Source organism: Melanostigma gelatinosum (genome assembly GCF_949748355.1).
Source record: "Melanostigma gelatinosum genome assembly, chromosome: 6".
Classification (NCBI taxonomy): Eukaryota; Metazoa; Chordata; class Actinopteri; order Perciformes; family Zoarcidae; genus Melanostigma; species Melanostigma gelatinosum.
Genome location: NC_136639.1, coordinates 11,714,029 through 11,954,727, shown reverse-complemented (window position 1 = coordinate 11,954,727; position 240,699 = coordinate 11,714,029). Strand labels below are relative to the sequence as shown.

The 240,699-nt window shown below is 44.5% G+C and overlaps 3 protein-coding genes across 3 annotated transcripts; all 3 read right to left on the bottom strand.

The window, feature by feature from the left end:
• Positions 1-38,553: 38,553 nt before the first annotated feature.
• mn1b (meningioma 1b) lies at positions 38,554-60,268 on the bottom strand. The gene is made up of 2 exons (XM_079270061.1): positions 55,730-60,268; positions 38,554-39,927 (listed from the first exon to the last, which is right to left on the bottom strand). The coding sequence occupies exons 1-2, from the start codon at positions 59,292-59,294 to the stop codon at positions 39,698-39,700; spliced, it is 3,795 nt and encodes a 1,264-aa protein (XP_079126187.1). The 5' UTR covers positions 59,295-60,268; the 3' UTR covers positions 38,554-39,697.
• Positions 60,269-69,546: 9,278 nt separating this feature from the next.
• On the bottom strand, positions 69,547-84,373 carry LOC306778105 (phosphatidylinositol transfer protein beta isoform-like). The gene is made up of 11 exons (XM_079269489.1): positions 84,316-84,373; positions 81,157-81,187; positions 79,798-79,943; positions 79,496-79,587; positions 79,337-79,344; positions 79,173-79,247; positions 78,989-79,072; positions 76,617-76,694; positions 74,154-74,264; positions 73,836-73,958; positions 69,547-72,065 (listed from the first exon to the last, which is right to left on the bottom strand). The coding sequence occupies exons 1-11, from the start codon at positions 84,333-84,335 to the stop codon at positions 72,018-72,020; spliced, it is 816 nt and encodes a 271-aa protein (XP_079125615.1). The 5' UTR covers positions 84,336-84,373; the 3' UTR covers positions 69,547-72,017.
• Positions 84,374-84,731: 358 nt separating this feature from the next.
• Positions 84,732-191,692, bottom strand: LOC306778060 (tetratricopeptide repeat protein 28-like). Its single transcript, XM_079269418.1, has 23 exons — positions 191,430-191,692; positions 145,871-146,018; positions 141,129-141,401; positions 140,091-140,221; positions 118,121-118,628; positions 109,361-110,157; positions 108,676-109,220; positions 106,892-107,415; positions 102,403-102,512; positions 99,407-99,536; positions 99,083-99,301; positions 96,476-96,635; positions 94,962-95,102; positions 91,534-91,678; positions 91,252-91,431; positions 90,520-91,064; positions 89,960-90,207; positions 89,730-89,854; positions 89,406-89,637; positions 89,116-89,192; positions 87,498-87,627; positions 87,269-87,376; positions 84,732-87,069 (listed from the first exon to the last, which is right to left on the bottom strand). Exons 1-23 carry the CDS (start codon positions 191,454-191,456, stop codon positions 85,460-85,462), a joined length of 7,113 nt encoding a protein of 2,370 aa, XP_079125544.1. The 5' UTR covers positions 191,457-191,692; the 3' UTR covers positions 84,732-85,459.
• Positions 191,693-240,699: the final 49,007 nt, after the last annotated feature.

The window sequence follows — 240,699 nt, the reverse complement described above, 5'->3', positions numbered from 1 at the left end:
GGTTTGTTGTCCTGATGAAGCTATCTGTTAACATCTTAATTGCCGCCAGGTCTGCTGTTAAACACAGCCTCCCTGACATGCAGTACTGGAGGCTGACTGGAGGTTGGTTCATTTACACAAACAACAAAATACCGAGCACGCCAGCACGGTGCAATAGCAATTGCAATGAGACTTATATTCGAGAGAGAGAAAAATAAATAGTATCTACGAGGGCGCATTGCTAAAATACCTCTCGCCTCTTTTATCCCTCCGCTCATGTGTTTGTCATTGTCATGGGTGTGAAATTGGTCAGTCAGATGCTGATGATGAAGAGGGTGAAATGTAATGAATTCTATCTCGCCCATAAGTGGTTGACCTAGGGTTGATCAGAGGTTAACACCACTTCACCCTGAAGACAGGTCCCATTAGCAATTATATTGTGTATTAAAAAATCACAATGTGTGGGTTAATGTTAAGAGTTTGTGCACTGTCTTACACGTGTGTGTTGGTGTGTCCTTGTGTGCCATTTAGTGGGTACCACTGCACAACTATTCCACAAGTGGAGAGCTGGCTCTATGATTGAGCCTAAGCATGAAGAATGGCTTGTGTGTCATTGACACCCACAGACAGGCCACAGCCGGGGACTGTCAGTCAAACCCTATCTGTCTATCAGCATCTGCTTACCAGCCTGCAGTCGGATGTGCTGTGCTAAATGGCATTTTTACACATTAATGCATTTGATTACACTGATGGAGGATGGAGGGCTGTGGCAGCTACACAAGACCCCCCCCCCCCCCCCCACCAACACCATGAACACCCCTGAACACACACGTGCTAATAACCCTGCCGTTGACATTTGAAGTAACGTTATTATAGGGCTCATTTGGAGCACAGAAGCCCCAGGCAGGAGGTTCTCTTCATCAGATAGGCCAGGGCTGCTTGAGACTGGAGGGTCAGGTAGGGTAGGGGGGCGTAAAGAGGGCGGGTTGGAAGGGCAGTGGGTGTCAGAGCCTCTGGGTTTGACATTCACAGCACAACAGACAGCAGAGATGGATGCTGGGTAGCATTCCATCTCTGCACGCATGGCAGAGCCCCTCCCTGCACACAGCCGCATTCAATCCCACATACGACCTTTCAAGAAAACTGGAGTGAACTTCACTTTTGTTAGTTTTTTTCTCTTGCAGCGGTACGGACTCCAAAGGTGAGACAACAGTATCAAAACACATTGTTGATTCATGTAGTCCGTCCTCCTTTCAATGGGTCTTTTCTCCTTTGGCTGCGTCCTTGACACATGTTGAGAGAAGTTAGCAGCAGGCGTGCTGTCTGGATTAGTGCCAAGCTGCACACTATAATTCACAAATCTAAAATCTGGCAACAGGCTGGATTGTGCGGATCGGGATAATCTTCTCGCTGTGGCTCCTTGTCTTTTCCCAATCTCTAGCCTTTGGCCAGGGGTTAGGGTACCTTTGTGTATGAGAGTGTCCGTGTGCACATATGATACCTGTGTGCTTTTGTGTGGCTTCATATGCTGTGCATGTGTTCTCCGTGTCATGTTTTATACAAATGTGTGTCTGCGCGTGTGTGTTCTAGTGCAGGTGCATGAAGAGTATGTGTGTGTGTGTGTGTGTGCAGGTTAGATGGGGCTCGCAGGGTCAGGAGATGCTGCAGGGCTCTGCTGACGGCTGCAGGAAACCAATCAACCTTGTCTGTGTATTCCCCGACCTGTCGTTTTCTTAATGACCTGCCCTGACAGGCCTGCTGCAGCCACGGCCAAACCTCCCTGCACCGCTCAATGGATGACCGGCCCCCATCAGCAACATGCTAATGACCCAAAGAGAGGGAGAGGAAGGGAGAGGGGAAGGGGCTGGGTGTGGAAGAGATATGGGTGGAGGCATGTAGAAAACAGATAGGGTAGGGGGACAGAATAGACTAGTTCCCATTTTACAAACAATTGAGGCTATCAAGGCACAGCTAGAGGCCTCTGCATGTCCTGTATGATGTCCACAATATCTGCAGCATTTAGAGTAATTGCAACGTATTAAACTAATAATACAAAACTTTAGGTTCAAGCAATATTATGTTGTATACTATGTGTGTGGGTGTGTGTGTGTGTGTGTGTGTGTGTATACTGTGTGTGTGTGTGTGTGTGTGTGTGTGAGTGAATGGGTGAAATTGGATGGATCACCGAAGGCAGCAATGATCCATGGGTATTTCCCTGCAGTAACAATTTCCTTTTTTGCTGGATGTTCATTAGGTCCCAGGACACCGGGCTCCATGTCAGCGACGGATGGTTTTATTTTCCTCTGTAAATGTTGTAATTCAACAACACTACCGCTATGCGTCGCTGCTTTCAATTCACGGCACTACGGTGCACACCTATAAAGAACTACAACAGCCATAATTCATGTAGGCTACAGGCATAACAGTGCCAGTCTGTGGGCCACACCGAGATAGTGTTCCGATCAGTATTTCATGATTTATTAGGCTATGCCTATAACTAATCAAAACTCTCGTTTAGTCGAATATTTGGATAAATAGGACAGGATTCTGGATTCTGGAAAAAAAAGCTCGTAATTGGGACTGTCACAAATTTTTTGGGACGTCTGGTCACCATAATGGTGACAGTTTGCAGGCATTCTAGTTCAATTGTCAACTTGAGTGATGAAATGCTGAACTATAAATGTAAAATTTGAATCTGGGTTTAGTTCACTACATGTTTTCCACATGCTTCCTTCCTTTCCTCCTATCCTTTTAGTCTTCATCTTTTTATGATCTTCCTCTCGGTCTGTGCTGATAGAAATCTGTCATCTCCATCATTCAAACCAGGTGTGTGTTCATCAGTGTCTGGTCAGCCATTGTAGTGTAGAATGCATTCAAGGGATCATCAAGCATAACAAGCCGATGTTTCAGCAGGAACTTGGCCTGTTTTTTTTTTTTGGTTTGTTCAGAGCTTCACTCTGAGCCAAGCCTCACATCTGTACAATGCATAAGATGGCAAACTGGAAGACATGCTTCAAACGCTTTTTCCATCCAGGTTTTGGAATAGCATACAGCAGAAAAATGATACATGTATTTAAGTGATCCACTTTTTGCTCCCCGTGAAATTTCAGTGAAGTCAGAACACTTCTATCAGTCGTGAAGAAAACACTAAAGCAGGTGCAGCCATCATAACCTCTCACTGTTAAGGAACCAACGGTCTTTGTCATCCTGTCCGGTCATCAACTCCATAATTACCACAAATTTGCCTTGCATAAATTTAGTCATACTCACTACCATAATATGTTGTTTTCGTTCAGCTCACTGTTGCCGGGAAGGCAGCATCGTACACTAGCATCAACATGCAGAGCAATTTTAGAAAAACATCTTCCCAACGTTCTCGTTTAATCATTCCGATCAGCACATCCACATGTAGCACAAAGTAGGTTAACCTGGTCACACTCCTATTGTAGATGTAATTACAGCGGCGACCAGAGTACTTACTGTGACATTCTACGTTGGCATCAGTATAAAGTATAATGGTACCACAGCACATGCTTTTTGAACATTTTTACATTTTACCTTGCGGCGCACAATTATATGCTTTCAAAAAGTCAATGTGTGCAATAATCTAAATGTCAGGATGTGTCCAAAAGTGTTTCCACAAGTTCAGGGTTTCCATCAGGGTTTTCACCAATGACAATGCCTGGCATTTTAAGCATGTGGGGGTTTGAAGCAATTAGGTCTGTATAAATGTATTTACAGTCTACAATACAAGTGCAATACAGAAATAAAATGGTCACTAAAATGATTTGCATGTCTTCGTGGTATGGTCAGTAAGTGGGCGTTTAGGCCGAAAACACACAAGGGATTGTGTTGGTGTGGGCAAGTATCTGTCCATGAAGTCCAGTTAGATTAACACAATAAATAGAGCATTCACATTACAAAGTAAGCTACCTTGTATGCATTTCATAGGTCAGCATCTTGCCAGATGGCCTCGCCGTATTGATCCTGCGTTGTTTTGCCATCGTCCTCTGCATGGCCACCGGTGCAGCATCGATGGAGTGGCACCATTCAAATAAATTAGGGCGGTTTTTTTAAAGCAGGGCTGTTTATTTTAACATCCTAACGATGCTGAGGAATGCGCAATATTCTATGTACTTTACACGTTATTTACAACTACTGCATCTGTTATTGTCTGTAGAAATTTGAATGACATTGTTACAATTTCAGTGTCTTATGAATCATTCCATTGGTCATTAGGTATTTGATGGCCATATTTTCCAACAAATGCCTTTGCAATTAACATCGTGTAATACATATCAAATTATTGTCATATTGCTCTCACTGTAAGCCGTCTCTTAAAAGGAACATTTGCAGATCTCTACCTAGCCAACTTAGGCATAAAGTGTTAACATTGCCTGGAGTTGTTACTGATGTTCTCTGCATCTCTGGGGCAAAGCTGCAACATTTGTTGTTTGTCCGTATCTCAGCGACGCACTTAGTATACGGAGGAACTACAGAGTGCTACTCTCAGTAGCTGTGGGGCACAATGACACTCAAAAACTTCCCTGTTCTCGTTCCTTGTGTTACATTTCCAACAGCGGGGAACCACAGAGAGATACAGCGCGGAGGAAACCATGTGTAGAGACATCGTGTTTTCACGCCTTACTCTGTGAATTAAGGGGTATTTCAATCAAACCGGAGTTGCCGATTGTTGGAACAGTGGACGGACTAACCGAGACGTGTTTGGTGTGTTTAGTTTTGAGTTAACAAGGCAATTAAGCCTTTCTTAGTTGGGTGGCAAAGAGAAACTAGAATTCATAGATTTAGTTGTAAGAATATTTCCTTCATTAGCGTTTTGTAAGTTTATCTTGATTATTTAGCAGACGTAGGGAAATCACCACTCACACGCAATGTATCCTGGTACATGTAGGCACAGCATGGCTCCTCAGCAGGAGAGATCAGCGTTCTTGTTCAATACAGCACCCACTGGGGAATTTATTTTGTCAGTGGACTACAATGCCCGTCAACCCCGATTGCACATCCACATAAAAGATAGCAAATTTTCACTTTAATGCTGTTTTTTTTACAACAGTGCCCCATAATTGCCCAACTTTAAGTAGTGTTGCAGTGAAAACTGCCCATATAGCAGATAGATACCCCTTCATCTGTCCATTCAAGCATCCATCCAGCCAACCAACAAGCCAACCATGCTGTCGTTCATTTCTCCACTCTCCATCCCTGCTCTGAGCTATTGTCTGGCCATTTAGGTCATCGACCTGTAATCTGATAGCAGTCAATAAGTTAACCAAATGAGCTACCTAATATCTGAATCCGGCTGCAAGCACAAGCACTTTCAATAATGCTGTATACATTAACCGCATTCACACAGGAAGGAGGAGAAGGGGTGGTGGGAGGGAGTGAGGTGGGGGGGGGGGCCGGAAACACTGAGGATGAAAGAAAATAAGAAAACCTGATCTATCATTGAACACTGAGATTTTTTTTTCCTGTTGTACGAGACACGGCTGCGTGTGCAATCCATCATCTTTTATTGAGAAGATGTACGGAGACCCATAAAGCCGAGTAAGATGAAATATGTCTTTTGAATAAATTGTGAAAATTCTGTGTTTTCTTTCTGTGATGGAACAGTATTTCAATCCCTGTCATTATGATGCTGCCAGAATCCCCTGGCAGGCACAAGGAGGTTTGGGACTTTTAAGCCGTTTGTTTCATCTCAGGTATTAACCCCAATTTTATACCTACGCAGTGAGATAATCATGGTTTCAAGCTGTTAGTATTTTCTTCACTTACCAAATCTGCAGACTTTTAATCCCTGGAAACTAATTAAGATTTATATAATTGTCATTTTTGCCAGTTTAGTTCAGTCAGTTTGTGTGCGCCTGAATTGTGTGTGTGTGTGAGTGTGTGTGTGTGTGTGTGTGTGTGCGTGTGTGTGTGTGCGTGTGTGTGTGTGTGTGTCTGTGTGTGTGTGTGTGTGTGTGTGTGTGTGTGCGCGAAGATTGAAGGAGTGGGAAAAAGAGACCAACCACAGAAGAAGAAATTGGTGAAAAGCATGTGGAAACCCGACGTCTCTGAGAGGAAAGTGAATGACGGTTGAGTGTTAGACAAGGCTTCCTTTATGTGTGTTAGGAGGCATCATGCTGCGGCAGTGCTTTGGGTGGGCACTGACTGACCACCCTTCGGAACCCCCTCACACCACACACACACACACACACAGCCTTGTCAGACTCTGAAAATACCTCACATTCCTTCCACTTCACTAACTGCTTTACAGCCAAGGAGAGATAACAAAGGAATGAACAGGCATTGAATACCCACCTGCACTGTGGACTCAGACAGCGTTTTCCCCCCTTGCTTATTAAAACCACTGGACACCACACCTTATCTCGCCCATCCCATACAGAGATGTCACAGGCTGTTTGCTAATGAGATAGAGTGTACTGTACAGCTAAGTGGGCCACCAGCCTGGCTCACCTGTTAATCCCATTGAAGTGAAACCTCATCCTACTGTGTGAGCAGCGTGTTGGCTCGACCTCGTACCTGGGCCCCGACTCATACCCCGGCCGACTCCGGCTCCATCACTCTCCCCTGGGATGAGGTTTTCTCTTTCTCCTGGGCTCAAGTTGCCAGCTCAGGTGTCCTGGATTCCCTGGGTCTCTCTCCTCCCGTTTCACCTCCTGTAACATGCCTCCTTTGCTTCTTGCCGTGCTCAGGTCATCTATACTAGTCACCCACGAGTCTTCATCAGGATGACAAAAGAGGGACGGCTAACAGATGCAGTGCTACTCATTCACTTGTATGTTTTTGGTCCACTGATGCACAATCAAGATCAAATAGATGATATTGCTTGAACGGGAGACAGCAGATTGATTTCCAGGGGCCAGTTCATTATAGTGTAAGGGGAGAGCTTCACAGTCAGGTGATGTTCCGGCTGGAGTCTCTCAAAAACCTCTGCTGTATGTTGGCCAAAAAACAGGACTGACAGAGGAAGAGCGCTTCCCAAAGAGACTGGCAGGTGGAAATATACCGTGATTCAACCATCACTACCCAGCTCAAACTGTCTCTCATTCACACTTCACGCTCTTACCTCTCCGAGACGTGTGCAGCCTCCCCGGTCACCAATGAAAGGGAATTACAGAGCGTGGCGTTCGTCAGAGATTATATAGGTATAACTTTTCTGGTATTTCCATGGATTGAACATTGATTAACAAATCACGAATATACCAATTTTGAGTGCATACTGTAAACTCCTGCATGATCAGCTGCCCTATCAAGTCTCAAGGTGATCCTTTGTTGAGTATTTCATATCAATATGTGGTGTTCTCGGAAATATCTTAAGACTCAAGATGTTACAGTTCCATTTGGTAACACGTTGACGTGGTTCTCTGGCCTCCACTCCACTCAAAAAACACAACCACTGACTTAGGAACAGTAGTACTATATACATATATATAAACGGTTCTGTAACACAGTAACAAAAAGTGACAACAGCAAGTGAACATGGGGGGGGGGGGGGCTTCCTTGGCTCCATGTTGCCACGGATTTGTAAAGCAGCCGTCACCACTACAATCAACAGAAACCTTCTGATGGCCCAGAGGTAAGAGAAACCCTGTCAGTGACGATACATGACAATTGTCCCTTCAAACTACTGCAATAGAAGATGAGCACAGCCTTGCTTCTGGCACAGAGGAATTAAAACGCACCCGTAAAGAGTCAAACTATGCAAAGAAGCAAAGAAGAGTGCTAACATGGTTGAACACTACGTCAACAGTTGCACAATTAATGGAAATATCCAGACAAGCATTCAGGCAGCATGCTCTCCACTGCGTCTGTTCTGTTAAATGTCGCCAAAGAACTATACTGCTTGGCGGAAGAAGGTATATTTGTTGTGGTTGCTGTGTATTTATTTTATGAAACATTGCCAACATATGTAGTAGGCTAACCCGTTTTAAAGAACTATACGCCACTTGAGGCCAAGATTTACACTAATTTTACAACAGCCAAGGGGCGTTATTAGGCACGACATGGAGCGTGGCTTATTGCTGAATTTTACACTCAAAGTTTTCGTATTCTTTAGAAAACCAGAATTAGTTCCACTTGCACAAATCAACCAATTCGATTTACCAAGATTGCAGTCCTACCGCCCCCTCCTTCAGTGGCCCCCTCCATGTTGCACTTATATTAGCTTCTATGCCTCAATTAAACTGACGGAGGTGGATGGATAAATAGCTCATTACAAAGAACCATGTTTACTTCACATCACACAAAAAACATCATCACCTGGCTGGATTAGCGACACGATATTGTTGTCGTAAAATAACGCACAATTAACTATTTTTGGAGTGAAATGTCAATGCTAACCAGCTAACTTTGGGGAGTTAACTCACAGGGAAATCCACTGAATCGGAAGGAAACGCCAGACGGAGTTTCTGCAGTTCATCAGTTTTCTCTCTCTGGTTAATCTGACAGCCACACTCAGTTTCAAATCCTGGAAATCTTATAACTTCCTTCTTTCACTCGTTTCGAGTAAAGTAACAGAAGTTTTGTCACACACCTGTCTAGGTTGCGTGCTTTGCGTGTTCTCTTGCATCGTATGATGCATTCCTCAATGTAGGCAGAATGGGAATAACAGGAAAAACACCCCTTATTCCGACTTGTATTCCGAGCGTTCACACATTTTTTCAAGGTAATTCACCGGAGTGCTAACCTTGCAGTCACAACTTAAATGAGTTACTTTTATTGTGTTTTATATTTGAAGCAGTTCTTTACTTAGTAAGGCAGATACAAAATGTGTAGCTTATAATGTTAGATATTTTAAAATCAGCTGCATCGAATGTGTTGAACTGGTCCAATTCGACTGTGATTGTGTATAAAACGATATGACCTGACGCGTCATGAGCTTCGCGTAGCAGGAGGAGTTGCTTGTGAGGCGTTTAGGGAACATCTGTAAATTGACTGACAGAAAATAACACCAGCATTTCGATTTTCTTTTATTTTTGGGGGGTAAAATGAAGAAATATGTCGATTTGTTTTTAAAGTTTAAAGGTTTAAGAAATATACTTTTTTGCTTTCCGGGTTAAGAATTGAGTATGAGATTAATACTACTCTCATGCATCGACAGTAAATGTGAAGTTAAACGGAAATGTGAAAAACAATAATTTGCATGTGCCATAAAATGTGCATTTTTTGGCACATGAGCCACCATGAACAGCAAATTGTCAATTTTGAACACCTTTTTTAAAAACATGTTACTTGATGATTTTTAGTCAGTTGAGAGAGTCACATCATGTTGTTGCTATTGTAATACAACAGCAACAACAATGGTATCTGATCTATAAAGTGCCAATGAAATATGAACACATGACAGACTGTACAGTAACAACAATAGTTTCTAACCAAGGCAATAAATACCACAAACGATGTCTTTGTGTGCATGAAAAAGTCAATTATTAGCATTATTCATGACCTAAGAAGATTTGAGGAGACAGACAGAAAGGAGTCACTTAGATTTGGGTGAATTTTGGAAGCGTATGAAGAAATTGGGGGAGGGGGGTTGGCGCATTGGGGCTGAGCTGTGAGCACAGCAGGAGGCCATGTCCCCCCCAGGGAGGGGTGTCCAAGCATGCCCCCCCCCCCCCCCCCCCCCCAAGGGGCAAAACAGACAGACAGAGCCACATAGGGTTAACATGATGGTAACAGCGGTGGGCATCAGCCTCGCCTCCCCTCATTGCCATGTCCTTGTAGAAATGCCAGGCCCTTGGGTGTGGTGGGAGTGTTTTTTTGGAAGACAGTGGGCGGGTAGTGCGGTGCTAATGTGGTCCAGTGGTAATCCCACATGGCACAGGCAAAGCCCCAGGTAGTGTTTTCGGAGAACAGTGGCAGCTTTGTGTCATAGCTAGCCAGGGCTAATGTGTCAGCTGGGTGTTTCCCCAAATCAGCCTCGTCCTACACCAGGACAGCCCTCAACCACAATGGGCTGCTGAAGATGACATATGCTGAAGGCAGAGACTGACTCTGTGTGTGTGTAATGTGTAATTTGTGTCACGTCACACAAACACACACACGCACGCCTGTATGACTTTTTTTCTCATAAACATACGCATGTGTTCATGGAGGTGTGTGTCTGTGTTTAAACGTCTGCCTGTCAGTACATGTTTAAAGTGTATACAGTGCACGTGTATGACTGAGTGTGTGGACTCAGACCGATAGTGGTGGGGGTCGTATTGATGTTGATGCAGTCCAGACATCTTTATTTAAAGCTGATGTGGTTAAAGTAGCCTCTTAAGCCGCCCTCTCCACGCCTCTGCGGTCTAAGCCAGTGTGAAGAGGTGTGCTAATCGCTCTGCCATGTCCGCGTGCAAGACGAGCGGGAAAGTTCCCCGTAGCCCGACAATTTGATCACAGCTGATTAGAGACGCACCCATTGGGCACAAGGCGAACCGGTATGGGGGCAGATTAGTGCTGAAAAGCATATGAGAATAGAGCGTCACTTGTTAGCTCAAAGGCGACAAACTATCTCAAAAGATAGCACGGTGTGAAGTGGCAATCTGAGCAACCGTAGAGCTGCAGTTTGGATCCACGCGTACAGCGTAAAGACATCCAATGGGGCATCTGAGGAATAGCAGCAGCGGCAGCAGCAGAACCTTCCCCTGCTCTTCTCCTGACAGAGCTGCTGCTGATCTCGCCGCCTCAGGCCTGTTGTGACTGGATGCTGCCGTCCAAGCCTACATGTCAGTGTGAGACAGGCTCTCCCTGACCTCTCTAGCGCTAGGGGCCTCCCAGCCCCAAGGAGGGGCCCCCCGCTCCATCACATCCCTTCCAATTACTGACATCCTGCCGCCTTTGAACACACAGGAATCACAGTGAAGAATAGCAGAGGTCAGACTGCAGATGGAGAGGGGTGGAAACGGCAGAGTCTAAGTAAGAGGGAAAGAAAGAGAAAAGGGGGAAGAAGAGTGAAAATCTATTTGTGTCATTGATGCCTCTGTAGCCCCTCCACTAACCCTCCATCCTTTTCAAGGCTTCTGACTGAACCCTAATCAGGAGCAACTGTTTCAACAACATAGACTGAGGGGCAGTCAGAGTTAAAAAATTGCCTTCCAATTGGTTTAAACAGAGAGAAAAAGCACAAACATTCCATTTGCCTCCTGAAAAAGACTAGTTTGGGTGAGTTTAAATGTGTAAAACATCTGCCATGTTGGAAAAGAAAAGAAAGGGGAATATGTAGAGCTCTGTTTTTTTCTCTTGATTACAATCCAAAACAACATTCTCTAATTCAATCACTAGGCCTCCTAGGAGAACATTTCCTCTTACTTTTAAGACTTGATTAATATGAAATGACGTTTTTTCCAGAGTAATTGTGGATCGTAGAGTTTTTGAGTAGGAGACGTGTACAGTGAATGAGCAGTTTCGTTATGGGAATGAGACACACAAGCTGGGTTTCAACGTACAGTGTATTTCTGAGCTGAAGTCATTGATGAATGAATGACTGGGCTCAGGGAAAGGAATTAGGGGTGGGGGGGCATGTTTCCGCATGTGTGCATGCAGGCTGTGGCTATATAACAAATGGCATATGAAATTGGTTGGTGCGCCTGGCAAGGGCCCTGTGCCCTTAAACCCAAATTAGCCTTTCCAAACCCATATCCCCCTGGCACAATGAAATACCCCACACGTGCGTATAAGTCCACATATTCACAAATACAAACACACACACACACACATAGACACTCGCAAAAAAACACTAATGACCTCACTCTCCCAAACTGTGGTGAACTGCCAGGCCACAAATCCCTCTAAGGCCTCCCTTTCAGACTGTAAGCACTGCACTGCTGAGTAGCCATATCGTGGGTCATTATAGGGTCAGAATGGGCTGATATTAGACTCAAGCAATCCCTGTGGTTCAAGCATATAAAATGTGCATCGCATTGGTGGTAATAGCATTACATCAAACTAGTTTTGACGCGTTCACTGTAGTGTGGAAAGCATAAAAATAGCTTCCCCTAAACTTTACCATTCATGCTTTTTTGTATTTTTGCCAAACCAAAAGACTTTTTGTGCTGTGTCCATTTCACCAAAATACACGGTGTGTGTGCGTGCGTGTGCGTGCGCGTGCGAGTGTGTGTGCGTGTGTGTGTGAAAGTAGAGTTTAAAGGGTGTTGAAAACTATTAGCCTGCTGCGGAGAGGCGCTGTGCAGAGAATGAGTGATGAATTATTGAAGTGGCTCTTTGGTGTGAATGAAGTGTTGAAAATGTCTATAGTCACGGAGCCCTCTGACGTTCCTGCACAAGGCTTTCAGTAGCATGTGTTAAAATGCATGTGTTGGTTCAGACAACTACCGTTGCACGCCTATTTTTTTCCGAACCATTAACAAAATGCAGAAAATTGGGTGCAGACAGTTCCCCTCTTTTATTAACCTGCACTTCCCTCTCCTCCTGTCAAAACATTTCACTTCCTTCTTTTACAGTTTCTTCTTATTTTTTCCTTTTCTTGCTGTGTCTTTTCTACCTTTTCTCTCTCTTCCCCTGTTCTCGTCCAACAGGGGCCTCAGAATTTCCTCTTGTTACAGCACATCCAGTGATCAGTCACTGTGATTCCAGTCTTTCAAGTCTTCCCTGTTTCAAAGAGCCATTGCCATTGGGGGGAGAGTGAAAAAGGAATCTGAACCAATGCTTTTCGACAGCAGCGCGTTACACCCCAACAGCACCGGCGGAGAGGGGCGGGAGGGTGAGCGAAAGAGAAAGAGATAGAGATAGAGGAGGAGGAGGGCTCTCAAATACACATCACACATGAAAATCCCCTCACTCCAACTGGGAGAAATCACGGGCCCTGACGGAAAGGTAACAGCCGGCCGCAGGCACCAGGCGAGTTGCTAGGAGACAGGGAAGCGCTGTATGGTCGACGGGATGAGCGGATGGCTGGTTGTATTCGCTCAAACGGAGCTCACTGACACGTGCCGACACACTGACAACATACAGCTAAACCTAAACACACTAAGACATGAAGGGAAGAGGCATATAACAGAAATAAATAATATGACATGACGGCATGGAATACAAAATGGTAAAAAGGGTCAGAGTTGACCAATGACTGATGTTCCTGAATTTACACAACATACTTTCTCTGCATGAATACCAACCAACTTAGCCTGCTAACAGGCATAGGAAATAATCACAGATATATTAACGGTGGACACAAAGTGTCTGTCCCCAGAGCTGCAGGGATGCACAGTCAGTCCTCTTTAAGGTGCTTTATGGTCGTGGGTAATAAGATGGCTGCTTGCCTCTCTCCTCGACCCGCTGCTGAACCTGCCATAGTTGATGCGACTACACAAGAGGGATGGGAGATGGCACGAGCCAAGCAACTATACCTGACTGTGTTCAGTCAACAAGAGAGCAACAGCTCCTGACTCATTCAACCTCTTAATTTCAATCTCTCCTCCTGACCCAGAATTCCTTCCCCTCAATCTGACACGTTAGTTCCTGTGAGGGGAGCATCCTGGGGATTAGGCATGACGTGATGTGTTTCCAATGATTTCGCTCCCTCACTATGTGGTGAGAGGTGCTCTGTGGAATGAGCCAGCCTGCCCACAGATAGGGGTTTGGGATGAGAGCAGGGGGAGGCTAACTCGCCTTATCTTAAGTATTTGGAGGGGAGGACATGGACGCCTTCTCTTCCATTATATCATTATGTAAACACAGAGCTGTGCCACAGGTTGACAGGCTGTATTTCATAAATCGGTATAGAACAAGCCTGTCTTGATTAAAGGAGTGCTTACATCATAGTGAGAAATCAATCTGTTTAATTGGTCTGCTTTTGTCAAATACATTATCGTAATACCTGTACGAGACCATTATATTGAGGAGTGTAAATGAATATGCTTTCAGCAGTTAAGATTCTTTGAGTTGTTGTGATTTATTGTGCTTACTAAACATGTTTAGTGACTTGACCATGCTGAAGCTAACGAAGGGAGAAAATATGACCAAAGAAAAAGATGTGAGGACCAGCACAACTCATTCTTCAAAGTGGTCAATTTCATGATCGCAGTCATAATGATGCAAGATCGACTGAGCGTGGCAACATTGGATGAACTGCATATAAAGGCAAGTTCAATGAGTCTATTGTTTAATGCTGCAAGAGACCATCACCTATGTTTGCAGCATATATCTACTTGACCTGTTTTGCATATAATGTTTTTTTTCTCCAACAAAGCAGGCTGAGTTTATCTTCCCTTACACAGTTTTTAAGTCACGTCAACCCTTTTAGCATTCATGGCGAGCCACAGCAAGGCACAATAACAAGTGTTCTTTTCAAATTAAATCAGTAATGGCATTGTCCATATTTCAGGCAGGTCATGCGTTTTTATTTATTCAAAGAATGAAGACAGGTCGGTTCCTCTCACAATTATCTCTTTTCATTTAAAGAATGAATGTGCATGTCAGGGCTTCTTTTACTCTCTTTCTTTCTATTCTAAGTTCCCCCCATCCTCGCTGCCCCCGCCATCACTGGGCGACAGTAGAGGTCGTTAGTGGAAGAGGGATGATGCCAAACTTGACTGGAGTCGAGCCTTATCTCTATTCTTTACACTCTCGCTTTTGTTTCAAGGGCTTTGTTTACACACGCCCCATTAATCACCTTCTGCCTTCCCACAATCCCACAGCATTTAAAGAGGGTGCTCGTCCGGGGGACACTGTGCAGCACAGGTGCCAGTGTAAATCTCTCTTTCTTCTCCTCTTCAGAAGGGAATGAAGCTTCTCAGACCTCTGGTCACCTTCTCCTCTCAGGTTCCCCTATTATCTCTTCTTTACTCTGCCCTTGGCCTTGATCACTATCTCGACTATCACTCCGACTCGGGCCCCACAGCGGTATGATTACCAAACATTCACACGCCGCCTCACCTGAGCGCGGCTCTGCCTGGCCCACCAACACCACCCTACGCCGTTTAATCCAGACAGCGGACTGACACTGCTCTCATGTCTTGACAGCAGAGTGTGAGGGTATGCAGACAGGATGTTGTTGAGCAAACATTCATCACACCACAGGAACCCACAAGCAGAGAGGAAGATGGAGGACAAATGAGAAACAGCCCGCCAATGGCTCCAAGGACTACAGGGTCACCTCTAGCAGGACACGTCCTCCGTAAAGTGCTGTATACCCCAAATGGTATGCAGAAAGTCCTCCATCTGCCAAGGACGGAGGATGGAAGTCACAACATTGTCATCCATGTTCGAAAGTGTCCACATTTTTCCCCTTGTTCTTTCAGGTATGGGAATAAGACATACTCACCCCCCTGCATTCATTCCTGCAATTACTTTGACACTTAGAATATCAATTAATGTGTGAAAACAGGTGAAAGCAAGAGGCTAAATTATGCCAAGAGGACAGAACATGTGAAAATGTGTGAATGAATCTGTGCTTCTCTGCAGATACACAGCTGTTTCCTAATATCGGTCGAAGAGAGAATATGTGCAGTCCATGTATGGGAGCTCACTGGGAGCGCTTTAATGCATAGCCCTGTTTAATTGCATAGTCAATGCATTCATCATTCAGAATGCAGAGCCTGGCTAAAATGAATTGAATTATCTGGCGGGGAGAACAAAGAGATGTACATTGAGTTTGTGCGTAATTTATTGTTGCAGAGTGAAGCGAGCGGGGAGCAGGAGAGGCTGGGAGAATAAGAAGCAGAGAGGGAAGATAGAGAGACCTGGAGGAGGACAGGAGAGGGGGAAAGGAGAGAGGGGGGGAGTGGGGGAGGCAGACACAAAAAGATGAGGGAGGAGAGGGAAGATAGAGAGGTCTGGGGGAGGAGAGAAGAGAGGCAGGGAATGAGAGAGAGTGAGAGAAATGAGTAGGATAGAGGAGATAGGGAGGCCAACAGAAGTGGAGGGGGAGAGAGAGAGGAAGACAGGGCGGATGAGCAAGGAGAGATATAATAGTGAAGCCTGGAGGAGGAAGAAGAGGAGAGATGGAGGGAAAGCGAGAGACAGAGAGGGAGGAGAGGGCAGCTTGTGCGCAGAGCCAGAGATAGACCAGAGACAGACCTGACACCTTCCTCCAGATTCCTAAGGGGATAAAACACAACCCGAGTGTGTGTGTGTGTGTGTGTGTGTGTGTGTGTGTGTGTGTGTGTGTGTGTGTGTGTGTGTGTGTGTGTGTGCGTGTGTGTGTGTGTGTGTCCACATGCCTGCACAAGTATGGAATTTGACAAGAGGGGTTTCTGGGAGATTTCTTGCATTGTTATACATGTAAATGTTGAATGAGCAGTCCATACCGTTTGCCAGGTTGAACACCTGGATGCATACACCTTCACAACCTCCTACATTAAATCACCCCTCGTCAACAATTCGTCTTACTCACAGACACACACACACACACACACACACACACAGACATAGACACACATTTACTCTGCCAAGTCTCCATCTCTCTCCGTTGACTGGGAAGTAATTGCAGTGAGTATTGAAGAGAAAGCTTGTGGAGCCCGTGGTGGTGGAGAAAGGGGGGAGGGAGCGGACTGAGGAAAATCTATTTCCCAATACTATCTAACTGCAGCTTTCCTCCAATGGACTTGCATTCCTGGTACTGGCTGTGTCCCATTGATTCCTTCCCAACATCATCTGAAAATCTATGAGCATAAAGGGCAGCTCTGCGAAGTACAAAGCACATAAGTGCACATCATGTTCTATACGGTCACTGTAGGAGGAAACTCTCGATCTCACCTTCTCTCATTCTCTTGCTCTGTGTTCTTCCTGCTACTTCTTCCCATTATTCTCACCCCAATCCTCAAACAGCGGGGTGTGGGAAGGACAGATCCAGACAGACGAGGGGAAGAGAGGTGGAGGTGAATAAAGAGGGAGAGGAGCAGAGGAGAGGCATCGGGGAAAGGCCGTATGGATTATTCTCAGCAGGTTGTGACATCTCCTGACAGTGCATTATACAGAAGGGCGCTAAGCAATGCTTGTCCACATGCTATTTCTGTGGAATAACTCAAACTTGGACACCTAGCGCGGGCTTTAAATCAGATTCGTGGCTTCAAGACTTGCTGATTATTTTCTATTTGACTGAAATAATTCTCTTGTATTTCATTGTCATCTTTTCTGTCGACACACTTGCTATCGAATGACACCAAACACAACTGGTGTCTCAAAGCAGATATATGTGTGCTTCTTTTCTGTTAAGATACAATGTCTAGACCTAAGCCTTTCGAATATAATCATGGCATCGGTACAACATTCCTTGGACAGATCTATACTGTCCTACACACATTCAAGCAGATGGAGTCTGTGCCAAACAGCTCAGTGCTAAGACTGGGAGTAGGCTCCCCAGTTCCTCCTACTCCAAGCGCTTGCCAAGGATTTAAAATTAGACTGTGAAGAGATACACATTGTACTGTATGGTTTAGAGCTACGGCTGAGCATAACACCACCTTTCGATAAAACGGTCTTGAGGCAAATATTCAATATGACGATAGGGAGAGAGGGGGCGAGAATGAGGAGGTGCATTTCAAATTTCTTGAAAATTGTCAAAGCTTAAAAAGTGTTTCAAGGGACTTTAAAAACACATGTCTCAATAAGAGGCACAGTTATTGATTATACCATGTGCCACCTAATGATGATTATTTACTGACTGTGGGCTCCCTCTAAGGCGTTATACGAAAAATATAAGAGAAACTACACATGTATGAATTAACCTGGAAGAGATGGAATACCTCGGCTATGTTCAGCTGGTCAGCACGCTGTGTACACCAGGGCTCACCAACCTTTGTGAGACTGACAGCCACCTGAACGGTAACAAGTAACATGGAGGCCTGTTTTTCTTTTTAATATAAACATTAACAAAAAGTACATTTACTCGGTTTCCCTATTAATATGATGCTTTTAATAGGCTACATATATTTGGAGACTGTCTGTCTTTACTGATTACTGTTAACGATTCCAAACAATCATTGTTAATGATTAAAACTGATCAAAGGAAACCAGAGAAATTATCCAATCAATAACTTCTAAATATTAAAACATGCTAGTTTCATGATTTCTCTGTTAATCTCAAAGATGAATCTGTTTAACATTTGAAAGTCCGTATCCTGTTTCTCACATTTTTGCACAAAGCTGTGTGTCCACCAAAGCATTTTTTTTTTTTCCCAGCTGAAAACGACAGGCGCTCTTCTGAAAATGCCCAGCTTGGAGTGCTTGAGATGTGCTGAAAGAGTCGCTATCATACGGAATATCAACGGATGTAAAAAAATGTCAAGAGTACTTGCTCATGACGTGAAGGGGGAAACACATATGGGAGAGAGGACGGGCCTGTGTGTTCGTGACATTTCGAGGGTGAGGAAATATCTCAGCGAGTACCATCGTTTGCTTCAAGAGCTGAAGTTGGAGGGAGCCTGGTTCAAAGAGTGGAATACTTTTGTGGAATCTGTCCAGCCCCTCCTTCACTGTGACTGGATGGCTGTGTCAAAAGTGGCAGTGACAAGCACAGCTTTTTACTGAATCTTGAACATTTTTTCAGTTCTCAGCAGCACAGAAGATAAAAAACATGCTCAGCACGTCAGCACATGTTTCGAACGTGCCTGCGGGCGACTCGTTAAGCTCCCTGCAGGTGACCAGGTGCTGATGGGCACCGTGTTGGCAACCCCTGGTGTACACCATGCATTTTATTTCTACAGGAAATGTCATCTACACATGCTCATTGTGTATTAAAAGGTCATGGTATTCCTTGTGGAACCCACTTCTGGTAAATTCACCTATTCTCTCGGTTCATGAAGAGCTAAGGGACAAAGACTATAATAAACATAAATGAAACACGGACAACAAGGTTAGTTCCAAAATGCAACATTTAGTGACTTACATTTTGCAGGAAATAACTCACAAACATTGGAATACATGATGAATGAAAAAAAGCCCTTTTGCATGAGTCTTGTTTTGTCAATAGTCTGTAAAGTCTGTGTTTTTTGTGATTACTTTCAATATCTGTTTTGTCAATCCGCTGTCTGTCGTTCTTCAATGTCTTTGACTGTTCCTGTGACAGTATCTTGTGATAACGTGCGCTCTTTGAGTGGATGTGTGTAGCAGTCCTGGTGATTGGCAGCACCGCACCATCAGCTGGAATATTCAACGAGTTACTCCTCCGTTCCAGGTAGAATCACGCTGGGAGGCTCGCCACCAATAGGAATGGATTGACAAAGACCTGACCAGGTTTTTTTTCCAAACAGGACCATTAAGATTTTAGTTTGTCTATTTGTTGCACAACAATTATTCTAAAGCATAACAACAATGTAACACAAAGAATAACACACATTTAATTCAACGATATCATATTCAGGCCTTGAGTTTCACTCTAGTTCATTCAATTAAAGTCTCAGTGTCAATATTTGAATAATTATCAACATACCAAGAACCATATGACAATAGCATTAAGTTTTACCTCAATCTAACAATAGGAGGGATTGTAGGCAGTATGCATGAACATATGGCCCTGCTGATATTTGCTATTCCTGCTCTTTAATTAGCATACAAACATTACATTAACATTATATCACGTTGTCTGTAATTAACAACTATGGCGCTATGCAACAGCATTTCCACAAAACTCAATAACTATGCAGACAAGGTAACTGCGCTGACACTACTAGCAACATTAGCATCACACTGATGGCTTATTGATAGATGTAAGAGGAAAACTGAACGTTCCATGGTTCCTGGTTGCTTCTTCCTTGATTTCCTTCAGTGTTGATTACCGTAGTTAGCTTGCGCTTGTGCGTTTTGATCTGTCAATCAAGATCAGCTACAGGCGGGACTTAACTACCTTTTCTGAAGGGCTGATATCATTAGTTTTTTTAACGTGTCGGGATAGCGTGTCAAAAGGAATTTGTTGCATGCATAGTATCCTTTAAAAAAAAACTTTCGGGCATGACAGGAAGTTAGGCAACAAAACCATTTGGTTAGGTTTAGGAAAAGAGCGTGGCTGACGCTAACTTGCCTTACTAACGACTCACATATACACATGACCAGTGATTTACGTGACTCGAATGACTGAGGACACTAACATGACTAAACTCAGGTGACAAAATGTCAAAGTTTACTTTAGGGTTCTATTGGGACACCAACGCCGCTCTTTTGGACAAAATCCTGTGTTTGTCCCATTGCCTATGTGTTCCTCATATGAATGCAGAATCTGTTTATAGAGATGAGTTCAAAAGTAACATCTTCTACTAGCACCTCTGCACCGGGCCCCTGAAACAGTCCCGGACATAACCCCCTGTAAAACAGCTCGTGAATGTTTCACTCTTCAAATTTTGAGTGGATTAAAAGATCCTTTTTTTTTTGTGGATTGTTTTGTAATTTGGGTCAAATGAGACTTTAAGATCCCTTCGGTTCAAGTTTGATCCAAATCATCTTTTTTATATCATCTCTATACCTCCATTTTTGTAACACTGCTGATAAACCCATGGGGATATCACAGATGCAAACAAAGGAGTGAATTGTAAATATCACTAACTACTTAACACGTACCAGCAGAATACAGGGAAACAGCATATTGTATACACACCAACCCAAAAGAACAATTCTGCTCACCGCAGAAGGGAAGGTAATGACGTCAAAATACCTGCAGAGGCCTGAGGCTATTTGATGAAGAGCGTGAGACTAAGATGCATTAGTGGTGGAAGCCACAGAGTTTGTCTGCAACGCAGGTGTCCATGAGTCAACGGAGTTAGGATCAGCAGTACAGGCGAGGTCACATTTCCTTCCAACACATGGGTAAATTATTGAGTTATAGATTATAAAAACTGTCTTTATACCATGTAGTATTTATGTCCTGCGTGTTTAAACATCAGGGCATGAAATACTGAATGTTACCACCTCAAAAGTGAGAGAGTGATCCGTTTTTATAACCCTCCACTCAAAAATGTGTGACTTAATGAGTTTTGACACAACCAACATGCCTACAAAATAACTATCATGCCCGATAGAATCGCTACGTTGTGCTTAGCCTCACAGATAGGCACAAGTAAACAACGTGTGACACGACCAAACTGCCCTGTGGTGAACAAGCACGCACAGAGACGCAGCTGTGTGCCTCACAACCATGTTGACTAGAGGCCTCAAAGACAACATGTCTATGTCAAAAAAATGACAAAGCAGTGTCATATATGGCTACAAGCTGGAGTGAGGAGATAGGAGAATCATGAGCGATGTATAAAGTGACTTAAAGCTGGAAGGACGAGAGAGGAAAAGAGAGATCAAAATGGAGGCAAGAGGTCAGCGGAAGACATAATGATCACTGGCCCTGTCAGAGTTTAGTCAGGCGACGGAAATCACAGCACGTTCAGGTAAGCGCTCTGCTTGTGTCACTTACAGATACTTTTCTGCAGGTTTTGCGCATGGAAAGGCGAGGCTTGAGAAGAGGAATGGAGAGCCAAAGGGCCCAGAGAAGGAATGCAGAGAAAGGATGAGTCCTTTCTAAGAAGATGGGGGACAGCCAGAGCCGGGCGCAAAAGAAGATCCTGTTTGCTGTCCCTTGATACAGTATACACACTAAATAGTCTTTGCAGCAGATTTCAGAGACAGACCCTTGCCTTTGTTCAGCTAATAGGCAGACCACTCTAAATGGGCTGTTTTTCAACCCTCTGACACAAAGACACTTTTTCATGACTCCTCAGTGCCATCGTTTTCCTGCTCCTCTTCTTCAGATATCTGGAACAGAGCGCTCTCTGTGTCTTGATGTGTCGCTCCCACAGCACAGGAGCTCTGAGCAAACTCTCTCACACTGCTCCCGATGGCCAGGCTCAAAAACCGAGTAAAACTACACTGCGCAGCAGACAAAAGCCAGGAGTGAGTAACTACAGGGTCCCATCGAGTAAATGTGAGCCATTAAATGACCAAAATGGTCAGTCATAATACCCAATGGCCTAAATCAACATTTTACTGCAGCCCATTAAGTTTTTGCTCATAAAGACAGAATCAACAGTAGAAGATGATATCCCTATGACAGCTTTATACAGATGTGTACTACAGTTGCATGACTAACTCAGTACATGATATGTTAATGAGGTATGTTGCCCGTTTCTAAGATGGTCTGTACTTGTTGTCGGCTGCACTGTATACCCAGCAGTTGTTGTTACGTGACTGCTCTGAACCCTCAGGCTGTTTGGCACCTACTTGAGGTGAACAGAGTTCATTATCTCACAGCAATTTCCACTGGTGGTTCTCAGCCTGCACTCCTACATGCAAACAGTTAGCAGACAAGCTCCCAACAAATACAGGCCCAGAAAAAAACACAAATTACCTACATCTGTATTTTTTTTTATCTCCACTCAGACTAGAGATATATCACTGCTGTCAGGTATAAGAATTGCCAATCCATGTGTTTTTTTGTTTTTTTTCAATTCCAACTTTGGATTTGAGTGGATTTCATGTTCCCCAGAGTCATGAAACATGTTGCATGTATAATGAACCGTGCACGGGTAAAATCCATAAAACTCACCCAAAGCCAAGTTAAGGGACTTCCCTGACGGCAGCTTCTTCCTCAAAACTTTCAATTAAGTTGTCTAAAATTGCTTAATTAACAAATCGTTTCATCCATAATTAAGTCTTAATCTCTTTGCCCTTAAAAGATGCGTATTTGTGATATTTTCAAAACGGGTTATTCAGTTTATTTGAAATTAATTAAAATTAGTTTGTAAAGTAAAGTTTGTATCTCTCACTATGGCAAAAGAAAAACCAGAAATAAATGAATAATTGCTGTCTAAATGTCTGCAACGATTTATTTTCAGTGCTGCTTTTAACACTTAGCTGTATACATTCTTTAACCATCAATGTGCTGTTTTCATGAGAGTGGCATCAAATGTCACAACAGCTGTCTGTAGACTTTGATGGATCAATCTCTCTCCCTCCAGCCATCCCCAGGGCTTTCATCTGCTTATCTCTGACCACTGTCTGTCGGACTGACCGCCTCGCTGCTCATTCACACTCTGAGGCTTCCACACCGTCCCGCAGCTCTCAAGAAAAACCCTTCACACATACCATACGCAATGCCCACAACCATTAGTTAAGGCGGGTTTGCATGTGAAGAATGTCCCTCATTTTCACACTCTTTTTGCACGCAACCTACGTAAGCATTCCCTGCTATCTGACAACTCACTGGCTCCCTCAAGCCCATTCATGTTATGAACAAGAGTCATACATGTATAAGCAATTTGTCATCCTCTTGCGGAAATTGGGCAGATTCCATGCTCCCGGAGGCCTCAGGGCACATGGGCACACATCCATTATTCGTGGCATCTTTATGACTTTAATCGGTACTTATAAGTTGTAAGCATGTTTGTTTTATCTCTAATTTGTTTCTCAGAGTTTGTTCATGACTTCATCTTGTTCCTGCTCCTTCCATGATCCACTTACAGACAACACTCTGTCTCTCTCACACACACACTCATACTTGCACTCAATCTTCCCCGTTTTTATTAGAAGTATACAGACATATTTACATATTCTACGGAAGCATATTCTCAATGTGACTGCTGCTGGAGGCTTTCCCGCCCTCTCCAGAGGGTCTTTTCAGCCCCGGGGCTGCTGTAGTGATGGGATTAGGGGAGGCCTGGAGCGTGTCCAAGTCTGGAGCCGAGCAGGACCGTGCTCCGACGACCCACCAACCTCAATGCTATTGTCCTGCTTCCCAGCGACCCACTCCAGGTGCCAGGCAATAGAGAAGATGCTCCAAACTTTCCCAGGAATGAGGCGGACCGACTAAAATAGTTCATTTGGCGGCAGAACCTTTGCTGCTCCCCCACCTCCTTCGCTGCTACCACCAACTCACAGAGAACCTGAAAAGGAGACTATCATCAAAATAAAGGCAGAGGGGATGTCTTTTTTATCTCTTTCTCTCTCTACTCTTGCTCTCTCACTCACTCTTTTAAACCTAAATCCCCCCTTTTTTGGTAGGGTGTTGAGGCCAGTGGGAGGACAGTTGTTTTGTCTCCCTCCATTGGCTGATTTACATCTCCACAGCTTCTCTATCAAAGTGCCCATTGTCAGTTCTGACCTATGAAAATTACAGAGGACACTAGGGGCCTTTCTCCTTTGACAGGTTTGCTAGCACACATACAAGCACACACACACACACACACCTATACACACACGTAAATACGTATTTCACATTTAAAAAACACAAACACAGACCCACAAGATACACCCTATGCTATTTTATTCATTACAATTTTACACAGATGCTCATAGTTTAGCCGTCTCTGCCACTGTGCCCCTCTTTCTAAACATCCAAAGAAGAGAGAAAGGATGGATGGAAGGAAGGGATGGAGGGAAAGGACGGAGGGAGGGAGGGAGGGGCGGGTCATTTAGGAATAAGGGAGAGGCATCCATTTGCACACCAATTGTTTTTCCTTCTCTCTGAGCCAGGAGAAGAGAAAGACCACCTCTCTCCCTCTGAGACCACCGTCCCTCCTTCTCCTCCTCCCTTTCCTCCCCCTCCACCCTCCTTCCCTCCCTCCTCTGTGAAAACAGCGTGAATGGAGAGTCACATTCAGTGGGGATGAATGGGATGGGGTGGAAATGGGTAGGGGGTCATTCTGACCACCACAGCCCTCCAATGCCAGAGCCACATGTGCAGCATATTAACATATGAAGCCTTGTCACTGCTGTGTCCACCCTCCCAACTGACCTCATTCATATTCAATCTCACACACACAAACACAGACACACACACACACACACACACACACACATACAAACACACACAAACACAAGGAGCCTTTGGGTCAGGTGTGATGCCGTTTTATCACAAGGAATCTCTGAGCGGATTATAGGGATTGTGCAACAGGGTGAATTTATGGGCAACAAGGACACAAGAGCAGAGGGTGCGTGCGGGGCCAGTAGCAGGCAAGTGGGACTGATGCCAAAAATGCAGATTTAAAAAAAAGAAGAAGAGAAAAACAGAATGAGGCCCACAATAGCAATAAAAGGCAAAGCTCCCACCACCGGAATTAAAAGAGGAACTGTGCCGCAATCTGCAAATCCGAAAACCATTGAACTGTAGTTAAGCAAATTGGAAAAACAAGTGCAAAAAATGTGAGGAGAGGGCCAAAGAAAACGTACCTTGGGCCCTCGCTGCACAGGGACCTTTTTTAGACGGCCTTTCCTGTTAGACTTTCCGTCATCGAGACAGTGCGTCACACGCAGGGAGTCTGCAAGCCCAACAGATGTTAACCCTTTGCAAGCTAAACAGCAGCTTTCCTGAGGAGTGCTCCACAGGGCCTGTTCGCACACTGTCTGCTGGGTCTGGTATGTTTGGACTGAGCCTCTTACTACTCCACCATACTGCACTCCGGCTCTAATCTGTTTTACAGCACAGAGGATTAATGATCATGTTACAGCTTCTACCTCTCTGGAGTGCTTGTCTACTATTTAAAAAAAAAGGTTTGGTTTTTGGCCAACTGGCACATGTTAAGTTGTCGCAGCCTTCAACAATTGCATGGTAATATCATAATGTGAACAAAGCAGCACCTCTCACCTCTGTGCTTTCTGCCTGCATGTTGTGTACGTGAGCGTGCCTAAGTCTGTGTGTGTGTTCTGGTAAGGGGCTAGTTATTAATCACTGCCTGAGAGCTGACATCAGGCAGCCAGTAAACGTTAATTAGGACCACCCAATGGCCAGGCCAGTGTCATTAGCTAATTGAGTTTGTTTATGTGTTTGTGTTTGTGGGGACCGAATGAATAAGAAAAAAAGAAGAGAGAGTGTGTGGAGAGAGGAAGTTGGGAGGCAGGGGGGAGGGGGGGGGGAGAGGTGTGGGCTTGTCTTATCCAGTGCCCTGTTGTGGTGACATGTCCTTCAGCTCAATCCATAGGGAGAAAGACAGAGGGAGAGAGGGATGGAGCAATGGAGAAAGAGCGAGGATAGAAATACAGCCCCCCACCACCACCACTGTGTCTCAGGAACCTGAGGCCTCAGCCACGGCCGGAAACTTTCTCCACAGGCAAGCCATGGAAAGAAAGACAAGCTTTCCCCCTACGTTTCCAAAAAAAAAGAATTCCAGATACACCATGTTCTATCCCTCCACAAGCGTGCATCTTTTTGGAAATACATTCACACACGCACACATGCATACAGTTAAAGCACAGAAGCATACACACATTAACACGCACATATGTGCGCTCATGCTCCCTCCAGTCTCTCACTGGTGTGTGTTTCACACGCCACCTCTGCTGCCTCCCTGGGGTGTTTCGAGTGATGCTGTGTGTAGAGAGCAACCATGCCTCAGCGCTGCATGGTCTCAGATGGCCTGGTGTGGCTGGCTGTGGTTGTGCCTGTTGAGTCCGCCTGACCACCACATGATGAATCACAGCCCTGCTACGTCCAAAATAACAAACACACACACACACACACACACACAGGCAAAGGCTAACCCACCAGTGCACAGCTAAGAGCGGTCCAGGCAAGAGAAACAACTGTCCTCTTCCCTCGTCGTGCATGGAGATTAATTTTAACAAGCCAACAGAGCTCTGAACAGCAGTACAGAGAGCAGGAAAAGCAGAAAATCCACCAAGGAGCAAAGGGGAGGAGGGAGTAAGCTGAGTCGCAGCCCTCTGCTGTCAGGGTCTCTCTTCTTCTCTCGCTGTGATTTGTGCCCTCGGCCAGGTCCGATTCATGTCCCACAGATAGCTCAGCTCATGCCCCAGTAGGCTTGTTAGAGCAGTTGAATGAACGCCTACATGTAAGGATTTCTCCCAAAAGCTAGGACAAAAACAACAACAAGAAAGCAAATCCAGGCGGACAGACGACAAAGTGAGACATTGCCCAGTTTGTTTTGTAACTTTCTGCTGCTGCTTTTTATAGGCAGCACAGCGGTCATTGAGATCATTGCTGTCTGCTGGTGAAACACTTCCAATTTCAATTACAGTGTGTGATACAAAAGAGGAAGAAACTCAATTTGAGTAAAGCGTCATATGTACTCGTCCCATTTTTCCTCTCTGCTTTGAGGTGCATAGCCTTTTTGTGTTACATCAAACGACAAACTCAAGATGAAAGTGCAAAAATGCCTTTGTTATCACCCGTTTGTACTAGAAATACATTGGCCTATGTCCATGTGTTTTACAAATATGTTTTACTTTTATTAAGAAAAAGTAATTCATACCTCTGTAATGTGACTCCTTAAGCACAAGCTGCTTTTGTAAATCAATATCACCCAATGCAGCAATTAGGTGCATTGACTCGTCTCTTCAGTCTAAATTTTAGAGATTTTGTTTGGCAAAGTCTATTGATTGACAACTGATGGTTCACAATCACGCGAGAAACTGTAATTTCAAGGAAACCACAGAGCCCAGATTATTCATTCTCCAGAAATAGTGGGTGAAATAAATTACAGCTCAGTAAAACTATCCCAGTCAGGACAAGTTTAATGCTGACACCAACACATGTGTGTAAATTGTGTTCTGAGTGTGTGCTTGTGCAGCTGTGTGTATCCCATTTCAGTTGACATAAAGCTGCCTCTAACTGTGTTCACCACACTATTTGGTGTACTCTCTAACTGCTAATAGACCACCAGGGACTCTGCTTAGCCAATCACCTGCAAGCTTACACTCCTGAGTGGAGAACAATTCAATTCAATTCAATTCAATTCAATTTATTTTTGTATGGCCCAAAATCACAAATTACAAATTTGCCTCAGAGGGCTTTACAATATGTACACGTTTGACATCCTCTTGTCCCGGAACCCTCACATCAGAACAGGAAAAACTCCCCAAAAAAACCCTTTAATGGGGAGGAAACCTGTGGGAGAGCAATAGAGGAGGGATCCCGCTCCCAGGATGGACAGAAGTGCAATGATGTCATGTGTAGAACAGGATAGTGAATTACAGCACATTCAATGTAATTACAGCACATTCAATGTATGACACAACCACGACAGGAGGCAACACCTGGTCCAGGTAAACCCGGATACACAGGAACCTGTGAGGCGAGAAAGCACAGAGACTCTGGTGAAGAAGCAGGTCAATAATGTGCATTAATGGTATCGGTAGTATGAAATAGTAATGTGAGTAATAATAAAAGTGATATTAGCAGTTGGAGTCAGCAGGGCCATGGTAGGAGGAAGGACCAGGGTCCAGATGAAACCATGCTCCATGGAAACCTGTGAGGAGAGGAAGCACAAAGACTCCGGGGAAGAGACAAAATCAGTACTGTGCATTAATGGTATCGGTAATAGGATTAATAATGAATATCGTAGTAGGTGTCAGCAGGGCCATGGCTGGTTGAAGAACCAGTGTCCAGATAAAACTGCGGTCATCCTGTGAGGCGAGAAAGCACAAATACTCCGGGGAAGAAGTAACGTTAGTAATGAGCATTAATGGGACATCAATGCATACAGACGGAGGTGAAGAAGAGGAGGAGAGAGGTGCTCAGTGTAGGAAGTCCCCCTGTAGTTTTTGCCTATACCAGTTTGTCCATGGGCCGGTCCAAGGCAAGCCAGAGCCAGCCCTAACTATAAGCACTATCAAAGAGGAAAGTCTTAAGCCTACTCTTAAATGTGGTGAGTGTGTCTGCCCCCCGGACTGAAACGGGAAGCTGGTTCCACAGAAGAGGAGCTTGATAACTGAAGGCTCTGGCTCCCGTCCTACTTTTTAAGACTCTAGGAACCACAAGTAACCCTGAATCACTGGATGGCAGCTCTCTAGTAGGGCAGTATGGTACTATAAGCTCTTTAAGATATGATGGAGCCTGACCAATTCGGGCTTTGTAGGTAAGTAAAAGGATTTTAAATTCTATTCTAGATTTTACAGGGAGCCAGTGCAGAGAAGCTAATACAGGAGTAATATGATCTCTCCTCTTAGTTATTGTTAGTACACGAGCTGCAGCATTCTGGATCAGCTGGAGAGATTTAAGAGACTTATTAGAGCAGCCTGAAAATAAGGAATTGCAGTAATCTAGTCTAGAGGTAACAAATGCATGAACTAATTTCTCTGCATCGCTTTGAGATAGGATGTGCCTGATTTTTGAAATATTACGTAGGTGAAAAAAGGCAGTCCTAGAAATAATCACTCTTCCAGTGAATAGGGTGAATCTTGGTGGGGGGGAAACGAAAAACAATCGAAAAAGAATGAGAAAATCACCCATCAGAGACGTAGATTCCTGTTACCATGGCACCTTGGTATGGTTAAAGAGCATAGAGCACTAAGCTAACCTACCTCCACCCCCACCGCCCCCAATGCTCCACCTTCCCTCTCCTCCGGCACACCTTTTACATGCCCTGGAGGAGCATTGGAGCGCTTGGTGGAGCACATCCATGAGAGATGCTCCTCGGCTAAGCAGGGGTGGAGAGACACTTCCAGCTGGATGCTGGGATCCAGGGAAGAAGCTCTAAAATTAGCCCCAGCATGGGGCGCAGAAACAGGGGAGCGGGGGTGGGGTTGAGGGAGGGAGGGTGGCAGACAAGTAAAGAGAATGAGGGTGAGAGACTTGTGGGGGAGATGGAATGCAGGGAGGCAGAGGGGGGCGGAGAGGGTGGTGACAGCACACATCTACTGAGACGCCTCTCTGCACATTCACTAGGCTGTGGCAAATTAAACATCTGAACTAGCACTTCATAAATATACAGGCATACACACACCTCTCCACGCACAATTATACACGTTCATAACACCGGCTCTTGCACATCCGCACATTCACTCCAACTCACAAAATGCAAAACGCATACAGTACGCACACACATACGAGCAAAGCACACAAATACCATATCATTAAATGATTTGCTCATCGTGAGATCACTGGGTGGCTATGCTGGGGCTTAAACTCCATGAATGGTGCAGTGTCAATGGGCATCTGTGTCCCCGTGTCCCACTTAGTCCCCTGCCGAGGAGCCCAACCTGCTGCTCAGTGTGGGAGAGCAGAGGGCAGATGGGTAGAGTCCGATTATAGAGTTGTCTGACCTCTCTCACAGGCACACACTGTGCTCTATGCCCAGGGCCAGCACAGAAAGAGTGTTTGTTGTTGGTATTAGGAGCTAAACGGCTTACCGGTTAGCAGACGTGCTCCTAGAGGGTCGAGCACATAGTTTTGACTTGCTGCCAGGCTCTGAGAACCAAGGCCATTCAGGGGCACTTCACCGGGCTAAAATGGGAAAAGGAAAAAGAGAGTTGGGTGGAAGAAGGACTCAACTATAATTAAGGGTCACAGGTTTGCATTAATTGGATGTTGTACTTCAACAAGGGAGGAGATGTACTTTTACAATTATAATCATTCCACTTACTTCCCTAAACACGACAGTATCTTGCTTCCAATTTTGTTATGCCCAAGTGCCCGGCAACACAACATTTTGTCACTTGTGTGTCACTCCAGTAACAAGTACCAAGTTTCATAAACATGGAGGTGAAATTGAACTCTCAGTGAAAACTTTTTTGCTGGGCCGAGGCACATATCTCGTCCTGCGTCACTCAATTGACTGACTTCCTGTTGGGGCTCTACACTTCCTGTCTGGGTTTGATGTCTCCACAGAGACAGCACACTGCACATCAGAGACAGCCTCTGGAGTTGACAGAAGGTAGCAAATACATTTCAACATGTCCGTCAGCTAAACTATTCAATCACACGTGCTGCATGTGGCTGTGCATGTTTATTAATATAAGTGGTGTATGTAGTACATGCCCAAAGAACACAAAACTGACAGCTTATACTGACAGTTATTTCTGTGGATTTTTTGCTACAATTAAGTCTATGTACAAACCATGGCTAACATAAGTGCACAAACTAAAAAGCAAACTGCACTCAGATTAAGTTGAAGTACTTCTAACAGACTGTGTCAACTGTGAGCGCAGGCCGAGATGAAAAGGGCTACAGTAATCCCCTCTAGCCTGTCGATTTCCCTAATCTCCTCCTTTTGTTGTTGCTGGAGCCCAGAGGAGGGTGTGACAGGGTCAGGGGTGAACGCTAAGAGCCTAGATGGATGGATGGAGGAGGAGGAGACAGATGAGGTTTCATGCCCTGAGAAGACTCCGTGCCTTTGGCTGAAACCACCACTTCCCCTGCAGCCCTCCTTCCCCCCCACCATGCAAGAGATAAGAGCAAAAGGGGAGGGACCTTTTGGAAACACAAACAGGTTTCTGACTCACAGGGGTCAAGGGTCAATTGGAGAACCTCCAGCGGTGAACAACTTTCCCTATTGTACCGTACTTCTCATCACACATTATCTCATAAACATACACGTACTCTGACTAAAGCGGGCTTTTGTCATTTCTTGCCTCTTCTCAAAGTGTTGGTCTGCAGAAAATCGATGAATTCCTTCACAGAGGGATTCCTTGTACGAGATGTTTTGCGCTTCTATTATTTTGTCAAACTAGTTTGAACTTGTTTTAACAACTGCACAGACGGCATAGTCCCAAGGCAAAGTCCTATGACTGAGACTGTTCGAAATGACTGATAGAAAATATCCCCTGAATGCAGACTGACAAGGTGAAACACAGAGAGTGTGACATCTTGGCTTATGAATGCCCACGCTCTTTTTGCCCTCCTCCATTTTTGAAGTGTGAAGGTCCCTCCCTCCAGCCAAATACCTTTGGGATTATTACTGCGCAGTCTGAAACACGCCTGGCCAAAGGACCTACCCACAAACTGGGTAAAAACAACATCCGAGCCGGGGCGCTGGAGAAATCCCCAGCCTTTATGTGAGAGGTGACTGGAGGAGATGAGGTTGCACGAGCATGTCTTCTCCTCTGTGACCCTGGGGGTTGATGGGTTGAGAACAGTGGCTTGCATTGTTTGCCTGTAATACCCCCCCCCCCCACACACACACACACACACACACCCATACTCCTCCACCCTGCCTTCTCTTCACTCTGTACCCCACCCAGCTGAAGATCGAGTTAACTCTTGCCTGCGGTCACTCCACCTCGCAGGAACTCTATCCTGCACCGCTCTGGATTTCTCTCCTGGGCTGGCCGGCAAGAGGTTAAAACTTCAGCCCCTTTTCTCATATGATTCATTACCACTAGCGCCTGGCTGAGGATGAATAAAGGCCGTAAGACAGAGCTGCTGCACCACTGCAGGCAGATTTCAATCAGCCAGTGTGCTGATATTGTGCGCTTTGAGCGTTCGTACTCCTTCGAGAATTAATGTGCAAATGTATTCCTTTGGCCTTTTATAATTATCAGTTTGTGTGTCAATGCTTCAGAGTTTGGGATAATGTCCACGTAATTGTACGTGTGTAATGCACAAGCGTGTGTTACAGTAGACGTGTACAGAGGGAAGAGGTTCCTTTGTCTTCTTCCCAATGCTAAGGGGCAGAGCAGGGGAGCAGGGCTGGGCCAGCAACCCATAAATCACAGGAGAGGATGGAGAGTAACAGCTCAAATTAAGACAAAACCCCCTTAATTATCAGCTAAACAGCCTGGTGTCCCCTCTCTCCCTGGGCTATCTGTCACCCAGCAAGCAGGCCCATTCACCAGGGGACAGGCTTTACTGCTCCTCACACACAGAGTGGAGCTGCTGACACACACACACAACACACACATACACACACACTATCTATCTCCCTCTCTTTCAATTCCATCCACTCTTTCTCTATTTCATAAAAAAAGCAAAACTTTACTGGTGCATCTTGGTTCACACACACCACCATCCGACATGTGGCTGTCAATCAAATAAACTTGTGACGTATCACTTCTTTGCATCTGTTAACCACCCTTCACACACACACACACATGCACATTTACTCCTCCCTCTTTTCTCTCTTGCTTATTCACTGTGCCAATTATCATTACCCTAATGACTTATCAATGGCCCTCAATCCTCTCCCTCTTCAAAGGCTATCTCTACCACGTCCTCCTCCTCTCTCTCACTTTGCAGTCCAATGAGATGTCTTGAAATTCTTCTGTGCCAGCAGTGACACACACACACACGCACACACAAGCAGCTCCTCTTGCCTTCCCTGGAGGTGCATTTTGAGGCAGTAAGTGGGGAAGTTTGGAGGTCTGGGTCTACTCAAAGCTGGAGAGCGTGGTTGAAGCACACTGACACAATGTGTGTGTGTGTGTGTGTGTGTGTGTGCGTGTGCGTGCGTGCGTGTGCATGTGCGTGTGCGTGTGTGCGTGTGCGTGTGTGCTTGTGCGTGTGTGCGTGTGCGTGTGTGGGGTGAACATATTTGTGTCAGAGGAAAAGAGTGAGAAGGAAAGAGGAATGTAGACAGAAAGAGAGAGTGAGTGGAGAGAAATGGAGAGACCAAAGAACTCTATTTTGGCATTCATGGTGTTTAAGTGTCTTTTTTTATTTTTTTTTACCAACTCTTCTTCCTTTTTCCCCTCTTCCGTTCTCTTGGAGGCAGTGTATTGATTTTATATTAGGCCTGAGCTACCATCTGGCTGCTTTTCATTCCTCTGTTTTCATAAAGCATGGGGAGCAGAGAGAGAGAGATCGAAAGAGACCAGACTCAGAATTCATTATGCCTTAAATAAAGACAGTGAGAGAAAGGGGAGCATACAGAGTAGTGTGTGTATATGTGTGTGATACAGAGATAATGTGTGTGTGCATGTGAGAGAGAGTGTGTGTGTGTGAGTGTGTGTATGTGTGTGTGTGCTCCAGCACATGTTTATGTTTTATGAGCATTATCTGTGTGTGTTTATAAGTTGTATTAATGTATGTGGAGAAGGAATGGTGGACAAACAGACTGCCGAGCTACGAAGTACAAAGAGTTAAATTTGACAGCAGTTCCCTGCATTTTCAGAGAGATCTCTTCATGAACACTCACACACGCCCACCCCCAAGTCCCCTCATCCTTTCCTTCATGGTTGTCCCCCATCTACAAATAAGCGGAAAAAAACAGATAGTCCCCAAGAGAAAAATGTCTGCCCCTGAGAGCCACAAATCTCCATCTCCCTCCATCTTTCCTTCCCTTTTTTTTTAAGCAAGCACACCGCCCTATGCCATTCAATCCTATCATCCATGGTTTTGTTTCATCAATGTGTGATTGTCTGATGACAAATATTTAACATCCTGCCACAGTATTGATCTGAATAGGGAATTGAGGATGTTTTTCTCAGGTCAAGCTCGTATTTACTGTCTGTCTGGTGTAGAGTCTGCTAAATGCATGCACTGTTTCCATGTCTTCACTGTAAATGATTGTCTAGATGAGATGCATCTGAAGCTGTTGAAGTGCTACATTGATTTATATATATTTAAAGTGTCAAGAAAATAGCTTTTGAGGTGCAGAGTTTGATCAGTTTTTGGAAGAATTAAGAAAGAAGTCGGCATAGGAAACCTCCTAAAGGATTACAGTAAGGTAATGATTTGAGTTTGAAATGTATTAATGGGTCGTCAAATTGTTAAACAATCCAAATTACAACAATATAGATGTAAGCATTAATAGTTGACTGGCTCATCTGCTGTCCCGTCTGGGTAAAATAATGTATGAATCATCTGTATGGAAACTCAAAAAACAATCTGAGTGTTATATCGCTGCGTTGGCCGCCAACATGCGGATACTGAGCAAATTGTCAGTGAGCGCGACTGTTGGGTACCCACAGCCTGCACTGAGATCCAGGACTGTTCTGTGATTAATGGTAGGGGACGCGCCCCACTAATTGTGGTTCCTGACACAGGCACACGTCCAGACAAAGCAGGACAGGGCTGGAGCAGGGTGCCATGCTCAATCACCTTTCAGCGGAAAGCCTGAGTGCTGCTCTGGGGGTTTCGGAGGAAAGCGAGGTCACAGGATGTCTGGTGATGACAGTAGAGGAGAGCTCAGACGAGACACTAGTATCTAACCAACAGTGGGAAGTATAATGTTTGAGGTTTGGGCATACGGCTGTGATGGGGATTTACCAGAGACAAACAGAGAAGACAGAGTAACAGAAAGTAGAGAGGTAGACTCTCCTCACATGGAAGAGAGAGATTTACTAGGTCTTACTTTGTCCTCACTGGATTATCCTCATTGGATTTGAATTTAAGTCTGCTTCTGGTCTGTGTGACTACATGCACCTGTTGCAGCAATCTTGAATCATTACAAAGGCATTATTCAATTGCATGCTTATGTGTTTTGGAATTATTCAAAACATATATTTAAGGATTTTATCACAACACAAATGAAAAGTATTTAATTCGACTCCCAGATCCAATAAACTCGTTAATAAAGTCATTATAATATACTTAAACTACAATTGTACAACATGTGGAAACATTTTACTCATTTTACTCATTTTACTGAACCACGGACTCTGTAAACGCAGAATAATTGGACCCATGATGCAAATGCTTTGTGCCTCTCTTCCACCTGCCGGCATTTTTTGAGAGGACAGATGGAAGTCATGAATTGGCTGCAGCGAGGGACCCCAGACACTCAGCTCTATCAAGAAGTCCCTTCATAGGGGGGAGGGAGGCAGACTGTTTTCATAGTGTGTCTATCAGCAAAGAGGGTACAATGGGATAGTCCTCAGAAAGACAAGTCCACTGCTCTGTTATGGTCTGTCAACATTTATTTCAATAACTTTAGATTGGTGATTGGAGTCCAATACTTCTGAACACTTTCACATTTGTGCAGTCAATGTCTATACTTTAAATTTATATTCATGTTTGTGTTTGTGTGTAATTCAGTGTTTGCAAGCATTTGTGTAGATGCATGTATGAACATTTCTTAATTGTACCTTCACAGCCCTATCGTCCTGGGTCCAAGTCATTCAGGCAGAGCCCCCTTTGGCCTCCTAGGCCCCCCAGGCCCCTGTGAGCTTCCCACAAAAAGTCCACAATGCTATTCAAACAATAGGCCAAGGGACAAAGAGCACATTTACACAAGTGGAGCCCTCTTTGAAAGCAAAAAGGCACTGTTTGGAAGATTTCCAAACCTTTCTGCCCCCCAAAAACCAGAATCCCTGTTGCCCCTCCACACCCCACCTCTCAATTCTCTGGCTTAAAAAAAAGTTCACCATTCCAATGATGGAGACGTGGGAGCCAAATATACTACACCAAGCCCAATCCCACCCGCCAATCCACAAGCACCCCCAATTTAGCCAAACCCCCTCTTTACAGGACAAAAGCCCTTTAGAGGCCGAGTGTATGTGAGGCCTCTGGTGGATACCATAGTGGCTTAAAGACCGTGGAGGCCTTTAAGAGACACTTCTTTTACTCCCAGTCTCCCTTCATTTCTCTCTCTCTCTCTCTCTCTCTCTCTCTCTCTCTCTCTCTCTCTCTCTCTCTCTCTCTCTCTCTCTCTCTCTCTCTCTCAGGCAGTGAAAGGTTCAGCAAGGGGTAGAAAGAGTTTTGAGAGGGGAGGGGGCAGTAAAAGAGGAGTAGGGGGTGTAGAGGGTGCTCTTATGTCAACATTGTGGTATTTTCCCAAAGATGCATATCGCCTCTATACAAATATGAGATGTATTTATAGGAGTACATAGAAAGTGCATGAGAGGAGAGCGTTTGGCTGAGCTTTCTGGCCAAGGCCCCCATGGCTCCATGGATGGTCTTCATGGCTAGTGAAATTGTTATTCTTTAGATGCGCGTTGGCTGGGAAACACACAAGTTCTCAGGCGACCACACAGTACTCTCCCTCCCAATATGGCTGCCGCGCAGAGGAGCCCATTGAAGGAAAAGGTCCGGCACCATACATCTTGACCGCAGCCAATATCGCACAGCCTCTTTGTCGCTGTGCCATGGCCACACGGCCGTGGCTACGCAGCCGGCATGTTTGGGAAAGCAGAGTACCTCTTCCCCTTCTAGCTCCATGTGACACACACCAGACAAGTAATCTGCTGGTTTGTACCTGAAAATATGGTTGCATTTAGATCTATTACAGAAACTAATTCTTACTGAGGTAGATAATGGGACAACATGACTGAAATTCATTCTGGCGTTTCGTCTTCGAGTTGGCAAAACGAGTCAACAGAGCTTTGGGAACACAACAATAACCTGGTGTTTAACAGCTGTCATACAGCATGAGTGCTCATCACAAACATGTCAGCACAAGCCCTTATCCTGCCATAAAAGAGGTCAGCCAAACAAGACAGGCAGGTAGTATCACACCACAGGAGTCTCCTGGCATATACAGACTGTGGTGTCTCTTAGAGGAAATTTAAAACCCTGGCATGCACACAAATACACAAAGTACAAAGCTTTTTGACCTTTTTGATCCGTAAGCAGCCCCTGAAAAAGACATACTTTTTGATCTATTACACGTATGCTAGTCTGTCGTGCAGGCACTATTGCCACACACCAGTCAAACCTGCGTCATTATTGCGTGTGCACAGGTTGTCCCAATTTGTACAACGTGTACTCTGTGAACAATAGAAAGGTGACTAAATGATTGGCACTAAATGCTTTACATGTGTGCTGGTATGAAGTGCTTGGAAGTATCTAATTGAGATATTGACGTGCAGACAATTGTGTAAACAAAAGAATAAAATGCCTCGAGTATTCAGTGAATAAACCAAACAGAGAATCTCCAGCTTCAATTTCACAGTGAGCAGTGTAATCAGCGTTTATTCCCCAGCCATTTCTCACTTTCTCCCCCCTTCTCCCTCCCTAAACAGGCCCTCCCAGGTGACATGACAGTCTCTAACAAAACCAGTCTCTGCTGTTTGCTAACGCTGCAGCTCTCTGAGCATCGCATTCTCAACAGGCTCTGCAATACCTCACAGCAGGCCGCGGGTACAGCAGCGAGCACAAACACACCTGAATAACACAGACAGGGTCCTGCAGGGAGCTGCAGTTTGAGTGTGTGCATGCGTGTGTGTGTGTGTATGCTAGACAGCAGTGATACAGGTTGATCACTAGCCCTGTTAGGTAGCATTGACGTCTCCACCTCAGAGCTGGCACACAGGGGAGTTATTGATTAGCATTAAGCATCCATGCAGATGGCCAATAAAGAGCAGGTGAGCCAAAGAGGGCCTGGGGAGTGGGTAGAGGGGAGGTGTGTGTGTGTGTGTGTGTGTGTGTGTGTTGTGTGTGTGTGTGTGTGTGTGTGTGTGTGTGTGTGTGTGTGTGTGTGTAGCTGCAGGGGGAGGAGCGGTTAGTAGGATGGTGTACGGTCGCCAAAACAACACAGATGATGAGGAAAACAGGCAAATCAGAGCAGTCTTAGTATCGGAGAAAACAAAATCTTGCGAAATGGTTGCAATTTTACATTTTCTTTTGGTTACATGCGTTGTATTTGGAGTACAATTCGAATGACTATTCTGAAGGTGTATGTATCACAGCTGTCAAGAAAGAAAATAAAATGTGACACAGGTTGTGAGTGGGTGTATATGGCATTAATCGTATTGGCTTCCAAATCCAGGAGGAAGCCACATTTTCTAATGATCCTTATGTTTCTGCTTCTGGCTTCAATATGGCACAGCTTCCTGCAGGCTTTCAGGGTATTGTGCATCAGTCCAAAACTTTCCTGTCACATGCATCTCTTGGGGATATACTGCAGGCACCTCTGTAATTCACTGTTGACCCTCAAGGTACACACACACAATATTCGACAGTTTGAATATTCCTTCAACTGAATACTTGCAATGAATACCAAACTATTTCAGGTTTGTTGCCGTGACTGATATTTATTTGGAGACCTCTGAAGAACAAAATGAATTGCCAAAAGAAAAATCCACCTTTAACGTCATATTTATTGTTATTTAGTTACTCAATAAAACATATACAGATATATACAATATGCAGGGAAACAGACGACTGCACTTTACATATTATTAAAAAAAGAAAACCAAAAACAAATATCAGTTCGTAAATTGCCGTCACAGTCCTCCGTCTATTGTTTCAGAAATTCAAATTCAACAGAAGCTTTATTTAAAGATTACAAGATTGCCTAACACACAGCAAATTTTCTCTTATTATACATGTGCAATACCAATAGTATTTTTTTCATTTCCCTTATTAAACAATCCCTTGACCTCCATTTTCAGTTCTCATTGGCTAAATTGTATGCAAGCTGAGCTTATAAGGTTGAAGGAGAGGTGAGTAGAAGAGGAGAACAGAATGAAGGAAAGTTATTCTTGGCTATAAAAAGAATAGAGAACGACAATAAATCATAAATGATTAAGAGCAGCAAATGATAAAAGTTAACATTTTCTTTGACAAAGGGGGAAAATTGTGTTCACAAAAAAATTAGTTGAGTTACAGTCATGCAAAATCACCCCTCTTTCGATCTTCCTCTAGTTTAGCTTCTAGTGTTCAGGCCACTTCTAATCAAACAGTAGGCCTCATTTGAGTATGTGTGTGTGTGTGTGTGTGTGTCTGTGTGTGTGTTGGAGACTCGCATCACAAGACTCACCTGTTATACAATCAAAGCCAATGACAACTGAATATCTCCTATTCTGCTTCTTCTGGTTTTGTAGTCTCCTCCTTTTGACATTTCTTTATTTTTCTTCAACAAAGAACAAAAACAAATATTGATTTGAGGTTTTCCAGATGTGGGCATTGTTGAGTAGGGGAGCCCGCGCTGTATTGTCCAGCAGTATGTGAAAGAGTGTCCTAAAAGGTGACTGCGTATCAGAAAACAATAAGGTAGGTGTGTGTGTGTGTGTGTGTGTGTGTAAGAGAGAGCGCACGATTAGAGAGAGAGTGAGTGTCTCTGGTGTTGTTTTCATTTGTGAGTGAAAATGTCTTTCTGTCCTGTCAGGCTGTTCGCAGTTGCCTCATCAACACTTTATCATCATCATTATCATCGTCATCAACAATAATTGTCTTTGAAGCTTTTCTTCATCTTAATGTTCTTTCCTTCTTCCCGCTGGGTCTGCTTTTTGTTCAAGTCAGTGCCGCCACAAATGTCCCAAATCGGTTGGAGATATCAGAGTGGAGAGAGCGCCAGGACGAGACAGGCCCCCCTCGGCCCTTACTGTCCCCCAGCTCGTCTGTGCAGTGGACGGACAGGCACTGCAGGTGGTTACCTCCACTGCTCCCTCCTCCTCCTCCTCCACCTCCTCCTCCGGCTCCTGGGGCCCCGGCTCCAGCCTTACTCTGGGACAGCTCTGATTCTGCAGACAAGCACAGAGAGGAAAATTATAATTAAGACTGTACAAAAATGAAAAACAACTTCAAGCAAGTTGTCATTTACTGATACAGATGAACCATTTGATAGACACACTTCTAATTAAACCAGTGTCATTTTCACTTCCCACTCTAAATCTGCACTGTGAAATTAATTCAACACTATTCCACCACCCTGTCAATACAAACCCAGAAGGAGGCTGTAAGCAAAGCTTCCTCTGCTCACACTCCACCTCCTCATGCCTGATATATACACACACAGGTGAAAAAACACGTACACAAACATACGCGCATTCATTTGCTCCCAGTCAGGCGTGCAAATGTGCAGCCCTCCTGCATGACCGCCGGCCAGAGGGTCAAAGGGCACTGAGAATACTGGCCTTTAACCCTGCTTGACCCAATTTAGTGGTATAATGACCATGCCACGGTATCGACCCTGTGTCACCGAGGTATGGAGCCTCATATTAAATGGTTTCACCAAGCTTCCAGGAAAATCCATACACGGGTTGATTAAGTCATATATATATATATATATATATATATATATATATATATATATATATATATATATATATATATATATATATATATATATATATATATATATATATATATATATATATATTGTGACAGCCCCCGGGGTGGCAAGGGGGTTTCACGACAACACGGACCAATAAACACAACCAGTCGGTAGATAAATGGTGCAAGTGAGGTTTTTACTGAAGATAGAGAGTGGATAGAGGTAGGATAGACACTCAACAATACACTGTCCGCTTTCCAGAGGGATGGTCGGGGTTCACTTCCACGGTTCGGTGCACAACGGGTATTCCTCATACGGTCCAGGGCGCGGGCAGGAGCAGGGTAGTCGTACAGGCAGGGGTCGGGAGCCGGGCGGGTAGTCAGACGTTCCAGGGTGATCAAGGGGTAAGCCAGTTGTCTCCAATGCGTTTGCTGTGTCTCCGTCTCTTTCCACTCCTACTCTCTCCTAGTTTCCTGTGTCCGGGGCCCTTTTATAGTCCCCTCCTCCTCCTCCGATAGGGTGTGGTCGCTCCCTCGGCTCTCCTCCTCAGGTGTTGCTTGTTTGGGCTGATGGTGGTTTGGCGCTCTTTTCCACTCCCTGACATGGGGCTCCGCCTCCATGTCCGGCAATATCGTCCCTCTACCACTTCTCCTCTGAGGTTGCCCCTCCGGCTGCCACATACCCCCCCCCTTAAATCCGACCTGGGGGGAGGACTGCTCCAGGAACCTAGGGCGTCCCGTCTAGACAGGGCGTCCGCGTTTCCATGAGCGGCCCCGGATCTGTGGACAACAGAGAAAGCATATGGTTGAAGGGATAAAAACCAGCGTGTGACCCGGGCGTTATTGTCTTTTGAACGGGACATCCATACCAGGGGGGCGTGGTCCGTGACCAGGGTAAAGTGTCGTCCCAGCAGATAATATTTCAACTCCCCCAGAGCCCATTTGATGGCCAAACACTCCTTCTCGACCGTGGCGTATCTCGTTTCTCTCGGTAATAATTTTCTGCTTACGTATGTGATCGGGTGCTCCTCTCCATCCCTCAGCTGGGACAGGACGGCACCCACCCCGGTCTCGGAGGCATCTGTCTGTACCACCAATGGTTGCGTAAAGTCCGGGGTCACCAGCACTGGTTCAGAACAGAGTACTTCCTTCAGCTTCTCGAAGGCGTCCTCGGTCTCTGCCGTCCATACGATCCGATCTGGCAGCCGGTTTTTTGTTAGGTCCGTCAGGGGTGCTGCAAGAGCAGAGAACTGGGGAACAAACCGTCGATAGTAGCTAGCTAGCCCAATGAATGCTCGTACCTGTTTCTTTGTGCGGGGGCGGGGCCATTCCCGGATCGCCTCGACTTTCCCTACCTGGGGCTTGACGCAGCCGCGGCCGATGGTGTACCCCAGGTAGTCAGCTTCCCGGAGGCCGAGGCGACATTTCTTGGGGTTGGCTGTCAGCCCCGCCCCTCGCAGAGCTTTCAGGACGGCTTCCAGTCTTTGGAGGTGAGCCCCCCATTCCTCCCCGTGCACGACGATGTCGTCCAGATAGGCTGCCGCGTATTCTCGATGGGGACGTAGTACCTGGTCCATCAGTCTCTGGTACGTGGGGGGGCCTCCGTGGAGACCGAACGGCAGCCTCTTATAGTGGTACAGTCCCATGGGCGTAGTGAAGGCCGTTTTTTCCCTGTCTTCGGGGGCTACTGCCACTTGCCAGTAGCCTTTAGTCAAGTCGAGGGTGGTGATGTATCTGGCCCTCCCGATGCGCTCTATCATCTCGTCCACCCGGGGCATCGGGTAGGCATCGAATTTGGAGATGGCGTTGAGCTGCCTAAAGTCATTGCAGAACCTGACCGAGCCATCGGGTTTCGGAACCAACACTATAGGGCTGCACCACTCGCTCGTCGAGGGTTCGATGATGTCGGCCTCCAGCATACTCTGTACCTCCCTCTCTATCGCCCCCCGGCGGGCTTCGGGGATGCGGTACGGCCTTAGCTTCACCTTCTTCCCGGGCTCGGTGATTATCCGGTGTTGCACCAGTGTGGTGTATCCGGGGTCCGGGGAGAACACGTCCCGGAACCGATCCACCATTTCCCGGACGTCCTGCTTCTGCCGGGGGGTCAACTCTTCTCCCACGGGTACCTCGACTGGCTCCGTTTTTCCTGGGAGGGTAGAGAGAGAGAAACAGAGCATGGCATCCCTACGCACCCATTTCTTGAGCAGGTTCACATGATAAACCTTCGTCGGGTGCCTCCGACCTGGTTGCCGGACTCGGTAGTTTACCGGCCCCACTTTCTCCATTACTTCATACGGCCCCCTCCATCGGGCTAGAAACTTACATTCCGCCGTGGGTACCAGGACCAACACCCGATCCCCTGGGTTAAACACTCGGGGTTGGGTTCCCCGGTTGTACACGCGGGCTTGGGCCGCCTGTGCCTCGGCCATGTGTTCTCGGACGATGGGCCAGAGGGATGCCATCCTCACCCTCATCTCCTCGACGTGGTCCACCATGGTGCGGTAGGGGGAGGGTTGGTGTTCCCAGGCTTCTTTGGCCAGGTCGAGTAGCCCCCGGGGTCGTCGACCGTACAGGAGCTCGAAGGGCGAGAATCCGGTAGATGCCTGGGGCACCTCTCTGATGGAGAACATCAGGAAGGGTAGCAGTTGGTCCCAATTCTTCCCGTCCTGGTCCATGGTTTTTTTCAACATTTTCTTCAGTGTCTGGTTGAATCGTTCTACTAGTCCGTCCGTTTGGGGGTGATACACCGACGTCCTCAGTTGGGTCACCTTCAGCATGCCACACAGATCCTTCATGATCCTAGACATGAACGGGGTTCCTTGGTCGGTGAGAATCTCCTCCGGTATTCCGACCCTGGAAAACAACATCACCAGCTCCCTTGCAATGCCCTTGGTGGCCATAGAGCGTAGGGGAATGGCTTCGGGATACCGGGTGGCGTAATCCACTATCACCAGGATGTACCTGTGTCCCCGGTTGGTCTTGGGTAGGGGCCCCACTAGGTCCATCCCGATCCTGCTGAAGGGGACGGTGATGATCGGCAGGGGCACCAGCGGGTTTCTGTGATGGGGTTGTGGGGCCACTTGTTGACATTCGGGGCAGCTCCGGCAGTAATCCTCCACGGCTTTTTTTATTCCGGGCCAGTGGAACCTGGCCCTCACCCTTTCCAGGGTTTTCTCCACTCCTAGATGGGCACCTAAGATATGGGAGTGGGCTAACTGGAGGACAGAGGGTATGAAAGGACGTGGTACCAGTAACAACCTGAGGGGGGCCCCGTCCTTTATTACTACCTGGTAGAGGAGCCCGTTATAAATGGAGAAATGTGTGGGAGGGAGGTCTCTTACCCCGTCCAGTGGTCGTCCGTCTACGGCGGCCACCTGCCGAAGGGCGTGGGCTAGGTTGGGGTCCTCCAACTGGGCCGTCCCAAACCTCCCTGTGAGGGGCCCGGGTAAGATGGGCTCCTCCGGGTCCTGGGGGAACAGCCCGGCCAGCTCCTCTTCTTCGAGGGAGGGGGTATCTGCCTCCTCGGGGATGGGTGGCGCCTCTCCTTCGGGCTCACTGGGGCTGGAGGGTCCGTCGTTCTCGACGGCTGTGGCATATACGTCCTCGGGGTTGGGTTGGGTGGCCTCCACCAACGCCCGGGCCACGGCACTGGCGACTCCTTCCGATAGGGGATCGGTGGAGATCTCCTCCCCCAGCCCACAGATGGCTTTCTTCTTGGACTTTCGGTGAGGGGTCGTACCTGGTTTCACCACCAGGCTGCGCCACAGCTCCTGGAACACGGGCAGGTCTCGGCCGACCAGCACCTCTACGGGGAGTCCTTCCACTACTCCTGCAGTGCCGACGTATCTACCCCTCGTCGTGTATATTTCGAGGGCGGTGGTGGGGTATTCGCGGGTCTCCCCATGGATGCACGTGACCGCTCGGGTGCCGGTTAGGAGCGGGTACTGAGCAAACGTAGGTCTCACCAAGGTAATCGCGCTCCCGGAATCCACCATCGCGGAGGCGTCGCGGCCGTTTACTTTGACCGGGGTGAGGGGCATGAGGTCCTCGTGAGTGGCCCAGCATCCGGTAATCAGTCCGCATGGGCGACTCCCCTCACTGGCCGTGGTCATGGGTGCGTCCTGGCGGTGAGGACATTCCCATGCGATGTGCCCGATCTCGCCGCAGTGGTAGCACCTCCTCTCTTCCGGTCCACCCGCCGGCCGACGTCGGGGAAAGCCTGGGGGAAAGGAGGGAGACACATAGGTAGTTTCCTCCGTTCTCATCTTTTCTTTGCGGGTGGACCCCTCCACTTTCGGGTTTCTTCCCCCACGCACTAACGCTTGTGCTGCGTGGTAACCCTCCATGATCTCTACCAGTTCCTCGAGGTTGCGGGGGTTTCTCTGGCCGGCCAATTTTTTTGCCTCATACGGGAGGGATCTGAGGAATTTGTCCATGACGACACGATCGGTGGGCGACACCTCGGTGGGCTCTGCGTGCAGCCAGGCCGTCGTAATCCTCTTGATCTCATGCATCTGGGCTCGCGGAGAAAGGGAGGTGTCATATGTCCATTCATGAAATCGTTGTGCCTTTAGTACCAGCGTGACCCCGCATCGCTGTAACGCTTCCGCTTTCAACACCCGGAAGTCAACTTTTCCAGCGCGCTCTAAGTCCTGATACGTTACTTGCGTTTCGTTGATCAAAAAGGGGGCTATCAACTCAGCCCAGTGCTCTTCTGGCCATTTTTCCCGGAGTGCCGTTGTCTGGAATATCTGAAAAAATATTTCCACATCGTCAGCTGCCGTCTGCTTGAGAAGGAAGCGCGCTGGGTTGGCTTTCTCCACGGTACGTTGCTCCTGTTGTGTCTGTAACATGCCCTTGATGTCGCTTTGCATCGCCTCCGCGCGTTCGGTTTGTACCGCCATATACTGCTCCATGTGTACTTGCTGTTGGTATTGTTGTTGCTGCTGTGCTTGGAGGATTTGCATTTGTACTTGCATGGCTTGTTCGTGGCGTTTTTGGGTTTCCTGGTTGCTAGCGATTAGCCCCGCTAGCAGCTCTTGAAATGGCACCGGGGTGGCCATGCTTACTGGGTTGGTCGGTCTATCGGTCAGTGTTGCCAGAACCGGACTGTGCCCACATTCTCCACCAAATTGTGACAGCCCCCGGGGTGGCAAGGGGGTTTCACGACAACACGGACCAATAAACACAACCAGTCGGTAGATAAATGGTGCAAGTGAGGTTTTTACTGAAGATAGAGAGTGGATAGAGGTAGGATAGACACTCAACAATACACTGTCCGCTTTCCAGAGGGATGGTCGGGGTTCACTTCCACGGTTCGGTGCACAACGGGTATTCCTCATACGGTCCAGGGCGCGGGCAGGAGCAGGGTAGTCGTACAGGCAGGGGTCGGGAGCCGGGCGGGTAGTCAGACGTTCCAGGGTGATCAAGGGGTAAGCCAGTTGTCTCCAATGCGTTTGCTGTGTCTCCGTCTCTTTCCACTCCTACTCTCTCCTAGTTTCCTGTGTCCGGGGCCCTTTTATAGTCCCCTCCTCCTCCTCCGATAGGGTGTGGTCGCTCCCTCGGCTCTCCTCCTCAGGTGTTGCTTGTTTGGGCTGATGGTGGTTTGGCGCTCTTTTCCACTCCCTGACATGGGGCTCCGCCTCCATGTCCGGCAATATCGTCCCTCTACCACTTCTCCTCTGAGGTTGCCCCTCCGGCTGCCACAATATATATATATATATATATATATATATATATAAAAAAGAAATGCCGTCGTCTGAGATGCATGCTTCATAAATGGAGAAAAATCACTTTGTGCCGTGTAACGAAGGAATTAGTCATGGGGAAGATTGATGAGGACAGGAAGTGCTTGGCTAAACTATACATAAAAGCGCAGCGTCATTTCATCTGCTGAGAGACAGGCTGCAGCGTACTGAGGGAGAAAAGGGCAGAAATGAATAACAGTTTGGGGGAAAGAGAAACACGGTATCTAGGAAAGAGGTAATAAGGGGGCTATGCGTTATGACACTAGTGTTGCATCGTGTGCTTTGGGTTTTGCCTCCAAGGAAGCCCAAAGCACAGAACAAGTGTGTGTGAAGATGTTAGGGATCCTTCACTGAAATCCGTCCGCTTCTTCACCCATCTTCTCACCACACAAAATATACAACTGCCTTACTCCATGTGGATGGTGAGCCGATCAGTGTGCTGCACAAAGACACTTGAGCTTTAAGGTACAGGGTGTCTGAATGTAGCGACAGGCAGAAAACAGCTCTGACAAGCTGAGTTACATGAGTCAGAGAAGGGAGAGGCTGTGATAGACGAAACAGTCTGGGCACAGAGGCTGCCGATCACAACACTCCAGTCAGTCTGCTGCTCACCTGAGAGACAACAGAAGTGCCGCACAGACCTCCATATCATCCACAGCCCCGTCTCCCCCCTTTTTTTAGCTCATCGTTTCTCTGCTACTTAAACTATTTTTATTTTGTTTCGCTTACTGTTTTCATCTCCCTCCCTCTCTGCTTTCACAAACCCAGAGGCAGCAGTGACACAGTGTTAACACAACACAGCCAGGATAGAGAAGGCCAACGCAGGCCAGGCAGCTAGGACAACCAAGAGAAGAAGGCAGGCAGACATGCAGGCAGTGAGGCAGGCTTGCCCCCCAGCCTGTCTGGGCTACGACCACTGGAATGGAAAAGTGGGGGGATTTGGTAAAAGGTCAGGCAGCCAAGTCTCCCGTTGTTCCCAGTTTCGTTTTCTCTCTCTGACTGCCGGTCTCTGTGAATTTCTCTCTATCTCCATCTCCCTCCCAAGGACTAGAAACATGGTTTAAGGGTGGGGTGGGGTGGGGTGGGGGGGGCTGAGGGTAAGGGGGGTAAGGGAGAAATGAGGATTTACAGCAGCGTTGGTGGTGGCAGTGACAAGACCTAACATTTGCCAGAGGGTCCAGTCATATACCTCAGCATGGCGGATCCCCCCCCCCCTCACCCCTCCACCCTCCACCCACTCACACTCCCTCTTCCCAGCGCTATGCCCTCAAGCACCCGCCAGCAGCTCATGCTAGCTGGGCACAGCAGGGTCCGTACCGGCCTGAATAGGCAGCCAAGCGTTCCCCTGGCTCACTACTGACACACAGCAAACTGACAACACGCACAGCCAAAAACACACAACACGCCAACCGCTGCCACATCAGCCCTCAGCTGCTGCTCCACATGCACACACACACACACCCACATGAACAGAAACACACGTACAATCCCAGCTACACGTCACTCAGCTTCAATGCAAGGACGTATAGATCAAATTACAAACATGATAACTCTCTTTTCTTGCACACACACACACACACACACTGACAAATGTATTGCTTGTATAATCCCAGGATTCATGTTTAGGTGAAATCAGGATTTTTAAATAAATCTATAAACACAATTTAAGAAATGATGTTAAAAGAAGAAAATGTAATAGATGTTTCAGTTTATTTTTCTATCATCTCTTCACGTTGAAGTCCTGCTGAATGGGCTGATTGCTATTTGTTACAATACACTTTTCATTCAACAGCATATGCAAAATACACCAGTAAAATAAGCCAAACACTTGACCACCACCGGATTAAAATACCACCCAGTGTTAAAGGATAGCCAAAGGGGATTCAAGGGATGTGATTTTTACGGAAAAAATCAAGACACTACCCTTAAATTGTAAGCATTATCCATGGCGGCGCATTACTTCACAAGTGGAAAAGGCGGTGTGAAATTCTACATCACACAAGTCTAAATCCCAAATCACCATGACATTTTACAAGCAGGGGAAATCTGTTAGGATATATAATAAGATCTTTCTTGTTATGGCTGTTCATAGACTAACGTAGAATTCATATCCACGGTAATATCTCAATGATAGCCGATTCATCTGAAGGGAACAAGTGCTTAGCATCAGCAAGCGAGGGGGAAAATACCTAATAAAAAGGAACAGTAACAGCGCAAGCAGCTGCGCTGAGCAACAAATACACCTAAATATCCTTAAGCACATTACAGCCAGAAAAGATTACCACTGTGATGTGTTAAATAAATACTGAAGTTAATGTGATGCACTTATATCCCTATATCTCTCGCCCCAAGTGCAGTACTTTGTTATTTAGTGCCTGGTGATGATGCTCTCTCACACAAATACGCACACAAACATGCACACGTACACGAATGCTCACACACGCACACACACACATATACACACATATACACACAGCAGTGGGGTTTTGGCGCAGTCTCACAGACACAGCTAGAGACGATTTACAGAGATGAGTAGAGCTCCGAGTGTCATGGAGGCTGGGAGCACAGCGCACAGCTCTGCTTGTCTGGATGACACCAATGTGTCTGGGAGCTGACGGCCTGACACGGGTTTACATGTCATATCACACACACTCAACACACTCGAAGCAGCACAGGGAGGAAAACAATGGCTGCTTGAAGACGGTGTTTTATAGCAATAAGTGTTAGTGTGCAATTTCTTTTCTCCAATTAATCCTAAAAACATCAGCACAATTACAACAAAGACAGATTGAGCTGGCACAGATATTGTGACTATTTGTAAAAAAAATAAGGAGGGCAGAAAAGAATCTGAATGAAATGCATTTATTTAAGAAAAGCTTCTCTTCGGTGCAAGATCCTCAGAACTGTCAAAATTGATTTCCCAGGCCCCAGAATCCCATGCGGCAGGCCTCTGCCCTTTCTCTCCCAAGCTCTACTTCCATGACGACACTTCACCTTTAACCTTGTGCTCCAGAGGGCGCGACCCAATCCTCTGTGAACACAAACCAGCCCAATCAGAATGCTCCGCTCGCTGACAAAAACACCCAAAGGCCTCTGCTCCTATGACAGTGTGTGACATTGTCAGATGCCTTTAGCATAACAACTACCACTATGGTCTTGTGAGAGGATTCTGTCTTTGTCAGCACAAAACACCCATCACAATCCACAGAGGAAAAGTCAGATTTCAAAAAAAGGGGAAGAGAAAAGGTCTGATGTTAACCAAGAGGGCCATAGAAGCAGAGATAAAGCCTTCTTCTCTTCTGGAAATACAACAACTTCAGGTTCTCCCGATAGCATCTCATCACTGTCTCAGAAGTGACAGGACATGTAGGTCGTTGCCGAATAATTAAGCCACCGAGGAAAATTGAAAAATATCCCCCAAGTACAGTTGGGTTTAGGAAAGTCTTAATGATGTACATCATATGGGGGCTAAAAGAGGTATTATCCCAGGTATCCCCTGCCCCAGGGCAGGTAGGGGGCACGTCAGGCTCCCTGCAACCCCAACCCAACTGCCGACGTGTGACCGTTGCCTCAGAGAAGGGAGGATTTCTCACACAAGGGTTAAAATGGTTTGAATCTCCTCTCTGTTCTCTGGCCTGCAACATAAAGGGGAAAAAACTTGCCCAGGCAGGCATCGCCCATAGAATTTCCTACCTTCTCGCCAGCAACATTCCCATCCCCTCAAACTCATACCCCCCCATCCGCCCCCCTCCCCTCTGACCACAAGAAGTGCTTCTGAAACCAGACACAAATCAGAACATGGGAAGTGATTTAGTGGCTCCTTCATAACTCACAACCATGTCCAGGACCTGTCCAGCGTGTCGTCCAAGTCGGTGACATATTGATCTACTTCGCTGTCTCTATTTTGTTTCAACACGGTGCTGCAACACCGGGTCGGTAGAATATTTTACCACAGATCACGAAAAACAAAAGTTGATCGAGGTGGGTTTGCTTTATCCGAATGATAAAGCTGCATCCAGAGAGAATATTTACCACATGCTGAGACAAGTTTTATTTTATTCTAACACCCTTCCCCGGGGAAAACAAAACACCGGATGAGCTGCTATTTTGAAGAGTTGAAAATCCAGCAAGGCCTGACACCTTTGTTCATCTTTTTCTCTCTTCATCAGTCACAAACACGCTTCTTTACTGTAATAGGCTTCCTTTGACTGTCACTAGTGCTCAATGTCTTGCAAAAAGCCCGAGAACATCGAGCACACACGCATGCACGCACACACACACGCAGCATATAGACAAACACGAATACACACACACTCACAAATGCTGGCCTAAATTCCAGACGCTTTAAATGCACGATAGGTGCTTTTCAGTCCTGCACTATTTACAAGTCAAGTAAATACTCTTAAATATTTCCAACACATTAGTATTAAGTGAGCGTGTTCCACCGAGCGAGACACCTGAGATCGGGGGCTGAAGCCGTGAGTCTGACACGGAGTCGAAACAAATCAAACTTTATGTCTACACCTGACAAATCCACGCGATCAAGTTGCAGTGTCTACAAACCTGCCGTTCGTCACACACTCTCGTGCATACCAGCACACACACACGCACAAAATCACAAACATACAGCGAGAACAGAAATGTAACACAACAGGTAAATTATTTCTGTGTCCACACCAGGGATGGTTTTGTTCAAGAGGACGGTAGTTTCTAAAAAACATTTTAATCATGTATTTATGTATGTATGCACTTAAATACATACAACTAGCTGTTCCTTTTAGCCCCGATCAACCCGTCAATAACCAAGTCAACTTAAAGGAGTTGCCTGAGGATGAATTATGACTTTTGGAAACAATATCACCAGGGCTAATCGCTATGATAATCATAATGATTATCATCACTGCGGTACAGGAGTGGGCGAGGGGCTTAGTGGATGTGTGTTGTTGTAAAAAAAGTCAATATGAAACACCTTGTAATGACAGGTAAAGAACATAGACTGCCCAAAGCTGTTTTCCACATTCAAGCATGTGCCAATCACTATACGTTTTGTCAGAAAAAGGAAATAGAAATTACTGCTGTGATTTGTGGGGTTGTTGTCGTACTGAAATGTCAAAGAAAGGTGGTCTCACAGGATGGTTCTCATGGTGGAATATCAATACGGCTCTTTCAGTGGATTTAAGTGCTTTCTAGTAGGTGTGATAAGATGCAAGTTCCCTCTTTTCAAACCTGTCAAAGTCAGAGCGAAAGAGATTTGATCATGATTAGAGCTTTTTATGGGCTGATGATTGAGAGTGAAGAGTGAAACTATTCCACAGGGTCAACTCTGAAATGTTTTAACTGCGCTGATTAAAAACAAAAAAAAAAGTAAGTGTGTGTGGCAAAAAGTAAAAATAACTGAATCACTTCCTGCGCCTGCTGGTTGCCTGTTATCAAGGCTGTACATGAGTTTCCAAATAAACGGTCGGCTTCTGGCTAAGATATACTGAAGCGAAGGGAAGAGGAAGAGCGCAAAGGACATTTAAAAAAAAGAGGAAATGCTTTTAACTGACACCGTACAAGGAAAAGTTGCTCGTATCCGCCTCGACTCTTTGCCTCCGTGGGAGCACAAGAAGCGGGCTTGCACATGCAGGCCATGTGCTTAGAGCGGCAGGTATGACTGTGCCTTGGTGAAAAACTTGAGCTACATGTTGTCACAAAGAGAGGAGGCCAAATATGGGGTTTAAAGGGGGTCCTTACTGCGGCACGCATCACTTTGAACAAGCATACAGCGAGCACAGAGAAGGGGAGCTGGGATCCACTGGGTGAACATACATCAGCTCTGAGAGTAAAGTTCCTCTACAAACAAGCACAGTTTCACCGATACTGGCAAGATGTGTGCACATTCAAACATTCAGAGGAAGGCTAAATATCAAATTTCTTACTCGAATCATGGCAAGATGTGTGGCTCTTGTCTCTTGCTTATAGCGATAACACAAACGCATGGACACAAAACGATCTGGGGTCCCTCTGAAGTTCCACACGTCACCTCGAGCACTTATAGTGAAGAAGGCACAGAGCGATGGCAACATCAACCTAATAACTGACCCTTGACCTCCCAGCTTTTTTTACTTCAACTGCAATCAACTCATCTGAAGCAAACTCCTCGGCATCGCCAAAGTCCACACAACACCGTAACTCACGTCTTTAAATTCTCAAGCAGTAAAACAAACAAACAATGAAACACAACAAATACGCATCATGACCCTTTAGTGACATTCTGGGTAGAGTTGAATAAGAAAGCACTCAAAAGTTCTGCTTATAATTACAATTCATTTCATTGAAATGCATTTTCAATAACATTTTCTTTTTTAATCGGGTATTCAAAATGTTTTTTGTGTGAATAAATAACCTGATGTCATGCTAATTGTTTAATAATTAAAATAATTTATGCATAGTTCAACAACACTCTTGAAAGGACAAAATAATGCTGATGGAAAAGGGAGTTGGACATGTTTAAATCAACTTTAGAAAACTATATATTTCATATCTCACATATAACCGTTAAGAATAGTTCCACCGCAAAAAAAATATTCATATTGTGCTGATGATAATAAAAGGTTTTTTCAAGTTATTATAAGTAGGAAACAAATATTTGTCACTGGAATTACATCAATTCATTTTCTCCGAATAAAAATTATAATATTTTAAGAATGTTCTTGTCCAAGTTACATTTGGTCAATGCTAATGGTCTTATGAATTGGCCTGATTCATTTCAAATTAGTATCAGTTACATTATCTCCTAAAGTGTTGCATTTTGTTCACAACACTGAGGGCTAGGCTGACTGGTAGACGTGGACATTTTTTTGCAGAGTGAAAAGCCTGTGGGATGCTGGCTCTGATGGAACTACTCTGTGGGCTATGACTTATCTTAAATTATTATGTTATTTTGCTCCCTCCTGTGTAGCCTAAGCATCAAATTCAATCTTGAAACCCCCCGTCCCCTCCCAAATACACCTCCACCCTTTTTTTCATCTTTGCTGTCTGAAGCACTCAAATGAGAAACTGTCAGGAGCCGTGATTTGTGCTAACTAGCTATCGATCGCTCCAGAGCTGCATGCCTCGTGTCCATGCAGGGAGGGCTGAGAGAGGAGAGAAGAGTGGCGAGAAGGAGACGGGAGATAGGAAGAGAGAGGAGGGGAGAGGAAATGAGAGCAGAAATTAGACTATTCGGCCTTTAAATACCGACCGATTTTTTATGAAGTTATATTAATAAATGTGCAATCAGCCCAAGAGAAATTAAAACAGTCAGAGCAACAGGGTGACTGTGGCTGACTGCTTATCAGTGCTGGGTTTCCGACTCAAAATAATACTCATTAATCAATGTCCAAAGTGATTATATTAGGCTACTTATCTCCTGGCATCAGTGGGCTTCTTTCACTTTTGACACCCTATATGCTCCATTTTATTCTGTTTGTGTGTCGTGATATATATATATATATATATATATATATATAGTAATAATGGATAGAAATAATAAAGCCACATTGTTCAATAGTCTTGTCATTTGTCTTCTAATTTAGCTGAGGACTGTGAGCACCATTTATGAGGAAAACATATGAAAACAGCCTGAAGTGCAATGTGCTAGTTTTGATCATTCTGGCTCTAATTAAAATATAGCCTTCACTACATGTTATTTTTCTGTTGATGTATAATTGGGGTGACCGGTGATGTTAGTCACAAATGGTCATTTACAGTGGTCCTCCGAAGTAATGCCATTGGTGTTAGTACCGACACCCTGCGCTCAGTCTCGTATAAACAATGCGCCTGGACTCGACACTCCGCGCGCTGCGCGCCCCCGCCCCTCTCTGCACCCGCAATGATCAGAACAAAGAGGCGCTCGAGACGCGCAAGGCGCTATCAACATTTTTATCCATCCACATTATTATATATCCATAAATCCACAACCCTTTCGGTAGGTTAGCCCTGACAATAGCCAGTTCTTCCAGATTGTCTTATGGAGAAACATCAACCATTTATGTCTGCTGCTTTGGTTTGGAATTATTTGTAAATAACCAACGTAAACAACAAAAAACAAGGAAGAAAAATATAAATAAAATACAATAGAAATAAATGAATAGATAAAACCAACACATTTTAATAAATACAACTTGCCTAATTCTGCAATCACAATGCACAGTAATGCTTACAAAGTGTTTTCTATTACGATTAAATCCTACAAAATAATATTAATAAAACTAAAATATCATGATAAAGTAGTGTTCATATTAACTAACAATAACAACATTAATTATAGCCATTATTATTATTATTATTATTATTATTATTATTATGGGAAGAAGAGTTAGAAAACGAAATTAATCCGCAGCAACCTAACAGTAAAGTTATATATCTGCATTTTGATTTATGAGCCAAAATGAAAACAATAAAATAAAACATGTATGAACCTACATCTGCGGAATGTAATATCTCCGTCTTGTTAAAAAAAACTGCCTCTGTTTACTTCAGGCCAGAACATTTTACATTTTCTTTGAGAAACTTTGTATTGAAGACTCTTAAACTGCTGCCTAAATATTTGTATACTACATATATAACGATGATAAATCAGTTGCCAATGACAAAAGAGACAGTGATGAATAATAAACTGCTGAACAACAATCAAACTACAATTTCAAACTAGACACTAAAAAGTATTAAAGGTCTCTAAATTAAATATTTCCAACGGAAACTTTAACTGGAATTGAATGGCTGTATTCATTTCTCCATGATATCTAATCCTTGAAACCCTGTGCTGCCAATCTAAAATCAATCCACTTTCACCAGTTCTGTATTATCCCATGGTAATAACAAAAACAAACACGTAACAAGGCGAGGGGAACCCCGCTGCGCAAACGCATATCCTCAAAAAGCTATTAATCTTCTCAATGTAGTTGTTCACCCTGAAAACCGAGATAAAGAACCTCAGGAAATGTTTACTTTACTTGAGCTGCTCTTTTGAAGTGCCTATACAATAAAGAAACGTATACAAATACATTGTCGTTCATTTACTTTGTTCAGTCAGATGACATTTAAAATTGCTCCACGCTGAAAATATATATATTTTTACATTCTTCAAAACGGACCCAATTTAACAAGAGAAATACCACATTTTTATTTTCTTTGTAAAGACTTGAATGGCGCTAAATGTATTCCTTCTGTAGTCTGAACCTCTAAAATTCAAAGAACCAGTTAAACAGAGACGGCTGCTTTCTGCCGTCACAATATGGACAAAAGATCCTCTATTATCAGCGTTACCAGAGCATTTGACCTATTATGTATGTGATGTTACACTGCATTTCAGATCAAATAAGTATAGCATTTTAAAGGAAGAAAATGTCAAATGTAAACTAATTTATTGAGCATAATTCATCAGTTAGTGAAGTCTGTTTTGCATGTGTGAGAGTGAGTGTGAGACACCGAGGGTGAGAGAAAGAATGAAGGAAAAGTGGGTAAAATATAGCAAAAGAAAGAAAACTGTTTCATTTACCTTCTTTGCTGATGTTTTGGCCCTTATTCTTTTCCCATGGTCCCATGGCCTTGTCATCCTCTGACCCGTCCATCATGGCCTTGTCACTGGGCACGTACCAGGTGGCGTGCTGCTCTGCCATGAGGGTGTCAAGGTCAATAGTGCCCATTGAGCCCTTCCCAGCATCAGGACTGCAGCTTGCCAGCTCATTGTCTCCGTTCTGTGAGGGACAGTCACCACTCTTTTTGCCATTTTTTATGGCCAGGGGCTGGTCCTCAGAGATACTGAATTGCTGCCGCTGTAGCTGGATCTGGGCCTGCAGAATCTCCAGAGGATGGATTTCTTCCTGGCCAGAGGTGCTGGATGGGGTGCGTACCTGCTCCACCCCAGGAGTGCCTGGGTGGCTCACCCCACTGGCCCCTGTGCCCCCACCAGCATTCAGTCCATAGCTCTCTGGGGTCGAGGTAGTATGATTGTTAATGCCCATGACTAGGGGCTTCTGTCCATTGATCAACCCGTGGTCACTCCTCTGCATTTTGGGGGAGCCGGTGATCATAGGGCTGCGATTAGGCTTGGTGGCAGAGGCGCCTCCTGCATCTGAGCTGGACGACACCTCATCCTCGTTGCCGTAGTGGGTGCTGACATCGTCAGGAAAGTCCACTCGTGGTGAGCTACTGTCAGACTTGGCGACACTTTGAATGCCACTGTCCAAGGAAGACATCAAATCGGCCTGATCCCCCAACATTAGGTCGCCTCCTTTACCCCAAGAGGGTGATTGGAGGTGTTTCTCGTGGGGCGTACCCCCACCCCTCTCCCCAACACCAGCAGAGGGGGTCTGCTGGCCTGGACTTACAACAGGGTTACCATTGTCAGGGGAAAAAAAAATTCCAGGGCTCACATGTCCACTGTCTCTTTTTCTCCTGCCTCTCCCTCTCCCACTCCCTGTTGTTGCCTTCCCCTCACTGCATGGGGTAGCGTCCATGTTGTAATTTGGGGAGAGGGCACTGGCTTCCCCCTGCACCGTCTGGCTTTGACTTGCAGGCTTAGAGTTGCTATTCCCAGTGCCAGGCATCTGGCTGTTCTGGGAAGTGCTGCTCTGAAAATATTCAGGTCCAGCACTGCCAGTCCCATTAGATGTGTTGCTATTAATGTCCTGCTCTGTCTGACTCAGTTTTCGCTTGCCCTCATTTTGGTTCTTCTTGTTGAATGTTACGTTAAGATTGGGGGCCCCAAGGCTAGCGATCATGTTCTGGCAGGCCGTGGAAAGAGCCGCCAGGCAGCTCTGGCCAAAAACACTGTCTTTAGCGCTGGTTTTGCTGAAGTTCCCAAGGGACAGAGCTCCAAGCTTACTAACAGACGGCCGCTGGCCTGGGGGGAACTCAGACTGAGGAGGGTAGCTCCCTGGTGAGGTGTTCACCCCCTGGGGAGCACTGTGGGCAGGCCCCTGACGGTTAGCCCCCCCATAGGGAAATGTTGGCTGTGCTCCCATTGGAGGTGCAGGGAAGTCAGCTGGCCGCCTCTCCGCTGGGGCATTGGGATGCCCTGTCCCTGCTCCTGGAGACTGCATTTGTGAGAGGTTGCCCATGTTGCCGCTGAATTGTGAGTGCATGCCCGGGGAATGGAGAGCCTGAACATGCCCATCTCCTGGTATTCTCATGGGCTCCTGCATGCCCATGCCTGGCCTAAAAATCATTCCAGCTCCGTTTTGCTGTAGCCCTATGTCATGGGGCCCCGATTCGTTACCCGCTCCACCCATACGCCGTGACATCATCTCCCCTGGTGGGTGGGACCCTTGGAACCAGGAGTTCTCCTGAGTTACATGAGGATTTTGTCCATCAATGTTGGGCATCCTGCCAGCATTCTCCCTGTCAAAGTTGGGCTGGGGCATGTTTCCGACTGGGCCTCCGTGAGTCATTGGGCCGGGAGGTACATCTCCGTGGTGACCCAGCTGCTGCAGACTGGGCTGCCTCATCCTCTGCTGCTGGTTGCGCGAGGCCATTTGTTTTATCATCATGGCTGCATTCTGCCGCTGCTGTAGAGACTGTTGCTCAGGCCCTGGATGCTGCAGGGGACCTGGTGGGAAACCTTCACTCACAGGTGGGGTGAACTCCCCAGGCAGGCCGGGGTAGGCAGAGGGAGAGAGGTGGTTATCCATTCCACCACACCAGCCTTCACCGCCATGTGCATTAGGAAAGTCAAATCTAGGCCTTTTCGCCATGTTCATATAAGGAGAGTCAAAGTGTTGCAGCCTCTGATTTGGCGGTTGTTGGGAGGGAGGAGGAGCTGGCTGTTGCATATTAAACATGGGGTCCCCATAGGGGTTCAGACCCCTATTTTCCAGTCTGTGAATGGGATATTCAAACTGGTTGTGTTGGCCAGGCATCATGACCCCGCCGTCCAGAATGTTAGGGTTATTAGAGCCGGGCTCAGCCTGAGGGGGTCTGGGGAGGCCAGGGGGGCATGGATTCTGTCTGGCTATCAAGCCAGCCTGTTGTTGTTGTTGCTGCTGCTGCTGCTGCTGCTGCATGAGAGGATGTCTTGCATTGACCCCCGGCTCCATTCTCACGGGCACCTTCCGGCCATTTCCAAAACGCTCAAAAAACACTCCATGCTGAGGCTGCTGGGGCTGGGGTGGCGGCTGGTGTCCCTTAGAGATGCCCGGCATGCCTGATGTCCGTGGCATGCCAGGGTTCACTGGGAAATTACCACTGGGAACTGGCCTTCCTGGCGCAAAATGGGGTAACTGAGATTCTGATTCTGATGGGGAAAATACATGTACATCAAAATGTCCCGATGGAGGCTCACTTGGGAAGTTATACTCTAATCCCTCTACAGCTCCCTGGTTGGGCATCCGCCGAGACTCTAGGCCATGAGACTCAGAGGAGGAGGATGAGGAGGATGGGAGACCATGGAAGGATGCTGCTCTGTTAGGCGACTGGTCCAGGGGTAGACAGGGAGCAGGGACAGCATGGCTGCCACTGGGAGGACCGTGATGTTGAAAGTCAGGCATGTTACCAGGCCGCTGCTGCTGCTGCTGCTGCTGCTGCTGCTGCTGCTGCAGGGGAAAGCCATCCCCCGCCTGTCCCTCAGCGAGCGGATCAAATCCTTCTCCAAAGCCCTGCTGTGGTCCCATGCCATTGTTGTTGTAGCCCATTAGCCTGCCACCATGCAGGCATGATGACCCTGGCTCTGGGCCTCCGAAATTTCCACTGAAATGAGGGTGAGGTTGGTGGGGGTGAGGTTGGTGGCCGTGAGGATGTCCTTGATGAGGTTGCTGGTTGTTAAAAAATCCATGCATGGGTCCTTGCTGCTGCTGCTGAAGTCCGCCGCCTGCATGCATGTCCGAGTGGCCCCGCGGGTGAAAGCCCCCGTACTGCTCTCCGTTCATGTTCATATTGAGCCCGAGCATTTGCGGCTCGCTCAGAGGGCCCATGCCGGGTTCCACGGCTCCCGGCGGGCCTCCAGCGTGAAAACCTGGGCTTTTATAATGTGAGCCCATGTTCAGTCTCGGTTGGTTTATGTTTCTCTCTGACTGGCCAGAGGTTCTGCTATTAATCTGAGAAGTAAACTGCTCCAGCCCAAACATACTACTCTGCAATCAATCCCACATGACGGCAAGTTTGCCAGACATCAGCACACTGTTTTTTTGACCGTCTGTCCCCAAAAAGTAAAAAAAAAAAAAAGATATACAACAAATTGTTCAAATGATTCTATTATTCAAACGGCTTTATATTCTGTAAATGTTAAAATTCACCAAATAAGTTATCATTGTGGTGAATCAATTGCTTTTGTTTTTCAACTTCTCCAAAGACGCGGACGGGAGAGGAAGACTGTGTCCAAATACGCACGTAAACTGTGTCCCTGCTCGCGTATGTATGCGTGCACTTGACTGCTCTTCCTTTCGTCTTTGATTAAGCAAACTCATATAAAACACTGTTATTTAACTTGCTGCATGAGTGACCAACCATATTCCAAAGTTTTTCTATGCGCATTTCTTCAGTGCGAACATGACACAAAAATATCTCCTTTGACAAACAAAAAGAACTGGAGCGAGCGGACAGGTAATAACACGATTTCTGTCAGCTACTTCTATATTCCAGTCCGATGTCAAAAGTCCCAGAGCGACTTTTTTGTATAAGGTCCCATTCAGGAAACAATGAAAAAGTCCAATTGGAGCCGTATAGATAAAACTACCCCTGTAGCTTAGAGGAAAAAAAAGATGTCTTTGAATAACTACTGCCCCACTGATGTCTTTTAAAATCACGCTAACTGCCGAGCAGGCACGGCGTCAAAAGTCCAGTGAGATTGAAAGTCCACAAACGGGGATCCTCCGACCCAGGCACCGGAGAAACGGAGCGTCCGTGAACCGGAGGGTCCGTAAACGCGACCTGGACCCGGAGTAGCGCGGCATGCACTACCCGCACTCCACAACTACGGAGCGGCTGGACAGCATCCTTCACGCGCTGCCGGTCATGCGCCTTGCAGAGAAGCGCCTTTGCCTTAAGTCCTTTCAATGCGTTTCGCTCCTAATGTGCGCGTCCGTTCGTTTACCGAGTCTTGTCTGGTGTGGTCTGAGTGCACTTTGGAGCGATTCACAGATACACTCTCACTCCGCTCTGCCGCTTGGCGCTGTGTGAGCCAGCAACAAGTTTTGCATTTCTGCAGCCGCTTCCATCAATGAGCCTTCAGCCAATCAGAACGACTAAAGAAAGCATCCAGGGCGGGACAAAGGCTTTTAAGGTGGTCCATGAGATTGCGTGAAAATCAGATCTTAGAAATGGCTTTCTCTTGAAATGTAATGTTTTCATATGTTGTCACATTAAAACCTACCATCACATTTGAACTGGTCCTGAAGATAATTAGATTTTCTCCAAACGGATCTTCTTTGTTCCACAGAATTGTAGTCTACAACAAATGAGGTGAGGAACCACTGCTGCAACTCTCATATCCTCCACACGAGGATGAAGTGAAATTCAGCACACTGCTGTTAAAGTAGTATGTTGCTCTAGCCCTCCTCACCTTTGAACAAACTTTTTTTTAGCCCCTGCACCCGCTCATCCATGCAGTGACCAGCACTGTAACATTACCATTGCAACGACATACCGCTTAATTAATGCAATAACTTACACCAGTAACAACAAGCTGTTGTTGAAGGAACAGACGTGCACAGCTGTTTACAGGATGCATAGATTAAAGACAATCTCACATCAAGCTGTGTCAATCACCAATGCTGAGGATGTTAAATATGTTCTCATGTGTAAAATGATGAAATAGTCAACATTGTCTTCAGTAGATTGACTGGAAGCACGTGCTGACTGAGATATGACGACTTATCAGAAATGTAGCCTAAATATCTAAGCTAATATTGATGCTGGGATAAAGGTATAAAAAGACTAATATTGTATCATGTGTGTGTGTGTGTGTCGCTCACACCCCGGTGTCCAATCAAACTCGCCCCCGTCCCGTGTGTGAATATGTGGGGGGGGGGGGGGGGGGGGGATCCTCCTTAAAAGACCATCTGAACTAAATCATGTGGACGATATTGGGCTTCGGTTCCGATAATCAATAGCATTCTCTTAGTATTATAGTCTGTAAAATAGAACAATTTTCAAAGGTCAAATTCGGATAAATTACTTGACAGAGGTCAATTAGCGGTAGGCCGACAAAGGCCGAAGTTATCTGTGCAAGGTTAACTGGTGCAATAACCTGAGATAAGACTTTCAAATATTGCAAATACAAATCTTCATGTAAATTTGGGGCAAAAATCTCAGTAGAAGGAAGTCGGCCATAATAGTTAAAATGATTTTAATTGTATACCATAGCTTTGAGTTTTACAGAGGCAAGTTTCGGATGTTGTATTTATTGTTATGTAATTGAGAATGTGTGTTCATGTTGTTCGTAGCTCACACGTCTCTCTCTCTCTCTCTCTCTCTCTCTCTTTGTCTTTTGGTGTCTTCATCTAGTCGGTGGGAATTTTGGAGATTCCGTGGATCTTGTTCCTCTCGTGAATTTTGACATGACCGAGTTCACATTTATTTTCCCGTGTCACATTGAAACTGCCTCGTAAAAATGTTAGTGGTGAAATGTAAAAAATATTTCAGATGTATCTTCCAATTAATTGGATTGTGTGTATTTTGGGGTGTCTTATACACTCTGTATTGAAATAAAGGGAACATGTGGGAATACTGAACACAATGTACTTCCATTCACCACCATGCATATTTTCTTTGGTAAAATGAGAACACCATATTATCATTTTTACAACATTATGGACAGTGGGCATTTAGAGGATTTGGTGTCAGACATCTCTGTACCTTTGGGGGGGAAATCAAGAGGACTTTTACCAAACGGACACAGTGCCACCTAGCGGCTGCCAACGTCCATGCTGAAGCATTCAGATACAACTTTTAGATATGAGGCATAGGTCTACACTGGAACATGCTGTAAATACAATTTTTGAATTGAAATATGAATCTGTAGCAGACAAATACTGCTATTTGGTTCATAAATCATACAAAACACTTGCGAGTAAAAGTGTAAAGTGGGAAATAATTTCCCACTTCTCTGTTATCACTTTGTCAAATCTGTTCTATTTATATACTCCATTCAACATATTTCCTTTTCTTCTGGAACAACTGCAGCCGAGGTAAATAGAAAGAAATAGAATGTACGTGTATGATATTTCACAATACATGTATTGTTTTCAAATACAATAAATTGTTTTGTACAACACTGCTAATTTTGCTTTTTAGTGTTGTGGATGTTTCAGGTAATTTTAGCAATAATTAGTGCAAAGAAATAGCCAACTCCAAATGGCTGAAAACTGGCTCACAGAAGCAGGCTATGTGCTCAGCCGTGCACCGAGAGGAGAAGGCTGTTTGTCAGGACAAAGCGTTGTAAGGTGCTGGGAAGAGGTTTGTGTGTATATTTAGAATTGTTTTGGGGGGGGGGGGTGGATGTGCACTCCTTGCAGCTGAGAGGACAGCAGCTCAGAGTGAGGAGGTAGGGGGAGACGGTGGTTGTGTTGTGAAGGAGACATGGTGTAAAGTACCCGTCTTCTCCAGAAGGAAGGAGCAGCATGTTGAGCTGTTGAGATGTTCTGAAGGCTGCTGTGCTTGTGTGGTGTGCTGCTAGGAGAGAAACTCCGCATCACCTTGCTAGAAGATCACTTTCATATCAGAGAGCCAGCTGGATGCAGCATCATTAGAGTTTTACCCAGACAAGCACATGCATGTATCAAACTGTTTTAGCTGAGGCAACCATCACTGCCATGTGAAGCCCCTTAGGAATACCAGGACTTATGTTCATTTCTCAACCGATAAAGGCTCGACGTGTCACAAAACCCAATTAACACAAGAATAAAAAAACAATATATAAAGATTTTGTTTCATCCGACTGTGATACAGTTCCTGCTAGCTCGGACTACACTCTTGTCAGATGGAGACAGACAAGTTAAGTATGACAAACCGATGGCACGTTCTCTTTCACCCTCCGTCCCCAGTGATGACAAATGCAGCTCAGAGCTGCTGCAGAGGGGACTTCATGACAATGGACAGTCTACAGGCTTTCAAGCACTGTCACAATACCACTCTTCTCTGTCGTGATTTAGCACTCAATTTGTCTCAATATTTCAGTCAATGGGACAAGATAGCAGGAGTGGGTGCTCTCCTCTACCCTTAGTTCATGGGGTTCCTCAGATGAACATTTATTACCATGGGGGTTGCCCAAAGAGACAGTTCCTTCTTCCCTTGTTGGGGGGCGGGGGCGGCAGATAGCGTCCTGTGCAGTTTGGCCAATATGAAGCACAGCCTAGGGTGTCCTGTATGGGCCCCGTCACTCAGCTGAGCCATCACAACTCCCTGGGTCAGGGGGGGTTAAGCAGCATCTGTCATCTAGAAAAGAACCATTGTATTAAGTGGAGGGATGCGACAGAGACTACCCCCCCCCTCCCCTAACCCTCCTCGTCGGTTGGCTCCACACCTTTTCCACCTCTCCCAGAACAACAGGAAAACTCCGGAGAATCTCTGGAGCTAAACATGACCCAAGCCCAGAGGATGAGGAAACACTCCTGACATCACTGCCAACACGCCAGAAATAACTTTCCTCTCCAAGAAAACCTGCAGACCCAGATCAAATCTGGCCTCAGGGGAAGGTCACATACACAAACACAGAAGGGGCGGACCTGACTTGGAGCTAAATCTTCACTCTCTCACCCCAGTGTGTCATCTTGTAGCAGATGCAGATCCATGTGGTGCAACAAACAGTGGTACAGCTTTAATGTCTCGGTATTGGACACATTTACTTCTGCCTGTGCGTTGAAAGCAACACGCTGGTCGTTCTGGCCATCACAAAGTGTTTTTAGCACTGAACATCTAGATGTCCTGCTGTGTCAAGTCTTGAGCCTGCCTTTGAGATCCAGTTCTTCCCTTCATCTGTTTCCTCGTCTATTTAAACGACAGGGGCTCACTCATGACATGTCCCTTCATCTTCTCTGTGAGGGAGACACATGGCTGGATGGATACATGCCTACTGTAGACTACTGTGAGCTGCCACTTAACAGGAGGTGCGTGGGCGAGCCTGCCCATCTCCCCTTTTAGAAACAGCATCATTTGCTTGTTCTGGGGGCAGATACGACTGGTTTCCTTGCAGCAGGCACATGTGACCGTTCCTCCACAAACAATAAAAAGGCGGATATCTCAGGCAGCAGACTGGCAGCTCTTCCTGCTCTTGAGCACGGATTCCGCTGTTATTGTGCGACTCTCGTGACCTGCAGGTCACTGAAAGTCTAGTCCATGCTGGAGTCACCAGGAACCATTGAGGGGATTTTCATACTGTGATGTGCATTTTTACAGTGGAGAACTAATGCTTCTAGTCAAGCCTCAGCCTTTATCTAGATATATTTTTGAATTAATAAAAATGTAACTCTTCTTGTATATTCGATTAAAATCTGTCAGTGAACAGTGAAAAGATGTTGTGAAGACTTCATTCTGAGCCAATATGCACGTCTATGGGTTTGCTGTTGTCCATCCAATAATTTGATGCAAGGGGGGAGACAGATCTCATTGGTCCGAGGTAAACATGAATGCAAAAGGGAGAGTTACCACTTCCCTTTAGGTTTAGCCTTCAATCTCCAACAACCACCTGTATACAATCAAACAGCAGACGCACAATCTGAAAAATGTATTCTCCAGACAATTTATTTGACATTTAGATACAATATGAAGATTTAATGGCACACAAGATCTCAGAAAGAAAAGGCACAAAATCTCATACATTCACTACAATGTCCCCTGAATTTCAAAAGCTTTAAACATTTAAAAGCAAGCAGTTCAGAAATTTAAGTTAGTAGTAAGTCATAATGTTCTGCAGAGCTTGACTAGAGATATACCGACTCAACACATTTAAACCTGGGAGAACAAACAATCTGCAGCCACTGGGTCAAGTTCTGAGAAAACACGTATTTTATTCTGCGCAGGTGCATCAGCTTAAATAGACAGTCACATGACACACTCACACCTGAAATGCATTGGCAATAATTGGGAGCACAATCAGTTGCTTCAATTAACACCCCCACTTGATCACACATTATTGACAACCATAAATCATACCAGGGGAAAAACATGGAAACCAACTGCACTTAACTGCACTTAACTGGCTATGCCCCAAACAAGAACATGGAAAAAGTAAGTAGCTTTGCTTTAGTAGCTGGTTTTGTCATCAGGTCAGCTACCATCCGGTCTGTTGGGCAATACTCCAAACATACTTTACAGTCATTAACAGTTGATCTCACAAAATGGTATTTTATATCAATGTGCTTACATCGCTGTCGGCTCACTGGATTCTTGGCTAATGCAATTGTACCTTGGTTATCTTCAAAAATCTTAGGTACATCATACAGACAGTCATCAAGATGTTCAAGCAGTTGAGATAAGTAAAGACACTCTTGTGTGGTTGCGGCCAACGCCATATACTCTGCCTCACAAGTTGACAGTGCTACCGTTGGCTGCTTTTTGGTCTTCCAGGAAATCAGAGGACCATTCTCACTCAGACTAACACAATAACCAGTTGTACTGCGTCTGTCAGTTGCATCACCTGCCCAATCTGCATCACTGTAAGCAAACAACCTCAGCTCATCACATTTTCTGTAACACAACATTTTGTCATTTGTGCCCTTCAAATATTTCAGTACATGCTTAACAGTTGTCCACTGCTCTTCTGTCGGCTCACTGAAATGCTGTGACAGTCTGCTTACAACAAAGCTCAGATCAGGTCTGGTGCATGAGGTTAGGTAGATTAGGCTACCCACTGCCTCTCTGTATTTTCTGGGGTCACCTAGCTTCTCATCAGTGTAATGCAGCTTTGGTTCACAAGGTGTTGACCTGGGCTTACAATCCTGCATATTAAACCTGTCAAGCAGCTTGTCAACATAGCTCTGCTGTGACATGGTCACACATCCATTACACTGGTCAAAAGTGATACCAAGAAAATTCTTCAGTCTGCCCAAATCTTTCATCTGGAACTTCACAGCAAGCATCTTTTTTTACTGCTTTTAAAGCACTCTCATCACTGGCTGCAATAACCAGGTCATCAACCCAGATCAGTAGGATCACCTTGTCATGTTCCGTTTCTCTCTCATAAACACAGTGATCGGCTGGATTCTGTACAAACATATTTTCACATAGATAGTCATGCAACATTATGTTCCAGTTTCTACCTGATTGTTTAAGCCCATATAGTGACTTCTTTAGTCTACACACCATCTTCCCATTTGTCTGAGATTTTACATCATAACCCTCTGGCTGTTCCATGTAAATCTCACAATCAATTGGTGCATGTAAGTAGGCGGTTTTAACATCCATCTGATGCAGGATCAGATCCTCCTGGGCAGCTTTCTGCATCAACACTCTCACACTAGTCAGGTCGGCAGTAGGAGAAAACGTTTCTCCATAATCTACACCCATCCGTTGACTGTATCCCTTGGCTACATAGCGGGCCTTGTACTTGTCAGATCCATCAACATTGGTTTTGAGAGTATACACCCATCTACCCCCCACTGCTTTCTTGCCCTCAGGTAAGGTGGTCAGAGTAAATGTGTTGTTATCCCTCAGTGCCTTCATCTCCTCATCCATTGCATCTATCCACTTACTTGAGTTGGATGAAGACACAGCATCTCTGAACGTCTGTGGTACATTACAAACCATCCTGTAGCAATAATCAATGTTGATCTGAGCCTGATCACTCTCTATCCCATAGAAGTCTGGCCTCCTCTCTCTAGCAGGGTATCTCCGTGGAGACTGGGATTCGGGCTTGACTCCACCTGTCTGTAGGCCTATCTGGCTTGGACCTGGCCTAGCTTCTGGGATGTCGTTCTGCTCGGGTTGGTCAGGGTCAGGTCTGGTTGCGTTAGACTGCACACCAGTGTCATCGTCGGACATGTCATCAGTCTGCTGTCCCTCAACACAGGACATGAACCTCACCAGTCGGTGCTTCATCACCTTCCTGCTGTCAGGGTAGTAGACCATATAGGCTGGACTGTTCTTGTCATAACCAACGAAGATGCCCTTGTCAGACCTTGACTCTAGCTTCTTCCTGTCCTGCCTGTAGGCGTAACATACAGTACCAAACTTCTGCATCCTGGAGACATTAGGTCTCCTTCCTGTCAGCATAAAGTAAGGTGTCTCTCTAGTGCGGTTGTTGAAACATCTATTCCTCACCACTGCTGCTGTCTGGACCGCATACGGCCATAGCTCCTTGGCTAACTGGCTCTCCAAGAGCATACATCTCGCCATGTCAAAAAGGGTTCTCCAGTTACGCTCAGCAGTGCCATTCTGGTGTGGTGAGTATGGTGCTGATCTTTCATGTCTGATTCTATTCCTACGCAGTAGAGCTTGGTAACCCTGCCCTGTGAACTCTGTACCATTGTCAGACCTGATACACTTCACTTTCCCATATGGGGCTGTGTCGGCTAGAAACCTCTCTGTGGCTTCTACAGTGTCCCTCTTGTACTTTAGATAGTACACAAACACTGCACTTGAATAGTCGTCAGTAAAGGAAAGTGCATACCTATACCCTTCCTTGGACTCTGGGTCAATGGGGCCTGACAAGTCAGTGTGAACCAGCTCTAAGGCTGATTTGGCCCTCACATCAGGCTTCCTGTTTCTGCTCTGAGTGAACTTGCCCTGAGTACACACTTCACATATCATGGGTTTGGACGCTTTACCCCTGATTGACATTCCATCCACAACATTCTCTAACTTCATGACATCATCAAAATTACAGTGCCCCAAAATCTCGTGCCACGTCTGAATATCATGACAGCTCATACATTGATCATCACAGTCATTGTTTACTGACACAGTAGGCAAATAGAACAGTCTGTTATGCTCATAAATGAGGAAGCGCGTACCGTCTCTATACTGCAAGACGTTTTCTCCTTCCTTGAAGATCACCGTTGCCCCACGATAAGTTGCAGCTCTCACGGAGAAGATGTCTTGGGGATACGAGGGGATGTACAGCGCCTGCTTCAGTGTGGTACTGAGGTGCCGCCCCCTGCTGTCGATCAGACACACCTCGGCGTCTCCTCTGCGCTCCGCGACCCCCGTGCAGCTTGTGCCATCGGCCAGCTCCACGCAGTGCGTCTCGGACTGGAATCGGTCATCGAAGTTCTTGAACTTCGCCAGGTCAGTGATGATATGCGCCGTCGCACCGGTGTCCACCATCAAGCCCTTTCTGGTGACACCGCTTCCTGGCTCGCTGGTCACCAGCTTGAACACGAAGGTGTTGTCATCCATCTCCTCGGACACTCCACGCGCGTTGTCCCGCTGCCACTGTCGCCATCCTCCTCGCCGTCCGGTACTCTCGCCCTGGCCGTACCACTGTTGACCACGCTGACAGTCTCTTACCTTGTGACCTCTCTGGCCACAACGGAAACACACAATGTCCCCGCTCTCGGTGCTGCGTGCACCTGCGCCTGCTGGGGCAGCCCTCCTTGGATGCGCCTGGGCCCTCATGACATTGTCGTCGGCCGCAGCTGTGCGCATACCTTCAGTGCTCTCATAACTGCGCAACTTAGTCTTGAACTCCGCAAAAGAGAGAGTCTCATAACTTTGAGTGATAAAAATGGAAAAAGGCTTAAATGAGTCTGGCAGCCCCTTCAAAATCATTGCAACCAATAGTCCATCGCTTAAAACCTCTCCAGCATTACGCAGCGCTGTGATCGAAATCTCAGCACGTATGACATAGTCAGTCACACTCTCACTACTCATCTTTTGCAAAGAAGTCAGTTCTGTATACAGGCATACAATGCGGGGCTTACCCTTGCCTGCATAATAGTCACGCAAAATCCTGAGCGCTCCACGCCCGTCATCCGCTGCCTCTCGCATGACCAGAGACAAACTTTTGTCATCAAGGAATTGGATCACTTCCGCGTACGCTTCCGCGTTCTTCGCCGCATCCTCAGCCAGTGCGTTTTCTTCTGCGCCATCGGCGGGCTGATTCAAAATGGTGTCCTTCAGTTTCTGCAACCGCAGATGTCCCAAAAACTTTGTCTCCCACAGTTCATAGTTCTTTTCGTCCCCATTAAAAACAAGACGAGACCAACGTGAACTCGTATGTCCGCTCATGGTGCTGGCACTCCAATCCGTGAGATACGCACACAAGCAAATGTCTCTCAGTGGCTACTCACGCCGGATATCTCTTTGCACAAACGTCTAACGCATCTGGGCCCATAACCTGTTCTGCAGAGCTTGACTAGAGATATACCGACTCAACACATTTAAACCTGGGAGAACAAACAATCTGCAGCCACTGGGTCAAGTTCTGAGAAAACACGTATTTTATTCTGCGCAGGTGCATCAGCTTAAATAGACAGTCACATGACACACTCACACCTGAAATGCATTGGCAATAATTGGGAGCACAATCAGTTGCTTCAATTAACACATAAATTAGGATAATACTGTACAGTTGCTTTGCAAGTACTTCCTCTCCCCTCCTATCATTGTATTGACTGTAAACCGTTGATTGAGGTTGTTCTCTTTAGCCACTGCCTTCTCTATTGGACAGACAGCAGGAATCATTTCGACACACTTCAAATCATTGATTACATCGAAGATCAAGTGTGTCGTACTTTTCGCTCTTTGAGACGTATGACTACAATCACAACGACCAACTGGCTGTCTCACATGCTGTGATGAAACGGGATATAATACAACCACTCCCCGTCATATTGACACTGGATTACCACAAGGATATGGTACGGTGTAAAGAAGTCAATTGATGAGCAACAATATATATATATATATAAAAAAAAAGCAATACACATTGTTGACCTGAGAAGATTTTCTTGTGAAGAAAACTGTTTCCTTCCCAATCTTTCTATGACCAGCCTACAAATGCTGAATTCTTGTAAACATGTCAGAAATCCATTCATTCTCTTTGGACAAGCCAATAAGCCATTACTGAGCCGTGAACACACTCCCTCATACCATTTACAGACAAAAACATTTGGATCGTTGAACGCAGATTATTTCATTACACGCGTCTTGAAAGGAACACGACTTCGAAAAACAAATCCCCAATTCCTGTTGCACAATTCAAGACATTGATACGTTAGAAACAAAGAACAAAACACAAACAAGGCTCAAATGAGGAAACCACTTGTACTGTAACACTAGTGATGACCAACACTGTAGGCGGGAGACACAAAGAGGCATTAACAGGGCAAATCAATCAAAAGGCAGGTCTGAGGCGAAGATGTAAATCTGCAGCCCTTTGCACCAACAGCAGTGTACAAGCTGTTCCGGCTGCTACTTACATATTTTTTGCTTGCTGAAGGAATTACACAGGCTGCGACACATATAGGGAGTCATATGCGATATAACAATAAGAAAATAAAGAGTCATCAAACAACTTTGCTCATAAAGCTCTTTCTGCCATGATTTACTCCCATCGTTCTAACCTTTAAGTGTCAAGGAAATTGCCAGTCGGAAACAAGGGAGGTAGCGAGCGCAATAGCTGACAGCAGAGGTACAATAGTTATAATAGGTCCAACGGTACGGGGATTAAGGCAAGAAGTGTGTGGTGCAGGTGTCCACCGGGCACTGGTGAGGCTTATAGAACTCTGTAAACACACCGAGACTGGAGCGGAACAGAAGAGGCCTTTTGGAACCAGTCTACCTCTGAGAACCAGATGAGTGAGACAGACCTCTAGGGTGGGCTGGGTGAGGTGGGGCGAGCAGTGCGCTGCAGTTTGGCTTGTGACAAGAGGCTCGAGGGGTGATGCACCATCTGTGGCTGTTTTTCAGTGTCTTTTCTTTCCTCTGGGGACTTCTGTTAGGAAGGTGAATGCTGTGTTGTATGTTATGTGTGAACGTCTTTAGAATGGGGTGTGTGTGTGGGAGGGGGAATCAGTGAGAGCTGTAAACACTTCCAAAGTAACATCCTTTAGCTGAACAAGCTTGCATGGATCTGCCCAGCGTGAGATTTTCAGACATCAGTCACCGCAAAGGCATCCACACCTGCGAGTGCATGTGTGAGAATTAATTAACACGTTCATCCTCGTGCGAGCGATGTATATGCGGCGCGTGTTCCTATTAAATCAGTATGAGAGTGAATACCTGTACGGGCATGATCGTCGGTGTTAATAAGATGCAGTGCTTTGGGGGAGGTGGGGTGAAGGATTACAATGGGCCAAGGCGCCAAGGGTGTTAGTGATCTGTAAATGGAGGCTGTGGCAGGAAGTAACATGAGTATGACAAACAGACAGACTCATGCTGGGGAATGCAAACCACTGTGCCACAATGTGTACAGTCAAGACCGAGGAGGAGGAGCCAAAGAGAGATCGGACAGGGCATCGTCTTCAGAGGAATGTTACGCAGGAAAAAGGAAAATCTAAATATGACAGGAGTAATATTTTGGTCCAAACACCTGCCACTGTGGAATCAAGTCAATGAATTTGCTTTTGTAAAAATGTATCTCTACTGCAAGAAGCTCCTCTTCATATCTCTCCAGCAGGCTCGGTCTTGTCAATAACAAGATGCTGATAGCCGGCCTCTCTCTGCCCAGGAGAGCAGAATGAACCAGTCTTATCAGCTAGGATCGTGTTGGTTTCTAGAAATAAATTCCTCAGTGAATAGAATGTCTACGATTGGCTGCAAGTCAGGGATCTGCTCTATTGATTGCAGATTGCAGGTAGCAGAGGCCCCCCCCCCCACCCACTACTCCAAAGCCTAAATCAGTTCTGGTAAAATAGCGGCACCAAAGGAGGCCTCTGAGCCGTCGTCGTGGGCGTTTAAAATCCTTTGCCTTTTCATTCGTCTGCAGAGGTGGTTCCTCGTACGGCTCCCGTTCTGCGAAGCTGTGGGCAAATAGACACCATATTAGATTTATGCAAGCTTAACAGGTGAGGGGCAGGTTTAGTGGACGCTTGCATTTCAGTGGATCCCTTCATGAGCGGTTGCTGGTTACTGCGCACAGGCTTGTGGACTAATTTTATTTCTTGCATCATAAACTATAAAAATAAAAAATAAAAAAATTCAACAAATGTCCTTTTGCAAAATGAAATATTTAGCCTTTGCTTAGAAATCTGCTCCAACAGCCCTCATCGAGTGCCATGATTGTCTTCTAGGCAGATAAAAGCATCACTTTCAAATGCTCCCACCCTGAGGCTGATGGCTTTGGAAAGTCAATTAGTGGTAGAATCTGATAGGCGAACACCTTAATGGAACGGTTCAAGCTAACGGTGACTCTAAACAGATCTGATGAAATGGTACGAGGATCCACCCACGGACTTCTTCATCCTTTTCCCGGTTCTTCTCAATCACGGCACAGACGCCTTCTCAACTGCAAAATTCCATTTGTATGTTAATGAGGGAAAAGGAGCCATCTTGAGACCCCCCCCCCCCACACACACCTTTTTTTTCCCCTTGTGCCTCCCCCTTCTATACCAACAGCACTCGACCAGTATACACTAAGAAGAAGGGCAGACATGACTGTTGGTGCATGGTCTCCACAGAGAGTTTCTCATTCACCCGGTACAGTCTCGTCAAGGACCCGAATGCAGCGTCTGCGTGTCGGCCTCCACATCCCTCTCTGATGGCATCCGCTTGTTTACTTACTCTCAGGGAAAATTAGAAACACATGCTGAATTGGGCGAGATGTGGAGGAGGTGGGGTGTTTATTGGTAGGCCAGGAATGTTTGAGCCCACTCTGGCTAGTCCATCCTCGAGTCCTCCTTGTACGGCCAGAGCGCCCAGGCTGATGTTTAGAGCAGTGCCGAGGGCAAACCAGTGGTACGGTTTTACACAGAATGAGATTCACAGAAACCTGTAATTTAAAGAGAGGATTGCTTTTCTCCTCTGTGGAGAGGCTCTAGTTTCCAAGTATTGGTCGTGAGCAGGTCTTGTGTATGTCTTTACCTGCTGGCCACCTCTTCAAAAAAAAAAAAAAATAGCATGGCTGAGAAAAGTCTGGCCAGATGTTAAAGCAATGCATACACAAGCATGTGCACATAAGCAACAGACACTCGTACAAACCAGGGTGGGATGTTTTCACTGGGTCAGCAAAAACGCAGACCGACCGAGCACATACGTCATGTTCATCCGCAATCTGGTGTTATTGATTCACTTATTCAGAGTGAGCTGTGGAGTTGCAAGTGGTGCACATTTAGACACAGTGGACAAAAATCCCTTTGACAACCCGGAAGAGTACAGAGTGAAAGCAGCAGCAGCGTGCAGCGACCGAAACCCCACAGCGAAAGCACCCGAGAGACTGACCAGCGAGAACTTACACAGCAACACTCAGACCTAAAGCTGGCCGGGCTACTTGTCTGCAGCCTTTGTACCGCGCACAGAGCCTTTCTTACGCATCTAGACAAGAATGAAATACAGTAAATAACATAATTGGGGATTAGGAAGCATGTTAGGGCACATAGGACTAGGTAACCTCGGAGAACCTTGTTTCTTTTACTTGTTAATTGGGCAAGCATCAGAAATGGAGGCCCGGAGACTGAACACTCTTGATATTGGGGCAGTTGTGCGCACAAAACCCATCACTGACCAATAATATGTACTTCATATGCACACGGTTTACTCTTAAATGGTGGGTCATTTTCTACTTCTGCCCTCACCTCTTCCAGCTCCCTCTGTGTCTCCGCCTCCATCCGCCTGATATCAACCATAGTCAGCTCCACCCACTTATCAATCCAACAAAAGAGCTGGCGGTGGAAGTTAGTGAAGAGCCTCTTCTCTTCCTGGGGGAGACAGTGGTAGTCTTGGGTTAGGGCTAGGTATTATACACACACACACACATTATTAATGAAGATCATATATCATCACCCAGAGCTGGTCTTGGTCAATCAGACAGTCAAGGGGCAAAGGACTGGGACCCAGAGCCTGAGCTAGATAACCGTCTGTGTGAAGTGTAACGGTGTAAACCGGTCACCGACCTTATGGATGATGTTCTCCACTCTGGTCTGCAGGCCCCACCACTTGAATTTGACTGTGACCAGTTTGTAGGCGCACATCCTCGGGCAGGCCGTCTTGTGAAGCAGCTCGTTCTGTTCGGAGAAGAAAAGCAAAAAGGACGACAAGACTTACAACCCATCACTTTCTAAAAAGTGCCGTATCAGAATAAATAAGTCAAAACTTAACGAGAGACTGATCCTGAAAACAGCAGAAGGCTGACAGAATATTATTTAAGACGAATCTTGGCTGCATTCAAAGCAAAAAAAAATAAAAACATTAATATGTAATGCTTTGGGTATGGAGCTTGCTGAAATAATTATCAATATGAAGATGTGCTGTGCAGAGATAAAAGTGCCCTAATCTACAACACACTTTCTAAATCCAGCCGCTGCTTGCACTCCCGTCTCCCTCTGAAGAAAAGAAGAAAAGGAGGCGGGGGGGTTGGGGTGGGGGTTGGGGGCAGAGCAAAGTGGATAAACTCCAGATGAAGGGACCATTTCTCTGCCTCCGCCCTGACAGCGACACCGTTCCCGACAGGCTTGCCTTTGTGGCCACGGAAGGCAGATTAAAGCAGTGCTCGCGCAGCGATAAGGGCGTCGCAAAGCTGGTTACATTATTAACACCTAGGACCTCCTCGCCCCCCCAGAACTCACTCTCACTCTCTCTCTCTCTCTCTGAGAACACCTGTTTAATTAATCACTTCATTCTGCCGCGGTATTCCAAGAGAAAATGCCACAGACCCGCCTCAATCACCATCATCCCACTGTCGTTTGATGCTGCGATCATGGAGGGGAAATGAGAAACATTTCTAAATTTGCAGTGGGTTTAGAAAAGTTGTCATCGCTAAAGGAGAACTTCACATGAAACGGATTCTACATCAAAACACTTACGGTGACATTTCTTCTCTCCCTCTCTGTGCCCTACTCAAAGGAGCAGAAGTTCTCAGAAATACAAAGGGTACCGATATGCAAGCATGTGTGCATGCAGAGATAGACAAGAGTTGTATTGCTCTGCGAAGCTGAGAGAAATTGTGCCTCTGTTGTCACATAACTGCTTTTTTTTTTTTCACCTTCTCAAAAACACTTTCCGTGTCCACAGCGGACGGGAAAGTGATCTAATTAAAAACACAAAATGAAAAGTTGTGCTTCTTTATTCAGACTTTTTAAAGCCGTTTGGCTGCCTTTGTTCTTGAAGCGGAGGAAAGTTTCCCATGGTGAACTTTGAGGACTCCGCTGCAGACTAGAACGCTCCAACAGTGAGCAGGACCGGTTTGTGAGGCTGCGGGGTACGAGAGGGTATAGAGGGGACCGCAGAATAACTCCCGCCGTGGATAAGCTTTGTCTTATTACTCTCCATCAAAAGTATAGCAGTCTTAATACAGGACGGCCGCTTGTCAAATTTACTATCAATGTCCACACACAGTACATTTCTGTCACACACAAAGTCTGGCAGACAGAGCTACAAGTAAAACCTTTATCCGACCTGGTGACTAGAAATATCCATTACATCCAATCAGAGCCGAGGAAGAGGTGGTTTGTCTTCATCAAACTGCAGCCTCACAGTCGACCCCAATCCGGCTCTGTGCACTCCTTTGCACAGAGCTATTTGGATTATTACAGGCGATAAACCATGAAAACACCAAATAACTCAATGTGTAGGTCTTCGCCCCCTTCATGTCAAATTTAGAAGTGATGTCATCAGTACGCAAATAGGTCTGCATTATTTTTAGCACATCTGGACACGGCACAAATTGATTGGATTGAGGTCTGGTCTCTGATTCTGTAACTCCAGGACGCGAAGATGTTTTTTTTGGGCTTGTTGTGTTGCCGGAACATAAATCTTCTTCTTCTCTTGCAGACTGCAACAGGTTTCCCTCAAGGGTTTCCCCGTCTTTTGCTGCATTCACTTTACCCTCTTACCATCAAGACCTGCTGCAGAGGAGTATCCCCACAGCATGATGCTGCCACTACCAAACTAAAGGCTCAATCTCTGTTTGCTCTCAAACCACTGAACTTACTTCCTCTGTATTTGAGAGGCTCCCACATACCTTCTGGCAACAGCAGCTAAAGTGTGTTTTGTTTTCAACACAGGGTTTTTTGTTTTCTTGTATGCATAGCGTCACCCATCCCGGCCATTGAACCCTGTAGCCTCTTCAGAGTTAGCGTCGGCCTCACTGTGGGGAGGACAGTCTGCGCTACACTGATTTACGAGGTCCCATCTTCTTTCTAATTTATTAAGACTGACAGCACTATATTTAGTGCTTTGGAAAATATGTACGAAATATGTGAACCCACAGTTGCAGACCCGGTTCTTGCGTGAATGACAGTGACCAGGTGTAGACCTTTCAAAGAAAAACGTGGGTTTAGTCTTTGTTTCGTCTCCTGTGACATTGATTGCCACTTGTGTGTGAATCTGATAATTTCCACAGCTCACAAGCGCGTTACCTTCCAGGCGGGCCTAAGGGGTCCTCTGCCAGTCTTAGTCGACTTGAACGTGGCCGGGTCCTCATCTAGCTTGTAGTCCTACAGTAAGAGAAATGTATATAATTAATACAACACACAGCACATTATATTTAGCCGACACACTGTTCCACAAGCTGAGGTAATCGGACTGAATACTGCTACACCATGAACTGTGCAGTAATTAAGTGTTCTGTTCTTTTTTGGCAAATAAAGTTCAGAAATCGACAACTTTTGTCACATTTTGAAGTATTTAAGCATGCTAAGATATGTACATCATTTGTATCATAATACTCTAAATTAAAGCACGAATCAAAAGAAAGTTTTCTTCCACTACGGCATTCAGCAGGTTACAGAATTTGTGGCATGTTTGTCCCCTGCTGTTCACGCACTGTGCTCTAAGGTGAGCAGCACAGCAGTCACTGCCACCGAAAGGCCAAAGAGGACTGCACTCATTCTCCAAAAGCTGCCAGCCCCCGGAGATAATGTCACGCCGCAAGACCGGAGCACAGCTCAGCCGTAAGCGGCTCGGCGATAAACCACCGTCGATGGGGCATTGATGCCACCAGCGACTGTTTAATTGGGGCGACCCTGGTGCCGGTTCATATACATGAACGTATATGCTTGCACCTACCTGCATTAATTCCCATCTCACAGGAGAATCTAAAAGATTTTTAAGCCTGCAGAAAAACACTGAGCGCATATGCTAAGCACATGACAAAGTTGACTTCATAAAAAAGGCAAAAGAAACACCAATAAATGAAATAGCTTTCATATTATCAACAGCTCAAGGGCCCAGCAATTTTAAATAAATCATGATGCGCCTGCAGCTAAAAGCTACTTTTCAGGGCTATTGGCCAACAGGAGGGTGCCAAACATGTGGAAAGAGATACAAACCCATACACACAATAATTTGGCTGTTCTAATGCTGAGAGCTCCATCACTACAACAATACACTCCGCTGCACTAATGAGGTCTGTGAATCGATATGCCGTGGTAGACGAAAAGGAGCTACTCCACAAGTAAAAACAGTGTGCGAATGTGTTTGCGTCGTGTGTGTATTTCTCTCGTTCCGGGATACGAAGCACCGTTGAGCCTTAATTACACTAACAAACTCATCTGTGCTGGCGGTACGCCCCGGGCCCTGCAGCCATGCCCGAGGCTGAGGGCTGATAGGGTCCTCAGACACAACACACTCCTCCAGCAAGGCAAACACCTCCGCCTCGTTAACTACCCACCACAAACAAACACACACACACACTCACAGAAACCACCGCTGCTCAGCCAAATAGCCTCACATAGACACACACACACGGTGAAATGAGGCAATGTGATGTCAAATAACAGCAATAATGTGTAACATCTTCAAATACGATTTCAGAGTATCATTAACTCATGTTTACATTCTGAAATATTATTGAGGCAAGCTTAGGATGATCAAATGGTGTGTGTGGAGTTTTGATATGCTTCAAGAAGATTTCAAGGCTTGAAAACATAATGAAGTGATTAAATCAATCTACTCCGACCGTCTAATGGCATTTTCTGCTGCCAGTTCTGACCAGCCACGGTCATTGACAGGTATGCGTTTCATGGTATTTCACCTTCTGGTAATTCATTTTACAAAAACACCTTTCCAGCCTTGGCTCCACTACAACAGTTCCACTGGATACAGCAAATACCTGGAGGTACATCAGCACTGTTCAATGAGTGGGATCAAACCCTAAATACATATTATTTGGCATCGCCATAGCAAGTTAATAGAGTAGAAAAGTAGTAAAAAGAAGAATTAATAAGTCAATGAACACTATATCATTCAACAACAATTTAAATAAATAAAGTAGTAATCTATCAAATAAAAATATCAAACGTTTGTAGATTCCAGCTCCTCCAATGTGATGATTTACAGACGTTTGCATTTTAAATAAAATGTTTTTAAAAATGTTGTTCCGATAAGAATTAGCAATTGGATGACGCTGCTCTTGGCTCTGGGGATTTGCAAAATGCTTTTGTATTTTGTTTTCTGACATATAGACTTTGAAAAAAACAAATATACCGTAATGCTGATCTGTAGAGTACATACAATTGTAGATGCGACAATACTTCTATTTATCAGCAATTCTGTCCCTATTTATTTGATTCTCCAAAATTAATCAACACAGAAATTAAGAAGTTCCTGTGTCACCAAAGAAAATCTGACAAGACTCCTGCTCATCAGAAAGAAGTGAATAAGGCCCGTTTGAACATTCCTGATGTAAAGGGAATAGGGTTTGGCAGAGAGCTCGGTAATGATGAAGCGTGTCCACATGAAGGCAGGAAACTGCATCTTATCTTACAATGGAAGAAGAGTTTCTACTTACAGCAAAGGACACTACACTTATGTCTGCAATGTCGATGGGCACAACAGTTACAGTCTGCCACGTGGCGGCGTCTAGTTTGTGCACCTGAACAACGACAAAGAAAAATAATGTTAAGAAGAGCACACAAACTTAAAATCTGATGTTGAAGATGGATGCATGCTGGGTAAGATGCAGAGGTACTGACATTTTCTATTGTTCCAAGGTCTGGTTTGTGCCACGTCTCAATCTTAATGAAGAAGTCGTCTTTCATATACTCATTCTGGAGGGAAGAGTCGGGATATTACAGAACTGAACGTACAGAAAGTAAATTGAATAAGCGAACAAAACAAGCCATTTAAGACTTCCTACCGTCACAACTGTATCAAGGTTAGCCATAAGGAGAGAAAGAGAGGAAAAAATAACCATTACGTGTAGAAGGAATAAACATTTTAAATTCACATGATGCAAAGTGTATTCAACAATGGAGAGGACAAAGGGTTTCAGGGTAAAGGGATATGGGGGACTCACTGGTTCTGCAGTAGGGGTAAGCGTTCCAGGCTTTCTCATGGAACACCAGGGAGCCTTCAGGAGCAAACAGTTTGAGAAACGGTGGGACTTTACTGTAGGGCAGGTAAAGCGGAAGGGAACAAGTAGGGAGAGAGAAGACATATTGACATGTCTATGGAATATGAACTACAAAGTAAGACCAGAGGTAAGACAATGCTGCCACTAACTGGAAACACGGCGCCATTACACTTTAAGACGGTAATTATGGGATTGATTCATCTAATTGGAAAAGGTAAAAATTGAATTTAAAAAAAGACGCATACCTCTTTATGTGGTAGATTTTGTGTGTGTACTGTCCTTTCTCGCCGTCTTCCTCATAGGGCTCATTCTTCAGTACTTCGATGCCCTCACCACCGCCTGTCTCATTTTTACTTGCTTCAGCCACTGAGAACAGCTGTCCCACTTGATACTGGAATACAAAAACACACCAGTCACTTACAGTACACCCAGAAAGTAGACTAAAGCTGAAGCCTTGCTGATGGGTCAACCATTTTTTGCATGAGACCCCTTAAAATGAAGCAACGACTACCACATCATGGACTGATACTCTGGACATGACATGTGAGCAGTTCAGACAAAAAAAAAAGTTTCCTTTTCAGACTGTTTCATTAGCCGTTAGCAGCATTGTACAATAGAAAAAGCTAAAATAATTTTGTACAACAGAAATATTTGTCCTTGTTCTTTCCAATATCGTGTGATGCCCCAAAAGCCCTGTGTGATGCGTTTATGTTGTGAATCTAGACACGTGGTATGGAAGCTAGGCTCCTTTTTTCAATTATATGAGATCTAAATACAATGAAGAGCAGACATCATTGTGACAGTCTTTTGTATTTCAAACTGTATAACTACATTCTGCAGGGCATGTTAACTAGTGCTGCATGGTGTGATGTTTGAAGAAGGGTGCGTGTTTGATTATATTTCAACTACCAGAGCTCTTATTAGTATTTCTCCACTATAAAGAAAACACTGAACCAATTAATGGACTGAGATTCAGAAAGCATCAGTAATTGCCGAGAGGTTTTGATCATGTAAGGGTTTGATTATGTAAGGCAGCAGGGTGAGTCTGGGATTCATGACATAAACCAAAAGGGAAACTTTGCTCTTCATAAGAACTACGAGTGATGCTATTGTGGAGACCGTGTTGTCTTAACCTGCAACCAGAAGCCAAACACTGGAAATGATAAGATCGTAGTACATTCATCAATAACTGCAGAAACTCATCTGTTTTCTAGGAAAGGTGCATTACAAAGACTTCTTGTAATTGCTATAAGCCTACACTCTGTCATCCACTTTAAGCCCAAATAAGGGATAATCAGGTTCTGCTGCATGTGACACGAACGGATTAATTGCAAGTGTAAAATATATGTGTTGTGAAACTGAAATACTGAATGTATATTAAAGATTTCTTTAATCAAAAGGGAATGTCAACCAGTTTTAATGCATACATGGCTCCCTTCACTGCACTTGAGTTTATAGTTTGTCGTCATTTATAATGAGAAGTGAAAAGTACAAGAAATTAAGTAGAACCCAGACATTCTAACATAGAATTTAAAAAAAAGTAATTTATAACGTCTCATATAACATGTCAATGGAATAATACGGCACACAGACGGATTACTCACCTCCTCAACACTACAGGGTAAAACCACACGGCTGCAAGAGAGAGAGAGAGAGAGAAGTGTGGTAACATTCACACAACATGTTCTTAAAGACAGCGCTCAATAAGCACTATGTTACTTTAAACTAAACAAGTATGTTACTATCACAAACAGCATAACACTCAAGGAAGGTACAGAAAAACATCATTCAATGTACTTAAATTGGACTGTGGTCCTAAAAGGATAAAACACAAAATAAACTACAGTAGAAGATGCAGTGATGCCATAAACACGCATATGAAACAAACTTCAACAATACACAGAAACCTTGTTACTACAGAACAGGAAGCCAGTTGTGGTCACTCCCCTGAGGTAAAAACACCACTGCCCATATTCAACACACTGCTGACATCAGCAAGATGATAGAACCCATCACTAGACCAGAGTGGAATAATAAAAACTACAATGAAAATGGAAGCAGAGGAACATGTACGCAGTGAGCGATTTTGGGCCAAAACATTGCTTAAAAACTACAAAAGTGCTGCACAGACCAGTAACGATAGGTACAGCTGTTTTAAAAAGAAAAAAACAACTATCTGAATCTTTATTCGACAAGATATCCAAACGTTAAAGACAATATTTACTTTTTGCATAGTTAAGTAAACTGCAAGCCTACTCTACTTGTCCCAACAGACATTTTGCAGGGTGTGGTATGCCCCAAACAATTGCACCATTTACCCTTATGAAAATGAAGCTTCAGTGAATGACTACAAACCACACAGTGCAAGAGAAAAAAAGTAGGCGGAAGTTCTTTCAAAGCATAAATCAGAAGCAAGGGCTGTATTCTACGCTGACATGATGCGTTTAATCTGGCATAAACCATAGACTGTATACAAGAAGTGGTGGTAGTCATCGTGACATCACCATTTGGTTCGTGGACTGCCGTTATGAAGCCTCGAGTTTGGGTTTGCCATCTTGGAATACGGCTGTCGCCATCTTGGTTATTTTGCAACCACCGATGAAGGGAAGTAACCCTATCTGGAATGCGGAGAGTGATGTAGTGACGGTAGCGACCTGTCAATCACAGTAAGCCCGCCCTAAAGCATACCATGCTTTATGGTCTATTTGACTCTAAATGGACCATAATTGAATAAATGGACATCATGCTGTATTGAAGAAGACTTGAAACTAGCGATCGAGAGCACAAACTCATGTTTACTGAGATAATAAACCAAGTGAGAAGTAGGGTAATTTTCTCACAGACTTCCATACAATCGGACTTCTTTTTACAACCAGAGTCGCCGCCCTGTAATGGTCAATAGAGAGAATGCAAGTTAGAAGACACTTCCGCATCACGCGGCAGAACTAGAGGTCGATGCCTGGAGTAAACACATGCATTTTTGTTTTGTTGTTTCTGACTGCACTTCTTCGTGTGGTCTTTTGATGAGCTGTGGCAACCCATGCCATAGAGATTCAGCATTTTAGTCCAGAATTAACACTTCTATATTAACTTGCGTTGAAATTAGTTTAATCTTCACAATTACACCCAGTGACCGATGCTGTTTTATCTTTGCAAGGTGCTGCAAAAAGGCCACGGCTAACTCTAAAGCACAGCTTAGTGATGCGTGACGGTCACTTTGGAGACAATCAAGGGCACATCATGATACTCAAGATGTCAAAATTAACTGGACAGGGGCATAGTAGGTAAGGACTGGGTTTTGAAGAAAATTTCACAAAGTAACAAAAAACAAAAAATACTTTTCACTTGCCAGCCACAAAAGCTTGATTGGGTTCAATCTGATAGCAGAGTGGTAGAAAAGTCACCTTCACAGATATTATCTATTTAGATGTTATTTTGTATGAAGGGTTTGAAAAAAGGCATGTTTTGTATAATGAGAACAAAACGCTGTACAATGGTGCGACCAGACTGACAAGTGAAAAGGTAGAAAGAGACAAAGATACCTCTGAGCAGTCGAATAAGAGCAGAAGAAATTACAAGTCACTGGTAAAAGAAACTCAAAGCATAGAATCAGAATATATGCAGATCGAACTAGGAAAAAGGTTTTTGTTTCAGTGTCAAGCGCACAATAATGCCCATAAGAAGCAAAGCTATTCCTAAAAACTTCCCAAAGAGAATGTTGGTCTAAGGTTAGCAATGTTGGAACTGGATCACAGAATATCAGCTGAACATACTATGTACCGACAAAACTGGCAAATAATGGTTCAAATATAATCACCGAGTGACTGCAGAGCTTTGCTGAAATACAATAAAGTTTTAGATGAACAAATCCATTTGTCTATTACAGTCTAGCGTTCGTTGTGATTTGGTAGATTGCTGTCACGTTCCTGTGCTACAGGTCTTCCTGCCTTGATCTGCGACCAACTCGTTTACCGATGGAGGCGAAGTTAAAAACGAGCACCTTAACATGTCTCAATCCAGCAGGCAAACATTTTACAAAAGTGTGACTTAAGTCATGACCGACTGCTGTGGTTTGAAGTATTCTTCTAGCTGACAATAGCTAATGTCAACACGAGCGTCTGATGATCCAACTTGTTAACTCACAGAGCTAACAGCTAGCTAGCGTTACCTGAACACTACTACCGCTAGCAGGCTAACGTCAGTAGATGGAAATAGTCTGGTTTGACAAGAGAGGGCGAAAAAACAGTGAATCCGCCATTAATCAAAGTCTCTAATCTTGGGTAAGATTAGTTGGCTTCGCCACGAGTGTATGTAAGAGAACATTAGCAGCGCTAAGTAGTTCACAGCCATTAACGTTAACGTTAGCTAGCATTAGCAAACCGTGAGTCTCGGCTCAAGTTAAATAAAGTTGTAAAGCTTGAAAGTACACACGCCGGTACTCTTATCCTTTAAAAACGCATAACACAAACCACAGACTGAATTGTTTTGAAGCTAGCAAACGTGACTTAACGTGAACACATTAAGACTAGCCAAGATTAACAGCAGCTGTCACACAGTGCCGTACCGCTGTCAACGCCGGTAACGTAGGCCAGAGCAGCTCTTGAGTAATTCCCACCCTTCCCTCGTGTGTCTGACACAGACACTGAGACAAGATGGAAAAGTTTTCATTAGTGACAAACACCAAAAAAAAAAAAAAATCTGTCGTGCCTATCGGAAGTCGTTACTACACGATGTTGTTTCAACATGTTCAAGTTAAAACTTACTACTCCTTGATGAGGGTCATCGCTGCTTGTTCCTCGAGATACGACCTTTACTGCCCAGGAGCGGACGCTGATTGCTACTGACGTCACGAGCTACTAAGAGCCGTGTCGGTCCCTCCCTCGTGAGCGGTGATTTGCAGGAGGAGGCATGAGACGGGCATGCTAATTCCTATTAACCAATAGAATCTCTTCCTGGTGGCTTTAAACCCGCCTATTGCACATCTGGGTAACTGCCGCTGCATCAGTTCCTCATTCTGCCACTCACATTAGAGAAACAAAAGCAAAACTACCTTTGTGTGTCAGAAATATACGTTTGTTTTTAATGATCTTGCAAGCCCTCTTACGTTTCTTGGGACCCCTTGAGGGACAAGCGCTGTACTGTGATATCTGTCCTAAACTCAGAAATACAAGAATGAAAACATGATGTTCTTTTTTTATTGAAACGGTTTACTGATAAATGGCAGATGGTTGTCATGAAACTTCAAAATCATGGGCTAAAAAGGTCATACATGGTACTTAACATTGAATAGCAAGAGAATCCATGCTTCAGAGCAGACACTCAATTCACAAAGAAATCAGGCAAAATGCCCTTTTGATTTCAATAAAAAATATTAAATCTTTTTTCCCCCAGTCGATCCATCTTTACAAGGTACAGGTTTGTTCACTTTTTTTAATAATATAAAACGTTTAATACTGATTGTGAAACACTGGAATTAATTTACAAAACATAATTATAATAATTACTATAATATTAATAACAATAACAAACAACAATAACAATAACCATTAAATTTAAAAACAAAACAAATAGAATGGAGGAAATCAGTCATAGCTGTTGCATCTTGGCCCACACAAACAGCAAGGAAAAATACCAAATGGCATTTACATTTACCTGACACACAGTTACACACAAACACAGTATCAGGTCTTTGAGTATTTCTCATTGCCATTTACAGTGTTATGGGCACAAAGACAAGATTTTCTCTAAAGCATTCATGTGCCTCTTCAGCGTCGCACCCACTGACCAATCAAATCCTTCTCATTGTCAGTCAAGCTTGGCGGACCAATAGTGGCCCTCAAAAAGTGCCCTACTCGCACAGAATAGTAAATAATAGATAGATAAAAGTATAGGACTGTTTTAAATGTCTCAGCATTTAGAGGAAGGGAAAAATCTTCCAGGCGACAGGAACTTGTATCCATTCCCAGCAGGTAGTCGGATAGAACGAGCACCAGGACTACTGCTTGTGGAAATAGTAGGAGATGGGGCCACTTTCCTAGGGTTGGAGTAGTGGTGTCCATTGTTCTTGCTGCCCCTATCCAGTGATTGCAGCCCCAGCTCCCGCAGCTCCAGGCTGTCTTGGGTATCATTCGGAGAGCAACGGCGTGGTGAGAGGTTCAGAAGGCTCAGTACGTCTCTACTGGCAGAAGCAAAGGGTCCAGGACCACCGTGGACGGCTCGGACAGGACCTAGATGTTGCTGTTGCTGGGCTGCAGCATTAGCCCAAAAGGTCTTCAGATTGTGGATAGCTTGGACTTTTTCATCAATGACTCCTCTTCTCAGCCGGTCCAAGTCTGGCACATCAGTCGATGTAGAGCAGGCAGAGCCTGTAGAGGAGTACGACAGGGTGGGGGATGGAGCACTACCAGACGGGGACTGGTGACCAGAACTGGGAGACACATTACTCGGGGAACGAGAGATGTGGCCGCTGTATGGGGAGCTTGGGTACTTTAATCTAAACTGTGCATGGCTGTCCAGAGTGGGCGAAGGATGGCTGCCCTCCTTTTGGGAAGACTCAGAGATTGCAGGACTATTGTAGCCAGAGCTTATTTTCTGCAGCGAAGAGGAACGGGAGGGAGGTTTGGGCCTTGGGGAAGATTGAGCTCTGCCGCTAGCACTGCTGTTAGGACGGCTGAACGCACTAGTTTCAGAAGAACGGAAGGTGCTGCTCCGTGCTGAAGTTCCCCCAGCTGCTGCACCCTCTGGCCCAGCCCGCTGTAGACTACCTACAGCCCATAGATGGCTCTGAGTCTCCTCCAGAATCTTCTGGGCCAGCTCTTGAGGATCCAGAGGGACAATTTTCTCTTCCTGAGACTTGACAGTACTGTCCGTCTCGGTACTGGACTGGTCAGATTCACCTGTATCCGAGCTGCTCACCTTACCAACCTTCTGGAATGGTGAGTTTGGGCTGGCCACCAGACATGTTTTAACAGGGGACGTGGGGGTGCTGACACTGCCCCTTGACGATACTGATACAGTGTAGCCTCTCCCTGCTCCTGTGCTGGACCCACCAACGACCCCCCTGCCTCCACGGTGGTGGCGCTGGCTGTGGCCTGGTGGCAGGGGCAGAGAGTCACAGTGGCTTCCCAGAGGCTCGCTGCTGATAATGGAAAAGCCCTCATATTCCTCATCATCTCCCCGGGCTCCTGCCGCTACAGCAGCAGCTGCCCCATGAGGAGAGGAGCGACTACGGGGAACATGAGGGTGTTTGTGGATAGAGTAGTGTGTTGTGGCCCCACTGCGCTGCCGGTGACCTAGGAAATCACACTCCGACTTGGAAACAAAGCTCATGGAGGAGGCTACAGAACTTAGGCTATAGACAGAGATAGCATCTGATGCCTGATTGTCCAGGCAAGGAGGAGAGAAGGGAAGGCTTGAGTATCCCATGGGAAGGGGGTTGGACACAGACTGGGCTGAAGCTAGAGACTCGAGGGAAGATGAGCTATCCAGGCTCAGACGCTTGGGCAGTTCTGTGGAGTCTGAACAAAGAGAAAAGGAAGTGAAAAGAAATGTGACACCTGATGAAAACAACAGGATTGTAAAAACGGTTGAATATAAATTTTGGATGATTACAATGTACAGTCAAATGACTGAAAAAAATCTAAATTAAGAACATAAATGATATGATGAACATGAGCATAAACGATACAATGAACATGAGCATATGAGTATATTTACCAAATAGTGCCAGCAGAGACTGGAGAGCAAAGTGCAAGGTGCGGCGGTTGGCTAGCTTGCCTGTCTTCAGCGCCACTTCTTCTTGGCCCACCTCGCACAAGTCAAATCCTGCACAAACACACGAGGACAGCAGCTGTAACTTATAAAATTGCCAATGTGCAGTCCACGGGAGACATGAATGCATGCATGGTGTGTGGACAGTTTTTAAAATCGGTAACAGTTGACTCACCAAGAGCAGCCAGAAATTCATGGCATCCTGGCAGTCTCCACAGCTGCACACTGATGGACACCTGAATGGGCAGGAGGGAGAAATCCTGTTCTTTCTCTCCTGTCTGGAGTTGCACTAGCACCTGGTGGAGCTGGAGAAGAAGCGGGAGACGACAAAGAGGGAAAATAGCAGTGTAGTGGTTAGGAACGAGTACAAGAATAAAATGAACTGGTGAATTCTACTGGAGATGTGATTAGTGGGTAAAAAGAATTTGTGTGATCAAACAATTTCTATTTTATCAAGATATAAATCACCCAAGTACTAAGTTAAATAGTTCCATGTTTTCAAAGAACACTGCCTTTTCATCGATGTGGCAGCTACATGTTATTGTGGAACTACTGTAAACATATTTAGTGGAGTAGGTATGAATCTGTTTCTCCACACGTTTGAGCCCGACACTCGATTACTTCAGGGGGAAAAGAACACCTGCAGGGAAGCAGAGCTGAAAGGGTGTCAGCTTAATGAGGGTTTACAAGTGCCCTGGAGTCACGCTTGCATTTTTTGTTTCGGGATTACTTGGCCTGGGACAGAGCCACCTTTGTCAACATGACGTAATTGTGCAGAAAGTAGAAACATGCCTCGCCTGCTCACTTCATTCTTCATAATTGTGGGAGGTTTATTTCTACATCCCTTACTCCACCCTGAAACACTCTTGCTGACATGTAATGAACCAGGGTTGTAAATCCTTTGACACTCAAAATCCCTAGGATCTGACTGCAGGAACCACCAATGAAAACATTATGAACATTGTAAACGATTGCCCGGCTGAGCTCTATGCATGCATATGCTGAGTGGCATGAAAACAACAAAACTGATTGTCAAATTGCCATGCAGCTTCTATACGCAAGAAGGTGCATTTTAGTTGAGCAGGACAGAAAAGAGAGTGGAGCAAAAAGGGTAGAACGGGATGGAGTGGAGGTAGTGAAGCCACACTTACCATTGCCACCATATTTTTAACAGCCTTCAGACAGCACGTTAGAGGCAGGGGAGAGAAAATAGGCTTTTTAATTGCATGCATAATGGACTTTCACAAAGGGCACAAGGGATCAGGTCAACAGGAAGAATAACAGCAACAAGTAACAGAGGTGTTTAATAGTTTTATGCAAGAATTGGCAATATGAGGCAGCAAAAACGAATCACCAACTAACTGGATCTTCTTACTTAAGCATGCGATAGCCACATGTTACACATTAAGAGGGATAAAGGCATACGATTAATTCTTTGGTGTCACAAGCTTGGGTGCAAGAGAACAGGACTCGGATTGTAGTTCAGACTTTGTTGTTGCAGTACTGTTGCAGTACTGTTGCAGTACTGCAGTACCAGTGCTGCATTTCAAAGCAGATTAAAGCTGCAGCTTGAGTTGCTGGTGCGTTAGCGTGTGTTCACGCAACACAATTGTCAAGTTACACGATGGCATACCCCCGATAAAAGTGTCACAGAAAATGAGAGGGACTGTCTCAATAGAGCTTAACACTGAATAATAGCAATGGTGTTTGTCGTTTGAGCCAAAGACCAATTTCTATCTCGAGCATTCGATTTAAGAATCCAGTTGCATTTGCTCAGAGCTGCAGGGGCCTACCCGATTGATGAGCTGCTCTGCTGCCTCTGAAGCTGTGATGAGTTTGCACAAAGCCTGGAGAGCTGGCGGCGGCAGACCTGAGGGATGGGATCAAAGGAACTTCCTCATTATTTATACACAAGGCACACTCTTTACACTCCAAACTACATCTAAACAGGTGATCCATGGAGTAATAGGAAATGTTACAAACACAGAGGCGAGAACTTTGTGGAAAACGCTGTTAAAAATGATCATACAAAACACATAATCGCCAATGAAGTAAAACACCAGACAGATTCTCAAGTGCATACCCAGTAGCGATTGCAAAGTGGTGCTGCACTGCTGAAGTCTGTCTCCCGGATCAGCAGTGGGAAAGAAGACCGCACAAGGCATACCGGTGCCCACAGAGTCGAGACGGAAGCCCACAGCTGTCAACAGGGCCTGCCAGCCAGGGACACCCCCCACCTTGTTCTCCACACTTTGCTGGGATGTGTACATGGAGTTACGCTGGCCGTTCTGTATCCTCTGAAGAGACTTCTCCACCTGCAAGTATGAGTGAAGCGCGGCATAAGTATTTTTGGTTGTGATATGTTGTACAGTAAGCAAGTCGTTGTGTGTGAGTGTCCATGTCCTACCAGGTGGAGTAAAACTCTTAGAGCATCACGCGCTCGATCGGGATACTGTAGAATCTCTGCCAAAGCTTGGCCAATGAGGGAAGATGGGCTGTTTAGCTTCACATCATTGCCAATCAGAATATATCCTGAACAAAAAAAAAAAATGCATTAAATAGAACTCCATTACAGGGTCATCTCTTTTTATTAACGAGAATGTGGAATCGACACAAAAAGTGATTGACATCTCTAACCTGCCCAGTTGGAGGGGTGCGAGTACTGCTTGCTGCTCTGGACAGTCTTCATGGCATCTGCCAGTGCTGCACTAGCCTTGGTCCCGTTAAGCAGGGCAGTGTAGAAGGCATGGATAAAAACTTTGGAGGCTGCGACAGGGACAGGCCACAAGGACACGAGGGCACACTGAGCCCCAGCAGCCAGGAAGGCCCTGGTCAATCCCACAACACCATCTGCTGTCACTTTGCTGCTGGACTCCTGGTACGACCTGTAGCCAAAATGACACAAGCATATAATAGAATTAGAAAGCTATAACATATTTAACAGCACAACATTTCAAGCCTTATTTGCTTTTATTGTCTAGGCTATGCTATCCCATTCTCATTAGTAACATTACAATCTCTGTTTTAGTACCGTACTGAATATATAATGCGTTTATGTGCGTAAATCAAACCTCAATTCACATCTACAGCGTGACTAATTTGATCATAGTTTTGGACATGAAATAACAAATGACTGCCATAAAACTTTGAAAATGTAAATGAACTGTCAGGACATAACCCTTAACCAACCAACCTACCCAAGCACCACCAGCTTGACAGGCAACCTCAGGTCCAATATATCTGCAGCTGTGAGCAGGAACTCCTGCAGCGGCGGACTGTCACAGATGCTCTCCACGTCGCTGCTGTCATCCTGCATGTGGAGAGACTCTGGGATGGTATAGCCACTTCCCATGGAGCCCTTCCTGCCTCGACCACTACTGCCTCTCCACCCACCTGCCCCTCTCCCCACTGTTCCCCCTCCCACACTGGCACTTGCCCCACCGGGCACGCTCTCAGGGTTTGGGGTGAGCACCAGAGCCGCCAATTTCCAGGAAATGTGGGTGGCAAAGTGGGCACACTCGGCCTGTGTGAGGGCACTCATCACCCTTTCCTTGGTGGCAGCAGAGCCGGCCAGTGGTTGACAGCCTAGCAGTTCAGCCACCATTAGGGCTTCCTCCTCTGCAGAGGGCATGGGTCCCCACAGCCAGCGGTCCATCACAGGTGAGGGCAGTCTAGGGTTCCCCACCACTGCTGCCATTGAGACACCGCCACATGGAGCCGGTCCGGGGCGCCGGGAGTGAGCCTTGGAGCACAAGAACAAAGGTTACATTCTACATTTTTGCAATCTAAGGACAGCAGATCAGTAAAATGACTTCATAGGATCCTGAAAAAGTAGAATTTGTGGGCAAGCAAGTCCTCGTTGGTTTTATATAGGAGTTTCAAATACAAGTATTGCAACATTATTCTGTCATCTGAAAGAGAAGGTCAACCTTTGCACTGGATCCAAGGCCATGGATGGAGGGAACAGCAATGAGGCTGAAGCGCTCATACAGGTATTCATTAGAAGAGCTTCCTTTGAGAAGTGCGAAGGGAATGAGGTACAGTTCTCCCTCCAGCACCATCACCAGTTGTCTGTGTCTGCCAACTGGCCCACTCGAGTGCATCAAGCCCTGTGAGACAAAAGGATTAGCATGAAAATATTCATATTTGCATTTTCTTTGATACAGAACTACATCAACAGGCAGGCAATGGCCCACAGAGGTAGCACTCACCCCCTCCATAGGTGCAATGAGCAAATCATAAAGTGCCCGCAGTGGAGGCTTCCCGAGGTTGCTGGAGCGACGAGGCAGGGAAGAGTTACCATCTTTGGCAGGTGACATGGTGTTACTGAACAGGCTGGTCATACTCTGGCAACTCCTGCACAAACACAACACAAAGTAATGCTGTTGACCCAAGGCAGTTTGCCACATCATGCATTCACAGTAAGCTACAGTAAGTGCACATTTAGCCTCTGCAACCTTATGCTCAACAGAAGGTTTGGAATTGAAAATACTGTATGATATTTTGAGTCTCCATTAGAATAAATGTAAAGTCTGTGATAAGACTATACCATTTTTAAAATCGATGTAAAGGCCCAGCATGAAGGCAGGGGTTTCATCATGTATCAAGTCCTTCAACATCAAACCATCCTGCTGCAATCACTGAGCTTTGCATACGAGTTGGGAACGTGGCTGACAAGCTCCGTGTCTGACTTACTGCATATTGTTACACCAGATACGGCTCAGGCAAGTCGCAAACTCAGCCACTGTAGTTCCTGTGAGTTTGACTTGTGGCACTACAAAGCTGCAGCAGAAGAGAGTGATCCAACACTCTCCATCACAGAGGAGGTTAAAAGAAAGATATCGTCTTTCTTTTTCTAACATGCTCACTGTCAGATCTAAAGCACACTGAGTACAATGCAGATGAAGGCAGACCACACTGCATTGTGATGTCCTGTAATCCCTCTCTGAACAAATCATATATTATTCCTCTTGACATGAAGCAACACTCAATCATATCCTACTGAGGATATAATGTCAATATGAAGAGCTCCACTAGATGGCAGTATTGCACCGTGGTAGTCTAGTGCTTACAGAACCACGAAGGAGCAATCTTGCCACAATCCCCACTAGAGGAGGCGGAGAGCAGGGCTCATCCCATCTTTACTCGACACACAATCAAAACTCAAGAGTGTCCAGCTGATGTAAGATGAGATTGTGAGTGTCTTCAATGCACTGCCAATGAGTATTTTGCAGTACTAACAGAAAGTAAGGTCACAGCCCTGTATGTTTGAGGCATGTCAGCTGTTTTGACGGGGGTGGCAGCTCCCTGCTCAGGCAGAGATGCACAACATACTGCGAACTGTGCTAATGGTGGCCGTGGGGTTAAAAGCCTTTGGTGCTGTAGACACACAGGGTCGAGTTTTATGGCCACGCTTGTCCCTACTCTCCATCTGTTCCACCAGCCAGCGTTTCCTCCAGGCCCCAGCCAACAGACATCTATCCTGCCCTTCTGGTAGCCCCTGGCCACTGGCTTCCCTCCAGCCTCCCAACACTCTGTCTCTCTCCCAGGCCTTGGCATGAGCCTCCCTGGGGAAAGCAAACAATCGTTTGTTAACCTGACAGGAAGAATGAGAGAGGAGGCAAGAGATAAGCCAAGAGAAGGTGAGTGTCAAGTGTAGAGGAAGACAACGTAAAAGAAAAGACTAAGAGAGGCGAGGATTGCGGTCAGTGGCGGCCTATTTCGGGCTACAGTTGAAACACATGCCTTCAAGTGTGATCTGAGTGGCGGTACAAGGGTGGACAAGTTAGCCTCTATTACACACACATTGAGATTTTTATACTGATCCAATTTCAATTTGATGCAGAAATCCTGCTTAATCAGTGCTTACTGCTTCTCTACTGACAACTTCATCAAGATCTTCAAACCATCTTTTTATGCTATCATGTGAAGATAAAACATATTTAATCACAGACGGGGATTAGACACATGAGACTTTTATTATCACCTTCCCATAGATATTTCCCAGATCTAATCTTTCCCAGCTCCCTGGTAAAGATTAGATCTCCGTGTTAAAATAGAGCAATCAATGATAACACAATGAAGACATCACACCATGAAGCACTGATCTTTTAATATGGGTATATTGTTCTTGTATTTTGATTTAAATGTTATTTAATTTCAGTTCATTATATTTTTCTCCTTTCTCGTAATTATGAGTAATTGTGGAAATATTGAGGTATTCATACCAGTAATAGCCTAAATCTTAACATGAGGGAAAATTGTCAGGGGAAGTGAAGTCAAAGAGAGGCCTAGAAAAGCACATACATGTACATTATCTGACATGAAACCCCAGGATAGATGACTTGAAATGACAATGAGGTTCTCTTCATTTTCTCTTGCTTTAACATTGTGATAGTCGATCGGCTCCTAAGCACGAGGAGCTTTATAATTCAGAGTTTTTGAGGCCTAAAAGAATGAGCGAATCATTACCGGCAGCCCATTAAAGGGGCTTAATGAGCACAGAGACTCAATTAAAGCTGGAATTACCCTCTCATCAAAGAGCAGCTCAACTGTGGACGAGGACAGGGAAATGTGACCCAGACACACACATATATGCACGCACATGCACACACTCTATTGACATACATAACCAGTCAGCACAAAGTAAATGAATACTTTGCTTCGTATCGTTAAATAATACTCTGAGCCACTGGCAGACTCACTGAAATACCCCGTCGCAAATCTGTCACAAACAAACACAGACAGGGCAAACATCTTAAAACCACATCGGTGTCTGTGTCTAGTGCAGGCATGCACACAAAACAAGGCCCCATCAGAGTAGGCAGCTGACAAAGGTTTTAGCAGCATGGCTCTACTCGGTCTATTTAATAACGAGGATTTACGTGCTGCCTCTGTGGTGGCTAAACAATGGAGAAAAGACTCCTTTCATAGATGAGCCACAATACCCATGAATCTCCTTACCCAAGCAGATATTTGTAATCATTTTTTTGTGTCGGAACGTCCAGGGGTCTCATTTATAAAACAGTGCATAGGATCCCCACTAAATGTTTGCGTATGTTCAAAGGAGGAAATGCACGTACGCCAAAACATATTCAGATTCATAAAACCTTGCGTGTGGCTGCCAGTGAGCTATTTCCTTTTATAAATCCAAAATCAACGCTAGTTGACGGTATTTTACACACAGCTGACCACGAGAGTCGGTAGTTCGGGCTCTCCTTTGTGCTCCGGGGTGCAGACAGCGCTGATAAAATATTCAGCAAAATTTGATTAGAGGTTTAAGCTGGTTTATATTTTTTAGAATTGAAATGTGCTAACAGTCATCTACACTAGTACAAGCATAAATAACACTGCTGGTTTGACTGTTAATGGTAAAGAGAATATATAAGTGCAAAATAACGTGTCATATGAAGTGAAATTAAATGTGAATTGAATTTCTACAGTCTGGCTTCAATTCACCACCAAATCTGTGTCGCCAATTTCCCGTGTCTCCAAAATGTTCGTACGCATGGGTCAGAGTTTGTTGTTATAGATCACAACGTTTGCGTAGGAAGTGGCGAACGCCTCTTTCAGCCACCGTTTTTTGTGCTTACGCAACTGTTATAAATGAGACCCCAGGTGATTTGTAAAAATCTCCTACCTGTTGAACAGGTTGTTTCTGGACACCATGCGAAGGAAGCCTGTTGGATCAGTAACGGAGTTAAGCTTGTTGTTGAGCTCCTCAAATTGTTGGTCCAACAAATCTCCCGCCTCACTCTCTGTCTCACTGCTCGAACACCCTCTGAAAGAAAGAGAGGGAGAGAGATGGAGTGAGAGACTTGTACAGCTGCTGAAATGTTGGCAAGAAAAAGGCACTTTAGCAAAGTAGACAATACCCAGACTTACATTGTTCCTCTGCGGATAAGTCAACTACACACACTCCTGATCCGCCACAAACACACACTGTTCATCCCACACACACTTGGCCTAATTTCCCAGGCTTGGTCCAACACCCTGATGGTAAGCAGAGTGAAATCCTTTCATTATGATGCTGGTGATGCTGAACCAGTCAGTGGGGATTCATTCACCCAGGGTGTACATACTGACAGACCTTTGGGGACTCAAGAAATGTTGGATGTAGAATACAAATTCAGTTTTGAAAGAAAAATCGATTTGTTGAAACACAAGATGTCTAGCTGTCACAAGGGCTGCATCCTCCCCTCCTCTCTACACTATCCTTTCTTTGAAACGCATATGCTCTCCCCCCATTCTTCTCCATCCCCTTCATTTTCTCTCTCCACTCATTTCAGAGTGCTGCTTCCCTTTCTCTGCACTCTGAAGAATGAATGGGCTGGTAAGTGGTGCCATATTGTGCCCATCCAGGCGCAGTGGTGTGTGCGCTTCCCTTTGGGGTAGTAAATGAGCTGGTAATGGGGCAGGAGGGCTGGCACTGGGCGGACCAGCTGGCCTCTATGGATCAAACACCAACTAGAGAACGAAGCCAACGTCAAATGTGGTGTAGACACATGTGTCATGTCAATGGGTGATTTTAGCTGTCGATACATCTCAGGGCTGCAGTCCCTGTTGTCTGTTCTGGTCTTTAACCACCAGCCTTTGCTTCTTTGAATTCTACTCCATCGATTTCACCACTGCATCTCCACCGTCTTCTAATTCTTCCTTATATTGTCAGGGAACCCCATTCTCCAGTCCTGTACTTGTCAGGTTCGATATTTCTTTGGTAGGTCCAATAGTCTGGCTATAGAGCCATTATTCCGTCTCATTTATCCCCACTGGCGAGTACTTTAGGAAGGTAGTGGAGGCCTGTCATCACATGGTGCAATGGGGCAGAATAACACTCTTTTAAACACACACACACTCACACACACACACACCTTCTGAATGATAAAATAACCCCTCATCAGACATCTCCACGGATAAAAGTGCTCAAAAAGCACTTGTTGATCAAAGAATGTGATCTGCACTGCCTTTCTTTCATTTTTTTTATTAATGGGTTTTATTAATGGGTTATTTAAATCAGCGATAGCGGCAAAATTGAATGTTTTATATTTAGATTAGATCCCAACAACAGTGTTGGGCGAACATTCTAGCAATTACTCCTTTATGAGTATGTTATGATATGGATAATGAGCATTTTGACAGCTGTGCACATTTTACCTGCTGTAATAAGACTCTACTCCCAGAGCCTCACGGGCACTGGCAATGTGCTGCTCCAATGAAGAGCCGCTGACCACCCCACCGACGCTTCCCTCCTGGAAGTCTGACCCTCCTTCCGATATGCCCTCGCCCAGGTACACCTCATGGAACTTCAGGATGCCTGCGGAGAGACGAGGGAGGGCAAACATGAATGGCTGCTTTAAGGTGTTCACAAAGTAAAAAGTTTAAAAAAAGAAGGAAAAAAATGGAACACCGTCTTTTTTTAAAAACGTATACATGTGCATTACTCGCTCATGACAGGAGGGAATATTGGATGGTTTCAACTGAAAGCTGTGCGTGAGGCCACATGCAGTAGTGCATCTGTTGAGCAAAATAAATAAAACAAATAACGTTCAATAAAAGATAAGAGTAGGCTGCCTGTGCCATCTGCTGCCCGCCATGAGAGCTCAGCTGAGTTTCAAGCATCAGAGCCGGGCGGGGAAGAGCACACTAGGAGCTGTGCCTGTGTATGTGTGTGTGTGTGGGCGTGTCAGTGCTGTATAAGTGGACGTGCTTGCATGCATATTTTGTATTAAATGCATCGAATGAACAGTATATGTGATTCAGGTCGATGAAATATGACAGAATGTACACTACTGAAGGAATTAGAACCATAGTAGCTCTTTATTGACTGCAGACTCTTTGGAGCAGGCCATGTTTGTGTGCCAGCTGGATGCCAGGGAACGCCAGGAAGTGACAGACAGGTGATTAGTGAGCAAGTGGTTCCCTCTTAGCCTGGGGTAATATTCAACACTTTGAAGATCCTTCACTGGTCCCTGTAGTGTTCCTCCCTATCCATATGACTGGTGCTGGGGGTCAAGTTCATCGGTTTGCCTGGAAGCTGTATTTCATCAAATATTCAGGCTTGGTGGCATGGGACATGGGCCACGACTCTCATTTAAGCTATTTGCAGCTGAGAGCAGAAGAGAGCCAGAGAACAGCTCACAGTGTGGCAGGTAGAGGGGTCGTGTCACATGCACTTTAGTTCACCTGCAGCTTTGCCTATTCTCTCTGGAACTGCAATTTCACAAGTCATGAAAGCAAGCTGCATCTTAATCCCTCTGCCTGTGTTGTTACTCAGTTTGTCAACAAAAGAGATCGAATTTGAGAAGTATACAAAGAAGGGCATAAGCAATACCGCAAGAAAATCAGAATAAAAGCAGAGAAAGAAACAAAAACAAAGGAGACAGGATGAAAAGAGACAGAGAAATGATGTGTTGTCATGGTGCAACAGCTAAGTGCTTTCCTGTTGGCATGTGCGAAGATGTTGCCGATGTTGTTTGGCTGTGTCGCTTTCAATATGCATGGTTCATTGGCAGATGTCTTCCGGGGTGAGAGGCAAAGCAGGGGGCAAATCCTAACAGCAGAGTGGCAGGTGGCACTGCCGCTTGGTGTTAAAGCTGGCCTTCTTACCCCTGCAGCTGAAAACAAGCTACAGCAGGGGTCTCAAACTCATTTTCACTCCGGGCCACATCAGCATCATGGTCGCCCACAAAGGGCCGGTTGTAAATGTCACTACTCGTAACATATTGTTAAATAACTCTCTGCATTCACAGTTTAAAGTCGTCTTCAATGTACTCACAATACATTTCCATGTTAAATGTACAGTAACCAGCCAAAGAGCTGCTTCTATGACTGTTTCAGTATCTCATAATTTTGACTTTCAATCTCATAATTTTGACTTTATAATCTCATACTTTTGATTTTCAATCTCAGAATTTTGACTTTCTATCATAGTTATGACTTTCTATCTCATAACTTCGACTTTCTATCTCATAATTTCGAAGATGGGGATTTTTTATGATCAAGTCTAACTTAAAAAGAAAAAAATATATATATATATGTAACTTTTTTTTTTGCTGGCGGATTCGCGGGCCACATAAAATTACGTAGCGGGCCGGATTCGGCCCGCGGGCCGGGAGTTTGAGACCCCTGAGCTACAGCCTCAAGGCCTTTTATCCGCTTTGATTAGAACAAGCAAGTGTGTGCGTTTATTTTTGTGTACATGCTTTCACCTGTGTAGCCGTTATAGCTTTAAACTATGTACAAGAAAGCTGTTTCAGTACAGACAGAAGAGATCTGAGATATTTATGTCCATTTGCAGTGTGTGTCCATCCCTAAAATGACATGGCATTTGATTGCTTTAGCATATAGAATTCACCAAAGAACTATTGTTTTTGGACATGTCAATGCATGTATTACAAAAGTAGATGCTCGGTGCAATATTTCAAAGGAACAACTTTGGAAGAGAAATAGTTACAAAATTGCAGAAAAAGCCTGCGGCTTAAATGTGTCGAAAAAAGGACTGTGAGCAAAAACAAGAAGATTCAGGAGTTATTGGCTAAAGTGTGTCACCATATAACCAGCAGGTACATTTTATTTTACCCGAGTAAAAGGGGGAAATTTGAAACCTACTCACTAAATTTCATTGTTCAGATGGTGCCTGACACCAGAGAGAACAACAGAAAACATTAACAAGAAGACAGACAGACATGATAGGATTTCAACACCACAATAAAATCAATTTGGAATGAGAGCAGTAGCCCAAAGTAGAAAGTCAGTTCTTACCTGCTCCTGGAGCCAGTAGCCAGCTGTACAGGTAGCCAGCAGCCATGGAGAAATAAAGCACCAAGGCCCTCTGGCTGTTGACGGTGTCCAAGATGTGCTCCACTGTTACTGGGGTGTAGGGATCTGATTCCTGCTGGCCTGTCTGCCGCTCCACCAAGAGGTCAGCAAAGGCTCGTGTACGACCCCGCTCTGCCACTGCCAGAGCCTCGTCATGGTGACCTGTATGTATCCGGAGTTCAATACTCATTAATGAGTAAAGGCTAAAACCTAAACTTCCAACAAATTGAAGGAGTGAGGCTATGAGAAGTGTCTATAAGGGCATACCTAGGCTGACAAGGACCCTTTGGAGTGCCTGGTAGCAGGAGGTTTGCAGATCAAACAAGGAGAGTTTATAGTCTGTGCTGTGCTGGGCATCATGGCGGATGGTCTCAAACAGTGCAGAAGCCCGGTAGAACTGAGGATAAACAACAACACACTGTTTCCAAATATTCCTGGCTTGTTCCTTTAAAAAGTACAACTGTACGATCACTCTTTGACTCATGTCTGATTCTCGAGGGAAACATCACTGCCTGTTTTATAGGTTTGATTCCTCCTGTGTTGACCCATGCTAAAATGTAAGCAGTCATGCTACACAAAGACACTATGGCTATAAATGTACAACAAATCATCTTCCAAGATGCATGTTTGATTGGACTCAAGAGAGAATAAATGTGGCCGCTAGATGGCACAATCCCACCTCAACTCGTCACCAATAATGAGACTTGCTGCATTCCAATTCTGCTTCTCTCTCAACTAAAGAAGGTACTGTATTGTAGCTTGATGAATCACCATTCAACACAAGTAAACCTCTCTTCAGCTCTTATTCGTCTGGACATGGGAAAGGGCAATGAGAAGCTAAACCATTACCTGGGCATCTTGGACGGACAGTGTCCAAGGAAATACATTCTTTGTGAACTCAGTGGGCCTGTCTGTGTTACTAGACCTCTCCGTCCAGTGCCAGACATTGGATTTAAAGACAGAGAGAGACAATGGAGAGGTGGGGCGGCAGCAGTGTTGCACAATGGCCAAGCGGAGCTAGCCAGGGGTGCTGATTCATGGGAGCCTTTCATTGATTTCCTATTTCTGCGCCTACGGCAGCCCTGTAGGGTGACTGGGACTGCTATAGAGCCACTCTCCGGGAGTCCTGGGCCAGCAGAGAGGGCTCTCAATGCTCGACCACGGTTCATACAAGACAAAGAAAGAGCTGCAGCCAAGAAAAGCTTGTTTGCGGGGATGAAATGGATTCCATCAGAGCTGCTGGGTCGGGTCGGAGAAAGAAAGAGCAAAAGCGGTTCTTGCGCGCACACATATGCATACGCGGTAGCTCGTCTGGCATATCCCAAGGTCATGCGTGAATGGGGAGAGTAGAGATCAGCAGAGAATCTGTGCGCTTTGCTGCATTAGTGCGAGTAGACGGAGCTGCTAGTCTCAGGCTGATTGTGCCGATAGGACTGTGGACGGATTGCTGCAGTGCTAGTTGAATCTGTTTGGCTTGCAGACATCCCTTTAAGAGTTAAACTCATTTCTCCCAGCGCCTTTCCTCTGGCCTGACCCCTCCTGGCACAGATGAAAGGGAAACAATCCCAAAATGTGCTGCGTCTGCAGTGACTTGCCTTGGCTGTGGTACAGGTGAAATCTGCTACGCTCTTCAGCTGCTGTGCGCTCAGATAGCACTTGCATGTTTTACCCGTCACTGACATTGACATGGCTTTTATCTGACATGTTAAGTGAACGTCAACGTCACACTGCATCGGTAACACAAACGCTGCTGGATACAGACGCACCGCTAAAGATCTTTGTAAAACAACCTCCCTGGTAAACTCTCGTTCTGTGTGACAGATTATATCGGAGGTAAAAAAATAAAAAATAAGTACACATGAATGTATTGATTCATTTCTCCATAGATACGAATGTGAGCGGTTCTCAGAGGGAGCATGTGCTGTAGAAATAGCTGATTAGAATCAGGAGGAGCCAATCAGCGTGTCAAGGTGAGATTGGGTTTAAATATGTGGAGAACGAGGAACATGAGATCAAGTACTCTCGTTCATCCGCTATGGATGCTTTATGAATTTCAAGACAAGCCTCCACAAATGAGGTTTGAAGTGGGTCAGGGTATTTACCAAGGTCATGTGTAGCAACAGGCCGGCTCATGAATAACCATTTGATGTGTACTCTGAGGACAACAGCGTCCTTTTCCCACCACAAATTCACCCCGGGGGCTACAAGCTGGAGACATGGAGGTGGGGGGGGGGGGGGGGGGGGGCATGTAAACATCGCTCGCTGTGGTATATGTGGGCAAAGCACTGGATGTCTGTATGTTGCAACAAAGACAACACAATGTTAATATGCACTGTTACGGTATCACGGTCAAGCATTCAACTGGGAAGGAAACATGCAGTGGAAAATATGTTGCGTTGGCTTGCTAGAATAATATTTAGCTTTAATTGAACACAAATTCCTCAAAATGACTCATGAGCCTCCGCTCTAGTCACCACCTTGGTCCAGTCTCTTTTCCAACTCTTGTTGCAGATAATTGCAAACAGACAAAGTTACGTTTTGACAGAGAAAGAAAGCGATCTGGGTCACAAGAGCTGTACATCGTGTGCACGTATCATAACAGAAATGTTTTGGACTCGATTTTCAAAATGAAAGCAGCTGAATAACATCTCTACAGACACACGTGACAGCCACTGCTGTTGGACTGACTGTTCACAGACTTGTATGTGGATACACAAGCTGAGAAAAAAAAAAAATCAAATCTTGAGCTGTGGCGTGTGGATAGACTGTAAAGAGAGATGTCAAGGGGATATTCCATGCTTGCCAGATGGGCAGTGGGCTGAATAGGAGTGAGTGCGTGTGTGATGCGGAGGCTTGAGACTCCTGAGACCATGCACATACCTACAAAAACAAATCTTCAGTCATCTGCCGCCTGTCTGCTGAGATGACAGCATTTATCAGCTCAACACACTCCCCAGCATATTGCCAGCAGAGGTGTTCAAGCTCTACAGCCACCTCTCCTTTTTTCTTCTCTTTCATCTATTGCGCTCTCTCTCCTCTGGGTCTTTCTTCAACCATAAGGGCATTAGTGAAAACATAGGTTTCACCAGGTCTTTGGTTTGTAATCTTTCCCGACCAACAGATGTGTGCTTATTAGAGGTCAGTTTTATCTACAAGAGGTGCTGGATTTTCTCGAAGGAGGCCAGATGGAGGAGAGGAGAGGAGACGATAGCTGAGTCAAGGTGAGTCCGGGTAGTACGAGGAAGGAGAAGGAGATGCTTTACCTGATGTTGGGCCTCCTCCAGATTCCCACTGGCCCACAGAGAGAGCCCAAGTCGATGGCGGATCTTCGCCTCGTCCTCACGCCGAGCCAGCTGCTCTGCAAGCCGCAGGCCTGTCAGGAGGGAAGGAAACGGGAGCAGATGAGAGAGAGGAGAGTAAGGATTATTCAGAGCAGGCAGACTCTTAGGTATCTTTCAGAGTAACAGATGTAAGCATAGCGTGGTACTGATGTTCTGACAGCGAACAGGTCTGGATATTTGGCCTAAGTTGTAAGATAATGCTCACACTGGGACACATAACCCACACTCTGCCATGGAGGAAAGCTGTTGGAGAACTAATCGCACTGCATAGTAATCAATGCTGGCTGTAAGCATCGACTGGCTGAGCAAACACGCGTTTAATGCGTGCATGAAAGAAGCCACGCAACATCGCGAAGACGTCGCCAAATATTTGCAAACACATTGATGAGCTAATAATAGACCGTGTGCAAACTTACAGGGCAAAGTCTATTTAATCGTGATACTTTGTTTGAGAGTCGCTCAGAGTTGTTTGAGAAGCCAGAGGAGAATGTGCATGTGTGTGTGTGTGTGTGTGTGTGTATACGTGGCTCTAGGTGTGTATGTTCAGTGAGTGTGCCTGTGTCAGATCACCTGGTGAGCATGCAGTTTGTTTTTCACTTTCAATCCCTCAAGCAGTGAGGCGTATGTCACATCTTTGCATGTGTCCTTAGTCTACCTGCCGAGCACTTGGTTCTGCCCAATTACTGAGATGAAAATGACACTCCACAGAGTACAATGATGAGAAAAAAAAAAAACGACAGCTGCTGGGACACATATCACCCACAAGGTGCTAAATGCACAGTAAGCAGTCTGCAGTTTGCAATAGGCTATTGCTCATGCACAGTCTCACTTAACACGGCTCTGTATTTGCAAGTTGTTTTTTCTCTCTACTCGCTGGTGTGATGGAGGGGTCTAAACATGCTTTTGGTCAAATGGGCCAAGCCAGCCTCATCCGAGTCTGCTTTTCTCGGCATTCCTGGGAAACAGTCTGTGGCTGGACAAGATAAGCCAAGAACAGAGAGCGTGACCTGAAACAGCCAGCCTATTCCGCAGGACCCTGCACACCAGGCAAGCATAGACTTCATGGCTCCTCCATGGCCGCGTTAGCCGGCAGTCTTTGAAGCCTGAAACAGTTTCCCCTCTCGCCTTATCTTTCCACACACCCTCGCTCCGTCTGCCTGCCCTCTTCCCCCATGCATCTGCTGTGCTCCTCTCTCCCTCTCCCTCTCGTATTCACTTCCTCATCTCCGTGCCTGCGTCTCTGGCCCCCCCTCTGCTCTCTCTACCTGTTTCATCTTGACTGTGGTGGCAGTGCTTGCGGGAACTCGGCACTGCTTAGGGCTCATTAGGCGCTGGAGAAAGAGAGCGGAAACAGATCTAAATAATCCTTTTCATTCTCTGACAGTCTCACCCCTCACTCATCTCAACTCTATCTCTGATCCTTTCATCTGCATGCACACACACACATAAAAACATTTCCTTCTCTGAGCTGCTCTAGTTCTTTATGATCAAGCTTGAATGTCAACCAACTCTATGTTTTCTTTATACTCCAGTTGACAGTGAAATAATACATGTGAATTATGACTCATGCCGATCTCTATCATTCTCCTCCGCCCGCCTGCCATTCTCTCTTTCTTTCTCTCCATCCCTGCCCAACTCTCTTATTCCCTCTCTTCTCCCACACTGTATCATTCAGTGTCTGTCACTGTCACCCCGCGTGCCTTTGGTGCGCCCCGCAGGCACAGTCACGTAGCAGCGGCTGACACGAGGATGTGGCCGTGGCTGGCTGCACCCTGAAGAGCAACTAGAGAACACTTTAAAGGCTGCTTGACAGCTGGGTGAGAGATTTTCTGCAGCCCCTGAAGCCCACGCACCTCTGGCTTCAGACACAAGCTTTACGTGCAGACGCCAGATGCACGTGCGTTGGAAGAAGGGCACAGAATCTCTGTAGAACCGCAAGTGTGTTGTGCCGGAAACAAAAATAACCCGGCACTTGCGTACTCCTGACACATGACAACCCGGTACTCTTTGATCATGACCACATGGGGAAAAGAACAGTGTGTCATGTACAGTAAGCGTACCATAAACAATGTTTGTGGAAAATAAATCTTAGAGACAGTTTCAGGATACTAACTCACTACTGTGACTCCCACTTCTCCACTCTGTGTAAAAAAATGAAATCCCACAGACCTCTGACATGGAGCATAAATACTGATCATGATGGGGACTGTGAGAACTAAATATTGGTATTTGTGAGCACTTGCTTAATAATTGATCAGATAATGGAGAGTCAGCCTCATTTTTTTCCCTTTTTCAGATGTTGAATGTTGAGTTGAAAGATTTTGTCCGTTTCGAGCCAAAGAGGGAAATAAAACAAGAGAAATATAAAAGTATATCAGCAACTAACTGTGCCACAAGTTAAACCCCGACTGCCATTTCAACATCATGATGAAAAGTCCAGACATTTGTCAGTGATACTAATCCTCCAACTACATTTAGTTTGATATGCCTCCTGACAAGCTGTTCAAAGGCCAGCCTACTCAAATGTGTTTTCTTACAACTATTAGTGTTTATAACACTTCATAAAATAATATATTGAAAATGCACCACTTACATACTCTGTATATGAACCTAAAATGTTGGTCTAATTTGTCTTACACATGATTAAAGGCTCCTTTCATACAGATCATGCAGCTTTCATACAAGTGTGTAGTTAATTATGTAACTATCTCATACATGTATTGTACAGGTAAGCAAAGATATAATAACATGGTCTGTTCAAATACAAATGATATAAAGTCTGTATTTTAAACTGACACGATTCAATTGGATTTTATCCATGAGGTTATATTCTGCATATTCCATATTTGTTCTTTTATTTTCAATCTGCATGTATCAATATACCACCTCATTTTACATTTGACTTGTGAAGGTACATTTTGTTATTTCATTAGTTGGGGTTCCATAAATGAAGCGTAGAGAAACTTAAACACCTCCATTAGTCGCTACAATGACGGCATTGATTTAATGACACCATCGCGTTAATCGCTGGAAAGTGCATCTTGGTGTGAAATGCCTCTTTTGTTAAAGAATGAGACAGCGATGTGCAATGTCCTTTAATATAAAACTACAGGAAGATAACTTGTGGAGCAGTGTGAAGAACACTTGAAGTGACAGAAATGATGTCTTCTCATCAGTAAAAAAATCTTCATGTGTCTTCCACCGTAGCCTCGTCATTCTGTATTACTGTGCTACACAGAATAACCACCAGACACACACACACACACACACTGATTTGAAAGTCACATATTGTCAACTGTATCTGCACTAGTTTGGAGCTGCCTTTCTATCCCTCCTTCCAATTAATCTTTTTCGATGAACAAAAAACAAGCAATGCAGCATGAAGAACAAAAAAAAAAAAAAAGAAATCACACAACACAACTTGCCGTAGGAGTAGAGTAAAATAGAAAAAATGAAGGGAAAAACACCTTGCCAACTTTTCGGTCTGGGTAGGTTGGCCAGAAATAATTGTCTGTCAAGGATAGTCGAGGCACTGTTCTTTTTCACAGCCAGACCGAGGAACAATACAAGGACAGTGCAGGGGACAACAGGAGGACAGGGTGGAGACAGAATGGCCTGTCGCCTTTGTTTCCATTAAAGCTCAACAAGAAGGCCTGCAGAGGGTGTGTGGGTCACTGCAGGCCTGGCTAACTCTAAGTGGACGGAGGAGCGATAGAGGAGATATATTCCTGTTCTCTTGCAGTCACTCCCTGCAGTGTGAAATATACAACTGTCCTCTTATATGAGCTGCAATTTTCCTGGATTCAAACAGGGTTTGGCTCGTAACACAGTGGGTGTTCCTGAGAATGAGGTCTGTCAGTGGGCACGGGTGAGGCCTGGACATTCAGCTCACATCCACGGATGCTTCCACTTATCACACCCTCGGTGACAAATTCTACCTGCACCGTCACTGACATAATTAATTTTTGAGAGGCAAAGCTGCAGCTTTCTATTTCACCGTTAATCTGTAGGGGACAATGAAACTTGTGAAGCAGGAGTCTGTCAGCCACTGTGTGAAAAGATCCTTTTGGCACCTCACTGCAAAGAACCCTCTGAGAAAAGTAGATATAGGGGTGTGAAGAACAGCTAGCAGTAAACAGGAACAATTCCTTGGCGTGCATCCTGATAGGTTTGCACAGACATACACACACAAATGCTGGTATAGCTATACAGCACAGAAGACAACACAGACGCATAATATGCACAAAATCCCCCTGTGCACTCACAGTGCACACACACAAACCCACAGCCTAATAAAATGTGGCAAAGGCTTAGCAACAAATAGGCTCTGAATTTCATATTCATGAATTCACAAACTCTCAGCCTATCAGCTCAGGCAACAAAGGCAATCCTCTCTCCCTGACTCACTCACCTTCCTGCAGGTACATGACAGCCTGTGAGTAGTTTTGCAGTGCGTGGTGTGTTCTCCCCAGGCTGCCATAGGCCAGCGTCTTGGCAGCCAAGTCATTAGTCTGAGCCGCAACACTTAGGTGCTGTTCCTGGAACACGACTGCCCGCTCGTAGTTTCCAAGCGACTCGTAGGTTAGGCCCAAGCTCCCATAGGCGCGGGCCTGGCGTGCGGCGCTGCCTGCTTCCTCTGCAATCTCCAGGTCACTTTGGTGGCACCGCAGGGCTGTCTCATACTCTCCCATAGATTGATATACGACGCCCAAACCGCAGCTGGCATCACCCTCCAGAATTCTGTCCTGGGTGTCACGGGCAATGGCCAGCTGGCGCTCCAGACAGGAGATAGCCTGCTCATAGTTTCCCAGCTGGCTGTGCAGTGCGCCCAGTTCACCATAGGCTTGAGCCTTGCCGCCACACTCCCCCAGCTCGTGAGCCACTACTAGCCGCTTCTCAAAACACACCAGCGACTGCTGTAGGTTTCCCATGGCCCTGCAGGTAAAGACAGAAAACCAATGAGATTAGGAGTGAGATATGCAAGATAAGAAACCAACAAGGCAACCTCCAAGAAAATCTGTCATTGGCTTTTTCCATCCAAATTGAACAAATACTGAGAGATCGTTGACGCCCACAACCCTCAAAATAAATCTGTCTCTCAGCTTATCTCAAATGTAGGGGAAACTATATTCTTGATTCAAGCAGATGCATATATTCTCCTGGAACAGAGGACCATTGGGACGCAACAAGGAGTGCACATTGCTCTGAAATATAGATTTAGATGTCCAACACACTGCTGGTAGCCGTTGATGTGGTACAGAGTGTGTGGGAGGCTGTATGATAAATGTGTGAGCACTGATATGAAATTCAAAATGTAGGCTGTTTGAAGAGTGATATCGTCTCTAATAAGAGATGGTATTGAAGACCTGATCTGTCAAAGGATCCATGCTTCCAGACCCTTGTGTATCTGTCAATGGAGTGGCATTCATTCCTTCTCTGCATTTTGTTTGCTTTCACAGCCTTCGAAAATACTTCATTTACATGCTCAGGCACACCAACAATTGCCGGATGTCGGTTCAAATGGAGTATTAAAAAGAATAAAAGCCTTAAGCTTAATTGAAGTTGCGTGATAACGCATGTGCTTGACTGAGAGCTGTTAGAAGACGAGAAGGGTGCGATGTCTATTATTCCCCTCTGAACTCATGCATGGCTTATACTGCCATGTGTGATTGCTGTGGCGTCATGCTGAAGACGCACAATAAGAAGAAAATCATCTGCGAAATGAGGATTTCAGCAAGTCTTTCGTGTTTTATTTTGCATTGTTGTCTCCTAGGATGCTATCGGCTCTTTGAAGCATCAGGAGAAATGGAAGGGAGAGGAGACACGAGATGTAAGAGGTTTGCCTCGAAATAACTCAGTTTCAGACGTCTGCGTGCCAAAGCCTCTTTGCATACAGATAAGGCCAGGGCCACTAGGCTGCTGCTGAGACAGCGAGCACCAGGCTCGTATCCAAGCTCCAAGGTGTCTCTGAACTACGGTGGTCCTTTATAGTAAGCGCAAGGAGAAAAACAATATGCAAAGTAGGATTACTGTGAATATTAGTAATACCCAGTCAATACAATTATCCCCTGGCTGTTGTCTATTATACGACAACAGCCAGGGGATATTGATTCTGGTGTGTTATACAAAGACTGAAAAGTTTTTCTAGCAATGTGAAATAGTCAATGTGAAACCTTTAATTTAAAGCAAACTCACCTGTGTCCATTGCCTAAGCCTCTGTAGGCCTTCTCCTGGTCCTGCATACGGTTAAGGCTCTGTGCCACTGACAGATACTGGTCATAGTACTTGATGGCTTCCTCAAAGTCTCCCAGAGCCTCATAACAGTCTCCCAGGTTTCCATAGGCCCTGCCCCTGTCCATCAATGCCTCGTTGCCACTCAGCTGCTGCAAAGTGGCCAGCTGCTGCTCCAGGTAGCCAATAGCTTCCTCCATCACGCCTACATTCATTTTAGTGATGCCCATATTTCCGTACACCTGAGCCTCCACAACAGGATCCTTCAGCCTCCGACCAAGCTCCAATTGCTCTTCGTAGCTCTTAAAGGCCATGGCGTACTTCCCCAGGGCCATGTAGACAGCTGCCAGGTGACCATGGGCTTTGCACTCTCCTGGCATGTCGCCCAGCTCTTGATACACCTCCAGCTCCTGGGTGTGGTAGGCGAGAGCTTTGTCATATTTCTGCACAAGTCTGTAGGTGGCCCCGAGGGCGGCATAGGCACAGGCCTCCATCCTACGCTCCTTAACCTGAAACAAGATAGAATTTCAGAAATATCAGCATGAGGGCCGTGAGTGAGTGATATCAACATACACATGAAATTTCATATTTATATGATGAATTGTTCCAGTATGTGTTATAGTACTACATTCATTGTGTGTGGGTGTACCTGGTGAGCTAAGGCCAGCTGCTGCTCGTAAAACTGAATGGCTCCAGTCACGTCTTTTTTACAGACAAATATGTCCCCGAGGTTCCCCAGTGCTCTGAAGCGAGCCTGTGCATTGTTTAGGGATTGGGCCAACGACAGCAGGTATTTCTGACACTCCTCTGCCTTGGTGAAGTCTCCCAGGGCCTTGAATGCTAACCCGAGGTTACAGTATGCCTTGGCCTGACTCAGTTTATCATGAAGGTCCTTGGCCAGAGCTAGATCCTGCTCATAGTACTTGACAGCATCCTGGTAGTTGCCCAGACAGTAGTGGGCATAACCCAGATTGTGACAAACTTTCCCTTCGCTCTCCATGTCTTGGAGGTCCGGGGACAAGCAGAGGTACTGCTCATAGTAGGGCACGGCCTGAGGGAACTCTCCTCGAGAGCAGTGGAAGTTGCCGAGGTTGCCCAGAGCCCGCGCCTCGCTCTGGACATCTCTGAGTTCACGAGCGATGTTGAGGTGGTTCTGGTAATGCTGCAGAGCGCGGTCATGGGCTCCCAGGGCTTGGTAGGCCACAGCCAGGTTTCCATGGGTGGAGGCCTGCGAGGCCCGGTCATTGACTTCCATGGAGATTTGCAGCTCCTGGCGGTGGTAGCGAACAGCCTGATCGAAGGCTCCCAGGGCATTGTAGGCATTACCCATGTTACCATAGGCCCGGCCCTGAGCAGCATAGTCATTCAGCTCCTGAGCAATGGCCAGGTGTGTTTTGTGGAGTTTCAGTGCAGTCTCATAATCCCCTTTCATCTGGTGGATTATGCCTGAGGAGAGAGGTGTGAGAGATAAAAGATGAAGTTAAAGACCCATTCGAGGGGAAATTGTAATAGCCAGCTCTTCATTTACAAAACAAGTAATTTGGTTGTTAAAATATGCTCTCTGCGCCATCTGTTCTCTGCTTACACAACACACTCTCCCACAGAATGATGGCCATTAAAACATGCAATCAAAGGGAGTTCTTATAACACCAAAATAGAATCTTTTGACTGTCTAAGTTGTCTTTGATGATTGTGTCTCAGAGGGATTTTTTAACAAAATCAACAACTTTTCCACAGGGTTGGAAATGGTTATGAGAGAACAAGAAAGAAAGACAGAGGAAGTAAAAGTGGGGGAGAGTGTGAAGTGCTGATGGAAAGCTCAGCAAACAACTTAAGAAAAATGAGATAAGTGTGGAGAAACAATAAATAATGGAGAACCCGGTGCATTGAGCGTATTATCTCTAATAAAATACCATCCTCTGAAAAATAATAGCTTTACCCCACAGCCAGGCAGCCATCTGGTGCGCACACACAAATGTGCACCCACACCCACATACACACCGAAGAGTAAAGAGACATCACAGCATATCTACCATAGGCCTGAATGGGTGGGAACCAGAGTTGCAGAGGGGCTCTGTGGCTTGTGGTGAGTATGTGATGGTGCCGCCTGGATTAGTAACCGCCATGTGTGTTTTCCCATTTATTTCATACGAAACTTGCCACAGTTTGGACCTGAACACAGGCTACATAAACAGAGGGACTAAAACTAAACTGTCGGCTCAAATGACTGCAGAAATTTTACGATAGATGTGGCTATACATTCAGATGCTGGTTCAATTAAAACGCAGCACATAAGGCCAATGAGAGTGGAAAAAAACAGCCGTGGTGACAGTATGAGCCACTGGGATGCATATTGATTTGACAAATTACATACATACTTTTGTAGATTGGTGGCAAGGAAGAAATCCACAATTGTGAAAGCTGCATCATTAGTATTTCACTCTAAATGAGAATATTAGTTTTAAACTAAACCTGCTTAAATTGGGTGTCTGAAAATAAATCCAACAGCTTTTTCTGCAGACAGATTGGATTTTGCTGGGAAAACATCATCAAAGATGGCCATTTAATTCAGACCATGATTCTGCATGCAGCAACCACCTACTGACAGATGGAAAACCTCACTTGCCGTTTGTTTGCTTGCTTGTATTTTCAGGTTAAAGTGATACAACCTGAACTATGACCTGATAATCATCAGGTCACTGCCCTGACAAATTGGCATGCTAGGCAAAACACAGAGTAGAACAAGGAGAGAAGCAGCGCTGCCAAATAATACAGAAGTATTCAGAATACAAATCATACAGTGACTGGAATCCATGTGGTTCTTTGGACGATGTACAGTACAAATACAGCAAAACAGTCTTTTGCTTCAGCCCAGATAAATTAATGAGGCCTAAAACCTTTTGGATGTTCTACTGGCACAGACATTTCCTATACCTTGGACAAACCCCCCAGCTTTGCCATTCTTGGGATCCTTTCGTAAGAGTATAAGCATGCTAAGATTCACAGCAGGCTAGTTGGAAGAGCACCGACAGCTCTTGCCACAAAGTCACTCCCAAGGTTATTCTTTCCCCAACGGAGGCTGATCTTACTGAGGATATAATGCCTACTGATGTATTACCAGCAAACATGTTCCATGCTGCAGGCTAAAAATGGATCTGGGGCTCGGCGATGGACGGAGGGCTCGAAGAGACAGCCAGGAAAGAGGCTGGGGTGTATGGCGAGGTTTGAGGTGGGGCTTGGAAGCTGCAGCCAAAATTGCCATAAGCCTTAGGCTATGCCTAGAGTCACACTTGAAGAAAATATTTTCTGCCCTCTCCCAATACGGCAAGAGGATTATGGAACCCTCTTGGTATAGTATCCAGCTGGATAGTAAATAAAACTATCCCAAACATGCCAGTAAATATTGCTGAAACACACAAATTTGGAATTTGCACTGGTATTCTGGCCGAAGTTGTCCAAATCAAAATTACCCCAATCAGATTCAATTTAAGTAAGTCTCAACATTATAAGTCTGTGGTGCGTACTAAATGCACTTGACTGGAAAATATTAAATAATATGGCTCAATTATTTCTCCTTTGTACACAGCTTGAGACGATGCCTGTGAAAAATATTTAGTATAAGGCCCAATCCATCCAGAGCTCTCTCCATCCCCCCATAACCAAAGACATTAAAAGCATGGCAGTGTGCTGTCACTTTTCATTACACAGCTGGCTGTACATAGAGGGATATGCAGCAGTGATGACTTTGAGGGATGGTGTCTGGCTCTGAGTAAATCACTGTGTCATTCTTCCAGGGAGCTAGGAAAGGTCGCGAGCACTGCTGCATACAGTCAGCTAAGAGGATCTTTTACCAACAATGGTGCTGGTGTGAAACTAGGAATAGAGAAGAGATGACCAGCCTGAGCCCAAAATAATGACCTGGGTGTGTTCCTCATTTATATTTTAGGTCAACATTATAATTTACATTCATGTTTGAGAAGTAAAAACCACAACAGGATGCTGGAATTTTGGTGTTTGGAGAAATGTTGATGCCTTTTCAGGTCTCAGCTCAAGGAGATTGGCATGTGTAAAATACCATAATAGGAAGTCTTCTTTGAAGGAAAATCCATTAAGACTGAGAAGTATTCACAATTTTCTTTTTTTTAAACCATACAATAGCTAGCATGTGTAGTTTAGTAGTTCTGAAAACCTGTTATAATTTCTAGATTATTTTAGATTATTTTGTCACTGTGAGAGTATTTACAAAGCTATATGGATGACTATATCATAATGTGGAGGATTACTTTCATATCGACTTCCAGTCCAATCATGTCTATGAAAATGAAAGGATGAATGGAAGTCAACAGAACACTTTATAATATGCTAAGTGTCTTAGTGCATGAGTTGTGAAATATACAATAGTGTGTGTTATGATCTGTGGGGGGAAGTCGTGAGCTGAGGCAGAACCTAGATTCTGCTGGGGGTTTGCAGGAGCAGGGAAGGGGAGGAGCTGTGAGTCTGGGCTTAAGGTAGCAAATCCTCACTCACAGATGCAGACATCTCCTATCGTCTGACTGACAGAGAGACAGGAAGCAGGAAGATAAAAAAGGACAGGGCACGGCTGCGTGCTGCCTGGGTGGTCTGCCAAAAGAAACAGAGTTATGTACGTGTCCTCCAAGCACGAGCTAAGCTTCTCTCCGCTCCTTCAAACCAACTATCGCTGTACTGTCCACATGCATGACATGTGATTCCTCCAACCACATAATCCAACAATGTTCAGTCTCAATGTCTCCACTTTCTTTTTTGCACTGCACAATCGCCTCTCCATATAGGAACAGATCACATGCTGAATCTGCGGGTGTGCTTAATGCAGGGCACAGTTGCTTGACGCAGCTCTTTTGTTTCACTTAATAGCTCTGCAATGAGTAGTATGAGTCTGCATACAGTGAGCTAAACATGAGTGTAAACACAAACACGAGGGAGAGTGTGTTTCGCAGGGCCTCTAGTCCAGTTTCTGGCATGGTCCTGTGTGAGGAGATTGAAGGGGGCCATGCAAGGGGAGGCAGGGAGCGTCTGCTGCTTTTTCAACAAATAGAAATTTGGGGCCAGGCTGCAAAGATTTCTCCAGGACAGTAACACAACACGGGCATCCTAAAAACCCCACCAGCTCTTATCCAACCATTGTTCCCATCACCTCCTCTCTCCTTTTGAAGGCCTGCTAATATCTACTTTCGTATTTACCCGGTCATTACTGGAGTGTTGAAGATGTCACCGATCTCAGATAAAAGCACTTTTTTATGCATTTGTTCGGCTCTTTCCCTGTTTTCCCTCACAGCATTCTTTTAATCATCCTGTCTGGGCCATGAGGCCGGCTGAATTCCTCTGTAAAGTCAGCTCTCTCCTGCTCACTTTCCTGGTCAGACTAATAATATACAATCAGTGCTGTTTCCAAAAGGCTTAGGTACAAAACTGAATAATCTCTACGCCTCAGTGCCCCAGGCAAGTCTGCTCCCTGTCTGTAGTTTGTCCCTGTGGGCAGTCTGAAATTTGTTTTGAAAAGGACTCTAAGTACTGGATTTATGTTCATGCAGCCATTGTTGTTGTTATAATGATGATAATAATGATGATGCACGAGTGGTAAAAGCATCATGAGCAAGGATGTTTATCTCACCAACTAATTATTTGACGATTCTGCCTATTTAAATGCCCTTCACTTAAAAGGACATACTTTCACAATTATGAAGAGCTCTCAGGGTCAGTGTTACGATATTTCAACTGCCAACAAACGCAGCCAACAGTATTAGAAATACAAATCACAACGCTGAATCTACTGGTGTGTCGTTGTCACTGTCAGACATGTTGCAAAACCTGGTAATCAGATGTCTGGATAAGGCAGATTCCCACAACTGATGTTCTGGAATGTAGATTCCAGCGCTCAATTCTCACATGACCCTAAAAGTAAGTGGAAGAAGCAGTAAGTGTGAACGGGGTTTAGCATAAAGGTCTGAAAATAATTACATCCAGAAGTTATGTCCCGTTTTTTTTTGATACCGGTGATGAGATTTGAATACTGAGCATCACTGTGCACATTGTCTGATTGTGTGTTGTCTTCTTCCTGTTGTTTTCCCTCTTTCTGTTGCTTTGTTTTTGTGAGCATCAGCAGAACGCATTCCCCGGGGGATGCCGGATAAAAGGAAAGGAAAAAAGCTTAATTAAGACTGTTACCTCCAGCCATTCTTGCTGATGGAGTCGACATTTCAAGTGACTTCTTTTAGACGTGGGGTCAAATGAGGAGGTGTGAATCGAGGACCAGGAGCACAAGAGAGACCAGGCTAAAACACAAACGCTATCAAACTAACTTATTGAAAGTCTCTTTCAACGGGAAGGCAAGGGAAAATAATACAATTTAGATTCTGTTTCATGAATACCAGAAATGTGAGCTACATGGAAACCCACCACTTCAGTCCTCAGATGTTAAATATTGCTGACTAGGGGGTAAGTTATCCAATTAATGAATAATAAATGGGGCTGGAATGCAACATTTCCATGTCCTTTATAGGTCAGAGTGTGCTGAGCCAGAGCTGCTGGTACCGCTGGGCATCATGGCTAGATATCACAGCATGATGATCTCTATACTGCTGTACCTCAGAGCCATGTCAGCTGCTGCTCCACCCACACTACACGCAACATTAACGACAAGCTGAGAGGGCACAATAAAAGTTTGTTCTTTCCTGTTTCTGCAACTTCTACTTCCCCCATCTCTCGCACAGTGTTTCTTGCTTTTATCGCTGCTCGTTAATCTTCGCTCGATCATCTCGCCCCTATTTGTGCACTGCGTAACGGCAGCATTTTTTCGATGTCTGAAACAACATCCTGTTAGTTTTAGCACATATCTTATTGTGCGAAGCGGGCTTGCAGGCGTTGATGACGGAGGAACAATGCACACTCCGCTGCCGCAACCAAAAAAACAACAACAACAACATTGGGGCAATTACAAACTGATGCTTCACAACCTCCACTTCACTCTCTGTTATCTTCATTATTCAGCTCCTCTTGAATCAGCTATTAAAGGTAATTCAGCGATTCATCAAGTCAGTTTCAATTACTGGGAGCTTGACAGTTGCCGATTACAATCAGTAGGGGTGAGGGGAGAAAGTGAGAGAGGGAGCCTTCAAAAACTGAAAAAAGGAGAAGAGGAAATAGACAAGAAGCACCAACAGATGAGGCAGCAATGAGATGGTCAGGACGCTTGTTCAGGTGTCAAGAGGTACTGTATCCACATGATGATGCAGCCTCCATGGCGCAACAGGCTTCACCGCTACCACCCACTCTTTTAGCTTGTGCTCTGTCACCAGCCTGGAGGTCTTGACAGTGCATCAGCTCCACCATCATTACTCCATCAAGGACTGGAGGAACTGTAATGTAGCAGCTAATAATGAATAGTCGCCATCTTGCCTGGCAATCATAATGGCAATAACACCACAGAACACAAACCATTTGCTGCCTGACATACAGTCACTCGTTATAAAGCTCACACGTACTGTACTGTAGGATCATAAAATGTTCTCACTTAAAGCCTCTAATTTATGACAACCAGTTACCAGCTCACTTTTAAAATCAGGTGCGTGTTGGTGCTAAGAGCACTCAAGGAGGTGCAACCATTCGGCTGGTCAAAGGACGACTTCAATTTATGTTTGGCTGATTAACCCCACTTTCTGCTTGCACACCTTTACACGTTAGGTCAAAGAATAATTCATCTGGGAGGAACTATTATGCCTCTTAGTTATCCATTAGAGTCAGGATTACTACTATCATGATGGCTATCATAAGTCACCCAGCGAAGGTTGTAAGTGCTAGACTAAATAAAGGAGAATTGACCATACCATTTATCTCACGGGGTTCTGAATATCCAAAAGGTACACCTTTATCGTTAACGTTCCTTTCATCATCATATTCACACACTCCACAAGGTTAACAAACTAATCATGTAATTCTAGCAAGATTTGGCTGTATGATATTGGATTGTAAAGGGTACAATAATTACATTTTAAGTTTCAATCAAAAGACCTGATTGTATATATTTAATTTCCCCGTCTCATTTTTTATTGATCTTTATACCACTTTTCATTTCAAGACATGATTAAGTCTAAGCCAGTGTGAAGGTGAGAGCAGAGCAGATTAATGTGAAGAGATTTCTCGTGAAAAATGATACATTTTTTATGGGGTTTATTTATACTCTGACAGTGTACGTTACACTGTTGGCATTCTATCACCACATAACTTCCCGGGCTCGCAAATTACTGTTGGCTCTAAGATGCATCATCTTCTGTCCTGGCTACCAAGAAGGCTTGCACTCCACTACCTTATGCTCACATAATCTACTGGGTACCATTCACTGTGGAACACAATGCAACCATTAAATACGGTTTATAAAAACAACTTTACATAAAATAGTGATGATTATACAGTAACATTCTGCCGACCTATGCCTAAAAGTAACAAAAACACTCAGGTCTCACTAACCATGAATATCATTGAAAACAACAGTGAGCAAACAGCCCATTTAAATGACGCCAAACAAAGAACTGCAGCCAGCAGTACAGTCAAAACACCATAGCAGGAAATGGAAGCCGTCATACTGTATCCTCAGTACAACAAAACAGAAGCCAGAAACCCTTTAACTCTCTGTCTGTTTTTATTCCCATAGGTCAAATGAAGCAAAAATAACTCCAGCTAAACACTTACCTACTTCCAGGCTGCAAGATATCTTACTATCCAACTACCCGGTGTTTAAAATACAGATTCATCACAAGCTGCTGGACACTAATCTGTACATTGTCCTCAAACGGATCTGTGAGAAATCTCAAAGGACAACATACTTTCACTAGATACTGTACATGCTCTGAGTGGATTTCCATTAAAAGGGGATGAGATAACACCCGGATGTGTGTAAAATGGGATGGCAATATTTTGGGGGATCCCACTAATCAATTCTAAGGAGAACTCTAATACTGATTGAGCCATGTGTGCCTGGGAGATTCACTCCAGTGATCAACACCCATGCATTACAATAGACTCCAACCAAAGAAAGGCAAAATTGTCAGCAGTTGAAATTGGCTTAACTTTTGCCACAACACAAAGTATAATCCACTGTGGAGTGTATTGGTGTCTAAAAAAAAAATATGAATGTATTACTCTAACTGGACGTCCTTGAATTCATCACCTAAATCAAACTCACCGTATACCAATCCATTCATTTGACTGTTGTTTCTACCACAGACACATTTAAAATACATTTTGAATTAAGATCTATGATTTAGCTTCCTACTAGCAGATATTACTTCCCAACATTTGAGCTAATGACAGTGATATATTCAGATGACAGTATGTTAAACTCTCTCATATATCTTTTTGTATTTTGCATACATACCCAGATTAGAGGAGGCCCTTCCCTCCGCGGCCCTGTCCTTCAAACCCTCAGCTATAGACAGCTGCTGTTCATGGTACTGTTTGGCTCTCTCCAAATCCTGCATGCAGCGAGCAGCATGACCCAGTCCTGCGTAGGCTCTCATCTCAATGGACTTTTCTTCCAGCTCCTGGGCGAGCTCCAGAACGTGAGTATGGTAGGACATGGCCTTGTCAAAGTTCCGGTGGTAGTGGTAGGCACTACCTAGGTTACTATAAGCCCGAGCTTCCTCTCGTTTATTTTCCAGGGTCTTGGCAATGCCCAGATGCTGCTCGTGGCATTGGACGGCATTGGCAAAGTCTCCCATGGCAATGTAGACGGCCCCCATGTTTCCCAGCTCGCGAGACTCAGACAGCTGATCCTTGGACTGCTTGGCCAGCAGCACACACTGCTTGTGGCTGGCCAGGGCGTTCGGATAGTCTCCGATGGCTGTATATACATGGCCCAAGCTGCTCAGCGCCATTGAAGCAGCCTATAGATAAAGAGACAGAAAAATATAGACAGCAGGTCAGAAAAAAAGCAAGGAAATGAACTGTGGGCAAATGAAGAAAATCTCTTAATTATACCCATATTGCATCAATAGTGAGTCATTTTGTTGCCTTTACATCACAGATTCCCGACCCACACTTAAACTGTCCCTTAAACTGTCCCCAGAAATACTGTACATCAAATGGACAAAAAAGAAGGAAAGAAAATAATCTAAATTCCCAAATCTCTTAGGGGGCTTACTGCTCAGAGACCAAACAACAAGCAAAACCTGATTTGATTTGGTCTTTGCGAAGCAAGGAGGGGGGTAAAGTGTGATGCAGATCAGCGCAGCAGCAGGCTTGTTTTAAAGCCGACAGTTTGCCCACTGCAATCACGCTTCATGCCGTGCAACCACCAATGGAACAAAGACACTGCTAATCAGCAGGGAGAGGAGAGAGGTTTTAGCTTCACAGCAGAGCTGTGGGGGGCCAACTGGCTGGCTGACTGACTGACTGCTGGCACAGCCATGTGTTGCAAAACTGGCCACTGATGCTTGCATTGGGCTTCAGAGGAGGCACTAGAGCAATCATCTTGAATGTGAAATTTACATATGTATTATTTCACATATACATCAAGATGGATTTTTTAAAGAATGCGCCCGATATATTTTCATTTTGCTCCAGAGTCACATGATGAAACTCTGAATAAAGCATATACGGTAGTTTAGAAAAGAAATATTATTTTTCTAAACACACATACGTACCCCCCACCTACCCATCTTTCCTTCATTTCACATAGCTGCTGATGCCTGGAACCAATTACCTGCCGACATCAGGACTTCTATCAGTTTGCTCAAGTTTAAAGACTCGACAAGGCATTATACAGGCCCAGGGAGGCAATTACCCTCCGTCACAACTGTTGCTGTTTCATGTTCCCAGATAGCCTATCTAGGGCTGCTCAATTACATGTGCCTTTTGAAGCTTCGCTCCATCTCTCTGTCTCAAACTTCCATTTTTTGGATCTGAAAACAGAGAGGATTCCTCTTCTCTGTCTGTCTCCGCAACCCAGTGCGGTGGGAGACACAGGGAGAGAAAGCGAGAGGAGGTGGAGAGCAATCTTTCTCCAGTTGAGATGAGTTGCTCTTGTGATCAGTGTCCCTCTAAAGTGAGACTGCAACGCTGCATTTTCTCCTCAGATGGAAGCCAAGATAATGAGGAGCCAGCCTTGCCAGTCACACGGGATGCACTGTTTGGCTCGGGGACAGACACAGGGACCATATCTCTCTCACTTCTGACTGCAGCCCTTCCCCCACCACTGCTCAGTTTGACTTCCCACCAGTATCGCAAAATAACATTCTGTCTGGGAGAGAAATAATTGCCCAAAATACGTAATTTCTGCTAAATCGACTTCATTCTAATTTGATTCCATTTCTTTTCTGCACTTATCTTCCCTCCCTCCCTTGTCCACACTCTCCCTCTCCTCCACTTCTCTCAATCCGTCTGCAGAGTCAGATCTGATTGTGTTTACAGAGTCCAGCCCTTCTCCGGATGTGTGCTTATTTGATTAATCCTAGCGCCATGCTGTATAAACTGTTGATAAACCGCTGGCTCTTATCAGCAAACACATTTTGCGCCAAAGGTCTCCTAATGAAAGGTAAACTAGTTTTGCCTGGGAGAGACGAGAACGAGAGCAGGGCGGCAGCAGGAGAGGGCTGAGATGACATGTTAATCAGAAATGCTTGGCTCCACCAACATTATTTCATTTCTTTCCTCTGACAAGGACAGTGGTTGAGGATTCCTTGCCGATTCTCCTCTGTCAGCCTCCTCTACTAAGTATGTTTATATTCAGCAGAACATTAGCGATATGGCTGCTTTCACAGCACATGTTAGATGTAAGGTATTGTACTTAACATAATTAGCCCCTTATGTCATGCAGCAGAGCTCCTATTGATGGCTGGGCTTGGTGCAAGATCACTGGCGTGTTTAATTGTTTTATTCCTGTCCACTACTTCACTTCTATGTTTGAGCAATGTGGTTCTGCCTCGCCTTGCAGCTGTGTGAATATGCCTTTGAGAATCCTCCCTATCTCCTTTGGACCTAATATATTCCAAACAGCCAAGGCTATCATCACAGAGTGGCAGAGCTAATGGGATAACCCGGGGTTGTCATGGAGATGCAAATAGTTGGATTATGGCCTATCGTAGAAGCAGAAAAAAAACATTTGTGTGAAATCTCCTTCAGAAATGGACAAATCAAGCATCCATTGCTCTGACATCAATGCACTCTCATAAAGAAAGTGCATGGTTTTGCTAATTCGAGCTGAACAGACGGTACAACTTTTTGAAACCCAATGTTAGTAAGAAAATGTATAATTGTAATACTTGGACGTATACAAATTATATTACAAATTATTATAATTATGAATGAATTTAAATCATTTCAGAAAACTCAAATAATTTTTTGTGTTTCTGATGCAAAAATGTCAGGGCAAGAAATGAAGAAGGAAAAGTGAGCATGAGTGGGAGGCAGGGAGGTGCAAGGTGTGCCCTCTGTCCAAACGCCATGTCCTGCAGGAGGGCAGGGCAGCCACTACTTCAGTAAAGTGCTGTTAATGGGATTTTATGGGAGAGGAGTCACTTTCTTGACAAGAGGGGAGGGAGAACAGGTTTGATTCCATTACAGCAGAGGTGGGAACAACCCCGTCGTTCACTGTACACCAATACAGATGTTCAGCAGTTAGCCTGGAAAAAATGGAGACACTTGCACTATCTGCATTCACTGGAATAAAACACATGTTACATTTATATATAATGCCTTAATTACATTTGCTAATGATTGCTTGATAATTGACCAAAATAATGAATCAAATATGTGATCAATTATCCCAAGTAGTTTTCTGTCGATTGACTAATTCATCGATCAATTGTATCAGCGCTAAATGACTAAATTGATCAAATATAATCCAGCGGAAGTATTTGTGTGTCCAAAAGCTACATTCAGTATGTATTGAGTGCAGACTGCTATTTAATGACCGGGTTGAACAGCAGAGAAAATCACTTCAAAAAGATGACTTGCGTCTAAAAAAAAGTCCTCCGTAAAAACACTACACACACACACACACACACACACACACACACACACAAACACACACGCACAAACTGCTGTCTAATTAAAAGGCATGTAGAGGGAAGGTGAGGAGGACCATGCACCAGTGTTTCCCTTAACGAGCAGGGCTCAGGCAGCAACAGGAACTGGCTGGCAGAGAACAGAACTGGAGCGAGCGGGGCGTGGGGGAGAGCAGGGGGGGGGGGGGGGGATGAAAGGGTACAGGAGAGATTGTGTTTGAAGGATGAGAGAAGAGAATGCTGGAAACATCCCCAGGGCGAGGATGTCTTTAGATCAGAATCACCTGCAGAGAAGCGTTTTGACAGAAAAGAAAACATCTCAACTGTACTCAAAGATGGAACAGACCAGTCAGAGAAGCCCTCAAAGGCGCTTGAAAGATCCTTTCTACACAGGCATGTTCTTGTCTGTGTGTGCATGTGCAAAGAAACATATATATGTGCGTGCGTGTGTGTGTGTGTGTGCATAGAGAGAGAATAAAGGGGAGTATAGAGAATGCTCCCAGTGCATTAGATGCTGGTGATGTGGGTGTACAGGCTGGGGCGAGCATGGATATGATAAAATATTCATCTGTATACTCCATTCCTTTCCCCTCGCTCAGTATTTGCATACGGATATACAGTAGATCCTATGGGAGCCACCATTAACCACCAAACGACTGCCTCTCTGCCATATCAAAACCTTCTGCTTTTTAACCAGGCAAATGCTCTGATCTGCCAAGTGAGGGCAGGTTCAGCTGTGCCCGATTGCTCTCTTTAAATACACTCACGAGCATACACGGACACACTCACACACTCACACACACACACACACACACACACGCACGCACGCACAGAAGGATTCAGCGGCCCACTGTGGCGAATGAGCCTGGCACAGGCTACAACGAATTTAACTTGGCGTCCTCTGGAGCCAAGTTATAGACCTCGTTCTCTTTAGGTTTCAAAATGATATTAATAAGTGTCCAGAATCACAAATCAAGGCCAAGCAGGCAGTGTCAAGTATTAACCTTGTTTTGGACAGCTGTTTCAAATATGAAAACAAATACAGACATCATAAGTTGCCTTGTTGTTAACCGATTTCAATAATCAATCATCAGAACCGATCAGATCTATTAACGGTGGAGCCACTCGTTTCTCCGTGACCTGTGTGACATCCAGCCAACAGATGAATGACGCCAGAAGACCTGTAGCTTGATAATTCCTTGAGCCTTCACAGGACATGTTCACAAAGGATTGATTGTCACTAAAGGTCAAGCTAAGGGTAAGGGCACTCGTGACAGCTACTACGCTGTCTGTCAGACTGTCTGCTGCTCAAACGGTCACACACTCACACACACCAACAAGCACATAAACACACTAACACCCATGCAGCATTTCATGAAGTGAACTAATGATACGTACAAGCTGCAGTGCAGGCAATGCTTATACGAGTGAAAAAAGCTGTTCTTTTTGTCATAACTGCGGGAAGGCAGTGCAGTGGTGACAGGCAAATTGTGGAACAATTGTGGTCACTCCAGAGAACCAGTATACATTCTCTCACACATCCTTACCCAGAGACACAAAGTAATACACAAATACACCAAATGTATCTCACAGCTTTGTGGCTTCTGTCTGTCACGGTGTGTGTGTTTGTGTGTGTGTGGTCACATTTTTGCATTTGCGTGTATTTGTGCTTTTACACTCGGGTATCTATGCTTGTGCTTGTGTGTTTGTTTGAGGCCATAGCGTATGAGTTGGTGGCAAACAGTCAGCCAAGAGGAAGAAACACAAGAGGCGCCGAATTAAATTGGATCCGACAGTCTCCATTGGTGTTGGTAGAAAATGTGTTCCCTTCAAGTGGTGAGGGGGTTTGATAGTTCAAGCTCCCTCTCGCTGACAATACGCGAGACAAAACAGGGTTTACAGAAATGGCCAAATGTTAAGTGACGAAAAGACGGGGAGGGAGACACTGTAACTGAGCTGGAGCTTGGCTCCAGCTTTCCAGCCCCCAAAGCCCCTACCTCAGTCCCAGCGCCTGTCCCCTGTGACAGGATGTCAGCATTGTTCAAATGCACAAACAGCCCTCCTGCCTTCTGATATAAACACATTAATCTTGAGTCTGGTTGAGGAGGAAATTGAAGAGGTGGCACACCGGGGAAGCGGGGCACTGTGAATGAATCTTAATGTGTCTAAATCAGAGCAAAGCCTTGAAGGGCTGCACGGGGCTGCTGTTTATTTCTGTACTGAAGTCAAATCTCCACGGGCATGACTGTGTGATGCCTGCTGGTGCAGGGAATCAATTCTTGAGAGACCTTGTGGTGGTGACAGAAGGGGAAATCACAGTGGTGTTTGAAAGTCATTCCAGGAGGGGTTTGAGGTAAACATCAAGGTTTGCCACTTTGCAAGGCCTCAAGCTAGGGACAAAGCAGAGCGAGAGAGACGCATTATGCTGTAAGGAGTGGATAACTCCTTCTTTAAACACTAATAGGGGTTAGTGGCAGTTTAAGTGACTCTGCTGAATGTGATCAGAACTGACTGGAGTCATTAAAATCACGCAACCTGTTGGCAGCAGAAACCTTCTGAGCCACAGCAAAAAAAACAAATATAGACAGATCTCAAAGTGTATCCATTATAAACTAATTAGCTGTTCTTATGGCTTCATGCTGGGTCGGAGAACACAGTGCCAAATATTGAACCGCTTGCAGGGCACACTTGCATCTGAGAGCATTCAGCAGGAAGCCAGGCAGTCCATACAAAGACGCAGGAGTCCAGGGTTATTCAAGGGCGTTTTGGAGGCCCAGGGATGGGCGGTGCTGTCCCTGTAAGCCCACACAAGTGGACAAATCAGGCCTGACGTATAGGTCTATACATAGTCCAACCCTTTTCAGTGGTACACGAAAAATTCCATTTCCTAAGTGGCAGAGGAGAGGAGAGGAGCGATAAGAGAAAACAGGTTAAGGTCTGAGGACCCAGATCAATATGAGCTGGCCAGAGCTGTTGCCTGCAGCAGCCCTGACACAATGAAAGAAATGAAGAGTGACAACCAAATGTCCAGACTCTCAGCACCTCACCGTTCCCTCCTCTAATCCATCTGCAACAGCAAGGAACTCATGCTTAATGGGTTTATACCTCATCAGATTTCTGTGAAATAGAAGGATGCATGGCTGCTTTCAATCGTCTTGTTTTTAAGTGTGTTTTTTCTTTTGTGACATGTAAAGGCAAGCGTCATAAAATGACTTTGAATGAAAAGTAGATCAATGTTGAAAGGAGTAAAGAGAAATAATTGGTAAAGTGTTGATTGGCTAAAGCTGCTGTATGTATCATGTCCCTTTGTCAACTTCTCAGTTCTTTCTCTTCATTTGTAAGAAATGTCTACAATTCCCAGCACTACGGGCAGTGAGTGAGTGTGTGTGTGTGTGTGTGTGTGTAGTTTTGAAGTGGTGAAATGAAAATTGACCTATTTGCACCTCCTGTCATGTCAGTATCAGGTCAACAGAGGTGCAACAGAGGTGATGTTTCAGGTTAACATAATAAAACGGTGGCTGCCACAGGCCATACGGCTCAAGTCTCTCTGTGGCTTTGCTTTAATTATGTGTGAGAAATTGTCCTGTGAGTGAACTGGAAAAATGAACAGTTTGACTGTTAAGAGACACCCATGACAGCCTTTGTACTGTACACAAGAGGAGCAAACTAAAACTGCACAGCATCCAATTGCCATCAAGATGCTTGTAGCGACACTATTCAATGATGTTTATATTAACATGTGATCAAATATGTGAAAGGTGTCGCTCGTGGTTACAATCTCAGAGATTTATCATCTTACTCTGCAGCTCTGCAAAGCGTTGTAGCCTCTTTTGTTGTTTCCTTACCCATAAATCTGTCTCTAATAAATCCTGTTTTCAACAGCAGCAAGCGGGTGTTGTCAGATTAGTCTACTAGGACAAAGAAAGTTGGCAACTGGCGACGAAACTGGAACATCTAGCAGCTAAAGATCCACATATTTTTCTTTGGAGTTGGTGGTGACCATGACAAAATAAAAAAACAATGAATATTGGACTTGAATGTCTAAGCTAGCCAGAAACATGACGTCAAATGAGGGCAAATGTTCTGTATGCGTCGATTGGCATATTTGCTAAAACATAAAATGTTTTTTTAAGAATACGTCAGATGCTGTATTTTCAGCTTCTTCCTCTGCCCTCAAGTGGCCAAAAAACTATTTTCAGTTTTGAGTTGAGTGGCTAGACTTGTTGAAGTTGAGCCATGTTCAAGACAGATCGAGGTATACATCGTCAAAATCTACAAAACAAAATCAAAAACATCTCGCACCTGTCAGTTAAATAGCCAGCATAATAATGCTTTATACTGACTCGTGTTATAATGCTCTGAAGTGTTGAATAAATCTGCAATGACATGCAGCTGAGAGAGTAAAGGGACCTCATTCTACCTCCAGCCCAGCACACAAACCATTTAAATCCCTTCCTCCCTCCGTGCTTTTATTCCCCAAATGTAATTACAAGCCTGGTGAGGGTGGCTACTGTGGCCTGGGAAGCCTGCAGCATCAACCCTTGGTGGGATCAAGAGACAGGGCCGTCCCTCCAAAGCACCTCAGTGCTCCACAGACTGTGGCTCCTCCAAGCTACACCAGACTAACCCCATGCTTTCAGCACCACTGGCTACTTCGCTTTGGCCCCAGGCAGACAGAACTGGCCCTACTGATAAAGACTAAAAAGAGGATCTCACTACTGGGCTGTATTATCACGTCCATAAACACATTGTACACGTTCACACACGCACACATGTGTGCACACACTACCTCCCACTGTGACAGAGATTTAAGACCATGAGGATGGTAAGCTCCCTTAGTGCAGTATGATGGAAACCAAATCCCAGCAACATTCCTTTCCATGTCCCATAGAATACACATTTGTCTTCTGGGGGGACTGTATGCCTATTTTGAATGGATGTGTGTGTGTGTGTGTGTGTGTCTGTGTGTAAAGGCAGAAGGATCTATACCAGAATTGACAAATTAGTTTCCTTAAGTCCAAAATTTCCCAGGACGGTACAGCAGATCTCCACTGATGCCATTCATTTGCAGGTAATATGGACAACCGAGAAGCGTGACAGAAAGATAAAGATGACAGCAGATGAGGGATTATGGGCGTGCCAGGTTGTAGTGTGGGGTGTGGTGCGGATGAGACAGGAAGGGACGATCAGGAAATAATCGTTGCTTTTAGAGGTATGTTTTTTGGTAGATGCTGAACCACCTGCCGGTGATGCCTCCAGCTGCGAGCACACGCCACAGGACTCCGATTGACAGGGAGGGTAAATAGTTGCTAGCAGGGGCCCTGATTGTATCTCTCGCTCTGGCAGCATGGAAGCCAGAGTGGAAGGGCGATGGCTTTTGTTACAGCCCTTCAGCCACAAATTAAGTTGGCATCTCAGCTGAGCCACCCGAGATGCACGTTGGATAAAGATACATGGAGGGAGAAGGGGTGTTCAGGAGGAAGAGCAGAGAGGAGAATATGTTTACAATATGCTCTGCGAGGACAATATTTGAATTTGAGAACCTGGTTTTTGTGGAATGCATTTTGTGTTTAGGTCACGCAATGTAAGAAGGGAGGTTTGCTAGTGTAGGAGGACTCCTTGGCTCTGCTAAACTCTCCACCCAAGCCAAAGCTAAAAGAAGGTGCTCCTGGCGGGGGGGGGAACGTTGTATGCTGAGCAAAAGCTGAAGAGTGTCAGCTGACTCAAAGCAGACATATAAGTACCAATAGAACTCTACTTCCACCAGTCAAGAGCGAGAATGATAGCAAAAACACCAGTGTGGCTTCAAACAAAGTGGATTGCTGTCTGTGCTAGATTGGCCTCTTCACACTGGAGCGAGAGAGCAATCACAGGCCACGTTAGAGCTGCCATTAAGTGAGAGAGGATGCAGGTTTCAAAGCCATAACATCTGCCTATCTGCTGCCTAACAAAGGCGAGCGGCCTAGTTTGGAGAAACTAAGCAAAACAGAGCAAAGAAAGGGGCGGAAATGAAAAGGGTGAGAAGGAGGAGGGGGGGTTAGAAGTACAGCTGAGCCAACACCAACAACTATTACATGACTCATCCCACATCTGCAGCCCCGAATGGTGCGGGCCAAGACTAAGGTGGACTGTAACCAGAGCCTAGCTGAGCAGTACAGCCAATGGACACACTGCTAAGTACACTGGAGAGACTATAAGACTAGACTCTTTACATAACCCTTCCTGTACATTGTATGACTCTTAAACCTGTCCAATACGGCTCTGACAATGTTCTCTTTAAATTTCACTTCTGTTCATATTAAGTCTTCCTGTAAAGTTGGGTACTATACAAAGGCAACCTGGTTTAATAACACACTGACCCAGACATAAATCCTATTTGTCTCCTCTGTTTAGTGTCTGCCTGCAAGTACCTGAGTGTGTATACATAGTATGCAATAAACAAGCGGGAGTACACACTGGAGACATACCCATACAAAACTCATCATCTCAGGAAAGGTGAGATTCCAACACAGCACGGATAATAACCACAAAGCGAATTTCCTCTTGTGCATCTCTTCAGAACTGCAGGCATGTGCAAACACACAAACTGCACACACATGAAAAGACAATACTGAAAAGGTCCCTTTTGTCTGCTCAACACTGATGAAAAGCTACCCACTGCGAACTTCAATCACATCCGAAAATGAGTTGGAGACGTGCTGTAACCCCGGCAGTGTCATTAAGCCTGTCAGTCAGTCCCCCGGAGTGTGGGGAGGAGAAAACCGCCATCGGCCTTCCTCAATGCGCTGCGTTGCCCTGAACTAGACCCGGAGGTACCAAGAGCCCCTCCTGGGCTGGATCCATGTCTGACGCGAGCATAATGAAGCTATATGATTATAAATTCTACTCTGTATGTCCATAAACCCCCAATTGTCAAACATCCAGACAAAGGCATCATGCATATTCTAATGGTGTTCACGGTAGATGATAACAAACACTTTCAAGCGAGAAATGATAGCTGAAATCCCATCATATACATGTTCCCACGCATTAAAACCCATGGAGGTGCACACACACACACACACACACACGTACACGTACAGACACAAACAATACATAGAGCAAGATAAGCCTCCGCATGCTGTCAGAGGCTGGTGTGTGATTGGCCTCTGTGGAGCTACTGCTTCTCTCATCATTAACTCTTCAGAGGATCACACTGCTCTAATCACGCTAAGCCTCTCTGAATGGCGATGAAGTCAAAAACGTGCCCATGCACATATTCACAGATGCCCAACTCATTACACACGAGCACAGGACGGCTTCTTCCTCATCAGAAAACGTAATACACACAAGCAGCTGTGTGCAGCCTGTACGAGCAAGTCTGAAACCAAACACTGTATTAACCAATTAAGGCAATTTTTCAGGAAGATTATAAAACCAAGAATCAAGAATCACTTCTATAATCAAGGGCGTCATTTTCACTGATTGTGGAAAGTACATGTACAACTCACTTTTCAAGTGTGACACTTGCCACATGATTGCCATCTACACACAGCATAAGCTTTATAAGCAACAGTGAGTGATGTGCACACTTTATTAAACCTGGGTTACATCTTGTAGCTGTAGGTGGTTGGGGTTTCAAATTAAGTTTTCATTTAGAGTTACTATTCTTCTAAAAAAGTTAAGCATCAATCAAAGATAAGACAGTAAAGCACAGAGCTCTTTGAAGTAAAGATGAAAATACATTATTTGTCCTCGTATGTCAAGTATTCGGCGTCGATCAAGGAAAGTAAACATGATTTTAAGTTGGGTAAGTGCATTAATAATGCAGTGATTTACACAGCATTTGTATTTATTATGAAACCAAAACCTACAATACGACCTTGTCCATAATCACTAAATCTCACAAGCGAATGTGTGCAATTTGTGGCACCAACCCGAGATGGCCACACTTTGCCACAAGCAGAAGCCAATGGCTGTAATTAAATGAGCTGACAGCACCAGCAATAGCTACTAACTTTTAAAATTGAGTCTGGCAACATAAAATACCAGAGCAGTCTTTACCCCTGGGCCCTCTACTGAATATTTTACAACCTTGATTCCACTCGGTTCCTTTCTCAATTTAAGACAGAACATTCAAGAGCTTTTTTTTCTGAGGTTGATGTGTTGCCAGCTAAGGTCTGTCTGGACTGTTATTTAGAGACCCAACTGTGTGCGCTGCAGGGTCAAGTATAAGCAGAACCCTTAGGCCTCCATCCCCTCCGAAGATGGAGTACTTTCATTTCACTCACTTGGGGCCTCGTATTTTCTCTCCATTTTATTGCTTTCTCTGAGCGCTTTTCACAAAGACACATTCCACCTCCTCATTCAGACACAGGACTCCCGTCCAAGAGAGAGAGTGGGGAAGGTCTGGATACTGTGCTACAGGGACAAGAATGCTGACATTGCTGTAACTCGGGACAAAAGCTGAAGATGAGAGTGGAGAGAGATGGAGTGCGAAGGAGAAGGAGTGTCTCAGTGTATAGGAGTTGTTAGGAGGCCTCAGCTGAGCCAAACAGAGGAGCTATAATCCCCGTCTTTGGCATGATGTCAGGGAGTCTTGCAGAAGACCATTTCCTCACTCGGCAAAAATGCTGTCTCCTACATCCCAGTGTGCGCCGCGGCTATATATAATGCAAACATCAAACGCTTGTCACTGCACTGACCTCTCTCTCCCTTGGAGACCCCTTGTTCCCTCGTAATACGTAATACAGAAACCATTCCTCAAACACACACACACACACACACAGGCTAGTTAAAACTCCACCGCACCATCTGAGTTTCACCTTATCTCTAAGGAGAAGCTCATTTCTATTTTACAGATGGGTGAGTGGTGAGGACTAATCTGATCCCTATCTTTGATTTCACTCTTTAAAAAGGTCTTTTTTTTTACAATGTATCCTGATTCAGAGAAAGAAAGAAGGGGAGGAAGAACAGAAGATACTAAACCATGATCATGAACATACAGTAGCTCCTTTGTCATTGTGTTTTTAAGGTAAATATCATGTGTTGATAACAGGAATCAGGATACAGGGCCAATTGCACAAACATTCTAAGATCATCTCAGGAATGATGCACACTTTGTTGATTCCTTCATGACCTTCATTTATTTCTACTTCAGGTCCACTGAGAGGAAATCATACATTTCTTTCAGGTATAATTAGAGAAAACTAACAAGAGTTACGAGTACGACCCAACACGTTCTCACTCCCAACTCGTCAAATACCAATGCTTTATTACAATCTAGGTACCGGTATAAGCGTCACTTTTGGACGTGTCAGTTCCTACTTGTTACAGGCATAGTGTCTTTTCCAAATCAACATAAAAATGTAAAAATGTAATATTTGTATCAAAACAAGACTTGACCTAAATTCAGTGCATTTCCATTTTGTCCATCTGCTTTCTGTTAAAGTGAAGAGAAGTGCTATATTTACTATTCAGCAGAGTTTAATTTGAGCGGAGCACACAATTATAAACGTCAAAATCGCAGCTGATCAGATTCATTTACTTCGATTGAATCATGATCGTGATTAATATTCGATTAATTGTGCAACACAAGTACTTGGTTCGGCTTAAGGAAGCAACATGGGTGAAGTTAAAATAAGTATGTTTGTTCCATGAAAAATCTGCACTTGATGCAGATGTGAGTAAAGAACTGAGGCTACGTAATAAAAGTACTGTGTAATAAGCCTACGTTTTACTACAGCGGTCTCCTGGGTGAAAGCCCTGTGTGTATTTGACCCATCCAGCCTCCCCTCCAACCCGGCCAAAGGGGACTTTCTCGCTCTTTATTCTACGGCAGTTAGTCTGGCCATCAAATAAATACAAGTATAGGTTTACATTGGAGTTAACTTAAACCCTGGTGCGTGCCATACAGACACTAAAGGGTGCTCCGATGCATCGGTATCAGACGCTGAGGGGCACTGAACAGGCTTGGAGTGAGACCGAGTTTCACTCACCAAGGTAACACAGCACCACTTTGGCTTAGTCCTAAAAACAGACGGACAGAAAGTATTAAGAAAAGTCGTCAAGATGGCATTAAATGTGGCTTCTTCTACAACACTCATCTTTGTTCAATGTTTTGTTTCAGGTCCCTGGACCAGTTTTGTCTTTTATCTGTTTGGATGTCAGGGGTTTTATCAGGGCACGGAGCACTCTTGATGTGTAGCGCTCTGGCTGACTAGAGTAGGTATTTGGCCATATGCATAAATCGACAATCATTTCCACAGCCGCACGGACTAATCAGGGCCAGTAATTGCTCCGATGAGTGAAAACAGGGTTGGGCTGGGCCATTGCCCAGAGGAGATTGTTGCTCTACAACACTGGCTATGCCTAACCTCTGACCTCAGCTCCTAATCATCAATTAACATGCAGCCCTTTTCTGCATACTGATGTGAAGTAAAGGCTATCAGCTCAGAATGCCCATTAACAAGGCTGAAAACAAACAAAACTACAAGATCAACAGAATCCCAAGTTAAAAGTCTGCATCTTCTGCCTCTAAATGCAAATGTACACAAAACCTTTTTATTCGAGCCAGTGTGTCGGATGAGGGCAGTTGTGGAGAGAGTTGCCTTGGATTTTGTAGCTCTCCCTTGTCATAATATCTTTTTACCACAGAGCTGCTGACACGGTTCATGAGCCAGAGGACTTGATGTGGTGTTGGCGTGCAGGCCAGATGAAATCCCCTCAGTGCACTAATATAGGTTTCTGTGTTGGGTGTGCTTTTACAAGTTGCTGTAGCTAAGGACCTATTTCACACTAGAAATAGGTCTTACTGTAGCTAAATCAACCCAGTCCACCCCTCCCCTACCCTCGTCACTGGAGACAGTATTACACAGTACACACATAATTCTATACACAAGTTCAATAAACACACGCACATTCCTTTTCTGCGTTGCCTTTTCCTTTTCTCCTTCCTTCCCTTCATAACTACCTTCAATGGCTCACCGTCTCTCCTTCCACCCCCCTTTTCCAAGTACCTCTCTTTCCCTTGCTCCTGCTCCTTCATTAAAATGGACTTCCTAAAGCCTCCATTCGTCTTGCTGACAGCTCCAGTATCGATCGGGCTGGAGAAAGGGATGCAGTTCCAGAGCTTTAAATGGCTCTCTGGCCAGCCTGGATGAGGGCTGGGCAGGACTGAGGCCGGAGGAGGAGGGCGAGGGAGTGCCAGGTTTAGCCGGGAGGTCTGCCTCGAAGGCTAGCCTCTGATGCATTTCTAGCTACCTGGGAATAACAGCTAGATTGCTGTGATGGCAGGGATCAGAATTGACATGAAAAAGACTCACAAACTCTGTAATAATGGCTACGCTGATGAGACTAGATCATGAATTAATCACACAGGTTGAGAGCCAACACATCAGCCAGCCTCTTCAGGCTACTTGCAGGCTAAAATAAAATTAGCACTATTATGGGACCACTCAGAAGCCTGGGAAGAAGAGGAGGTGTGACTGTTTCAGTTGGCTACATCGACACGAAATTCATTTCAATTTATGCCATGTGAACCAACGTTACGCTGGCTGGCGCCTTTAATCAGTCTCCGTCCCTTATCGTCAGCCATTATCTCGGGAAGATGAGTTGGCACATTCCATCTTCATCCCTCTCGCAGCGTGACATCAAACCCCTCTGCCAAGATGAATGATCGGACTTTTGATTTTCATAATCATTAAAATCTCTACGGCGTTCTCCGTGTCCTGTGGTGCAGTAGAAACCCCAAGGAGCCTGTTGGACTCCCTCCTCCCGCTGATGAGCAGTGTGTATGTCATCTATAACCATATAGTGCACCACAGCAGCATATCAGAACGGGAAGGAGTCTCCTGTGACCATGTCACTGTTTATTTGTTATCTAATCTGTCCCTCTGTATTGCCCTTGATTGGAGCAGCTTGGGAAAGGAAGATAGACGAGGTGTAATATTCAAGACAAATTACTCAACTTCCCAACTGTGAGCAGTTCAATCTACACAAGCCACTGCGGTGTGTTAGATTAAGGTCTTGTTAGAATGGCATTAGTGTCAGGGCTTATGATGCTTGTGTATTGACGCTTTGATCAGCAAATGTAGGAGTCCAAATAGCATTCAGCTTTGTGAAAAAAAAATCCAATACACCCGATAGCAAAGAATCCTTCAACACTCTCACACGCAGTATGGTGACACGGTTTGAGATTCTGCAAAATGGAGAAAGGATAAGACAAATAAAGATGGAAACGAGAGAAACTAAATGACGAGAGGGGGAAAGGAGGTGTGAGGAAGCGGTGAGATGGAAGAGAAGTAGAGAAAGGAAGCGGAGCGGATGTGGAAGGACGGAGGGAAGGAGAAATGGAGCATTGGGGACTGAGGAAGGAAGGAAGGAGAGAGGGAGGAGGTAGCAGAGAGGCAGAGAGCAGTAGTCAATGTTACGGCAGTCATTCATCTCTCCGACAGCGTTCCGAATGCTCCACTGGGGGAGACACAAAGCTGCGTCACCTGAACTGCAGCAAATGCACAGCGCGCACATACATGTGCATACACACACACACACACACACACACACACACAGAGGAAATACATTTCTATGAACCTCTGTTTAGACTGTGCATGCACACGCAGATCATTCTGTTGAATGATCATAAAACGTACTATTGTGATATTTATCATGAAGATTTTGGCCATAATGCTCTGCCCTAAGTTTAGGCAAACCTTTAACCTTCTACTATCCAACAAGCTTCTGAAGAATTTGGTAATATTTCTTTGCAAAAGAAAACATGCACATGAACAGGACATTGGAATATGGGAACACAGATGTGTGCTCCCTTTAAAACACACACACACACACACACACATACAAATCCTTGTTTCCCAGTTCTGGTCATGGCCCATTGGCTGATGCCTGCCGTCCATCTCTCATGATTAATGGCTAAGCAAGCTGCTGTAGAGTTCTAAACCACTGGGCCGAGGAGAGCCTGCGTGTCATTAAGGCACAGCGGGCTGGACATGCTGGGAGAGCCACTGCACAACGGCCAGCTCTGTGCCTCAGTCTAGCACACCAGGAGGTGAAGAAGCAAGGCAAGGCAAGTTTATTTGTACAGCACATTTCAACAACAAGGTAATTCAAAGTGCTACACATGAAACCATTAAAAGCATAAAGGCAAAAGTAAAGGAGATTTAAAACATACATTGAAACAATAATCGATGTTTCTCCCTGAGACATTACGCTGCACGCAATCAACCATACACTGCCGCAATTCTGCAATTACACACAAACCACGTCTGGAAAAGATCTCTGCCCATCTGCGTTTTATAGTGTACGCCTTGCACGAACTCGGTCCCGGAGGAAATGGCGACATATTGTGCAGTCCCTTTAAAACCATTAAAAGCATCAAAACATAAGGCAAAAGAAAAGGAGATTTAACAGCAATTAAGAACAGTGCAAGAAATAAAATGCAGTAGTAAAATGCAGAAATGCAGGAAATTGATAAATATATTAATTGAATGTGGTTCAATTAAAGGCAGCAGCAAACAGAAAGGTCTTCAATCTTGATTTAAATGAGCTGAGGGTCTCAGCAGACCTGCAGCTTTCTGGGACTTTGTTCCAGATATGTGGAGCAGAAAAACTGAACGCTGCTTCTCCATGTTTAGTTCTGACTCTGGGAACAGAAAGTAAACCGGTCCCAGACGACCTGAGGGGTCGGGATGGTTCATAAGGTAGCAGCAGATCAGAGATGTATTTTGGCCCTAAACCATTCAGTGCTTTGTAAACCAACAGCAGGATTTTAAAGTCAATCCTTTGTTGGACAGGAAGCCAGTGCAAAGACCTCAGAACTGGAGTGATGTGATCCACCCTCCTGGTCTTAGTGAGGACTCGAGCTGCAGCGTTCTGAATCAGCTGCAGCTTTCTGACGGACTTTTTACAGAGACCTGTAAACACACCGTTACAGTAGTCCAGTCTGCTGAAGATAAATGCGTGGACAAGTTTTTCCAAATCCTGTTGAGACATAAGTCCTCTAATCCTTGATATATTCTTCAGGTGATAATAGGCTGATTTTGTAATTGGTACTTCTATAGATGTCTCATGGTGGTTTTACTAGAGAAGTAATATCAACAGCTGAGTACACTCATAGACTAAATTGCCCTGTAAAATGTACTCGGTGAACAAGAGAAGTGTTGCTTTTTATTTAGGTGGTATTTAGGTGGACACCGCTCTCTTCGTGCCCCCACCCAGCATTATAGCTAAATTAGCCCCTCTAATCATCCCCAAATCCTCCCTCTTAACCAGCAAAGCAGTGGAGGCTAAAGAAAGGAGACAGGGGTTCCATGTTCCCCCCTCTGCCATCCTCTATTAGCATGGGCCCCAAGAAAGGCGATGGAGGCACACGTCCAGAACCTAATGACTTCTTAATGATCCCCTCCTCTGCTGACAAACACTGACAAACCCTAACCCTGACAAGAGGAACACCCACACTTGGCCCTCTTCCTCACCCCTTATTTAGAGGCTCATCTCTCAGCCATCCGCCTCATTATGCAAGCTTAGAGTCCAGCAGAATCCATACAGCCCCAAACTAGCAGCAAGATAAACATGGAGCGAGAGGGGGAGAGAGCATTCAGAGAGCAGAGTTAAAAAAAAGAGAGCGGCGGTAGGAGACAGAGTAGAACTGTGAAGCCTAAGGAAAAAAAAAAACAGTTTGTATTTTTTTTTTTCCGTCTCCCTAATCGTGATTTCCATTTCAACTTGGGGTTGGGGGAGTCAGCAGCGGAGCCGCTTTATAACATCACACAACACATAATTACAGAGCACGCCACTGCGAGCCCGCCTCAGTTTCTCCTAAATACTCACACCCCAAAATTAGGGGTTACCTCCTTCTAGTTAAACATACTATTTAAGATGAAAACGTCACAGACAAACAGAGGGGACGGGAAAGGGAGTTTGGAGAGGAGAGACCGAGTTTAACAGCTTTGCTTCACAATGACAGAGAGTCCTTTGTTAAAGATGGTTACTGCCAGGCCTTGGACAAAGCCAGGTGTGGAAACTGGGACAAAAACTAAAGTTGTAAAAGACACACGCAGCTAGAAAGACGAGGTTGTGTGTTAATGTTCTAACTGCAGTATATATATGACAGCTGAAAATGTGCTTAGGATGTTTCCAAAAGGCAGCAAGCTAAAGAAAAACACTTCACGCTAGCCTATGACCTCACAGGTTTGGACCGCAGCTTCCAGGCCCAGTCGCGGATGACAGAGCACTCACTCTTTGAGCCCAGAATCAACAATTCCTTCTTTTCTGTTTCTTCTTTTTTTTTTTTTTTTTTTTACAGCTCTCCATCTATACAGATTTTACAAATTACTCTGGTCAGATTCAGGGTTTGTTTTTCGTGTCACAGAGTCTGCTGGTCAGCTACAGGCAAGTAGCCAACACTACAATTGCTCTATTTTGCTGTATAGAGCCGCAACAAAGGTTTTCTTCCCTGGGAATTAGAAGAAGAAATGCTATCCCATGCATTGCTCTTTTACTGATACAACAGGACCCAGGTACTGAACTTGATTTATAGAGAACACTCATCTGTTTCTGCTCCTTCATCTCACACAGGCCACTGTTCAGCCTGTAGTAGTGTTGTGGTAAACCAGGGCTTTGACGTACACTACTAGTATTGGTGGTAGTGTCAGTTGAAGTATTAGCATACATACACATAAGCTAAATGTTGTTTAGTGACAAACAATATGTCATATTACTCATATCTTTAAGGGATTAGGTGACAATTCCTCAAATAATAATTCCAGTATATAATCAATCCCTGGCACCTGCAGTCTACATGGCATGGGTGTGTAGGTGTTTGTGTGAATGTTTATAGCTCCTGTTGAGCAGGTGGCATCGAGTATGTTAGCCTCAACCACCAGTGTAGGAATGTGTGAACTCTGGCTTGTGTTTCAAAACACTTTGAGAGTCTGCAGTCCATTTACTACTTATTACACTTTTGGACATCATTTGTATAGATTATGATGACGTTGCACACATATATGTCACTGCTAAGATCTGGGAACTCAGCGACAACACTACAACGAAGTCCACTGTGGCAAGAAACACAGCCAGTGAATTGATCAGGTTGTAAACAAGCGAACAGTTTAGTTGGATTATAATTTACAAACCTGAAAGTGAGTGTGCAGAAATGTTGGTAATGTTGGATGTTTACAAGTTTGGGTAAGTTTACCATTAACTTTCATTTCCTCTTTCAGTGATATTCCCCCACATGCCCAGATATCTCACAATCTCATTTTCTATAACCGACAGGAATGATGGCCAAAATAAATAAAAAACAAGTGTTGCAATAAACCAGATTTTCCTTTAAAGGTGGATCTATCAACAGACAAGAGCTTGCTCGGGTTGGTTAAGCGCACGCACACGCACACACACACACACACACACACACACACACACACACACACACACACACACACACACACACACACACACACACACACACACAGACAAACTGTGACAAGTTCAAAGAGTTCATTTAAATGTGTCTGTCATCCTCCAAGCTTTTTACCCTCACAATCAAAACCTGAAGCTGAACAGAATCAAAACCCACGTCCCACATCATATCAAAGGCACATGGTCCACCAGGTCCTTTTATCACATCAAACATTTCACACATGGCACATATTCCTTTATCACTGAGGATTGGAATCGATGCCACTTCTTCAAGTCTCTCTCCTCTCCACACTCCTAGACTTTAGGCCGCGCACTGGAAATCCAGTCAGAATCAACATCCTGCCCCCAGCCTCGAGGAAGTGACCTCAGCTTCAGAAAGGCCAGATAAAACGTCCACATCAGGAACAAAAACATCAGGCCGGCCGTAATGAGCCATCCGCCAGGCTCCAGTGTGTTCTGAGGGAGACCAGGTGGTGTTACACACATATGACTCTGATTAGGGGGCCTTCCGAGGAACAAGAAGGGGGTGGGGGGGGCAATGCAGGGCCAATCAGGATGTTTTGTACAGTATATGATGCAACTATTAAAAGGTGTTCACTGACCTCCACTGGGCCCCAGGACACTCTGGCACACATTGCCATTTGTGTGCAAGCATGGGGGTGCAGTTTGGGTAATGTTTTCCTCTAAGAAGCAACATGTGAGCAGTATGGGCCTCAGTGGCTGAAAGTGTGGTCCACTATAGATTACAGCAGCTTGATACTGATACACTGATACCGTACTGCTCGGGCTTTAAAATCATTAAGAGCAGACTCATACCCAGTCCGTAAATTGGATATGGTAGTGGGCATATACACACTTGCACGCATACAACAACAAGTTAACACATTTAACCAGACATTTGGCCAATTACTGCTCCAGCCAACCGTGTTCAGAGCAGTCAGATCCTCACAGCAGACACTGAGGACCTTGCATGTGTCCTCTATGTCTCTCACCAATCTCCATCTCTAACCTTATTACATGACAGAGGTTTTTTGGCACTTGTGTCTGTAAACTCATAATTATATGTCTGCTCTGCACATTTCCTCAAACTGTGGGAAGGAGAGATGTCAAGGGGACCCCTGGCCTCATTCTTCAACTGCAAGTTTCATCCTGGTGCATTGTGTTGCATTTGACTGGACTGTTTAAATGTCTCCTGATATCAGGGAACACAAACAAGCAGGCCTGCCGCCGGCCTGGTGGGGAGGATAAGGTATGAAGGGGAAACGGAGGCCATTCTTCTACTTGTGTGACGGGAATTGTGCTGGAACAAGCACCCCCCCCCCCCCCCCCCCCCGGCCAGAGAGAGAGAGAGAGAGAGAGAGAGAAGCATGAGACCGAGTGAGAAAGAAAGAGGGCACCAAACGGTAAGGAAAAGTAAAGTACCGGTAAGTCAAATTTTCCTCCCTCTCCTCCCACTCTCTCTGCCCCATATTCAACACAACTTAATCTGTGTAAATTACATTCCAAAACAGCCGTACGTTACAAAGCAGCAGACTTACTGCTTACATGGATCAGATAAACATCTGCACAATATCTGCATAAATGGTTTGCATTAAGGTGAACCAGCTGCTAAGTCTGTCCTGTTGGCCTTTCCTACAACCGGCTCCCTCTCTCTCCTCCCGATCACCTTCATCTGTTCTCCGCACCAACTTGACGCGCATGTTTTTAAATAGACGAAGAGCAGCAGCATCTCTGTGTCCTTCAGACTCCTCCTTGAGATACCCTCTAAAAAGCCAGAACAGAGAAATGCTGGGCACAGCACAATCCCAGACCTACAAAATGATAAGAGACTAAATACTTTTTAACCTCAATTCATTGTTCTCTGCAATGACAGTTTGCCTGCTCGATCCATTTAAAGACTGCCGTAACTGCTTTCAGGTCGCTTCTTACCTCTCTGTCCTTCAGCTTCATGGCCAGAACCAGCTGGTTGCGATGGTTGGTCAGCGCTTCTCGGTAGTTTCCCTTGGAGAAGAATGCCGAGCCCAGATTCCCATGAGCCCGGCATTCCCCTGTTTGGTCACCTGAAGAGGAAAAAACCCAAAAGAGATGAGAAGAGAAACGAGAAGAGCTAACAAAGCACATTTACAGTACAGTCTAGGTGATTATAAAGCAAATGGTGTTTATTTCACATCATTCCAAACGCCACTGTTGAACAGCGATGCAATGAACCACATCTATGCCTCTGACATGCCGCTGCACCCTTAAAAGGGAAAGTGCCCGTTATAGGTTCTCCACAGTAGAGCGGCTTCCCTGACAGCTGGTAGTGTTGGTCTCAATGCTCCAGAGGGTGAGAGGGGAAAGCCTTATTATTTCTGCCTGACAGAGAGGCCCCACAGACGGGGCCAAAGTAAAGCGCAAGTCTCTGTGCTCCACCTGAGAACCACAGCTCCTTATCTCCAGCTGCTCTACCCAGTCATGTGTCAAACTGCGTGGGGGTGAGAAGAGCGGAGCCAGTCGGTGCTACTCTCCGTTTCCTACATTACAAGTTTTTTTCTCTCCTTAACTGCCTTTCCCTCAAACCATCCCGCCTCCACCTATATGAACACCCACACAGCATATTCATACTTGTTGTTAGTTGGCATCTATCTTTGACAAAGAAATGGATTCATTCCTGCCAATTTCTTGCACGACAGTAGGGTTCATCCTCTGGGGAACGGAAATGTCTGAACAAAATTTCACGCCAATCCATCCAAATTTTGTGCATCACTGGCTAAAATTAATTGGCAACAGTTTTAATAATTTACTGGTCGTTTACATAATTTCATCATCTTCAAGCTCTGGAACGTTGTGTTCTGCACTTTCAGACATTTCCAAGACGAAACTATTAATCACAAAAAGAATCAACAGGCTAATCGATAAGGAAATGAATTGTCATTTGAAGCCCTAATCTACCTTATTATTCTTTCTTTCCCAGTTCAGGCCTCTTACCTAAGGTCTTGGCCACCTCCAAGTCCTGCTGCATGTAGCCAGTGCTCTTCTCGGTGTTGCCCAGGGACCATTGGGCGCTGCTGAGGGCCGAGAAGACGGAGCCACGTAGCTTGAGGCTGCACGTGCCGATCTTCAAAGCGGCTTCCAGCACCACTACAGAGGCTGTGTGGTGGCTTGCGGTCAGCAGCTCCTGGCCAATCACAGACACCACCACAAAGGGGCTTTTGTCCAGCTTCATCTTTTGCAGCTGCTGATAGGTGGGCTCGAGAGACTCTGTGCAGGAAAGACATGAGTAAGACAGGGATTAGAAACAGGCTCCAAAATATGCCAAAAAAATAACATGGTGCTGACGTGGTGACTGACAACAATATGTGACGATGATTGCAGTAATTGTGTTTCACGTTTATCAACTCACACAAACGTGACTGCTGTCTGAATTCAGATTCTACTTGTATCCAGTCGTGGTTGTGTTTTGTCTGCCTGGGCAGCCTGCAGCTTGGCTGAGTGATGGCTTTCGCTGACAATTTGACAATAAATCAACATATGAGCCATTTTTCCTGTTCCCTCCACTCTGACTGGGGTAATCTCAGGCAATTTCCAACAGCAGTTTAGAGCTTTGTGGGCAACTGTCTTTACAAAAACGACAAAGCAAAATGACATCCCTGCCTTCTCTTCGTGTCAGCAGATATGGTTGTTTGAGAAGAATACAGAGGGCTGAGTGGGTTTTGAGACAGAGTTTAAAGAGTGATGGGGAAACTAATGCAGCTAATGCTCAACAGTAGCAGCAGCAGAGGGATGCAGAGCAAAGGAGACACACAAGGTGACCTTTGAAGAGGCTGAAAATGCACACAATGACATAAATCAATGGCGGGTCGCACGGGATTCGGGATCCACAGCCCCTCCAGATTACAAAGCCCTCTGGCAGACACCAGCATCGAAAAACAGGAAGGGGGGCAAGGGAGTGTGTGTGTGTGTGTCAGTGTATATTTGCATTCGTGTTTAGGAGTGTATCTGAATTCTCATGACCCTGTATCTGCAAATATATTGAACAGGATTAATGAGGTCAAAGCGCTTTGTAGAAGACTGCATGTATGGTGTTTCTGTGCCTGTGCAAACTGGCTGTGTGGCTGCGTGTGTGTAGTCTACAACACGCTTTCATAAACTGCATCTTATATTTGTTTAGACACTCATTTAGGCACACGTGAACAGACACAATAGTTCTTGGAAACACACGGATACTAATTCACCTAGACACACACACACAAACGTGCGCACACACACACACACAATATGAGATGCTTCTCCACACAAGCACTCAAAAGCATAACTGATGATGCTCTTTCAAGAGCAGAGCTTCTGTTCCAGCAGTTGGCAGAATGTCGTGCTTATGGAGTCACTGTGTGCATATTATAGCCATTCATAGCTTGTAATTGCCTTCAGAGCGACACCGAGAGCTGAGTCACAAATCAAACACAGAGAGAATCCTTTTTAAAAAGGTGTCATGGCTGCTGCATTCATAAACAGATAGTTATGACAACATCAGCGTGTGTTTCACAGGCAGGCACACACACACACACACACACACACACAAAGTCAAATGGTAAAGCTACAGTGTTTACTGAAGCTTCTATCAAGATATGAAGCAAGAATTACAACCTCTACCTCATTGATATGCACACAGCCAACAGAAAGTCATAACAGAGAGTCATTTCGCCCTCATCTTTCTCCGCTTTTGTCTGGTACTGTAAGAGAGGGTGCATTCGCAGCCAGGGCCACACCTTACAGTAATGACAGTATGCTCATGGACAGGAATACATATATGCAATGTACCAAATAGTTACTCAGCCTAACATCTCATGTGAATATAGAAACATATGCCATGCACTCTCCCTCCTGTATTTCAGTAAAGTGTCCATCTTACTGATGTCCATTGGTTCACACTGAAGATGTACTTTTAAAAACAAGTCACAAATATATACGGCCTATATAAACATTGGGCTCTATAATTGTCTATAATTAACATTTTGGCTATGCAGTTCATAGAACATTTTTTCCAGCAGTGGCTTTGGGGGTCTAGTGGGTATTTATGGCAGTGTTGTGGAATAATCTCAAAATAAACTCCGGTGCTTGTTTTGATTGTAATGAAGGAACATGTCACCCAGTGCAACATTGTGGCTCACTGATAGTTTTGGACTATGGGGCTGTAGGTTTGGGATTTTTCATTAGATGTCTTGACAAGAAAAAATATAGATTAAAATCCTTATCCTTTAAGTGGTGATGCGGTAATTTATTGATCTGTCGAATAATTCTCCTCTTGCTTGTTGTCACCAAGGAGGTCAGATGTCAGTGCAGCCCCGCTGTGCTTGTGCTATTTGAAAATCAAAAGCACTTTGCTCTAAGGTTCCTCAACAGGACAGATGCTCATGAACACAGCCTCCAAATCCTCCAGTTTAAGGACAATGTTTTTAAATGGCAAATGATCCAGCCTGGATCAATAGCTGCCACGCTGGGAAACAAACCATCTCTTCTGTGGTTTATCTGGAGGAACCTTTCAGTGGGAAAAAACTTTTTAGTTGGCATATGTGGAAAACAATCCGATAATTAACAGCTAATGGAGTAAAGTATTACTCATGTGACTATCAAACACAGCGTCTAATACATAAAACTGTGAGAGGCTGATTTCCCACAGCTCGTTCAACGATACAGATGGGCGATGCTATTGCTGTGAATTGTGAATTGCTGCCGGGATGATCGGAAGTGGCAGACGGGTAAAGACAGTAAGAAGAAGGAGGTGAGATTGCAGCAGTTTTCACTTGTGTGAGAGCCTTCTGTTGTGGAGAAGTACAGTATGAATCACATGAGAGCACAACAGTTGCTTGACTCTGGAATAATGAGAGGAAAACCTTGATCTATGCAAGGAGGAGTGGCAGTGTGTGTGTCAGGGAGAGAGGGTTGAATTGTATATGACACTAAGAATTGGAGCATTATACATGTACTGCAGAAAGAAAAGAAAGCTTTGATGAATTCACTACACACTGTGTCCTTGAAGACATATGCCTTGATATCGTTCTCTGAGGTTCAGTATTTGTCTTCCTCTAGCCTGATTTATTTATTTGCTCATTTGATATGGATGTCTTCGGATGGATCTCTTTGCTCTGTGGCAGAAAATAAACATAAAGGTGCTTCACTGCAATCACAGCTCGATAAAATCAGCTCTGTCTTGGCAACATGACAGCAACATTGAGGTTATACACAGAAGGGAATAATGTGGTGTTTGCAGAACCGCTATAAGAGATCAAAGTGTAATTACAACGTTGTTACAACCCAAAACAAGAAGGTGGAAAACCAGCTGAGTACGATGATTTCATGAATATGGGTCTTGTTGTTACTTCAAGGAGTTGAGGAAAACTTTCTAAAAGCTTTGGTGTTGTTCAACTAAAATGAAATAGGTGGGTGAGGTAATCAACAAGCTGTACCATAGGATAAGTGTGCTACTGTACGTGGTCGACAAACAACGATTGGCAGGAACGTGGCGCTCTTCCTCCTTGAAGGAAAGAAAGCAACGCTCGCCTACTTTTCACTTGTCAGGGGACTGAGGCTGAGTAACACTGATCATCCTCCCTGTTTGCTGGCGTAACATTGATTATCGTCCCCGGGTGCCAGGAGCCCCTCTGAGAGGATCATCATTGCTCTTAATCCTTTGACCTAGCTACCTCTCCTCAACACACCTTGGATTATGTCTCCGCTGGTTGCCTGGCACCGTGGGAAATAGGGTAAACAATTAAGAGATTAAATGGCTTGGGCTAAATGTTGTTCTTCCCCTACAGAGAGAACCCATTCTGGTCCATGATGCTCAGGTCTGGGCTAGCACCCAAAACCTTTTCTTGTTCTGGCTCCAGTGAGAGGCTTATACACTCAGTGTTGCTCAGATGGGCTCTCCATTCTTTATTCTCTTCGCGATATTTTTTGTCTTCTGCATTTGCACACAAATATCCAGAGGAGCACTGTATTCAATCAAAGCAAAACTGATTCCTCACTGAACAAAGACCTTCAGAGCTGCTGATCTCATTGTACAGTTCAGTACATTTTGGATTGTAAAACAAGGCCACATTTTTTCACAGGCGCAGTTATCAGAACACTTTGAAAAAGAGAGGATGACAAAATTGTTGCCAGGTTTGTTTTGAGGCTCATTAGGCTGGCCCACAGTGATTACTCATGGACAATCAGATCACTGCCTTTGGCTGACACAACAGATAATAATTCATAACAGAAAGAGCACATTTAGGAACAATCTTGGCTTGAATGCACTACTTAGGAATCCACTCAGCTTTAGGAAAAAGGCTTACACAGGGGCAGACACAGACAATGGCATTAGTGTCGGATGCTCATTAAGATAACGGCCTATCTGTGTGTGTGATCAGCCCGTCTGACAATAAGATATGCTGAGGCTGCAGGCGTCAAGCCTCACAGTCCAGAGGTAAGTACTTGACACCAGCAGTCAGTCACAAAGACAGAAAGACAGACAGATAGACAGATGCCCTGCTTGCCGCATGGGTAAAAAACTGACAGGTAAAGTCACCCCAACACGCTTATTGACTGACTGAGTGTGAGGATTATTTCACAGACAGCTGTTGGGGGACTAAACATGTGGATGTGGTGAAGCATACAGACAGTGACACCCAGACACGTGAACACGCCGTCTACACACACAGACAAACACATTCAGCGACTAAATGTCTTACCTCGTAACGGCGACTTCATGGCGGCTTCTACCATGCCCACCAGTAGCTGTAGGCTCTTGGGGTCTTGGGCCAGCCCGGAGGCGAAGGCGGCCAGTGCGTCGGCATGGCGGCCAAGGTACTGAAGGGCAACACCCTGTCGGAAGTATGCCTGCAGAAGGAGAGAGGTAAGAATCATCAGGGATCCAGTCTCGTGACACAGCATGAGGCTTTATACAAACACATTACCAGACACACTCATTTCACGCCATTTGCAATTTTTCCACATGAGCAGTTTTCTGAACGTGGCACCTCTCTCCCTCTGTATTCCCATAATAAAGTGATCACTGGGGTATTTGTGCTTGTTAATTGGATTATACGTTTTACATAAAAGCACATGTTACACTGGCTGGCTGCCTTCTCAAGAGCAACTATTGTTTTTCCTCTTCTATATTTTGTGTTGTGTTTGCTGTGGGAGTGAAGTAGGAGAGTGGCATTTCTCTTGGGCTGTGTTAGAAAAAAAGAGTCGAGAGTAAAAGAAAAAGGAGAGAGCTACTTACTCAAGTCGGTCTGTAGCTCAATGAAAGAACACCCATAAATACTTCAGATTGTGGATTCCCTTTGTTTTGGCCATATTTTCACATCAGTTGTGTCATGTTTTGGATATGAGAATCGCTCTTCAAGCAGACAGAAATTACATTTGTCATCCAGTCTGTCATCCAGTCTGAGCTGGGAAAGTCACATTTGTTGTGGAGTAGAATAATTCAGCCCCACGAGATATAAACTGCATGCGACTGCTGACATACTGTATCTTTCCACGAGAGACTAAAATGTTTTGGAACATTCTTCAGATTGAAAAACTAAAACAGACGCCGTCTCTGGGATCCAAAGCTCCATCAATAAGTGTGAGGGGCTTGTTTTCCTTCACATTGTCCGTTTGGACTAACCCGAGAAAAGAGATGTGTTATCCAAGCACGGTTGTGACTCAGAATGTTTGTGTTTGAGGCCTGAACAGAAAATAATCCAAGTGAGTTGTTAAACCTGACTCTGGTCCAGTCTAAGAACAGCAGCAAAGAGAGATGGAACTAGATCCTGCTCATTATTCACGATCCAAACCACTAAATCCCCCCGAAGAGAAAGCAAACTGTCTCAGAATAGACATCAGAAACGCATCATTATAGCAGCAAAGCATGGGGGAAATGAGGGACAAGCATTGTGTGAAGCTAAGAAACAAGAATGCCGAGAATGTAAACTGTCTTCTCTGGTGTTCTGATGTGTTCTTGCTTGGAAGTCCAAGCTGCCGTCTGGTCGCCTCCTCACTGAGCAGTCACTCCACTCACAGCCTCCAAAAGTGACACCAGGGCTAATTACCATTAGCATCTAAGAGGCCTTTTTCTCTGTTAGCACCGCTAGGCAGCAAAAAAAAAAAGCGGGGAGGATTAGAGAAAATGAGACATGACATGTCAGGATCCAGGATCCCTGTCTGACCCGTTGTGTGTTTCCCCTGATCTCCTCTCCTCATGTGTCCTGTCATTCCCCTGTTTGTTATTGTGTGCCATGTGCTCTGTGTTTGTCCTCTGCCTCGAGACACCTCCCATGGCCACACCCGTGATTGTGCACAGCTGAGGACACTCCAGCCGATCACCTCCTGCAGCCTGACACACCAGACTCAGGTCCCACTAATGATTCCCCTGTCTCTATATAAACTCTGGTCCTGCAGTCTGGGGTTGTCAGGTCGTACCGTCTTTCACCCGCTTCAACCCCGTGGCATCCTCTGTCCGCCTTGTGTTCTACGGATTACATGCCGCCGCTCTGCCCTCCTTTGTGTTCTACGGATTACACGCCGCCGCTCTGCCCTCCTTGTGTTCTACGGATTACACGCCGCCGCTCTGCCCTCGTGTTACACGGACTACACGCGCCGTCAAGCTGCCAGCCCTCCGGTGTCGAGCCACGGGCCTCACACCGTCGATCTGCCACTCGGGTGTCGGACCACGGGCTCTACACCTTCCTGTCTTAGTCAGGCTAAATAAAACCTGTTTCCATTGACTTCTGTCTCCTGTGGTCTTGCGTTTGGGTCCTACCTGTGAACTCCCGTGACATGACATCGAATTTATAGAGACCAGTAATTCATTTTGCTTCTGTCCGAAGCCCCCCCACTGACTACCAATCTCTCTCCAGACCTGCTGCCCCCCTCAACATCTCTACCTCCCTTTGCGTGCATCACAACTTCATTGAAAATGACGAGGACAGAGATTAGATTCAAAGCATTAACCTTTGTTCTAACACTGTTATTATAAGAGGGGAGTGCAGGCCAGGGTAGCCGCTCAATATTAATTGCATCTAGCGGCGGTGGAGTTTGGGCAGAACGCGTTGGCGATAGTAGGGAGGCCCACAAACGCTTGGCCCGGGGGAACAAAAGACATTTAAAAGCACTTCTTCCTTTGATTAGATTTCGCCGACTATATGACTGCTCACCCAGAGATCCTTCTTTCTTTCTCTGAAGCGGCATGCTCGGCCTGAGCCGACCAGGGAAAGAGAGCGAGAAAAAAGATGAATAAAATAAGGCCAACTTCTTTAATCCTTTTACATTACCCAACGCTGTCCTACATAAGGCTGAAAGACTAGACAGCATGCATTAAAATAATGCAAACACAAGCACAAATTCTACAATGCTGGACGGCACATTGATTCCGTCATTATTCTGCCTTGAAAAAACATCATAGCTGCACAAACACATACACAATTTAACCTCAGCCTTTGCATAATCCAACAAGTATACATTCAACCAGTGATGCTCATAAAACGGAGGGCTCACTTGAATTTGCATTACAGTAACCAGCGTACCAGCGTAGGGGGAACACCAGATCGTGCATAAGAGGACAAAGCTAGAGATAGAACACCAAGAGGTTGGCTATGCTATTGGCATAAAGCATTATGGGAGAGACCATTTTCTTAATTCACTCTTGACAGGATATTTTCTAAAACACAGCAGCATCTGCTTAGAGCTGCTGCTACAGTGATTAGCACAGACAGAGGGAGATAGAGAGAGTAGAGGGGGAGAGAGATCATTACAGGAAAAGAGTTTACAGTTTACAGAACACAGGGCCTCCTGAAATGTGACGCATCTGTTCGGCATCTTGTACAACATGACATCCCCAAACCAGTACTTCAAATAATGTGTTTGCCTAAAATTCAATCCAGGGTAAATTATTGACCCGTCCTGCATATTCGCCTCATCTGCTTAATGTGCAGGAGCAATGTGCTGATACCACAGAACAGTGAATCGAGTAGGGAAGGTGTGTCGTTTTTACCCGTGGGTAAATTCTGGCAGTGCACGTGTGTGTGTGAGCAAAAGAGAGGGAGAGAAAGAAAGAGGCTCGAAAACATTCGAATAAGAGAGAGGATAAAAGCTTTTCTTGTTTCTCGAACTTTTTAATATTTCATGAATGCTTGTTTGATGTAGTTTTAAATATTCATGGTTTTATGCTTTGGAGAAAGAGGGAAATGATGCAAAAAAAAGAAAAGTGATTCACTTTGGGACACTGTGCTACACACTGCGGGGATCCAACATTCTCCGCACACATATGCCCACACAAGCTCTTGCACACCAGTCACATTTGCTCCCTTTCTCTCTAACAAGACACTTACAATGAAACATGGACAGTTTTCTTTCAGAGCCAGCTCTGTTGTTCAGAATAAGGCTCACAGTCAGAGCAGCTGGACAGGAAGTTGACAAGATTAAGATTATGACTTTGGCGCAAGACCAGCTGTTACAGGCTCCTTTACTATTAGCAGATTAATACCTCGACATATGTCCTTGGCTCCTTCTTAGGCTCCTCGTCAGAACCCTCTAACCCCAGAGGTGTCATCTGGCCCTGGGAGGATGTCTATGTTTGAGCTTGTCTATCCTTGTTCAAAGTCTAGGCCTAAGGCTTAAAGGAAGAATTCATTGAAAATAAATGTCGTCCAGCTGTGCTAAATGGTTATGAACAACATGCGTATGGTTTGGTTTCGTATAATGTGCACGCGTCTGCCTGATACAATTGATTGTACAACAAGGAAGATCTTAAAGTAGGATGAATGCTGACAAAAAACATGCCGTCTCCCACAGATGTGGGAAACCTTGCTTGGTCAATAGGTTGCTGCATATGCTTCCTCTAAATTGATTTCCCAGGTTGCACTATGAAATGTATGCAATGCTTCAAAGACTTATTAAAGGGCTGCCAAATCAAATATTTGTATCCTATAATGAATCTGTCATTTTCAGCAAGAAATCAAATTGTTAAGGTAATTTGTAAATCCTTTGTATCAAGGGCATTTCAGCTAGAAAACCAACCCATGTAGTCAGGTTATTTACAGACAGTTAAAGTTGTTTCCTGCCACACTTTCAGAGTTGTAAAATCTCAACCACAATGATGTCTCTCTAAACGGTATAACTGCTCCCCAACAAGGCAGGCTCCCTTTCATTGAACGGACCGCTCCAGCTGTGCTCCAATGGCCCAAGGACTTGTGCCGCTTGCTGTGCCCTGATCGGTGATCAGCAATAATAGAGATGCTCTCAAATGTGGAAATCAATAGAAGCCGCATCAGCTCTGTTTCGAGCGTGCCACACCCTCCACACTGCTGTAGTGTGTTTTAGGATACGCCTGCTGCAGATGCTTTTTGATCACCCACAGGGCGGTTGGTGCCAATGCGGCCACACTCAACAGAACCCCCGCTGCCGGCATAATGGAACCCAAATAAGACCATCAAATAGGGGCAGCAGGCTGCAAATACACTGCGCACACACACACAAATACAAACTGAAGAAAAATACATCAATAACTCCTCAAGAAAACCACCCATCTGTCTCCAACAAACATGTATTACTTGAAATCAGCTTTCCACACAGGCAAGGACACTGGGGTCAGATTAACACTAATGGTGTAACAGGGACAAAGGGATTGCTGCCTGTCTCCCTCTGTTTCTCGGCTCTTTAACTATCGGTGTCGTTGCCTGGTTTCCAATGTGACCTAGAAATGTCATGTGTCGACCAGGGTTTCAGACATGTGCCTCCGCCATCCCTCCCTAACCTCTGCCTCTACACTTTCAAGGTGACAGTCGATTCGCAGGGTACACAAAATGTCAAATGCTTAATTTAATATCCAGGGATAACTGTCGACCATGAAAAATTAGCTGTAGAACGGCAAAAAAAAAAAAGAAAGTGAGATGAATGATTGCTGCTTTGGGCCATCTGCCCTTCAACTTGAGAAGCTGAAAGCCACAGTACAGCACAATAGAGCCTTACTTAATTAAATCTATTTTGAAGCCATAGTCAGTGAGTTTCTACCCATCTTCCTGCTCCTCACTGCAGGTACAAGTCTCTTTCCCACAGGACCTAAAAAGGTCTGAGGTCAGTCCTCACAGAGGCAGCAGTGGGGGCATTACACACATTGCCTTGGGCCAAACATAAACCTCCAGCCTCGAGGTCACTGGGATACAATCATGACACAGCTGCCTGTCTATTACCATCTCACTAATCTAATAAGACCAAACCCTAAACCAGCAAACACCCCTGACTTACATCGATCACCTACAGGGTTTATCTGTGTGTATGCATTGTGTTAGTGTACAAAAAAACAGTGACAGACTCATTTTTCCTCACATGGAGTGAAAGATTTCTGCATTAATACAGCAAATCAATGAAAAATGCTGCATTTTAAGGATTTTGTTTTGTCCTATATGCTGACTGGAGGGCTTTTTGTGGAACAACCCTGTTCGAGTCCACAGTGATTTTACGATAACATAAGCCCCACTAAAGGTGCATGTTATGCACTCACGCAAGTCAAATTAAAGCACCCTGCATGTAGGTAGACACAGTAAAATATTTATGATCCATTGATGTATACCTCCCTAAGGGCGTTGTAGACGCTAGTGATTGCTGTTCCTATCAGTCCTTAATTAGCCCATTAGATTAGATGGCTTTAATGAGAGCAAATTAAAATGATCTTTCTTTGTGGAGCTGGCAATTAAAGGGTAAATGTTTCATTATTCAGTGAGTGGCGACAAGAAGATCCAGGTAAAAACCAGAATGCCTGGTAGAGGCTTCAGCACGAGAGACATTGTAGTACTCTCTCACGGCTGCGAGGAATCGATTAGCAGGCTCGCATCAAACTGGCAGCCAGCACCGGACTTCAGATTGGAAAAGGTCATAGTCAGGTATGTGGAATCAATGCTGAGCACTCTGTATTCACTGTGTCTTGTATTATCTGGCTGGGGGATGGTTTAACGTTTTCTAAAAACAATTACCAAAAGACAAAGAGAAGTTTCAATAAAGAAGGTCAGGGCTTGTGATCGGGGAGGGGTGACATGTGGTGCACATCCATTGTGACAGTCAAAGTGAAACAGGGTATATATTTTTCATTCACGACAAACAGATGAAACAACACAGTCGCAAGCTGTGGAGTCGTGCAGGGAAATGCTTTCACAATACACTGTTTGCAAGAAGGAATTCAATTTTCTTTCTGCGACGTGCATGTCCACCATAACTGAGGGTTTTCAACAAGGAAACAGCCCCAATAGAAAGTGATAAACCTGCAGATAAAATGGCAATAGGCCTGTACCTCATTCCAAGGATGATTATTCCAATGTTAGAAAAACCATGTCTCACACTTCCACTGTGATTTATAGCCCGATTTGTCACATGGATGCAGCTAGCATACTTACATTCTTATTAGCATCTTGAGAGCCTTGAGATGTGGGGCTGAGAGGGTCAGGGTGCTAAACACATTTCCGTGCCCCTCTCGACTAGATCGTCGGCTCTGCTCTGCCTGAGCATTGCACACGAACCCCACAGCCACAGGGGCCGACTCTCAATTAAAGTAGGCATTAATTACTTAAAGGAGCTTTAATCAATCAAGGCCAGATGGTGAGCCTGAAAAAGAGAGCAAACTCTAGGCTGCTAAAGTTATTTCCACCCCCGACTAGACCCGAGGTGGCCGTAAAAGGATTTATTACAAAATACCTACAAGGCTTACATTTTATTAGTTGTGTGGTAGTAGAGTATATTTCGCAAGCAAAAAGGCTTATCGAGCAAGGAGCTGCGATCTCTGCGGAACATTGTGTTGACTGTCAGAACTAAACTTCTTACCAAACCTTAAAACAGCTCATGATGGAGCTCAATCTCACTTTTGGTAACACAAATTGTAGGTCCTGATTATGCAAAGCCAATGCCAATTGAGTCAGCAGGCCTAACCATATGTGTCCCTGATGTGTTTAGCCCCACAGTACCGACAGAAGAGGCTACTTGGCCCCGGTGCTGTACTCTCCTGGCCTGAGGCACCACATCCTCCATCTTCATTTGTACTCCCTTAATTGGCTTTGACAGTGAACTCAAGCATGGCTGAAAAATAACCTTCTCTTAGTAAACACTGGCCGAGAGACACATGTTCTCAACATGGGATACCGGGCATCTCCATTAGCCATTAGGATGGATAGTCATGTCCAACTGACCCTCTCCCAATGCTCTTCAAAGCATGCCATCTCAAACGTTGCTGCCATCTTCGCTGATGTATTGGATTTCTAGTGGGAGAAAATAGCTGCTGATAACAAATGCAACATCCCAATTCACAAACCATTTAGTCTGTGCAAAATGAAAGCTGTTCAAACTGGCATTTTCTGAGGTGTGGAAAAAATAAACGGCTGCCAAGTGGAAGAAGCATTTCTGCGCCTGAGGTGTTTTTTTGGGGTTGGTTATCATCACTTGCTGAGTTTGAAGATCCCAAAGAGAGACAAAGTCCACCAAGTCATGACCCCCCTCACACTGCCACACAGTATAGGCAGAGCTCCTGGTCAGCGTCAGTACTTGCATTGGGTTCATTAGGTTGCTCTGGCCTTAGTGGGAAGTTGCTTTATCAAACAAGAGTCAGCAGCACACGCTGCTTGACAGTGTGGCTCCAGAGTTGCCCTGCAATACTTCAAAAGACTCAGTCAGCCTTTATGGACAGAGCTCTGATGAAAAGCATGGCATGAGACCCACTGCTTTTGATTCTGCTGGTAAGGAGTCATACATGATTGAGTAAAAGGCAAGTTGAATCACAGCAAAGGCTTTGAGAGACAAAGGGCTGGAGAGAGAAGAGAGCAGGGTGAAGGAAGACACTGATGATGTAACCCAAAAGGGTAAGACTTGAAACTGGGAGGAGGTGGCAAGTCAGAGGAAGAGGGCAAGAGAGAGAGAAATAAAGGTTACCACATGAAGGACACAGAGATGCCTCTTGTTATTCCTTCCCAGTGTACTATACACATCTGCTGCCATCCAGGCCGTCAGAGCTCTTTATTGTGCATGACCTGTTTCTCCTTCCCATCTCCCAGTGCAGCAGCAGCAGCAGCAGCATCAGCATACTGGGCTGTTGTGGCTGCAGCGCCACTTGCTTTGCCTTGCTTGTGCACACAGAGATCTCCCTAGCGATTACCAGATAAATGCACTTTGATTCACAACACATGCGGAAGGGGTTTATATATAGACTCGCTATTTCCCCGTCCACACACTGCAATATGAACTCTATGCTGCACCAATTTAAGTGTGTGATGAGTCCCACACGGACAGTCTCCTCTACTTATTATATATATATATATATATATGACATGCTCCAGTACAATGCTGGGAAAACATCAGAAGCTGAAGAAAGTAAGATTATGTGTAGACTAGTGCTGATTTTTCATTATTGAGGAGAGTGGTTTTCTGGGCTTCTTTTCTATTGAGAATTATCAGTCAATTTTATCAGTACTACCATTTTCATGGGAAATGTCACACCCACAAAGGGGAAAACGAATGCACGGTACAGGGCATTTTAACAAGCGCAATGGTGCTAATGCACATATTAGCAACAAGTACTATTTTAGACTGAAATTCTGGCAGTCAACTCCCACAAAAGGGCTAATTGGCAGAGTTCTATTGAAAGTAGGTGTCTGCCTTTGATAACACTGATTGGTCCTGCAACACAACTGCACAGTCTATATGTTCGCTCATTAAACAGCACGTTCTCTCAGCGTTCTTTGGCCATCACCATGCATCATTAATTGTGTCCGCCTGCTAATCCTGTAGCTGTATTTCCCTGGCTTTGATATCTACCTCTACGCATGCTGCGTGACTCGATGGCCTGTCCAGTAATAAGATGAAGTGAACAGGTTTCCGTACCACCTGTGGACACTTTATGAGTAAACAAAAAGTAAATATGTTAATTGAAACTCCTCTGGCAACTGGTCGCAACATAGAAGGAATCCACCGCCAGAAAACACACGCGCACACACTCAGAAACGCGCATGCACACACAAACACACAGCAAGCCAAATAAAAGCACTTGCTCAGAGCTATGACTCACACTGGGGGTGCCAACAATCAATGGGGCTCACCGCACCCAGCTGGCTGTGGTAGCAGAATGTATTAATTTTCTCATTTAGAAACAAATATATACTACAAATAGATTAATGGTGTTTGATCAGTTGAGCAGAGCGATGCCAATTTGTATGTGTGGATGGCAAGAGGCATGATACTTTATTTTCTATGCGCTGCCCTAAAAGCATGTGGCAGCTACTAAAAACCATAGAGTTGGAATAGGGTGACATGACTACCCATCTCACAGCTCTATTGAAAAGCACTATAACTCCCAAAGGAAGGGGTTGCATTCTAAGGAACAAAAAGGTGGAGATACAGCGGGGGAAGGGGGGGAAGAGAGCAGGAGGACAGTGGAGCCATGGGAGCCAGGAGAGCAGGATCATGGGTGTAGAAAATTGAGGCTATGGTTAGCTTAGGACAGGGTGAAGTGAAAGTGGCCCTCATTTCATACTACACAGAGCCTGGCAATCACTGGTGACAGCTCCTCGCACCAAGACGGGGAAAAGATTGATCCGGACAAGCAGGACTCTGTTTGCTTTGTTAAAAGTAATTAATCACTGTGGCCACGGAGGAATAGTGCCTTCAGTGCCACGCAGCTCCTCCGAGTGTGTTTGCACGTCTGCGTGTGTAGCCGTATGTGATGGAGGAAAGAGGGAGGGAAGGAACGTGCGCACACTGCACCCATTTATTCACATGCATGGACTCAAGAGGACCAGCAGTGCAATCCATCATAAGAGTCTTATCCACACCCACTGAGCAGAGAACTACAGTCAAGGGGAACTGTGGATAAAGGAGGTAGAACTGAGGGGAAATATCTTCACTTTGCTCTGAGTGAAATGAAGGTGTTACATCTTTTGCTGCAGGTAACTTACTTCTCCTTAAAATGAAATGAACAGCATTCCCTCCGTTTCATCATGGCCGGTCCCTACACCCTCTCCAAATCACTTATTTTCTCTCTGAAAAGAAAATTTCAGCGACATCCTTAAAACCATTTCCCATCCATCCCATTTTACTTGCTCACACAAAATCTAAAAGTCGTCTTGTTTTGATCACATTAGACACCCCACTCCTACTTGCAGTGATTCGAGAGAGCCGCCTGTATTCTCTTTTCACCTTTCTCCTGCTGGACAGTTATCTAGCTGTCAGACCAAATGGGCCATAATTATGGCCAGTTTAGTTGTGTAAACAGTTGTGCTTGTTGCAAATATATGGGCTAAGAAAAGAAGAAAAAGCTCAAACTGAAAACACACGGTGCATACTGTAAATCCCATTAGATCACACACATACACTGTCCTGAGGCTCTCAGTGCTGGTAGCCACACTCCCTCCTCCCCACCCCCCACACTGCAGTGATAACAGAAGCAGGAGCCCAGAGCCACAGAGACCCTGATCAATAAGAGTACACACACACACACACACACACACACAGGGGAGTCCAGTGATCCCACAGTAGCTGGGGGTCTTAGGGGAATGGGCGTCACCGGGTGATGGGAAAATTGGATGTGAAATCGTGAGGGGGTAGAGAAGAAAAGACAGAGGGGTGGGGCATGAGAATACCATGGGTTCTCTCTAGCGTCATATTTCTATCCCTAAGCTAGAGAGTTAGAAGGGCAGCAGCTGCAGCAGAGAAATGGCCACGCGTTGAGAAAGCACTCATTGAAGTGTTGGCTGTGCAGCCGCAGGCCTCGACACTAATAGAAACAGAAGCCAGGGACCCCTCTATGTCAGTGCCTCAGCTGAGCAGAATATTAAATTCACCTCTTGTGCTAATGATTACCCCGAGCAAGGTGCAGGTCCGCAACACCACTTTGTAAATGAACATCATCAAACCTGCAGATTCAAATTAGCACATTGTCCGGACCTGCCGGTCTACACTCACAGCTCTGTGGTGCAATACCTCGAGGACACATTTTGGCTAATAAGAGGAACGACTCTCTGGCTCAAGCTAAATACCGAAGGCTTCCCTCACTGCACTTCTCATGTCTCTTAATGCAACAGTTTGCCTGAGTGCAAACCAGTATGGTAGGTGGTTTTATGAATAGATGGGGCGTGATAAATGATGAAAAAAGGCACTGACCCCCCCCCCCCCCCCCCCCCCCCAATAAAGCAAAGGTGTATGAATTACCTATCAGGCTTGCCAGGGAGTGATGACCCCGGTGATGTAGCCAACCTCACTGCAATCATTTACTGAGCCACTAGCCCCTGCTTGAGACCCGGCCATAACTCTCACTCTCTCTCTCGCTCTCACACACACACACACACACACACACACACACACACACACACACACACACACACACAGACACACACACACACACACACACGGGCCATTTAAAGAGGACTCACTCTCATAACTTATCATTAGATGGCACTGTGTATGAGTGATGTTCTATTACTGAACTACAATACAGATATTGAAGCATATTATATCATGCTTACTGAGGTAATTATGAAACATGAGCAAAGGGTCCCACGCTATCATGTCAGTTACATTTAATACTGTGTTTACCTGCAGTTTGTGAGCCCATCTTAGTCTGTATATGCCAGCTCACAACAAGAGCAGTTCAATTTTTTTTTCTTATATTCTCTTTTCTGCAAAATATGTTCCTGCTCTCTGTGCTGGCAAATATGTTACAACACATTTGCTAACTATTTCCAAACACTATCCTCCCTGCATCATTGATCATGTTGTGGCATTAAGATAACATCCTGCACTAAGCCATCTTCTAGTGCTACTCTATGAATAAACCTCCTAATATCAGCCAGTGATGGCTCATTATGCTGGCCTATCATGCCGGGCCTCTTTTAAAGTAGTTTCTCTCTCGGGTAAAAAAAAAAAGTCCATGTGCTACTATGCTTTTTTCAGTGCTGCTGGATTAAGCATCCTGTATTCAACATTTCTCTGCTGCTTTTTCCCCACAGCCTGTGGAGATGAAGAGAGCTTTGGAGTGTTCAGAGAGAATTTCATTCAACCTGTAGTGCTTCATGTTCCCCCCTCATGGGGGTTTCTTTTCCTCCGTCAGGGGTCTGAAAGCTAAACAACCCCGAGGAGAGGGGCCAGGGAGCCACCCACCTACTGTACAAACATGGTACGCACAGACATGGTGGAGCGGCAGGCTGTTTACAAGCCTAACCGAGCAGATGGATCACTTTTAAAGAGGGCCTCGGAAGAGGTCAATCAGTATGAAGATACGTTCATACACAGTAATAATTACACTATGGCGGATACATTGATCATGAGATCTTATAGATGAAAATGAATGTAATCTTAGGACCACATGCTAACTGTGACAAACAGCTGCTTCAATTAACATTACATTGAGCTTTTAATGTTGTTGTTTTTATACCTCAAGGCCGGGTGAAAGAAGATAAGTCATATAGCTAAAACTCACCCTAAATGGTAAAAAAAATAACAAAGTAATAAATTAGCTTAAATCCTCTCCATCAAAATGAAAAACACAGACACAAACAAACAAAATGTGACACCACAAAGGTCTACGTAACCTGAACTGTTTATGTGTGAATGTGTCTGCGCGGGTTTCGCTCCCCTTATATCACTGAGTTGTCTTATTAAATCCGTTGCCTGTGGAGACCAGAGTAATTACTCACTCCCTTCACAACACCTTTCGGACTTTGGGCCAGATTCGATGTGCCGCTTCAAATGTCACACACCGTAGCTGGCAATTAAACACCACTCTCCCCCAGTGCCAGTTTTAATGGGCTTCCTCGACGCTAAAATAAAAACTGCAAGCTATTCTCATATCACGTTACAATAAAGAGTGTTGTGCTTTTATGGGGCGAAATTCATATAACATTTGCAGATATTAAGCTAAATTAGAGCAACATGATGTATTTGTATTGCATCAATGATTATGAAGACATTCACATGGAGATACGGGCAGCTCATTATATTTTCATTGGCATTTGTAAGTTCGAACATTTTGTCTTGCTAAAGAATGGATTAGGTTTTGTTTTAAGCGCCTTTAGTCTCATCGAATTAATGTTGTCCAGTAATGCCTGTAAATTCCAGAAAATGACTACGGGTATGTTCAATCTTTTCCAAATTTTGATTGAGATTAAAGCTATTTCAAAACATGACAAAAGGACTTCATACAGATTTCATTCCGGAAAAACATTTTGTAGCTTTTAAGGTTTCAATGGGTTGTTATATCAGTTAGGACGGTGCTGAAAATGTACTTCCCTACTTTGCATATTCTCCTTGTCATGAGTGCAGAAACAGTGCGTGATAATTGGCGACAACAAAACACAAGGTCAGAGCGCAGTCACAGCTAATGAGTACAGCAGCCAGGTCAAAGCTGTGACACCACTCCCCTGTCAAAGCTCATTCAGTGAGACCGAGTCACATGCACTGTTCTCCATCAATTCTGCTCACCCCAGTGTCATTCTGCAATGCGCAGAGTCGAATAAATAGGCCGGTATCTTTGCATGCGCGCCACAATGGCAGCTGCCTTACCCCCTTCCTCTTCCTGGGCACGACTACAACGGGTGCTCAGTGTTTATGTCACCTCTTAATTGCGTTTTTCCCCCATGGTAGAGGTATGTCTTTGTGCAGACGCCCAAAGGAAGAAAAAGAAGGTCAGGCTGCCAATTTGGAGCTGGCAGGTCGAGAGTAGCGGCAGCACTTAGTTTCGCTTGAGAAGAGAATGGAGGGCTGCTGCTCATCTATGGAAACCAGGACAAACAAAAGAGATAAGTGAAGAGGAAAGGAAGACAAATCCCCCTCTCTTTGCAGTCTTCAGGCTCTGGGAGAGTGACACCAGGCTTAAAGAGAAGTCCCGTGTTCCACGACGACCGCTGATTGAACGGGGACAGTACGGAACAGGGGGGGAAGATTTTGAGGACATTTTAATGTCCCATTCCACAGACAATATGCAAAGTAAACACACAAGAACATCTCCAATATCAATTTACACAAATTGTGATACTTAGGCCTGACTGATGCTCCAAATACAAGCACATGCGCTGAATTTCTCCTTATAAAGCCAACAAACTGTCAAAGCTCTGACCTCTCCATCCATTTAAATTGAAGAATTTAAAATCAACGCTGATATTCACAGACAAAAGGAGTATCAAATGACATTTCCAAAGGCACTTAAAGATAAAACGTTCGTTGAAGTAAACCAAGAAGGCACCTTGTGATAATATGTCATGTAGCCCTGAGGCATTTTGATCTGCCGCTGGTGATGAATGGATTTCGTGTTCTGGTCCCCTTCAATACGGTGATGCTCCGTAACCCTAAATAGATTGTTTGTATGGAAATGGAAATATATAAATTCCCCACAGATCACAAAGTCAGTGATTTTAAATGAATTAAATAAGGAATAAAGTATGTGAACTCATTGTTAACGGGGAGGAAAGCACTACAGTCGTAAAAGACTGGAAGTGCTTACAGCGCCTAAATAACAAATGGCCTTTCAGCAAAGTAAAAAAATGTGTGCCCCAGTTACTACTATGCCTTCTCTGACTCGAACAGATACGTTTTGACAAAGAGCCAGTGAACCCTGGACTTTTTCGTCTTTTTCCATTTCTGAATAATTTCCATTAAACCATCTCAATGTGTGTAAGAGGCCGTCGGTTTAGGGCTGCGCAAACACAAAAGAGAGGATGAGATTAGGGCCAGCAGTATATCTTTCACCACTGCATTCTGTTTGAGCCCCGCCGAAAGTAGTGACTGAAAAAAAACTATGAAAAAAAAAGAAAATAATTTGCTTCTGACGACAAATCAGATCAGACATTGAAAGAAAAAGATTCACCTATCTCTTTGACCAGGCCTCTCCGGCGGGGGTGACTCGCACACTGAAGGACCAAGGCTATTTCAAAAAGCAGGCAGTATAATCTCTATAGATCCCCTTATTTGCATTCCAGTGTGTCTGGGTCAAACTGTCTGTCTGTCTCTCGCTCCTCGCTGTCTGTTGGTCACATTCTCGAGTGTCACTGCACCAAGTCAAGAGAACATGGCAGCTCTGGTCAGAGGTTCATCATGGGTCAACAACTGGGTCCCACCCAAGGGGATGCCAGCTATTGTTTATGGAAAGGGGTCTTTTTTTGCGGGCAGTCAGCCATGAAGGTCTTATTAATGCAAATATATCTGCATTACACAGGGCGGAGGTGGCGGACTAATTGCCAGCTGATGCGATTAAAACACAATTTCTCTTCTCTCAGAGTACAAAGAGGTACATCGTGTTGGGTAGAGAACGAGAATGAAGGATGGAAGAGTGAGGAGGCAGGTGACAGGGTGAGGAAGTTCGGTCACCCATCAAAAACACACCCATCACTCCAGTGGTGACCCATCTGACCTGGATAATCCACCCCCACCCCCACCACCACCACCGCACACACGGGCATAGTTGCACAACAGCAGTTGCTGCCACACAGTTTCTGCAGCTGTCTTTGTCTTTCAGTCATAAACCAACATTCACTGAATCAAGACAAACAAAAGTCAGAGGATTCTGTCACCCTGGTAAATTGCAGAGGTATATTTATCACAGCCTCCACACAGACCTCACTGGGAAAGGCTCAATCCAAGTGCTTCACAACGACTGGTATCTTTTTAGCAGCAGATGTGATTTTGGCTACTTCAGTCTCGTTATCCTCAAACGGCACCATCCAAAAGCTCTCGTCCGCCCGTGACCCAAGCCACTCTCGTGACCCAGCACAGCAAAGGACACGGCCATTACTGTGAATCAACCTAAACACTTGGCTTCTAACTGGGCTGGAAACTGGAGGAGCCTTTGAACATCATGCTGCATGCTGAAAGAGAGCCTCAGAGCTGGCCCCGGGGGACCCCTGAGCCTTGGCCTCACTCTCTCATGTTTTTCAATACACATCCATTGACACAAATGAAAAGAAAAGAAATTTGAGGGAAGAAAAACTGATTGCCACGGGAAAAGCCTTGGTAGTAAAAAGGGGGCAAAAGAGATTTCAATGCCCCAAAGGACCAAAGGAAGACATCTGAGGTAATTTCTCCATGAAAGTTATTAAAACAAAATGAATGAATGTCTTTTCCTGCCGAGCTCTCTTAAGGTCTCCCTCCTCCCATGCAGCATTTCTTTCCTTTTGGGAGTGAATCCCTTTCAGAAGTGCTCGTTTTGATGTTGCTGACTCTTCTTGGTCTCTGAGGAGCAATTACAGCTGCCCTGTCAAATACCACAACGCTCCAAAGGACCAGTTCACCGCCTGAGGGGCCATCTCATACCCCTTGAAGCCCCAATTTCAACCCCTGTGGAAGTTAGCGCACACCAAGCCTGGAACTCTAATGAACACAGGCCAAGACAAGACCAGGACAATAATGAAAATAGCTTCCTAGTCAACAGTGGGATCCACCTCTATAACTCAACCTATCAACCCCCAACATAACCCCAAAAAAACCCTGCAGGCACGGCTTTCAAAGACAACCATCCATTTTAAACTCCCTGGTGAGCAAATTCCTATTAGTAGAGGGAATCCAATTCTGTTTCCAAAGCGGACCATGAGGTCCCCAGGAGCCCACCCACATCTGAGGAGGAGTTTGACTCTATTCAATCAGCTCCACGACCAGGAGGTGAGAGTGATCAGCTGGACGGGGGGGGGGGATCTAAACGCTCTTCATCATCACCTCTGCGTGTGTCTTTTGTAAGTGCGATCATCTGGCTGGCCCTCGGCCTTAATTAATCGCCTCCTGAGGTCAGAGTGGCACAACAGCAAAGGGTCCACACTCAGCCCACCTAACACCACAGCTCCCTGAAGGAGGTGAGAGGGGACAAATGTAAAGCACAGTCCCCATGCTAATGCCAGAGTAACGCAGGTGGCAGGCTCCCAGACCTGAACCCTTGGCCAATTAGATACACCCACAGAAGGGATGGCAATGTAACACTCATCACATGAATATCACATCTCCTGTGTGCTGCATGCCGTTAGGTGTAATTGACATGTGGGCCATCACCTGCCAAGTTTATTTTGTGCGACAGGCTGCCTGATAACACGTAGCTGTTATAGCATTCTTCTTTTGCAGCACTGCAGTGTTGGAGCTAATTATCAGGGCTGAAGAAAAACCAGGCTGGTTAATGTACATGTCGGCATGAGAAAGAGGCTCTGAGCTCTCTTCACAATTGCTTTGAATCTTGCTTCAGTGATCAAAGGCATGCAGAGAGAGCAGAACAGAGTCGGCCCCAGATAAATGAAGGTTAGATTATGTCATACGTTGAGAGTGCTAAAACATTTATACCTCCGTCATCTACAATAATGACTTTTTGTCCAGTTTCAGCAGCTTTTAAGTCTCCACCCCTAATTTGGGGCCCTTACATCCATGTGTCAAGGCTCATTTAGAAGAGAATAAAGCAACACAGAGATCTATCAACGAAGATAAATTAGCACATCATGTGCTATGAGCACAATAGCAGAATGCATGTGTTATTATTCTTTTTTTTAATATATTAATAAACAATCCTGATCAATGTTTTATAGCAGGCCAAACACATTCTTAATGGCGACCTAATGCATTTTTAATTGCACGAGTTGCAATTAACTCATGTCACTTTACTTTAATGTTCATGGCCTTCACAAAGCAGCTCTACACAGCAACATGAAGCTAGTTGACGCACACAATGCGGTAGACCCTCCTCCCACCGTGATGGAGAACCCAGGTGTCCGTATTCTGTTTCTGTTTTTCGGGGATTATCTCGGAGGATATACAGGCCAAGAGTAGATTTATAAAGTGTGCATGTGGGGGGTGAGTAAATGTAGCCCCTGTGCCGTGCGCTTCAATCAGATTGAGCGGGTGCAAGCGCAGCACATTATTCTCCCCCTGCTCTGCATAGCGCTGCGCTAGGCTATGTCCTCCTGCTGTATTAGTGTGATGTATGACCCAGACGCTGTGCTGTGCCACACCACAGCGCACACACTCCTACCACAGTGCTCCAAACACCCTCTGCAGCTTTTTCATTCCACCTGTCAAAGAGTTATTCATCTCTCCCTCACTCCTCTCGCTGTCCCTCCCTCCCTCACACGAGCTTTATCTTTTCACCCACCCCTACATCTCTCTGCCTTATTGCATCCATCACTTTACTTTGTCTTCATGAGCCATCCAACAGCTTTGTTTCCCTCAAAAAGAACACAACATTGCATAGAGCTCTCTGTGAAAACTGTACATGCATCAACATACGATAGTCCAGCTGCATCGATGCCGGCTAAGACTTTTGATGCATCGTATGAATAACTGTTAGAAGTGAAGTGAATAGCAGAGATGTGCAATTCAAAAAAGATCAAAGCACCAAAAGGTGTTTGTCACATATGTGTCCGCTGCACAGGGCTGCTCTGACAGCGAGTGACGACTCTTTCCATCAGTGGCACTGGAGAATATGACAACCAGTCACAGGAATGGGAGAGAAAGTCCCTCTTAAGTTCTACAAAGTAGCTGTATCTGAATCACACAATGTGTCAGTTCAATGCTGCCGTGCTTATGAGATCTGAGCTCGCTAAGAGGAGGAGGGAATGAGGTGCAAAGGTTAGAAATGTAATCTGAGAAAGACAATTACCGTCACTTATGCCGTCTTTTGTGAAGCAGACCTGTTTTTATCATTGACGCTAATTCATCACAATGGTATTTACAGAGGACCAATAGGACGGTGCTGCGGGAGGGAGAAACTGTGAAAAGGCTGTCAAACCAATTCCCACCAACCCCCGCTTCCTTCATTATCTTTGGCTGTTGGCTCCAGAAATACCTAATTAGGTGGCTGGTTGTGTGCTATTGCTTTGTCTGCCTCCTTTGTTCCTCATATGTATTTATGCTTTATCGTTAAAACACAGAAAGATGAGGGGTGATGGCTGCTTTTACACTCAAGATGTGTTCATGAAAAAAAGACTGATTCTGATTTCTATTGATGTCCGTGTGAAAAAGACATACAGCCCCATGTGAAAGATTTATGTTTCACACGATGAAGTCTGATACAATATGGGTTTAATTACCTCATTACTTGGATCGTCGTATCACTGGTTCAAATACACTTTCCATATTTAAAAAATACCAAGAATATTTCCCTCCAAACTCCCTTCAAAGGTCTCCCACTGAGCAGTTTGAATCTGGTGTGTTTGAGCCGATGCAGGTGCTTCAGGCATCCAGCAAGAATGGGCCAGGACCTCTCCCCTGAACTCAGCCAATGCTAGAGCACCAGCGCAGCCTTGTGCAGGACACCCAGGCCACCACCTGCACATTCTTAATCACACTGTGGAACTGATTCAATTAATTTGGCCTGGGAGCAGATATGGAGCCATTACGTCCTTATTAACAGAGTGCGGAGGTGGAGCCACACCTGAATGCTCTGGAAATGGGAAAAGCGCTCAGCTGATTCCACTGTGGAGGAGGAAGGGAGTGAGGACTGCAATTTAAAGCCGTGGGGGCTCAATTTGATTAATCCATAAACGGATTTACTACATTTGATGATGTGCTGGTAACACATCCACACAGGGACTGCTATGATTATATCAGTTATGGTTCGTGGCCATCTAAGATAAGGTTAAGCTCGGGGCTCAGAACAGGGAAGGGCGTAATTGAGTTAGAATTAGTGCAATGCCATGCTATGATTTCTACCAAGGTATATCAAGTGTGACATGTAGCTCGAGGACACTTGGCATTTAGTAGTTAGGCCATGACCTGAGTTGTGTTATCTAAACCCAGTTGGAAGTACAGTTATCATTTAATTAGCAAAACCCTGACTGCAGTATGCTCCTCTAATAGTTTTCCTTTAGAACCTGTTTTTAATTATTTACAGAGGTGAACAATAATAATACTTGATTATGTAGCTTTTAGAGCCGTCGCCTTTTTTTCTGCATATTTTTCTGAATTGTATTATTTGACTTTCCAAAAAGTTAAAGTCACATATAAGATGAAAACTGATGGAAATGACATACCAAGCTCCTTGGTATCCTCTTTTTGGGGAAGAAAATCTTAATCTGTGCTACAATTATCATAAAAATCATTATCATTGTGTTACGTATGCACAAGCACAAACTGAGCTGCTCCCTCCAGAGAAAGGAACACATGGGTTGTATACATTGAGTGGCAGCTATGAATAAGACAAGAACAGAAAAAGTGTGAGCAGCAGATGGATGGAGCACAAAGTGCCAGCTGATCGCTACACAAGGGCGATGTACACATATCCCTCGCCCTCAAGAGGAGGAGGAGGAGCAGGAAGCCACTCCTTGGCTCGGTGGCCAAAGACGGATTGCCAGGGTGGTATTTCTGGAATGTTTAACCAAAGCCTTGGGAAGCTTGAGGGATGCTGAAATTATACACCCCCGTGCACATGCTGTGCAAGTCTGTGAACTGTTACTCACAGCTCAGAAGAATGCAATTTATGCATCTGTTTACAAACACAAGCACTTTGTTCTAAACCCCAGGAGGGTCACGTCCCTCCACCAAGTCAGATTCAATTCCCCATCAAGGTAAATACTGTGTGAAGCAGCTCCCGCACACTGGCAGAGAATGATGGAAACTGGTTTGAGATCAAAGAGCGTTTGAGAGAGGCTCCTCTTCTGTTCCTATGCTCCCGTGATGTGTGGGGCTCCACGGTTCACGGCGCGCCACATGCTGACGTCAGAGAAGCTCGACACATGGCGCGAAGGGAACTCGTAAAAACAACACATGCAGGCATTACGTCAACAGCAACAGAGCAGACGCAAACTCTGAGGCACATATGTTTACCTGACTGGAGCTGTGAGAGCACAGAACCAGGGGGATTCTGTGGTGTGCTCCATTGAGCGGTGAGCATTTTAGACGAAAACATTTTTTTGTAACTCTTAACTTGTAACTTCGTGAACTTTTCAAGTAAGGGACGTGCGAGCAACTAATAATTACAAGTTGAACGATAAGAGAACAAAGCGAATAAATAAATAATAGCTACCCCCCCCCCCCCCCCCCCCTGTCATTAGCCATCCTTTCTCTCAGGCTTGATTGATGTTCCCTCTCCTAACACAGCCATGCGTCACAAATCATTTCATATGAGACGACACGCATTCTTGACTAATCATTAAGAAACCATGTATTGTCAAAGGACGGCATTAACTGGCCGGCATCGACTGGCGCTTTCATTTAAAGTTCACCCTCACCGATGGCCTGGGAGCAGTAAACGTGTTCGCATGTACTCTGTTTATTTAACAGAGGAATATAGAAATATTTGAATCGATTTCACCCGAGTCGGGTTCGTCTGCTCCAGTTGTCCTTTTTACTGCTGTAGGAGCTTTTCAGATGTTTGACCCATATTAGCCATCCGCTGATGATGAATACATTTTTCTCATTGTTTTGTTGCATTTAATGTTTGGTCAACTGGCAGGCATAAACGTGGACTCGCACTAAGACAGTCCCCTCGCTTTCCAGCGGGGTTGCTGAATGTGTGCGAGAATGATAAACTCAGAATAGGGGAATCCTGGGAAGGCTATGAGGCATTTTGTGAGTAATCTGACCCAGAGGGCAAGCTTAGGCCGAGCCATGTAGTAAAGGACAATGAGCCAGAGCAGTGGAGAAACTCATACACAGCGGCTTCCCCCCCCAAATGACTTTAGACACGCTTCCAGCCGCAGAAACTGATTATTGCTGTTTATCCTCTTTTCATTCTGAATTTCTACATGTGTGAATTGGAGTCTTTGGCCTGATGATGCCAGTTCTTCACACCTCCCTCTCAGCTATCGGCGCTCCAGGCGCTCCAATGTGTACTTTTAAAAAAAAATCAATTGCTACAGCTGTTAGATGAGAGTGTAACACTGAATACATTTTGTGTTTCCCCTTCTAATCTTCTCCCTCAACACGACAGACAAATTGTGCTGTCACCACCAAATCTAATATAACTGCCCCCCCCCCTTCTCCCCACAATGTGCGCACACACACACACACACTCAAGCTCAACACACACAAGAACAGGAGGACAGAGTGGAAGTGGTGAGAAATGGAGAGTGGTAATCACAGCCAGGAGAGGTTCAAATAGGTATGAAAATACTTATGTTACAGGAAAAAAGCATTTTCTTCTCACCCTGGAGGATAGACCACGCATGTAATCTGTATGCTGTCCGTCCCCATAGGCTCCTGTGTTCCTGCTCTTCAAACTCATTCACCCAGACCTGAATTATTTGTGGTTTTGTATTGAAAGATAACAACTGCCCACAATGCATTCAGGATTCCACCATTCAAAGCTCCTGCTTCCCCTGTGTCATGGTGACATCCCCTCTCCCACTTCCCATCACATCTCCCCATCCAGTTGTTTATCGCCTCTCCCCTTGAAAATGCCTGCACTTCCCTTTCCAGCAAAACTGCAAATCCACCACGCTGGGTACATAACGCAGTGATTTATCACGCCACATCTCGTGACTACCTGTCATGTAGAGACAACTTTCTTGGTACTATTAAACCAATGCAATTACCAGACAGGGAGTCTCTTGGTTCAGTCAGCATCTTAACACATAGACTTCCACCTCATGACTGTGGAAGGTGCCTGTGTAAGCAGACCTGCTGCAGCCCAGACCACTGGTGTAACAGCTCTGCGCCTGAGATGTACTGACGTGGACGATGGTGGAGCTCAAGTGTCTCGGACAGGATCAGGGAGAGAAGGAAACAGCGTTCGGGAAAATGAGCCATCATCAAAGCATGTGTGAAGGCTGCTTCGTGCTGCAGACTGCCCTGGAACGGCAGAGTGCCGCCATCTTTCTAATGACAGCCAATTTAATTGGAAATCCACTTCTTTGTCTGTGAGCAAACAATCGAGTGTGGATGAGCTGGGGCACTTTTCCCTGGCTCAGTAGTTAACAGTGAATACCAGAGAGAGGAGGCGAGGAGAGAGGAAGAAAAGCTGAAAGATGGGGAGCAACGAGAAATGGAGCAGGAGAAATAAAATGTCAGCAAAGAGAATGAAAGTAATAAAAGGGGACACAGATATGGATAGAGGAAGGGGGGAAGGGTTACAGATTGGACTGAGATAAAGAGGCAAAACGATGTGAGGGTGGGAGAAAGAAGTGGGAGAGATAGAGGTAAAAAAAAAAGAATAGGGGGGGTGGGGAAGCTGAGTAAAATCCAAGCTCAGCAGTCTTCTTCAGGCTCAATTTCCAGGACATGATTAGTTTGGAGTGATGACATGTAATGGGTGCAATAAAAAAAAAGGGCAGCTTCTCCTACTCTCTTGTTCGCTCAAAGAATCATTATTCCCAAAATAGAAGCCTGCACTAAAGCTTAAAAACTCTGGGGGACTAGTAGCCTTCATCTCTCCTTTTGTTCCACAACTGCCATGCTTGTAAACCGCCACTAAAACAACCCACTCAGTATCTGTCAGTATCTCTGGGTCTTTCACTGCAAAGCACCCTTGGGTAGTTCCAGCCAAGTTGCTATCGCTTCCAAATTCTTAACTCGAGAGATGCTCCTAAAAAAGGAGTTCTCGCTGTCTGCTTTTGGCAGGAAATGTTGACCACATATCTTTCCCCCCGCAGTCATGTGGCTGGTGGTGGCACCAGCTCGGCGTCAACCTCATGCCTTCCATTTACTAGCTTTCATATATATATATATATATATATATATATATATATATATATATATATATATATATATATATATATATATATATATATATATATATATATATATATATATATATATATATATATATATATATATATATATATATATATATATATATATATATATATATATATATAGCCTTCAGCAGCAATGGGGATTTCCAAATAGGACAAACATTAATTGTAGAGTTTTTTAAGGGAAAGAAATAAAATTGAAAAATTGTGTTGTCACAATGTTTGTCTGAATTGTGCAGCCGTAATGGTTTCGCCATGTTGCCATGAAAGTGTGCTGTATGTCTTTTCAAAGGAAGAATTCAGAGTGAAATAGATATCTGAGAAACACAGAGTTGCCCATTTCTGCAGGGAGTGTAATGGTTGGTTGACACAAACACAAGCCTCGCCTCGCAAAACACTGGAACAGTGTTTGTGGAGAGCATGGGACTGTGATAACCGAGAAAGAGAGCAGAGAACCAAGGGGAAATGAAAAAGCATGAATATATTTGGAAGAAAGCTAATTGACTCCAAAACACTTGCAAGGGTTTTATGGTTCATGAGCTCCCCCCGTTCCTCTCACTCTGTTTGCCCTCCTCAACGTGTAACCTCCTGCTCTTCCTCTCCTTTTATGTTCCTGACATATTTCTTTTCTTCACCTCTGCAGAGTAGCACCACAGTTCAACGTCAACATTTTTGCTGCCTGTTTTGATCTTTACACAAACACAGCTATAAAAATTTCCACTGAACCCTTCTGTCCTACAGACCACCTTAACATTAGCCACACATGCAGACAGACTGGTCTCAGGCCCCACCCAGACCCCCTGCTGCTGCAAAATCCCAGACAGGGCGTCCTGGCCTGGCTCTACCCCAGTGAGCAGCAACCTGGTCTCAGCCCTGCACACCAGATTGACTCCGTCTGTGTTAGCACACGGCTGGCTAATGCAAACACAGTCCATCTGCTAATTCTAATCCACCCACCTTCAATTGATGTACAGGCACAGACAAACATGCATTTGCGTATGTGTGGCATAAACACCAGCCTGAGGGATGAGATCACATCCTATTTGATGAAGCACAATACTGTAAATATGATTAATTGATACCATCACTGTTGTTATAAAGCCTTTGTGCATCATATCACTTGATGACCAATGATGATAAAATAAATGGCAAGCTGCAGCATCTCTAAACGTGTTCTTGTCCCTCAGGGGAGACACTTGCACAGCAATATCCTCTGAGATAACAGCATCCACAGGAATGAAACTGCATCACAGAGCAGAGCCCTGCACACACACACACACACACACACAGGTAGACAAACGTGTGACAGACAAACATGCACTCAGCCGCCATAGTGAGTCGTACACTTCCACGCAAACGCGCATCCACACATGCACGCACACAGAGCCTGAGGAAAAACATGAAAAGAGATAGAGTTTAAGTGTAAACATGGAGAGGGAGGATCATGAGAACTCAGCAGTTTGGGGATGCTAGGAGATTAGCTGTGCTTAAACAGAGCAGATACTTGTACTAATAAATATGCTGCAGAGTTGTTGTTGGCTAATCGCACACATCCTGGGGATTAGCCCATACACTTGTGTTCGGGTAACTCCAACCAGCCAACGCGGTAGACACAGTGAGGAGACAACGGAGTCACAGAGAGATGATGCACTGTCACCACGAAAAAGAAGAAAAGAAGAAACTCATCATCTCTGCTGGTAAGGATCCAGCAAACCAGGAGGGAACGAACCACAATGCAGTGTGGCCCACAAATATAGGCCAATGTAAGTGTGTGTAAGTGCACATGTGCATTTGATGTGTGCATTATATGTTCACATATTTGTGTGTGTGTGTGTGTGTGTGGTGTGTGTCAGAGAGAGTGAGAGTATAGTCGGTGTCGAGCGCCTGACTTTGCGTATCTCGCGCATGCTGGATGAGTTCTTTCCCCATAATCTCATTTAAACTCCTTTCACACACCATAATTCAATTCTCTCTTCTAGACAATGACCATGTCATCTTAATCTGGCAGGTAGATTATACAGCATCCCACACAAGACTGCTAATGCTGAGGAAACTGCTCGGGCTATTGTAAGCTCCTTCAAGGTTGGATGGGCTGCTATAGATTGCTTTAGAGGATTGCTTCTGCCACTCATGTTTTCCACCGCTGGTTTCTCGCCTTTAATCTGAAGAAGTCTTTTCCTTCTTTTCACCGTTCGGGAATCCTGCTCATGTTTTCTGTGTGTTTGATTGGTTAAACTTCAACAACCCCAATGACATGCTGCTCTGAATACTTTACGCTGCTCATCTATTTCTTTACATGCGATGTAGCTTCTGAATATTCATTAGCTTCATCCAACAATAGCCACCAGTGAGCGGGCCTCTCATCACAGGAAGGCATTTTGTTCTAGCCCCGCAACATTACACAGTCCCACTGACCAAAAGGCAGACCTAGTCGCTTGCAGGTGTTAAGGCGGGGGGGGGGGGGGGGGGGGGCTGCTGGAGATAGAGCTGGCAGAGCTCGTATCTAGTTTACGAGCTACTGCTCCCACGAGATGTAAGTGGGTAATTGAGCCAAAACAAAACAAGCTAATAATCTGTATTTCTGCAAATCCTGCTCGATAGTGAATCCGATATAATTAGAATTTTTAATTACTGTCAGTAATCAGCTAGAACGTTGAGATGAAATGGAGTGGCAGGTGTGAGCCCACTGGTTGTCTGGCTGTGAGGACCTAATGCCGCCGGCATCAAGTCCCCCCAGCGTGCTCAATCGGATTATAGCTAAACCATCCAGCCATAACAGGGCCTATAAGGCCTCCTTCATACCTTAACCACTTATCCCGCCTTGATCCACCCAGCAAGGTTCCCTAAACACTGGGCACAACATCCCCGTTTGTCTTGGGGGGTGTGTGTGTGTGCGCTGTTTCAAGTGTGATCACAGAAAAATATAGCCAATTTAGTGGTGCATCGAGATTAAATTTGAGAAATTTAAAGATTATCATTTTATCTGTAAACCAATCAGTCATGTGCCTACATTAGCACATTAACAAGCAGCACTTGAGTGACTCTGCTTCTGCCATCCAGTCCCGTTTTTTGCTGACCACAGCAAATGCTGGAGCTGGAGCCTCAGAATCACAGAAACATGAATGAACTGTGATGCAAGACAATGTTACAATGTGAGAGGCACAAAAGGATTCTGGACCAGTCCAGCTAATGAAAAGCAGACTGAAGAAGAATGGTTGAAAAAAAGAAGAAAAAAAAAAAGTTACCAACGCAAACAATCAACCGCACGATGAAAATGGCATTACAGTCCAACCACAAGCCTCTGCAATATTGTAACAACTAGACAGTCATGAAATTGTTCTTATTTTGTGTGAGACCACAACGAGTCACTATAAATCATTAGTTTAGCCTCCACACAGTTATAAAGCTGTTTTTTTCTGTCAATACATGAAAGCCACATCTGCTCTATGGTCATCAGATACTTTGGTGATTTGTTGAGCTATAATTTCAAAAAGGTGTGGCCAACAAATACAAGGACCAGCCGGCAGCAGGGCAGAAGCAGAGACTGCTGAAGCATATGCCAATCTGTGATCCAAGCATCTACGTACATCATGTGGCATTACTGAGCTCAGGCTGTGATCACGTCGGTAGAGTCTGCTTTCATCCTTTGAGCGTTTGTCTCCTCAGAAGTGGATTTGACTGTGGAACAGAAGGTTCCTCCTGCCTCCAGGCTGTTCCTGTGAAGGTCTTCTCCTCCTCTGATCAATCCCCCCCGAGTCCTTTTGTGGGCTGTCCAACAGGCCAGCCAAGCAGACCTGCTAAGTCAGACATGCTTTTCACTTGCTTTAGTCTTCCTCTGTTGTCCAGAGGCAATGCTGCCCAGCTGGACTAAGTTTGCCTCCCTTCTCTTTATCTTCGCGGGTGCAGACTGCAGTTGTCTTGGGTAACACACAATTGGCTTGTGTTCACCATGTGTGCGCTAGGGAAAGGGACTGGACGTATACTACATCATAACCTCAGAGGAATGCATCGTGTCTCTCTGCAGAATACGTCTGTGTGTGCAAGTCTCCATTGTGAGCTTCTCAGAACAATGCAGCCATGAGCCAGCACTGTAAAGGGGTCTGTGGTGCGACCAGGTGTCTGCCCAGTTCATCCCAGGGGTCCTGTGTCAAGAAATGCTTCGGATGTCCTAACACTTCACACTGCTTCCAAGGAAGGAGGATATGGTAAGCAGGGGGCAGATTGGGCAACTTGAGAGGCCCCCGAAGATCACAACCCACCACAGCAGCATGCTAAACACACGGGAAGTCATATCTCAAATTTTTCAGGCACTGTGTGATTAAAATATCTATTATCTGTATCTGGTACATATTCTAGGCAGCCATGTACAAAGCAGCGTACTGGTTACATTCATAGCAATATACTTGAGATTATTTTTGATTACAACATTGCCATTTCATATTAAAGCTCAGTGAATATATTATTGTGCATTTTGCGTTCGGTTGCCAATGCTAGAAAGTCAAATAGTGTAACGCTGTTATCTCAAAATGAAGGCCCTTGATCTGCCAAGCAGCCAAAAAACTAAAAATGGATCTGAATAAATTTCACATTCATGTATTTATGAACCGAACGGTGTCTGTCAGCAGCCACTTTAAAGAATTATCAGCAACCCAGAAAATACTGCTGCTTTGCCGGCCTTTTCCACTTTGAGTCGGGACAAAGATGTCAGGTAAATGGATCATGCCATTTGGGGCGCGAGCGGCTCTTTGATTTTAAGATATTAATCCAAGCCTGTCTTTGTACTTGTGCCTCGCTGCTTTTTCCAGATGGAAACTGAAATAAACTCAATCTCTTTCCTTTGGAGGACTTTTACTGGAGTCGGAAACACTATTTTAGTTAATGTAAACTCCATTTCTCAGTGCTCTGAAAATTGGCAGCCTTTGCAGTCTCCATCAAGTTAAACTAAGAAATGCATGGCTCACAGTTCAGCAGATATATAAATTAGGTCTGTATGCCAACCCGAGTTTCATCCTCGTCTCGTGTCCCTTATATTCAAAAAGACTAAGCAAAGGTTCTCATACAGAGGCAGGGGTGAGCTGTATCGAGAGGAAACGGGCTGTGTTAAGAGGGACATGGCTAAATATAACCTCCCCCTCTCACCTCCCATTCTAGGTCTGCCACCAGTTTTACTCTCCGAGGTCCCAGTTGCACCCGAGTCATAACCAAATCGACAGCTGGCAGTCAGTTATGTTCCCACACTTCCCACAGCGAGCAGGGTCCCTCAGCACCTCGCAATGTCAAATGCACCATTCAGACACCCCTAAATATTTAATCAGGACAAGTCGAAGCCAATCTTCTACATCCACTAGCATTAAACATTTAACACCCGCCTGACATGATGTCGAGTCAACCGAGACTTAGTCAAGACACGCGTGTAATGGAGAGCTGCAAAGACTTGTTCTCTTCCTGGTTAAATCACACAAAGACAAATCCCACAGTGAAAAAAGAAAAACACAAGCGTAGGTTAACGTCAAAGATGCGAAAAACCCGCACACACTTAAAACGCACACACGCAAACTGCCGTAGGTATATTTCTATCGCACATATATCAACTGTGAGAGGTGAAGCAGGGAGGAGGCTTGTGAATCCCATCAGTCATGGCTTTAGACTGCGGTGAAAAGGGGGACAGGGCAGCACTGTCAGCGCGAACAAACCAACCAAGGACAGAGAGGAAGGGCTGAGGGCAATATGCTGTATAACATCACAAATACACACACGGGCAGGCTCTGTTAGGAAACGGTTGCGTTACAGTTGTTGGTACAACAGACCACAAGGTGTTAGTCCTGCAATTACCGGCAAATGAAAACGCCACCTTTTTTTACACATCAAAGTCTGTTGACGGGTCTTGGAGAACGCTGTCGCATATGTGATACAAGTTGTATTTTGCTGCATTCCGGTAAAGGGGACTTTTTTTTTGCTACAGCAGCATTTATGGTACAGGTAAAGCAATAGAAAATAGAGTAAAAAATATTAAATATAAAAATGCACAATATATACAATGAAATCGAATAATATTAAACTGTGCAACAGTGTTAGAGTGAATATAGAAACCATGAAACCATTTAAAGACAACACTTTTGTCCCAAATCTAAGGCGATATCAACATATCTGGATATTGCAGAGCCCCTTCTTGAGGCAATCGCTAACATTTTGCGGAGCTCCTTATGGTGCCAGAAATGGCTTTATACAACTGCAGCCCTTTGCTGCATGTCATCCCCTCCCTCTCTCTCTCTCTCTCTCTCTCTCTCTCTCTCTCTCTCTCTCTCTCTCTCTCTCTCTCTCTCTCTCTCTCTCTCTCTCTCTCTCTCTCTCTCTCTCTCTCTCTCTCTCTCTCTCTCTCTCTCTCTCTCTCTCTCTCTCTCTCTCTCTCTCTCTCTCTCTCTCTCTCTCTCTCCCCCCCCTTTCCTGTCATTCTACAGCACTAAAAAAGGCAAATAAAAGACCGAACAAAATAACCATGAACAGGTACATGGAACTAAAAAGCGTTGTTCTGCAATGAGTCATCTGTCAGGAACTTGCTGAATATATTCAGTGCAAATCGTGGCCTCTAATTGTGCAAATGAACAACTAGTTGCTGCTCTACAAATGTCAGTATCTGGATGAAGATGATGTGTGTGGTCCCAGTCGATAGTATCATCATGTGCAAACACACTCATACAGTATATAGTATACATACATACATACACAAACACACACACACACACACACACACGGATGCAGATACTGGAGGTGACCCAGCGCAGTGACAGGGTGGGACATGACTTGATTAAGAATGGTGAGGTAAGAGTGATAAAGTACCATCTAAATCCACCCACATCCTGTGACCCTGCAATAAGTCAAACACCAACGACAGCTACACACACCATAAATAATGTTGTCTGATGTCAGGCTGGAGCAGCCTTTTGCGTTGACTAAATGTAGGACTAAAAGTGGAAAACTTTGCTTTCGGGAAAACAAACACAAAGCACCCATATAGCCCACATAACAACTAATACGATTCTAAAGGCGGCTAACTCTAACTTTCTGTTCTCCATCTCCACACTCTCTGGGGCCACAGACACAGATGCAAACACAAATAGCACACACACACTGCAATCTTGTGATAATTCATGCAATCACACCCAAACACTTGAACGCATCATGTGGGGTTAATGGAGCAGGTGTTCACTGCGGAGCTCTCGCTGCACTCTTGGCTTCTCAGCCAATATTCTGGGCTAATTTGAATTTTTTTTAAATCTGCAAACATTTGCTGGACTATTCAAGCCAATGTTCAATCTGCTGCTCTTTGACACTGTACCACCGTGCATCTCATTTACATTCCTGAAGCCAGCATTGCAGCGTCATGTGGTGGGACTGAGAGAGGAAGGAGGAAAAGGAAAGAGGGAGTGATGCGTTTTTTTATGTATGCGAGAAAAATAATGTGACTGACACGCACAAATGTGTCAGCAGAATATCTTCGAGGTCAAGGTAGAAAATAGAATTGCGTTGCTCTTTTTAAACAAACCGGCACAGGTGCAAGAAAGGTAAAAGCAGAAAAAAGCACAGATATGTGACAGGGAAATAATGGTGTGGAAAATATATGAAATTGTAGGGTAGGTCTTGAGATTTAGGTAAACAGTCACTGCAGGCACTGGCATTGTCAAGACTCTTTCTCTGTATATAAATAAGAGAATATATATAAAAATGAGAGAGAGAGAGAGAGATTCATATATATCTCTAACTTCCCTGGATACAACAATTGAATCAGAAACCGAAAACAGCAGGATGAAGTCTTTTGGAAAAATAATAAATGAGGAAAGAGGATGGAAGCAGGAAAACATGCTCCCATGATGACACACCGCTTGCTTTTATGCATAGCAAGCGTTTCCACTCATTTTCCTCCTCTTATTTCGGCACCATCCCGAAAATAATATCTCTCTCGGTCTCTTTCCCTGTTCCAAAGGCATGATGAGGGTTGCATAAAATTAGCTACTTGACAAGGGGAACGTGTCCAGAGGCAACACGGAGGACCTTGTTTCCAAAGAGTCTCGATACACTCAGCTCAACCCCCCATATATCCCCGAGTAACAACTGTGACAGCCCCCGGGGTGGCAAGGGGGTTTCACGACAACACGGACCAATAAACACAACCAGTCGGTAGATAAATGGTGCAAGTGAGGTTTTTACTGAATATAGAGAGTGGATAGAGGTAGGATAGACACTCAACAATACACTGTCCGCTTTCCAGAGGGATGGTCGGTGTTCACTTCCACGGTTCGGTGCACAACGGGTATTCCTCATACGGTCCAGGGCGCGGGCAGGAGCAGGGTAGTCGTACAGGCAGGGGTCGGGAGCCGGGCGGGTAGTCAGACGTTCCAGGGTGATCAAGGGGTAAGGCAGTTGTCTCCAATGGGTTTGCTTTTTCTCCGTCTCCTTCCACTCCTACTCTCTCCTAGTTTCCTGTGTCCGGGGCCCTTTTATAGTCCCCTCCTCCTCCTCTGATAGGGTGTGGTCGCTCCCTCGTCTCTCCTCCTCAGGTGTTGCTTGTTGGGCTGATGGTGGTTTGGCGCTCTTTTCCACTCCCTGACATGGGGGCTCCGCCTCCATGTCAGGCAATATCGTCCCTCTACCACTTCTCCTCTGAGGTTGCCCCTCCGGCTGCCACACAACACACAAGATCAGACAGAGAAGGGAGAGGGGCCCGTTTAAAATAGCACTCCACAGACACTCTTCTGAAGATTACTTCAGCAGCAAAAAAATACAGAGCGTAAAAGTAGGAACATTACTGTAGACATTTTCTACATGTTTGGCTTTTACCACCCAAAAGGTACATGTGGTGAGAGTGGATGTTGTTGTGTTGTTTATTACAGCCAAAAGGAAACAGAAGCTCTTGTTAAAAATGAAAAAATAAAAATAAAAACACGGGTGAAACTGTCATCTAACACCCTTCATGCACTGCAAACAGACAGGTCGGAGCCTTAAACGCTTCATCTACTCTCTGGTATCCCAGTCCAATTACAACTCGTCCCACCAAGCCCCTTTTTTTCCCACACTCTCACGGGCTGTCAGATTCTGATATGGAAGGGCATTGCAATATTGAAGGTCGGTCAGTCTGCGCACTTAACCTCATTTCCCATCACTCTGCTCTGCTTCTCCCAGAAGAGCCTTTTGATTGGTGTCCATTTGAAAAGCGGGCTTTGGGTTTGACGGGAGGGGTACGGAGGCTAGGGGGTGATCGGAGCAGCCTCGGCGTACGGCCTGAGAAAGGAGCTTTTTTTGGAGCACGACTCCTGACTGCAGTCAGTTATAATGGTTTTCAATTAACCAAGGGAAAAGACTGAGTACTAATCTGTGCTAGCACAGGAGAACCAGCCATGCAATATTCATGTACACAAACTAGTGAAAGCCCAGATTAGCCTACATATTTACATGGGGTTGGCGCTGTGTCTCCACACATTAAGGAGTCTGTTACCAAGCGGAGAGAAAGTGAAAGAAGAAAAGGGGATGATGGTACATTGGGAAATGTAATCAGACAGAAAAGAGATAGTGAGGAGTAGAAAGGAGCTCAAGAGAGAACGTAATCAAGGAGAGAAAAAAATGAGGTCAACGGGACACTGGGAAGACCTTGAAGGAAAAGGAAATGGGATCAGGAGATAAAGATGTGAGGAAAAGAAAGAGGAGGTGCGACTCCTCAAAAGAGATTAAGAATCATCTGCATTTTGCCTTTTCATCCGCTTTCGCCGTAATCATCTCTCTAAAGGCAGACACCAGCCCCCACTCTCTAAAATGACACCAACCTGAATGAGTGATCTTGACAAATTGGACTGCTTGAGAAAAGAGGGTGCCCCTTTGACTGAGGAGAGGAGCAGCAGACGGTGGGAAGTCGACGGCAGGACAAAGATATAACTGTAATTGGCTGCTGTACTCTACTTCCTTCCCCTAATCTCTTACCATGGCGAGTGGCCGACCAGGGAAAATGGGACAGCGAGCACGAACAGATTGCCTCAGCAGCAAAAATGCTCCGCAAACCACATATTTCAATAATGTCTCAAATGTTATGTACATGCATCGGAACAATATGGGAAAATCATCCCGAATCCTTAGTGGGTCACGGAAGACTTAAAAGACTTCAAAGCTGGATTAATGTGTGACTGGACATACCAATTCCACACTGGGTAACTTCTTACCAAGCATTAACATTGTATGTCCAACAAGAGGCTAATCGTGGGTTTAGTTTGAAAATATCCTTTGACCTTTTGTGGAGGTCTCAGAATTAATTTTATGCTCCACAGATATCTAATTTTATGCTTTTATGGACTTACACATTTGCAGAATAATGGAAATGTCCTGTTATTTTTCTTCACTAAGACAAGCACTGAGCCTGGTGTGCTGCTTCGGTTTTATTTCATGACCAGTGTATCGGATGTGTGTGTACATACGCTGATGAGCTTACACTGCAATAGAAAGGACCAACGTTCTGGCTGATTCGAGAAAAACTCTGGTTCTTTTGTTTCAAGGACCCAGGGATACTAATGAATTCACAGTTCTACCAATGTGCTGGGCTAGCAGCTTCTCCCCCTCACTCTTCTCTACCTGCTTCAATTTTCGGAAAATGAAATGTGAGAAATGGGACAATTTACAGCTAAAGGCTGTTTCTTCTTAAGAGGCACCGACATAAAGATGGAGTACAGAGGATATGCAGAGGTAGATGGGGAGAGATGAGGGGTTTGAATTTAGACAAAGAGAAAAACGGAAGAGAAAGATGTGAGACAGGAAAGCAAGACGTTGGCATTAATACGAGTGTCATCTGAGGGATAGACAGAACTGCTTGAATTGCATTTTGGGCCTTTAACTTCTCTTGTATAAAGAAACTGGAGACGAAGAGCAGCTCTTGATATTTCCAATCAGCTACCATGACAAGAGCTGCTCAGATATTCAACAAGCAGAAACAAAAGAGGATGTCAGCATGAAGTAGTTCGCAACACTCGGAGAAGTTTGAAAGATATAAAGACGTTCGGAAGAAGCAGGCAGAACAAAGGCGGTGGAAGTGAGGACGACAGAAACGAATGCGATAGGTCCGCCTATTCCTCATCATGTCTGGGGTCCACACCACACTGCAGCTGAAATACTCTGTAGCCCACCATTCACCAGGGTAGTGCCATAGCACTGTTACAATATCTAATCCTAAATGATCTCGTTGCAATTAATGTTCAAGTAGTCATGTGTGTGAATCGGTGGCTACAGACTGCAACAGAACATGTGGAGGCGTTAGCCGTCTGCGTTTTTATTCTCAATTAATTAAATGGTGAGACGCTGACAGGATCTTTGACAGACATGGTGTCAGTTTCACGCCGCTCGGTGGAATAAACGAAGCACAGACGGAGACAAAGCTTTCTGATTGCTCTGACATCACATCTGTTAACTCCTCAGCACAGCTTTGAGAGGATGAGGCCAGGAGGTGAAGGAGGAGGTGGGGGCTGGGGGGAGTATCATTTCTTGCCTGTATCCCCCCCCTCCCTTCCTCTTGGGACCGGTTACGGTTTCATTTGATAGGAATTGGAAAAACACCGTCTGTAATTAGATTACAAATAGATAGATGAAATGAGAAAAACGTCTTAGGTAATTAACTCAAACCATATTGTAATCAGGTTTCATAACTCCCCCCCCTCTTAGCAACCTCCGATCTGAATCCTCTCACAAACCCCCCCAGGACTCTCCATTGCACAAGCCAAGAAGAGACGAGCACTCAAACAAGATCATTTGACGCTAATTTACCAAACAGGGAAGCACTCAAAGACGCTCTTTGATTGAGACAACTAAGCATGTGCATCAATAGCTGATGAGAAAAACGGAAGTAACAGAATGCGCACTGAATGAAAAGGTAGAAAAAACGTCTTTCTGTGTCATGTTGTTTAGTGTACGTCTCCCGTTATGAGCAGTTCCCATGCAAGGGTGACAGTTCCCGTCATCGCAGGAAACAAGGGCAGGGAATAAAATGAGTCTCTCTTTATGGGAATGAGGACAAGTGGCTGTGATAACAGTCAAAGAGGTGTCTCAGAAGGAGTGTCGCCCGCCACATTCACATCTACATTATCTGTCAACCTGCCAGTCCATCTGTCTGTTTGCCAAACGGCGCTCAGAAGACTGACAAACTCCATTTACAAAGGAATCACGCGTCTCACGCACTGTGCAATGAGGGAATAGTGGCACGCTGATAAGCAATGTTGCCTTTGTTCAACATTTTTCATCAGTTTCTAATTGTTACTCCTGTAGTAGAACTAAAGAATTCCAAAGTATTTCATCAAAGCTGTCTCGCCGCGCAGTCATCAGGATTGACAGCTCAATGACGAAGCCATTACATTTGTCTCTCACTTTGATTACAAATCCATTTCAAATGTCAAGTAAATTTTTGTTTTCCCAGAACAAAACACAGACTCAGCTGAAACAAGAAGAGCAAAAAAAAACACCATTATTCTATAACCGGGCCTCTTCCGTTTGTGACAACATTATTTCTTGATAAACAAAGTCATTGTGCGTCTTACAGGGCCGGGCGATGAAACAAGCTTGAAAATGTTCAGATCAAATCTTCCACAATAACACGGATACATTTATGAGACTCATTTTTGATATTACATATTTTGTTATTTTTACCGGTTGCCGTGCAGGTCTCCAGCTGACGGACCCGACGCTGAGGTGCGCTCGCGACGTGGAGGTGCAGAAGTTCCCTGGCAATCGATGTGATGGTAATCACTGCAGTTAACATATTCATGATTTAATCTAAGTTATTCAGTGTTCCATGTAAAGCTATGTTGGTTCTGTTGAATGTTTGTCAACAATTTCATTGACATTTCATATATTATAAACCATAATTAACCTTCTTTAGGGTTCTGTCCAATGGAGCATAATCTTAAAACTGTAAATTGAGAATGTATCACTATTGTTAAACATAAAAACATATCGCAAAAACCTTGCATCTAAGCAGATATTTCTATTGATTAAATGTGATATATACACGATTGGGAACATTGCTATTGCCTCTCAACGGCTCTCAACACGTCAACAACTGAGTTCAGTACAAACTATGAAAACGTACCGATGGAGCCAACAGTCTTTACCTGAGGGGGAAGCGGAGGGTTGGTGCTACTAACGGTTGTGTCAACATTTTGATTCGAAGTGGAAAATTGATCGAAATAAGCTTTTGAATTCAACCTTGGAAGTCAAAAGAATGATCTGTGAGTCTCCCAGTGTGTTTTTTTCCTCAACTCTGCCAACTTGCATGCTTCCAATGGGGAAAAAACAACCCTTGAAAGACAACACACCGGAGCTTACCGGGAGCCTGGACACCACGGCTGCTGCCGGAGTCAGAGATGACCAAGAGACCACAGAACTGGAAAGTTCTCCCTCTTCCCTGAAGTCACCAGTGTGGCAACATTTCATCTTTCCTGTGAGTTACGCAGAGAACGAACGCCTCAATGGGAGAAAAACGACAGTTTGTAGGCTGTGGTAGATTTAGAGACTGCAGCAACCAGTGGATGGCTTTTTACGATAAAGCATGTGGGCACCGACAGGGTGCATTCAGGTGCATCTCTGCTCAGGTAGATATTACTCCACCATATATTTAAATAGCAAATAGTTGTTTGCGTATATTGCAAATTTAAGGCCTTGAACCATGTAATTTCATCAAATGCTGATTCACAGCAACAGGCACAAACCAACTTATTAAATTTGATTTCTAACATAGTGCCAAAGAGACACACTTGAAAACACCAGCTGGCACCCGGCATTGTCAACAGATTTGCAGCGAACAGAATTTTACCAGATCAGAATTGTTCCTTTGGGACCAAGAGCACGTTGGCACATGGACTGCTTTAATTTCTAAACACCTGCTAACTCTCTACTTAGACCACAACATACAACCAGTAGAGAGCTTTTCCCACCCTCCAACAAACAATCCTGGTCTGCCATTTCACTGAGAGTGGTACCACAGCCAACCGGTCTCCCCTGGGTGTACCCATGTATGTGTGTGTGTGTGTGTGTGTGTGTGTGAATCAGAAGAGCCACCATCGCAGCAGCCTGCACCTGCTCTGCCTGAGGCCCTCCTCTGTTAGCTAGAAGCTGCAGCACAATGCAGAGATGGGGGGGGGGGGGTGAGGGGATGGAGTGTCAGAAAGCTGAGGGAAATAGATCTTCTGGTATAAATGTCAACAGCCTATATTGCATTTGAGGACCTAATATGTATTCATATATGAGTATATGAGTTTTAAGCTCATAGCGGTTCAGCTTGTGTGCACGGCAACGCAACAAATAATACAGCGTCCGAGTTGTCTGGAAGAAAATAAAAGCTCAATGCTTTCCAGGTACAAAGTTTGTGTGCAAGTTCAGCAGTGCAGCCTAAAGGGGTCCTGCTGAAGGCAGCTGAGCCTGTTTGAAGGCTTCGGCTGCTGGTCAGAGCCCGATAGACACATGCAGTCGTGCTCACTGACAGACTCGGGCATGGATAATTTCACATGTCCAAATGCCAGCCGGCATGGCTGTGTTACAACAATGTCCCCAGGGCACTGTTGTAAAACTGTGCACTACCCAGCAGCAACAAACGAGAAGCATTCCGTGTCTGTACAGTATAATATATCCATTCATTATACCACAAGGCTCAGCAGTTTGAGTCAGCACCTCAGCACCTGAGCTGTACCGTAGCTTTATCCAGACCTAATGGGGCAGCTGAACTATACTATTCTGACAAAGATACTACTGCAGCATTATGCCTGGAAAGTAGTACATCAGTTGCAGCCTTCTCTGCAACTGAAAAACACAACGTTGTTCAGGAAGACGCAGAGGAGGAGGCTAACACATACTCCTAAATGTAAATGTGGAGGGTAATTTCACACCTGAAGCGTTACACCAACTGTTGTGTGCCAAATTTCGGTCTTTTGTTCCAGTGAGTGATTATGTATCTTTTTTTTTACAGCCCTCATTCAAGCAGCTGGACCGATGAATATACCAGTTTTTGCAGCAGAGGACAGTAGCATTCACAGCACTATACATGTTCAGCGTAATTTCATCATGCAGAACACCCAGACAGGTGGCGAAGGCGGCAAACACATTTTACATGGCTATAAAAAGGCAGGCATTACTTCAAATAATGTAATACCACACCATAGACGTTGTGTAGCGTCTGGCCGGCCCCTGAAGGAGTGTTCAGCCCCGTACAGTATATTTAAACAGTTAAGAAGCCGCTGATGCTTGAGATTTCACAGTGGTAACTGGAGCACTCGCTAGACTGCTGAACAATACATGCTCTAATGTGGCCTCTGACCCCAGTCACAGGAATATAGATCAGGAGCTAGGGGCTGGAGGCTGCAAGAAGGAAGGAAAGGGTAGAGTATTTTAGTAGCCCATCTCTGATGGATGATAATGTTGTGCAGTTGTCATAAATCATGTCCTATCTGACGCAAGGATATCGCTCACTTGTCGAGCCAAACATTTTCCAAGAGACAAAAAGAGGGCATTTCAAAAACGCACAAACACACACACACACACACACACATACATGCGACAAACAACATGAGACACATGAGACAAACAAGTTGACACATATGTTCACGGACAGACAAAGAAATCTTTTTTCCGACACAGCTCATTTAAAGGAAGGTGGCAATGCAACTTGCTGGAGCCAGAGGGGCGCGGTACCCATTAAGGTGTAAGTCACATCCACACATCTAGTCTGCAGAGAGTGGCAGAAACAAACAACCCAAACACTTTCAGGTTTAAGACGCACACAACCGCAGGAACACGCACAACAGGAGGTAACATGGTAGGGATGCACACAGAGGGGGCAGAGAGCAGCCACAGTGAGGGGGCAACGACAGCATTATACCGTACATAGCTATGGCTCTATTAGACTGTAACAGAACCCCTAGCTAAATATATACTCTATGAGGCATGAGATCATTTGCAACAGGGAAGCATGGGGGGGTTGACCATGGAGGATTGTTCTATCGTCCTCATTACTGAATTTGTCCCAGTGTGCCTGTCAGTCACCACCTGTCTGTCTGCCTTGTTAAGGGCGCTGGAATCATGCATCTCCCTTAGGAGACAAGCCCACGGAGTGTAAGGAAGAGCTCCTTGCCCACATATCTTAGCGACTATAAACATATGCCTGACATAAGTATCCCAATATAAGCCTCGTATAAATAAATCCAAACTTACGAGAGGGAACAGCAGCTAAACCCGGCCCTGAGAGACGGAGGGGGAAAGGGCTCAGCGGGTCGTGCTCGGCATCATTTCTCTTTCCTTCCTGCAGGATTTTACAGCCAGCAGTAAAAAAAGAAAAAAGAAAACTCTCGAAGCTACCCCCTCACCACATTCAGCATGGCAGGACAAGTAAGGAGAGGCAGGGACAGGTAGACCAGAGCGACGGTGAGGGGAACTAAAACAATCTGCTTTGGGCTTGGTTGTTTCTGTGACCCCTGGAGAAACACTCTGCTGAGGCGGTTTGTGTGTGTGTGTGTGTGTGTGTGTGTCTGCTACTCCGTTCGACTGCAAAAACATTGCACAGCACCTAGTGCTTTTCTGAAGGGGACGGAGAGGCTCGACTAATCTCGTTTGATTCTCTCTTGCACTGTGCCATTTATACAAGTGGGCAGTGGTCATGACGATTCAAGGGTTAATTGACATCAATAATATACTCGAGGCCTAGATACTGACCACTCAAGTGCCAGACCAGGCCGTCAATCCAAGGAATGGAATGTCCAGTCCTGGCTACATGAAGGCTCCAGCTAAGCCACGGACACACTCCTGGAAAATTGAGCCTTCAAAGAAAGGCTTATGAATCCCATCTCTGACAATAGAAGGGATGGAATTAGTGGGATTTAGGGGCGTCAGCATGAGGCAGGGTGGTATTAGTGGTGCTCTTCACACATTTCTATCCAGGCTGGATCACAGGCCCTCTTTGGAACACACTGGCAGCAAACGTCTGTCACAACATACAGCACTGCGTTGGATGGAGACAGCTGCAGGGCCTGAAGACTAAGCGGATACTATGCCCGGCCCACTGGAACCAGCCCAGTGTAGAGTTATAAAGGAATGTGGGAACTGAGGTTTTGGCAGCTGTACTCTGATGAATGTTGTGAAACAGAGGAAAGTATGCATGTTTTTCAGGCCACATATTGAAGGGATGCGTCTCGAGTGCCATTGACAGCCCTTATTCAAAACGTATTTCAGCCAGCTTATGTCGGAAACACTGGCTCTCAGTATTTGCAAGACTGAGTACATAATACAGAAGCTTAACCAATGAAAAGAATGAAAAGAATAGAGCTTAAGTCCTGCAGAGGACTGTTCCACCTCATAGAACAAGGAAATGTGTTCCTATTGATGTGGTCCATCAAGTCAGGTCCGCTTTATTCCCTGTGGAGGCGCCCAGAGGCAGGCACCTCCTGAGCCCTGAGAGCAGCTGACCGCACCCCTGGAACAATGACCTCAATAAACTCGAACACAGCTCCATTTGCTCGAACAGAAGCACTGGGGGGTAAAGGAAAGCTGTAGCAAATCAGAAATGGGTGCTCTGAGGCTTGGAGGAAATCATTACAAATGGACATAAATCAATCTTTGCATTTACCTCTTGCTACCCAAAAATCCATCTCCACACTCACAGTGACATGTGCAGGTCCCAGGAATGAGGATTGATGAGAGCAGGATGGCCCAGTCACCATTGTTTCTCCTGTTGTATTTTGACAGTGGACTCCCAAGAGTCTTATGGGGCATATACCTGCAGCTTGTGCGGCCTGCAGGCCACTGCGTCACATTAACACTAAGAAAAGGCCTTGCATTCCACGAAGCTCTTCCTTCTGTCCTCCATCTCTGTCCAGCGCTCCCAATGGGAGGGGGTGGACTGGGATTAACAGAGCGAGTACAGCACATCAATTTCCGCTGTATTGCTGAGTCGCTGTTCCCCACGCAACCCCCTCCTTTACCTGAACCGATCCCCCCGCCCCCACTGCTATCGTTTCACGCCCCAGGAGGATAGGCCAGGGGGCTGGCCACGCAGCCGCATCCCGTTCCATTCGGCACGCTGGGCCGTAAATACTGCGCAGCATCAGGAACAGCAGGTAATATCACCCCCTATCATTAATTATCTCTGCTGCCTCACTCTAGGGCCCCTCACTCCTAAACTCCAAATCTCCTGCACCATCTTATTCTCTAGTCTCCAACCCTTTCCCATTTTCTCAAATTCCAACCATCTCAAATTCTATCAATGTCTACGGCTCTACAGCAAATCTTCTCAATATCCACCAATTTATCTCCTTATTTCCTACAATCCTACAATCTAGTCATCATTCATTTGTTCCCTGATGCATCTCAATCTGTGTCCAGCACTCAGCCTCTCCCAAGTGATTCCTTCCCCCACTGACAGCCTCACCCCCCGCTTTCTTCTCTACTCAGATGTGTCTTCTTGCGCTTCTCTTCACATTCTGATGGGTTTTCCCCTGCTGTAAATGTATTCCAAAACTGCCGGGCTGCTGCCAGCCAGGAGACGTCACAGGGACTGATGGAGCGCTGGAGGGAGAGATAGCCCTTTTCCCCCCACCGGAGAGCTCATAAATAATACCGAATCAAAGAGGAAAAGCAGCATGAGCAACTCCCCAAAGTGAAAAGCCAATGAACATGGTCAGGGATGTAAGAGTGCGCCTGCTGATGGTAAAAGTCCAAGCTTCCCGTGGGCATAGCCACAGAAACACGAGCAGGGCATCCTGTCGCTCTCAGGTGAGAAGACCTAATGTCAACTGTCGCACAGGAACATCTGGCACAACCACAAAAACAAAACAGTCGCTTCCTTGTGACTTGGTCACACTGCCACACGGCATAATGTCAACTGTAGATGCACTGCCTGGCTGTGTAATACGAGACCACCCATCATATGAAGAGGTTGTGAGCAATTCTGCTCAAGAAAACATTGCTGACGATGAATTAAAAAAACACATCTGGCAGCAAAAAATAAAAAGGAGCATGGAATGTTTTTCAGCTGTTGCAAAAGAAATTTATGGACAAGGAAAAAACAGTCAAACTCAATGTCCCATACAGACAGGTATAAGTCAAACACATAATTAATATCCAAACCACTTTGGACTTGTGTGCCCACTTGAAAGCACCCGGTGTCTTAAAAACCAATCCCAAAGGTTCTTTATTCTCTAAATGTAAACTGGTGGCTTTCATTGCTTTCAGTGCACTTCAGGCACGCTGCCATCTCTTACCTGACTCGATGAGTTAGCGTTCCCTCAGGATAGGTGCTAGCCACATTACCTTCCTCTAATGCAACCCGACCACAGACGACCGCAGCGGCAGCGGCTGCACACCCACCCTACCCCGCTCGTGCTGTCAGCCATGTTAGCATTCCTCAGCCTCACAAACACAAAACAGTGTCTCTTTACTTTAAAAGGAGAACGGCTTCATGTGCATTGTTGCACTTGGCCTTCAAAAAAGCTCACTCTTCAGAAAACATTGATTATCGCAGGCCAGACAGACCGTCGAATCTAACCTTTATCACAGAGCTATGGCAGCCTTTAGTCATGTCTCCACATTTGAACATTGTGTAATAGACACACTCTCTGAATCGACTCAGGTGGTCAGAGCAACTCCACCAAAATCACAGTATAAAAAAAGTTAATCACACAAATCCCCTGATGAAAATAAGATCTTTCTCTCTCCAGAACGATAAGCTATCTAGCGGCAACCTGATAGGAACGGCTGCTCTCTTCTCTCCAACATCACAGATGTGGTATTGTGACTCATTAGTGTAATCCATTAGGACGATGCGGACGGGACACTCAGCCTGAATCAATTTGATGCTCCTACACTTTCTATTGATTCCCATCAAACAAGTGGAGTGAAGAGACCAATTGAAAAGCAGATCAACAAGAAGCCAGCACTTTTAAAAGAGAGCGTTGTATTCTACAGAAATCACTTGCTTTGCCATGTGCAGCACAATAGCTGTTTTTATTCCAGTGCCCTGGCTGCTACGTTCAATATCTAAGTCGGAGGACATCACTGGCAATAAACCAGAGGCCAGGGTGAAGGGATAATGCCACACACACACACACACACACACACACACACACACACACACACAAAAAAAAACACTTTGTGTTCATATGTATGCATCTAGCATCCAACAGGTTAATTAATCAGCATCACACAAAACTGAGTTACCATTTCCCTTCTTGATGAGCGTGCTCTGGTGTACTTTAGGAAAACAGATCTTTGATGAAAAGAGAATCTACACATGAAGGGCAGTGTTGCTTTTAGGATTCTTTAAGCTTGAGCAGATATCACTGCAGTGTGGCGGGAACAAATTCCCGCAGTGAGGAGAGGCTTTTAGTCCTCACGGGGGGGTCTCATGGATGCTTCTGGCAGATACACTGCACAGCTGTAGAAATCATTAGGGCATGCTCACAGCGTGTATTTTCTCTGTTGATGATTCAACATCAAAAAGCTCGGTTTTGGATTGCTTACTTTCATCTCGTCTTTCAGGATGAGGTCATCCACATTAATGACACAAAAAATGATTTAAGCAAAGACATGGCGAGTTACTCGGATCATACACACGGAAGTAGGTTTCAGCTCCCTCCAGTGCCAGTAGTCGTGGTTCTACTACTTCTGGTACTGGTAACCAGTGAGCTGTTTCATGGGAGGTTATAAAGACACATCATCATCATCATCATCATGTCTCAGCTGAGAAGGCAGAAATATCAGGGTCGAAAGGAAAAACAATCCGGCACATTTTTTAAGCTGCTATATAACAAAGTCTGTCGGGAGAAGTTTCGAATGATGCAAAACAGTTGATGGAGGAAAGATTCTTTAATTGTTCTTTCTTTTCACACCAGTGTAAAGCCCACTTCTGCAAAGGAAGGCTGCTTCTTGTAAGACAAGTGCCCCCTGCTGGTAAAAATCCAAACCATAGACATCTTAGTGCAACCATTTTTTTTTTACAGACCCCAGATGATTTTCAGATATTTTCCATGTTGTAATACTCCAAGGCTACCAAAAATGGGGCAATAAGAGAATGCAATATGAATTTGTCTAAGAAAATGTCTCCTCGTGGAAACAAGAAAGCAATACAGACGTTTTATTCCTCTGAACCCTCTCAGATGTAGAGAGGTGTCAGTTCATTCTGAAACGTTTAGGTGCAAATCTTGCTGAGGTGCAATGTTCCACCGTCTATATTCAAATGTCAAAATATTGTTTTCTATTCCCGAGCCACAACTCCAGATATTCACTACAGGATAGATGAATCACGAACGTCTTGTCTGGATTAGTCCAGAATAAAAGAGTGTCTGTTGTTGTTAAGAGGTGCAGAACAAACAAAACACAGATCAGAGCATAACAGCTGAGTACTGTCTCTCTTAAATCATTTACACGGAGTGGGAGGGACAATGTAAACTTGCTTTTCTATTATAAAGTATTCTTTGGGTACAGTTCAGCTGATCAGGTTAGTAATGTCTACAGGTCCTTTCCTTTATAGTAAAGGATTAGAAAGAGCAGCAGTCTGTGACCGAGCCCAATCTTTCCAACTTGTGCTCCAGAGAAATAACGTTATTTATCGCCATAATTGGAAGACAATATTAGCTTGACTCACCTTCTTCCGGGGCTGCCATTTCATCATATTTGTAAACCAAAATGGAACAGCATTAAGATATTATATGAGAATGGAATGTAGAGTCAAAGAAATCCAGAGGCCAAGTCATGCTGCCTCCCGACTTCCCTCAATTTTGCAGCAGATTTTCTCCAAGAAGCGATGCATGGTGTTGTGCGAGTCTCAGCTTTGCGGCATTTGTGAGAGGAGACAGCACAGTCAACACAAATCATACGCGGGTTAAATCCATAGTTGGGCTTGGAGAATAAATCAGAGACACATGGTGTCGACTGACAATGTTTTTTTTGGGGGGGGGGGGGGGGGGGAAGGTTCTTGTGCGTAAATCCAAAGTATGAGTCCGTTACGAACGCACTCCTTCCTCACTCGGCACGCAGGATCGGCGCCTCCAGGACCAATCCGGGGCTGTGCGTTAGGAAACAATTGTTCTTCAACTTTTTTCAAGACGAAGTCGTCCTTGTAAGTGGGCTACACCATTAGTCCAGCGTGCCACGGGGAGACAATGTCCAATCTGTTCTCGTCGATCCAGAGGAAACGACAGGAAGACGGAATGTGTGCCGAAAAGCAGTAATATTAATCACAGTGGTCGAATCCCGTTTTCCAGCGGTCGAAAACGCACTTTTGGAAGTATTTGTTGAGAAACAGTCCAACGGAGCCCGGCGGAGACAGCGCGACAAGCGGGGAGCTTACTTTCAGGGGGAGGAGGTTACAAGCACCAAAAAAAAAAAATCCCTGGAATTTCAGCGAGGAGCTGGAAGGATATCCTGATTCCAGCAACAAACTGGACCACAGCTATCAGATGACTTCCTTCCCTGCGCTCCTCCAGCTTTGCCGTTACCAGGTCTGGAGCGCTGGAGCCGAGCAGGCAGAAGGCAGCAGGGTCATAGCGCCTCCGAATAGTGCGTTTTACAGTTACGCGCTGCGCTGACGCTGCCGTCCAGACAGGAGGCAGCCTGTGGTTTTGGTGTGTTGCTCAAGGACACATTTCCAGGTACTGAACCTCTGACAGTCTCTCCAGCCACAATGCTACCCTGCTGTGGCAGTCCAGTGCGCTGTGTATACACGGCACTGCCCTATGGTTTGGGGAACGTCCTCGCGTGTGGTCAAAACAAAATTTGGTCACAAATAAAAAGTTGTCAGTGTGCTTGACATATAACTGTGTTTTTAACAGAATTTATATTACCACAACGCGTTGTTTAGCAGGACCTACAATAAAGCCATCCCAAGGCTGTTGAAACATCATGAAACCTTAACTAACAGCCCATATTTCCATCCATTACATTGCAAACATGTCCGACACAAAACAAAAGGGGACGAGGTGCATCTGCTCAGCAGGTTTACATAAACCCTGCAATGCACAAGCTCATCGCAGTTTAAACTTGTGTTAATGAGCTAATGGGATTCAAATAACATCACACTCCACTAACTTGCTGTCTTGAGCTCTATCAGTACAGAGGCTGCCCTCTTTGATTGTTTTTGTGGGAATGGTAGATTGAGTTCTTGAATAAAAGACACGATTCATAAAAGACTGAACACCTTGGAGAAAACTAAAGCCCTGTTTGTGTGCACTTTCCCCGTTTCCTCCTTCTGAGAGCAGCTGTCACATATCGTATACTGTGCAATATTTTACCGCACACGGCCATCAGAGGCCTAAGATTGCCACCGATTTTTGTTTGGCATTAATTGGCCGGAGCCTTTCCAGGCTTAAAAACAGACTTTTTATTGTGAAATGTGGAAGTGGGCTGAATCATTTGAAACAGGCAACATGGTTATTCCAGAATCCTCTCACCAATCACTGCCACAGTCAGATAATGAAAACAGCCAACGACACTTACAACAGATCCAATGGTGCTGAACCCAGACCCACTGAATGTGTGACAGCATCAATGCAGTAAATACATTATTGTCTATTCAAGAGGAATTATTTCAAAGTAAGAGAAAGGTGCGTCAAAGAAATAGTCGATATTGAAACGAGGTGAAATCCGTTTTAACAACGAGTGTGGGATTTAATTTGGTTTAGGTAATGGACTCTATGGAGCTGTGAGCTGGTCAATAAGGTGCTGTCTCTTCAGGGTCAGCTGGGTTGCAGTGCACAGAAGGGTCACTCAGATAACAAAAGATGAGTATAGGAGGGGGACAATCTGGCATATGGCCTTATGGACAAACTCCTGCTGTGCACAGGGAGTCTATGAGACACGGTGTGTCCACATGGGTGAACAGGAACAAAATGCTTGACACTACATCTATAGCCACAGCTGGCATCAAAGCAGAATAGTACTCTGGTCAAGCTCTGTGATCAAAGCACACATTTAGAGTCAAAGAGGAGTTCTTTGTGTGCTTATGTGTTACAGTATCTATATATCTTTTTGTAAATAGATTACATTGCCTCACCTTTAGTCCTGCATGACAGCGACGGACTCCTACATCCTAAGATACTGATATTTATGTTCTCTTTGAACCACACGCTCACAGAGTGAAGTCCCACCATCTAAAACAGGTTTACACAAGCGATTGTTTCATAAAAGGCACGTTTGATGATCAATCAAAAGCCACTTCAGCGTGCTGTTCAGCAACAGTCTGTTCGTAGGGAAGCCTGTCATCTGGCATCTCCATACAGAAGCAGGCTCCCTGTGCGTGCCTCTGCTTTCCCAATCAGAGCCGCACAGGAAATCAGACTCCAGCCTTCAGAGGGAAACAAAAACCCCCTCTTTCATTTTCCACCACTTGGAGTCGTTTAAAAGTTTGCACTTCCTTTTCGTGTTCTTGCCAATCATGCCCTCAAAAATGTCTCCACTGCATGTTGTGATCAGGGGCTGGTTTCATAAAGATGGGTTGGAGTGGTTTAAAGAGGTACGTTTTGCTCTGAATCAGACAGCTCTGAAATAAAGAGTGACTCATGTTAGTCAGCTGTAAAAAGCTCATCAACGAAGTGCTGTTTCCAACTGTCTTACAACTGACAAAAATAGCAAAACATGACTTACTTTGTGGTTTGCTAACAATACTCTGTGCTGAGCAATGTGAAGGGAAATAGTTTTAAGAGGTACCAGCAACCCTTTAGAAATTGTTATTGCTTGTTAATTGGATCCCCCATTAGCGGCCGCCAAGGCGTAACCGTCCCGGGGTCCACAGAGGACAAAACACAACAGATACAAAACATGACCTAAAACAAACAGTTCAAACAGTACACTCAGAATAGTTCAAAGAGCACAGTCAGATCCAAAGTACAGTCAGAGACGAGTATATTATCAGAACTGACCAAATACATTATGCAGCCATAACGTCTTCAAAGAAGGATCAAGAGTCTACAAAGGCAATGGAGTCACATGATCAGCCTTAGGTGAGCCTTTCAGTGTTTTTTTTACATGACAGTTTGTTACCTGTAAGGTAGTGAGTTAGAAAAAACTACAGCAGCAACTCTTCACTTCTTTAAAATGTTAGGAACACTACAGTTAATCAGCAGTAACTGTAGTTTGGAGCACCAGTTTGGAAAACTATACACGAAAGTTTCATCTTATTTTAATCAAATGTATATATTTCTTCACTTCAATTGATTATTATCATCAGTACCATGGTGTATTTGGGCTATTGTTGGTTAAATATTACTTCTCCTCTTTTGCTCTCCACCTGACCTGCATTTCACCAAAGCCTGCTGAAACATGATTGGTCAACACTACTCGGACTACAAACGGAATGGGACACCAAAATCTTGCCCCGTAGCCTTCAGCTGCTTCATAGAAGTTACTTCCAAACTGGTTGAAAGATACACCATGCAGGCATGTAAGGACTTAAAATATGGCTGTTGCAATGTGAAAACAACTATACTACTTTCTGAAAAAAAGTCAAAATGTAATTCATTTAACTTAAATCATGGGTTTCAGTGCTGGAAAACTGTTGAAGAATATTTTGTAATAATGCGTATCCCCGTTTCTTCTTGTCCTGTTCATTAATTCTGTTCAACTTATAGCTAATAAAACAGCGATGTGGTTTTCTGTTTTTTGTAGCTGTTTTGTCGGGGACAGTAAATGACTTGGCCTACCCAAACTTTCTATTTCGTCTGTCTACAAGCTTATTGTTTTGTCACCATTTGTTGGCAAAAATGGCACAAAATGATTTAAAAGTTTTAGTTTAGGGATGTTTTTAGAAGTTACATTTTTATTTCGTTCTTGTTTTTAATATTTTCTAGGGAACCCCAGAGACCAGCGGGATGCTTTTATCACTTAAAGGGTGGAGTTGGCTCTGGCCACTGTGAATTCTTCACTTTATCACAAAATGTTGCCGGTAAAATGTCATTGTAACCGTTAAATATTTTCACATGGCACATATTTTCTGCTGGAATGAACGTTTAGAAGTTACGGCTCAGTGATCAGTGAAGTTTGATGTCGAACTGAAATCCATCTCCCTGAAACCATCACATGCCAGGATGACTCGGTCGACTTGATTTCTCATTAAACATCAACTAGACCTCACATTGTAAAAAGTGAATCAACCAGGTTGACAGTCAGAAGCTGTTTGGAAAAAATAAAACTGTCAGATCGTACTTTAGAGGCACAATAAGAAGGATTTGTCAGTTGCGGTTTGTAAACACAACATTCAATGTTGTCTCCTCCTTCCCGGCTCAACAAGGTTTTTTTGTTTTTTTCGCCGCCATTTCCATCGCTTCCTCTCTGAGGCTGCTTACTATCTAGCACCCGGTCGCTCCGTTTTTATAGAGTTCGACACCCAGAAATGTCCCGAACACATTAAAACATTTTGTCTTTAAAAAAAAAACCTCAGGCTCGCCCTCTTAAATCAAGACACTGGAGAGTCGCTGCGTGCTATCTGCCCTGTTTGAATAGACAGCGACCTTTTCATTTCAAGGGCTGGAGTTTCAAGGCAATACATTCTCCACAGTAAGAGCACAGACACATGCACCCTAATGTCACATGCACAAACATGCGTACATTGCGATATGCAATCACCTGTAATAATATCCACACATACAATACTGTCCATTCTTCAACACGGCCTCTCTTCTTCCTGTTTGTATGGAAGGTAGCATGCCTATAAAGACAAATTAAGAATTCATTCATAAATAAAAAATATGACAAAAACCATCACCGCAATGCACAATTCATATAGGCAAGGGCCTTTAAAAACAAATCTTTTATATTTCCAGCATGGACATTTATAACAAGAGAATATAATTTACAGTGTTTGACAGATTGCTTCCACTGTAAGACATGGCAGATGAATGAATCTGTTTTGAAATGCTTAACAACATTATAATAATAAAAGCGTTAAACAGCAATGACACCCACCCACTCTGTTGTGCCGTACGTCACCTAAAACAAATAACCCTCATCAGCATTCATTCATTCACCTCTTTTACAGTGCTCTATTCTTGGATGATGGGTCAGAATTTAGCCTGCTGTGGATCATGTGAGATGGGTGTGCACGAGGATGTATATGTACGTGTGTGTGTGTGTGTGTGTGTAAGTACATGCCTGCGTGTGTCTTAGTTGGAGCTTGGTGTTGATGAAGTGTCTGGAGCCTGGGGGGTGGGATAATGAGAGCCTCTAATTAATGAGCCTGTGCATATCTCCAAGTCACAGGGTCCTATCTGCAGAGAACAACTCTACACACACCCATACCCACACCACACACACGCACCTACACACACACACACACCTCAGTGCACCGTAGGGGTCTTTCCCTGCACTGCACAGCATTTTCTCCAGGGAAGCCCAGCTGGGAGTGTGTCACTCTGGCTGCTGTCCCTGATAAGTGTCCTCTAATAGGGATGGATGGGGGGTGAGAGAGGCCTGCTGTGAGAAGGTCACATGCACTGACCACCCAACATGCCTCGAGCAAAGGCTGACATTACGGTCCCTAAAAAACATTCCAAATCTTATTTGTTTGCTGGGTCTCGTCCCCAGGGAGCAGAGTGGACTCACGGCAGAGCAGAGTGAAGGAAAAACACTCACTCACACCTGGGTGAATCAGTCAGGTCAGTGTTCAGCTGGAGACATCACTATGCAGTCAAATAGTGCGATAGTTTGGTCTTGAATAATAAAGGATGTTTTTCTAGAGAGAGAAGAAGACATATTTTTCTTTAATGCCCTTAATTATTAATTCAACATCTGCTGGTCAGCGGGTTACACACTCAGTGATGTGCGCTGCAGGCAGATCACATCACATTCAACATTGAGACCATCTAGAATCCTCATGAAGTCAGGGAAAACATTCACTCGCCAACATAGAGAGCCGAGTTCAATCCTGGAAGTGGTTAGCAAATACGACTGCCATTTCTAGCAGTTGGAAAAGGGGATGGCCATTAAAACAAGTCTGAATGTGTATAAAAGGAGGCAGATGGCGATCTACAGCCTCCCCAATCCAAACAGGCAGGTAGCAGTGGCAAGGACTGCAGTACAGGAGAATTGACCGTATCACATTGGCAAGAAAAAAAGGGAAGAAAACCATGTAAAAAAAATGGCATAATATAGAAGTAAACAACAAAAATTGCAACAGCATAGTTGTATAACAAGAAAGCATCTCTAAACGTTAACAAGTAAATGTGTCCATCACCTCGTTACACTGGGTACACTGCCGATTGTAAGTGGGCACTTTCAATTGTCCGTATATCATCTGTGCTCATTCTTCTTTATTGTGCTGACAGAAAAAATGACTCTGCCTGTTTGAAAGTAAGCTGTTAAAAAAAAGAACAACTTAACAGATGTTGGTGACATTTGGTGGAAAGTGAGACCACAATGCCACTATTTAGCCATTTGTGGAGTGCGTGAGTGGATTCAATACACCCATTTCAACCAATACACCCTCGCTATAGCACTTCATCATGCCCCCAAATGTCTTTCAGTTTTTACCAGATTTGCTGTGACATAATTGAGTGAGCCTGGCAATTAGTAAGAAGTAAAAAGTATCAATGGTACACATAAAGGGGTGATAATAACCGTACGAAAGTGCAAACAAAGCAATCTATAGAGTTTGGCTCGCTGACCGATAATCACGAGACGAAACTGCTGAATCTCATGTGTGGATTGGAGTTAATTCCTAATTTGTGGGTTGAAGGTGTAAACATTGCTTGCATCTACATACAACGACATCCACGCACGCACCCAAACGTTCACAATCATTTGTACTGAGGCATCTGGAGTGGAAATGTTTTTCCTGATGCAACCAAAAGCTCATCAGAGGAAACAAACACCCTTATCCGTCTTCTGTAATGTGCGATAATGGACATTTCTATTGAAAGCTCTTTCTTTTGAGACATTATAGTGTTTAATCAAGGATTCTTCACACAGTGTGATAAAGGCATATGATTATGATCTTTTTATTCTCTTTAAGTCCCATCCCCTAATTTTCTCTTTCTTTATTCTACTCCCAATTACACTAATGAAGAAGGGCTTGTTTATCCCCCAGAATTGCTCAGCAGTAGATTTGTGTGAAGGCATTATGCAAAGAGAAGGACCTTAGATTTATAGATGTGTTTTATAATTCAGTGGTCTTGGACACGGATGAAACAGGCTCCAGCACATTGTTTGAATCAGGCCGGCAGTAAAACAGGCGCTGGGGCTTCAAGTCTGCGGCAGGATCAATAATAACAGTGTTGCCACATACTCCGACGCATGAGACAGAGATCCTGTGTGGTCCTACTCAGTCTCCATACTAAACATAGAGACGGAGCAGGCCATTGTATTCAAATGTGTTTGTGTCTATCTGCTTCCACGAAAACAAAAACATGCGTACGCACACACACACACGCGGATGAAAACACATAAAACCATGCTGTGGTCAGACCCACCCATCTCTAGTCCCTCATTTAGAAAACCCCAAAGCCAAACTCGTACCTCTCTTTTTCAATTACCTTTCTTCCCACCATCGTCACCATGCCAAATATATCTAAATTCTCCCACAGTCTCTCCCCCCCCCCCTTTCTCTCTCATATCAAATGTATCCATGTGTTGCCATCACAAACGCACACCCACACACATGCACACTCAGTCACACGCGCCGCAATCTGGTAATCATAATAAGCACATTAAAACAACGGAGCCACAACTCATGACTGATGATCTCTTGAACAGACTACATTAATAGTGCCAATTGTAACCCCTTCTGAGATCTCCTCTGTAGCTTTTCGTTTGGTTACTGTGGTTGTTAAAATGCAGATTCATAAAAGCTAAGTATGGCTGAGCCAAAGCCAGACCAGATACAGCGGCTTTTACTTCAACAAAATATTTTTTCCTTGAACGATCAGGCTATAACACCTTAATACTTCAGGCTTATTATGCCAATGACAGCTCTGCCTGCCCTTACTAATCTCGCCCTGTGAGAGCGCATCACATGTGAATTAACCCTTTTAAAGTGGAGAGGGAGGATTCAGTGATGACTCCATCCCTTTGCAGAGTAAGAAAGGGAAAAGTATGAACGCAAAAGTTGTGGTATTGAGAATCCTGTAGCATGAAGCCAGCGGGTAGCTGTAGTTTCTGGTCACTGTTGTGAAGGGATTAGGCCAGTCCACTCCTTAAATCACTCTGATTTCAGATCAAAGGGGTTAAAGCAGGATTAGGATGAATCTGCCTTGGTAGAACAGGTGTTAATCCTTTTAAATTAGCCATGTAGGACAGGCAGGCCTCGCTTTCACCTCAACACCTGACTCATGGGTGAGAATACAGAGAGCTCAGTTACAGCAAAGTAGCGCTGTTGTTACCGAACGAGAATTAGTTGTCCTCCCTCACCCTGACTGCTCATCAGAGCAGACCCCGCTCGAACGTATCAGCAAGATGAATTTATTTGCATGCAGCCGGTGTTTTGAGAGTAGCTGAGTCAAACAGCTGTGCTCTCTGCTTCCTATTAGAGTTGCGCAAAGCATACTGCAAAGCATACTTTGTGATTCGGGATATTAATGAGGGGCTCACAGGATATCCTCGGGCAAGGTGCAACGAATACTTCACCAGAGATAAATCAAGCCCGTGTTATTGACACACATCATAGAGGATCAGGAGGCGATGTAGCAGGAGAGGGAAGTCGTAGGGGGGTTTGACTCCGCTCCAAGGACAGAAACACTCCAGTCCTTTCCGATCAGACTCCTCAACACATGCGGCCTCTCAGCCCCACCAGCTTCCTCCCCTGCTGTCAAACCTCCTTGTCATCGGTTTTCGACTCGAATCATCTTCACCCCACTCCAGCTCAGCTTCCTGTCAGCTGAGAGTCTGCAGTGAAACTTTGCAACAGCACAACGGGACGAACTCTACAGCTGTGACCCGTTCGAGCTAAAGCACAAATCCACGAGTGTCGCTTCACCTGTTTGAACGACCAAGACAGCTAATTAGCATTTTTTGACCACGGGGGGGAGGTCACAGTAGTGGTGAAGCCGCCTCCCACAGAGCTCCTGTCTGCTGCCACAGCCACCAGTTTGGCCAGTGGGTTTGCCCCAGTCCCAATCTCCAGTCCCAGGCTAGACCCTGCCATCTGGTTGTCCCGGTAACAGCCGGCCCCTCTCCTCTGTTTGCCTGCTGCAAACAGGAAGACAACCCAAGGAAGGTCAGGCCACACTAGGATGGCCAGGAAGAGAGAGACAGAGCGACAGAGAGAGGGGGCGTTGACAGATAAAGTAATGGATGAGGAAGAAAGTAAGAGAGGGACTGTGAGAGACAGAAAGGACACTGCTACTTAAAGCTGCCACCCTCAGCGTGACTCAATGACTGATTGATCTTCTGCCTTTGCCTCCACCGTGTGTGTGTGTGTGTGTGTGTGTGTGTGTGTGTGTGTGTGTGTGTGTGTGTGTCCTGTATGTGAGCATCTTTGCACGCATGGATACAATCCTGCTTTTCTCAAACAGATCATGACAGCTCACAGCAAGAACAAAAGCTTAATTTACCCACAATTCAGCAGTAATTCGCAGATACACAGCAGGCTTCCAGTATAGATGACCATTTGGAAGGTCATTAGAAATGGGGTTCAAAAAAACAGCCACAGGAGTGGGGTTTTTGTCATGCTACAGCGTGAACATATAGTTACATTGGCATTACTATGACACTGGAAAGAATAGGAATGTGCTTAATCTTGGATCATCCTCGAAATAAGGTTTAAGAAAAAAATGTGAATCATACAGCCCGCTGAGTTTGTTCCGTCCCAGCACGATATCGTTCTCTTCATCTTTAATCCCAGTTCGTGTTGGAGAGCACGAAGCACGCAGAAATAGCATCATTTGGTGCTTGTTTAGAAGTTTGGACGCGGATTCTTAACGTGTGAAACACTGCGCAAAAAGAAGGCTTTCTGGCTTTTTAATTTGCAATAAATATTCTTAATATACGGAATTTTGTCGAACATGTCTTTGCTCTACAAATGAAACATCTCAATAAATGATGACAATGTTAAAGTGTATCATTTCTGTAGCCCAGTATGTCTATATTAATGCAGAAACATGTTTAATTCTTACATTGTGATCAGGGCTGAAAGGTTTAAACTCACAAACACTTGAACTCTGAACCAAGCTTTACATATTTAATTTTAACGGAATTCAATCAGACATTTTTCTGACATTTACTGCATCAAATAATCTGTTTAAAGACACAGAATGTCTACATTTACTTCTTCAAAGTTCCTCTTAAACAACTACTTTACTGTACTTTGTAATCTTACAAAGGAGGTTATTAACTCCTGTTAGTGAACAGGAAATCTAAAAAATAACAATTCGATGAATGCACTTTTGGTGATAAGTCTCTGACACTATTATGTTTTTGTTGCAACTATGCTTGAATAAACAGAGACATAAATTGCTTCCATATCTTATGGGAATATGTTCACGGTCAAATAAATCCCAAAACGGAATAGATATTAATAGTGTAAGCAGAGGTTTCTGCCCTTCCAGTGTCTTCTTCATTGACATGTTGGCCTTCACAGGTCTGACAGCTGAGGAGGAATACTTCCCTGATATTGTCTGGGTAAATGCAAATGTGGGCACAAAGCCACGGTGTTCAGAGAAGCAAACATCAGCATTTCTGTGAGTAGGTCAGTCTCTCTCTGACCCTCGTTCTTTCTCCACTCTCAGTCTCTCCATCTTTGTCTCACAGTCTCCTTCCCCCTCCCCAGTGCCGGCCAGGACTTCTCTGTCCTTCATCCTCATTCTATTTCATGCCTCGTCCTTCTCTCGCTCTGTCCTCATCCATCACCACCCGCACCCTGCGCGGCACACCCTCCTCCCTTCCAGCCTGACCAGAGACAGATACAGCCTTCACTGGGCCTCAGCACTGACACACTCCTCTGTGACTCATCACTTCATCACATCGCAACATCTCTATCCCCAGCCGACTGAAACGCATCGGAAAAAGAGTGGCTTTAATCGGCCATATTTTATTTCGGAACTATGCCATGCCCTTGTGTCAGGGCATTCAATTTAAAAAAATCATTCATACAACTCATAACTAAAAGCTATGCGATATTAAGATGCATGCAGTGATACTTAATGTAACAGTGGCTTGTTTTCTGAATTGATTATTTGCTGAATTGGATCACTTGATGGAGTTGGAGTCATGAGGTGACACGAGGGACAGAGCTGAACAGTAACAACAGACCTTTTAGCGAGTGTTCAGGATGAAAAAACAGCAAACAAACAAGGCCGTGGGACGCGTAGTCCGGCCACGTCAGTTTAAAGACAAAAACAGTTACAACTGTTCTGTGCTTAAGGTTCAGATTAAATGTTAAAATACAATCAATGGGTTTTAAGGTGGCGTGCCGCCACGACAAAATTGGCACAATTCACACATTTCATACACCTGACTGATATAACACGGACCTGCCGATGAGCATTCAACCCTCAAGTTGGACCTGTTTCAGTTAGTCAGCCATCACTCCTTCACCGTTAGTCGAGGATCCAGTCTCCAGTGGAGTTCGAGTAAAGATCCTGCAAACCTCCAAAAAAAAGTCAGCTGCAACTAAGCTTTTTTTGTTTTTTGCTAGAAGCCCTCCATTTTAGGACTCGCGCTCTATCAACACAGTGGCATCATTGAAACAAATATTTTGTCAATTTAAACATGTTTCTACTTTGCAAACAGGCTGTCGAAGCTGAATGTCTTTTAAACTTCAATCATCACATTTAATCTGGGTCAGATTTTGAGTCCACAGGTGCCAGAAAACATGAATACAAGAAGACCAGGTTTCAAAGAACCAAAAGCCCAGTGGAGCCCATCTACTGCCCTTCCCTGTCAACAAACCTCGCCCCAGCACCGTTTGATGTGGTTGTAGATGATGTAATGCTGGTGAAAGCTGAATTTGAGAATTGCGGAGTTTCCCCGTTGAGTCCGAAATGCAGCTTCCCACACCCCAGCACCTCTCAAAAGGGGGCTGGGCATCCCTCAAAACTCCCCCGGAGGAGCACAACAGATGTGTAGATGCTCTGTGTGCATCAATCATCCATTGTCTTTCATCACACTCACTGCACACAGTGTGTGGTCCGTGTGAACGTACGCAAAATTACGTCAAGCACAACACCAACACACCTATCGTCTCATACTTTGTTAACTACATGTATTCCATAAATAGCTAGAACACAGTCACAAATACAAGAACGTTCTCAAAGGACAATTTGTGAAAGTTTCACGGAAATAATGAAAAAATGAAGGATCAGAAAATCTACTTCCTGTACCAGTCTAGATTTAAACAGTTCAGCATCAGGACTTGAGCACCTTTGATCAGTTTCACTGCCGAGCAAAAACTGCCAGCTGTGTAAATCACTCTCTGGGCTTCACAACCCACACTGGCTAAAAATAATTTTTTTGAAAAAAGACACACAAGTAGACTGCATTAACAGTGGATTATGTGCTCATTAACATTGACACAAATTGTATTAACACTTAGAAACCAAAAGGTATCAATTTAGAGGTGAAACGTTCATTTTCACATTCCACTTAGGGAAGAGTGTTCCACAAAAGGCTGAGCAGAAGTGGTGCTTGAGGTGTGATTATACAGGAAATGGCATCTCAACAAGAAGTGGATTTAGGGATAAAAAGGAGATTTTAGTTTGCTTTGTCAGAAACCTTCTGAACCGGAAAGAAATGTGAGTATTATAGAGGCAGAAGGGGGGGGGGGAGATTCACACCAGCGCTCACTCTGTCGGGTGCACTGTTGCACTGCGATATCTGAGAACGCAAACTTATGCGTTGCACTTCTCAAATCTGACAAGTGAATCCCGGCTGTGAAAGCTTTCAGTGTTAAGTGACTTCACAAGTCTGTAGCGATTATTACTGAAGCATAAAGGGCTGCTTCTGAGCATGAAAGTTGGAACTGCTTGGATGACTCTCGAGCAAAAGTCTGGACATCCTGGTCATGGCCGCACTGACGGAGACGGCTGAGGGGGAGGAAGAACTCCAAGCTGCTGAAAAGAGAGAAAAATAAAACTTTCTGGAGCTCAGGGTGAATTGTTAATGTATTCCCAAAGTCCCGACTGATTGGTGAACGCTCTGCCAGGTTATTCTGTGTCCGTGTGTTAGTGTGCAGACAGGTGAACTGCCATCCGCACATCCCGTACAGATGCGTGGCAAGAAGAATAAAGGAGGAGCGCGGTAATGTGACAGGCCTGCCTTCATCACCTGAAGATTTGATGCACCAGAGGTGGAGTTGCATTTGAGGCTTCTTGCTATGCAGTTCCACACAGTTCTCTAAAGAGGATAACTGGCTTTGCAGCACTATCAGCCCATCCAGATGGTATACGGGGCAGCTTTGACAGTCCAGAACAAGCTCCCCAGCTGCTCCGCCACCCCCAAATCTCCCTGACCTAAATCTGCTCCTGCTTCTCCCAAGCAGAGAGAAGGAGCTCAAGTGTGGACACCTTCACATTTCACAAGGTGTAATTAGTTCTCTCTCTGACAGAGCTGGAGTCCAAACTCCACGAAACAATCACAAATGATCCGGACGCTGTCATGTTGCGTTTACAAGAAGACACATTATGAATGTATTAGATGATGAACTGACTCATTTACTTACCATGAATACTCCTGCTTTACTATTTTAATAATTATTGGAAAGATACTTCACCCATTCTTAATTAATCAAGGCAACAAATAAGCAAACATGAGGTGTCACGGAGAAAAAAAAATGTAACAAATCTGTGCGCACAATTCAATAATTTGTGCTTTTGAATTAGTCATTTCTGCGTACGATTGAATAATTTCTGCTCTCAAATGAATACTTTAGGCACACGATTTAGCATATCTTATGGCCTTCATGCCATGAGTCTTTCCCATTACAGAATACTTGTTACACACAACGTTGTGTTGTGTTTGAGATCCCTCAAACACAGTGTGCAGGACTGTTTCACCTTAAAATCTTTCATGCGCACGGCATGACCGTCTTCTTCGTCGTCTTCTTCAAAACATCTGGCTGACTGAATGCTGACTGAATGCGCTGCACCAAAGGTGTTTTCTGCCCTCTACAAGAGAGGGAGTAACAAAATATTGAATCAACTGATGATTTTAATAAATTGTGGCGAGAATGTTTTTTCCTAAGTCTAATCATCAAAAATCTTTCCAAAAGGTAAGCCAAGTTATTTTTGCTTGAAGATTCAAAACATCTATAATGGGTGAAATTCTAATTACATTCGTTCACCAGACCTGGCTCCTGGTGTAACACGACTAAATTTGCACTCAGCGGGCAGCATTTTAATTTGAGTTGTTGTGATTAATGTAGGTGCAAATTACAACGTGCCAAGGTCTCAAAATACTACAAATGACCCAGTCAAGGAGAACGCAGAGCGAATGTGTCACGATATATTAGAAGCCTCCATCTTACCAGCACTGCCGTCTGACAAACACATGCCTGGCATGGAGCCCAGAGGAGAAGGAAAGACAACAGATGCCTTCCAAAGCACACCATCCCTCCTATATGAGCCTGGCTAGGATACATACAAAAAACAAACAAGTGCACCACAAGAGGACAAACCCAAACCATGCTTCACCTAGTCAGCCATGGTTTAACTCAAGCTACACAGCCCAAAACGTCGACTGTACACAAGGAATTTCTGTGCTCAAGTCTCATCACAAACACACACACAGGAGGATGGTGTTTCTGTCACCTGCCTCCTCGCCCACTGAGCCAAAAGGAGGTTTCTGAGAGCATTATTAAGAGGGACTACAAGGGAACTTCAAAGCTATATCTCAGCACAGTTTGGTGGGTGGAGATTGGACATGAAGCATATGTCGTTATAGGGCCTCCAAAAGTGCAAAAGATAAAAACATACACATGCTTGTATTTTTCAGAGTGTTACTGACAAGTCTCTTCTAATATTTTACGAACTGAACAGGCCAAACAAATAGAGATACAGGGAAAAGTTTGGAAAAGAGAGATATGTTACACTGCCCTGATTGTTATTCTGCATTCATAAAAAATGGCTCTTTTTGTATGAGGTTGAATTTCTCCATTCACAATGTTCTGGTGTTACAACAAAAGCAGTACAATGGGATGCCAGCTTCAGCTGCTCCACCGGAAAATAGGCAGTTTTCAAGTACAAAACACAAACGTCATCTTAGCTGCTGAAAATCATTTTAAACACTCGACCCCCACTGAAGTGTGGAATACTTTCAAATTGGAAATAGTGAGAAACAGAACAGCTTCATTCAGCTGCCGCAATCCTGTGCAAATTGAGAGAAGTGGTGATGTGCAATTACCGCCCCAATAGCCAGTTCAATAGCCACAATCACACAGTCCTAGCTGCCACTTCTCAACGGAGGCCGCCTATTTAAGGCCGCATCTACAAAGACAAGACAGCAGAAGCTGGGAGGGTCATTTTTTTTAAAGCCTTGTGTGCACACATAAGGCAGTTAATACACGGTGGGGGATACAAACCACCGTTGGAGAAACTATATTGACGTGTTTGACAGTGGCATCTGGGCTTATATTGATCCGCTATCGACTGCCGCCCCCTTCCCACCGTTAAGTCACAGCCATTCAAAGCAGCGGTTATAATTGCACACACACACACACACACACACACACACAGAGGAGAACAATACAAGGCAAACTGACAACTCAAAAGGACGTGTTCTCAACAAACACACATGCCTCCCATTGCAGGTCCAAACATTGTTTATCAAGCTGTAGCACACATACTGTTCCTATCGAAAAGGACTAAATAAAGAGGAAAATGAAATGTGTCGACTGCAGAGACAGCAGCAGCAGTTCTCTTATCACTGGATCACCAGCATCAATGGTCTACATCAAGTAACCCATCTACAAAACCCCCTCAAAACGGATGCAGATACACAGGCACACTTGTTTTGCGAATAAAGTGCTTCCTCAGTTGGATGGTTGAAGCGCACACACAGTGCCTCCTGCTGGGTAGCAGCTGAAACCCCTCCCTGGTGTGCCGGCCTCATAGAACACAGAGGAAGAAGGAGCTACACCCAGGGAAATACACGCCTTTCACATCACGATTGATACAACTATTCTGCAAGTTAATACTGTGAACTCGGAAGGAAACATACTGCAGCTACACGAGGCACTGCCCCACATATCTCTCGGTCTGCCTCACTCAATCTTGTCCCCCTTCCTCTCCATCAGGACCCTCACATGCGTACGCGATGCAACACTTCGCCGTCGGTGCACTCACTGCTCACCTCTCAGACATTGAGGGGTTTTTTTTCAACGGGGAGGACCGAAGCTCAGCAAATGGCGCGTGAAATAAAATAGTGACACACACCCCAATGAAACCTAATAAGACATCACATTACAGAGATGAGAAACTATATCATTACCATGGCAACTGTGAGGCGCACAGCCAGAGGGCTGGCTGGGTGACAAGAAAAGAAAGGGTGGAGGAGAAGAGGATGGAGAAAGGCGAACAGGAAGCAGGAGGTTTTCTAAAGAAATATGAATGTAGAAATGGATCGAATTGGGGGAGAGGTTATTGACAGAGTCTTCTCCCGCCTGAGTGATAAGTGTGTTAAAGACAGCGTTGACAGCCAGTTTTCTTCTGTTCGTGCCGTCACATGATAACGCTCCAGTTCACTTTTTCTCCTCGACACTGTCGATGCTAACCGCTAATTAGTGCAGAGCATAATTCCACTGTAAACGACTGCCATTCTCAAGCAAGCTTCCTGATGAGTGGCAGGATTAATTGCCATGCTAAGCTTAGATGACCCCCTTCAATGGAGCTCTCAGTGGACCAAAAGTAAGAGAGAAAAGTGACGGCTCTTTTACTGGTCATCTCATCTGTGTTTTAGTGATTGGACCGTGTTCATGAGGCACTGAAACATTAAAAGGAACCCATCTGTGCTCCGACATTTGCTTCGTTCATTGTCTTATTTAAATGTGTCAAGAATAGTCTTTAAAAGAGAGCGCTGAGCAAGATTCCGATGTGCTGAAGCTGCAGTACTGTATAATTTTGTGCCTGCTGCCCGTGAAGAAACGCCGACTGAGCGTCTATGAAATCCCAGCCTTTCAGTGGCAGCTGCGAGCAGTCTGGGGGAGCGAGGGGGCTGCAGTGTGTGTGGACGGCGTAATTTCTGAGCATCTGGCGCAGCAGGCAGCGCTACGCCGCCTACAAGCCGCCAGATCAGAGTGGCACTGCCAACACAGAAACCACGACCCTTTTTATTTCTAAACCAACTGGAAAAGGAACAGGAGGTTGGATGAGGTAGCCGAGTCATTCACTGGCTGAACAATAAGTGGAAAAGGGAAGGAAGGTGAGAATATGTGTGAAACGAGCAAGTGAAAGAGAGTGAAAAGGGCCGAGGTTGGAGCTTGTAGCAAACACACTGAGGTTATCCATTCAGCTACAGGAAGCCCAAAACAATGGGCAAGTCTGTTGTCGAGGAGGAAACGAATATAAATCTAAAATGAGGTGCTCAGAGTGTGTGTGTGGAGTACAGTATACTGAAACCGAGCAGACTAGAGGAGAAATGAAAGTTTGAATAATTTATCACAGTAATACAGTCTAATCAGACTCATCAAAACGCCGTAGCACTGGACAGTCTGTGGGGCAAAGAGGCCAATATATTATATTGCTGACCAATCAAAATCACAGGCTGGATAATAAAAAAAATCCAAAGCCCGGTTACTATCTAATTCATTGACATTTAGAATAATTAAGCAGACTTTCTGGTGCTACATCGCTTTAGGGCAGCGGCACATGACACTTTCGCCTCCATGCAAGAGATGCAAAGCAGCAGCATTTAAAGCCGTTAACATGACAGACGGCTGGATATTGAGGGGCTGGCAGGCGCGTGAGAGTGTCTGTCTCCATATACATTGCATTACCCCCACGTCAACAGGCTCTGGGGCTAAAACAAACACGAGGCACATGCAAATGAAGGAAGACGCTGAAAAGGACCTGAGGTAGGAAGCACGCCGTTTGGTGCAAGAGAGTTTAATATGTATGCAAAAAAAATGTTTACTGTGCACATAATAAATTTCGGATCAGGTCACAATGCGTCAGTGTGAAATGCATTATTGGCAGAGAAATGGAATTCAATTGAGAAAAATGAATGGCACAAATGTAGAGAATGAGAAAATGCTGTTAGATCGTTTTTATAAGGGCTGTATGACACCAGGCCGACCTCAGTGCACACACACGATGCAGTTATCAAGCAATTCTACGGATAACACTTCCTAAATTCAGCTCTATTACCTGGGAAGCCTCATCAACAATGACACATTTTTTAGTTTGTATAAATATCAAATTTGTTAAATTATAGCAAGTGTTAGAAAATGCTAATAAATTATGTTAAAACATGTAAATGCTGATTGTACACCGGTGGTATTAGTATCATGTTTATTCCATAATGTACCTCATTGTTTTAATACCAGTTCATAGAATCAAGCAAGTCACAAAAACAGGTTAAGCCAAATGACTCCAATGGGTTCATCTTCACACTGAGAAACAAATGGCCACACGGCCTTTTCTCCACATATACTGGTAAACTCATTGCTGAAACAATTCTTATGTTGCATCATCAAGTGAGAAAAATTGTCCGTGGTGATACGAGCCGCAGATAATTACCGGTACTCTCTTACTGTACAGTTCATTCAGTGACTTAAAATGGCACTCCCTGTTTGCATCAGCTTTCTGATCGTCCTTCTCAGCATGTTGCAGGATTCTGCTTCTAGCTTAAGAGGGCAGACACTTCGGACATATAACAAGTTATACTGTCAAAAAAACTCAAAGAACATCCGTTCAAAAATACTTGTTGTTAAGCATCATCAAAGTGATTGTGACTGTAATCTGTAAGTGTGAGTAATAAACCTCTGCTCTGCTGGACACACATGGTTTTACAATAATGATTTAAAGGGAGAGTGTGTAATATTTAGGGGGGGTTTGTTGGCAGATATGGGATATAATATTCATAGCTATGTCTTAATCAGTGTATCATCACCCGAAACTAAGAATCGTGATGTCAGCACGCATTCACTCAGATATTTTATTGACATTATACATTTGTTTCTAGTGAGATATTAATGACTTTATTTATTGACTTTGTAGAAGAACAGAGTATTGATAAGAGTAGCCCCTAGTTGTACTGAAATACTAAAGATAAAAAAGGTATGTACATTTCTCTCTAAAACTAGATTCAGATTCATTTTCAACCCAATGCACGCTACCAAATCATGGCTTCAAAGATTTAACATTCTGTTTACATTCAGTGTGACTCACCAAAACGCGTTGTGTGTATATACTTGAGGTCTAACAACTGTGTTTATTGCATTTCCTACCTCCTACTGCAAAACATCTGCAATGCCGATATTGAAGTAAACAGTCTCCACGTTCACTTGCTTCTTCTTCTCTGCCTTTGCTGGCACATTGCTGCATTTGTTGGCGTGTTAACTCCACCTTCAGATCAGTGGAATCATGTGACACCATTGGCAGGCATGTGTCCCGTCAGCTGTTTGTGTGCATGCACAGGCGAGAGCAAACAAAACGTGGACCCACACATAAAACATTGCTCCATAGTGATACCTGTGGTCAAAAAGTCCACAGGGTACCTTTAAGTTGAAGTGGGCATTGAAGTGTGTGTGTGTGTGTGTGTGTGTGTGTGTGTGTGTGTGTGTGTGTCTGTGTGTGTATGTATAGATACTTTATGCATCTTTCAGAAAAGCAGGAACCCAGTATATAGTATATATGCAGATGAGCTCTCCAAGTTCTCACACACACACACGCACACACACACACACACACACACACACACAAAGGAAGCAGCCTCGCCACTGAGAGCTTTAAGTAACAGAATTAAGAGGGGTCTCCTGATAAAAAGGTCCTGCACATCAATATTTCATAAGCTTGGTTATTTACTTTTGCTTGGGTGCTAACACCAGTTTATCATGCAGAAATGGCTACGGCTCTACTTAAAAGGAAAGAGAGAGAAGGCGGAAGAGGCGAAGCCACAGTGTGCAAAATGAAAAGAAACAAGACGGTAACCATGACAAAATACTGTATTTAATCATGCTAGAGGATCACAGAAGCGCTGATTCTTTAAAGCAGACTCAAGCTGCTCGCTTGAGTCTGTACTCCAGAGAGTCGTACTCCACAGCGAAGTGTAGCGGCAGAAGAGAGATGTGCCATGGACAGAAGCCATGACAGTATATATTGAAGAGGCAGGTAGGAGAGCGAGCAGTGTGGGGTTGAGTGATTCCCCAGCAGGCTGAGATGGAGTGGAAAAAGCTTTTTTTAAACACTTGACTGGAGCCGTGTGCGATGTGCCATGTTTAAGGGTCATCTCAACCAGACCCCCTCTTTGTACTTGTTTCATCACTCTCCATTTCACACTGCCTGTCATTCTGGCACCGCTGTGATTCAGTGTTTGAACAACACGGAGGCACGTGATCCGACTGGTTGAACATGATGTTCTCGTGCATGACCAAACTATATGAAAAGTCAGAGAGCTTAGTGTATGAGTAATGTGCACATGCACCTGCATTTATTTGTACGTTATATGCAGCCAAGAAAGGAACTGAGAAAAAAAAAACAGAGTTTAAAGATGGGAATATGTATTATGGAGTCGGTGGGCTTTAGTTCCATGCTTAAGGCAGCTTGATTCCCACCAGTTGAACAAGGCATGTTATTATTGGCCTGCACCTTTGGGTGAAGCAGCATAGCTAATAATGCATTTATGCAGTGCATTTGGCAAAGGCTAATTTTGACTCACGATTTAGCAAACAATTTCACCCACACTTCCACTCACAAAGACAATCTCATCAAATCCTATGGCACGCTTAAACATCTATTCAGATGCAGTTTTACTGCCATAAATACAGGTTACTTGATATCATTCCTGACATAATGACACAATCTAAATAACGCATCACCTCGCTATACGCATTTACTGTTAATCAAAGACAAAGTTGGCAGCCAAGACGACCGTCTCGTTTATGGCCTGTGGACAACGTATAACAGTGTTATGTCAAATTAAATTGAAATGATTATTCAATGCTTTCACTCTATAAGGCTGTGTTGATCTCAGCATTAATTCATTAGGGGTGGAACTCACCAGAGGTCCCGCGATACGATATTATCACATTGCGATAACATATATTGCGATTTGTTACTTTTTTCAACTTCAAATGATGTCCCCAAAGGAAAACTGTGTCAACATGTTTTATCTAATAAGATAAAGTTTTCAGTCTGTTCATCTCACTTCAATCATTTTTATTGCAGCAAAATAAGATTGTCAAGCAGACAGACTGACCAACAATGTCATGAATGTTGCATGAACCTGACCAACTGAACTGTTTGTATCACTACATAGTCCAACTTAACTAAATGCAAACGTGTGGACTCAGTGTATGAACTATAACTTGTATAACTAGGATATTAGAGTTATATAACTCAGTATAACTTGCGATGCGTGGCCGTCGAGGGCAGAGAGACAGTTATGCGCTGCTCTCTCCCCATGAGCCGGCTACTGTTGGCAGATTTAACCCCGTTGTGAGGCCAGATGTCTCTATCTTTGTTTTGACCAACAATCACGCTGACCCGGGACCTTTGCTGACCTCACCAGAAAATAACTCAGCACCATCTAGTGGACTGAAAAAGCAGTTGATTTGATTTCTTTTTTCTTTTTTTAATAGTTCATATAATAAAAGATCGATACTTGGCGTCCGTGTAGCGATACAATATCGCCACGCAAAATATCGCGATACTATGCTGTATCGATTTTTTCCCAAACTCTATAATTCATGCATGTTTAATGTGTCACGTTTGCAGAAACATAGTAAGGGATGACCAGGTGGAATGGTGTTCTGTTGTATTGTATATGATGGATGAGGTTAGATGTTTTGAGTGCAATGTGGACAGATATCTGACGTGAATCCCGTTTGAAACATTTTTTGCCCGGTGTAATGAATTCTGTGAAGTATTTTATACTGTATTAGTTGTAAATTGGCATTTTTAGTCATGAAGTAGATGTTATTGCAGATTTGGTTCCAGAAATCAGCATCAGGAGTGATGGATAGGGCTGATTCCCATTTTCTTGATGGTATGGATGATGTTTTGTCAGACTGTGATATTACGCTACATATTTTTGAGATTCACTTTTTTGAAGAGGGGATATTAATTAATTCTGAGGTTGAGGGGGGCAGTTCTAGGTTAGTGGCCTTAATGTTAAGTTTGGATTGAACGGATGATTTGAGTTGCAGATATTCCAAAAATTGATTGCTCCTGATGCCGTACTTCTGAACCAAGTGAGGGAATGAAACCATGGTGTTATTATTGAAGATGTGTTTCAGATGAGTGATGCCTTTAGCGGACCATGTGTGGAGATTTAGAGGTGTCTTGTGACTTAGAAAATCAGGATTGTTCCATATGGGAGTAAAATTTGAAGGTGCAAAAGTGATGTTCGTGATTTTGTGGAATTTCCACCAGGCTGTCAGAGTTTCTGCTGTTGTTAGTATATTGAAACAAGGATGGCGTTTGATAGATTGGCTTAAAAATGGTAAGTCAGAAATCTGAATGTCCTTACAAACTGTCTGTTCTATATCTAACCATGTGTTGTCTGATTGGCTGGGGTGGATCCATTTAAGAATGTACTGAAGTGTATTTGCTAGAGAGTAGTGAAAAAAATGTGGAGCTTCAAGTCCTCCTTGTGTTTTTGGTTTTTGTAGAGTGGCCAGTTTAATTCTTGGTGTTTTATTTTTCCAGCAGAATTGAGTAACGATTGAGTCAAGCGACTTGAACCAGGAGTTGGTGGGTTGAGATGGTATCATTGTGAATAGGTAATTTATTTTAGGAAGTATTGTCATTTTAACTGTAGCTATTCTGCCCATGAGTGATAATGGTAGATTCATCCAGCGGAGGAGGTCGTCATTTATTGTTTTAAGTAATGAAGTGAGGTTGAGTGTGAACAGCTCTGACAGCCTGGGGGAAATATGTATTCCCAAATACGTGATGGCACCTGTGCAGAAAGGGATAGGTGGTGTTTGGGCTGCCCCATCCCAACTGTTACTATCTAATGGAAGGATGGATGATTTACTCCAGTTAATGGAGTAGTCGGAGATATTAGAGAATGCTTCCATGACTTTAATAGTTTCCTGTAGTGATGAGTAGGGGTTTTGTAGGAAGAGCAATATATCATCTGCATAGAGACTGATCTTGTGATGGGTGTTGAGTGTTTGAATTCCTTTTGTGTAGATGTTCTGACGAATAGCTGCAGCTAACGGTTCAATGAAAATGGTGAAAAGTGAGGGAGAGAGTGGGCATCCTTGCCTAGTCCCCTAGGGGACACATTTTATGATTGATACATTATCAGGGATCCCCAAGCTTCCCAAAAATGACCCCATTTTACTGCCACAGAGGGTCAACTCCCATTGATATAATCCTCGACTCCTATGGCCTGTGCCCAACAACCTGCTCAGATACGACATTCCTCACTGACGCACTTCTGTCTACCCTCCAAATGAATGCATTAGAAAAGAGAAAACTAATCAGACGTGACTTTGCTAAGAGGAGGTATGCTAAATGACTACGCCCATTAATGGCGACCAAAATCACTAAACAACGCTGAATTAATACACAATCATGGAGTGAATGACTGAAGAAACAGCAGACGGGTTGTATTCACAGTAATGCACTGTATGTGCCTATAACCTAATGTGCCTACCATTCCACCACTGTGAGGAACTTCATTATGACTGGAAACAATTAGTGGGAGCAACATATGTAATGGGCTCTCAGCTTCCAACAGCACAGTCAATAGCCTGGAAATGGAAACTCTGCTCTAATCACTAATGAGAAAATGGTGGAGGGGCGAAAATGAGGGAGAGTCACTGGGGAGTAGGGATAAGACGAAAAAAGCAGCTCAACACTAGTATAGTGAGCTGTATGATAAAAGTAGTGTCATGGTAGACTATGAAATAAGAACTAAATCTGGCTTTCATCATCGTAACGTAGATCCAAATCATAATCAGATTCACTGCTTATCAGAAAGGTAATCATCTGACTTAGGACTCTTCGTCCGATCGCGATCTGCCCATGAATAACTGATGCGCTTACTGCCGGCTTTGTAATTGACCCAAGCCTGGGGAAGGGTGTGACAGAAATCACACTGGCAATCAGCGTGATAATGGATTAAGCCTATATCCATAACAGGGACCTGCAGCTCCGAGCAGCGAGAATGAGCAGCCAAAAACACAAGAGGGAGCGCTTCATAAAGCCCACTCAGCACCTGTGGTAGAGGCTACAGAAGCTACAGCTAATGTGTGCAGTTCTTAGCAATTCCTCTGTGTTTCAGTTTTAATGATAGCCTAAACTCTATTTCCCTCCCTCCCATCTCAACAGAAATCAATGCTAAGGAAACACTCAAGTTTCCGCCAAGCAAAAGCAATTCCTGCCTCGACGGCTACACGGCGAAGAGATCTTTTACGGTGGTAATGCCTTTGCACCAAAGGCTATGATTGGACATTTAATAAGCAGTCCCGAGAAACAGCCGAATGCTCTTTTGGGCTCCCTATACAGTACCTTTTTTCTTCCTCCCTCAACTCCAGGGTTTATAAAACCAGAAGCCTCAACACACCAGTAAATTAAAGTCACTGCATGTGGGAAAACAGCTTCTTTGAAATCAATGCAATCGTTAAGGTATTTTATGGGCTCAATACATTTCTATTGCTGTGAAATGCTATGAAAATAAATGTCGGCGCTCGGGTCTGGTTCATTTGCACAGTGCTTGGAGGGATGCGTACCTTTACATCCTGTTTCCCTAGCAATACCATTGTGAATTATTGATGTTACCATGTACCCCCCCCCCCCCTCTCCCCCCAGTCCTTAACACACCAGCCCCTCTGCAAGGATCTCCAAGCTTCACTGAGTCTCACACTAAGATCAGCCTGCACACAATCCCAGTGACAACAGCCAATAAAGCAGAGCAGGGGGAGGGGCGAGATGCTCCTTGACATTTAAATCAATTGCTTTCGAACAACAACTCTATGATTTTAAATCCATCTTTATTACCATCTTCACTGCAATGCTGAGAGCAATGCTGTTTCTATCACAGTTGAGCGAAGCGGCAACAGCCAAATGAATCTCTCCATATATCTGTTCTGGTATTTCAGCCCAGATGGCAAAAATGAAGTCTCAATATTGATATAGCTTAATGTTGTTATGCTCCTTGTGTTGAAATTCAAAAAGGGGAGATATAGCTCTGGGTGTCAGTTGTTTGTTAATGTTTCATCCCGAGATCTCTATCTGCAAACAGTGTGTTTAACAGTGTGTGCAGTAGAGAAATGCACAGATGTGTGTGAATTCCCAAGGTCTCTGAATGCACGTTTTATCACTCTGCCTCAGAGGTTGTGCAGGGGGGGGGGGGGGGGGGGGGGGGGGTCCTTCCACCCCGAGTAGAAAACGACAGTCGCTGCTGCTGCTGCTTCTTCGTGTGGTGTAGAGAACACCTCCAACAGGAAAACAACAACTGCATGATTTATGCCATGTATTCAACTGTAATGCATGTGTTTCAGCTACAAGTGTATCAGATTCATAACGCAAAAATCTATTTTTTTGCTGCTCATTAGTGAAGTGACATCACATGTGAAATGTTCACCACTTTACTTGAAATCTATCCAAACGGAATTGAACGCCTGCCTTGAAATCCAGTCGTTTTTTTCTGTGGATTACCGACACTTCCACTAATCCCACCAGACCGAACAACATAATTAAGATCTGATCTTTCATGTTTAGAAAGATTAGAAAGTGTTTATAATCAAGTCAAGTAACATCATTTTGGATTATTGGCTGTATTGTAAATGTCAATACAGTCACAATTAGGTTTAGTAAGTCTACTAGTTTACGGCTAAATATCCGTCATCATAGTCTTTCCGTATTAAACCACACAATCGTTACCAGAGATTACATTTTGTAATCCTGAATTATAAGTAGCTTCAATACAATACTTTATTGGCAATATTGTTAACCAAAATAATATTCCTTACTTAGCCGAATATAATATGTATTTCTTCTAAAATATGAATGTTCAGTATCAGTCCATACTCCTATTTATAAATGGGACAGTAATATACACAATACAGCATGTGTTTAAGTGTAATATCCTGCTCAATGGTGTACTCAGCCTGTGCAAACAGCTTAACCGGATCGCCACTTATATTGAAATACGGCCAACAGTAATGTTACCCCATGCGTGTAAATGTAACCGGTGAAAGATGACGAGCCCAAACCAAACCATTGTCTATCGGCGTCATCATTCATTATTCATACTTTTATGATGCCGTTAGCCGAGGCAGTGAACAAAACATGGCCGGCATGTACACCGAAATTACTCATGTCTGCGCTTTAATATTTGAAGAAGGCTGAGACAAATAGTGCCCCCATGTGAAAACCAATAGACGACATTAAGTCGTCTGCTTACACAAAAAAATTGAAACGTTTTAATGGATGTGTTTTGTTGATTTTAAGTGGCAGCTGATTTATGCTGACAACTCTTGTCCGGGACATATCGGCCTCTATTCCCAGGTGGGCCTCGCTCTCTATAACCTCTCAGACAGCCAGGCACTTAAACCAAATTGCTTAGGTAAATATCCCACAATATATATCGATCACACGTAACAAATGTGGACCAATTAAGTAACACAAGATTACTCTAAAAAAACAAACAAAAAAGGGACTTTAACAACGTTGAAAGGGCAAAGAAGTGAGGAGCATCACAATGTTGCTGATATCTATGGTGTTAATTATCTCGATGATGAACCTCAATCCTGTGCTTGAATCTTGCCTGCATTGCACACAGTTTGCTGTGTTGTCTGAGGTATCAGAAAATGCCTGGAGCGCATCACTGGTACGATGCAGAAGCAAGTTAACACTAAAAGAAGGCAGGGCAGCGAGGGAAAATCAAAAAGGCTTTATGTGCTGAAGCCCCTCGGCTGTGAAAGAAACAGTACCAACCTCAGCCTAAAAAGAGAAAATTAATAAATGGGTTTAAAGTTACAATCAGCGGGAGGCTTTTGTGCCGCAGTGACAGTTCCAGAAAGGGAGACAAAGAGAGATAAGGTAAGATCAAGCAGGAGAAGATAGGCACTAAAATGTCTGCAGCACATTAATTGTTCATGAGAAGGTGCATACAGGCAAACAAAGCTGTGATGAATGGTTTCATTTGTGCGATGAGTAAGGCCCCGCCCAGCTTGTATCCAGCGCCAGTCCCCTCTTTACTCAGGCTTATGCAAATATTGTCCTCCATTAGCTGTGTTAACAGGTAACTGCTCAGAGTGACCCCCCCCCAGTGACCAGGCCACCACAGCAAGGTGATCGATCATCCACCAATACTGATTCAGTGTCACTCAGGGCAGAGGGAGGCGGCTTCATCCCACTGACAAATATCATCAACAATCAAGATCTTAAATTTATCTTTTGTCCATGCAACTTTTTACCATCTCGCCGTAAAATCACACACAGGTAAACAAGAAGACACGCATAACCCATATCCCCTTAAACTAGAGCGGGAAGCATGATTAAATCATGAAGCAGTAATGATCAGGCTTCTCTTCCCTCATCCTCAGATAGCAATGTCTCTGCAGGCCAAATTAGGAACTCCTAATACTCCAGAGCGGTTCAGCGCCAGACGCAGCCACTTTAATGAGGAAAATTGGACAAACGCAGAGAGCTGTTTATTAAGGAAAAACATGCCCTGTGAGACCTCACTAGTGGAATAATGGGACCATGACAGTCTGCATAATAAGATGGAGAGGCAGGCAGACGCAAAGGTGAAGAAACACGACATGTGAAAAAACCATAAAGACAGACTCAAAATGACGGCACTTATATTAGTATTCTCTGTTATTCACTCCATTACAAATAAGAAGAAGCAAGTGTAAAAAAAAAAAAAAAGAACGGTAACTGGGCGGCCCGCTGCAGCAGTGATGACCACAGCTCTCAAGAGGGATTTTCATCAAAGAAGTAAACTACAGCAGTGAAATACGGCCAGTTCCCTGTCCTACTTATACCTCCAGATCTACTGATTGAAGTGCTTTCACGTATGAATATGGTTGATGACGTACCAGAATGTACTCTCATTTGAGTAAACAGAACTGAATTGAATCCAGACAGGAAAGAAATTAGGTCCAAACAACAGCACAAGATATGAGAAAGCTCATAATCCCCAAGCATCTGTTCGCAAAACTACCTTGGTGTATACTCTACATGCCGTCGCACTGCCGTGACGTGGTGGAGTTTGCAGTCTCGTGAGCTGGTGTCGCCAAGGGTCAGATTGACACACGTGTTGTGAATAATGCATGACCACGTAAAGAGTTGTTTTCTTCTTTTTTTTAATATAAAGGCCGCCGAGGGAACTGCAAGAATGAAAATGCCACAAAAGCTGCAGAGGTCCTAATTAGTGCAACCCCCTATATGCCTGTAGCCCCCCCCCCCCCCCACCATAACAACAGCATTCACACCACAGGGAACAGATATGGAACATGCATCTCCACCTACACGAAGCACTCTGGTTTACAATCTATGGCATTAAGAGTCAGATAGCCATGTAGCTAATAAGCCCCGTGTGCTCAAGCAGTAGATGGCTGTAAAATAAGTGCTATGCTGGATATCAGGTCAACGTGCAAGCTGTGATAAGCATGGTCTCTCTTAAAACACTAAAATGAAACGTTATTGATAAATGATACAGCGCACATTATCTGCATGAAACCGGTTAAGTCTCATTTCATTGGTGTCATGCAAGAGTGATGTCTCAATGTAACATTTGATGGTTCGTTCCATTTTCTAACAGTGTTTCATGTGGAAAGTGATTCTTTTTTTTAATGATAGCGGAGCGGGATCTCTTTCATCATCGCCCTTGGACCTCCTGTGTGTCTCACATCCCTCTCAGACTCTTTCAGTACAGGAAGTGCTTCTCTGTGAGTGACAGGGACACAGTGTAATCCCAGTCCAGTTCTCCCCTGTGTCCCCTGAGGATTTGTGGAATATGAGCCAGGGCCAAAAAGACGCGGATCCACACTCATACACACACACACACACACACACACACACACACACACACACACACACACACACACACACACACACACACACACACACACACACACATCACATCCCTTCTCATCTGTACCCTTATCACCAGCTTTGACCTCTCACCTCAACTCCAAAGTGAGACTCTTTATTAGTCTGCCACATCCAATAAAACCTTCCTCATATAAAAGAATGAAACCCAGCCTCCCTTCCTGCTGTTGAAGGATCAGAGCAGAGGTTGAGACAGCTGTATCAGACATTTTTCAGCCATATCATAGCCCATCAACACGTACTGATGGTAAGGTAACCAGCCAATCACTCACAGATGCTCTACCTACCCTGGGAATAACTAATTCTTAAACACAAACAATGTTTCTATACAGCGATATATGTCATTTTCTGCCCAACCGTTGTTACCGTACATGTAGAGCGTAAATGTTTTGTTCCGTGTTCAAACGGTGACACATCCCGTTGTCTGTTACGTGAGCGCAGTCCACCGAAAACATTACATTTCCCACAATTTAAGCTTCTGCATTTTCCACTAGTATGCACTAGTATTATTCAAACGTATTGTTCGGTCGTAGAAACAAATAACCGTAGCTCAGTAGGACAGCACAGAAGGCCCAGGTATAAAATGCACGGCAGGTATGTAAGGTCTCTGCAACAAGTGAAAGAGATCTGTTTCATTATCGTGCAAAAAAATTAGAGTTATGACAAGGTTAGTATTTTCCACTAAAAATAACATATTCCGTCAGCTTCTTTATAGAGCAGACTGAAATGAAAAGGGAGACTCTCTGAACATAACCTCTCGTGAATTATCAGTACTGCTTCGCTTTGCTTTAAGGCTGCCTGCAGGATGCAAGCCAACAGAAAACCTTTCACAATTCACCAAGGATGCTTCAATATTACATATTTAATATAGATACGTAGTATGTTATTGTAAGACATATATCAGAGCTTCTACACAAGATGATCTCAGCCACAGTCGTTCCCCTTCCCCTCCTCCCGTCCCAAATGGCCAAATATGCCTATTTATTAATCAAACTTGTCAGACAAAAGAGATTTCAATTCCCTTGAGGGTGCTGCACATCCACATAAGCATCTTGTTTAACGTGCTTTGGTATCAACTGTGCCAAAGACTAACAGCCAGACTGCTGAAATCCAGTTGTGCACAAACCCACACACACGGAAATGCTGAAAAAAAAGAAAATGAGCTTTTACGTTTAATTGTAACCTTGGTGCTTAAATAGCAGCATGATGAATCTAATTATAATAGTGTATATCACATTCATTTGCTGCCCTATTTTCCCTGAAATGAAAACTGAATATTGCCACAAGCAGACCCCAACAGTGTAATGGCAACCACCGACTTAGTAATGTTAAAACCCCACGTGGCATGAATGACTGTGTTGTGTCTTAAGTGTTGCTCGGGGAAATAAGCGCTGTGGTGGTACGGCGGATGCAAATATGCAATTACATGAAGTATGTAGATCGTAAAGGAGGCTTGAATCATAAATAAACATGCTTAGGATAAATATATATAAATGTGTTTATTCTATTTAGGAATCAATGAAAACTGTGGAAGTAATTAGAAACATTCGGATCCTCGATGCATCTATATTTCATTGTGATGCTCGGTGCCTGCGTCTGTAAACAAACTTTATAAAGGCTGGGAGATAAATTATGAAAATGACAGATAAATAGTTTTACATTCCAGTGTGATCACTGAATAGCAACTTTGCAATTAAAGCATGTCAGCCTTAAGAAAGGATCAGCGAAACAAGTCTTCATAATAGAACACAATAAATGTGTGTCAGAGTTAGAGAAACAACTGGTGATCTGATAGACATGACTAACAGCAAGCCTTGAACTGAACAGCCATTATTTCCCCATGTTGTGTTAGATGCTCACACTTGAGTCAGTATAGTCTATGTTTACATCGGTCTGGGTGAGTGAAAAGTACACATTTTCTGTGTTTTGCGGATCGAAGTTCAATGGAACATGAATGGCAGCAAATGCAAAAACAAACGAAAACCTCGCAGGTGTTGTTTTCACGTCACAAAAAGGTAATTGTGTCAAACGACAAGTGGAGAACAGTGTGGCAGAACAATGTTTGGTGGAAACATTTGATTGGAAGGGCAGTGGCTAAAATAAATTTTGCCGCACAGTCACAATTAAAGTGATCGATTCGACTCCTTCACAACTGCTCTGAGAGTAAAGATAACTGCATTGCACCCGGTAGTTGGGTGGTTTTGCTCGACAAGGATTTCAGTGGTTGTAACCATTTTCTGTGAGAAGTGTTTCCTCAAGCACAACCTTATGACAGTTGGTTCGAGCATTTGATTGATTCCACCATTTATACAACTACAAGCACACATTGCCGACAATATTTCTCCAACTGTGCAGCTACAAAGTCTCCAACAAGCAAATCATGTTTCTTTAATAATATTCCTTTTAAAGCTTTCTTGTCTTTCACAATCTTACATCATTGAACCAACATAGTTAGGTGCCAAGTGCTAATTAGGTAGCATTAATCAATAACAAACAGAGACGCTGGAGCTCACCAGACCCCAATTATGGATGCAACAATCCTCCCAGTTTAATTTGACACATTTAGTCCTGCAGTCTTTCAAATTAAGTTGCAACTGAATGACTGAATCGATATAAATCACAGAAGAATGTACATGTGCTTCAACAGATGACCGAGTAAGAATACAATGATCTGATTAACATTAAAGAGTGTGTAGACGATGAAGGTGTGCAAAACCAACGTATGCATCCGCATGTGGGTGAGGATTAAGATGGTATTAGTACTTTAAGACGGATAAACATGACTGTTTGGAACAGGCCGAGCATGCAAATAAACACCGTAGAAGTTTCTATGGAGATTATGAGTGTTTGATACTCAAAAGACAGATTTTGCCAGATTTGATGCTCTGCTGCGCTGACAGGATGACACCTGGAGGACATAATTGATGTTCACATCAGCATCATTATCCTCCTCCTGGATAATTGTGTAGATCTTCGTAGCAATGATATAACATGATTGTAAGTAAAATAGCATTCGGTGTGACACAACATCTGTGGATTGTCAACGCAATTGTTGACTCGCCAGCTGCTCTTGTAGTCCAATGGGGAAACATTTTAACAATTACAGTAGATGTGTGCAGACAACTCAGTGTTGATTCCCTTGGAAGTGATGCTGAACCTTGTATCTGGGTATCGCCGTAACGATCAATAATAACTACTTTACTTAGTCACTGAGGATCTCTGGTCTGGTCCTCTCACACAGGTACACATTAAATGTATTTCTAAAATAACTGACTCAGTCCATCAAATTATCAGTGATAAGATACACAATATTACACACACTCATTTAAGATGACTCATTTGCAAGGTCATTTCTTGAAATCACCATCTAAAGACCTTTTCTGGATCTGAATTTGCAGTAAATGAGGATAATAATCATATTTGTAGAGTGGAAACAGCTCATAGTGATCACGTCTGTCCTGGTCAAATTGATCGCTACAAGCAGATGATTATTATGACCTTTTATTTTTCTTTATTTCTTATGAATATTCCCATCTAATTGACATTTGTATATTCATTACATGACTATTTAGCAATGAAACAGACAGCTTTGCTATTGACTGAATTGTATTGATCGTTTCAAAATGCAGCAGCCTAAAGCTGTTTCAAACGCTTTGCAAATGACTTCAGCGAGGGCCCGCTCAAGGGGGCATCACCCAACCAGGCATTATCAATCCACTTGATGAGGGCAGCTTCGACCACAGGTGCTTTTCCTGTTCGCATTTGTTTTCTGTCTCCATTACCAGCAGCCATGATTGTTTGTCGTCGTTGAGCAGACTACACAAGGTAGTTTCGCTGCTGCATCTCGTTGTCATTAGCTTGTCAAAAGCTTCGATAGCAAATATTTACACAGCATTTGTATAGAAATGATTATATCCTAAGCTTTCTGATCCATATAAGCGGTTGATTACTAGAACCATGATCACTATGATTTCCATGAATTTAAGTATGTAGTGAACATTAAAATGTTTTTCCTTCAGTCACATTTTTGATTTAACATTCTATTTGCTTATTTTTTGCACTTATATTCTGCTAGATATATATTCTGCCATCTCTCGTTTAACATCGATATCTATTATGTTTTGACATCATCATGTTTTGCTTCAACTCTTTCACTCTCATTTACCGAAGTGGAAGATTACGCACAAACAACAGGAACAGATGATGTTTAACACAAACAACGTGGTCGCCAAAAGCAACTTTGATTTGATTGGACAATCATTAGAGATGAGGATTGGACAGAGTCGTTATGGTTAAGGACCTGTTGTGATCAGTGGTCATCCTTAAATGAACGCCATGCCAGCCTCGCATTTGGATTTCCTTTGTTGATAAGAATGAGTAAAAATGATGTTTATTGTAATTTGGGTGACCTGACCTTTGGTAGCCTCGGCGTTATGATCAGAGAGAGAACTGTGTGAACCAGCAAGGGGACATAAAAACGAATGTGAACGACATTAATGACAAAAAGCGTCAACATTTAAAAGATGGAACAAGACAACTAAACTGAAAAACAACAGGAACAATGAATCAAATGTGAAAATATCTGTAGATAAAGACTGACTTATGGATTTATCCACTCATCAACACTACATCCATGTCTGTGTTTCATCCAATCCAGTCTTTTTTTCCCTTCTGAGACAGACTTGGTCTTGTACAAATGCAAAGATCTACACAGAGAAGAAAAACCCTGCCCCCGCAGTGAAAGTGCTACCACTCATTTGCATATATATCGCCACATAAACAGGTGCATACAACAGCGTCTCCGATTCCACACGTCCTCTGCATATGAATGGGGTTAACAAAAGTGGCCTTAAGTCATGATCATGAACAGGCCCTGAGAAAGGCACAGTTGTCGGTTGCAGGGAGGCGGGTTTGAGCAATGCCAAAATCGTCGAGTTGCTACGCTTCTCAAAAGGCAGCAACCTCAAAGACATACAAAGAAAGAAGCAGAATACGAGACACTTGAAAAGAGTTGCTCTGTGGGGGGGGGGGAGGCTCCTGGCAGGTGAATGTGGGGGACGTCAGGGGGTCTGGACCACAAGTACCGGAGAATCAAAAATCACAATATAAGGGTGGAGCAGAACTACCAATTCCCAAGACACAATGCACATGACTCCATGACCAGGCAGGATATTCTCCTGTATGTGGTAAGCTGCTGAAGGCGTTTACTGTGAGCTGAGAATCATCAGAAAGGTTGCCTGGTAGACTCAGGGTGCAACCCTGTCTCCTACTAAATGATGTTCCCATACAAATGAATTGCACTCTCCATTATGTTTCAAGGGAAAAAAGTATTTTCTTCCGGGCCGAGCGGTCGCAGTTTTAAACTGTTTCAAACGAGTATTTAACAAACAAAACAAAACTCTCTCTTCAAAAAGTTCTTTGAAACTTTCCCTTAAGGTACAGAACTACTTTCTTAGGTTCAGTAAAAAACAACATGGTTTGGTTTAAAATGACGACAACATTAAACAAAAAGCAAACATACTACACAACAAAATACATTTCTTTTCACACGTGATTCACAATGCAGTTTGTGTGGAAACATAACTTTTAGGGGGCAGGGTGTTACCTACTTGGGTCGCTGGATGTGTTATACATACCTGTGCAGTACATAAGATGGTTTTGAGGGCATTACAACTGTTACACACAGCTTCATCATGATAAGAGCATCATTGTGCTGAAACAAATGAATCCATACATGGCCATCATGTTCCCAAGATACTTTCAGCATGAGCGTATACTTGTCAAGCTGCAAGAGTCACCAAGGAATGGTTTGAGGAACATTCTGGTTCCTCAAACCATTATGTTAATAATCCGACGACCACAATCCCCCTCATAGCAGGAACATTGAACACTGAACTATAAAGGAAGAAGTCTTCGCCGCCACAATGCCTGCCAGCTGAAATCAAGGCCAGAGATGCTTCAGTGTGCAACTGAGCAGATGTTTATGATTTTCTGGTCACTGAGTGAATATTTGATTGTCCAGCTCATTAAAAACAGCAACACACTCGAGTTCTGTTTGAGCACACGTGTGTGTGTGTGTGATTTGTAATGCCTGACTGGAACAGCTCAGCCTCTGGTCAAATACTGAGATTGTATCCATAACTGTCAGAGTCATTTGTCATCTTCGCACAAATAAATACGCCACCTGCATTCCAGTTTTTTTTAGCTGAAACATCTCCCCTGGCGTTTCCTTTTTGCTGCTGCTGTTGCTGGTGCATTTCCCTGTAAAACTCATTGTGGAGAGACGGAATTACAGGGACGTATCTAGGTAAGACACAACAGCGCAGGCACTCAAACGGCTAATTGTAATAACCTGACACAAGTGAGTCATCTCGCTGCCTAAAAACGAGCCTTGAGATCTAGAAGGAGCACTTTAGAAAAATGAATTAGACTGGAGGCCATTACACACCAACACACTCAGAAAGAAAAAAATGATCCATCTTTAACTCGTCTGGATTTGAATATTAAACGGTCCTACTAACCGTTGTAGGAAGAAATCTGAGATTACAACAGAAGCAAGTGAACATAATATTGTGCACATTGCATTATTTGTTCCCGACTGCCTTACAAACCTTCACTATGTATTAGAAATCATCCATCATTAATCACTGCCGACATGCCAGTTAAGTTAGTAATTACAGAAAAATTGTGACCATGCAGCACTCACTTAACAGAAAGAATTCGGTCATATTTAAACTAAAGCCTGATTACATTTCATGTTCTGGTTCCACATGAGCAGCGGTGACAAATAGGACTGTTTTTTTTTTTTTTTTGCTGACGCATCAATTGATCGCTTCCGCAATAAAACAGTGACAGATTTTAAGTGAAATATTATTGAACAAATGTGTTCTATTAATGTGTGGTGACATTTTACACTGGTGCACACATTGATTTGCAAAGTATGTGGCTTGTTTCTATTTGCTACAATGATGAATGATATGGTTGACCATTAATGGCACTGTGCCCCAATAGATGCATACATGTAAATGTACTGAATTGTTATTCATCGTTATAATGGTCTCCAATACCATTACCATCCAATACCACGGTCTCCAATACCATACATTGGCCTACAGTCACCGGTAACCGATCCAACTATTTGAGTGAGTGTCGGACCGATATCTGTGTTGATGCATCTCTAGCACAAGACATACGCGTTTCAGGGCTTTAAGGAGGAACAACCACCTCAAAGCAGTGCGTTTAAAAACTTGGACTGTTGAGAAACATTAAAGCTAGACAGCAGCGGAGAAGATTATACTGAAGATGTCAAGTTTGTGAAGAAATTTAAATATTTAACTGAAATTGCTCTTGTTCAACTTCACTGTTGGAGTTCACAACTGACTGAATTCAAGCCAATCACAGCTGCTATTCTCCATCAATGAGAAAACTACACAAATGCTCGTCAGCCACCTGGAAACAGAATTAGTGGCACCTTTATCCCGACCAATTTATTTCTCTGGGAGGAACTAGGGCACATGACTCATTCTGGGAAGGAGGTTACATCATAAATAGGAGCCGTATTAAAACAGACCACAAGCTCAGAGAGGAACTCTTTCCATGAAGGCGTAAGAGACCAAACCTCGCACCTCCTTAAAAGAGGTGCGAGCTCAAGGTCAAAGACAAACCAATACATCTGTGACATTATGCGTCAGCAGAATGACTTTTCCTATTCTTATCTGCATTGTAATATTGGTGTGTATTCGACACAGCTGATGGCACTGGCACAAGAGAAATAACTGAGTGAACTAGTCACCTAAAGTTCTGAGGTGAAGACAACGGGCTCAGGATGAAGATCAGAGCAAGCAAAAAGCTCTCAGCTCTGCTATTCATCTTGCTTATGCAGTCTATACTAATGGGCTTCCTACAGGTGGCTCGATGCTCTACCCTATTTCCCCAATGGGATCGCTTCCTCCCTGCAGCAGAGCCAGGCTGTGCTAATTCTGGAGATATCCAAGTCTCGGGACCCGAGCCTTGCCAAGATCCCTGATGGGAGGGGCCGGCACAATACGAGACTGACAGCGTTATGAAACCCTGGAAGAAAAAATAAAAATAAAAATAAAAATAAAAGGAGCATCAGTGTATCCTACGAGGTTATGTGCTAGGAGCAGGGAGCAATTGTTTTCCTCATTTCCTCGGCCTTGTAAAGCTGATCCACCATCAGCGGCAGGCTGTTATGCCACGAGCATGGCAATGAGCTTGCTTTCTCTGGGCCTTTTGACATTTCTTGCCATGTAATAGCAAGCAAAAAGCTATTAAGCTGGTAATCAATTGATGTATCCGGAGGGAAAAGGCATTCTGAGTGCGCAGACGTTCTCTAACATGATTGAAAGTTTCTTGTTGGAGGTGCTTACCTCGGCTCTGACACATTGTATTTCTTTAAGGGCAAAGAGGTCACTGCATTTCATTTTCTGAATAGCTTATCTGCAAAATAAGCAAAAAGAAAAGAAACATGATTTATGAAACGTTCAATACTGACCAAATTAGCCAAACCAAAACACCCACACATATATCGACACACAGAATTTGGATTGAATATGTTTTGGGGGAGAAGAGGATTTAAAATCATGCATCTGTGTGAGCTGGTCAGTCGGTGTTTGATGGGGTGTTGATGGGCCTTACACACTATATTGAGGGTGACATCAGCACCCAGCTCTGACTCAGCCGTGCCCCCAGGACAGTCTAGAGACAGACAGCTATGGGGTGAGAGTGAGGTCATCACACACGCACACATCAAACCACATTATGTCATCAGACACTAAAAACGTTGTGGGATCCAGCAAAGCAACGAAGATCTATATTGTACAGAGCTTATGGTTAGTGTAAAAAAATAAGAGACGGGCCAATTTTCTTTTCTTTTTTTAACTGTACAGTATGTGTATGTGTGCCTGGTGTTTCTTGAAAGCAGATTCAATTTTACTCAACACTACAATTTGGTGGGGCGCCTGGGTGGCAGAGAGGAAAACCACTTGGCCGCCACCATAGCGATCCGGGGGTAAGCAGGATTTGGAATCAGCCGTTCCAAAATGTAAGAAAAAAAGGAAAAAATACTGAACACATCTACAGAATATTGAGTGAGTGAACTAAAAAGAAAAATAGCAGCACAAATGTGGATATAAATTCTATCAGAGTCATATTACGGACATAATGTGTGCGTTGTGCCTGCGCTGTATTACTCACTGGCAATTCAACAGACAGAGAAGCAACACATTGTATAAAATGGTAATGTGAGCTGATGCTGCGTTGGATGTTGATGCGTTCAATTTTGAGTGAGTTATTAGACTGAAAGCAGGGGACATGATTTGAAGTGCAAATTGCATCTATCAGGTTCACAACAATGCAGTAGCTCAAATACATTTATGTTGTATATTACTGAATACCACCACATGGGATACAAAGCACTTAGATAGGGTAATACAAGAAAGACGCGTCTTTCAGCAGAATGTCATGTCCACAAAGCTGCCAAGTAAGACAGAGCAGGAATAGTTTCATCTCATCTTCATAAAGAACGACATAGCTGCCAAATAAGTGCTGTTGAAATCAAAACAGCAGACGTCTGTGTGTGCGCGCGTGTGTGTGTGTGTGTGTGTGGTCACTTTCCCTCCATGAAGGCCGGTGCATGTGTGCAGCGCTGCTTTGCAAAGGAAAAAAGACAGAATTTTACTGCTCCCGCTCATTTCCAGACAAATAATTTCGGGTTTGTGCCCGCTAGCGCCAACCCTCTGTCCATCCCGCTCCCTCTGGCCTGTAATTACATGCCATTCATTTGATTTGTTCATTAGTTCAAGCCTCGGCTGGGTAGAAGTAAAACGGAACCCTCTTATTAGTGGTTCATGACTCTAGTCCATGGTGAGCTCTGGAGCTACGGTGGAAAACAGCAGCGGGAGAGCGGAAAGTGGTGAGAAGACCTTATTTTAACCCTCGGCAAGCATACATCGTTACGCAGAGACACAGCAGGGAAGGCACGCGGTCATAATAAGCGTATACCCGTAAAACCTCTCACGTAAAAGCACTGCTGTGGCGTTCAAAAGGTCAACAAACCAATGATCGCCAAACGTCAATATTACAAACAAAACCTGAAGGCATAAACCAAATATTTGGCAAGGAAGCACTTTCTCTGTGTAGATCATAGTACAAGTTATTCCACGATATGCACCGTGGTACTTTTGAGACAATTTAATCAGAATTGAGTTTACTTGGATACATTAATAAATTGCAACTTCCTCTGCACACATCTGTCTCTGCTGCCGATCATTATTCTCATGACTAACTAGAGGCATTCATATTTTGAAGCTGCTTATTACTAACTACGGGGGGATATGCCCGCTGATGTAAGCTGCATTGAGTTCTTTCAAATCAAATTAAATCATACCAATCATAAATATGCATCAAGAGATATTATAAATAATCATTGATACATACCTTGGCCCCAATATACAGTACAAATAGAGTTTAGAATTGATTTTCTATTTTGTCTATTTGCATTTTTACAATAACTTGGTGAAATGTATGGGCCCCAACAGTTTGAACTGCACAGGAAAGACGGAAAACAGAAGACATTTTTGTAGTTTGTAAGTTTGAGTCTTAAAGCGAAACTTTAAAAAACTACAAAAAAAAAGTTTGATGTAGCTTCACTGTGAGCTTTTCAGTTCATGATTCAGCATGTATCAAAAATAATAGAGGTCACCGAGGTGTTATCAAATAAATATTTCAGATGGTGCGAATGAAAGCCAGAAGAAAGGAACAAGAGCTATAACCACTCTCCACATGAGGTCAAAAGCCAGGTTTAGTTCTTCACACACACACACACAGAACAGATGAGAGCTGGTTTAACGGACTGTAATACCAACAGGGGAGCATCACGCCCCGTTGGTTTTCATCCACATGAAAAAGCATCGGGGCAAAGGATGAGGTCCTCGAATCACACAATTATTTTCCTTCTTTTTGCGCTTACAGTACGAGCAGAAGCCGATGTCATCAGCCGGCACTGCAGGAAAAAGAAGCTTTATGCCTCATCGGGGTGTCAGCATATACACTCTTTACAAAATGACTGGATATTCTGCCGCTGTAATTAAAGTCGCCTTTCAGCCCTCCACACGACATGACCTTTTCCAATGCACACACTAAATCAAGGCCCTACTGGGATGTGAATGGACATTTTTATGTTGGTGAAAAAAATGTATTCAAGTATGCACACATGCACCGAGAAGAAAAAATGTCTTCCAGCCTTATCTGTCAAGCAAGGCTTCATGGGTTTTAACCATCATTATGAGAGGGTGTCCCGGCAACAACACTTGAGGAGACAGAACACCCTTGATAGGCACCATCATAACCTATAATCAGAAGACATGCAAATGATAAGAGATATTTCCCCTGACACCGCAGTGCCAGTTGTCTTTCGGTTTCCTGGGAACTCTCACGTCAGCCAGCGCTCGCGGAGGAGAATGGGAGCGATAGCAGAAAGGGCTGTTTGTTTAACATGTCACTGGAACAGCCGTGTTGAGAGGGAGGGACCAGATGGAGCAGCAGAAAAGACAGGGAATCCATCTAGAGAGGGTATTGTCCTCTCAGCCACTGGTATACGCCTCAAAAAACACTTGCGGTGCCACACGGAATCACTAAATACTCACTGGAAATAGAAGCCAAAATGTTTTCTACCGTAAAGTGTTTGCCGAAGTTGAATAGTTTGCTTCTGTATGATTCCTTTTGTACTTAAAAATGAATCATGTACAGGAAAAGAAGCTTGATTAAACACGTATATCGTCACGGTTTCCCTTCCAGACAGGCTCACAGACACTAAAATGTGAACAGACACACACAAGTGTATATGAAATGACACCCTATTGTGTTCTCATTTAAGCTTTTTTATATTCAGTAAGAGGGTGAGGTACAAAGGGCCTGAAGCTGTCTCGGGTCATTAAACCACACATTTTCTTTCTTCTTTCAGAATGTGTTTTCTGGCACTTACAGCAGGCAAAGCTGACAGATTAGACAGGGGGTTCCTTCACAGGCTGGCTGTGGGCTTCAGGAGGGTGGGCTGCTCGCTGGTGCTTGGGGCAGCAAAACCACGCCTGTCACTGTTTGACGGGCCAATCCAGAAGTGCGGTCATAGAGAGGTATGATTGATGATATTATGTACTCGCACAGGATCTGAATGCGAGTACACTCCGGTGATTTAATCCATGTTCCTTCATCAAACATCCAGGCGTAGCAGAAGGACTGTACAACGGCAAACCTCTCGTTCCCCGAGGCCAACGCCATAAGTGTCAAGACCGCCGTTACCAATCAATTCTTTGAGGAAGCATGAACTTAATACAGGAGTTGTAAAAAAAAATGCATATGCATGTATGTATGCATGTTCATTCATATCCGCTATAGCGCAATGAAACACAATTATCAAATTCTGATTAGAAAATCAGAGATGTGATTTTAGTTTTTTGAGACATCAGATTTTTATTTATTTTTTTAAATGGAAGATGGATTTGTGGCCTTGGCCTCCACCTGTACATTAATCAAGTAGTAAAATTGTCTCCATGGTGGCTGTGTTGATACAGGTTTAAGCCACATTTCTAAATCTATATGACGGCCATGATAAACATTTCCTTGAACCCACAGAATTTAAAATAAGCATCTTGGAAATTCAATTGCCTGAAAGCCTTTTTTTGTCCTGCACAGACAACACACAGTTTACCAGCCTTCCTGTTTGACACGACTGACCCCTAGTGGTGACTCAAGACACTTATTTTAAAGCATGAACTAAAGCATGAACTGGCACCCCTCTGTATAATTGTCCAATACCACGAAATATGAATCCCTTTGTCTCATGTTACAGAGTAAAACACAAGGGTCAAGCTGTAACATCGGCATCGAGTCTGCCAACAGAAACATCAGCATGAGCGTCAAAGCTGTCAGGCTGTGAATCAAAGAATAAGCAGAGCTACACTGTCTCGATTGAGCCAACCATCCCCCAGTCAGACCACAAAGAGGTTCATTGTGCTTGGACAGCATATAAAGAGGAGAAAGGAGAATGATTTTTAATTATATAGTTTGGCCTCAGAGGGTTATGAAACTGCTCCCGAATGAGCGAGATGTACTCTATGTTAATATTCAGACGCTCCGAAGGGTGAAGTGACAACACGGAGGAGAGACTATTGTTGTAGGACTGGTCATATCAAATGACATTGAAAAAGCACTGCACTGAGCAGCATCTAAAACAACAGATGGACAGCAACCGAATATACATAACAACAATAGCATGAGCTACAGCACACAATAGGTGCTAGAAGGATGTGTCCATATGGGACAATGCAGCAAGCACACAACAATAAGTACGTGATGAAAGACGAGAGTTTCAGCTCTCACTGCAATAGAGGAGGAAACCTACCCGAGGGTCTGAAGATGCACGGCCTCAGATCAAAGAAAAAGTGGTCGCGACAAATTATCATCGATACCACTCCACCACATTATCATCAATCTCTCTCTTGAAAGACAAAAGTATCTCTCCATGCTAAATCATGAAATCAATGCATTTCTATCACCGAGAAGAATTGGTCTCCCAGTGATCTCTGCGGCTGAGTAATGTGAAATCTATCGCAAGTTAGTCCACGTGGCGGGACAAGATCAAAGACAAGACCCCATAAAACTTTGTATCGATCAGCAGCCACCAGAATGCAACTGAGGAGTGGACATGCGACTGGAATTTTAAACACTTCAAACTGAGGATAAATCATCTGCTATTTGTGAGGAAAAACAACGTGACGTGAAAAAAAACAATAATATAACGATGATACTACCTTATTACTGTGCTATGAATACCCATATTTAACAAAATTACACATACTTGAAATGTCACGTTTTTAAAAACAGCCCATTTCAATCTATGCAGCCAAGTCCTGATAATTAAAGCTCAAACTGGCAACGATATGGACATCAGTGCCCCAACATTTGATTTTATGTTTGTGATTTATAATTCTCGGTACTGAGGCTTTATTGGTGCACTTGAGAAAAGTCATTGATTTCTGTTTAACAAGCGGAAATGTTGTTATACCGAGGACTTCTCCCTTATGTTGCTCCACCGTTCTAGTGTGTCCCTAGCTGAAGCAGATGAGGCACACTTACCTTGGGCCACTTGGGATTGAGCTCACAAGCTTTCTCAGCATCATCCAGTGCCGGCTGGTGTTGTCCCAGTTTGAGACGCGCCGCCGAACGGTTGCTATAGAGGATGCAGTTCTGTGGGTCAGCTTGCAAGGCATTAGTGTACAAGTGGACGGCTGCCTGAAAGTCACCGCGCTGACACGCCTCATTGCTCTGCTGCACTGTCTCCATGAACTCTGCTTTGCTGACGCCACACCTGGCGCCTCGGTCTCCAGAAACACATCTCATTGGTCTGCCCGCTGTCCGAGAACCGAAGACGGAAAACTGGAGAAATGGACAAAAGGGAGTGAGAAAGCTGTAGTCAGTCGAACTAAAAGATATCATGACATAACCGACAGGAATGCAGTTGAGGAATATGAAGCAGGATGTCTCGCCAGACCGACTCGTATTCTCCCACTGATGCAACATGAACAAATATTGTAGTCCGATGTGCAAATTCACGAGCATGTTTTCACATATCACAGCAAAAAGGTAATTATGAAGGAACATTAATAATCGCTGCAGTTGATTTACTTTGGTCAGCTCCAGGACGCTGGTATTGTTCATGCTGTCACTCAAATAACTTAACTGAGCCATTGTTCATCTTATTTGTTCCACTTGTGCTTTTCCTGTTATGAAACGGAAACGTCAATGTCTGCTGTGAAGAAGATATTTAACAACCAGGGAGAATAATGATCCATATATTTGGCCTAATATCACTGTATGAAGGTTATGTCTATTGCTACTTTAATTTAAATCAAATTACAGAGAAGCACACTGAGACTGACCGCTTACAAAGTCACCTGGAAATCCAATTCTCAAATATTTAAAATAACAATGTAAAACTAAATGAATGGTTTATCTTTTGTGGTATATTGTGACATGAAATTACCGAAAATCAAAAACTAGGTTTCCAAAATAATCCATATATTTAATTGAACTGCAAGCAACGTTTTTGACTGAATAACGTTTTTTGTCCAAAGAGGACTCTAGTGAGGTTGCTGATTGTGCTCCGTCTTTCGACCTCTGAAAGACCTGCACATCTGCAAAGCACATGTAATGGAACTTTTTGCGCTGAAGTCCAAGTAATGCGAATTCAAAAACCTCATCTCCGTCTATGAAGAACAGATCCCCGAAGGTTCAAAACAGGCGAGGTCTTCAGCACATGAGGTTTTATCTTTCACACAATAAAGCCCATACCCATTCTGATGATCACAGTCTTTTTACTTGTTATTCTTCTACACCGCAGCTTAGACTAACAACAACGGTGGAAAGTTCAACCCAAGTAATAAAGACATCTTCATTGTGCCGATAAAACTAGATAATACTTGCCTTAGAGCCAGGCCATCGGCATAAATGTGGGATTGAATCCATTGTTGTTCCCATTCACTCCTGAACAAACTGGCTGGCACACCATTAGAATGCGTTACTGTCTTACTGGAGCTGCTGCATCCAACCAATACAGTCTCATTGACTCAGTAGACGAGTGCCGTTTAACCATTTAACAGGGACGGTTTGCCGAGTACTACGGAGTCATGAAATGCATGTCAGGGTTGCATGTTTTTAAGGCCAGCTTCCATTATACCTCTTTCTCACCACACCTCCTCAGACTGAATTCTGGGACAGGGCAGGCTTGGTAATTACTTCCAGAGGCCCGGGGAGTAGATGCAGCAAATATGAGGGCTTCGGGTATGAAGTAGATTCTAAATCACGTTACAGTGCAGCAGCACCAACCAGTTTCTTGCTTCCACCATTTTATCTTTTGCACCTTTTTCTTGCTCATCGCTGCATTATAACCATGAAACAAACGTCCTGCTTTACTTTGGCTGAACTTTAAAGTATCCTGTGTTATATATCGTACCTCCAATGCCAATTCAACACCTGTGGATTGGTAAATATTTGCTGCAACAGGTACACCAGTGAGGTGTGTGCAAGGAGGTTGTTTACTGGTGGGTTAGTTGCTGCAAGTCCCATGGACCGACAACCCACCGCTGACTGAGGGAGTACGGTCCATACCACGACTGACAGCACTGTCACGCAAGCTTAGATTCAAGGCCTGCTCTCAAAGAGTATTTATTATTAATAACTTCATTCAGGACCCAAGAGCCTGTCGCTTTCCCCTTCAAGCAAAAGCTGCACAAGCTGATCTCATGTGTATTAGCAGGACAGGGAAGGGAACCAATCAGAGAGCTTTTCCAGAATGGTTCACTGTGAGTGCAGTCTACTGTGTATGTGTGGGCAGCACTGGGCAGGAAGGGTGGAGACTGAGCGATAATGAGAACCTACACCAACACAGAGGACACCCTACCAACTTAATCACAAGGAGGCAGAGAGCAACTCACCTCCCCGCGCGCAAATATAGCTGGAACGCACGTATTTACAGTTGAGTTGGGTAATTCGATTTACGCATAGCAATGCACACACATTTACCGCCCCTGCGCAAGCTGCCCTGTTCATGCAAAATCAAATGAAGTGTGGTTTAGTCAATTCTGTAATCTGCATGACCTTCTGTTCACATTCATGTTGGCTATTGCTTTCGCCAGGAGAGCCCACACATTAGAGTATGCATGACTGCAAAATCGATAGAAGTCTTTTACGAGGTTTTCACAGTAATGGTCATTTGGTATTTCCTGTCCAGGACGCGAGGTAAAACAAAAGTGTTATTTGGGGGAAGCAAAACTGCCAACAACATAAATGACAGCTCGCATGTCAGTGTAGCAATTGCTTTTTGTTTCTATTTACCTTTTCTTTCTGACTCGCTTGCTTCTCCATCCTGTCTGTCGGCTTTGGTTTGTGCGACTAGTTATCGCTCTCATCCCATCACACTCCTTCTGGACTCTTTGTATCTACTGCTCACGAGGTGTTCAAAAGTTCATCCCCAAATTCCACGATGCTGCACGAGTGTCGACAAACCTGCGAGGAAAATCCACAGAGACTGAGCTATGTGGCGTTCAGGAGAAACTTTTCTCAAGGAAAGTGCGCCATGTTGTCAAATCTTTTCCTTTTTTCTTTTTTTTTTGTTCCTTGTCTTTTTCCCCCTGTTGCCACAGCGGATTTGTGAGTGCCGTGCAGAGGCAGGCATGAAGGTCTGTGGGAGCCTGAGTCAGGAAAAGGAAAGCACGAATAAAGAATGCATCATCAGGTTATGCTTCGTTTGCAACCATTCATAAAGTGGATTCAGTGCAATCTTTAGATAAGTTCAAGCGCCTCGCCCCCGCGTGCACCAGGTTATTTACCACACCTGAGCTAACTGCTGCATTCAAGTCAAATTGTTCAACAGCAGCAAGTGAAAGGAAGCTTTCATTTCACATCTTGAGTTGTATTTGCAGTCAGATATCAGGAATTTGTGACATCAACTACCACACAAATGTCAACAAACTACAGAGAGGCACTGGTCAACGAGGGACCAATGTTTTTTTGATCTCCTTTGAATTGTATAAAGTCGAACTCACCACACTTCACATTGTAATGGTTTGCTTCTATCAGCATATGACATGATAAATACGGCCTGACCAAATAACCTCTATATTTCCAGTCTGAAAAGGAACCAGCTGTCAGCCGTGGTGCAGCCAGTCCAGCCCAGGAGACGGGTCACCTGATGCAGGTCCACCTGTAAAAGTCAAGCAGAGCCGAGTAAAGTCCAGTAAAGTTTTTTTGGCAGGGCAATGAGGACCCTGTTTGGTGAGAAATGTTGAAATGTAGGAATGTCTTTGTTTGCAATGCAACTTTTTGAACTGATGTCCATGAATGTTATTAAATCCCATCCTGTATGTGCTTTAGAGAGAATAGAAGACACCGTGATTGTTTGATTCACTCAATCACAGAGCTGCTGTTACATTGTAATGATAGAACAGCAATCAAACTTTCACATTCAAAACAACTACATGACATCCTGTACCTCCATCTTTTTCATTTACACTTGCTGAACTGGTGTCAAACATTTGAATGGAATGGAATACAGAATTTGTTTGTGTAATATTATTAAACAACAACTGATTTTTTTTTTAAATATAGTGCTTATAAAATGTTAGTGTATTTACATGTTACACGTGACATTCAGACGGAAGAATTGTGTCTGCACCATAGTGACACAGAATACATTCATTAATGGGGAAGCCTCTTCACAGCCCAACGCTGCAGGTATTTCAGGTCATGTGCTCCATATTTCTGGAGCAAAATCACTTGCAATGGTAACTTCAGATATGAATCGATCAATACTTATTTCTCTACCTTACAAATGAAGATTGTAAAAATGATATTGCAGAAATAAGCAAGGAGTATTTTGAATAAAACCATATGAGGCCAACCAGTGTAAGTACAGTATGCTCTCCGATGGAAACAAAAGTGCAGCTCTTCACCAGTAGATGGTGGAACAAGCCTTTAGAGTGGCCTTCGGCCTCGACATATTGTGCTCTGTGTGCCGTCATGGCTTTTCCTGGGCCATTGAAATGGTACTGGGCCATTGATGATGCAAGAGGCTCCACCTGTGCTTTCCTGCTCTAAATGTCTGCTGCGGAAAAAGCCTATAGTGTGCAGGATGTTTTATACATCACAAATGGTGTAAAATGAATCCTCTCAACTCAAGAATCATTGAAATAAAGTTAGAATTTTAAAATGTTTCGATAGGAAAGGCTTTGCACTCTGTGCAAGGTTTAGAATCATGCAATGAAATCTGTACAAAATATAATATTAATGACGTGGGTGGAAGTAGCTTTTGTGGGTTTCCTTTTGATTTTTCAACATGTTGGTTGCAAAGACAGAAATGTAAGTACATACAGACACTCTTTTTGTTTTTACTTTTTATATATAGCCCTGTTTTTGATAACTTGCTGACTGGGCTTTTTGTATCTTACAATGACACCCACCAAACAATAGAATCACATTCTAACATGGCAGTCTCTGCACAGAAAAGGGCGGAGATCAAGCCCATTTTTAGCTATGAGGAATTTACAATGTTGACCACTGACCCACTGTGGTCCTGTCTGCTTTCAGTCTACTGCAACAGCTCCTTACGGGTCTTGCAATATAGTAGTATTACCAAAGAGGGTTTTACCAGGTTCAGAATAAGATAACCATTAGAATCAATTTGTTTGAAATCAAGGCAGCTTATTCCCTTAAGTTCTGAGTTGCTTATCACGTGACATAATCAGCAACCTTGTTTGACAGTCTGGCCTACAGTGGTGGAAGAAGCACTCTGGTCAAATGTAAAGATATGTATTATAAGTAAAGTAAAAAGTCTTGCTTACAACATAAAACTAGCCAACATGTATGACCATATGTTTTTTTTTTAAATATTAAGAATATTCATTATGCATGTTTATATTGATGATACATAACATGTATGCTTTATTTTCATGTCTGATGTTATTGTTTACAATTTAATCAGTGTTTTTTCACAAGATAATAATTTGACTTTTAATGTCAAATGTAATTCTGCAAAGTAACGTAGAATGGCTGATGAATGTAATGGAGTAAAAAGAACATTAGAATAAAAAAGTATGTAGAAACATTCAAGTTAAGTTGCCTAGAAAGAGCTGAAAATTGTAATCTGAAGTTCACTTTTAGTAGGCCGCTTCGTTACATTCTACCACTCAC

Coding starts and splice junctions, on each gene's coding strand:
- mn1b (XM_079270061.1), bottom strand. CDS start 59,294: ATGTTTGGGCTGGAGCAGTTTACTTCTCAGATTAATAGCAGAACCTCT. Junction 39,928..55,729: donor CCAAAACATCAGCAAAGAAG/GTAAATGAAACA, acceptor GCTTGTCTGCAG/AATCAGAGCTGTCCCAGAGT.
- LOC306778105 (XM_079269489.1), bottom strand. CDS start 84,335: ATGACCCTCATCAAGGAGTA. Junction 73,959..74,153: donor TGGAGAACATCATCCATAAG/GTCGGTGACCGG, acceptor TGTCTCCCCCAG/GAAGAGAAGAGGCTCTTCAC. Junction 72,066..73,835: donor CACAGAGGGAGCTGGAAGAG/GTGAGGGCAGAA, acceptor ATTTGCCCACAG/CTTCGCAGAACGGGAGCCGT.
- LOC306778060 (XM_079269418.1), bottom strand. CDS start 191,456: ATGATGAAATGGCAGCCCCGGAAGAAG. Junction 102,513..106,891: donor TGTCATGTACCTGCAGGAAG/GTGAGTGAGTCA, acceptor CCCTCCTGACAG/GCCTGCGGCTTGCAGAGCAG. Junction 99,537..102,402: donor TGGAGGAGGCCCAACATCAG/GTAAAGCATCTC, acceptor GTTTATCCTCAG/TTCTACCGGGCTTCTGCACT.